The sequence below is a fragment of the Macrosteles quadrilineatus genome, unplaced genomic scaffold, assembly GCF_028750875.1.
Source record: "Macrosteles quadrilineatus isolate MER2022 unplaced genomic scaffold, UCM_ALF_1.0 Scaffold_7__1_contigs__length_78375512, whole genome shotgun sequence".
NCBI lineage: Eukaryota > Metazoa > Arthropoda > Insecta > Hemiptera > Cicadellidae > Macrosteles > Macrosteles quadrilineatus.
Genome location: NW_026542600.1, coordinates 40,869,247 through 41,103,542, shown reverse-complemented (window position 1 = coordinate 41,103,542; position 234,296 = coordinate 40,869,247). Strand labels below are relative to the sequence as shown.

At 34.9% G+C, this 234,296-nt stretch overlaps 5 protein-coding genes across 18 annotated transcripts; 2 read left to right on the top strand and 3 right to left on the bottom strand.

Moving 5' to 3' along the window:
* Positions 1–12,052: 12,052 nt before the first annotated feature.
* LOC128998121 (putative fatty acyl-CoA reductase CG5065) lies at positions 12,053–30,678 on the bottom strand. The gene is made up of 9 exons (XM_054424120.1): positions 30,563–30,678; positions 26,561–26,782; positions 25,410–25,658; positions 20,281–20,426; positions 16,732–16,841; positions 14,886–15,078; positions 14,014–14,256; positions 13,128–13,385; positions 12,053–12,236 (listed from the first exon to the last, which is right to left on the bottom strand). The coding sequence occupies exons 2-9, from the start codon at positions 26,780–26,782 to the stop codon at positions 12,110–12,112; spliced, it is 1,548 nt and encodes a 515-aa protein (XP_054280095.1). The 5' UTR covers positions 30,563–30,678; the 3' UTR covers positions 12,053–12,109.
* A 1,240-nt stretch (positions 30,679–31,918) lies between these two features.
* LOC128997987 (myelin regulatory factor-like protein) lies at positions 31,919–115,067 on the bottom strand. Of its 6 annotated transcripts, none has more exons than XM_054423876.1 (24): positions 114,903–115,067; positions 79,298–79,391; positions 78,480–78,668; positions 69,329–69,399; positions 68,013–68,180; positions 66,568–66,741; positions 64,755–64,902; positions 63,999–64,092; positions 63,473–63,651; positions 62,339–62,549; positions 61,643–61,858; positions 60,686–60,904; positions 59,968–60,127; positions 59,443–59,560; positions 49,536–49,625; positions 48,950–49,099; positions 47,907–47,945; positions 46,913–47,048; positions 46,217–46,286; positions 42,603–42,700; positions 42,185–42,293; positions 39,893–40,052; positions 38,898–39,078; positions 31,919–35,692 (listed from the first exon to the last, which is right to left on the bottom strand). In XM_054423876.1, the coding sequence occupies exons 1-24, from the start codon at positions 114,940–114,942 to the stop codon at positions 35,609–35,611; spliced, it is 3,198 nt and encodes a 1,065-aa protein (XP_054279851.1). In that variant the 5' UTR covers positions 114,943–115,067; the 3' UTR covers positions 31,919–35,608. The 6 variants fall into 6 exon arrangements, with proteins under 6 accessions (XP_054279851.1, XP_054279852.1, XP_054279854.1 ...); XM_054423877.1 differs by having other exon boundaries at positions 42,185–42,290; XM_054423879.1 differs by having other exon boundaries at positions 61,643–61,843.
* Positions 115,068–119,494: 4,427 nt separating this feature from the next.
* LOC128998099 (aurora kinase C-like) lies at positions 119,495–124,130 on the top strand. Its single transcript, XM_054424094.1, has 2 exons — positions 119,495–119,749; positions 123,037–124,130. Exon 2 carries the CDS (start codon positions 123,038–123,040, stop codon positions 123,980–123,982), a length of 945 nt encoding a protein of 314 aa, XP_054280069.1. The 5' UTR covers positions 119,495–119,749; position 123,037; the 3' UTR covers positions 123,983–124,130.
* Positions 124,131–128,711: 4,581 nt separating this feature from the next.
* On the bottom strand, positions 128,712–186,755 carry LOC128997898 (uncharacterized). 9 transcript variants are annotated; one of them, XM_054423695.1, is made up of 14 exons: positions 186,506–186,755; positions 178,090–178,191; positions 177,056–177,151; positions 171,908–171,976; positions 163,626–163,694; positions 156,022–156,090; positions 153,322–153,390; positions 150,622–150,690; positions 146,436–146,504; positions 145,061–145,196; positions 141,033–141,160; positions 137,292–137,469; positions 133,503–133,587; positions 128,712–132,425 (listed from the first exon to the last, which is right to left on the bottom strand). In XM_054423695.1, the coding sequence occupies exons 1-14, from the start codon at positions 186,560–186,562 to the stop codon at positions 132,314–132,316; spliced, it is 1,308 nt and encodes a 435-aa protein (XP_054279670.1). In that variant the 5' UTR covers positions 186,563–186,755; the 3' UTR covers positions 128,712–132,313. The 9 variants fall into 9 exon arrangements, with proteins under 9 accessions (XP_054279670.1, XP_054279671.1, XP_054279672.1 ...); XM_054423696.1 differs by lacking the exon at positions 153,322–153,390; XM_054423697.1 differs by lacking the exon at positions 156,022–156,090.
* Positions 186,756–187,545: 790 nt separating this feature from the next.
* On the top strand, positions 187,546–214,319 carry LOC128997899 (carnosine N-methyltransferase). The gene is made up of 8 exons (XM_054423705.1): positions 187,546–187,859; positions 188,752–188,953; positions 190,002–190,159; positions 197,749–197,889; positions 203,032–203,200; positions 204,305–204,413; positions 206,717–206,841; positions 213,474–214,319. The coding sequence occupies exons 1-8, from the start codon at positions 187,696–187,698 to the stop codon at positions 213,639–213,641; spliced, it is 1,236 nt and encodes a 411-aa protein (XP_054279680.1). The 5' UTR covers positions 187,546–187,695; the 3' UTR covers positions 213,642–214,319.
* The last annotated feature ends 19,977 nt before the right edge of the window (positions 214,320–234,296 follow it).

The following is a 234,296-nucleotide window of genomic DNA, read 5'->3' as shown; positions in this document are numbered from 1 at the left end:
GGGAGTCGAGAGGGTTTTGACGCTCCAAAAGGCGGCAGTCAGAATCTTGGCAGGTGCTGATTTTCTAGACCACTGCAAACCTATCTTTATTTCTGAATCCGTTATGACAGTGTACAGCTTATATATTTACCAATCTCTTCTGTGTACTAAGCAGGAGTCAGGCTCTCTTGAACTCCGAAGTGATATCCACCCTCACAATACTAGGAGGAAGGACGACTTGAATGTACCCTATGTTAGATTAAGAAAGGTCCAATCTAGCTATTGTATACAGAGATATAAGTTTTTTAACAAACTCCCTTGTACAGCTCGGAACCTGCCGGAAGCAAAATTCAAAATGGGGATTGAATCTCTTCTGTTGGCAAATCCGATTTACTCATTCAAAGAGTATTTTGAAATTTCACCTGGCCAAGTAAGTAAGTTTTTTTAGCCAATGAGTGCCAATGTGTGATGATAAATAAGTTTTGTTTTTGTTTTTCAATTCTCTGCATGGTGTGTTGCAGGCTTAGGCTAAGATTTTGATGTATTGACGTTTCCTTGTACATATTATGCTTTCAGGAAATAAATCATTCTCATTCTCTCACATTCTCATTCTCTCATTCTCACCAGACAGGTGACACTAGCTCATTTAATCACGTATTATTCATTTAAATGTATGAATGTAAATTTTAAAATAAAACAATACTGTTCTATACAAAAACAAAATAAATGGAAAACTTATTTCGGTACATTTAAAATGAAGTCAATATTATCATAGCCTAATAACCAAGCTTTCGCATTCTTAAAAAAATACACAAATACGTATTAGCTGCCACCAAACAAAAAAGCTAGAAGAGCACTACTGACAGCTACGTTTATTTATTTATTTATTTATTTATTTATTTATTTATTTATTTTTATTTGGCGGTAACAACCATTTACAATAATTACTTAAATTAGTTAATATGCTGTAATTAACAAAACAATATATATATATGATCAATTAAATTAGATGGCTAACATTGGTGTGGTGTGTATAGTAACTTACATGTTTTTTCTTATTTATTAATTAATTTATTTACATTCAAACGGTGCAACACCAATTTACAATTGAAAACAAACTTATAGATGGCTAACAAAGAGAAGTTGAAAATAACATACAATGCTAAATACAAAACTATGACTAATATGGACTGTACAGGAATATTGAAAACATATGACATATTTTTTGTGACAGTAATTGGATAATATAAATAAATGATAAATAGTATTTTCCCCTTTTCTAAGTAGTTTCCATTTAGAATGCCGTGATTTTATACAGTGACGTATCAAAGGCACGGCCACCTTTAACTTTAAGGCCGCGGCCTGGTAGAATTGGCAACGTCGTAAGTAGGTTTATTTAGTGTCAGACGTACCATAAGATAACATGGCAGACAGGTGACATCAGCTCATTAATTTGCTCTTTATTGATTCAAATTTAAATTTATGATCATAAATTTATTAAACTATTGAAAATAAAATATACGGAATTGAAAACCAAAAACAATATGAATTGAAAATCTATATCTGTACATTTTAAGCGGAGTCAATCTTTTCATAGTCCAGTAATCAAGCTTTTGTAAATACACAAATACCATACCCTATGGATTTGGAAGAGATAGCTACTTCCAAACAAAACAGCTGTTACAACCCTACTTGCGACGTTGCCACTTCGAAGGCCATGGCCTGGAGTTAAAGGCGACCATGATCAAGGGGAGTTTAGGCATGGTCACCTTTAACTCCAGGCCGCGGCCTGGTAGAATTGGCAACGTCGCGTATAGTGTTGTTAAGCGCCAGACGTCCCACAAGATTACATGGCAGGTAGGTGACACCAGCTCATTAACTCATGCACGTATCATTTATTTATTTATGCTTCCAACGGTACATACCAGTTTACAAAAAAAAATTAGAGAAAAAAAGAAAATACAACAATTTACAATTGAAGGATAACAAACAATAATAACAATACATAAAGCAAAACATCTCATAAATATATAAGTAACATCAATAAAGTCCGAAAGAGCAATTATATAATATATATATTGTTATATAATATATAATATATTATATAACCAGTTATAACGATGTGAATAAATAAATATTAACAACAATAACAAACAATAAGTAACAACAAGATTAAATGGCTCTAACCTCTAACAACCTTCAACTTATTACAAAAAATCAAGAGGGACAAAGAGAATTTTAGGAACTAGCCTACTATTACTATACTACTACAGATATAGCTGGTTGAAGGAGCTTTTAACTGTCATCAGAGAGTCGGAGAAGAAGAGTCGACAGAAGCTGTAGTCTCTCCACTAACCCGCCTAAGTCCAGTCCACTAAGTCTAGTCAAGCCGCTGTTGTATGCATAATTTTGTTGGCTCAAACCTCCTACCGAAGACAGCCCTGGATCTATGGTACCTCTTGGGATGGGATGTGGAAGTCGATCATGCTCAGGAGTTCGCAGCAGTACAACATGCCGTTGACTAGCTTGTGAAGAAATAGCAGGTCAAGCATCTTTCTTCTGGCGTTGAGAGATGGAACATTATAGTTGGTTTCCAGTTCCTTGATGGGTGTAGAACAATAATCATAACCACGAGACCCCATAGCAACCTGATAACACGTACTTGAACTCTCTCCAACATGTTGATATGCCCAAGTTGATATGGTGACCTTACCACTGAGCTATTTTCCAGAATTGGTCGAACAAGAGTTTTATATAAGACTACTAGAGTTTGAGGTGATTGAAAGTATCTTGTAGATCTTCGTATGAAGCCAAGAACCTGATAGGCTCTATTAATGGAGGTGATTATGTGATTGATTGGGTTTAACGATGGGGTAAAGATAATTCCCAGATCTCTGTCTAAAACTTCATATCCAATTCGATATTCATAGATGAGAGGAGCCGCCCGGCGTGTGAAAATTATAGCATGACACTTATTGATGCTCAATTCCATTGCATTAGACCTGGGGAGCGAGCCGGCGTAGTGGTTAGAGCGCGGGACTTCAGTCCCTGAGGTCCCGGATTCGATCCCCGCCAAGTCACCAATGGATTTGATCTAAGTGATAATGCCGCAACCCCTAGGTCTAGCCTGAAGTATTGTGAAAAACAATTCCAGGCTCATCCTGCCTAGCGTCCTAGGACAAAAAAAATTGCATTAGACCTGCTCCATAGGCTGACGTATGGCTTGTTAATTTTAGACCTAGGGATTGCGGCATTATCGCTTAGATAAAATCTAAAATCTATTGGTGATTTGGCGAGATTTGACCCCGGGACCTCAAGGACCGAAGTCCCGTGCTCTAACCATTACATAATGGGTTAGATTGGTCGCAAAAGTACAATAATATGTAACTGTAAATTAAATTATAAATAACTAGCCATCATCATAGATAAAACATACTCCTCAAGGAGTACGTTTTATCTATGCCATCATCCAGGTCGGGAACCGGACATTCTGTGTGTATCAAGTTGTACTTGAGTTTTGATAACCGGGGAAAGACCGTGAATCAGTGTTGCAGGACTGGGAAACTTACATTTTAGAGAATTTTCCTATAGGGAAGTAGCTATTACCGTAGGTCTCATGGTAAGACCTGGGCCCGGGACCGATTTACTTTTTCATTTTGATGTCCCCAGAGGCCAAAAACACTATTGTTCAAATTTATATATATACTCGTATATATGTGTGTGTGTCCGTGAAGACGATAACTTGAGTAATTTTTGTCCAATTTTTATAAAATTTGGTTTGAAAGTGTAAGGCGGGATAAACTTGAATGAATTCGCGTACCAGCATGATCAGACCATGGGAACGGGGTTTAACGGGGGTTCATCTCTTATGTGGTGAAAATTGGGTTTTATAATGTTTTACCCTTGAAACACGAAATTTATGAATTTTTCTCCAGACCTTTTTACAGAGCTTAAAAAAAATAATTTAGTATATGAAAGTGTTTTTGTATGGTTATTGGCTATGGAGAAAATAAAAAAAAAATTATTTAAAATTCCTATGTTATTCTTATGGAGAATAATGTAAAGTGTTGTAGTTGGCTTGTTTATGGATATATTTTGATCAAACTTGGCAGATTTATTTATTTTATATACTAAGCTATTAATATTTTAATAAACACACACTTTATTAATTTCTTTGTAGCAGCAAAGCTAGATACTTGTTAAGCATAAATGTTAATTTAATAGATTAATTGAAAATCAATCCAGGCAAATGGGAATTCGCTTAGTCGGCAGGTTTGCTGCAGCGGGGGTATTTTAAATCATCGGCGCCAAAAGCCTACAGTCCAAAAAAGGTTTTTTAAATGGTAAAATTTTCCTGACTCATTCCGCAGGAAGAATCATGATCTAGGCCGATGATCATAATAATACTACTTCTACGTAGTATACACTGAATATAATAATTATATTAAAATAATCAATTCGTTTCAGAATATTATACAGGATACTTTTATTTTTCCTAACACAGAGAAAGTTTAATTGTAACTCATTAACTTGAAAATCTCCTACCTTTTTGTAATAACTACACAATTTACTTTGTTCACAATATTTAGGAGGTTTGAGGGGATGTTCTCCCAACATCATGGTGCCCCTGTTGGTGTCACTGTTACCTATGTATTTAATGAAGATTGATTAATCACCTGTTGAGCTATTATTTTAAAGGTAAGGGTCAAGTGGAGGTGATAGATTTCTTCCCCTAAAACCGCCTAAATATTGTGAACGAAAGTATAATACAGAATATCAATCATTAGTAGTTTAAAATTAAATATTATACTTAGGTACTTATAAGGATAAACATTTGTTTTAATACTTAAAGTCGACCGATTTGCATGGGACGAACATGAAAGTATTTGTTTTTATGGGAACTTTAAAAATATTATTTTCGGATATAACAAATTTATAAATACATTATTAAAAACTAAGTACCATTTAAGTACCTTAGTTTTTAGAAACACATATTTGTGTATCAAAATAGAAGCCCTAATCACTACAATTTTTATAACAAATTTATTATATTTTAGTTATTAGTAATGAGTGAAAATTTAAAAACGTACGTTTTCATGTCCCTGGCCTTTTACTTCGTAGATACTGGATTTGTAGTTTATTATTATGTGTTTTAATATTTTTTGGGACGGGGGCAACATGTTACACACATTTATTTGGTTTTAAATAGGTTCTAGGTATTTTTTTCGTATTTTTAAAGTCTCAAAATTCACGACCATGACGTGTCCCTAGGGTACATTTTCCAACTTTCACGCTGTTTTTAGACTAATTATTCATGCCGAAATATATAAAGCCATATTTTTATGTCATCAATGGTTATTAAACTTACAAAAAAGGAGCATATTATAATTTTATTGTCATTGCAAACTGACTACCATGACAAAATAAGTCTGTCCCTCGATTTAGCGTCACGACCATTTGGGAAAAATTTTCAACTTTGAAGCCCGACAGTGGCAAGCCTGGCGTCGATGGAGTCAGTTGGTTTGAGAGACTAGTTCGGGGTGTACGTCAGGATTGTAGTGCCGGTCGTTTCGAGCTAAAAGGAGGAATTACAAGATTAATAAAGGAAAGATTGTGTTTTTTGTAATTTTGGTGTGTCCATGACCGTACGTAGTCATTCGATGAAGTAGACATGGTGTTAATTTTTGTTTATAAGATATTTCAATTGCTAGATTAACCTAGAAGTCCACTTTGTATCCTCGAACATGAGGTGCAGGGCTACCATCAGAACAGAGCCAAATAACACGTAATTTCACGACCAAAGTTTCACGACCATCGCGGGTTTTTTCACGACCAATCCAGCCTTATGGATTATAGTGTGTTTGGTCGTGACAATAACTTTAATATAATTGTGAATTGAACAGTTTAGTTCAATTGAAACACATATTTTTATTATAACTAACAGTATAATTGAAGGATTGCCTAGAAAGATTTAAATTATTCCAGACAATTCACGACCGTACCGCTTGTCCCTGACCATCACGTTTATGATTTCTATCATAACAATTTCAAAAATTAAAATATCGTCATATTTCAATGTTTTATACACAAAAGAAGCACACCTCTATACAAACATAACGATTTTTCGGGTCTCAGGTAAGTTTTTTCGTAGTTATACAAACTTAAAAAGATTTTATTGGCTTTTTTTTCAATTTTTTGAGTTTTTTTATTTTTTTCTGGAAAGACCAAATATACTAAAAGCTTAGTGACCTTTTTATTGTATAATGGTCATAAAAGTAAATTAGTTTATAGCAAAACATAGTTATAAAAATAATATTAACCATTTTTAATATTCATTTAAACGTCCGTTATGGTTGTGACAGGATTTTGTGTTTTTCCACTAAAGATGCTCTTTTAAAAAATAACTACCAAAGATATTGCGTTGCCATGGACATTTTATGAAACTTCAAATGTTAATGAAATAAAAAAAATAATAAAAGTTTTGAAAAAAGAGGAAACAAATTTGCAAAGTGCTTTTCCTGAAAACGTACGTTTTTAAATTTTCACTCTAATATTTCCACTTCTAAGTGGAGTAATAATTTATGCATGGTTAATGGTTTTACTTGAAGGGTCGGGAGGGACGGCCTAGCCACTGTCCTGTTCTACCCTCTTTGTCAGGTAGTCTGCCTCAACTTATGTTGAGACAGCCTTTACCTGACTTTGACTGGAGTCCCAGTCGTAAGTAGGGGTTTTCAATTCATCATGGACCTATGGCAGCTCCCTTTCATCTACACCAGCTTAACACAGTATGCAATAATAAAGTTACACTGGACCTAAATATTCTCCTTATTCCCATGATATAATTAAGTGTTGTATATAAGTATTGGATGAAACATAAGTTATATAGAAAATATCTAAATAGCTGTCTCAAGTCGACTGTCAGGAACAACTGTCCAGGGTAACGAATTCATTCCTGCAAACATTGCTTTTGGGGTTTTGTAAAAGATATGAACAGGTCAACCGATGGTATTGAAAGCTATTGCCTGGACGACAAACTTGATTCTTTTACTGGTTGAATCTGCAACGTATTCACAAACCACTTCTCGCTCGCCTCAGTCTTCTCTTAATGGGATGGCTCCATCCTAGACTACAATTTTGACACTTCATTGAAACTGTATTATTGTTTTCTAGGAGAGTGATTTTTGAACAAAAACTGGCTTTATTTGATCCCTAGGCACTGGCCCTGATGAAAGCCCCCTCAAAAATTTCAGTTCCTTGCTGGTCTCTCACTTAACAGTGATCTTCAATAGATTCTTGGAACTTAGAATACTCTCGGACAGACTCAAAACCAGCTATGTCATCCCTATGAACAAGTCCTCTGACTTAGCCAATGCACACCATTTTAGGCCTATTTGTCATTCAACCTGCCTAAGTAGCATGAAGGAAGAAAACGTGGGTTCAAACCAGGAAGACCTGTTGCTACAAATCTTGTAACTGACAAGCACTTCATCCACACACTGCTGTAAGCTCAGGGTCCATCTCTCTGCCTATCCAGATTACCTCTGGGGTTTCATAGGATCGCACTTGGCTCCTTTCCTCTTCACGTTGTTCCCGAATTACATTGTGGACCACTTGAACAAAAACGGCCTGTTTTTTTGCTGATGTCATCAAGATCTACTCCACCATCTCCTCTGCCTCCTACCGTCTTAGTCTACAGCAATGCTTAGACACCTTGACTCATTGGTGCTATCTGAACTGCCTTAAGATAAATGTTAGTAAATCCCCCCCCCCCACTCTCTCCTCTCATGATTCTTAAAGAACTGTCCCTTTTGACTACTTGTTAAGTTGTTGGACAACACATTATTCTAACTCGTCTAAAGTCCATCCGTGATCTGAGTGTTATGGTCTCAATTCCGACTTCTTCCCTGATGCACATATTAAAGCATCTCAAACTCTGGTGTTTCTTATCACAACAGCTAGAGCAGGTCTGATCGTTGAAGCACCTTAAGGCATATTTATACTGCTCTCATTAATTATTAGACTCGTGATGGATACAGCATTTCAGTTTGGTTGACTCATCAATTGGGACAAGACCAAAGTATTCAAACGATTCAAGATAGATTCTTGCTGAGGATCATTAGAGTCCGGATGGGCTACGAATTCCTCCTCTGTCCTTTTGCTCTCATGGGGGAATCTTAGATTGGTTCCTCTGATCAAGATATGACAATCGTACATTTAGTCTACCAATAGAAAATTCTACTTATGGTGAAATAGTCTGCCCTGGACTTTTCAATCTCATTGACCTCTATGTCCCTATCCCTACTCGTTCTCTGGGCATCTTCGATCGCCGATCTGTCTCTAATCCCATCTGCAATACAGTACACCACCGAGACTACAGATACTCGGAAATACATATTTGGGATTACTGACATGTCTTGCCAATTATAATCTTCCACCATCAATCGGTGAGTGTAGTATTTAACTTCTAGGAGAATTACCATATTGAGAAGTAGCTATTGACGTATCTTTCTTTCGTTGTGTTATAACTCTTCCAAAAATTCTCCGATTTTGATGGAAATGTTCATTTGACTTTACAAACCAGTCCGCTCTGATAATGAGAAGGGGGATTTTTGAGCAATTAAAAAGTCTTGAAAACCAACTCTACCAAATTCGTTTCTCAGCAAACTTAATTGTGACTGTTAACTTATAGTCCAGTCAGCAGGTAGTTTTAGATGGAAAAAGGTCGGAAGTTAATGAAACTTGGGGATGTTGTTCAGGGATGTTAAATCAACATTTTCCCAAGTTTTTGACCTCGAGGACCCTGTGGAAAAAAGATGGTGGCGGAAAAACTTCAAAATTTTGGACACTTTTTTGTTTTTTTCTCAATAACTTTTTTCTTTTACTTCCTACCGAAAAAGCATACATTGCACTTTTGTAGGGAGTTTAATTTCCTACAATTCTACAGTTCAAACATGTTTGTACGATAATTTGTTACCGAGCAATAGTATTTTTATTTTAATATATTTTTTAAAATACACCAAAGTATGCAAAAAGGCAGATTTTCTACTTATTTTTTCTGTTGCACGCAAATTATTACGGAATTTTGTAGTACTTTTCGTCCTAGGTTATAAGCACCATATCCGGATACTACACCACACTCAGCTGATCAAGGTGGCTTTCTACACCCTGGTTTCACACTGCCACAATATTACATTATCTTCTATGTATTATAGGATATTTCACAATTACAATTGTGTACTGGTGAAATTACCTGCTGTCAAGTGATCCTTTTGACCTTGAAAGGCGACCGGTTTCGATCCTCACGGGATCATCTTCAGGCGGACGTCGTCATCGTCTTTTCGTTCTTGCGAACACGTCGTTTTTTAAAAAACATTGAGTAGACAGTTTTTAACATTTAAAACACAAAAACACAAAACACGAAAAATGGCCAATAACTATTATGGTACCGATCGGTGGAGCGGCGGGCGACACGGAAGTTGAGTCTAGACTTGTTTTTTTTTGTCTAGACTCAACTTCCGTGTCGCCCGCCGCTCCACCGATCGGTACCATAATAGTTATTGGCCATTTTTCGTGTTTTGTGTTTTTGTGTTTTAAATGTTAAAAACTGTCTACTCAATGTTTTTTAAAAAACGACGTGTTCGCAAGAACGGAAAGACGATGACGACGTCCGCCTGAAGATGATCCCGTGAGGATCGAAACCGGTCGCCTTTCAAGGTCAAAAGGATCACTTGACAGCAGGTAATTTCACCAGTACACGTATTGATCAGTGATTCGGAGGCTTAACTCAAACAAAATGAAATTACAATTGATTAATATGTTGTTAAACACTATCATCAAAGCATCCATCAGTCTGCAATAAGGTTTCTTTTCTGTCTTCACTAATCTTTGCTCACTAATTAGTAATTTTGCCTTATATACTCTGTCGTGTTGCCGCACTGTGTTGCTTACAGTTATATATTGATTTTAGTCTCGTTTGGTTGGTAGTCTACCAGATATGCTCCTCACGCGGGCTATGAAGAGCTATGGAGGACTCACTCGTGGACGCGGAGTAAGCGATTTTGTGCTTTCTAGATGTACATTAGGCACGCTGTGTCTTCAAAGCATTTGTGAGCAAGTAGAATTGTTCGCTGATTTTCGGTCAGAGACATCATCTGAGTGAGCAACATTTAGACATAAGACCAACACATGTAGTGAGAGACAACATGGCCATTGATAAACTGCTCGCATGGTTCACTGAACATCCCCAATTCCCAGGAGATAGTTTCATTGAGCACAGGAATCATTGGTCATGTTGACGTTAACTGCCTTTTCACACGAGAGATAAGCATATCATGCATGAAGAAAATAATGGATGAAAATTTTGAAGAATTGAAACTCAAACGAAAGGACAAGGTGGTGATTCTCACTTCTGTTTCATGCTCGTTGAAAATTTCTGGTAAAAACTCACTGTCTATCCTCTCACTCTTTTCCAGTGTGTCTGCGTTACAAAAATATTTGAGTAGTATATAAATAAGATCTTTAAGTTTGAACTCGCCCCCTTACATACCCATATCAATCTTTATCGAGGAAGGAATGTGCAAGGGAACAAAGTCTGTAATGTACTCACTCTTCACTCCTATAGAGAAAGTAAACCTTGTCAACAGTAAATATAACGTAATTAGAGGTTACATAAATTGGTGTGGAACAAAACTACAAGCATATGAGGACGCCGACGTGATGATCGTCAACACCGCCATATCCAAGGCTAGCGAATATATATAGAACACACTTATTCCCTTGACAGCATTAGGAACTACATAATACAAATAACGTCTATCTTCATAAAAAGTGGAAGAGGCACAAATCCCAGTGTCCTCTACTCTCCAAGTTTCTGCTCCTTTCCTCCACACAGCAGGTGGTTTCGATAACACCTCAGCTGCGAAGAGTAACTAATATCAATACCAACAAGATCTGAATATGGTTGGTTTTCATCGGAGAACAAAACAAAATTAGCATTTGAGAATTGGGGTTGGGTTTGGAAAAGGTGGGTAGTACCCTTATGAAAAAGTTTATATATGGCCATATACAATTTTTTAAATCTGGCTATATTTGGTTTTGGACCAAATATAACCAGATATGACCATATATGGAATCCCCCATATATGGAAACTTTTAAATAAAAAATATATAAATTAATAAAAAAAAATTAAAAATATTTTAACGTTTAATCATATCAACTATGCATTAAAACTATAATACAAATGTTAAACTAAAAAATGTCATAACAAAATTTTCACATATGGCGGAGGGAGGGTGTATCCAAATATGGTGCTTATAACTTGGCACCATAATTACCACAGAATTTTGTGATAATTTGCATGCAACAGAAAAAAATATGTAGGAAATCTGCTTTTTTCATATTTTGGTGATTTAAAAAAAAAACATTAAAATTGAAATACTATTGCTCGGTAACAAATTATTGTACAAACATGTTTGAACTGTAGAATTGTAGGAAATTAAACGCTCTACAAAAGTGCAACGTATGCTTTTTCGGTAGGAAGTAAGGGAAAAAAGTTATTGAGAAAAAAGCAAAAAAGTGTCCAAAATTTTGAAGTTTTTCCGCCACTATCTTTTTCCACAGGGTCCTCGAGGTCCAAAACTTGGGAAAATGTTGATTTAACATCCATGAACAACATCCCCAAGTTTCATTAACTTCCGACCTTTTTCCATCTAACGCCTGTTTTTTCTACCTGCCGACTGGACTATTATTTATTGTAAAATATATGAGCAAAAGTTGAACTAATCAAATACCTTTTCATAAATTGTTATTTATTTAGAATTACCGGCCCCATAAGTTACTACTATGTAAACTTGTGTTATTGATGACAAATTCTGATTATTAAAAGCAATAAATATAGGTATTACTATCAATCTCTTTACCTATTCATATTATTCACGGTAAAACTGTTTATCAATCTTTAAATAGTAAATTATTTAAAATTAACAGATAGCATATGTGTATACAATTAACCTCTTTAGACTTTTAATAATGAAAAAAGATAACAAAGGGTAGTCAAGAACAAAACGTCCAATATAAAAATACAAAAATTGATCTTTTATTTATGTAGCATCTATTCTAAACATAGTAAACCTAAAGACTTATGAGGTAGTTGTGATCCACAGTAGTCCATAAGTCATTCATCCGTCTCGGCAAATCCAACAACCACAGTGCGAGTAAGATGGAAGCCACTCGTACAATTTTGTCCCCCCAATACAGTCTGTAAATTGTAAAATAAATCAACCACATTGAAGTTCCGTAGTAATAATAACATTTTCCATGAATAAATATCCAAATTACATTTATTTAAAGACCAACTTTTGATATCCATCCAAGAAAACACAAAAGGTTTAAAAGTTTAAGAGTGGAGCATGTACTTTACATTTGTTTGTCTAAAAGATGGAACTATATTAAGAAGCCTAATATAAATCAGAATATTAGAGTTGATGATTTGTGTCCCCAAACAATGGTAATTTGAAAGAGTTATATCTTGTTGCCTCTCTTGACGTTCTGAGTCTTAATCATCACAAAATTAAACTTTATTTCTACACCAGCAGTGGTTTGTGTTTGAATACAAACCCTCTGAACTTAAAATATCTGAAAACAATTTGCAGTTTCAAATTTTGTATAATTTGCAGAAATTTTCCAGGCAACAATAGTGAAACCTTGAAAAAACCTTCCATATATCAATAGTATTTTTAAATTCCATTGTACTAATTTATTAAGCATGATTTTTGAGTTGTGATTTGTCATGGCACAAACCTCTATCCCATAACAATGCAAACTGTTTTGCAAGACCCTCAAGATTCTCCTTATGCAGAGTCTGCTACATGGGTTCATCCTACAGTACCATGTCTGTATGTGATCTAGTCCATAGTAAAGTTCAATTGTAGTTAGGTTAGTATGACCACACTTGTGTGTCAAACGTATATAGGCATGATAAAACTGTAGACGTAGACTAATAAAAATCATAAACTGTAATATTCAAATATGCGTCTTGACAACTCGATTGATTACTCATAAAAAAATATTGTTCTTGTTGTCTTAGGTTTCACAAAAATTCACAAGTTCTGACCACAAGTAAGATATTCTAAACTATAATATAAGTTACCTTTGAAATCTCTTTCGTCCGAGTGGTATATTTTCAATTGGATCATTTAGGAGATATACTCGAGCCCCCAAAACACATTGCCTGAAGTATGTTGAAGGATCAATATCACTGAAGTCAAAATCAAAGTCTACTTTGTCTTCAGGAAGAATGAAAGAGAGTAACTTCATGAACTTTTCATTCTTAAACTTCCACTCCTGGCATGTGAAGTATGATAATGCTAATATGGCAATAAATATTTTTCGTTGGATTTTCAGCAGTCTGGAAAATTTTTTATTTATATTTTTCAGCAGTAATAAATTAATATACCCTATAATTGTTTTCCTAAACACAGGCCTTAAAAATGTTTTTGAAGTTATAATTTATGATTTCACATCACAAACTAACCCTATTCTGAGAGGTTGTTTTCCATATCATACTAAATACTCAATAAAAAAAAAAATTATGGTGAAAAATGGATTCAAATAATAAAAATGTTTACACAAATGTTTTCAAAAATGGGTACAGTTAGGCAACCACATCAAGCTGTTTGCTCAGAACAATCATCCACTATAATGAATTGTCTAAGAGGGTTTATTGATCATATGACAAAATGTAATTAATTTTAAGGTTGTTATCGTTAAGTAGGATAAGTAGTTAGCGTCAAGCAGTTGAACAAGTAAAACCAAATTTCAATGAATTTTATGAATTGATTTTTTACATGGGATAGTTTTAATTTCATGGATAGCTTAAAAATAATCAGCAGCCCAATCAATCTCTATGCTTGACCACATAGCCATGTTTGGAATAGTTATAATTTCTTAAATCTAGATACTAAGAAGATGACACCAACCCACAATAATTTGAACTATGATGTCATTATGACTGAATGTATTTTTATCTATGGTACCTTGGTTCTCGGCCTGATGCACGGAGGGCAAAATCTATAGCAATTGCAGGCAGGAGGTGAGCGAACCATGATTTGACGGTGAAGTAGGTTCTACTAGTAGTCACATCATCAGTTGGGTACCAGAGGGTCGTAGTCAAGGGAACCTCTTTAACCAATTTCATACCCAGTTCAATCAACTGCTTGTTGGAAATGGAGGATGACGTTGATGCACAATTAAATATGTATTCCTCTGGCTCCTGAAAACTGCCAAATAGTAAAGTTAATGTCAGTTTCCAAAACTTCGTGACAAATATTGTGTTAGTCCACTTGTTTTTAGATGTATTTCTGTGAATTATTTTGCTTTCATCATTTTAAGACCCAGTAGAGCCACAGAAAAGTAGTTAGAGCGGGTGAGAACACCTAGAGTGTAGTTTGCATGAACTAACCCAGAGCAGGATTTCTAGAAGAAATTGCAGGAGGAGGAGCCTAGTTACTGTAAGACCATCCCAGGAACTGTAACTATAGACACCCATCATCTCGCTAGACACACCCAATTTTCCTAACTACCTATCCTTTTATGCTGCATAGAAAGTTTGATCTATGTCTCTTTGGAATATTGTGTCACACGTACGGATTCTTCGTTTAAAAGTTAATTTTTGATAATGGCGAGTTTACATTCTAAACAGATTATTCTGGAAAACTAATTGAAATTTGAAGATATTGCTTTCCGCTGTTGTTGATAATTTTATTCCAAGAATTGAAAACAAATAAGTTTTTATATCTCAAACATGGTTACTGCAACCAATATTGAACTAAGGAACAATCACACATTAGTCAACAAAGAACATTCTACTAAATAGCTAGGTACTCCAGACTTAAGATAGTTACTGTACTTTGAAATTCCTTTCTGGTAGACAGCCACGAGTATTGCTCTAATGGCGATGTCGACAGGCATATAGTCTGGAACAACATCAGGGTCACACATGGAGACCCGTAGAACACCATGACCAGCACCCATCATCACACCCACGGGTCCGTTGAGGTTGTCCAACCACCCAGGCACTGGATCCTTCCATGTTGATACCACTACAACAACACGATTGGATAAAATCTAGCCTTAGTGCTGCAAGCAACATTCTAATAGGTTAAAAATACATATGCAGCTTATTATAAACCGCGCCGAACTATCCGAATCCGAAAATATCCTAATCCGAACCTCCCAATATCCAATCCGATCCGAACCTCCCAATATCCAATCCGATCCGAACCGAGCCTCAACTATACGATCCGAATCCGATCCGAAATGAAATTTCACTATCCGCACACCTCTAATTCTAACCTACTCAAATGGATGAAATAAAATAGCCCGCTCACAGCAAACCTGCAGACTGAGCACATTCCAATTTGCCTGATGGGATTTTTTACTAAAGTATTTCCTTAACACGTTCGCTGTGAGAATCCCATTGGCAAGGTGGTTAAAACATGACGCAGCCTCGGCACGCCAGCGATCTCCGAACGCAATAGGAATTAAAATATTTCAGTCTTGACTGCGGAAAATAAGCGGCGGTAATGGTTCTGTGCTACTCCGAGAGTGGACGTAGTTCACTGAAAAACTCACAGATAGCAGCAACACCTGAGACAAAATCACTGAAAACGGAACCAGACGGTATTTTACAGGAACTTTTAATACCAACCTACACCAAATTAAAGTATAGGACCAGCACAACATACTGACATAGTTTAGTTGAACCCCGATAAATGCGGAGGTCACAGTAGACCAACTTGTATAATACTGCACTGTGACTCCGTCCAGAGTCGTACGCACGCTGTGCCAGTACGGCATGACTCCGACGAGTACTTAGTTTTGCTGCTATAGGGAAGGTAGCAGTTATTGATGATAGAAGCAATTATAGTTTTTGGCATCTGGGGACATCAGAACAAAAAAGTAAATTGGTTTCTAAATGTCTAAAGGTCGATTCACTCACATCAGTTACGACACGTCGCAGTCACTTCAGGCACGTCACAGTTAACAAAAATATTCTTTTATGGATTTTCTATTGCGCTATCTACACTCATCCGTTGCAGTTCCGTCAGTCGCTCTGCTGGCATCCGTCAGTCAACTTTAGATTTCTTTTCACCGATATTTTTTTATTGTTCGGACGCCAGACGGACGTGTGTGAGGTTAGATGATAGTACTTTTTTTATTTAATTGATCGAGTTTATATTTTAAGTACAAGACGGACGATGAAAATTTGATAGAATATTGTGTTTTAATTAAAAATTTTTGACTGTAACAACACTGTGAATAAAGTGACGAAAGAGTGACTGAAACCAAAGGACTGACAGATTGACCAAAAAATTGCGGTTGCAACTGTGACTGGACTGTAACTGGACTGTAACGGAACTGTGACTGGACTGATATGTGTGAATCGACCTTAATCCATAGTGATGGAATTGAGTTGATTGAATTGTTAGTTTTTTTTGTTTTGAAGTCGGGACCACGTAAGTTTGCAGTTGAGGGGGGAGCCTTTTTACCACGTGACTTTGAAGGAGCCAATGAGGACAGTGCCGTGTTGCCAAATCTAATAATACCAGCTGATTTGAAAATATTGTTTAGTATTTTAATTAGTGTCCTCAACGGGCAATATGGCAACGTCGCACTAGCCTTGTCTTGTGATTGGCTGCCGCCAACTGCAAACTTTCGTGGTCCCGACTCTAAAAGTTAAATAAAACACTCACCGATTGATGGACGGAAGATTATAATTGGCAAGACATGTCGGTGATCCCAAATCACATGCTCTGCTAGACACTTTGTAAATGTGTAGGTATTAGGCTTTTCTCCTATGCATCTGAAAAAAGTAAATGCATCTCTTTTACATATTTGGATTAAACATGTTGAAAATATATACTGTATTTGACTGAGTAAAAAATAAATATTACAGTCTACTCAGTACTCAATGAATAGATTTACTAAATAAATCTTATTAGTACTAAGCACTACTTTTAATGACACTCTAATTATATAGAATCCTGTATTTAATTTTTTAAACATTGATCAAATTAAAAAAAAATAAGGTTTTGTATTATAATTTGAGCATTAAAAATTACCATTAAAATTTGCATTCTTTTCAGTTCTAATGTCTTAAAAACCTTTCTTTGGACTAAATTAGTTCAAAATCAGTTTTGAGTACCAGTATCAAAACTTATAACCACGGCCACCTTTAACTCCGCCGGTAGAATTGGCAACGTCGCAAGTAGGGTTGTTTAGTGTCAGTAGGGTTGTTTAGTGTGTTTAGTGTACCTATAAGATAGCATGGCAGACAGGTGACATCAGCTCATTAATTCACACTTTATTGATTTAAATTTAAATCTATTAACATAAATTTATTAAAATATTGAAAATAAAACATACAGAATTGAAAACCAAAACAATATGAATTGAAAATCTATATCTGTACATTTTAAGCGGAGTCAATATTTTCATAGTCCAGTACCTAAATGGCAGTAACCAAGCTTCAGTAAATACACAAATACCATTATAGCTGCTTCCAAACAAAACAGATGTTACAACCCTACTTGGGACGTTGCCACTTCGAAGGCCGCGGCCTGGAGTTAAAGGCGGCCGTGCTTATAACCATCTATATTATTAATACGCTACATGAAACTTTGAGAACAATAATAAGGCTTATTTGTTTTAAGATTTAACCCCACATATTATATAGCAAAATCTTCACCTAGGTGTGTAGATTTGCAAACTGACCTTACATTTTTGAAAAAGTCCCTTGGACTCTGTCCCAGTGGCTTATTAAATTCTCATGTTATATTTATGAAGAACATATGTGTTTACATTATGATCAGCTGGATAATTTAAATGCTGTTAATATTTTAGTTGCAATTTAAGGTAAAGTGTTCTACAAAGAATATTTAACATATTTCTATATATAATAGTACTAATATGTGTACATCTATGAAAACAGAAAACAAATAATTCTACAACCACTTATTGTACATTGTATAATTTTACCAGGTTTTGCTGCTAGTTAGAGTTGTATTGAAGTCTTATTTTGTTTATTTAAATAAGTCCTACATGATGGTATCATCTGTTTATGATGCGCATTACGATATGAGCCGATATGAGCAGACAGAGTAGCTTGCCTCTCCCTTTATGCATCAAAAACACTAATACTAAATTTGTTTTTTCCATGTTTACTTCTATATATTTTTAATTATTTTTTTAGGTGGGGATTTGTTTACGGTTCTCTGAAAAAATACAGAATTTTCCAATATTCATTATCTGAGAGTCCTTGTACCAGACTAGCAACCGGTCACCATAAAACAAAACAAACATTTTGGCTTACACTGTACTTCCGGTACTTAAACTGTAGTAGAAAAATAGTAAAATAGATAATAGAACAGAAATTATTTCCTAAAACATACAAAAGCTAGAAATTCTCAGAGGGAACCATAATAAGGTACAATTGAGGAGTTTCATTGGCAGATGGTGCACAAAAGGGACTTGAACCTAGAAAAAAACTGAGCGTGCAGGGCTGACGAGAGCCGTCAGGGGCCCCTGGGCTCAGCAATCCCGGGCCCTTCCTGATTTAGTGTCCAGTCGTCTCTGTGCCGTTTTCTTACACAAATAACTATATCTAAAATGTTTGCTCACATTTGCAGCTTTATTCACGGTCAAAACGATTCAAGTCAAAAATTACTTACTGAACTGGAAAACTATGCTAAAATTTTTAACTAAAGCAGATCACATGTACAGAAAAAAATTACATCTGACCGGGCCGGGCCCCCCCTGCCCCACCCTCTAGCCGGCCCTGTGAGAGTGACCTTCACAAGAATGAGGATAAAACTCTATTCCCTGATACAAGAGGAGAAAATACAACAAATGCACTGGAAACCAAATACCTGGGAGCTTTATGGAGTATAAGATGACCTGTAATAAACACATGGATCACATCCTCGCTGCCTTTACAGGCGGCAGAAGAACTTTGGCAGGAAATGGGGCTGGAACTCCCAACTCATTTACTGGACGAATGGGACCATTGTAAAACCAATGGTGAAATATGTGGCCCTAGTATTCTTACCAAAAAAGTAGTATTCTGGACAGTAAAAGTAAAACACTGCAGCAGCTGCAACAACTGACCTGCAACAGTGTGTGCAGAGTTTGATAATCCTCCCCATAAGCTGTGCTAGAGGCTTCTAGATCTGAGCATGGAGTTAAAAGTCCTGGCCTTGAAGTTCAAAAAGGCAAATCATGCCTTGTGTATAACACAGATAGAAGTCAAAGGGATAGAAGATCCGTACTAGGGGTAAATGGGAACAAAACATACATATCACAAGCTCTAGGAAGCACAGCAACCATATTTCAACCAGACATTCTGGCGATTGAATGCTGAGCTGGAGACCTTGTAGAAAAGAGAATAAGGAGAGGCGAAATACAGATTCTCACAGACAGCATGCTGTTTTAAGAGTTCTAGACTCATGTGTGATGGAATCAAATACATTACAGGGATACAGGAGCACACAGCCTGTTAAAATCAAGTGCAACTAGCATGGATACCAGCACCAGGATATTCAGGACATTTTGGCAGTAAAGAGCCAATGCCCTGACAATGAAGTACTAAAAATACCAGCCACCAGAACCAGAGTCCTAATATGGTACATCTACAAAAGGTCTCCAGGCCGAGGTAGCTAGGGGTATGCCACTACCCCAGCCCCCACAAAAAAAAAAAAAAAAAAAAAAATGGTACATCTATCTGTATAGCACAATCAGAAATCTTAGACTGAGAGAAGGGTGTGAAAGCGCAATCGTGGAGGACTAATTCAGAAATGTAACAATCAAAAATACTGATAGATCACTCTAGAAAAGATTGGAAAAGGGTTACGGCCTTATAAAAACAGGACATCAGCTTATTGGTAGGGCTGTCAGAGTAGAAAGGGGTAGCTACACCTCAAATCCCCCCCCCCCCAAAAAAAATGTAAACTGCTTTTATGTGTGTTTATGTTTTGATGGTATTCATCAAAAACTTTGTGTGCTTGAATTTCAACTAAGTATAGGATTCATGGCTGCCAGCTGATGGTTATTTTCCATAAAACATATACTATAGTTTAATTAGACAAGGATTCTACTTATTGATGTTATAGGTGGTAGATTGTCTAGTAATTTATAAAAGTTCCTCGTTTTCATTGACGCTGCCGATGTGAAAAAGGTATGTTTGTAAACAAAATACCTATTTCAAAACAAATACTTCCTGAAGTCAACAACTATAATTCACTTACTTGGTAGCAAAAGTGTTGACAATTGCAGGGTCCAACTCTTCAGCGATTCTAATAGCATCACGCCAATCCATTGGGCTTAAATAGACAGCTTCTTCTACAAGATTGTGCTCGCAGTTTGAATAAGTGGTTGATACATGAAGTAGTGCCTGGAAATGTGTAAAAAATAAAATAGTAAAGCTAACTTTTACGGGTACCTAAAAAGTGCAAGTGAACAAACAATAGTAAACTATTTTAACTGTAGGAGTGGATACATTGATGTTCTGGTAATTGTTAAAAAAATTGATTGTCTTATTTTTAAATCCATACAGTACATCGAAAGGGCTGTCCCATTAATGAAAATGTTAGTCTAACTTTGCAAAGGTCAGGACTAGAACCATAATCTTATTTTTGAAGTGTTTCTACTCAAAATAAGCAGCACACTGTGTATCTTGTACCTATTTCATCTACAAAAAGGGTATTAAAATTAACAATCAGTACAGAGCTATGTCAAGACTTAACCTAATTATTACATGTTGTTTAAGATTACATCATGAAATGTAGCTCCAATTTACATACACAATGTATTAACCCTTCCCGGACGGGTGACGGATATATCCGCATAAGTCATTAGCGATTAAGGACGGGTGACGGATATATCAGCCTATGGTTTTTTATGTTCCGGACGGGAAGCGGTTATATCCGCCTTCTTTTCAGACAGACTGGCAGGTACTTAAACAGTAACCAGATGTTTCGCGGTACCAAGGCGCCACTTTCCTGCTCTATCCATGGCTGCGCTCTCTCTCGCACTCCCCCTCTCTCAGGCGCTGCCCCTCTCTCCCGCGCTGCCCCTCTCTCCCGCGCCGCCCCTTTCTCCCTCACACCAACCACCTCTCCTACACCCCCCACGACGTTTCGCGCTCAACACCACGTTGTCTGTGTGTTGGCGCCAAACGTTACAGTTGTCTGTCTAGCAGAATGAGATAGTGATGCACGATGGCTTATAACGTAAATAGTACTAGTTTTTCTGGTGATATTATTGAGTTATTGAACAAGAGTTTTTCGGAGGGTGATGTTGCTGTTGATGGAATGGAATTGGACGAAGATGACAACATATCTGTGCGTAGTTGTGATGTAAATAATGCAAATATCGATGGAAATGATATTGATATAGTAAATGGTTTTGTATCCGAAAATGACAAAGACGCTGATGTTCCTCAAGATGAATGTAATGTGGTTCAAGTGGAAAGTATTAGTGATGAACAAGTTAGTGAGGACGATATTGGGAATGCCTCAAGTTTTATTGACTCGGAAAAAGAAAGCCTTCATAGTTCAACCAATGAATCTACAATGGCGTCCAAAAAGTCATTTGCAAAGAACTCTAAAAAGCCATCTATAAAGAGGTCTACAGAGGCACAACAACCAAATCTAACTAAAGCTAAACTCCTTCGTATGAAGTGGGATAAGGAGTATGCTTTTGTGACCGACAGTGACAGTGGACCTGTAAGTACTATTCCTATTTATAACTGCAATTACGGTCGTAATCTGCCTACAGAATTTGATCTCACTTCAAAACCAATTGATTTCTTTTCACTTTACTTTCATAGTAATCTAATACAATTGATTTGTGATGAAACCAACCTATATGCTCAAAGTTTGCCTATTCAAAACCAAAGGAAACAAAAGGTTTGGGCTGATACAACAACCACAGAGATCCGAGCTCTTCTCGGGGTTGTACTGAATATGGGACTTCACCCGTTGCCTGATATAAAGGACTACTTTTCATTGTCCTGGGTAAACAAGATGCCCTCTTTTCCAATGTTTTTACTCGAGATAGGTTTTTGATGCTGTTTTGGAGATTACACTTTAGTCATGAACAGGGAAGCCTGACGAACAGGAATATAAAACAGATTGACAATAAATCACAAACACACAACTCGAAAACAAAACAAAAGCCCCCTACGCCTACGCTGTAGTCTGGACATTTATATCCTGGCTGTTGACATATTACCTACGAAATCTAATTACCCAGCTCCCGTTGGAAAGGCTTCGTTTGAATTGTGACCTTGCCCCCCCCCCCCCCCGGTGCCCCACAAACAACACGCTAGGGGGTGGCCCATACAAGATGGGCAATTTAACACGAGGTGATCCCCTTTGACCTATTGTGGGTTTTGACAATGAATGAATAGAAACGGCCCCCAAGCTTCAAGCTGCAGTGGTTTTCGGTTGGGCAAATTGGATCTTCGGGACAAATTAGGGATGAACAAGATTTGACGAAAGGAATTGTGCACGTGACCTCAAAATAAGAAATATTGTGAACACAATTCAAGAGCAATGTAAACTATTCTATACGCCAAGCTCGTATGTGTCAGTGGATGAGAGCACTATTTCATTCAAGGGCAAGATTTTATTCAGAGTTTACAACCCCGACAAGCCTGTAAAATTTGGGCTAAAAGTGTTTGTTCTTTCTGATGCTCTGAATGGGTATATTTACAGTTTTAGCCCATATTACAGTAAAAGTGATGGTAACGAGGATGAGCTTTTGAAAACAACAAATACTGTTCTACAACTCTGCGATTCTTTAGTAAAAGATCCCCTGGACCCTCCATCTGGTCACCATGTATACGTCGACCGTTACTACAATAGCCCTGAACTGGCTAAAGAGTTGCTGAAGAAAAATATGTTTGTTACGGGAACGGTTATGAATAATAGAAAGGAAATGCCAACACTAAGCAAACCGCTCAATTGTGGTGATGTAGAAGCACGAAGAAACAAAGACTTGGGTGTTATTTATTGGAAGGACAAAAGAGTGGTAACTTTGCTTACAACCAAACACAAAATAAGCCGGAATGAGATGACAGAGAAGCCCAGCAAGTGGCCAAATAAACCTCCTGTTCTAAAGCCTGATGTTGTCTTAGATTACACTAAACACATGGGTGGAGTTGATCGTGCTGACCACGTGATATCTAGTTATCAGTTTATGAGGCGTACTAAAAAATGGTATCGCAAACTTTTCTTTTGGCTCCTTGAAGTGTCTACTATAAACTCTTATATTCTATATATAAATCCTTGCAAGAAGACAACAACAGAGTAGCAATGTCTCACAAACAGTTTAGACTTAGCCTTGTGGAAGATTTAGTAAGAGACTACGTTCAGGAGACCTGCAATTTTGCAAGAAGACGACCAGGACGACCGAAAAATGATATTCAACGGCTGAACGGAAAACTCCATGTTATGGGCAAATCACCGAAGGGGTCCTTCAGATGTCATGTTTGTGCAAAGAAAAACGTTCGTAAGGAAACTGTGTACTTTTGTAAAACATGTGACGAAAAACCGTACTTACATCCAGACACATGTTTTGAGGTGTACCACACCCAAAAAGACTATTTTTAGAAGAATGGACTATTTCCAGGCACCTTGTAAACTCCGTAAAATGATTTTGTAACCTTTTGAAAACTGAAATTATTGTTATTTTTTCTTGTTTTATAAGAATGGACTATTTACAGGCACCTTGTAAACCCCGTAAAATGATTTTGTAACTTTTTGAAAACTGAAATTGTAGTTCAACTTTTTCTTGAAGTGTTATTTTCTTGAAACAGTTTTATATAATAAACAACGCAACAACATATTGTTCTTTATTTATTACCTAACGTTGTCATAGTCATATCTTCAAAGACGGGTGGCGGATATATCCGCAGCTTTTCTACTCATCTGCGGACGGGGAGCGGATATATCCGCATAATTTTTTTTCAAATAAAAACGAGTAAAAAATTATTTGGACAGTATGAAGTGTTCCATTGTGTTTATTTTATGTATATTCGTATAATAAAACACAAAAAAGGAAAATTAATTTTTATTTTTTCCTATGATTTTTGCCCGTCCTATGTCACGATTTCGCCCGTCCGGGAAGGGTTAAGAAATCATTAGTGACAGAGTTTGTTGTTCGTTCCTCCATTTCAGAAACTCCCAGGTTGAGTGTATCGTTTGGTCTAGTGGTAGCCAATTAAAATACATTTAATTAAACTATGACTGACTCAACATAATGAAAGGGAATGATAATAGTGAAATTAAAAAATGCTGGGGACAAGCTTTTTATAAGGTTCATGCAACTTAGTTTTTAAAATGAACTGTCAATCGCCTTGTGTTCAGCAAAAAAGTAAAATTAGTATGCAAAAATGTAAACCTATATAAACTTTTTGTGACATATATTCATAGCCAACATAGATTTACCATCACGAATGCACCATAAAAATATAGTTTTAAAACAACTGAGGGGGTAAACAATCATGACATTCAGTTGCATTGATGTTTTTCTGATGAAACTATGCCTTTAGTCTTGTGACTTAGAACTAGTAAGCAATAGCCATACACAAAATAAGGGAATTATTATTTGAGGAATACAAGACCATTTGGCCATATTCAAAATATTTCCTCATTTCCAATTTTGTAGTAGGCTACTGTAACTAAACTTGATTAGGTATTACAAAATTTACAGTAACTAAACTACATATATAAGCCAACAGTGAAAATAGCAGATCTTGATTTCTATGCAGAAGGGAAGAGAGTTGCTTGCCCTGCAGCATGGCAAATGCTATATGAATTAATTAATACATAGCCTAATACTATACCTGTACAAATATTTACAGTTTGTTTTGCAAGTGAAAAACCACATGTTCTCGCACATGTTTACATAATTATGTTTATGAACATTGAGCAACCTGGGAGCGGTAAGCACTTTTTCCTATCGCCGAGCCAGGAGCATATTGTTTCAATACCGTTTGTGATCGTACCGACCACTTGATTGTTTATTGCACAGCAGACACCAGTAAAGAAGAAATGAGCAAACAATTGAAACTAATATGTCTATTCAATGGTCGATAAAAGATTTTAATATAACTTGTTGATATTATCCTCCCTGCCACGAGGAAATGTTGTCTCCAAAAAACTAAGCCTGCCAACTATTCTGCTGTCTGCCCGCACATGCTTAATAGCATCTATTGCTAATGGACCTCTTTTTGTTTGGGTTTTCACTCATAAAACGAACTGTACAGTTAAACTTGTTTTGTCAAGTATGAAAATTTTGAATAGAAAAACTTTTATTGAAAACACTTTCTGCTCATCCCTTGTACATGATTTTCTTATGTACAACTTACCACAAGTTGTTTCATTTTGAGACACAACTCGACAACTTCTCGAGTTCCTCGGGTATTCATGAGGATGGCATCGGTAAGGGGTTCGTTGAATCGTACTGACGCTGCAACGTGGAAAACTATGGATACGTTCTCTAGAATTGTCGCACGATCTGCTTCACTCAAACCAAGCCCAAGAGCTGTAATGTCTCCCTCCACAACAACAATCTTGTCCTCTCTAAACCCAGGGTCCTTTCTTACATCGTCAAACAACTAGAAAATAAATATTTGTCTTTATAATGTTAATGTTATTGGAAAAACTATGTGTTCACCACCAGTAATGTAACATAGGCTAGTATAATAGTAGTTTACGAAAATTTTAGGTACGACCCAACTTCAGAGGTAACTAATCACATGCCACCAGAGAAATCACAGGAAATATATGAATAGGAATACAAAATGTTTAAAAACCGGTACAAATTACAGTAGTGAGTGACAAAGTTTTTATTTATATATTTATTTAAAACTCTATAATCATGAAACCATATATGTACATAGTGAAATGTATTTTCAGTGATAAAGAGTGGTCTAAAACTAATTTAATACTACTGAGGTATCTTATTCTGTGTATTTTTGTGTTGTGATAAAAAGTATCCTTCATAACTTGTACCAATAAGCTATTATCCGACACTTGCTCCATTAGTCCCGTCCTCGGTTTTGCCTCGTACATGAAAATGACTCTCACATGCTCCTCTTCGCCTCGCACGTGCAATTTGGTTTTTCTGTTTTCGGGTTTACTTCACACATGAAACTTAAGCGAGCGTCGGAAAATGCTACTTTTGATCCTAGTAATGAAATATACTATTCCCTATCTGATTATACTTCTGTGTGGCATTATTCTCTGCACTAACTACTCCTAAGCTAAACAACAGATACAGAGAAGAAGTTTTTTGGGGGGGGGGAGGGGGCTTTTCAGGAGGTCTGGGGGTATGGAAACCTGGAGTCAGAGAGGGGTTTGGAGGTCCTCCACCAGGAAAATTTTGAAATGTTGAACCTTGAAGCATTTTAGTACTTGAAACAATAAGTATGCCTAATACTAACATATATTATTTGTGTCTCAGAATATCAATTGAACTACCAAAAAGACATTAAGTCATGATGCAAAACCAACTTACAGACAACGTTAACATTTCTTTCAGTCTTGTAACAGCATCTTTCCCTCTGCTTGATCTGATGAGGACATAAATCTTGCCCAATCCAGGACAAGAGCGCAGCAGTTTGCAAAGGAGGACTTTACCCATGAAGCCAGTAGCTCCGGTGATGAGAATGTGTCTCTCCTGGAAGAACTGGGGAATCGTCGGAGTCCCCAGTTTTTCATTCACACTCCCTGGCGTCATCTAAAAAAACCACGAAAAACACCATTATAACTCCAGGAATAATCCAGTAATTTAGTTATGTCTGGTTATCAAGTTTTCCCTCATCTATCCAAAATATGCAATTTGGAACTTTGCAAGCAAAAAGAGGGAGTGATTTAAAGAAATATTCAAATGATAATCTTCATGGGGTGATCTTCAGGTTAGAAAAAAAAATGGGTGACTTAAGAGGAGTGATGTAAGGAATCGTTTTTGGGGTCAAAGTCCAAGAGGTTTTTCTCAGGCCTTGTGTAGCCTACAGAGGATTAAAACGTTTCTCTCTTATTTTTATCAAAATCATCAGATATTATTACGACCATCATATTATTGTACAAAAAAATAATCATATTTTATTATTTTTACTGATACAACCATGCAATTGATTTTTAACGATCATAATTGGAGTAATATAAACCACCCAAGACAAAAATCTGATTTATTGAACCTTTTGACTACGGAGAGCAGTAAACATTCCATTTCTATGTTAAAATTGTGGCCAGTTGAATGACAATTTACAAAGGTGAAATGAGCCACAGATAGACTTAGCTTTCTGTTTCTATAGAACAATTGTATAGACTTGGAACCCCCACTCCACCGTGCTTCATAATGCGAAAATTAAACGCTAGTGTTTTTAGCGAATTTCCCATATATGGAATAAGCTATTACCGTAGGTCTCATGGTAAGACCTGGACCCAAGACCGATATCCTTTTTTTGTTTTAAGGTCCCCAGTGGCCAGAAACACCCACCGTTCAATTTCATATAATATATTTTTATGTGCCCGTTAGTGTGATAAATCAAGCAAAAATCATCCGATTTTCATGAAATTTGGTACAAACATGTAAACCTACATTTATTCAAACAAATTTGCAAACCAGCACGATCGAACTATGGGCACCAAGGTTTATGGGGGCTTTTATGGGGTAGAGATTGGGTTTTTTCCATTTTTGACCCTATAATCAAAAAGGTTTGCAATTTCTTTCAAAACTATAAATAAACTGTTGTAGTTAGCTTGTTTGCGGATATATTTTGATAAAAATTGGTATATTTTATACTAAGCTAATAGTATATTACTTAAAAAAAAAAATTACTACCCTCCCCGTAGCAGTAAACCTACGTACTAATTTAACCTAATGTTATTTAAAATAGGAAATAAATCAGACAATTCCAAGGGAATATTTTAGTGGAAATCTAGTCATAGGTAAATGGAAATTCGCTTAGTATGCAGGTTTGCTGCTGCGGAAATATTTTATTAAAAGTATATATTATTTACTTTGTTACTCAATAATAAGAGTAATCCACAGTAAATTATAACTAAAACATAGTTACTGTAGTATGCATTCATTTTAAAGTTGCTCGTTAAACTTGATAACACATTGCTAGCAGAAATTACCTTGATAATAGGAACTTTAACAAGAAGAGCATCTCAACAACAAATCTGTATCCCTAATCCCCCTGAGACACTTCTTATCAAGGTTCTATTATACTGTATCTGTCAATTACTGAAGTAAATAAGTGAACCATTAACTAATATCACTTGAAGAAAATTTACCTACTCCTGGGTGAAATAGCAAGACAAATTCCGAAACTAAGGATAAAAAAAAATCTTATAAATTTGGAACTAAACCTTGTAATACTTTTAAATACTGTATTATCTTAATATTTAATGGAAATAAACAGTAAGAGCGCCAACCTATTAAAAAAAAGGTAATTTAATATATTTTTAAGACACTTCATTGAATAAAACAATGTTTTTTAATTGATTGACTGCCTTTGGGCCTTGCATATATCTTTTAAACAATTTGATAAGTGAAATATTATATAATCTATATAATTAATAAGCTACATGAAACTTTGTTGGTTGAACTCCTCCGCCATTTCTTAACAGATTTTATCCATTGACGTCTCATTGGAAAGAGCGTGCCGCGTAGATTTGCAAACTGGCCTTACATTTTTGAAAAAGTTCCTTAGGCTCTGCCCCAGTGGCTTTGAAAGTTCCCATGTTATTCTTATGAAGAACATAATTGTTTACATTTTGATCAGCTGTATAATTTAATTGCTGTTATTTATTTTTCAATTCAATGAAACGCATTGAGTACATTTATTTACTACCTATTTGACTTTGTGTAAACATAACCCCCAAGACGGATCGTGTTAGTATGGTTGTATCTTAAATTTGTGTATTTATCGTTGTTTGTGTCGCTATGACGGATTGTGTTAGTATGATCGTAACTTAAATTTGTGCATTTATCGTTGTTTTGTGTAGCTATAATTTGTTTATTTGTTGTTTTTTTTTCTTAAATGCCTCTGACGCGACGACAACGAAACATAGACAAGAGACGTAATCGTGATAACGACCGCAGCTACAGAACAGTGGCGCGTAATAGGCTTAACTCATCACAGTCAGCAACTGACCCTGGACAATCTCAACTATTAGGTTACAATTATTATAATAAGTAAATATTCTTGTAAAGTTACATCATTTTTTTCAGGGATGACAGGGATTCCTGATATAATTTACCCCTGTTCAGCTGTCAATTATTGTAAAAAAAATCAAGCAAACTCTTTGGAATTACAAAATTAATTAGGGGCGGACTTTATAACCTCAGTTTCTTTGAGTAGTATAATTAAAAGTAGTATAAATAAAATATACAGTATTGTTTGTTTTTGTAGATTTTTCTTATAAAGTAGTAATAAAATCCAAAAGTTTTCTCTTTAAAAAGATACGTTCTGGGAATCAGTTATTATAGACAAAACTTTATTGTACATAACGCCTGATACAATAATTACAAAAGTAATTCCCAAGCTGGTACATGGTTAATTTATATCTATGTTCCTTAATCTAATTCTTTGATTCTTATTATTCTTATTATTAGATGGGATTCCGTTCAACAAAGAGCAGTGTGAAAGCTTGCACTTAACTACGTGTGTCACTGACAGACGGCCACGGTGCGACAACCTTCCAGCTCAATGGCATTGAACGGTTGCAAGACTTGACTGTTGTCGCCGTAACCATGTAGAGTGAAGAGTGAAAGCTCTCATGCTCTTCTCATCACTACTAAATATATTTACCTGAGCAGTTTTTAACATTATAATGTGAAAACAATGTAAGTGTCTTGGTAGAATTTTGTAAGTATTTGCCAGGCTTAGCTGCTCGAAAAGTTAAAGTAAATACTAGTAACTATACTCAGAAAAGTTAGATTAAAATCTTGTTATGGTATTTATTTAAATACCACAATACAACCATCACTCTTATCGATTATTTTTTATATCATTACTTTACTTTACAAGAGTAATTTAAAGTTGACAAGGGCACAATCAAATTTTGACTTATACTGAAATGGATTTGCACACAGTACATTGAATTTAGTTATATAAATAGGAAAAAATTAAGATGCTATAAGTATTAATTTTGTATTTTTATAAACAATAGAAAATCTGTTAATGACTAAATATACTTTAGAGATACTTTGATATAAATTATGTGGGTTCAACCACTTCAATCATGTACAATTTATGTCGTTTTTACACACAAAAGACAGCTATAATTTAAGAGAATAGACTTGGTTGTACACAGAAACTGAAAATAGAAACCCATGTGGGTGAAGAATGACCGTACGATTTTACTTGATACACAAACTAAATGAAACAAACAATTTCCTGTCACACTTTTATATTACAGATACTTTCAAATAAACTTTAACAAGATAAGATATTGTTTAAACTAGAATATTTCAGGATAAAATAGAAAGGATAAGAGAACTTACGTTAGAGTTGGAGCAGAGAGCAGCACAGAGCACAAGTCTGTAGGCACACAGTCACTACCACCTTTGACCTTACTTCCCCCTCATTAGATCACAATGGAACTTAATGTGCTTGTATCCTTCCTGGTGGTAGAATGACCCACATTGGGCGTCTGTTGCAACAATATATTGCTAACTATGCTACAACAGCGTAAATATTCATTGGCTCTCATTCAGTTGCAAATAGTCCCAAACCATTCACTACTGTATTGACATTGACATGTTTCTCTTTTGGTAATGTTTCGATTCATTCGTTGTTATGACTTGTTAGTTTGTAATTATTTTAGGTTTGCAAATATTTATAAATAATTTTCTTTAATACTGGCATGTTGATTACTTAACACTTCTTCTATAATTTTACTATGCTATGACTTTGTCAATGCTAAGCACATGCAGTTATAAAATTGTTTATGTATACCGAATAAAATTGTTTGTTGCAAATACAGATTTCCTATACCATTTACTACTATATTAACAATTAAATGTTTTCATTTGATAGGTGTCATCATAGATAAAACATACTCCTTTAGTAGATTTCTCATCCTTAAGGATCAGCTGAAGACAATTTTATTGTTAGTGCTGTACGGTTTATGTAGAGGTCGTGTTTTGTTCACAATTTGTTTCCCGTCATTTAAAACCTAGTTGAACCAAATAGTACGATCTAATCATAAACAATAACACTTCCCCTAGTTATATAACCAAACAGTAAAGCACAAATCAAGAAATTAACCCTAAAATAATAGAAACAAAATGTCGTCGAAACTAGCGCCCAGTGTCACCGTACATGAACTAGACACGAAAAACGTGCTTCAAAATTTACAATGGGATGAGAAGTCTACTTGTGTTGGTTAGTCTATGGTGTCATGTACTTTTTGGTTATATGACTTTGTTCGTACGACTTAGCTATTAAGTTGTTCACTTTTTTTTAGTAAATACTTTTCCAGAAGAAAAATAAGTTTGATTTGAAACTAAAAACTAAGTACAAACACTAATTGTATAGGTACTTTAATAATTAGAACATAAAGTGTATATTTTATCTAGTTTGTTATTATAGGCTGCATCTATGAGTCATACCAATTTTTGGGCTACAGAGCCACCTCATTACAAAACCTTTCATTCCGTAATCATATCTTGGAAGCTAATCAAGCAGATGTTGCTTGCATTGCATGTTTCATACGTAATTTAATCTAAATAGTATAATTTCTTACAAGTTACCGTGCCTACAGACACAATATGTAGTTACAACGATGTAGACACATTGTTTACAATGAACTAAAATAAAATATTTATTTGGCTGGATTAATAAAAACACAAATCTAATAACTCTCTTAGCACTTTTTATTTGACATTTTACATTTGTACCACAGACAATAATTATTTTGAAAATCTATAGAATATTTTTATCCACTATAATATTACATATTCTTAGTGATTATCTTATAAGCTCAATATATATGTAACACGTAGAAATACCAAATAAAAATATAGTAATATCATATCTGTTGAAAGTTTAAATTTAACCACAAGTTGAATTTTTAGGTTAAAAGAAATTCTTTAACACACAATGCATCTAATAAAGGAACATCTATGTGAAGTTTCCATTTTTGGAAATATATACAATCTAATACATACATAACAAAAATTTAATTTCAAAAGTGGCCTCTTGTAGTCCAACGCTCTGTTGTGTCCTCTTGTAGTCCAACACTAGTGGCGTGTTTGTTGATGCTCTGTTGTGTGACAATCAGACATTGATTGCAATATTAGTTGTTTATTTCTATAATCATATACTGCTGAGTCATAAGCTTACTTTCGATTCGTAACATTGACGTTCGTATCAATCAGTAAAATGGCACAAATTTTATATTTACTGACTTTTTGACAAAATTATCCAAAAACACAAAATGTAAACAACAAAATATTAACATGTCCACTACAGTAAGCCATCTCCATACATCTTGCTTACCACTAATGACACCTATGGAATGTTTAAACTCCATACAATATATTAGATTAAACTGATGTTAATCCTTAATTGGCTACTAGTATAAACATGAAATACTAAACAACTTAGGAGGAACTTAAAGCGAGAAGGTACCCTTGTAAAATGGAAAGACAAGTAAATTAAATTTTAAAATACTTAAAGAAAATATGGATGAGATTCCTTAGATTTTACAAATCCAAACAAGATGATTTGTCAGCTTGATAAATGGAAGGAATAAAGGAAACCGATTACTTCACCACTAAAGCACACATAGCTTAAGTATCTACTAATAACGATGATTACGACTAAAGAAAATATATTCATGATTATTTAGTATTTACAATAAATTTTAATCTATTGCTTTAGTTCTGTGTATTGCTCTAATTTAAACGTTATTGTTAATCCAAACAGTTAACAAAACTAGATTACTCATTTCATGTAAAAATTGTACATTTACCTAAATATATTTCACAAATACTTCAGTTAAATTGAATATAAAAAAAAAGTTCAATTTAATTTTAGAATTTTACGGTTATAACATTAAGATTTTGGTTTCTTCAAAGTAAAATCGGTAGCCGTGTGACTATGAAAGATTCTTTTTTAAAGGAATGTTTTGTTTGGAATTGTTTCATGAACTTTTTACATTATACATTTAGCATTCAAAACCAAACAGTTTATATCAATTGGCTTTAAATTAAAATGCTAGTAGAAATATAAAAAAAACACTTAAGATCTTTATCAAAATCACATTCTATGTTACTTTCTATTATAATTGCAAACAATATTAGGAAAATGAAATGCAAAGTATTATTTTGTACGTACATAGTTAACATCTAATGCATAAACTCATACTTAACTTTTGTAGATAAATCTAAAAATGCCTCAGAACTTTCTGAATAACAACAAACAACTACTACAATGAATATTTATGATATAACTTAGACACCACTAAAAGTCACATTTATTAGACCAGTTTTTTTAGCACTAAAAGGAAAATCTACATTAAAGTATGCTGTATAACTCATTTAAAATATCACATGATAACTCCAAATCCTACTTAGCCAAAGACGTCTTTTTAAAAGTTGAAAATACTGCAAAATAGCAGTATAAAATACTTAGTTGATTATAATAGGTTGTTTATTATGTATATTAACATGTACATAATTGTCATTTCTGATTGTAAGACTTTATTGCTTGGTTTCATTACCGTAGATATACAACAAACGATCAAACTTCAAAAGGCAACGTGTAAGACACACTGTTTAGTTGTAAACAAGACAACGGTATATACTCTGCTTTTTAAAATTAATTCAAAATGTAAATCAACATTTATTTACACGCTATTATTTTCTAAGTAAATATTTCTATGTGATAAATGATTGTGAAAGAAAAATCCAATTTAGTTATAAAAACATTTATCAAAACTATCTAATGCTACTGCTAAGTATAACATGTTTGATATTTAGATAAAGACAAAGATTTGTCAAATCTAAAAACATTATTACAACTAATAAAAGTTAAACTTTAGTTAAAAACACTAACTTATTGGAGAAAGTTTCGCTAGTTTATTGTAAATTACACAGAAATTCTTAACTGAAGACAGTAGAACTACGATTATCTGAATTGATTTGGGATTGGCTGATTCGGATATACAGATATTCAGTTAATTGTGTATACCTTGGGGGAAAAACATAAACATGCATTTTAAAAATCAGAATTAAATTGAGAAAGTTTCTATAAATGTAATGAATAGAAAGTATGTGAACTGTATTAAAAATATTCATCATAAAATTGCACCACAAAAGTTAAATTGGATACAGTACATACAGTTGCTCTTTTAAATATAGTATAGTGTATGTATTTCACTGTTCAATGTGGGTTAGCTTGTTAGAAAATCTAGAGCAAAGTGAGTTGACGTATTTAAACAATAATATTGAGCGGGAAAGTAACAGCGTGAGTATTTTCGCTCACATTGCTACTGTCACAGAATGGGGTATTATTATTATCGCTACACGCTCTTCTGCTATTATTTTCTTGATTTCTATTATTTCAGTCAAAATCTATTTGAGTAGTTGAGGTTCGGATAATTGGATTTCTACTGTAATACCGTAATGCAATGGGTACATTTAACTAACAGAACATGCACATATCTAACTCTACCAGTAGCAAAATACTCCAACATATGGATTTAGTTGTGCTCATTTGACTTTGTTGTCTTGATAACTAGCTAGGTTTAATTTTACATGGGCACGTAAGAAAATACTACTCTAGAATTACTTTTTGTATTAAATATCATTTATAAATTGCGTTTGAAAATATCTAATAATATTGTATGCAGTTTTATATGCACACATGTATAAATCAGAAACAAAAACTGATAGTATCCATGTAATGGATTCAATGAATTTAGCATGGGAATTAAAAATTTTAACTAAAATGTGATAAATTAAAGTTAGATATATACATGCATAGATATTGATAAACTGTAAACTGAAAAAAGCTTTAGAGAAATGGAAACAGTTATGGCATGGAAAATGTAGTTTTCCCAACTTGATTCTTGACACTGTAGGCTATAGATAACAAAACCTCTTTGAACTAATGTGACTAACTTTAAATTCACTTACCTTACAGTAATATCTTTATTTAACATTTTGTACTTGGTCTTTATATTTACAATGATGTAGCAAAACGAATCATAAGATAAAACATTTTTGTGGGAATTATCAAGAGCTTTTCCAATTAGAGGTGTCAATTGGACCAATGAGATTCTGAAAAGCCGAATAAACTTTAAATACTTACTGTTTTGAAATAAAGTATGTACAGCCTAGGGTATAACAAACGTAGAAACAAACAGGAACACAATATTATAATGTAATAAAGGAATTACAAAAAATAAATGCATAATAAAAAATAATATATGGAGAATGTGTAACGTAATACACATAAATGCAACAAAATGTCTCATCTGGTTTCAAAATGAGACAAACTGATATGCAAAGATATTACATAAGGTGACGGAAGGACGGATGTTAACCTTGGCAGGCCCTGTATAGGTACAAGTTGTATTCTGCAAAGGAAGTTCCAATCCTCTTGTCAGGCTCACTGCAGACAGTCTGCAAATAAATCAGAGTACAGCAAATATATTTACAATATATCTTACATGAACATGAACATTGTTTAGGCTTCACAACCTTCTGCTGTTATCTTGGGTAATTGTTTAGAGTCAAAACAAACAATAAATCACTAACTAATAACAAGTTCACATTCCAACAGCCGACCAATCTTGAACAATTTACTATTCACTTATTCTATTATAATGACTACTTTTATTCTACGACAGTTAATTAGTACCTACATGCAGATTGAAAAGCGTACACAGAACCTAAATTAACTTGAGTGAATAATGGAAAAATTTCTAATACCACAAAAATGAGGATTCCAACAAAACAATCACGGAAGAGGATGGCGACATCTATAGCACTGCCTAAAAAGTAGGGGTCTCAATCCCGGGCCTTCAATCCAATCCCAGGATTTCGGGATTCGTCTCAGCCGATCCCGGGATCAATCCCAGGATTATATAATATTATGATTTTAACTTTTTAGCCATTTTAAATGAGCGAGAAGTCCCCTCGTTGAGTACTTTAATGTTTTAAACTGGCCTTACCAGTGTTACACTGAGCAATGTTTCCGTTTTCTAAGTAAATAAATATAACCACGCGGAACTTTCATCGCTCGTATTTCTTATTTTCAGTGTATAAATGTTGATATGTCACTCTAGAATATAATAAATACATCTAAAAAATCACGAGCAACCGCACTCGCACGTAGGCTATACGTCACGCTAATAGATAGATTAAAGATAGCTGAGAGAAAAAGATAAAATGGGAAGAATCACAAGTAGCAGCGTAAAAATTTTATTTTGACTGACAGCAATAAAACAATATAATATACTGTAAAACAATAAACCATCTGCTTATGTAGTAGCGTGTGTATGAAAAACGTAATTTTAGATTGTAAGAAATTTAATCACTACACTAATGACCAAATACGATGATAAAGTTATAGACCCTAAATATAAGCAATCTTAATAATGAGATTATAATCGTGAGTTTATAGTTATATTTGATGGCTTCAATGAAAATAATACTTAAATTTCCGATTGCAATGTTATGTTTGCTACACGAATTGCGTTGTTTACGTTTAATGTCAAAAGTAAAGCTCAAAATAACTTGTAGGCCTACTGTAATTAAGTTAAAACTAATGTAATAACATTTACAGAAAGTAAATCCAAATCGTCTAAAAACTGAAACATATATTTAGGCCTACATTCGTTCGTTATTGATAATTAAATTTTCCAATCAAAAAATATAATTACTTATACCATTTCATATAATCGTCCTAAAAATAAAGAGTATGTGTTTCAAGTGTTATTAGACGTATTTTTATTAATTTTCCGTAAGTAAAAGACATCAAATTCACAAAAAAATCAATATAAACATAGGTTTTGCAGTCCCGTTAATCCCGGGATTGAAAGTCACCAATCCCGGGATTTCTAGGTATCAAAAATTGGCTGGTATTCGGGATCCCAGGATCATAATAAAAAGGAATGTGCTGTGATTGCGGAAGACAAAGATGATGTCACAAGGCCGCAGGAGATGGTTACCATGGTACCACTATCAAGGATTATATGTAAACACTCAACTTCTGACTAAACACTAGCCATTGTTGACTGTATACTGAAGCGTGGCATTTAAATTTAAATGTTCCTTTTTCAAGTGTTCACAAAGAAAGTGTTAGTTATATATTAAATATGAGATGTTCTTTTGTGATAAACATAAAATATCTAATATATTACTCATATATTTTTATTGAAATAAAACTATTTTTTCTGGACTAAATATCTTAAATACAAAGTTCATCTATTTCATCCTCCTTGAATTTTGAAATATCTTTATTGATTCTAAAACATTAACCTGTATTAAAAAAATAAAAAAATAATTACAATGGTAATGGGTTAGTAAGTTTATTTCTAATCAAAATTCAATTCCTTATAAGTTTAGTTATTCATTATTAGAATATATTTTTGTATTTGTATTCCTAGTTTATGATAGCAACAATTGAAAAAATATTGGCTTTGAAAAAAATGAAAAATTTTCACATTCATTATAAACTGGGTTCCTTGTTTCATCATCCTTTTATGAACTTACTTATATTTAACTCTAGATTAAAAGATCAAACAGTATTTAGAAAATAATATTTGAGACAGATAACAAATAATAATATCATTAATTTATTATTTGTTTTTACAACAAACTTATATAAAAAAACTTAGCTTGAAAAAAGGTCGAGACTACAGTTGATTTCCAAAAGCACAACTCTAAATCTGCTCCAACCTCAGATTTTCAGGCTCTCGCACCTTTAATTTTGGGTTTTGAAGGGAATTTTCTTTATTATATTTATTATTATGAAGATTTATCCCAAGAAATATTGATTCCTATCCTACACAAGTTTCTATAAATGAGATTGTCTCATCCAACAGTTATGTAAAACAATGATGCAATCATTTATAAACAATAACCTTTTGAGAAAATAATTTCCTACAATTTATTCAAAGGTAATTTTATTCCAAATAGTGTACTGTTCATATAATTTAATTGTGGTGAAAGTGAATTTTGTTTGCATTAATGTCATTTTCATTGCACCGTGCCAATGTCCTAAGGTAAGAAATCAATGCCAAATTGTCTGAAATAACAGTTTGAGCTGTTTCATGTTCAAGATAAAGTATCAGACAGATTCACACTGTCCGAGTACAATATTTATAAAACATGGTGAAGAGTTTTATGCTTAGGATCTTATGAAATTTAGACTTAAGAGTCCTTGGAGCCTAGACGTTCTAACTCAAAAAACAATTAAAAAACTTCAAGAAAAATTTCTAATCTCACAGTTTTCTAGATATTTTAAAATTACAATCACTCTGGTATTTGAAAAAAATATTTTGAGGTGGTAAATAACTCATTGACAAATGGAAGCTGTTTGAAATGAACAAAATTACCATTGCTCTTTTGGCGGGCAAATCCAAGATGGCTGTTAGCTTCCATGGACTCCATTGGAGAACAATTCAAAACTAAAAGAAAATATCTAATCTCACAGTTTACTAGATAGGCCTATTTAAATTACACTCACTTTGGTATTTGAAAAATATTTGTGGACGATAAATATCTCTACAGCAGCTGTTTGAATTATCCAAGATGGCTGCTAGCCTCCAAGGACTCTTAATGTTCCAAACGTTTCATGGGCAAAGGACGATTTGACACTAACCTGGGCTGAGGAGTCTGAGTAGGGAAGTCGGAACATGAGCATGACAGCCAATGAGTGACCCACGTCAACTCTGAACCTATCATTGGCAATCTGCTCGATTGTAGGCACCCCCTGATTGGTCCATGAACACTTGTGAACCCTCGTCTCTCGGCAGAAGTGCACTCGGCCTCCAGGAATGAACCTGAACCAACATGTATAAATAATGTGATACACCTGACAAGGTTCAGGCAGTGCACTTAACCTTATAATGCACCTGATCGGGTACACAACGTCTAAGTTTTATAATCTCTTAATTGACTTTCAAGTAGACATTTAAAGCTATTTATTATCTCCTCACTATTAATATGCTTTTTTTCTGTAGCACGCTAAGAACACAAAATTTTTACCTTTTTCTTGGAATCCTAGCTAATAGGGAAATCTTTTTATACATTATTTTTTAACCTCGATTTTTCAAACAAGTTTATCTACCAAGGTACATGACACAGAAATAGTGCCTCATCAACCCTTGGTAGTGTTTATTCATTTAGGTACACAGTCAAGTAAAATATAATGAAAAATATTATGTGTATTATTGGCATGCATTCCAAACAAATTACATAAAAAGCTAAATAACTGACTATGTGTCATATTGAAGGGAAACTAGGCCCCGTTCAGTTATAAATAGAGGGTTTTTACTACCGAATATAGCAAATTTTACTCTTGAGGTGTTGAAGTTTTATGTGAAAGATGTGAAATCAAACATAGAACATAAAGGGAAAGTTTGCTCTTCATAGTCACACTTTCTTGCAAAAACCAGTTGACAATACCAACTGAAAAGTTATTTTTACCATGATAAAGTTGACCTACAGCTTTAAGTTGGCTCTGAACAACTGGGTGACAGCTAAGAGTAACGAGTGACTCAATCCTCTAGGATACAAGTCACTAGAACAGGCATGCCTCTTAAGCAAAATTGGTAGCTATCAATGTGACATGTGGCAAATGTTTAAGGTACGTACTTGAAATGCAAGGTGATGTTTGGATCAGGTAGATAATTGTTTAGGGACTCCGCACAGCTGAAGTTATGGGGAGGAAGGTAAGGATCGGTACTGCAGTGGTCCACTGATGCATTGTAGGCACTTCCGATAACCACCACGCTGATCCCTCCCCGCTCTACGGCTGCACAAACACATTGTAACAATGATATACCACCATACGTACAATTGTACAATATACTAGTGATGGTCGGATCCGGATATCGGACTACCGGCTAGAACCGGCACCCGATCGGATCCGAAAAATTCCGGATTTGGCTGGATCCGGTTTTGAAGGATCCGATTTTTCCCGATTTTTTTATTAATACAAAGCTGTCTGTATCCATGTACAAGACCAATTTTTCCCCAATTTTAACACAAAGCTGTCTGTATCCATGTACAAGACTATCTGTGACTGTGTACAAGAAGACTATCTGTGTCTGTGTACAAGAAGACTATCTGTGTTAGTGATGGACAAGACCCGAAACTTCGAGATTTTTTTCATTTTTTCAGCTTCGGGCAGGATTGAATTACTAACAGGATATTTTCGAGACAAGATTATGGGCCGTTAGCTAATCATCAAGGTACAAAACTAAAATCTAGAGGTGTGCGGATATCAAAAAAATCGGGTCGGATTCGGTACGGCAAGATACATGCCCTTGTTATTTGCATCAAGAGACAAACACTGAGACATGGCCTTGCCATATCAATTCTTTGATATTAATTTTTTTATAACTGTCCATTAAATCCCATCCCGCAGGAATTAAAAAAAATCCTGTCTCGTCTCGTCTCGAAGTGAAAAATCTAGTCTCGCCCATCATTAATCTGTGTACAAGAAGACTCCTCTAAAATAAGGAAACTTTAAATCAGCAGCAAGTTTTATTATATCCAAACTAGTAAATGGGTTTTCTGGAAGTCTTTCAATTATTTCCTATGAGTAATTTTTTTTTACTTTGACTGACAGATCCCGTATAAGGTCTCAAATAGAGCCACTTACCACTTTTATTTTTCCACTTGCAGGCACATTTAGGATTTTTTTCTTTTTCCCAACAGGTTTTTTCTTTCTTATTTGTTTTTTAATTTTTGAAGTCTTCCCTTTTCCCCCACCAAGTTTTGCTTTAGTTTTCATTATGTTAGTAACTGCCCAGGGGGCAGCTCTCTCACCAATACTAGAGTCTGAAGCTTTTACCTTTTCCCAAGCTAATAAGCTGTCAGCCACTGATCTAATTTTACTATCCTTTGATCTTGAGTATGCTATATTGTCGTTTTTGCGTGCAGCATCCAATTTATTTATGCCTGAATCACCCCTTGCTTATCTCTTCCTTAAATTTGTTCCAGGTCCACAGTACTGATAGCCGGGTATGTGAAATTCTACAGGTAAAATACCCTGTGTCTGTGTACAAGAAGACTATGCTGTGTTCTAACTTAGAAAAATATTAGATGGGGGAGTCTCGACTTTTTATTCACCCTGTATGTACACAGATAATCTTATTGTACACAGACACAGGGTATTTTACCTGTAGAATTTCACATACCCGGCTATCAGTACTGTGGACCTGGAACAAATTTGAGGAAGAGATAAGCAAGGGGTGATCCAGGCATAAATAAATTGGATGCTGCACACAAAAACCACGATATAGCATACTCAAGATCGAACTATAGTAAAATATACACAGATACCCTTTACCCTTTTGGTGGTTGTGCAAACTTAGCACAAAGTTTTTAATTTTATGCTTTTGAAAAGTTTTAGTGTCCACAAAAAATGAGGAATTATGGGCTCAACTGGAGATTACTCTATATATCAGATATATTAACCTTTAAACATTACCAATTTAATTTAAAACAGTATTATATAAATTGGCATTCTGTTAATTAAGTTTTTTCTTAACCCGCCCTTATGACAGTGTGTATCTGGATCCGGATTCGAAGATCCGGATCCAAATCTTTCAAAATCCGGATCCGGAACCGAAATTTTCTTGGATCCGCCTATCCCTACAATATACTGTATATTACTTAACAGGTATTTAAATATTTTCCAACTAAGAGTAAATGATCACCGAAATGTGAAGCCATTCTTATTTTTACTAAAGAAAATTTGATCTTCCAAACCTGTAGGAACAATAAATCAATACAAAGCAACTTAAAGATTTTTGTTGTACTAAACAATTCTTGATTAAGAATTTTACTAATTGTAAAATATTTTATAGTAGTATTTCTATAGTGTATTAAGTATTCAGTTATAGTAGTGTTTAATGTCTCAACCGAATTAAAACCTACCTGCAGAAAAGTCAGAAGATGAAAAGGAATTCTCCTGTTGAATGAAGTCATCAGCTGGTTGTTTCTTGTGAGGAAGTAAATTATCCTTCGTAGGTATCCACTCTCGCTGCTGGAACATTGTTTTTAGTTACCATTGTTTTATCTGACTCAAAGGGAAATGTTATGTCACAAAGGAGATGATTGAGGAAGAAGATAGTAGGAGGAAAAGATGGCTGAAGAAGATTGTTTATTTAAAATCCTGTGTCTTGGAGAGAACTAATGTAAATACTCAATAATGTGACCAGTTAATAAAGGTATAATTTAGATTTCTGTCAACACTGTAATTGAATCCAACTTTAAATAAAACTTTCGCTCTGATTTAAGTGCAATATTGGAATTGCGAAAAAGACGATTATTTCCTATCTTTTAAATTACAGACCTGCTTAGTTCCCACTTCCTTGCTGAGAGCATCCTGAGAGCCGTTTTCTGAAAGTTCTTCAATGGCATTGGTGGCTGGAGTAGCATCAGGCCTTTGAACTGCAAACAAAATTAAATCATTAGAAGCACAAACCTTACAGTATTAACCCTTTGCGGTCGAATGGCGAGTATAGGTCGCCGCCCGCCATTTTGCCGACTGCTCAAAAATGGCGACCTATAAGGACCCAAAAAAAAAAAAAATTCAAAACTCAAAAAAGTGTTTTTTTTTGGTTGAGTGGCGAGTATAGGTCACTGGGCGCCATTTTCCTGACTGCTTGAATGGCAATCTAAATTCGCCGGAAAATGTGGAAAAAATTCGACCTCGAAGGGTTAACTGCAACTGTTATTTATTTATAAAACTTTACAGCTTTTCAACATTGGAGGAAAATCCTATGGGAAAATCATATAATATCTATTTTATGTGTGTAACACAGTTCCACTAAAAGTTGTAATCTCCAGGAGATTAACATCTACGCATCATCGTGTTTGTTGTGGTGTCATGCACGTTGTATGCATGATTTGCTTTGTGAGTGAGTACACTGAGATTCCATATACATACATATACATTTGTGTCATACAAAAAAGTTGCTAAGTACAAATAAGTTATAAGTACTAAGTCCTAAATAAGTTAGAGGTGTGCGGATATCCGAAAAATCGGGTCGGATTCGGTTCGGTTCGGGTATCCGTATCCGAACCGGGCCCAAATTCGATATCCGACACTATCCGTTATATATCCGACTTTTTCGGATAGACAATATTTTGACGTTTCGGACAGAAAACTAAATCTCCATAGCCACCATTAGTTTCCCTTTCCCAGGACAAAATTACAGCAATACGTTTCCAACGACCTAACAGCAAACGGCAAAGAAGCCGTATGATGCAATACTGATAACTAGTTTAGTCCTTATCGGCTGTTTTGCTTTACGATTAGATTCGTCTGGAACGAACAGACATAAAGCAGAAAAGAACTACCATGGTCAAATGAAAGTCAACTCGTGCTTGTCTCGCTCTTGATACTAGGGGCGCTGTGTAATAGTTTTTTTACAGTACTGTTTCAAAGAAGAAAAATCTAGCCTACTACTGTGATGTTACGTAAACAATAGATTTAATGTTTCCCGAAAAAAAGTCAGAATAGAAACAATAGAAAGGCAACACAATATAAGGGTGCGAGGGGTTGGGCAATGACCTCGAAAGGAGCGCGGGTAGTGAGTCAAGTAGGACCGGAGGGGAAGGGGTGGGTAAGACCTTGAAGCTATATATAGACTTGCACTACTTCCCTAAACCTAAAGGACTGGCCGGCGGCGAGTGGTATTCCAATCACAGGACAAGATACGTTGTTTTTTGGGTATTCATTGCCCGGTTTGACTTTGGATTGTCTTACTGTGTAGAAACTTTGAATAATAAAAAATAAAGTTAGAACTAACCACGATTATTTAGCATTGATTGTGTACATATTAAATGATTAAACTATAGGGACCATGGCTATATACAAACTTTTGCCGTGATTTTAATTTCAACATCAAAATACAAAATTGCACAATCGTGATATTTTAGGTCATTGACCTTTATTATGCATCCGGTATTGCTGTTTCAGAAGAGAAGCACGTTGATAAATTATAAATTGATATTCCCGTAGTCAAAAAGAATTATTTTATAAACCTATAAAACTAAATCATAAAATCTTACATAAAGATAACAATAACGGAAATTGTAAAAAGGGTATAAAGATAACAACGTCGTTATTCTTTCTCTTGGTTCTTCTATTTCTTGGGTTTCCCTTCATCACGCATTCAACAAGTTGCCATGGTTACTAATCACCCATGTCGTTATCAGCTTTTGTGACATAGCGCACAGCAGGGGGGTAAAGCTTGACGAAAATCGGTTAATTTTTACCTATTATTTAATTATCAATGAATGTACTACTTTATTGGTATTTGGTACTGTATTAATAATCGGTCAAAATGGCCGATTTTTGTCAAATTTTACACCAAATTTATTGAAATTTTAAGGTGAATATTAATAAAACAATTATTACCAAATATTTGTATTCATTTAAAAGATTGATTTGTGGTATTGGGTTCCCCACTGAGTGCAGCCGAGCGGCACTAATGAGGGTCGGACCTTCTTGAGGGTGAACAATAGACGGCTTATCAGACCCTCCCCTCCCCCGTGGTCTGGAGAAAGCTTGTAAAATAACTATTGCACAAGCGTGACTTGACATTGGGCTGCTTCAACTATAATTTTGTCAAATGAACTGTGATGTTTCAAAATCAAAAACAATAATTTCGGATTATACTGCATAACAATAATGGACTGCAATTATTGTTGAACATACAATCCATTTTTAACAAACTAAGATTATACGATTCAAATACAATTATAAATAAAAATTATCTTGGTATTTTACTTGGTGTAATGAAGTTATATAGGCTAGTGTAATTCTCGGTTCATCAAGGTTCTACTGAAGGTATGTTTGGCAGTGAATAAGTGTAGAATGCAATTTATAAATTCAGGGATACACACCTTTTACACAGTTATAAAGTCTAATTTAATTGCCCAACGTCAAATCGTGAGCTAGTCTTAGTGCATTAGTGATGTTTTCTAAACTTGGCAAACCCGCAAAATGCCACTTAAGGCCAATAATCCGTTCCAAAAGCGTAAGGAAATACAATGTGAAAATAAACTTGAGATCGAACTCCTTGGCTTGTGAGAACCAGGAAACAAGATAAAACATAACCTCAAGTAAACAAGCCCAAACGTTTGACATCAGTCCTGCTGAGCTAAGGTGTTGTGTGAAGATTTTGGCTGCTAGTGTACTTAATTCAAGCAACCAATTTTGAAAATAAATGTTGTGAATTGTGATTTTCAAGAGAGAGAAAACTGTGGACTAGGCTAATTTGAAATTCTATAGTTCAAAATTGTCATTTAAGTTTATTTACACAGCTTTACATTGTTTTATAGATTAAAAATACATATGCAGCTTATTATTAACCGTGCCGAACTATCCGAATCCAAAAATATCCGAATCCGAACCTCCCAATATCCGATCCGATCCGAACCGAGCCTCAACTATCCGATCCTAATCCGATCCGAAATGAAATTTCACCATCCGCACACCTCTAAAATAAGTACTTATAGGATACACATTAAAACTGAGCTTGTTTGAGAATATAATTTATAAGAATTAATGAATCAAATGAAAAAGAATTGTTTTTCCTTCCACCTAAAATAACTTAATAAGTGTATTGATCAATCAGTCTTACATGAAATCTTTGTGAATTGGATATGCTGGTTTTGATATTAACTAATTTAAAGTTAAAGTTCTTCCGTGAGATAGATCACTTTCATCAACTATATTGACACAACCAAAACTCACAATGAATACTGAATTTATTTTGAATTGTTTTGCTTAATTTTGATGGCACTTAACCCAGAATACAATATTGAACTATTTCTTCAGAAACCTCAACAGAATACAGCCCTGATTAAATTTCAGAAGCACAAAAATGATATAATACAATTAATTTTCATAGAAGAATTTCTTATCGTTAGACTATGAGTAGACATATAACTTACACTGATAATTCTGCTCCTGGTAAGATATGGAATTATCTGATGGTGCTGAGGTGGAAGTGCAGCAAAAGGTCTGAAAAATACAAAGGTTAAAAATACATTAGTGCTAATAACAAATAAAACAAATTACACAACAACACCACAACACAAACAAACAAACAACAAACAAATTAACAAATTCTTGACACAAACACGATACAGTTTACATACATTTATTTTGCTTTTATGTACTGATGTGTCAAAATCGAACCACAAATCTCCAAAAAGTTTTGGAATTTTCAGTTTTAAGATTTGATCGAGGAGTTATTCAAAACTCAAAAACAAAACTGCTATTTTTAGGCAGTTTGATTTTTTCCTTGGCCGGCCTCGAGTTTTTGTAAATTTTGTTAATTAAATGTTTCTTTGTGTGTATGTTATGTGTTAAGTATTTTTGACAACAGCAACCGCTGAATAATAATGTTTGACAAAAAGGATTTTAAAATGGGGTTGAAACCCTGAAACTAGTAATCCACTGGAAAAGATAGGATTGATTGACGACAGGTCACCATATAACCTAACCTAATCTGCTTACCTTACGTCAACATTTTATTGATGTCCCACATATCAAAGATAAAATATTTTTTGATTTTGGTTTTAAGCAGAGAGAAAAGGTATGAAACTTAACAATGGCAATCATTGTAAGTTGAGTGTTTGCCGCACCTGACAGGATGTAGCAAGGTCAGAGAGGCCACAGTTGGACGCAATGATGGCTGGGGAGGAAGGAGTGTTGGTGTTTATCATAACTCCTGGTAAACTCCCACCACCGCCGCTGTAAGACCCCTTCTTGCTAAACCCTCTGCAACAGATTCAGATTATTCATGTAAAAAGTTTAAATAAAAAGAACAGGTCAACTTAGTTCTGGTCCAACATAAACAAAGAAAATCTTTGTGGATATCTAAGCGATATACCCCCCCTTTGATACCCTTAGATATAACCCCTTATATGTGCTTTGTAGCAGGCACTCAACAATACTTTTGCATTGTTAGTTTCTTAAAGTAACAAAAATTATTTAATCTATGAAACTGAAACCAAGCAACAAAAACCTACAGCATTTTTACCACACTTGTTTTTGTCCTTAATATCCTTACACAAGCTCAAAAGCGAAAATTTAAATCTCCGAAGTCCGTGAAGCTACCAACTGAGCCACTGACTCACTGCTTTTTGAACAGTGTAGTGTGTGGTTTTGGATTAGATTTAGTGACGTGGAATAGGATAACGATAATGACTGTAGTGTAGCATTGTGGAAGGAACCTTACCTCAAAACTGTGCTTAACACCTTTTTTGTGGTATTTTTGGATGGTGTACCAGGGTACTTCGCCCCTGCCTTTTCCCTCCATTTAGCAATACTGAGGGCCTGTTAGCAGTTTTCATTAGTGCTACTATGTGTTGCTATTAGTTGGGGGGGGGGGGGGCGGGGGTAAGAATTGAAAAAAAGAATTCTAGGGGTATAATGCTAATTTAAACCACAGCGAACATGTTAATGATCAATAGTTCATACATTTAAACCCCTTCGTTAGCTACACCCACATAATAATTAGTACTATGAAATATGAATTTGCATAATATATTTGAAATATAAACTAGAGAAAATATTTATTTTAGAATTAAATCAAATAACAAATTACTTACTGTAGTGACAAAGTTTCTAACATACCTTTCACACAGAGGGTACCTAACAAGTCCAGGGAAAGACCTATTTGGATAGATCCAAAATATCAGTTATCAACCAAAGCAGACGTATTGCTTGTATGATTCAATAACTAAGTATCATTTTAACAAAATCAGAATATCATGATAGGGAAGAATGTAATTTTAAAGTTCTGATGGCATTAAACAGGATTTTTATTTTCTCCAAAAAATGTCAAGAGTTGTTAAAAAGCTTGGCCTAGAGTACAAGTTGAATTCATTAAAATTATGGGAATGAGGGAATAAAGCTTTGTTTATAGGGCTAGTGGGACAATTTTATGTTATCTAAAAGTTACAAGCATGCTAACAAAGACAGTAACAAGGATTCTATAAAAACTAAAATAATGTTTGTTTATGGTTAAAAACAATAAAGAATAAGAGATATTTTTTAATTTTATGTTCACGATAAATATTTTGAATAAATACTAAATAGCTTAATATTACAATTTAACTGAGCAATCTGAGAGAAAAATAATTTAGATACAACGGTATTCATAACATTATAAGTATTTTTAAGAAGATTAAGGCAGCCGATGCAATTAGTTTTATCTATCTTGATTCTAAAATTGTTGGATACTAAAATGTTGACTTGATTCTTAATTCCCAGTGTGATTCCAATTACAGACCAAATTATGACCAACAACAAATAAATTCAAAGGGGCACAAAATCAATGAAGAAGGTATACTCATATTTAATAATTCATTGACCAATTTTGATTACTTAAATTAATGATTTATTCATAAATAGACACATCACTAGCCTCTAGGCCTAACCCGAGGAAATGAGGTAGGAAGTAAATCTTTTCTACTAGGTCGAAGCATTCTACGGTGTGAAAGTAGGAAAATGTTGCCATGAATGGAGGAGATTCCGGAATACGTATACAATCCAAATTGACTTAACATTGTGAACTAACGATTTCTTGATGGCAAAAAGGTTTAAAGGTTTTGAAGAAACATGATGAAAATCATCCTACCCCTAGCTTATCTATATGGTACATGTTTTTTTTTTACCCAGGATGTTTCTTGCCAGAAGACCAAACATCTGAATACTTGGGGTCACTTTTAGGGTTGACGTAATCAGAGATGTTTGGTCTCACGTCCAAGGTCCAGTAGGAAGTCATTGTAGTTGACCGGAACCGGCTTTGACCCAGGTTTTCATTGCTGCCAACAAAGAAATTTGTAGAGATGATGTTGATGATTATAGATCAAGCAAGCAGATGGATAAACTTAATTTGTTCAATCTTTACTTTTAAAAATTAAAATACCCAAAAAGTTTATAGTACATATCACTTTGGAGACACTATGAGTTGACAAATTTGCTTAAACTGATATTGACAAATATAGTTTATGGGGTTATAGTAACAACAATTCGTTGGCATTGTTTATTTGTATATATATCTTTCTATATACAAATGGTTAAATATTATTTAAATGTTGCAATAGAATTTAAAATGACTTAATCACTAATCAGATACTTGGTATGTAAACCGAGTAAAACAATAAAAATTATTTTGTCAAGTGATTCAGTTATGAACGAAGATATCATGTCAAAATTGAAATTATGTAAATTCTATAACCACACAATTGACATCCTTACCTAAACCTGCTCTTTGCCATTTCCGTGAATCCAAATGATGTATTTCTCTTTTGATACTCCATGATATAGAGTGCCACCATTGCCATCAGACTAGAAAAACAACAATTACAATCAATATTGGGTTCTGATATATCTAACTATTTGATTAGCAGTAAAATTTTACTCAGTATAGAAGTTAAGAAATTACCTGAATCGATCTTTGGAAGAAATTCCTAAATAGAATGATTGTTAAGATAATTCTGATGTGTCTAACAATATTTATGGTTAGGGATGTGTTGATTCTCGATACCAACTCATTTCAATTCTCGATACTACTGATACCCGGACATTTGTATCGGTATTAAGAATCGATAATTAAAAGTCGATAACGATTATAAACGTGTCTGTGAAGATCACACCATAAAAAATATTTGCTTTTGACGCAATCGCGGGTAACAACGATAATGTTTCCGTGACTATGAATGACGATGATGATGTCCACACGACCGCGGGAGATGTTCATGATTCATGATAGAAAGGGTAGATAAATCAAAATTTTTGGGAGTTTATATCGATAGCCATCTTAGTTGGGACCTGCATATAGACTATCTTTTAGCAAAAATAAGCTCAGGAATTTATGCCTTAAAAAGATTGTATTATCTTTGTAATTCGAAAGTTCTAGAAAATGTTTTTCATGCCCACAAGCAATCCCATTTATCTTAAGGAGTTTGTGTGTATGGAGGTACAACCAAACAAAACCTTTGTGAAATTTTAATTAGTCAAAAAAGAGCTATAAGAGCCATGTTAAATCTCGAGTCTGATGAATCCGTAAGGAAGCATTTTATTAACCAAAATATATTAACCGTCTATAGTTTGTATATCCTCGAGTGCATTACGCATGTCAGGAAAAATAAAGCCAATTTTACAACAAATGAAGATATACACAACTACAAACACCAGAAACAAAAAAAAAAAACATAGTCTTACCTTTTCACAATTCTGCGCTATATAAAAAGAAACCATCCTATGCCAGTTCTGTATTCTTATTCCTAAAACATATTCTAAAAGAAATATTGAACATAGAAAATCAAAACAAGTTCAAAAGCGAACTCAAAAGTTTTTTGATCAGAAATGCATTTTACTTGTACGATTTAATTTATGTGAATGCTGATGCTACATAACTGTAAATTTCATAACTGAACAATTCAATGCAATGTACTGAGTTAGATTAAGGAACTGTGACGCTATTTATTGTATTGCTGTACATGAAACAAATAAAGAAGATTTGAATTTGAATTCTGCTACAATCACATAAGGATAAGATGACAATATGATTCTGTTACCGCTGGGATATTTAGGATTATGCCGTGACCTTGGGAGACGGCAATGATGTCTACAAGACCACGGGAGATGATCAGAATTTTGCCTTGATCGAGGAAGACAATGATGATGATGTCTACAAGGCCACGGGAGATGGTCAGAATTTGGCCGTGATCGAGGAAGACAATGATGATGATGTCTACAAGGCCACGGGAGATGATCAGAATTTTGCCTTGATCGAGGAAGACAATGATGATGATGTCTACAAGGCCACGGGAGATGGTCAGAATTTGGCTGTGATCGAGGAAGACAATGATGATGATGTCTACAAGGCCACGGGAGATGATCAGAATTTTGCCTTGATCGAGGAAGACAATGATGATGATGTCTACAAGGCCACGGGAGATGGTCAGAATTTGGCCGTGATCGAGGAAGACAATGATGATGATGTCTACAAGGCCACGGGAGATGATCAGAATTTTGCCTTGATCGAGGAAGACAATGATGATGATGTCTACAAGGCCACGGGAGATGGTCAGAATTTGGCCGTGATCGTGGATGATGACTATAATGTCCACACAACCGCATGAGGTTTTCATGATTTTTATAGGTTCGCAAAAGACTATGATGATGTTTCCGTTACTGTAGGGATATTCAGCATTTTGCTGTGACCACAGCATATTATGATGTTTTCTACACGACCGCGGGAGATGATCAGAATTTGGCCGTGATCACTGAAAGTGACAATAATATCCACTTGACCGTGGGAGGTTTTCATTATTTTACCATGGTCACAAAGGACGATGATGATAACGTTTAAGTAACCGCGGGATATGATGATATCTACACGTACGCAGGAGATGATCAGTATTTGGTCGCCATTGCGGGAGATTATGATGATGATGATTGTGACCACTGAGTAGTATTCAGGATATTGCGGTGACCAAGGAAGACAGTGATGTTTCTAGGGGTGTGCGATGCAGCATATTTTTTTCGATTCGATGCATCGATGCGATTCAAAGAATTTCGATTCGATTCGATGCAGCACGACATGATTTTCTTCAAAAATTAAATACAACATGTGTTTCTGTAATGGATCCTTTACCTTAAAAAAAGTTAAAGTAAAAAATGTACTAAATAAAATTATGAACAAGAGGATAGTTGCTGACCTAACCTCATTAATGGACACTGCTAATTTTATGGTTGGCCTAAGGAAATTCACCCTTCACTAACAATTAGAATAAGCCTATATATCAATAAAGCAATTGTTAAGTTTATTATTATTGACTTGTATTAAATAAAATAGAGTTTATTTTATGACGTACGGTAGTATTGTTACTTAGTTTTCACATTTATATTTGTTGGCTTTCAATACTTCTGGTTCATTCTTAAATCAGCACGAACCAAAAAAGTTGATTATCAGTGTTTACTGTCTATTTTAGTGATGGTCGGATCCGGATATCGGACTACCGGATCCGCCGGATCTGAGCTAGAACCGACGCCCGATCGTATCCACAAAAATCGGATCTTGGGCTGGATCCGGTTTTAATGGATCCAATTTTATTTATACTATTAACACAAAATGGACGAGTATTCGAGATTTTGAGTTTGAGTAAAGTACAGTATAGAAATAAGCAAGAGGTAGTTGTCCTAATATTTTTATAGCTGTCACGACAGAATAGGTCAACTCAAAGCAGTCGCCGGCGACTGACTGGCAATGGCAATGGTATACTGACTTGACACAGAATAGAATGACATGACCGGTAGTGATTTTGTTTTAAAGTAGGCCTACTGTTTCACAATAGAAAATTTCACTACTGAACTACGTAAGCAATAAATTTATGTTTATAAAAGTCAGAATAGAAACACTATTCTGGCAGGCGTTGTGCAATGACCTTGAAATGAGCGGAATAGTAACATTGAGTAGGGGAAGGGAAGGGTGAGACCTTTGAGCTATATTTAGACTAGACTTTCACCACTTCCCAAATGGCTGGGTACGGGGATTACAATAGCAGGTTTTTTTCCTTGCCTGGTTTGACTTTTGTCTTTTTGTGTAGGAGATTTGAATAATCAAAAATATAATTTGAATTGACCACAATTATTTAGCATTGATAATACAATTTGCAAGGGACTAGGAGGAAATAGAACAAAACACTAAAATTAATAGAATAACAAACAAAGTAAACAACAAATTAAATACAGAACACGGTGATTTAACACTGTCACTGTTGACAGTAGTAGTTAATATGTTTATAACATATGGTAATTGTTCTACATATGTTTTGTGTTATTGTTTTTATATTTTGATTGAGTTTTTGTTAAATTAGAAATAAACAACCTTTCTTGAGTTCAGTACAATTATTTAGTAATTAATCTAATGACATGGTGCCGAAACCCACACGGAATAGAAATAAGAGGTATGACTTTAAGGAAGATGATGATATCCATACAAACCATACAGAAGACAAAGATAATAATGTAAAACCACCAAAATGTCTTGTGGTTTCAAGTACTCAGATGGCTCCTTCTTGGAAGAAATGGAAGCAACAGTGGAACTGGTACTACACAGCTTCTGGCCTTGATAGGAAATCCAATGCAGTACAGGTAGCATCATTTATGTCTAGTTTAGGCCCAGATGTTATAGATATATATAACAGTTTTGGTTTCATGGATGATGGAGATGTTGAATTAGATGAAGTTGTTCAACGATTTGATAAGTTTTTTGTTGGTAAATCTAATGAAGTATTTGAGAGATTTTTGTTCAACAAAATTACACAAGAAACCCATCAAAGTTTTGAAGATTTTTTTGCAAAATTGGTTAACCAAGCTAATTCTTGTAATTTTGAGCAACTAAAAAACAGTTTGATAAGGGATAGAATAGTTATTGGCATATCAGATTCTAGCTTAAGGGAAAAGCTACTTTCTACTGATAAGCTTACCCTAGATGATGCAATTAGTAAGTGTAGGGCACATGAACAAGCTAAGAAACAACTAGCAGAAATATCCTCTGACAGCCCTACAAATGTTAATGTCGTTAAAAGGGACGATTCCTTTTAACGACATTAACATTTGTAGGGCTGTCAGAGGATATTTCTGCTAGTTGTTTCCTAGCTTGTTCATGTGCCCTACACAAAGATTGTTCAAGTTGGTCCTGAACCACGATCGTACAAAATCCAGACTGGTGATGGACGAGAATACCGAAGAAACTCATGGTTCCTAAGAAGAGACAAGTCATTCAGAATCTCCCATGATGTGAATAAAGGTCAATCGTCCAGGTCAGAAGAACATAACAATAACTCAGCTTTGTCATTACTTCATTCGTGATCTTTTGCAAGTCTCTTTCATTGTTACTGTGAATGAGTATATCATCCATTGAACACTCTACATTCTTAATTCCTTTGAGCAAGTCTGACATAATATACTGGAACACTTCAGGGGCCGATACCAAACCAAAGGGCATGCGTAAACAAGAGTAGCGCCCCCAAGGTGTTGAAAAAGTTAATAGTTTGGATGTTCTCTTCGTAACTTTTATCTGCCAGAATCCTTTTTTACAGTCAAGGATGGTGAATAAAGTAGAACCATTCAATCTAGCTGAGATGTCCTCTAATGTAGCCAATGGGTAATGTCTACGCTTTACATTTTGTTAAGATCAGTTGGGTCAATGCATAGACGTATTTTGTCTCTTTGTTGGACTATGACCATAGGAGACACACAAGGAGTAGGCTCACTTACCGGAGTAATAATCTTGTCTTTTACCATTTGGTCTAGTTCTGCTTTCACTGCGTCACGTATTGGATGGGGTATTCGCCTGGGTGGGTGTATTTTGAAACTAGGATTTTCCACAAGATCAATATCATACTCAAAAGACTTTAAACACCCTATTCCATCATATAATCCACTTATAGACTGATCAATTATACCAGCAATCCTTTTTACGAACCCTAGGGTTTCACATGATACTCTTCCTAATATTGATTGATGCCCATTTGGAACTATTACAAACAAGACAGTGTCTTTATGAAACTTTTTGGTTACAACTGGACAAATGGCTTCACCCAAAACTGGCGTTTTTTGGTTGTTAAAAGAAACAAGGCATTTAGTTGCAGAAGGTACAATGTTCAGATTACAAGCTAGTGCCAAATCATGGGAAATAACATTGCACTGAGCCCCAGTATCTAATTTAAACTGCACAGTTTTGTTATTTGGCAATTCTAATAATTCTGTCCAATCTTGATTCTTGACTGGGTTAGAGATGCAATCAACATGCAACGGATAATCAGAAGAATCTTCATTCTCTACAACCTCTATAACATCAGTATTTTTACTCTTACTAGGGAGATTCTTTCGAGTTTTACACATCTTAGCAAAATGACCTTTAGTCAAGCATTGATTGCAAGTTCGATTAAAAGCTGGACATTGGCCTCTAGAGTGTTGTAAACCACAACGTTTACAGTCAAAGACTGAATTTTGTAACGTAGGCCGAGAAAAGGAATCGTCCCTTTTGAATGTTTCAAAACAGCTAGAAAAAATTAAAAGGCGAGAGAAGCTATACAGTGATATGAGGAAGTCAGAGCCTGATCAGTTTAAACTCGATGAACCAGTGCTTTTCAGATTCAAACCAAAGTGTTGGCTGAGAGCAAAGATTGTTCAAGTTGGTCCTGAACCACGATCGTACAAAATCCAGATTGGTGATGGACGAGAATACCGAAGAAACTCATGGTTCCTAAGAAGAGACAAGTCATTCAGAATCTCCCATGATGTGAATAAAGGTCAATCGTCCAGGTCAGAAGAACATAACAATAACTCAGCTCCTGTTGTAAGACGAGGGGAAAGGATTAGAAGAACACCAAATAAATTTGACTTGTGAAGGAGGGATGACAGTAGTAGTTAATATGTTTATAACATATGGTAATTGTTCTACATATGTTTTGTGTTATTGTTTTTATATTTTGATTGAGTTTTTGTTAAATTAGAAATAAACAACCTTTCTTGAGTTCAGTACAATTATTTAGTAATTAATCTAATGACAACTGTCACTCAATTTTGTTGTCTAGAAGGGTCGGTGAACTAATCAATAAATAGCCAAAACCAGTTTCCTCCCCCTCTAACCACCACCCCTCCCCCCTAAGCCGGGAGGCCCAACACTTTGTCCTTGAAACACCCTAGCCTCTGAAACAATAAACCCTTACACCTGCGTTGCTGTTTTGACAACAGGTTTATGAATGCGTTCACTATTTTTCATTTTCCAGAATTAACTATCAATTATTATTATTTGCAAGTTACAAATAGGAAACTACATGACATTATGGTACCTATTCAATGACCCATGTATTATCAAAAATTTATAATTGATTACTTATTTTGATAATAAAAAGCATTCATTACAGCACGCAGCACTTATTGATATATATACAGGGTGACAAAAAAGTCTGGAAACGGCTTGATATCTTTTAAACTAAATTCGTTAGAAAATTCAAACCTTTTTACATCAACTTATATGAATGTAAACTACTTTTTGCAAACATTACCATTTTTTTTCCTTCACCAGGGGACGGCCCATGAGGAGTAGGTACCTAATCTTTAAAGTAAGCATAGGTTGATATGCACATCATTTTAAAGGTCTGGCCAAGTGGAGTTCATTGCTGGAAACCGCGTAAAAAAAGGTTCATCCGTTACAAAATGGCGGCAGTCCAAAGTTCTTGCGGGAAATACCTTCAAAGGCCTTAGTATTGGTAAATACTCGTATTAAACATTACCTTGAGAGATGAAACTGTATTTTAAAGTCAAATAGCTCACAGACTAAGTTTATTCAATCTTCAAAACAAATTTAACCGATTTTCAGATTTCCCGGCTTATGTTAACTATGAGTATTTTACCTGTGCAGGTATATTCCGCAAGAACTTTGGACTGCCGCCATTTCGTAACGGATGAACCTTTTTTGACGCGGTTTCCGGCAATGAACTCCACTTAACCAGACCTTTAAAATGATGTGCATATCAACCTATGCTTACATTAAAGATTATGTACCTACTCCTCATGGGCCGTCCCCTGATGAAGTTAAACAAATGGTAATGCTTGCAAAAAGTAGTTTTCATTCATATAAGTTGATGTAAAAAGGTTTGAATTTTCTAACGAATTTAGTAAAAAAGATATCAAGCCGTTTCCAGACTTTTTTGTCACCCTGTATATATATATATATATATACTGTATATATAATCATCAAAGTATCTGTTACTTTATACAAAATAAAATAGGTACAAAATTGTGTGGCCAGTCAAAATTTATAAACAAACATTTTATTCTATAAAATACAGATGGTAAATAGGGGTTGGTTTAAAGGAAATAAAATACAAAACAGATTAATTAATTATTTTGATAAACGATAGAAAGGTTATGGGATTGATTGAACTAAAATAACCACAGGGAATCTTAAGTAGAAAAGTTGTCAACCACAATCTGTTTAATCAGTACATCGTTAGAGAGAGAGGGGGGGAGAGAGAGATAGCAGATAGGGGCGTTTGATAGGGAATCTGAAAAAGTAAACAAACAAGGAACAACGACGCGACAATACTCGTTTATAACCTTATTGTCAAATCTAGGTCTTTGTAAGACAAAAGAAAATCACACCGTTTTAAACTTTAACCTAATTTTATACTCTTTACAAACAAACACGTCCTACATAACGGTTCTTGATATTTATCAATGTATCTTAGCAATCGTCACTTGCTCCATTGAAACACGAACGTCGATTGGCTGACATGACAGTGCAGCGTGGCCTCTCGACCAATGAGAACTCTTGTTACATACTTTGATTTATCTTAGATGGTCAACATTTACCATTCATTATAATATTACAAAATCGACATGGACTATGCGTATGGTGTTTTTCAATCAAAACTTATGTTATAGTAGCACTTAAAACTTCACTTAAACTCTTAAACTAGGTAGATAGTACAGATATAATATGGATCTACTTTTTGGTGCAATAGGCAAGTGCAAGCCTAACCCTCTGACTTCGATGTTGTAATTGAATCGAATTTTTCTAATGATGCGTAATGCAGGGATGAAACTGAACATTTAGACAAGTTTAGGTTATTTATTTTGTTCTAAAAATAAAAATAATACATTTAAAGATCTGACTTATTGATACAGACATTTTTTAGTATAATTTCGTGTTGAGGACACTCGCGCGCCGGTTGTCTGAGACTGAATTCTGACTGTCTGACATCTTGAAATGTAGATTGTATTGTGTTGTGCAATATCATCTGCCTGCAGAGAGAACAGCTGAAAATAAACTTTAGCTGTTTTGAACTAAATAGTGTGCTAAGTTGGTTACTAAAGTTGTTAGCGTGATTACAAAACTAATAGATATCAAATAAATAAATGTTAAAATAAAATATCTATCCATCCCTGTCGGCTGTCGGTATCGGCGGAATCGGGCGAAATCGATGTTTGGCAATCGATTCTTGATACCGATATTCCTAGTATCGGCAATGTCCGAGTATCGGTGGTAGCGATAATTGACACTTCCCTATCTAAAACTCATTTTGGAGTCCTGAATTAGTTTTAAATATGCATCGGGACGTAATCGTTGCATCGGGAGCTAACCGATGCATCGGTCTTTTTCGATGCATCGAGGCCAAATCGATGCATCGTGATTTCGATGCATGCTGCGCATCGATTCGAATCGAATCGAAATTTCGATGCATTTTCGATGCATCGCACACCCCTAGATGTTTCCGTGACTAAGGAAGATATTTACGATTTTGCAGTGATTGTGGAAGATGATGAAGATGTTCCATGACTGTCGGAGATGATCATGCATATTACCTCGAGCTCAGGTTGATTGAAAATCTCAAGCTGGCACACCTCTAGTTGTAATGAAAAATTCTTTATGATCCTTGTTTGTTAGATTATCATTTAGCTTTGATATGTTAGTTTTTTAATGTGTTTAGAAGGGACACATTTCAATTTCACACTCACATTCAATTTCACATTCAATTTGAATTGGCTAATTGGAATATTTAATTGCTGTATTAATCTTGATATAAACTTAAAAAACACCCCATTTCCCAAAAATTACTTTAAGGTAAGGACATAAAGACAGGGGTTGGATTGTGCTGTAGTGTAACCAATCCATACAGAAAACTCGATAAAGTAAAAAAAAGTGGTATCGGTACCAAGAATCGATTTTCCAAATATCGGTATTGGTATCGAGAATTGATAAATGTTGGTATAGACACACCATTACTTATGGTACTCCATATTTTTATTGCTTATGAGCATCTGTACTTGCGTAACAGCGATTCTTTAGAGCATAGTTAAAAAATAAACTGAAAAATCATCGACTAGAGAAACATTAGTACTTGTCGTTATAAAGCTAAAACTAGCTCTATAATCCAAGATAGCACTGCTTCTTGTGGGTCGTTGAGTCAAATTCAACCACCTGGTATTGCTTGTTAATGACAAATGATTGCTGGACAAGCAGAAGTTTATTGTTCTATCTAGTTATAAATGAGAAATTAAGACATTTTGGCATTGTATCCATATTCCATACCGATGATAAATCTACAAGTTTAAACTATCATGATACCAAACTTCGTCATACCACATAGCCATGATGAGGATCAAGATAACGATAGTGACTTGGATCAGCTGATTAGAGCAGATAATGTGATCTTCCTCTTCCTCCCAGTGTTTACTCTTCAGTTTAGTCCTGGCCGTTACTGTAAACAGAAAACTATGATTCGATACAGTAATTTGAGAATCACAAAAGCTTAAGGCTTAAAGAGTGCAGACAATATAAATAAATTTAAACAGACTCTAAAATATTTTTTGAGCCAATTTCCTGTTTATTCTACAGAGGACCATTTTAAGACAAAAATTAGTAGGCTTATGTAAATCAAATTTGAACTCCATAATACTTTTATTCTTAGCTCAACTATTTGGTGTTTCAATTTTATACGTCCATCCTCAAGTTAAATAGTTTTTATGTTTGTTGGTTCAAGCTTTGTTACTGTTTAGGAAAGGAAATTGTTACTATTTAGGAAAGGAAAATTAAAAAGTTAAAAAAATATTCACTTCAAAATCACCCCAGTTTCTTTTCTAATATAGATAGACGATAAATAAATACCTGAAGAATATCCAGAAGTGTTGGATTTCAAGCTATCAAGTCTCTTGAGCTTGACGAGTCGTTTGTTGATCCTCTCAAGTTCTCCAATCCTCGATTCCAGGTTGTCCGTGACTTTACACAATTCCTTGACAGCTCCAACGCTCTCCATCAAGATCCTCTCCTGCACATTATCACACGAGGGTAGAGTAAGAGACAGATTATAAAGAGATGGGGCTGTATTTTAAAAGCCAACTTTTAAGGATGTTGGATGGATTCATTCTATCAACTCTAGATTTGTGATAGACTTACAGGTGACAGTGCAATGAAAAACAGGAAAAGAAGTCATATTTTCACATTTTCAGGAAAAGAAGAATTGTTCTACACGTTGTTCCAACCTTCAGTGCTAGGATGTGCCTATCATCCAAAAGCAAATATCGTTAAATAAAGGAACAAGAATCAAGGTTACTATATCATGGAACAATGAGCAATTAGCAAAAGAAGATATAAGAGTTTGTGTAGTCAGAGGCTCAGTTGGTAGTACTACATACTTTTGAACCAAGGTAGAAATGTTGTGGCATTGAATAACAGTGTTGCCACTACCAATTTATAAGTTTCTCGTACTGAACTAGCTCATTTCTTACTTTACCCGATAAGTTCCAAGTGGATGGGGGATGCAAAGATAAAAGAGGCATTTACTTATAAAATATCTTATATTAACTAAACAGTAATATTGAATCACCTTGTTGACTACAAGAAAGTTGTCAATCCTGGTACCGCTAGGCAACACAACGTCTCCCGCAGGCATCACTGCTTCAGGCAGAATGTTACGCAGCTCCTGTGCGATGATGCCTGTGTCTGACTGAGTGTCCAGACCGCAGTGGTTGCTGAACTCCGGGTCATACTTGTACTTGACCACTCGTAGTTGTCTCACATTGATCAGCTGCTGAGCCGAGTCACACTGCCAAACAAGTAGACATTTATTGAAAATTCAATTGAGAATATTTCCATTGACTTTTTCCAAAGCCCTTTTATGTAGTCACTCACTGTTAGACACAGTAATACATCCAGGTAATTAAAACTAGATTTTTTTAGAATCAGTTATTATAATATTTGTATCCAGATATAAACGTGGAATAATTTGATTTTTTATTATAACTGCACAAAATCAGATTCCATGATCCTAAATATCGCTAAAAATTGTTTTCCTTACACTGCAGTGAAAACGGCTATTTTCCACACATGCCATGCAGAATTAAAGTACTTTATTTCATCCCTAGAGCAAAAAAGATGCATCAGAAGTCGCGGATATCAGTTGAGCATTTTCCTACTTTTGTTTACTGATTCTGATAAAAGACAATTGTCAAGTTAAAAAAAAGAATAGTATCATTATAGATTTTTTATAGAGTTAACCATTTTGTAACATTAAATATTCCATTACAAATAACTATTTTTAAACAGACTAAAATGTAAAAATATTTTAGTAATTTGCATTTGAATACATTATTGAGCTAGCAAAATAATAATTAAAACATCTAAATAATGTTAAAAGCTGTTTATTACATAGACAAACTGGATGATAACATTTTTGGGAGTTAATTTATCAAGGTAAACAGCACAAATAAATTTTGTTTTAGTGAATTGTGAACAAACTGCAAAACAGAATGATGGAATATATCACTCATCTTCATTCCCTCACCTCTTGAATATCTCGCTTGGCTCGCAAGTCGCTAGGTTGGACTATGTGTCCAGTCACCTTCATGTTGCCGTGAACCACCAATGCCTCATCAGGCCGGTCCGTGTTAACACCCACTCTGCCTGCGTGATAGATGGAGTCTGCAGCTGCCCCTCGCTGCCAACACAGCTCCACGTCCGACTCAAACTGGCCTGGGTTTGACGCCTGAAACAAGAAGGCCTAAGTAACTTCAGCTTCTTTCTATACTCGACTTGTTAAAGACGCTTTGTTAATAGTAGGCCTATAAGAAAAGGAGGAAAACTGATGTAAACTTTCAAAAATGCATTACATATTAAGTTTATCATGGTAATTTGCATGAAAAAAATAATAATATGCGTGAAAGATCATATAAACATATTTCTCTACTTTGATGGACAAAAATTGTGATCATTGTAATTGGATGCTGTGTCTACACCTCCGCCTGTTGTGTGTACATATTACATGTTACATTTTGAAATTTAATTCCTTTTCATGATACAAACTGGAAGTAGTTAGTCACTGATTCTGGTTTATTTTTTACACCCGAATCCATATAGAGTAATGTGTTCATACGCTAATTTAAAGTGCAAAACAAACACTACACAACCCATTACTTTGGAATGACAGATGCGCACAAACATATGCGTATAGCTATAAAGTACCATACAATATTCTACTTACCCGCACTATGATGCGTTCAGACGCATGAGAGACAATGGGGTAGTGGGTGTTGTCGCTGCAATGAGCGTGAAGCCCCACAACGAGGTAGAAATATCGCTGGTCTGGGTTAGGTTTGCCCTTCTTCCTCATGTTGTTTGATGTTGTCTCGCTAAAGTGCAGCCTTCCCACGGTCACCTTAGTCACTTGTTCCCCGTGTAAATCAACCCTGGAACTACTACTTCTTACAACACTGCAGTATATAAAAGTGAAAATAAATTGGTTCTCTTTTAAAAAATTTGTGAATTTGGATTTTTTAAGATAGTTAAATATTGTAATCAAGAATTGATTACGATAAAATAACAAAATAAAAGAAACTCCTTTCCCTGATATTAACCCCCCCCCCTTCCCCCTTGATCTCCCTTCCCTTTCCCTGATCAGGGATAACTCAGTATGAAGTTGTATAAGTTGTATTGCAGTTTGTCTTTCAACATTCTATTTTTTTGACAAAAAGGCAGCTGGAATCGGGACTCGCAACGTGATAAATTTGAGCAGTTTCAAGTTTCGATACTCTCGATAAAACATAATCACAGTGATAAAATAATTTTATAAACATTACAACTAAAACTGAATACAGTACTTTTTATAATAGGTGTTTCAACAACTCAAAAAATTACAGCAGCTGATCCTCCCTAATATCTTCTACTATCAATTCCTATAATTTATATCCTATAATATCCTACAATATTTCTATAATTTTAAGAAAATTCCTTGTGTATTTATTTACACTTGTTCTTTTTTTTATTTAATTAATTTTTTTACAGTTTTCAATCTTAAAGATATTTAATAATCATGTTAAATAGTTATATTCAAAATTTGCTACTGTTTAAGAAGTAGGAAATATATTTGTGTACAGTTAAAAGTCCATACTGACTCAAGATCAAGAAAATGTTGGAAAAGACAAGTAGTATTATAAGAAACGCTGCGGACAAGCCTTTTTATAAGGCTTATGCCGTTTTTGTATTGTATATACATTGTAAATATGTGCTGTACCAAGTAATAAATAAATAATAATAAATTGCCTTCTTTAGCCTTTTTAACCAAAGCCTATTTGTTATTATCTTTTTAACCCTCCCAAAGTTAAGTGACTCAACTTACAAGACAGGATGGAAAGCTTTTTTAGAGCGATCACTTTGGCTCTGCTCAACTTTGATAGTTTGGGATGGAGACTCCACTTTGACTCCATAGAAGTGGAGGTGAAAACTTGAGATCTTCCGTAAACCATCTGTAGTCTTGACGAACTGAGCGTCTCCTTGCAGCTGAGTATGGCAGGTGATCTGAGAATACACAAAGGGATATCAAAAGTCATTAACACACTCTTAGATGCTAACCGACATCATGCAATGTCCGAATTGGGTGCACCAATGCTTCTAGGTACGAAATGAAGTGACTTTAAAATTGATTACTATTATCATAACCTTTGATAGCCCAAAACAGACAAAACCAAACAATAAACAATTAATCACCAATTTTTTGTTGGATACTTAAATACTTTACCTTAAAAGACAATATACAATTTAGAATATGAAGTTTTCCATTTATGCTTCATTTGCAGAGTTATAAAAGTATCAATCACTCCACTTTTTTTTCTTGAGAGGTTTAGTTTCTGAATCAAGGACTGTACCTGGAAGTGGTTCTTCTTCTGGCATACAAATGCATCATCAGCATTAGAAAAGTTGAATCCTTTGTCAGCATCTACTCTGTAGTGAGGAGGTGGTCTGCAAAAGATAAATCCATAAGCTGTACAAAGGTTTATCTTCAACTCTTCAAGTCAATCTTAGTTAGGGGTGTTGGTAGAAACATTTTCTCACTTAAGATTTATGAGTAACACAAATCAACGTTATTACGTGAGAACATTACAGGAGGGATCTACAGTCGAACCTAGGCTAAGCAGAAAGATTAGAATAAATAAAAACTCATTGATTTTGGTATTAATGCAAAATAGGCTAAACATGCTTTATTTATCTCCAAAGTACATGAAACCTCAAATTCATATTAACATGATGTACTCATAAACAAAATTAAATTTCTATGGCCTCGTCCTGCAAGACTTAAAGAAAACCATGAATTCCCAATAAGTATTACATTTGTACAATAAGGACACTTGGAAGCCTGTTTATGAGAAAGCATTTAGCTAAACTATCAGCTGGAAAAAGATTGTTTCCAGCTTTTACTTGTTGGCTTGTTTGTTATCATTAGTTATTTTTTGAATTGTCAAAAAAGTCATTTGTTTGGTTTGAAATAAGATCACAAGTCAAATTAAGATCTTGTAACATTTTATCTATTATATCTATTGTGATTTTGACAAACAACATTGTCATAAAATGTTAGATTTAAGGCCCAACAAAGTGTTATAATAATTTTAATCTTATACACTTACAACTCCTTGATATTCTGATCACAGAGAGTGTGCCAGCTGGGCTGCTGGAATGGAGTAAACCTAATACACTGGAAGCTAGAGGAGTCAAGATATAGACTGCCCTCACCCGACCCTTCTTGGAAACTCAACTCCTCGTCTCCACACAGCTCTAAAAAGATATTGACAAGATTTACAACTGACCACAGTTGTGATCAACCCAAATTCAATTCAAAATTCAAAATCAATTAAATGGATTTCTACCAAGAAATCCATTTAAACGATATTATCTTTGGAACGAAACTATATGAGATATGTACCTGGTTAAAAGATCATTACAGTAGAATCCCGCAAACTCGGCACTCGATACACCCGGCAGTCTGGATAACTTGGCCATCGTCTGGCTCAGAAAATTAGTGATTTTTTGAGTCCGAGTTAAATGTGGACTCAATCCAGATCAAGCCAAATTATTCGCAACTCATACCAAGGATTTGTTGTACTGTATCTGATGACTTAATAATGACTTGTAATATAAATATAAATGAAAAAGGCGGTTAAAAAAGCTTAAAAATTGTATTCCTCTTATTTTTAACCCTAGTTCCCGATAACCCGGCATTTCACAAACCCGACACCCTTCCAGTCCACATTACGCCGAGTTTGCGGGACTCTACTGTATTATATTTTCTATGGTTTTTGTTTTTGACACACCAAGTCCCACCAAATTGAGACATACATAAAACGTCTCATGTTTAACAAGTCCTTATGTTTAACACGAGTTAAACAAAAGGAGGGGGGAAAATACTTTTACCTACGACCGTTTTTTAAAGTAGCCATTTCAGTCCAGTTCTTAGAATTGAAAAGTTTCACTTTACAGCTGTTTACTTTCATATCCGCATAGTTTCATTTCATATCCGCATAGTTTTCTCATATCCACACATGTAACGGACCAATGAGGTTCAAGTATTGAGAGAAAAGAATTAAAACTGTAATGCTTCGAACATCAACTAATCAGCTGATCAGCTGATCAGTTGACCAATCTAATTGTTGATCCGACTTGTTCATGTTGATACTCGCGTATTCTTAATTAAGTTGGTGGAAGTCCAAAAATAAGTTTAATATTTGCCGAATTGTACCTGATACAGAATTATTTATGGTAAGAATGCTGCTAGCAATGTAATATTTAACGAAGTTTAACAAACACGTAATTACAGGAAATCAGATGATTATACAACAAGTCGTTGCATCACTTTCAGTGGCAATGACAATACACGAAAACATAACCTCTCTAAAAAGTTATCATTAGTGATTGTTAGTAATTAAATCCAGATTGATAGTAATTAAAAAACGGTCGTAGGTAAAGTAGTGTACGCTACTCGCGTTAATAGTCTTTACGACACTCGTAGAAGTTTTTAAGGCACTCGCCAAGGCTCGTGCCTTAAATTTTCTACTCGTGTCGTAAAGACTCACTTAACGCAATCGTTGCGTAAACTACTATTTTTCTTTAAATAAACTGAATAGACTTTTTTTACTAGGGCTTTACAAATTAAGCCTTAAAATATATTTATCAAAATCTTTGATTTGAGTCTCACCTAATACCTAAATCACCTAATTGTAACTTGGCAACAAAACTTCAGAAAAGATACATTTACAAACATCTTAATGACACCGAGTTATATTCAAAAACTCATTTACCTTATAAATACGGTACACTCACAGGCCTCTGTGGCCCATGTGTATGGGCAAATTTAAGGTAAAATAGGCTGCCAACCTTTGTTTATAAAAAAGAATAAAATAAAAAAATAAAATAAAAAGGCAAAATAGAAAGTAAATTTTGTACCTGTTTCCTGTTTAACTCGCACATTATCCTCAGAGAGTTTCCGTTTCTTCGTTCCGTGATGAAGAGACGTGTAGATGGTTGTAATGCCACTGTCTGATTGGTCCTCAGTTAGAGTAGTAGTGCTCAGACCAGCATGAGCTGCAGCTAAGGCTAGTGTGTTGTTGTTTTGAATCACTGAAATCAATCACAGAGCTATTTAAAGTTTGACAAGAACATAAAATAATATACAACAGACAAGTGTAAAAAAGTACTTATTTGATTCATCAGGTGCAGACCTTTGTGCTAGTCACATGCTGAAGTGTATCCTCTAGGACAGCAGTTAGGGTTAAGGATGAGTATCAACCTATCAGCCCCAAGTATGACATATTATTTTAATTTGTTGTATTAAGGAATGTTCTGATATTACTCATATCGGTGAATGAATATCGAGATTCTTGTTTTGATATTCCTCATGTTATATCGATATCCTGAAATGGGATATATAATTGGTTATAAAAAAATTTCAAACAAAAATGGCTTCAATATAGCATTTTTATCAGTTAATATTTCTTTAAACATTTCAATGTAGATGTTAGCCTTAGGATTGACAATTAATATTTAAAAAAGTTTAAATACCTACTATAAGTCAATCCATTCATATTGCAAACACAACTAGTTTTTTTGGAGCCACTATCAGGGGGTACAAGGACGATTTCTTTCTTCATACGATGAGTGAAAAATAAATAAACATTAAAAATTAAAAACGACACAAACACAAATACGAAACAGTCTGGACTCAAACTCTGCAGTGTTAGCATAATTTGTTATTATAACTGATCAGTTAACGTAAATGATTCGTATCCGTGTTTGTTTTGTCTTTAAATGTTTACTGTATTTATTTGTACAGGTTAAATATGATGCTCTTCATATGAAGAAAAAAATCCTTGTACCACCTAATGATGGCTCCGCATAGGAGCAGAAAACTAGTTGCGTTTGTAATATACTAAAAAGTTTCAGTTCAGTTCTTAGAATTGAAAAGTTTCACATAACAGCATTGTTTACTTTCATAACAACATAGATTTACTCATAACAACACGGGTAACGGACCAATGAGGTTCAAGGATTGGGAGAGAAGAAGTAAAATTGTAATGGTTTAAACTTCAACTAATCAGCTGTTCAGGCCAATTTAATTGTTGAGTGGTGCAATTAGTGTTTGGTACAATGTTTCGTTGCATCACTGTCAGTGGCAATGAGAGGTTATAAACGAAAACATAACCTCTCTTAGAAGTTACGAGTAGTGATTTTTAGTAATTAAAACACTGTCTAGGTAAAGTAGTGTCTACTCACGTAAATAGTGTTAAATAGTCGTTAACACTATCTTTACGCAATAGTTCCGTAAACTAATATTTTAGATTCCAATATTTACGGTAACTGGATGGTATTAGCACTGGGAGGTGGATGAGTACCTGGAGGGGTAGACTGCTGCTGATGGGTCAGCAGGGGAGTCAGCACCGACGGGTGTTGTACAAGGATGGTATCAGCAGCCTGGATATGTATTGTGTGTGGAGGCTTGCCATAGACTGGAGACTGCATCAGCAAATCGGTCAGTCCTGAGGTGGGACCATTCTTTTGATCTGAAACATATGATTATATTCAAATAATTTATTTAAGGAATTTTGCGAATTTAAACTTTACCCTTCCCGGATGGGTAGGTCAAGTGGCCTGGAAAGAAAAAAAAGGGTACAATGAATAAAAGTAATTTGTATTTCTTGCACATTCAATAAATATGTTTTTTTTTTTTAATAAACATTACAAATAATTCGTGAGAACTGAATTTATAATTTATAATCTGTGAGAATAATTTGGGAACTTTCTATTTTGCCTATCTATTTTTTTTACAGGTAGCCTATTTTACCTTGAATTTGCCTGTAAACATAGGTAACAGAAGCCTGTGCATGGACCATGTTTATAAGATAAATGAGTTTTTTTAAAATGAAAACTCATGCAAAGAAACATAATTGGTTCTCACGGGTACAAATTAGAGTAAACACCAGACATTGCCATGAGTCACACCTAAGGCATCAAGGAGGGTTGATTCAAAGCTCTAACAAAATTAATATTACTATTAAAACATGAGAATATGATATTTGCTATAATTATTTACTGTTACAAGCTGTAATAATTTCTGATTAGATCAACCCTTTTAGATGCGGCCTTTGGCATTTAACTTTTCTATACTATAGCTGATCTCATTAAAGATTTCTTAAATCCCTCCACGGTCTATCTCCCAAATGTATGCTCGTAATGGTTATTGTTAAAAAAGTTACTTGAAAAAAAAAGTTAATTAGAACACAGTCTATCTGCAAAGGTTTGAAAAATTAAAAGGTGATTCCACGCGTTTAAAAATATTGTATATTATTACTGTACATCCTTATTGGTTGGTATAGTACTGTAATTAGCTTGTTGGATACTTGGTCTTAAGTACATGACCGTATCGTTGAACTGTTAAAAATAATGCCCGATGTTTCGGATGCGTTGCAGCCTTTCATCTTCTGGGGCAAACAGCTGCAACGTATCCAAAACGTGGGCGATTATTTTTGCCAATTCAGCGACGTGGTTTTTGTAAGACAGTCATAATTAAAGATTGGAGGGTCAATGTTGACCATGGAAGCCTATCATCAAGATATGATATAGTTAACTTGTATAATGTGTGGTTTTGAAAACATATTAATTAATTTTTGTAAAAACATATATATAGCTGGGCCTACTGTTTGATACTTACGAGGGGAGTGAGCCTGGGGGGAGTAGGGGGGCTCGGATCCAGAGTCTGGAGGGCTCTCAGGGAGACTGTGACTGGAAAATTAACATAATATTTAAAAATTATAACATTGACAACATGATATGCATCAACTCAAGAACAAAAATTATTCATTTGATGAATAGGCTACAGAATCTATACGAAGTCCTCCTAAAAGTATATTTTGGCTATTTATACAGCATAATTTCATATGGAGTAGTATTCTGAAGTGGTATTACGAAGGTTTTCCTAAATAATAGTCGTAAGAATGAGCAGAGTCCTTTGAGCACACTGCAGGCCAATTTTCAGAGAACTGAAAATATTAACCCTTCCTTCCCTCTTCATCTAGCAACCTCGTCTGCTTGCACAAAAACCCCCAGATATATTCTCAAACAATAGAGTTCATCAATATAACACAAGAAGTGCACACCAGCTGCATGAAACACAAATAAACTCTACTCCAGCCAGCAAGATCCCTTACTACTCCAGTGTCAAAATATACAATTTTTTAAAAAGAAAAATGACACAAGAAGCACATATTTAAAATGACAATGAAAGAACACCTATGAAGCATGTATACTGCATTGAAGAGCTAACCAAAAAAGCCTAACACTCCAATGAGGGGGAGAAACTGACGACCAAACATCCAGACGTATCACAGATCTATTTCAGTGGGGCTAATCCTAGTGTCTAAGTAAAATAAGTAAGCATTTGGTACAATAGGTCTACTGTTTAAATTGGACCTACACAGTAATAAATTGTAACTCTTTGTCTCAGAAACTTAGTAGCTAGCCTGTTTAAGCCAGGTTATCTAAAGTGACCCTATAAATTCTTACATGAGCCGAATGACTGTCCATATTCTTTTGAGAACTTTTTGTTGGATATTGCAAATGGTATTTATTTAACACTGTGAACCTCAACAATCAAAACTGGTATGATTGAAGCTTTTAAGTATTGAACAAAACCAATAATAAATTAATATTGACAAAGAAGTTAAATAAATTAACATTTAGCAACCTTTAGTGTAAGGGGTGATACTCCAATAAAGGAGAAGTTAGTAACAGGCGGAAAGAGAGAGTGAAAAAGATGGGGGGTGAATTTACTTATATTTTGAGACTCTTTGTATAAATAATAATGTTCTAGATGTAAATCACCTAAATGAGTTTTTATTTTTGGTGTAAAATATGGATTGACTTGGCCTAAAACATTAATGTGATTCCATGGCGTAGGTTTGAACGTAGTAGGTTTAATAAGGGTGAATGAATGGGGAGCGAGCTGGTCTAGTGGTTAGAGCGCGGGACTTTGGTTCATGAGGTCCTGGGTTCAAATCGTGCCAAATCACCAATGGATTTTATCTAAGTGATACAGCCACAACCCTCAGTGTCTAGTCTGTATCTAAGTGTCTAGCCTGAAGTAATGTGAAAAACAATTCAAGGCTCGTGCCTAGCGTCAAAAAATAGGGTGAATATTTTACAATTTGTAGTGAGTATTATTACTTTACTGTACTTCAGAACTCATGATAATATGACGCTTTTAACTAAATTTAAGTACATTTTTTAGCCTCCTGGTTAATTTAATCACTATTTAATTTTTATTAATTTAATGCCTCAAAGCTTAAAATTGCAGCCTCTTGTATGTCAGAACATAATAAATGCTTAGCTAAAGCTAAAACCTAAGCTTTTGGTTATTACAAAACCACTCTTAAGTACCTAACCGTCGTAAGTCATAAGTATTTTATGGCATAAAACATTCTTCATTACATAGGAAACTTCTGTACCACCACCATCTTAGTTTACATTAAACATCTCTTAATTATTACCAAACAGATCTTCCCAACAAAGAACTTACCCAAAAAATTATGCAAAAAAATTCATACAATACAACATTACAACATCGTAAGATAACTATGAAATATACTCATTAAAAGGTAAATGAATCAGTGACAGGACGGTTTTGGTATTGATACTATGAAACCTTCATTAAAATATTTTAATTGAAAACCTCGTAGCTCATATATAAAATCCCTTCCAAATTTCACCATGGAAATCCAACTTAACACTAATATGGATGCTGTGAATTGTTATACATTCACATACATCATGATGTCATGATAGATATACCTAGTAATGTTTGCAGATGATACTACAGCATTAATTAGGGATAATAGCACGTAAAAAATTAAATTTACAGCAGAGATAAAAGAATTAGAAAATTGGTTTAAAATAAATGGACTGTTGCTGAATGCAGACAAGACAAATATAATTCACTTCAGAAGTATACAATATAGAGAGGGCGAAATAAAGGTTACAGTTGACAATGATGATTTGAAGAATCAGAAGTCTGTGAAATTATTAGGGGTAATATGTGACGAAAATCCGAAGTGGCATGAACATATTATACCGTTATGTAAGAGATTAAATAACATTTGTTTTAACATTAATATGAGTTGTCTTGCACACTGTACCAGCATGGAAACAAAACTTATATTGTACTATGGCTATTTTTACCCGTTAGTGAAATGTGGAATAACATTATGGGGCACATCAAATTTAATAAAAAATGTATTGAAAGTGCTAAAGAAATGTCTAAGAGCCATGACCCTCAAACAGCCTGGAAGCTCACGTAAAGAAGTATTTAAAAGATTAAAAATACTTACAGTACCATGTATCTACATTTTTGAGGTTCTGTGTCATGAAAAAAAATAATTTAAATTGGTACTCTATAAAAAAATAGCCAAAATTACAATACTAGAAACCAGAATTTACTTATATACCCTCATCATTCAACTCTCATCTTTAGAAAAGAGTTACATGGGAATTAAATTGTTTAATAAACTTCCAAATCACTTAAAAAGCACAGCAATGAGTCCAGCACAATTTGCAGATAACGTTAAGTGTATTCTGATCAGAAAGACATATTATAAAGTTGAAGATTTTCTAGATGACTCTCAAATGTTATAAGCAGGTCCTGTTACTTCCATAATATTTTATAGGGTAAAAAGTTCCTTCTCTATGTTAATCTTCTTGATTTTTAAATGTTACATATTATATATATATCGTTTTTCGTTGTCAAATTTTAATGAAGACTTTGTTATTGACTACATTTAAATGTTTTATACAATTTTATGTTTTATTCATAATTAAATTCCATAAATCCTATTATTTAGTTTTAAGCTTGACATTATCTTCTTTATTAAACCTTTTGGCTAGTCTATACAAAGAGTTCCTCAAATGTTAAACAACTATTTTATTCATTATTACTAAATACATTTTAAGAAAGGACATTATATAATATTAGGCTATAAGAAGAATGACGAAGCACCTGTGCATTTATATATAACCTCTGTACGTTTATGTGCTAATAAACGTGATATGATATATATGTTAAAAGTGTTATCATTGGTTTATGATTATGATCCCTGTTGTTTCTGTTATAATATCCATGACTAGACCTATACCAAATTAAAAATAAAAATATATACATCCATCAACTAAAACCATCAGTTTTCTATAAAATTGTGTGGAATCATGTATGGTAACAAAAAAAATGGTTCTGTCATAGATTCGGCTGTTTTGACCCTGCTTTAGATCTGGCCAATATCTGTTTGAGTAAAATGGATGACTTACTAGCAAAGTTGACATCTAGCCTTTAAGGATGAGCTAAGGAGTCTTGCAAGTGGGATTACCGAAATCAAAACTGACATCGGGAAACTCAATGACAAAACCAGTAACTTGCCTTGTCTTGATAGCTTGGAAGAGGAAGTGGATCGTTTAAAATCAATCCGAGGAACATCGTCTGAACATAAAGTGGAATCCCTCATTGCAGAGATTGATGACAGAAAGACTTAGATTGAAAAAATCTGCTTCCCACTCTGATGCTGAGGCCAAGGTACATTTCAGTCACAGTTTGCAAGTCCAGTGGTGTGGATTGATTTTGATAATTATACACACTGCTTAAAAGTAGCTTATAGTTCGGGAATAATACAAAGATGTATTGAATATTGGTATCCACATCAATCAAGAGAATTTATTTTTTAACTGCTACCAAGACACCTCCACCCCTCCATCAAAAGATTTATGACAAGATGTTTGCACTCCAGCATTTGAGGCTTGGTTGAGTCAACTGCACGCAAGCACGCTCAGACAGAGGGTGGAAGTAACAAGGTGTTTTTAGGTGGCTTAGTTTTAGCCACTCCTCCTGAAACCGCAAGAAAGCCCAACCAAGCCAAGAACTGCTTTCAGTGTGTGTGTGTGTGTGAAGGGGGGGGGGATAAGGTCACACCCATAAGGAGTACCAAGTCGAGTTCCTGGTAGGTAAGAGTGGGGCTCACTGATAAGAACACAAAGCATGTGGCAGGGTCTGGGCAGTGGAGTGCTGAATGCTAAAGCTGGAATTCAGCAAGAAAAAGCCCACCCAAAAAGATAAGAATCCTTCAGTGCAACCTTGAGCAATTCAGGACGGCTGACTCACTTCTCAGTCAGTTTGAACATGGTGTCGGCACACAGTTCTAATACCAGCATAGAGACTTATCTTCTTTGTTCCCTAATAATCTTAGACTTGGTACTGTTGAATTCTGTGCACTTAATACAGTTTAAGTGCAAGAGCAAGATCCGCTAAGAACGGCGGACTGGTTTTGATTCTGTGCAGGGAGGCCACGTACTTAAGTGTCTACCTTACTCCACCAAGGCCATCCATGACTTTTGCGAGAAGGCAGACCGCCTGGAAGAGAGCATGCCCAATATCACAGGGCATATCATTGTGGCAGACGATTGGCCACCACCAACTTCTGGGGAAAGTACACCCTGGACGCTGCTGCCAGAGCCGGACTTGTAGTAATATATGAGGCCAACACGCCAACTACCCCAGGATGAGGGAAACGATTCAAGACATAACCATTGAATTTAAGTCAATTTTGCCAAAGAGCATAGAGTGGAGAGTCCTGGAGGATTATCAGAGACAAGTCACAGCATCTCGGCAAGTGCCTATTTGGTGGGTCAACAAAGAATTCACTGAAACAATCCTACGAGGAGCACTGGTGGTGCCTGCCACACCTAGAATGGCTCAATAGAGAGACGTCAGTTAAATTTTTTTTATGGGACTGATTGTCTCGGCCTGTGTTGAATTTATGTCTTACAGGCAATCCCAGTGTGACCCGTGGACAGGTGGACTGCCAAAATTGCGGAATTGCTTCAAAGCTACCTTGAGAGCCAGATGACATGCTAGCAGGGCCAGGGAACTCGTAGGCAGACTTCGGACACCTACGAGGTGGTGAGAATGTCTCTGCCAGACTAACATAGGGAGCAAATTCAGTTGCTGGGAGGAATTGAAGGACAATCTAGATTCCGATCCAAGGGGCCTGGGCTACAAACATGTCCCCAGAAACTCAGCACCCACATTCCACTTTCTGTCAAGGAGGGGGGGCCATGGGAACGATAGTCAGGTCCCCCTTTTCCTTACTCACACCATGTGCCCACTGAAAGAGTTTGGAAGGGTGGACAACGTCCCACAATTCAGTCTTGAGGAATTGGAGACTGTGGTTCTATTCCTGAAGAACAAGACGGCTCCTGGACCTGATGAGGCTCTCTAAAAGGTTCTATCAGTCATTATGATCCTTTTGGGCACATACAATTGTACAATGCGTGTCTGGCTGAGGAAATGCTTCCCTAGTGCTGGAAAACAGCTAGGCTTGTGCTTGTGGGGAAGGAGAACAGAAACCCAAAACTACCGTCCTCTCACAGACCTCCTAGTATTGATCTTAGTTCATACCTTACCAACTTATGTCATTCCAGGTTGCTGCAGGGGACCTGACAGTATGGCTTCAGAAAGGGGTGGCCAACGGTCGACACTATTGAGGAGATGAAGCGAGCCATGATAAGAGCTGAGGATTTCAACCACTACTCTCGTCAGACAGTGCTGCTTGTAACACTTGATGTGATTTGACGAATTTAATTCGAACTGCGAGGTAGTATGATATAATGGACGCTCTGGAAAACATTGATTACCTCGGGGTCTGGATACTTATGACACAGCAGAAGGCCCACGGACAATGAGTATACTCGGCCCACGGGAAAACCATTATAGTTGGGAAAGCCAATAACGTCGTGGTTTCTCCGTACACTTGTGGCTGCAGTACAGGGTGGTGGATTGTTACCTCACCCAGTTTCTGACAGGTCATGACTATTTTCGGTAGTTCTTGTTCAGGATGGGTAAGGTCGTCACCCAAATTGCATCTACTGTCCGGGCACTCCTGATGACAAGGCTCAACTCCATGTAGGACTGCTGTCGGTGGACACGATCATCCTGATGATGATGGAGGGTGAGGACAATTGGACCTATTTGTCACTGTTCGTCCAGGGGATTCTCCGCAGCAAGAATCAAGAAATACCGGAAACGGTGTGAGTCCTAAAAGGGCATAAGTCACAAGTTAGCCTGACCTGAAAAAATGAGACAAACAATCCCAGGTCTGTGTCCAAAAGAATAGAAGCATTTTTTGTGTGTTTTTTTTAGTGAAAAGTCAGATCAATGCAGGAGTCTCACACTACAGGCTGGGCACCTGTGTTTGTGAAAGCATTTTCCATCCACTCTCTAAAAAACTAAGAAATACCCCCGCCGCAGCAAACCTGCCGACTAAGCGAATTTCCATTTGTATGAATTGATTTTCAGTTAAATATATTTTAATAACATTAGGTTTAACGAGTACCTAGGTTTGCTGCTACAAGGAAACTAATAAAGTGTGTTTTTGAGTAAAATATTGATAGCTTAGTACAAAATAAATAAATTTGCCAAGTTTGATCAAAATATATTCATAAACAAGCAAACTACAACATTTGACAATATTCTCCATAAGAATAACATGGGAATTTTAAATTTATTTATTCATTTTATATATACATATATAAAAATTTGAACGAATAGTGTTTTTGGCCTCTGGGGACATCAAAATGAAAAAGTAAATCGGTCCCGGGTCTAGGTCTTACCGTGCCACCTACGGTAATAGCTACTTCCCTATAGGGAAATTCGCTAAAAGGTAAAATAATGTTACAAAAGTGTTTCTTTCTATCACTAATCTCTTCAATAAGGGATTCTGCTTTATATTCATACAATGTGTCATGGCTTGATTTCAAACAATCCATTTCCTCTTCTAAGCTATCAATAAGAGGCTTTCAAAGTTACTTGTTTGGTCATTGAGTTTCCCGATGTCAGTTTTTTTCTGTAATTACACTTACTGTACAAGACTTTTAAGCTCGTCCTCAGGGGCTAGTAATGCAAACTTTGCTACTCATCAAGATGTTGAAAGGACCGAAAGCAGCAACAGAACAGTTGAACCTATGACTGAACCATTTTTTGCAAACATTCTGACTGAATAACGCATACTCAGATTTACTGACTGCTACACATTAAATGTGTTACCAATGATGGCAAGGTCCATCACATTCTAGGGCATCGTCTCCGTCAAGCCCTTTCCTCAAGCATAGCTTGCCATTATTGATATACTGATAACAATAATAATAAAGTAATAGTATAGTAAGAAATAAACAGTAGATTATATATTGATAGGTAAATGAAATAACAGACTAACTGATGTATTGAAACTCTAAAGCTACTTCATCTACCTCAAAGCTAAACGATCAGCAGAAGAAGAACTATTTATATATATATTTTATATAGTATGATTATCAGTAAAGCCAAAGGATATAGATTGCAGTAAAAAAAAAAAATATTTTGTGCGGATCTGTCTGCAGACACTTTGTGAGGTTGATTCAGGTCAGTGGCGTAGATGGAGGTTATTAACAACACAGGTGATAGATTATGTTGCATTTCATATAGCATGTATTGGTAATTAGAATAAATAAATGACATATGGTGATAGTAGTTTGCTTGAATACAGGGTGATTCAACATTCAACAGACAACATGCAGGCGGTATCTTAAAATTGATCATTTCAGTAAGAAACAAATAAATTGAAACAACTTTTTCTTGGGACCACCAGTTTACCTATCTTCATCACTACTACAGTAGTATTTTTTTTTTCTGCATGGATAGATGATGGTTATAAGGGGTTTGAAAACGTATTGATTGCAAAAGACATTCTTTTATACAAAATATTTGATTTAAAATTAGAATCAGCTGATCACAGTGTAGTGTCTACTCTTCCTTCTGGTCTTTGCCATCATATTAAATGTCAGTTATTTCAAACTAAATATTTTACATTTTTATGTTGATTTTATTATTGTTAATGTTTGTTTTTTTGTAAACAGTTCAGTTTTACATTGACCTTAATAAAATCTTGAATTCAATCCAACTATTGATTTTATCATTTACTTTAACAGGAATGTGTGTTCATATCCAAAAAAATCCTGGGCTATCTTTATATCCAGGAATTGGTGATAATTTACATACATTCCAACAATGTTAGGATAAGGATAAATTATACTCAATGAAAGGAGTAAAAATTGTTAGGGGAATAAAACTTATAACTCCTAAGGTAAAAACCGTTCTTAATTTTTAAGGAAAAAATTAAATCGGGAATCATTACAAGAATCAAGAGGATCATTAATACACAATAAATCAGGTTGAGGTTGGTTTACATAAAATTTGAGTTTCTAACATTATTATCAATAGTATATATAACAGGCTGATACAAGAAGAATTGTGACTAGTTTTTAATCTAATTCATATTAAGTTTTGAGTGGGGGGAGTGGTCTAATGGTTAGAGCGCGGGACTTCGGTTCTAGAGGTCCTGGATTCAAATCCCGCCAAATAACCAATAGATTTTATCCATGTGATAATGCCGCAACCCCTAGGTCTAGCCTGAAGTAATGTGAAAAACCATTCCAAGGCTTGTACCTAGCGTCCAAGGACAAAAAAAAATATATATATATTCCACTCACATAGGCACAACAGATATCTTGCCTCAACATACGTATTTCGTTCATCGTCAACATATCCATTACGATCTCAGTAACGTTCACAGGCATCCACAAACACAAATGTAAAATGAAAAATCTTGCTTGATATCTCTTTTGATGAGAGTACAGAATTGAGATCCCAAAACATTCTGATGTGTTTTACGATCTAAAACGTCTACAAATACTTAGCTGTATAACCTTGTCAACTGGTGGTGTTAAACACTTACGGATGAGTGTATGATGATCCATCTACTAACACAGAGGATGTAGGCTGAGGGAAGGATGATGACGGGGTGCTGAGCACTGCCGAGGCCACTGGCTGAGGCTGACTACCAACTGTCTTGAGATGGTTGTGACTGTCCACAACAGTGGCGAGGTTACGTCCTTCATTGTTGGTCAGTGTGTCTCCGAAATATCTGGAAAAATGTCTCGGTGTTCATAACCCAAAACATGGAATATTGTGTGTTGATAAACCTTTGTTACATCTAGGGATGTAAGCCTGTGGTCATTCTGAGAAACTGGAATTTAGATTTCCAGTCTCAAAATGACCACAAACCTGCTGCTTCAGATACTGTGAAATTTAAAAAAGTTGTCTTTGTAAATTTTGTATAAAGTTTATGTTTGTCTTAAACTACATCGAGATCAGAAACATTTCAATAGCTCATTGCCATTGCACATGCACAATTCATGCAATATTAATCTTTGCTTGTTACAATTTTTTTATTGTTTTTGCAACCTTGATGACGATTTATATAGTTTTTGTTATCCTCTCCATTCAAGCGATAAACATAAGAAAATTTGTTAACAGAAATATCAAAATTAACAACAAATTGTTAACTGGTACTGAAGTATTCTTCAGACCTGAATGTTAATTATTCAATTTGACAGTTTTGGTACCAGTCGTATAAGAAGTTAACTTAAGCAAAAATGGATAATTAAAAAAAAAAGAAAAAAATGCAAAAAGAATGTATTAGATATATTTTGCTAGATTCGCATGTTCATGGTACAGATATTTAATGCTACAGTAATTGATACCGGTACTTACGTGTGATTTTCATCAGTGTCGTCATTGATGAAGTCTTCAAGTTGGCTAAAGTCCAAGGCCTCATTGTCAATTCCTCCCACAAAGTCACTTCTCCCTAAAATAAATTAACAGTATTTCAAATTAAATCGATACTCACAACTCCAACGAAATTCGTGTACTGATTTAAATGTTAATATTTGGTTCGATTTATTTTCTGAAAGAAAACTGGTTAATAAATACCGGCACAGAAAACATACTACTATAACCTACTATAAGAATATAGTAGTATGTTTTCTGTGACACCGGACGAAATTATGAACTCTTGAAATATGATAATTTATGTTAGCTTGCTGTTCATGCTCATAAGAATTGATTACACAATTTAATACGAAACATATTAATTGTAAAATGATTTTTAGTGAATACTCCAAAACCATTAGGGGTTATTTTGGAGAGAATTTGTGTTGTAGGCGGGAACAGCGTTTCTACTCTGCTTGTTTCAAAAATCCTACATATCCAAAAGGAAACTGATGTTATAAGCGACCCATTGTATTTCATAATCACAACTTTAGGTGAATAGGTCTTAGCAACTTTTAATAACATTGAAATAAGTTATGAGTCTCCTGCGATGATGGAACATTTTTGAAGATCTCCTGCGGTCGAGGATTTGCTTCACCAGCGATAACGGTGAAATCGTGAACATCTTCCATGGTAGCGATTGGCGGTCGTAGATACGTCATCATCGTCTCCCGCGATTACGGCAAAATCGTGAAAATCTTCCATGGTAGCGTCTGGCGGTCGTAAAGACGTCATCATCGTTTCCCGCGATCACGGCCAAATCGTTAAAATCTTCACGGTAGCGTCTGGCGATCGTAGATACGTCATCATCGTCTCCTGCGATCACGGCAAAATCGTGAAAATCTTCCATGGTAGCGACTAACGGCCGTAGAAACATCACCATTGTTCCCCGCAATGGTGGTGAAGTCGTTAACATCTTCCGTGGAGAATTGTTGACGTATCCTGCGGTCGTAGCAATATCGGGAACATCTACCGTGGTCGCGGTCCCAAGACTGTTATGCAATAGTGGACATTTCCTATGTTAATCAGTTCTCATAATGAGCGTTCCCATTGTTGACCATTTATTTTAGAAGTGTTTCGCAAGTGAAATAGTTACCCACCAAAAATATTGGGGTGTTAATTTTATTCCAAGAAGAACAAAGACTGTACATTATCTTCCGTTTATACAAATAGCGTACACTCAAATGCTGTAAATTTTTAAGTTCAAATACCATGAGACATGAATATTTTTCATGAACATCCCACAATATAGTTAGACAACCCTCCGCGAGGGTTTGAAGTACGAACATCTCACGTGGTGAGCATGTTTACCCGCACCAACACGTAAACATACGTTGCCCCTGAATTAATATTTGGAATCGGTTTCAATGGTCAACAAGCATGCAGTAGCTCCCTCGATAAAGAATTTGACAATAGGCTATCGACCAAACATGGCGTGCGAGACTTCCACCTGTCCTGGTGAAATGACCGTTTAGTTGGTAGTTGGGTAGCGGGCACGCGACGACAGTCTCCCACCCTCTCATCGCCCCTTCCTCCATAATTATGGTACGAACCACTGACATTTATATAGTGCGGACACCGGGGTCAATGAAATGGGAAAAGCTCGCTTTGATTTTAGCGAATTTCCCATATAGATAAGCTATTACCGTAGGTCTTATGGTAAGACCTAGACCCGGGGCCGATTTACTTTTTCGTTTTGAGGTCCCCAGAGGCCAAAAACTCCCTTCGTTCAAATTAATATATATATGTCTGTGTCCGTTAGCGCGATAACCCGAGCAAAAATGATCCGATTTTTATGAAGTTTGGTACAAACGTGTAAACCTAGGTTTATTCGAACGAGTTCGCGAACCAGCATGATCGGAATACGGGGGTTTATGGGGAAGGTTTTATGGGGTAAAAATTGGTTTTTCCCATTTTTGACCCTAAAAACACAAAATTTCACAATTTATTTTCAAACCATTTTGTAGAGCTTAAAAAAAGAAATAATTTTGTAAAATAAAGCGTTGTTATATGCATAACGGATACGGAGACAAATCAAAAAATTGTAAATTTAAAATTTCCATGTTATTCTTATGGAGAATAAATAAACTGTTGTAGTTTGTTTGTTTATGTTTACATTTAAATCAAATTAGGCAATTTCGTTTATTTTATACTAAGCTATGAACATTTCAATAAAAAAAAACCACCTCAATACCTTCCATGTAGCAGCAAGCCTAAGTACACATTAAAATTTATGTTATTTATATAGGAAATGAATCTGAAAATTTAAAGAGAATATTTTAGTAGAAATCCAGTCGGGGAAATGGAAATTCGCTTAGTCTGCAGGTTTGCTGCGGCGGCGGTATTCATATTTGGAAAGTACGATTGTTTTAACTGATAGAAAGAAACTTCATATTTCGTTAATTGTACTTAAATCGTAACACATTTTGCAATACAGGATGTACTGAAAACTATAACATAATGAATTATGAAAACAGTATTAGCAATATACTTGTGTTGATCAGTCGATTACTTACTCTTAAAAAAAAATCCATAACGGTAACAATGTACCAACAGTTAGGTAATCTAATACAAGGGAACAATGTATATCGCCGTCACTGCTCCCTTTTGTCCATTACGACAATAATAAATAAAGATATAACCTTTTTTTAATTGTTCTTGTTACATTCGCATTCTTGCAAATTTGCAGGAAGCAACCTCTTGACGTACGTATATCCTAGACCAATCATGGCTAACGGTCTAGCCTAGCCATCTTTAGTATTTCATTGTATCTTTCAAATAATTTGTCATTTAAAATAAACAAATGAATACTGTACTAACCTAATGGAGGATTCGGAGTATGCCTCACATTTATTTGCGATTATTTAATTCTATTTCTAAAGTCTATATTTTTACTACCGGGTAAAATAGATAGAAATACTGCATGATTATAAAACCTTGTGGGGATAACCAATTATTTTGTATCTATCCCATATACAGTTGTTATTTACAGAGTGTTTCCAAATTGTCTGGACATATTTTGTGGACTTGTTCCTTGGGCTAAGACGAACATAAAATGCCATATATGTGTCTAAACAGCCTAGATTTCTGTCTGTTTGTGATTTTTTATAATTATTTCTTTTGGGAATTTTTTAAGATAGAAATTTTAAAATTGGTATAAATGTGTATTTTAGTAGGTAAAAAGAGCTTACAAAGTTTCGTTCCAATATCTCAAGCCGTTTTAATATGGCGGTAATTTAAAAAATCTTTAGTGCCAAATTTCATGAAAACCGTAAATATTAAGGAAATTGTTCTTCATTTCAAAAAGATTGAGAATTTAAATCCAAATCAAATAAGAACTCGTTTGTTAAAATCTGATGACAAACAACCAAGTTATCAGTTTTTTCTACATTTAGTTACGGTAGACCTACGCAATTTAATAGGACTACCATGTACTGCTCTGTAAAATAACAAATAATAAACAATATGGAAGTTCTATTAAATTGCGTATCCGAATGTAGAAAATACTGATAACTCGGTTTTTTTGTCATTTGAAATTTCTATCTCGAAAAAATGCCCAAGATATAAAATAATTCATAAAATCACAAACAGGCCGACAAATAGAAATCTAGGCATTTTAGACCCATACTTATACGGCATTTTATGTTTGTCTTAGCCCAAGGAACAAGTCCAGAAAATATGTCCAGACAAATTTAGAAACACCCTGTATATTAGGTATTTATTTAGTTTTGTATCACGCGTATCTCGAGTCAATGGATCCTGCGGCATGTGATTTGTATTAGATATATTTCCAACATAGTTGACTGCAGACCAGGAATTTTCATACGCCATACAGCCCGTGAAATTATATATTACTCTTAATAAGGTAATTAGTATCTAGTAAAAATATGTTTATTTTATTCAGTTTAAAAGTATGTTAACCCAGTAAATATAGCATTATACCCAGAATAATTGGGATATTATTGTAAAGCCCACACATTATGTAAATACTAATAGAGTGTATTCAAAGTGCAAGGTTGAGTGCGAGATTATATATGAATTAAATAATCAAAATCATGGCATATTAGTGCAAAAATCATAATTAGAACATTTAACTTTTACTTAATTGACTTCCAAACCAATAATTTAACGGCACGATGTGCATATTACAATCACAGCTATGTGTCTTAAAATTCTACAAGAGAATCAAAAAATGCTTTAAACATTACAAAGTGAGCACTGGAACTGATCACAGACTAAATGTGGACTACTACAAAGTTTCGCAGCGTTAGCGGAACATATTCAGAGTAAATATGTTTATTATTTTCCACTGCTTATTCTGAATTTATGTAGATTTTTTAGAGACAATACGTTGATTACAACAACAATAGTTTCATTCGATCACATATACAGGGTGGCTGAAAAGTAACTTGCACCCCACTTAACTTTCCAACCATTTGAGATATTTGAAATCGACTGCGACAAACTTCTTAGATATGAGGGGCTACAAAAACAATGATGGTTAATTTTGAAATTTTTGCCCTTAGGGATAGTGGGGTAGGGGGTAGCTCAAAATTTTCAAATGGCAAGTATATTCGAGTTTGGTATAATTTTACAGGTCTTGACAAAACTAAACAATTGACATAAAGAAAACCAAAATCGGACCACTAATAACAAAATTGAGCCCTAAAACGTTTCAAATCCAACTAACCATGAGGGTGGCTGAAAATTAGCTTGCGCCCCCCTTAACTTTTTAGATATTTAAGATATTTGAAATCGTTTTGCGGTAACCTTTTAAATACAAGGGGCTACAAAAATGATGATGGTTAGTTTTGACATTTTTGCCCCTTCCAGAGGGGTTAGGTGGTAGCTCAAAATGTTCAAATGGGAAGTACCCTATAGTTGAGTTTGGTATCATTTTACAGGTTGTTATTGGTCAACAAAATGGCAAAAGTAAGTAAATACAGCAATTAGCTACTTTGCATACTATAATCAGTGCAAGGAAGCCCACTTTGTCAGGTAACCGTAGGAAAATGGAGTCTGATGTTTGAAATTCAAACAAACACCTTTTACAGTATTTCTAAAGGTGTTTATGCATACGATTCGAGATTGATTAGTACAAAACAATGAGCTGAAACCTATTCGCAGAAAAACTACTTTATTTAAACTAGAAGACTAGTTCCTAACCACTTCAGGGGCATTTCCACTCCTCATGATTCGAGATTATCTACGATAATTATTAACCAACAACACATTTTATTAATGTTGTTGTTGGCACAAAAGACTCATTCGTTTTCTTGATAAAATTGAAAATGAAATGATTTTGAAATGATAATAGATTTCAAGGATTTTAACAAGCAATATCTCGGGCACAAAAAAAAACAAATAAATATATCATCTTTAAAATATTTTTTTTTAATTTTTAAGTATACAGTATAGGTAATAAAATTAATTGTCAAAATATGTAAATTAGACATGGTTTTTATAGGCTAATTGCAGGGCCGTAGAGGGAGTTTAAAAATAAAGTTGATAGGAAAAACAAATGTTACCTAACAAACTTTAAACACAGCTAAAACTCTCTCCTAATAAACTTCATTTTACTCCGAAATTGTTCAGAACAACTTCAAAACCACATGCTGTACAGGGCTGAAACTAAATACTCTGTAAAAAAATGTTATTAACCTTAAATTAGTACAGTTAAAGCTGATTCAAACTACAGTAAATTCATGGCAATAGACCATAATTAATTGACATATTTACACAGTATGCAAATAAAAGAAATGTGTGCATAATCAGCTACAGTTATGAGTCAATTGACTCTCCCGCTAGCTGAAAACATGTAAACACAACTTTAGTGTTCTAGAAAATCAAATCCTCAATCGGGATAGCTTTTTAATTCCCAAGCTGGTTTAAAATTTGTTGTAATCGGCAAAGCTGCAAAAAACGTGTACATACGAGAGCAAAGTGTTCACTTTTTCTAGTCATGAAAACGAAAACACGACCTTAATATTTTTCTTTTAAAACAAACATTCTGAATTATATTAAGTATGTTTGTTCATAAACAGAAAACATATTTTTTATTACAATCGTAAACGTATTTCTTATAAAATGTATCATAACAAATATATCAATTAAGAATCTCCACTGTGGTAGTAGTTATTTCAACCTGAATATAAGTGAAAGGCGAGAGTGTGAACAATGAATTGTATTAATAATGTACAGTAATTCAGTCCAATTCAAGGACGAGGTTTCAACTCCCAACACTTCACTTAACGAACGAATACCTACAGCGATAAAATAGTGACTTGATAAATAAGTGCATTATTATATAGCATGTGAAACCTCAGATAATAACCAAGTTACAATGGCAGTTAGTTTATGTAACTTCCAGTTTGTACTAAACTTTGGCATTTGACATTGAGCTTCGACTTTAACTTCTAGTACTATAATTTATGATAAAGTAGTATTTATACTACTTAAATAGTTCAAATAAATTACCTTTTCATGAGACATAGCGGGTGAAAGGGAGGGAGGGGGTTTTGAGCGTGAGAAGCTCAAAGTTTTTGAATCCCCCAAAAATGTATCACTCAAGATATAATAGCTATTGGGAGATACAACTGAAGTATCAACGAGGTAATAAACTTTTACCTTGAGTAATAATATTGCCAGTGGCGTATCCAGGGGGGGGATAGAGGTTTGAATCCATTCCTTTAAACATTCCTAAAACGCGATGTTTTTTTACAATTAATATTTCTTACAACTAACAAATCTCTGTTATATGTCTCTAACTAGCCTAAAAGCGAAATTACAGGTCTAATTTTCAACCATTACAACATTTTAAACTCAAATCCATTGATAATCGAAATCAATAAACCTAGTATCAAAATGAAACCCTTTAAAGATAAAATATGAATACAATAAAATTATTGAGAAGTTGTAAATTAGGTATATTAAGATTAATGACTTGATTTCTTGGCATGCATAGAAACTGCCTATCACAAACATCAGACACGATTGCACTGTGTAAAAATATTAAAAATTACATGTCATTATCATACATACAATTTTTCTGCAAGATTTTCAGTACAGGTAGAGACCCATTTTGTATTACTAAATTATGTGGAAGATAGTACTTCCTTATGTACATTCCACATTTGTATTACAAGTTAAGGGTGCGCTTTACCTCAGCTCGGGCTTCAGTAGCTATATGTTTCACCATTGGACAGCGCTGCGAGAAGCGCTTGCAGACGTTTCCAAGATTACTGTTTTAGAATTAACAAATAATGATAGCTACGCACTCTAAACGGCTTATAGTAGTACAAAGACCAATCTATAGTTCTGCGTTTTTCAAATGTTCAAAAAACGTTTTTTTTTATAAGTTAAGGCTAGTTGAAAAGACTCTTTTTTCTTGTACTACAACTCAAGTTTATATGGTGTGTATTTAAAATAACTGAAATATAGAAACAAAGAACTATAGAAAATTTCATCCTCTTTAATATGAGACCTTAACTTTGATTCTACCTTCAATGTAGCAGGTGAAAACAGAAATCTTGCAAACCCTTGCATTCTGTTGCGCGACGAGTTGGGCCTTTTGCTAAGACACTTTACTTAACAAATTTTCTGGTAAAAATGTAACCAATCTTTAGAAGTTAGAGACAACAGGCACAGACAATATAATACTTTAATTTTTTATTTTATTCCATTGTCTGTGCTACAGGTACTACCTCTATGACTTTCGAGTGTAAGGTATTTAAGCCCTCATAATATCCTTCCTTCGGCATTTTAAATTCTTTCCTAGTATTCTGACTTACTAGTGGATTATTTAGTAGACAAAAATTCCAAAATCGGTGTAAGACATACCCTGCGACCAGGAAATATAACTTAGGAAACATTCATTTACACCGGTACATAAGTTTTTGAAAATGCCTGCGCTATATAACGATCGTATGTTTTTTTATTGCTTGGTTGGTTTTTGGTTGGTTTGATTAACGAATTCCCCATATAGGTAATAAGTTATTACCGTAATTGGCACGGTAAGACCTAGACCCGGGGTCGATTTACTTATTCTTTGTGATGTCCCTAGAGGTCAAAACACCATTTGTTTAAATCGTTATCAATCAATGTGTATACCGTATATATTTTTATGCATATATATTTTCATGTATAATTGTTTATTACAGCCATCATGTAGAGCTAAAGAAACAAATAGTTTTGTACATTAAAGCATGGTTGTAAAATTAAAGGTTATTGAGACATAAAAAGTACATTAAAAGTGACCATTTTATTCTTACGGAGAAAAAGTAAACTGTTGTAGAAAAATATAAGGTAACATACCTTTACGTCGACAGTTCAAATGTTGTAGATAAACTCACAACATGCTTCGCCTATTCAGGCATCGTCGGGTGGTTTCCTACCAAGAAAGAATCGACAACATATGAACTGTCGCCTTAAAGGTATGTACCTTATATTTGTCTAATTAGACATTTCAGGGAGGGGCTACATCATGAATTATAATTAAACTGTTGCAGTTTACTTCTTTATAGATATATTTTGATTACATTTGGCAAATTTATTTATTTCATAGTATACTACAGTATTGGGGGAGCGAGCTTGTGTTTAGAGCGCAGGACTTCGGTCCCTGTGGTCCCGGGTTCAAGCCAAATCACCAATGGATTTTATCTAAGTGATAATGCCGCAACCCCTAGGTCTAGCCTGAATTAATGTGAAAAGCAGTCCCGGGCTCGTGCCTAGCGTCTTATAAAAATAGGTAGTATACTATTAACACAAAAACCACATTTTTCTTCCCTGTAGCAGCAAACCCAAGTGCTCGTAAAACTTAATGTTATTCAAACGGGGAATACATCATTCTATTATGATTAAGGAATTTTTTTTTTAATCCAACCAGACAAATTGAAATTCGCTAAATCTGCAGGTTTGCTGCGTTGGTGGAATTTAGGTTTTGCGTACGGTCTCTATAATATATTGTAGATCCGAGGTTTACATTTTGGTACGGTGCTAAAAATCATCACTGATGCCATCAGCTTACAGTACATGCACACATACAATCGTATACTCTAACCAGTTTTGATTTCTGTTTTATTATTTTTGTTTGTGTTTTCCAACTCTTTCATTTCTGTTTTTATCACCTTTTACTTATCTACCAAAAGTCCCGACATCTTCTGTTTTGTACTAACATGTATTTATTTAGTGTCGTAACTCCAGATTCCGCCCAAGTAGCAGTAGCCACGACAGATAAGACTAAACCTAAGTTTGGCGCAGTTCTCCAGTTAACTCCATAAATTGAGGAGCAATCATGGTAATTTCGCCCCCTTCAATGTTCCCGAAGCCACATAAACACATCACCCCTTTTTATGAAAACTATTTTGCTTAAATTTCCATAAAATCATTTCCAAGATTTTTTTGTAGGGGAAGACCTGTGTGTAAGTACTGTGTAAAATAAAGGAAAATGCAAAAACATAGTCCAAAAGTATTCCCGGCAATGAACGACCGAATGTTAGCTTCCATTGCTTATCGAATCCAACAAGTTGGTAGCAGCTAGCAGCCCACCCTTGGGAGTTTGGTCGATAGTCCATCGAAACCAACCACCCACGAGACTCGTCTATCTTTAAACTCGGTCGATGTCGACTTTACTTGTAGTCAAACTAAAACATACGACCCAATGCAAACTTGTAGCTTAAGGTAGCCATATTGGATTTTAGTCCCGTAAGAGCAATGTTAAATTGGACACAACATACAATCGTTTGAAGCAGCATGCCGGTGTTATTTATAAAGACATATTTTTGAAAATTTGTAATTAGGTTTATAACTTAGAGTACTACGGAATAATGAAATTATATTTTAAATATTTGTTTGTGTGTTAACTTAATAAATTATTTAATCAAAGGCTCAGTTAATGATCATTAACTTAATTGGAGGGAAACTGGCAAACTTAAATCTTGACTCCCTAGAGAGCCACTAAACCTTCATTTTAACACCTCAATCAGGAGGTCTCATGATCATTCACTTGATTGCCGTGCTATAATTACATTTAATTTCATAGGTTAATCCATGACATACAATGTGCAGGAAAAATTGCGATCCTAAGTCTCAAATTGTGTATCATTTTCGGTATACTATCGATAAACCAAATGTTGGTTTACTTTTCCAAAGTTACAGCAAACATTACATTTGCCAATACGAAAAATTTAACACCATTGATTGACTAGTATATCAAATATAAAAACTACAATTGAAATTCATTGAGACTGGCAGTGAAAAAATGAATGGACACTGTATTAACATATCAAAATAAAATACGTGATGTTTCAAGGTGACCATTGGTCATCTAAATTTCTACTATAGGAATTTGTTTGTGCTTTTAATCTTCTGCAATTGGAAAACTAATTAATCGGTCACTGAACAAACCTTTGTGGACTAGTCTACAGGGGTTTCCCCAATTAATAAATTCATTGAATTAGATTACAATAATTTTAAGGCAAATTTATGCGATCTCAGTGGTTAATATTATTAAATTAAATTAAACTAATCATGAGTAGCTAAATTTTTACAATTTTTATAAAAAAAAACTGCATTCTGTTTGAACATGTATTTTTCTAAAACGAGCAACAACTTTTAAAACAAAACTGTGAGTATAAACAAAAGTGTTTACTATAATTTATTAGTTAGTTAGGTAAATAGTTAGCTAGATATATTTCTTGTACAAATACCATGTAGCAATTCGGTACATGAATTAAAAAATCCGTTTTACAAAAAATATATATACATACACTACGGGTATCAACGTTCCGGCAGTTATAATCCTATAACAAAGCCAATTTAATTTTGTTTACTTGCATTATGTTTTTAACAGTTCCAAAGTATATTCAGTAAATCAGTTTGAGTTGCTAATATTGGATCAGTCAACAAATTATGGGGAGGGTTGTGGTGATTGGGGGACGAATGTTTACAGGAGGAATTATAGGGCAATAAATAACAGTTATTGGGTGTGGGCACGCACTGCCGTATTATGCACACATAGTTTGTGTGTTAAAGGTAGGGACCCGTGTGCAAATAACTCAAACACTAGACACGTACTAAAAACGGTTTGGTTCATTTAAACGACACAGTAGGCAGGAAAAAATGATAGAATGTTTCTTTCGCAAATTTGACAAAAATTAAATTGCTTCGTTAGTGGCATGGGTGCCCAGAGGGGGGACTGTGGCGCGTTTGCGCCACAGGAATTTTGGGGGGGACTTTTTTTGGGGGCCTTTTGGGGGGACATTTTTTTGCTAGCTATCATAATGAATGTATAATTTTGTATAAGCAGCCTGAAAAGTGTTTCTAAGTAGTTCACTATCAACACCAACAACATTTTGCCATTCGTAATTAAGATTGCTTCTAAGAATGGTAAAAACAAAAACACACCTTGTCAGGCAATCCTTAATATTCTAGTGTCGAATTTTACTTGATACATATGTTTTGGTGGTTCTTAAACTCCATTATCGTCAGGCTTACACAAAGATCCACTTCTGGAGGTGTCGTAAGAATACGTTACAAACATTTAATACACAACACGAAACGATTACAGATATGCCTATCAATTCACGCGTGTACAATGTACATTGCCGTCGGCAGGAGGCAGGACTGGAAGTAGTAAACTGAATCAGGTTCAGGTTTATGACGGAGACGGACTGACGTGGTCTCTAGATTGTCGTCTGCGTTTTCAACAGCTGATATTGCACTATTGTAATGACTGAGAAGAGTGTTGAAAATATAATGGAATTCATAGTTAATCGAGTTTTTTCACTCAAAAATTGTGTGCTGTCCCTAGTTTTATGTATTTATAAATTTCAAACTCTTCAGAAGTGTTTAATAAATTTCCTTTCGCGCAGTACTGTATAATTTCGAGACCATCATTTATATCCAGCATATAAATAGGTTATTATTGTCAATAATTTTGAATGGAAAACTCAATTATGAATCCCATTACATTTTCAACACTCTCCTTCGTCACTACAATTATTGTCGGGACCACATAAGTTTGCAGTTGAGGGAGGAGCCTGTTAACCATATACCATATATTTTCAATGAACCAATGAGAACGGCATGGTGTTGCCAAATCTAATTATACCAGCTGAATTGAAAATATAGCTTTGTATTTTTAATTAGTGTTGTCAATGGGTGATGTGGCAACGTCGCACTAGTCTTGTGATTGGCTACCACTAACTGCAAACTTACGTGGTCCCGACTTTTAGTCCAATATCAGCTTTTGATAACACAGACGACAATCCAGAGACCACGTCTTTCCGTCATAACCTGATTCAGTTTACTTCCAGTCCTGCCCGCGGCAATGTACACGCGTGAATTGATAGGCCTATCTGTTATCGTTTCGTGTTTCGTGTTTAATATTTGTAACATATTCTGACGACACCTCCAGAAGTGGATCCTTTTGTAAGCCTCCGATGGTGGAGTTAAAGAACCGCCAGAACATATGTAGCAAGAAAAATTCGACTCTACCTTACATATACCTTACGTATATTATTAAGGATTGTCTGACAAGATGCGTTTCTACCATCATTAGTCATAAGAGACAATACTGGGGCTATCAAAATGAATTTATTATAAGATTACTTCATCACAAAAACCTTTTATGCTGGTGGCAATTAAGGAATTCTGGGTATTTTGTCCGGCGTTTTTTGTAGAAGGAAGCCTAAGAGTGGCGAGCAACAAGTCTGTCCTATTTCGTGACTCTGCCTATAATTTTGAAATAAGATAGCCAACTTTTTGCCAAAGTATTATTAATGCACTTAAATCTGTTTGAATTCTTAAGCCCCGTAAAATTAACGCCACCTAATATATTGTACAGTTACAGTACTGTGTTGGAGTAGAGTAATTCACCAAGTATATTGTTTTGAAGACATTTTCTATTGCAATACTGAGTAACTGTTGGCTGATAATACAGATTCTGAATTTTAAATTGAAAAACTTCTAATTCGTCCATTAGTTAGATATAATGATATATTGTTAAATGACGTTTACTATTAAACATTTAATTTTGATTATCAGAAAGTTTGTTTTTCTTTACCTCAACTTTTACTAAATACTTTAAATGCTCGTTTTATGAGTTAAAGGGGAAATTTACAGAAAAATTGGCGGGGGGAGGGTAGGTTTAAATATACGGCAGTATAAATGGGGGGGGCTACACCTTTGGCTTGGGGGGGGGGATTGCGCCTCTGGGTTTGGGGGGATGGGCACCTGTGGTTAGTGGACCTGGAAACAGTGACTAAAGATTTTTTTAGTCATAACTTCTTCTACGGATGTCATTTAGCATATATGACTCTGTATACTGCTAACTCCCATAGTATATTATACCATTGACTTCAGATACTACAGACTATAAGCTTCTAGTCACATTATAAAATCTGAAGGCAGGTTTAAAATATATTCAATGATAAATTGAATACGACGATAACGACAAATTTTTCATTAGGATTGATTTTTAAAATACACGCTTTTTTTGTAATAGTTCCAGCGGACATGCAACAAATGCGAATCGATCCTTCTTTTGGGTGGTAATAGTTTTAACGTTTGTAATACAGCAAAAATGTATACATAACCATATGTACGGAACAGGGATATACCTTCAAACTGTACTCAGCTGATAAAACTGTGTATAATACAAGGAAATATTTTTAATCTAGATTATTTGTGACGTGTAGACGTGTACCTGAAGGCAATTTTCGGCTACATCCGTTCTTGGGGAAGCACCGAGAACCGAGATAAAAGTGTCGGTTCCGGTACTTTGGTACCAACAAGGCACGAGCTTATTGGTGACATGGTCTGATGATGAGGTAAAGCGGCGATCACAAATCCATTCCTGGAGAACAAGTTATTTTTGTTGTTAACACAACACAACACAAAGTGTGTAAAAAACTCAAAACCGCCAAAACTAAGAGCGTGGTTGCAACAACATCCGTTAACAACTTTTTTTGATCATGCATCGTAAGAATCTCCCATGATCATGGTAAAGTCGTATTTTTTCTCACGATAATCGGGTTTCTTGTTAGAGTTGACAGAGTGAACAGAAAGTCGACAAAACTGTGCGACGATGTTTCGAAATTTTGTCATTTTTAGGCATTTAAACCATATAAAATGCAAATAACGCTTTACTATCCAACCAAAAAACTATTGACATTCGGTATGTATAAACACTATACCAATAGAAATAGTAAACGACGAGGCGTTTTTATTTATTATATTTCGGTGTTCTCCAAGCAAACGGCATTTTAAAGGGATCGGTCCAAAAAGACAGAGCCTAAAATCATATGATCACAGTCGGTACGTTTGGTGAGCGCAATAAATATTTCAGCGCAAATTAAGTGAAAATGTTAAGTGAAAATTAAGTGTAAGTGTTTGTTTTTAGAATAAAATCCCTAATTAGTATTAGCCCTGTACTACTACTGAAGGCATTTTATTTTAACAGCTGCTTTGGTTTTTTTTCATGCATATAAACTTCCAAAGCCAGATGTCAAAATCTATTATTTTCAAGTTAGTGTTTTTATCGCGGGTTGTGTCTTTTTCACCGATAGTTTTAGTCTATTCTTACAAACTACCAGACATTGCACGAATTAGAGCTGACTACAGTAGGTTTTTTTTTTTGTTTTTCCCCTGGGACGCTAGGCATGAGCCCGGGATTGTTTTTTTCACGTTACTTCAGGCTAGACTTAGAGGTTGCGCCATTATCACTTAGATAAAATCCATTGGTTATAAGGCGGGATTTGAACCCGGGACCTCTATGCACTGAAGTCCCGCACTCAAACCACTACACCAGCTCGCTCCCCATCGTACCTATAGTAGTAGTAGTATTTTAGTACTTAACCGTCAATTTTATTTCATTGTCTTCGGAACCGGTAATAGAAAATAATAATGTTTATTGCAAACGCTTTACGAATTATATACAAGGTTTTACATTGTTGCAACTCCACTACATAATATTCCTTCACATGTTTTCATATCGAGTTCGGTTAGCCAAGAGTTCGTAGGTGGCGAATAAAATAATGATAAAGGGAAATCTTACATGTACGCCACACTATTTGGTTACAATGCAGGGCAAGCAATAATTAAAACATGTATAGTTTGTTCTGATAAATTAGTTTTATAACAAGGAAAATAATTACTAATAATGGTTTAAATACAAATTAATTTTAACTGGAAGACTGAATGTACTTGAACCTAATTAGTAACCAGTTTAGGAGCATTTTCCACATCACATAATCAATTTAAAAAATAATAAAATGATAAAAACAAAATAGTAAACATAAAACACACTCTACATATAACAAACAGAAACATTCCATAAAGTTGTCTTCGACTGATCCAAAAGCGTCAAAAATCTATAAAGCTACTTGTTGAGTCTATGTAAAATTAATATAACCAGTAAGAGTTGAAAATTAAGAAAAATCAGAAAAATTAAAGATTAACAACCCATCTTAACAAAAATAACCGAAACATTCAAACAAAAGAACCGAACCGCTTCATACAAAACAGCAAACTTATTAATTATAAGCAATGATCAGCTGTTGTTTAAATAACAAATGTACACAGGCGAAAAGAAATGCTCTACGTTAAACTACATAGAAACAAAAATGTCATATCCGACAAATCTACAGGTGTTTACAAAAACCGTGGAAATAATTGTGTATTAGTTCATTAGGCCAGTCAATAAAAAATATCATATAAACGTGAGTTTAAATGCCTTTTTTGTCTGTAGGACTACTCTGTAGGCTTGTTATTTTTTTATGAACGTTTACATAACTTTTGAACCTCTTAAATGATTGACTTCAAATTTCGTACAAGTCTGACCATTAGAACAAAACATACCTAATCCAACGGTGCTTAGGTTGTTAAACAGTGCATTATCAGTTAAAATGTTTTCATTATTAGGGATTATGTATTATCACGAAATGTAATGTTTTAATTTGTTTCCATTGTTGCGCTGGGAAATGCATGGACCCCCAAAAAATTAAATATCTTCATCTAAGCACCGCTGAATCAGGTATAAAATGTTCTAATAGTTGTGTATACATTTGTGAAACGCGGACAGGTATTTAGACCCATATTTATATGTTTTGTCTCAACCTAAGAACAAATACACGTTCTTCCAGAGTATGTAGTAGAGACGGATGTTCTAATTTGCTTGTATTGTATACCTTGGATCCTCCTAGAGTCGACGATGAGACGGTGGTGTGTAGGGCTCTGGGAGTTACTTTCTCGGTCACCTCCACCCCCGTTGTTTTCTACCAAAGTCCAAGAGTACTCCATCACACCTGACAACCCGTTGGGTCCTCGACCACTGAGTCGCGCACCATCAGAACAACACGACTAAACGTACATTCAAACTTTGATCAGACAAGATAAGTTTACATCAGCCATAATGGATTTTAGAACGAGCGAGTGTTATATAGATTTTGATATACCATAGGATTACAGTACTGTATATTCAAAAATTTGTGAATTCGAAATTTAATACTGTAATTCCGGTTCTGAAGTGACAATCCGTAAAATATTTATTTTTGGAGTAAAGTTTATAATTTTTTAATTAAAGGTTAAAATGTATTACAATTTGTACATTACGTCAAGTCGTAAAACGCACACATTGTTCTGAACTAAATTTAAACTAGTACGAAAAGTTTTGACGAATTATATTATCGTATTAAAAAGACTGTGTAGGTACCGAGAGGTATTACTACATAAGTTTAAATTGACATAACTGTTTAATGAATATTCCAGTCACAAATATTATCTACAGTAATCACATAGATGGAAACAAGGTTTGAAAACGAAAATGAAGGCGAAAAGTAACTCTGGATTGTAACCCTTTTTTAGTAATTCAACCTGATAAAAAATGAAAATCCAAGATGGCTGTCTGCGTGCTGCCCTTGTGTTTACAGATTACTAAGGATTATTTCGAATATTTCATTATTACGACGCTCAAATCATTGAGAACAGCTTGGAATTTTTTGAAGTGTGAGAAAAATCTTTTAATACACTAACTATATTTTACCTTGTTAAAAATGGGATGAAAACTAAATATTTCCTATCTACGCATCTACGCGGGTGAAAATACTTTAAATTGCGAAACTAGTATCAGTATCGAATCTCCATCTAAGGCACTAGCACTAGCGAATGAAACTAAAATACACATTAATTTCACGACGGACCTCAAACATCACATGAACAATATGGCCAACGTACTAATCGAATACTATGTATAAACAATTCAAAGATCAGTAGCGATACAACTCCAATATTTGACTGGCCAGGGGATATTCCACCCTTCGACGTCCACCACCCCCCAGTAGACCAATGGCAAGGCAGCGTCTGCTGCCCCCGCCCCCACAACCAATCACGACACTTCCACGCAACCCCGGCCAGACCACTCTGTAAATCAACCAGCCTTCGTAAATGTCTGAGCGGTCAAAATCAAACCGACACTTCTCAAGGATCCAAACTCCAAACTCTGGGAACATCCGATTTTGAAACAGGAAGTTTGCTACAAAAAAAAAAACACTGAGGACTAAGTAATTCAAAGGTCAATGTAGAATTTATCGGAAGCACAGTTGAAAACTGTTAACAATTTTGTATATACAGCGCAAAGGTTACACCCGTAGTCCCAAGTGGTGCGTAGACGGGATGGTGCTCGCGGCTAGCATCTTTGAATGCAAATTGAATCGTGCATAACAGTTATCACAGTGCATTTTAAACGCTACATACCATAAGGCAGCGCTGAAATATGTTATGAAATATTTAACTATGATAATTGCAGCTAATCAGCTGATATGTTTGTGTCATCGTTGGCAGACTTGAATCACGAAATAATCAAAAATAATAACATAAATAAATAAACGGTATCAGCATTCTGACACATACTTTCTCCCATAAGTTTGTCAACAACCTTTATCATGTGTAAGCGGTGAGAGTAAATATACGGAAATGGGATTTGTAAAATTTTGTTCAGAATTTAAAGGACTATAACATACAAAATTTTTTATCAAAATCGTTCGAGCCATTTTTGGGAAAATCCGATTTTCCGTTATTTTATGGGGTTTTTATGGGAAAATAACATAATTTACAATAACTTTTGAACCGTAATTTTTACAGAAATGGGATTTGTACTATTTTGTTCAGAATATAAAGAACTATAACATACTAAATTTTTATCAAAATCGTTTGTGCCATTTTTGGGAAAATCCTATTTTTCCGTTATTTTATGGGGTTTTATGGAAAAATCCCCATTAAAAATCAAAATTCATAAAAAAATAAAAAAGCTATCAAAATTGTATAGGCCATAACATACTATGTTAAATCAAAACCGGATTTTTTTCTAAAATCCTATTTTTCATTGTTTTATGGAGTTATTATGCGAAAATAACATAATTTACAATAACTTTTGAACCGTAATTTTAACAGAAATGGGATGTGTACCATTTTGTTGAGAACTTAAAGGGCTACAACATACTAAATTTTTACCAAAATCGTTCGGTCTATTTTTAAGAAAACCCGATTTTTCCGGGTTTTTTTTGTGTTTATGGGAAAATCCCCATAAAATAAAAATAAAATAATAAAATAAATATAAAATTTAAATAAAATAAAAAATATATTATAAAATAAATAAAAATTTCTAAAAAATTAAAAAAACGCCTAAAGATACCATGGATTAGAACATACATACCAAATTTTATCGAAATCGGACCACAGGTGTAGTCCCTAGCTCTGTACACATCCAGACACACACACACCAACACACCAGGACACACACACACACACACACACACAGAAATCACTTCGAAAACCACTTTTTGGGTTCAGGGGGGCCCAAAACGAATATATCCACTCAAAACTCAAACTCGAAAATTTTGACGAAAACAATACTTTCTCCATATACTATGGTATAGGGGGAGAAAGTAAAATGTGATCATGAATAAATAATAACATAATATATAACAGCCCATTCAAGTGCTGCAAAAATTAACTACCTATAATACTGCAAATGCCCTTCGACTTTGTATATATCTTCTCACAAAACTATCTGCGTTTAGTTGTACGGTTGTACGTACGCTAACTGGAATTCAAAACAAAATGCTCAAAATCTGGTTGTCACCACTGAATCCTAGTTCTGATTCCAAGTAGCTTTTCAGTAATACTAAAATGAAAATACCAACCAGATATACAAAATAATTAGCATACAATTTAATTTTAAAAAGTTTATTTTTTAGATAGAACAACTATAAAAATCCATTGGCCATAATGGATTTAAAGCACAAGCCTTCAGGACAACTAATGGTACAGAATACAATTATATAGCAAGAAATAAAAATAAAAAAGTTTGACAGTTCTTGTAGTGAACATTTGTATGGAAATATCATATATATATTATATACTAGTAATGTTTAAGTTTGCAAAGATATATCACAACCCAAAAACCAATCAATAACCATAATGTTGTAGTATTACTCAATATTGAAATCAAAAACTTAAACTATGAAATATAATTTTAACCAGGTTCACAATACACAGTATTATGTTCTAAAAAGTGGTTCTTAACCTTAAATTATAACTATATAAGCAAATTTAGAATACAGAAATTATTTTGGAAATGACTAATTGATCGAAATATCAATTCAATGATCAATTATCAATCATTGAGATGGGGACGCCACCTTGTGCGTATTTTAACCCAAATATGAGTGAAGGATGAGTGTAGAATAGTGTGTGATGACCTGTGTAGCTTTGTTACTAATATTAGCGGTTTCATTAGTCAGGACCATTTATTTAAAGCCCAATGCCCAATGATCAGGAACACCTGGGTCCAGTTTCGGACCATCAAAAAGCTACTGACTTTTCCCAGGATCGAACTGGCGACCTTTTGATTACTAGGCAAGTACTATGTTTTATATATATATATAATACACAAACCTTTCTTTTCTATATAATATAAAACAGAAAGGTTAGTGCATAATCAGTGTACGCCTTCAATGGGCTTTCCCGCTAGCGCAAGGCGATCTATCTTAACAATCATGCCAACTTTGTTTTTTTATGTATACCTTATTGCACTGAATTAATATTACAAACAAAATCTTTGAAACCATGAAACGGAAATAAAACTTTACAAACTCGAATAGAAGTTATATAATTTCAATTCATTTAGGGCATAAATTGATTTGGAAAACGATCTCCATATTTAAGAGACAACTGATTCACAAATAGCCGGTTCGGTAGTTTTAAAGTGCAATTAATATTATTACACGCTATTAAAAGAACAAATGTGGCAATAGATATTTACTTTTTAAATATGTATATTAATGGATATTTTGTTAAACCCCCAATATATTAAAAAGGTAAAATCGTAATTAATGCGTATCTTTCAATGTTTCTATACTAATCCTTTAGGATTTAACGTCGACCCTCAATTTTAAAATATTTTTTTCTTATTTATAATGATGTAGTAATTAAAACGATGCAATTTAAATAGATTACCTAGACGTTTAAGGTAGCCAGTGACAATGAGGAGGTGTGTTTTGTCATCGAGGCGCAGTTTGTATGGGTACCAGATTCAAGGGGTAAAATTCACTGGAAAGCGAATTAAACCAGGCAAATAGAAAAGGTTTCGAGAACTATTTTCGAAATTCAAAATATCTGGTTTTTACCATCACTCTTAAATAGTTCTGTCGATAGGCTTTTATAAATTTTCAAAGCTACACAATGGTTTGGAATCTAATAGCGCCGCTTTTTTTCTACCGCTCTAACTTTTAGCAGAAATGCTTATAAATACAGAAATGTAAACCTTGGTATGTTTTTTTATGGGAGGTAAGATTTCAGGTCATACAAATTAATTTGCAGCTCGGGGTTAGGTTTCCGGGTTGTAAGGATTGCCCGATCCGGTGTGATTCCGGCCCACTCATTTTATTTAAAAGGTTATTTGTTTATTCAAAATTATAACAACGTACATTTAACTCCGCCGCTAATTTATTCAACTTATATTGTACGATTCAAGAGTTTTGCGGTCAGAGTCTTACCACCTACGTAAGGTCAAAAATTGTTTTTTTTCGAGAGTGGGGGGATTTTATGGGGTAGAATTTCGGTGAACCCGTTTACAACCTGAGATAGAGTGTGTACTGTTAGTGCTACCATTGACACCATCACCTTTTTTTATTACCACTACAATTCTAGCCAGTTCTCGCCTGTATGCAACTCTCGTATCGTTAAAGTAGCCACTAACGATGACAAGGAAAACCAACGCTCCCACCAAGATGAATTGCGTTATGCGAAAGTATTTTTGTGGTTCGCTGAAACCACAAGAAGACTGGAGAAGAGGAAAAATTCCTTGAACAGTGTGTGGCACATGTTCGTGTTTTACAGGTCGTTCTGCCGGATTAAACAGCAAATTCCACAATTAATAGCACTCATGATGTATGTGGTACAGTTATCAATAGTTAAGGGGGTACTGTACAGTGTAGGGTAGTTACTTGGTCCAGTGGTTCCAGGTGGTGTGATGTCACGCATTAGATAATCTCACACACACACACACAGCAAGGTGTCTGCCCATACCATTTATGTAATGTACAACCATCAAGAGTACCACCTGCTCGTACAATGGACAACACATTTCTTTTTTCTAGTTTAACTTAACACAGTTTATACATTCAAACAGCCGAAAATTGGATTTAACCTATTTAAATCTTCCTTTTGCTTGTTCCCGAAGAATCTGTATTTTATTTGTTTCAGTAACGTTATTATCGCTCTTTCGCAATGAGGTAAGCCTCGTGTTATCTTATTGTTTTGCATTGTATACGAAACACTTTTTACCTTCCCCATAGCAGCAAACTTAAGCACTCGCTATATCTAATGTTATTTAAATCGGGAATAAATATGTCTTATTTATGGAAATATTAAAAAAAAATTAATCGGACAAGTTAAAATTCGTTTAGTTTGCAGGTTTGCTGCGATGGGGGTATTATAATATTCGCATCGTTTGTTGTTTGAAGCAGATTTCAGATTTGAATCTAATAATTTTGTGAATCACAAATAACATTAATCATAACAATAACGCCTTAAATAATACACCGCGAAATAGTGCTGGCCTATCTAAAGCGCGCTAGAAGTGTGATTACTGATTGATTACTGCAGACTGAGAAGTGTAAACAAATTTTGTGATACGAATATCAACACGATAAGCTCTGCACCTAGTGATAATTCTTATCACGCACAGGCAGTAGCCCGTGATTATCTTTCTAATTATGCATTGTAATGTTGCTTTTTACTTGTCACAATAAAGATAGGTTGTTTGATTGTTTTATTTCTTATTATTTTAGCTTTAGTAAAGATTTTCGACATTTTATGAAAACTCAGTCGAGTTTGCTGTCACGATTACATACTGTATTCATACTTGCATATATGTTTTTGTATATATAATTGTTTCATCAACTCGTTCTCTTCGATTGTTATTTGTTTTTGACGATGCCTATTGCATTTTATGCCTAATGGATAATAAAGCATTTCATTTCATTTCAAAACTGCTGTTTTCGTAAAGTAAATAAAACAATTTAAACCAAAATAAAACTTAAGGAAAATGGTGCAAAAACGTACGTTTAAAGTACCTATCTAAAAACAGCACCAGTTGTAAAAACTTTACCTCGGGCTTTAACATAGGGGCGATCGACATAAAGAACGAAGTAAACACAGTGGAGGAGGGTGTGCTGTGATTGGCCGCACTTTCGACCAATGGGAGGCCAGCAAAGAAGATCAATCGGGTTGTGTTGTGTTCGTGATCGAACCTTCAACGTGCCTCGTCCTCATTGTAAATCATCCTCTGTCATCCTCGACTAAGCTGCTGCCGTTAAACATAGCGATAGCGATGTTTCCGACTGATAATCAAATAGAATAGCGAACACGCTACCGGATGCGACTACAACTATCTGTACACTGTACATACATTAAACAAACATTAACCCAGCGTATCATCTGGGGCCCCACCTTTATACCGGATTATAACCAATTATTACTATTACTATGTGGATTATACTCCACAGGAGCGATGAGCGTTTATTGATCTCACTTTATTATCATCATGAACCTCCTGAAAAATACACCTCTAAATGAAAAATCCAAAAATAAAATAAAATATCAAATGCATGTTAATTTCAATAGCCTATTATACAAGTTTTGTCAAGTGGCCACAGTTTCTCCGGTCAATTTTTGAGATATGGCTTTGTATATTGATCATAAGTAAACAACTGAAAATGCCATTTAATCAAACTTAAAAATAACTTAAAAAATGTATTGTTTGCTAATGCAGTTGACATGCATTTTACCATTGACTTTATATCTCTAAAGTCAATGATTTTACATTGGAAAATAGACACTAGGTGTAAATTTAAAAGTTGTACATCTTAACAAGTAATGCTTAAATTGATATGCTATTTGATATATGTTGCCATTTGATTTTTTGGATTTACAGGGCTACCAATATTACAAAAAATAAAATTTTAGTAAAAATTATAATGTTTATAATTATTACTTGTGACACATCTTTGTAAAGCTGTGTTTACCAGGATTAATTCGAAAGGAAAAATATTTAGCGGTTTCGAAAATACAGGGTATTACGTAAATACGGGAATAATTCATAAAAATGACCGTCATTTTGAAACTAATTGAGATAATTGAGTTCTGTTTTCACCAAAATGTTGCTCTAAGCAAGCCCTTTCTATAAAACCTAATTAGCATTTTTGTAGCTAATTTAAGATATACATAAGGGAGTTCACATAAGGGAATTTCGAGATTCGAACCCATGACCTCCATTTCTGAAACACCCTGGGCTTGGATCATGTTCTAAGTATTTTATATGGATTTTTTGTAGGTGATTTAGGGGGGACAATAATTTTACTTCGAGTTTCTAGGTGAAAACGTACTCCCGTAAAAGTATGCGTACGGGTGGTCTGTCTCACCCTGTAGAGTAGGCCTAATCAATGTACAATACTCCAGATCGAGTCATTAACAATACCATTTTTCAGGTTCAGAGTATTTCTTCGTTTTTTTATTCATTTGTCTAGCATCCAGAATTGCTGAATTTTATAAAGTGATCAAAGTAACCAACCTAATACCTTCAGTCCATGCAATTATATAATTATCAATACAAAATACCTACCTTAGTATGGTCGTCATTTCAATAATTAAAAATATCGGAAGTATCAAATTAATTTTTAAATACTTTGACTGTGTATACATTTATGGTTTATTAACCCATCATAATCAGGTCTTCAAACATGAAACGTTATTATAGGCAGATTTGTCAGCATGAGTTCACAACAGAAACGTTATAGTATATTACGTTACTAGTCCTGAAAATAGGTGTTTACCGAACGAGTGTGGTTGTCCTCGTGCGAGACGAAGTCGAGTGTGGGATTACCAATTACCATAGAGTCCGGTAAACACATTTTGGACGAGTGACGTTCGATATTTTACGCCATACTACTAAATTCGTACAAATACTTATATTATGTTACTACCATCGACTATATAAAGGAACTATAAAGGACTTATAAAGGACTAGCAATCACTAGTCATAACCTCTAAGAAAGAGGTTATGTTTTTGTCTATAAACTAACTCACTCATTACCAAATACAGTATATGCCTATAATCAGCTGGTTGGTGTCCTATAAAACTCATTCCAGTACAGTAGTACCTAATGAACCCCCATTTTGTTTTACGCCACACTACACTGTTTTGACGAACTTCCCACGCAAGTATTTAGTCCAGAAAACAGCTGTTTGCCGCCAGCTTAATCAAATGGGGTTTCATTACATACTACTGTACTGTAATGAGTTTTTACCGGACACCAACCAGCTGATTATTAAGCAATGAGTGGTTATAAACAAAAACAAAACCTCTCAGAGGTTACGAGTAGTGATTGTTAGTTCTTTTAGTCGGTGGGAATAAGGATTTATACAGAATTTTATTGTTAAGTTATCTTAGAGTAGTATGGCTTAAAATATTGTACGTCACTCGTCCAAAATGTGTTTACCGGACTCGTATGGTAATCCCACACTCGACTTCGTCTCGCACGGGAACGACCACACTCCTCCGGTAAACACCTATTTTCAGGACTAGTAACGTAATATACTATTAACAAAAATGTGGATATTTTAACTAAAAAAAAAAACTACAGTCGGAGTCTATCACCGGCAGACTCCATAAAGTTTTTGTGTTTAAAGTCCAAATTAATGTAAATAACTACTAACTTAATACGTAACCTTGTTTACTTTATATTTCTTTGATTATTTTATCACATTTTTGGACTTCTAAACATATTCACACAGCAACATAAACTGTTATAACATAAGATAATGATAGTGAAGAACTTTTCATAAGTAACAGTTTCTTTTTGAAAACGTTAATGTAGACATCGTTTATACAGGGTGTTTCAAAATGAAAGAGCAGATTTGACATGGTCTGCTCTTTTGTTTTGAAACACCCTGATTATACTGTCAGCACGTCCTAGTGAAACACAGCCGTACCAGGATGTTAACGGTTTACAATTTAGTCCAGATCATTTGGAAACCTGGATAAGAAAAACAGGCCCGGGTTCAATTTTTGATAACTGTAAATACTTCTCATACCATAACACTGTGTGCTGAACTACATTAATTCGAAAGAGTTCGCGAACCACTATGATCGGACCATGGAACGTGTTTTATGTGGCTTTTACGGGGTAAAAATATTTTTTATTGTTTTTGACTCTCAACAGTTAAACTTTTAAAATTTTTTTCCAAACCATCGAGCTTAAAACTAATAATGTAGTTTACTGGGGTGTTGTGCGTCTGGTTAAGGAGAAAATAAAAAGCTGTAAATTAAAAATGTCCATGTTATGTTTAAGGAGGGTAATTACACTGATTATTATATTTATCTAACTTGCATTTATTTGTGAATCAAGGGATGGACTATTTATTATTTATTTTGTATTGTGAGTGACTTAGACTATTGCTTTGCTTAATGGCCTAATAAATCATTGATGCATATAGTTTGCTTGTTATGAATACATTTTGATCAAATTGAAAAAAATATTTCATGTCAAGCAATTAATGTTTTACTACAAAACACACTTCAGTTATAACTGTAGATTTATAGATTATAGCTGTAGATTTGCCCTGTATCAGCAAATCTAAATTGTCAATAACCTTAATTTTGATCGAATAAGGAATATGGATGGCATTTTAAAAGAACTATTTTAGTGAGAATCCAATTAGGCAAACTAAAATTCGCTTAGTATGCAGGTTTGCTGCGGCGGGGGTGTTTATTAATGTGTCCACAACTAACATTGTTATTCATATCGCAAACATTATCGCTCAGTGTGACAAATTGTATTAAAATTATAATCAGTCATTAGGAAAAAAGTGGAAAATTAACGAACGGTTAAATGATATGTACTTTTTACTCTTTCAGTGTTGCTTGCTAATAGAGTACATATTTAAAACTACAATATTCCTAGTAGGTCCGTTTACAAGGGAAATATTTTGAGCACGTAATTAACAAACAAGTAAAATCAAAGAATACAACGATAAATGTATTCTGTTAATGTTACATGATGTTAATAATTACATAATGTTAATGTATTTTATAGCCCTGGCGTGAGTGTACACACTCCCAATGAGTAGATGAGTAGTGCGCCGCCCGCGCAAGGGATCAAAGGTACGAATTCACAGCCCAAACGAGTTTACCAATCGCAGTTTTAAAAATGCCAACATACAGATGGATTTTACCCGAAAACAAATAGCTAATTTAAAATCTATATATATAAAAGGCAAAGCCCTCACTGACTCACTCACTCACTCACTCACTCATCACTAATTCTCCCACTTCCCATTTACCTAGGAGGCTGAAATTTGGTACACTGATTCTTTAGGCATTAAATAGGAAAACTAAGTGGTTTTTATTCTGATCGGGCTCTCGGGCCCCGCCCCAGTGGCTCTGGAGTTTCCCATGTTAACCTTATGAGTACTCATATTTAAATGGAATTAATGTATCTTAACAGCTGTTTCAATTAAACAAGTTGGTTCTGTTCTATGATGTGCAATAGCATTAAAGTTACAAGGATTACCAACAGGGTTCAGCACTATTATTCTTTTTTACATTTATGACAACAGCTAATTTGCAACCAAAAGGTGAGTGAGCGTAGCGAACGAACTTCAACCTGGAGGCGAGTTAGCGTAGCGAACGAGCTAACCTGAAGGCAAGTGAGCGCAGCGAACGAGCTCCAACCTAAAGGTGAGTGAGCGTAGCGAACAAACTTCAACCAGGACGTGATTGAGCCATGCGAACGAGCTCACTTATGAAGTAAAACGGGGCAAAGCCCGCGGGTACAGCTAGTTATTGATACATTTTTAAAGATAAAAAAATTTAAATGAAAAAAAAATTAAAAAGTTAAAAAGTTTTAAATTTTTTAATAGCTAGTGATCATTATCTTATTTTTCCACACCTGAATGCCAATTTTGGTGAGAATCGCATTACCCATTCCCCCCGGTGAATTAATACTGGTACCAAAATATAACAAATTTACTACTTTCAAGCTCCATATCTCCCTTAGTATTCAAAATAAAAAATATTTCTTATATATTTGTACAGTATCTCCAAGTTTTGTATAATTGAACAATAACAAAAAATCCGAGATCAAATTTTCGACCAAACGCCCTTAAGTCTGTTTAAGGTTTGATTCGCGAAATGTCATACACAGCTGGGGGGGGGGGTCCATTGTTGGCCAGCTGACTATGCCACAACACAAGCCATTGAGAAAAAAGATTACTTACACTCACAGTTTAGGTGATTTTTGCACACTTTTTATAATAACTGACATTTTTATAATTATTTTTTGCAGTTAGCCTTTATAAAACTGTTTTAAATTTGATATTCAATGAAACAATTCCCATGTTAAGTTGCTTGGCTATTTGTTTATATAATCATACAATTTGTACAGTAATTTATGACTACCCTGTATTTCTTTAACAAAACAGAATGGATAATTCAGTAACAAATACTAAAGCAATTAATTAAAAATATACAGTTGACAGAATGTTTGTATCTTGTGGGTAATCTACTCCTACGACAAATTGAGTATGCGTAAGCCTATCTCTCCATCTAGCCGTTTATGTACACACGCCCCCGTGGGAAGGGGGTGGTAATTGAGCGTGAAATAGATACACCTGCATTTGACCACCCCCGGCCGGGCCACGCACGCAACCACATGGAGCGCCCAACGCCGGACTGGCGCACATACCACGATTAGGTACAGGTACTCGCATTTCAGCAAAAATAACAAACTACAGTATAAATGTTAACATGCTAGCACGTAGATTTTTTAGTTTAATAGTTTTAGGTATATAGTAGGCTATGTTTGAATTACTAAACGAGTTAGCATATAATAAATAATTACCCAACATTTATCATTTTACTATCTTACTGCTTATCAAATTCTTTGAAAGGTTCTCAATACAGTGGTTTTCAGCAAAACCATAGGGTGTGTTGCAACCATAAGAATACTGGTTCATTTTCAATTACCTCATTACCTCAAAATGAAAAAGTAAATCAGTCCCGAGTCCAGGTCTTTCCATGAGTACTGTCGTACTGTACTACTATAATAGCTTATTCCCTATATGGGAAATTCATAGATTACTCCTTTTATCTATGCTAATATTCCTTATAGGCCTATGGGAAATTTGCTAAAACTACTTTTTAAACTTGTTTAAATGGAGATGAGGTGTAATAAATGTAGTATTACACGAAAAAAATATTTGCATGCTATTTTTTTACCAAAACTGTTTTAAATGTGTACTAGAGTAACCAAACAAAAAAATGTAGGCTAATAACAAGAATTTTCATATTTCGGGTAAATGACCCCCTTAAGTGCTACAAAACACTAACAAAACACCTGAGGCTACTGGGGTCCCACACTAAACTTGTGTTAAATGGACTTGGGTAGTAATATTAAAAAATTTAACAGTATTATAAGAGTTATTTATATTTGTAATATTTTTAGGCCTGTTTAAATTTGCATACCTATTTTTAAAGTTTATGTTATTATTGTTTATATGTTTGGATAGCCTGTGATATGTTCTTCATTGGTTTAAACTTCACTTGACAAGGTCCAATACATTATTGTATTTTGAGATCTTAGACCATCAATATCTTGACTAGCTTGGAGGTTCTCTTTAACTTTGGAGAATGATTTTTCAAATAGGCTACAATTCTTGCAAAATGTCAAATTCTCTAACATGAAAAAATGTTTGGTAAAAATTAACCCTTTGCTGAAGAACAGAAAATGTAATTAAACCTAAATAAGACTGATGAGCTACAATTTTACAGTTTAGGACCTAATGTGGTGGATTTTATATAATAACAAACTACCATTGTCTATAATGATGTGAAATCACAAGACTGCCAATAAAATTAATAAGTTGTGTTGCTAAATACCTACAAAATAATTAAGTAAAATGATACAATTAGGCCTACTGAACTCTAATAAGACAAAATTTAACATTTTGTTTATAATTCCAAAACCCTCAGTGGTCAATGGCACTAACATATGGAGAAATATTCAACGCATGCATATAGATCAATACTGTATTATTAGGATAGGAAAATATGTTGGCATAAAAATAGTGTTAACTTGTTTTATAAATAAACAAAATACCATTCAAACCGAAAACATCATTTGTCAACCCTATGCTAATGTTGCCAATACGAAGGTTGCACGTGTTAAGGAGCATATTGCTAAGATCTTCGATGATAAAAGGGATGAACTGACAATTGTCCCAAAAAATTCCTGAAATAGTTGGTCATCCAACTTTCTGCATTGTTCGCACCAGAGACTTTTCTATCTAAAAAAAATCCCCCCTTCGGAGCAAACCTGCGGACTAAGAGAATTCCCATTTACTTGGCTAGATGTCCACTAAAATATTCCCTTAAAATTGTCACTTTTATTTCCTAGTTAAATAACGTTATTTCAACGAATACTTAGGTAATGCGTGGTGTATTTTTTGTTTGGAATTGAAATGTTGATAGCTTTATTAAATAAACAAAATTACCAAATTTAATTAAAATATAGGGTATGCATAACTTAACCATTGGAATTTTTTATTTACACTTTTTTTAAGTTTCTCTGTAACTGTTAGTCATACAACGCTTCAATATACTGTACTAAATTATTTCATAAAATAATTACAAAATTCTATGTTTTTAGGATCAAAAATGGAAAATCCTATTTTTACCACATAAAATCTCGTTCTTGTAGTCCAAACATGCTATTACACGAACTTGTTTGAATAAACCTAGGTTTAAATGTTGGTAGCAAATTTTATTAAAATCCGATCATTTTCATTTGAGTTATTGTGCTAACAGACACACTTATAAATTTGGACGGAGGGTGTTTTTGGCCTATAAGAACTTCAAAACAAAAAAGCAAATCGTTCTCGGGTCCAGGCCTTACCATGAGAACTACGGTAATAGCTTATTTCCTAGCCTATATGAGAAATTTGCTAAAAACTGCCTCACATGAAGACTTTTGGGTCAATCCATCTGAAGTGATCCAATGAAGGTTGCTTGACCATTTTGTATTTTCATAATTTTTTTATATGTTATTACCCTTATAATTATGACCTCAAAACCGTTTTAAAAATATTTTTATCTAGTTCCGTTTAGAAGTTGCGGCCATTTTTGTCAGGCCGCGCACGGCATTTTTGGGCTTTGCAGGCATCAGCGATAAATTAAATATCTTTTTACAGAATAGAGCTAGAACAATGAGACTTGTACCATTATTTTCAGTGAAGTCCCCTCTATATATAAGGTCCTTTAAACATTTTCTCTAAAACAATCACTAATGCCTTAAAATATTCATCTTATTTTGAAAATATTTTTCAACAAAGTGATCTTTATAAAGCCTAGTTTTACAAAGAAGGAATAAAGTACCATAGCTAATGATTTTTATCCTGTAAGATATGGTAAAATACTTGCATATGTCATAATATTAAGTCTGAATTCAGTCTCCATAACTTTTTATAAGCTACTAAAAATTTAAATTTTCCAATTTTTCAAAAGTTTGGAGTGCAATATTTCTGGTGGGGCAAACTATAAAAATCCAAATTTTACATATGTGATGTGCCTATATAGTAGGAACATACAGCAAAAATCTCAATGTTGGTATTTGATCCAAAGCCGAGTTATACAATTTTGAATTTAAAGGAAATTTCAACTTTTGCGCCAGCTTAATCACCAGATTAAGTGGTATAGAAAATCTATACACAATATAGTAACAATGCAATAGTAAACTTGTTACATAATTAAAAGCTAGAATATGTACAGGAAAAAAGATCAAGGACCAAAGTGGTTATAAATGGAAATAAAATATAAAAACAAAAGCGTTTTGTTCCATCTTAAGGATTTACAGTCAACGGTTCTATGTAACTTAAATGGACTGGATTTACTTAGCGTTCAAGAAGACTCGTCCATATGTCAGTGTCATAGCCTACATATGATACATTACAAAAACTTTGGCAGATCAAAATTTTGTGAGCTGCGGCCTAAGTGGTGAATTTTGGCTGGACCCTCAGGTACACATTCTGTGCATGTGCTTGTGTACCACCAATATGTAAATTTTATGATTGATGGTGCCACTACAAAGAGTAACTGGAGACTGGAGTTAATAGTATGTGACCACTAATTAGTATGACTGTATGGTTATGGGCTTTTTATTACTGTGATCATTTCTCCTCGGTCTGTTGTAACTCACTGCTTAAACTCGATACTATCTGGTCGATCCTTCTATGAATCCATCAACATTTCAAGTAGAGTTCCTGTTCCTGGACACTGTTTCCACCATACAGCCACACCTACCCATAAGTGTCAAATGCTATTAACTCCAGTTACTGTTTGTAGTTAACATTAAGTTTGGCACCATCATAATTTATTTTACATATTGGTGGTACACACATACACACGGAATGTGTACCTGAGGGTCCAGCCAAAATGCACCACTTAGGCAGCAGCTCACAACATTTTGATCTGCCAAAGTTTTAATAATGTAACATATGTATAACACTGACACTCTGGATGAGTCTTCTTAAACACAAAATACCGTCCATTTAAGTTACATAGAACCGTTGACTGTAAATCCTTAAGATATAACCGAACGCTTTTGTTTTTATATTTTATTTCCATTTATAACCACTTTGGTTCTTGATAATTTTTTTCTGGACATATTCTAGCTTTTAATTATGTAACAAGTTTACTATTACATTGTTACTATATTGTGTATAGATTTTCTATACCACTTAAATCTGGTGATTAAGCTGGTGCAAAAGTTGAAATTTCCTTTAAATTCAAAATTGTATAACTCGGCTTTGGATCAAATACCAACATTGAGATTTTTGCTGTATGTTCCTACTATATAAGCACATCACTTATGTAAAAAATTGGATTTTTATAGTTTGCCCTACCAGAAATATTGCACTTCAAACTTTTGAAAAATTGGAAAATTTAAATTTTTAGTAGCTTATAAAAAGTTAAGGAGCCTGAATTCAGACTTAATATTCTGACATATGCAAGTATTTTACCATATCTTACAGGATAAAAATCATTAGCTATGGTACTTTATACCTTCTTTGTAAAAATAGGCTTTAAAAAGAGCACTTTGTTGAAAAGTATTTTCAAAATAAGATGAATATTTTAAGGCATTAGTGATTGTTTTAGAGAAAATGTTTAAAGGACCTTATATATAGAGGGGACTTCACTGAAAATAATGGTACAAGTCTCATTGTTCTAGCTCTATTCTGTAAAAAGATATTTAATTTATCGCTGATGCCTGCAAAGCCCAAAAACACCGTGCGCGGCCTGAAAAAAATGGCCGCAACTTCTAAACGGAACTAGATAAAAATATTTTAAAAACTGTTTTGAGGTCATAATTATAAGAGTAATAACATATAAAAAAATTATGAAAATACAAAATGGTCGAGCAACCAAGTATTCTTATATTGGATCACTTCAGATGGATTGACCCTTTTTCATGTTTAATATGATCATTTTTATATTTGAATCTAAATTTCCAAGTATTGCTCGTTCAAATCAAAATACAATCATGTTAGATGATTCTGAAGCTCATGTATAGGCCTATTGTGATTAATCAAGTTTGATCCAGGCACACAGGATACTTGCAAATGGGACGACTATAAGTTCTGGTATGTTGTGTAGGAAATATATGTGTGATAAAGTATAATACAATATTCTTTATTGTGCATTCATCAAGAATTACAATAGCCCTAAACGCTGGGTTTGAAGAAGTAAGGAAGAGCCCGAGTGGCGAGCACTGTATAGAAATTCCTATCGCCAGGGCACAGGGTCTTCCTCCAAAGTGAGCGTTGTAAATAGTAGCATAGATTAAACATACTCCCTAAGGGAGTATGTTTAATTTATGATAGTAGCCTACATGAGGGTGAGGGGGTATTGTTGGACTTTGCTCTAGACACCAGGGACTATTACTAGACACCACTTAAGTGTGCCATTGAATGTTTCCTCTGTATCTAACTTCTCTGTGATCCAGGAAATATTTCATTGAAAACATAAGATAGCCTACACAGTGATAGCCACATTTAGCACTTAATGTAAAATGGTGTTAAAGCAGCCTTGGTGTATGAACCTGATGTTGAACCACAAAAAGTCTATGTTTCTCTAGATTTGTTAGATGAAACTGGTTAGTCTTACCTATTTAATTCAGTAGTCATAGGTAAAAATGTTTTATAACCTCAGTTAAGATGGTTAGAGTAGATGGTTTAAGTTTGCATTAAGACTCTCAAACCACTAATTTAAGAGCTAGCTATAACTTAATTACTATCCATATCCTTCCAGAAGATATTATTTCACTTATCAATAAACCTCTTCAATCCCTACCATCGGTAGACAGAGTTGTCAAATATTGGTTTTTTTTCTACTTTTCAGTGGGTCACTCCCAATTGAAAAATTAGTTAGGTCTAAGGGCCTACACTATTTTGGTTTTAGAGGCGACCAATTATGTTATAATTATCCAAATTCATCCAAAATACAAAGGGATCAGACCATAACTTAATGATCAGACAAATTATAAACTCAGAGGATACGCGTCCGGTAACCAGACGACATGTGTTTGTGGTGTAGTGTATAGAGCGCTGGGCTGATATGGATATGCAAGAGGTCCCTGGTTCGAAACCCATCGGTAACTCTAACTTTTTGTCAAAGATTTTGCTTTGAATGCTATTTCTTCTTAAATTTACATCTTTTATTCGAATTCTTACAATTAATAATTTTATTTTATGAACAGAAATTATCCTTCATTCCATTTTTTCATTATCAGCAAGTTTGGTTGGTTAGGTTAGGTTATGACAGTAACTGCCTGACGCCTAATCCCGGACGTGTATCCTCTGTGAATTATAAAAGCTGTGTCTATTAAGTTCAGTAGCCTACAATGGGCCGGGATAATAGGCCTAATCCAAATGGGTTTTAGTAGGCTAATGATGTAAGCATAGGCTATGTCAAGAGTGGCATGCTATATGATATTGTTAACTTAAAAACTTTAAAGTAAAAATAGCGTCAAAATTATAAAACAACTACCAAACAACCAGAATAAGGCCCAGCGCACACGGTGTGACTGTTTTACAACTCTCGTTGCAAACCAGTTGCGCTTGCAACTGTTTTGTGACCTCGGCAATGTATTGCAGTGGGGAGGCGCACACGACGCAACTGGTTGTATGCGATTTCTAAAAACGTTTGAAACCAGTCACATACAACCGTGGGCCCCACGTTGCAGACTTCAGTTGCACGAGACCACAGGGTGTTTTTGTGATGTTTGGTAGTATTTTGGTGGTATTTTAAAGGCCGTATAGTGTTTTTAGTGTCATAATTTCCTATCCGACTAGCTCTAGCTGCTACAAACAGCCTAGGACTAACATTCTTGCTCAAATAAGGGTAAACCCAATGCTCTTTCAGTACCCTTTGCTGTCTTCGGTATTGATAATAGCTAATAACGTCTTCTTCGTCTGAGTCTGACATAGTAAGCGCACTTAAGGCTTTAAAACAATTAACTGCACTAAAATGACACTCCACTGATTGCACAATAGACGCAACTGTATTTGTAAAACAGTCACACCGCGGACAGAAGTTTTGTTTCTGTTGCAAACTGGTTTCAGATGCAACTGGTTTCAGATGCAACTGGTTTGCAACAGTTGTTGTAAAACAGTCACACCGTGTGCACTGGGCCTAATTGTAAAATCAGACCTGTGTTGACATTCAATAAGTTATTTATGGTTGAGTACTATTTTAATTAATAATAGCCCAAAAATGATTGACAGTCGTTAGATTGTCATATTTTATCTCAATTCTAGTCAATCAGTGATCTGATTACATATTATAAGGCATAAATTGGTATATACCACGCCTACTATAATGTAGGATCCGTTATCTACAACCTAGCCTAGGATAATAGTTAATTTTTGGACTCACCCAAAACAGCTTGAAGATCTTGGATATCTAATCCATCCATATCAAGAAATGCTGTGAAAATCTACATTTTCACTTAAATTGTTTCCATCAAACAACAAAAACATAAAATAAAAACAATCTACAAACTATAAAACAAGTGGTAAACAATTAGAAATTAAGACAACACTTTACATGACGTCACGTTGTTTTCAACAACAAGGTTAGGTCAGCTGATTTATTAACAGCTGCAGCCGCAGTAAGGAAACGACAATGACTGTTTAAAGTAAGGTTAACGAATAAATAACTCATAGGCATTGATTATATTGAATGTTGAATTTATATACAGGGTTAGGCAAATGTCTGGAACCCCCCCCCAGTCAACTTTTTAACACGTTGCAGTAGGAAAACCAAACTTGGCACATATTTACAACATAAGAAATTGCACTTTTTAATCAAAGTTTCAAATTTGCCCCAGATTGTTCAAAGGAAACACCAATCATGTGACCCCTCATTTTAAACGGCTTATCAATAGAAAATGAATGGCGCAAACTAGAGGCCAATATCGCACCCCTAATCAAAATGGCAGCCATTTTAATTATTTAAAATGAGCAAGCAAGATAAAGTCTAGACACCCCCAGTTAACTTTAAACATTTCATATTTTAATACTGATTAAAAGGTGAATTATCTTTTTTTATAAAGGTATGCTGAGTTTAGTTTTCCTGCTGTAACCTGTTAAAAAGTTAATAGGGGATATTTAAAAATTACTGTCATTTTGATTAGGAGTGCGATATTGACCTCTAGTTTCGGCCATTTAATTTATCTTGAGAACCCCTTTAACATGAAAGGTCACATGATAGGTGATTTTGAAAATTTGGGGCTGCCCCCAAAATACCCCATTTTGGGGACCGGGTACAAGTTCTAAATTAAATGAAAAAGTGCATTTTTAAATGTTGTAAACATGTGCCGAGTTTGGATTTCCCACTGACACACGTTATAAAGTTAACTGGGGGTGTCCAGACTTTATCTTGCTTGCTCATCTTAAATTAAAATGGCTGCCATTTCAATTACGGGTGTGATATTGACCTCTGGTGTGCGCCATTCAATTTCTCTTGATTAACCCTTTCAAAGGGGTCACATGACAGGTGTTTACATTCGAAAATTTGGAGCAGCCCCCAAAATACCCCATTTTGGGGGCTGGGGAAAAGTTGAAACTATGATGAAAAAGTGTAATTTCTTATGTTGTAAATATGTGCCAAGTTTGGTTTTCCTACTGCAACGCGTTAAAAAGTTAACTAGGGGGTTCCAGACTTCTGCCTAACCCATTAAATTCAACATTCAATATAATCAATGCCAATGAGTTATTTATTCGTTAACCTTACTTTAAACAGTCACATTAATAATAACTCTATCAATTAATTATCATTACTCTACAAACAATCAAAAACAAGCCGTAAGCGATGTTTCATTTCAATCCATTTGTATACACGAATGACGGGGTAGCAGATTTTTATTCCCCTGGAATTTTACCCCCTGGCCAAACGTGACGTTACAAATCAGGTGGTAAAATTCCGGCCACGAACTTTTGAGTTCGATGGATTAGACGCGGAATTAAACGTATAATTTCACGGTTGTGAATTCAACCAGAACACATCAAATTATAAAAACCTAGAGTGTACGGGCCAGAATTTTATCCCCGGACTTTACCCCCTTCATGAGGTCTGCTCAAAATCTACAGCCCGGATTTTTACCCCCGGATTTTTACTCTCTGGATTTTTACCCCCGGAATTTTAGCCCCTGGCTAGATATAAAAATTAGTGAGAATGGTTAATTCTCTTCATTCAGTTTTAATTTAATAGTAAACATTTTATTGTTAAGTAGCATCAATCTTAATTTATTAATCTTAATTTATTTGTAATATCAACTAATCGAACAGGTTTTTAATTTTAATTTTGAGATTCGAGTATCAGGATTCGATCATCGAAGCCAACAGTTAGTTAATATGATTAAAATTAAACAGCGAATTCTGTTTACTTAGTTGAGATTACATAATAAATAAATAAAGATAGAGGCTACTTAATAATGAAATGTTTACATTTAAATAAAAATATAAATAAGAAAATCAATCATTCTAAATAATTTTATATCCGGCCAGGGGATAAAATTCCGGGGGGATAAAATCTGGGGGTAAAATTCCGGGGGGTAAATTCCGGGGGAATCCGGCCCGTACATCTTCAGTTGTCTAAACGCTAGTTATATGGACAGGAGGTAAAATCCCGGTTTTTATTGCTAATCTAATTAATAATCCTCTGTCTATTTTCATCAGACTTCCAAATCGGCGGGGGTAAAATTCCACCCGCGAACAAACTTTTGAGCACTAAGGCTAGTACGTCATAGTGACGTCATCAGCTTTGCCCAGGGGGTTAAATTCCAGGGGTATAAAATTCCGGCGACCCCGAACGACAAGTAAGTGAAGTGTTTATACAAATAGTCAACATTAACATTACGACTTAAGCTATTGAATAATCAATTATTTAAATCAATAGACATGGTTTAGCCCCTGAGCTGAATTGATGACTATAATATAATTGTACAATTACCTCGTCACAGCTCCGTAGTTTCCGTATATATTACGGCCGTTTCGGCATCAAAATGCCATCCTCAGATACATACATCCACCGGATTTGGCGTCGTCAAACTTGAAACACACACGCAACACGATAACAAACATTTAAAACATAAAAAAAACATATCACCGTTATGTTGATGATACCATCCTTATTTTCAAGGGTAACACAAGACAGCTCGACCTTTTGCACAAATTCCTCAACAATATAGCGCCTAATTTGAAGTTTACTATGGAAACTGAACAATCAAGTAAAATAAATTTCCTGGACATCACAATAGAAAAGATTGATAACAGATTAGATTTTAGCATATATAGAAAGCCTACCACGTCAAACCAAACCATCCACAGCACTTCTTACCACCCCGTATCACATAAACAAGCCGCCTACAATAGCATGGTATATCGCCTATTAAATGTCCCAATGACAGAACAGAACTACAATAGAGAACTCAAAATCATCAAGCAAATCGCTCTATCTAATGGGTATGGCATTAAAATGGTCGATAGCTTAGTAAAGAAGTACAAAAATAAACAAACTCCAAATCAGAATCTAACCCAGCAAAACAAGAAATTCGTCTGCGTAAATTATTCTCATCCCCTGCAACACTGCCTAAAGAATTAGTTGAAAAAACATGGAATCAAACTAGCTTTCAGAACCAGCAATAAAGTTATAAATAAGTTAAAACCTAAGATTAATAAAAATAAAGCTGACCAATCAGGTGTATATAAAATAAAATGCGCTAGTTGTCCGAGTACGTACATTGGAAAAACAGGACGTTCCTTTAGCATTAGGTACAAAGAACATCGCCCTAACGGAAAAGCAGACAAACAAAAATCCACTTTCGCACAACACCTGGTTGACAATAATCACGACTTACTTGATTTGGACAACGGATTAGAAATTCTGCACGCCTGTATTAATGGTAATAGACTAGACACCCTCGAGGAATATGAGATTTATAAAGCCCATAAAATAAAAAACAACAATGAATCCATACTAAATGACCAACTACAATTTAAATCTCACACAATTTTCAATAACATCATCAAACGAAGCAAGCCAAGGGATCAAAGTCCTAGAGATAATACCGCAACGGCTGGAACGAACTAGCAGTTGTCCAGTCAGCTTCCGTACACGTACTCATCATGTGCGCGACAGGCCTGTCTTTCGTTTTTTATGTTTTAAATGTTTGTTATCGTGTTGCGTGTGTGTTTCAAGTTTGACGACGCCAAATCCGGTGGATGTATGTATCTGAGGATGGCATTTTGATGCCGAAACGGCCGTAATATATACGGAAACTACGGAGCTGTGACGAGGTAATTGTACAATTATATTATAGTAATTATTTAAAAACCATACTGTAATAAACATATTTTATTAATGGGGATTTAATGAGGGATTTTATTAAACAAGGGAGTATGTTTATCTATGTTAATACTTTGAAGTGGATTAAAAGCCTGGGAAAGCATAGAAAAGCATCAATGCATAGTTCAGGAGCATAGAATAAAAAGTCATAGATTAATTTAACCAATAGTTAATCTCTTAAGACATATATCAGTGTAATAATTAAAATATATAACTTTACAAGTTTACTTGAGCGAACATGATATATTTTTTTGGAAAACTTCTAAGAGCCAGCCATATATTATGTTAGTTTACAATTATAATTCATTTCCATTCTAACTCCTCAGTCCTGAGCTGTTATATTCAATGTGATAAGACATGTGTCAAAACGTAGATGCTTACCATGTTCAAAAGACTAAAACTATTATAAAACCTATCTCAACCATGATTCATTGCAAACCTAACTAATTAAAAAGAGAAATCAGTCAGATAACTATCTATGTACTTGGACCTAAACAAATAAATAGTTTATAGTATGTGCTCGATGGCACATCTTACTTAAGTAACTTTAAGTTAATCACACCGACTATTTATTTTCGTTAGTAAGAGTGGCAGCCTGTAATAAAAGCGCGATCGCGAGACTCGAACCCAAACAAAGTCTGCTGCTGCTGCTCATTATTCTTTAAATTAGTTGTCAAAAACTGTTAGTCAATTTATTTTTGCTTTGTTGTTTATTCCAACGGTCGACATTTTCCAATAACTGAACAACTTACAACTCTTTATTATACTCCGGTACTAATGAATTACTTCCACAACTAGTGGATTTATGTATTAATAGTTTCTGTTTTACAGATTTAATCTGAGGGACCTGTTCAATCACAAGCCAGCTAAGACAAGTAAGTTAACTTATGCCGGGTTTACACTATGTAGCAAAACCTGCTATAGGCTACAGCAGATTTGTGTAACATCTAGCAATGTTATATAACATTTTCTAGAAGTAGAAAAAGTTACTTTTTAAAAGTGCTATATAACACTGCCATAAGTAGCAGATCCTGCTATATATATAGCAAAAATTTTGCTATCCATCGGGAGTCGGTAAAGATCAAAAGAAATACGTGCTACATCTAACATTGCTATATGTAGCAATGTTATACAAATATTTTTTGTCTAGCACCTGCTATATGTAGCATTTAGTGTCATCAGTTCACAGTTGTAGTATCCTGGGTGCGGACGTTTTTGATCAGCGATCTTTGTTTACAATTGAAGGACTGGGAAGTGTCAGTGCGTGGGATCGGGATGCTATTATAAACTTTGAACTGTTCCGTGGACAACCGGCGTTAGGTCATACCTAAAACGTTTTTGAAGCTACCATCACCTTATTTCGTGTTTTAATTATGGATCGTCAGCAAGATCGTCATCATTAAGATCCCGTAATAAATCTGCTACACTGTACTTATTTCTCGAAGCAAGAGGAGGTTGAACCTAAAACCTTCGCTTTCGCCTCTGACTTCCTAAAAATCCTAAGATCACCGTGATAGCTACCGTGCGCAGTAGGTCTCTTCGGCGCAACATTTCGATACGTAATACGAATTAAGTTGTGCTACATATACAGAGTGTCCACATTCTGGAAAGTCAGGGATAGTCATGGAAAAAACGGGTACACTTCCATATCTGTTGGCACAAACAACCGAATGAAAATATCGATCGATATATCGTTTGGTTAGTTAGGTAAGGTTAACTTAACCTAACTAACCAAACGATATATCGAATCAAACTATCGAATAATCAATATTACTCATTCGGTTGTTTGTGCCAACAGATATGGAAGTGTACCCTTTTGGTCATTGAAAGTCAGGGAAATAGGCAAGAAGTCATGGAGAGTCATAGAAATTTCCAATTATGGATGGATTTTTGGGGACCATTCAATGCTCTAGTCAGCTGTAACCCGGACTGTTGGAGCATTTTTCAGGATTTTTCACAAATGTTCGACAATTCAATTTATTACAGTTGTATTATTTTATGCGTTTTCGGTTTGTTTTAGTTCATTGTTGTAGGCTACCTATTGTACTCCATTGTTATCTGTTATTACATATTTCAGTATTTTCTGAAAAATAACATGTCCAGGCAGTTATATTTGTGTGTGTATGTTATATTATAATTTGCGTGTAAAGTTCGTGAGTCATGGAAATCAATGGTAAATGGTCATGGATAGTCATGGAAAGTCATGGAAATTAATGACAATTTTTTTGTGGACACCCTGCATATAGCATATAGCACGAGCACCAGAATCACTAAAATTGTCTGTAACTTTTTTGTATAGCAATAGCAATGTTATATAGCAAAAGTTATATAACCATGTTATAAAGCAAAAGTTATATAGCAGGTTTTGCTACATAGTGTAAACCCGGCTTTAGACATTAGTTTGTCCAACGATGTTCAAATATCCTCCCTTTGTATAGTTTTATTAATTATATATTTACCCTTAGGGTATTTTTTGTAAAGGTTTAGAAAATATTAAAGATTGAAGTAAGAAGTAAGTCAATTTACAAAAATGGCGGGTACAGATTCTTAACTGGGCTATGCTAATTAATACTGATTGAAACTATCGATTCGATTAGTAAACCTTCATGCGATTTTTTCACCATCAGCAAGTTTGGTTGGTTAGGTTATGATAGTTTAATTTTATAATAGAAATATTTAAAAATATCAGTTATTAATCAATATTTTCAATTCGATAGTTTCAATCGATATTAGCATAGCCCAGTTAAGAAACTGTACCCGTTTGCCTTTTACTTTACTTCCTATGGGTCTATCAGAAGGGAAAGCTGTAGGCAATCCATTAGTTAAGTTATTTCAATATGCATAATATAAAATATAACTAAGTTACATGCCTGGGCAAGTCGAGTGGGTTGTGTGAAAGCATGCCAGGGTAACAGCGACTTGGCCACTTAACTCACCTAGCTTACTCAGCTTATGCCATTTTGTTAAGATTCTTTGTGTATTAGGGGAATCCTAATTCACCCCTAGACATTTTGGAATGTATGTAGGCTAATATTATAGCAACTCTGAAACTAAGTCTAAGTTATGTGATTGTGATTTGAATATGAAAGCGTGTGAAGTTTGAATATGTAGTCGACTCAGTGGTATAGGAACTATTCCTTTTACATGACACGGGTATGATTTTAATCTGTGTAAATATTGATATTTTGTTAATTCTATGGGTCTATAGAAGACGAGGGCCACTTACCAGTCTTTTACTGTATGCTGTGGCGTATCGGTTGGGATAGTTTCTTATCTAATCTTCATCCTGCAATTATAGGCCTAAATGAAATCTTACATCTGTTATATAAGTGTTAATATGCCTCTCTTTGCTAAAATATGGTCTTTTTGTTTTTGTTCATTTGTCTAAAAAGTACTGTAATGTTACCCTCTGGCCTCTGAATACGTTTTGCTGAAGTCTGGGCTACCAGTGCCGGATTTAAGGGTACTCACTGCCATAGGCTTAGTCTAAATTACCAAAGCAAAACCTATAAGTCTAAATTACCAAAGCAAAACCTATTTAAGTCTAAATTACCAAAGCAAAACCTAGAAGGTGGAACTTTTTAGTACAATCGTGAACACCTCCTGCGATCCCGCCATAAGTTGGGACTGTTGGGAGATCACTTAGTGTATGCGATCACAGGGGCATCGTCACCCACAATCTTTAAAATTTATTAAGCTTAGAAAGTGAAAAATACATTTTTATCAAAAAATGTTTCTCTACAAAGCGCTGCATTCCCCTTTTGTTTGTGGCCGGCCTAAATTACACGGATTAAATTGACACTGCTTTTGATACTAACCAACTGAAAAGCAAAAAGCAAGAACAATTTAAGGCTGATTGATGAACTTCAAGAAGCATATATTTTCAAGTAGCCTAGATTAAGTTTCAGGTTTGCAGATGAGGAGGGTATAACCTATTGTTAAGCTTTTAACATCTTACAAAATGGAATAGAAACACATACAAAAAGGTAAGCCTACCTAAGAAGACATTATCAAAAAGATGAAATTGAAAATGTATTAGACCTTACAGGATCCTAACTGTAAACCATATTTCCGCTCAGTTGGTCTGTAATGTTTATAAAATAAGAACTAAGTTTATTTTTTTACTTGAAATATTATTGTAATATAACTGTTTTCTTTCTAGAATGGAACCTCACAATGACGGAGGAAAACATCCTTCATTAGTGCAGTTAGCCGATAATGTCCCTGATGACTTGAAGGAAGATGTACAGAAAATGGTGACTAAAATGGAAACTCATATTCTTAAGAGAAACAATAAACCGTATAACTGGACCATCAATGACTTTGAAATTGGAGCACCTATGGGAAGAGGAAAATTTGGCAGAGTGTACCTTGCAAGAGAGAAAACCACACATGCTGTCGTTGCTCTTAAAATGTTATTTAAGTCTGAACTCATCAAAGGCCAAATGCAGCACCAAGTTATTCGTGAAATAGAAATTCAAAGCCATTTGAAGCATCCGAATGTTTTACAGTTACTTACGTACTTTACAAATGATAAACATATTTTCCTTGTATTAGAGTTTGCTGCTGGAGGTGAACTTTATCGCTACCTTCAAAAACAGCCAAACCAAAAGTTCAGTGAAGCAAAAGCTGCCAAGTTTACTTATCAGGTCGCAGATGCATTGCATTATTGTCACCTAAACAAAGTCATCCACCGAGACATCAAACCTGAGAATCTCCTTATGACTTTGGATGGTGATATAAAACTAGCTGACTTCGGGTGGTCAGTTCATGCACCCTCCTCTCGCCGCAAAACAATGTGCGGAACGTTGGACTATCTTCCCCCAGAAATGGTGAAAAATAAAGAGTACGATGAAAAAGTGGACAACTGGTGCTTGGGTGTTCTATGCTATGAGTTTTTGGTCGGGAGCCCCCCCTTTGAAAGTAGTGATAGTAAAGAAACGTTCAAGAAGATTGTCGCTGTTGCTGTGAAGTATCCGCTCACATTTCCTTCAGGGGCTAAAGACTTGGTATCAAGATTGTTGAAGTATAAGCCTGATCTAAGATTGCCTCTCACAGATGTAATGAAACACTTTTGGATCACAAAATACTATAAACCGAGTGATTAATAATCCTTGTCAGCTGTAAAACTGTTTTCATTGGTTAACTCAATCCTTGTATTACAACACAACTGTTGTTCTTTTTGTAGATTTTGTACTAGGTTTTATTCTAAAGAATTTCTGTAGTCTCCATTTTGTAAGGGATATAAAAGAGAATTTTAAAATATTAAATAGTTTTATTTAATTTTACCACTTTTATAATATCTAAACTTGCTATCAACATTCTCTCTGAAAAAATATATTCATACCAAGTGTTTCAATAACAGTTTTAATATTAAATTTACTCAAATATTGTTTTGAGTGAATAATACGGTCTTGAAAACCTATTCATGTAGGTTTAATAATGTCAAAATTATAAAATTATAATAATAGGCTAGTGTGAAAAATCAAACACACCAAATACTCATAAGAAACGACCTATGCCAATCAATCCTGGATTTTTTACACTTTCTTTGTACTTAGAAGTTTGCGTGGGACCATTTTTGGGAGTGACTGATCCACGTGTCTGTAAACTGATGATTCTAATATCCCTCTTACAGGAAATGCTTTGTCTAAAATCTTCAACAAATCTCCTTATGGTCATGATTTTGTAAAAGGAAACAAATCTGTTATGGATTCGGTTAAGTGACTTAATATATTTTGAAACTAGCCAAGCAGAAAAGGAAATTTAAGGATTTTTTTTACTTTAATATAAAATTACAAACATACTTACTACTCCAACTTGTGAAGTTGATTTTTTTAAGCTGCAACACAAATTATCATTATTCCCAAATTTAAATTCGAGTAACGAGTGATAAACTTGTGTGTGCAAATGCTTATCTTAATGCAACAGCTTGCTTTTTGCTTTTTGTGATAAAAAAAACTAACAATATTAAGCCTATCAGGGACTTGGTTTATCAGTTGCAGCTAAGAAGATGGTGTGAATGAAGAGCTGCAACTAAGTTCTAAAGAAAGCTATGGGAAAAAGCTATTGTGCCTTTTGTCCATGTTAGCTTGGAGCCTTATTATGGTGGCCTGGCGATGTCGCCAGCAACAATTACTGGCGACGCACTGGCTACCAAACCTAGTAGCCAGTTCAGTGGCCAGAATATTTCCGGGTTTATAGTCAGTAGCAACAGGGCTCAGTAGTCAGTCGGTTGCCAAAGTATGGCTACGTCGCTGGCTACCCTCATGTAATAACATCCATAAGAATCAATGTCCCATGACAGGCTGAGCAGCCAATTTCATAGCTGGCTATGTGGCAAGGCTACCTCCTGTAATAAGGGCCTTATTACTTAATTACCTTTTCATTCAATTATAACAGTGTCAGTGTATGCAAGTACAGATCCAAAAAACGTGTTTTCTGTTACATTTGGTTTTCTAAATTACTTTTTAACTATTAAATAATGGATGAGCTGATTTTTACCTAATATAACTACAGTTATAGAGAGACTATCTAACATCTTTTTGTACCAACTAATACAACTAAATCTTTTCCCACCCTTAAATTTTAGGCCAATTTCCTAATGCTCTCATTTAAGATTCCCTTGACTCCTTGTGGAATATCCCCAGCGTAATGAAAAACAAATTGTATTTGCTTAGAAAAGTAGATTTTTAGATGTTAAATCTAAATCTTTGTTACATTGTCTCCAGTGGTTCAATAGTTATTTGTGTAACTAGTGGGTGAAGTGGCACTTTGCTGCACACGAGAGAAATGTTTACGCACGAGCCGTAGGCAAGTGTGGAAAGTTTCTCGAGTGCAGCAAAGGCAGTTTGCACTCGTGTTACACATTATATTTTTCCTACATATACTATAAATCATATTACTAATTAGTCTTTCAAACAATGTACAACACGTTTTTAGGTTAGGTTAAATAAAATCCAAACATTGAATGAAATTGGAAACGCTGCACCAGCTGATTGTAGTCGTAATAACTTTGGGTGTTGCCAACTTATTTTCAAGCGTACACGGATTACATACATAATTAAAGCACTCTGTTTTGTGTTGTTTGGTTGGAGAACTGGTGTGCGCCAAAGTAAGGCTTGCTGTACTATAATCTGTGCAAGGAAGCCCACTTTGTCGGTTGACTGTAGGGAAAAAATAAACACCATTCCTGGTCTTTTTTTGCATCACTTAAATTATGGTTAACTTATGCATCAAATAAATAACCGACAATAGATATTCCAGATTAGTGATGCCACACAATACCTACTATCATGATCATTCATTTGAAAGATTTCTGGTTATAAATAATGAATAAATATAAAATTGTACTTACGATAAGTCAAATAGTGTCACTAAATCAAAGTAGGCTAAGTCCAAAATCTGTCCAGGCAATGTATACCTAACTTATCATTCAAAAGTGGACAAATATTAAATTTTATAAAAATAAGAAAGACATTTTAAAAATCAAGATCACTTTTTGAATAGTGGTAATAAAGGAAAATGAACACAATAATTACCCAGGATAACATATTCACAATGGTTTATTACTTCAAATAAAAAATATATAAAATTTAACAAAATACATAAAAAAAAACTAAAAATTTAATGTAAAATACAGCTTTTAACAAGTGCTAGGAACAAAGAATAACTTAAATGTTTAACTATACAGAGAAAGGCATGATCCTGAAACCAGTTTCAGTTGTCATGATTCTATCAACTAGTTTCCCTTCTGTCCTAATGTTCTTAAGTTTTAGAAAAACTAGCTTAAAATCATTCGTACAATTTTTTTTAGAATGCAACAATATTTTATTTAAAGAACAATTTGGGTTAATAAAGTAGTTTAGTCCCAATGGTAGCTTTAAATTTTGTTTTTTTAATCAAGTGCCATGTGCTTTGGATGGAACTCAGAGTTCAATAGGACGGTTGTGTTTTTTCCCTTGTCTGGACTTTGAATTATGACTTTCACATTTTCCTAAAAAAAAAATGAATCCTGCCATCTTTTCAACTGAGTAAATTTCTTGGTTGGGCTCATATTTATCTGAAAATGGAACTAATTTACATAGGCAAGGTTGAATCAAATAAATTTGGGGAAGAGCTAAAATTGGGATTTCTCAATCAGGGTGTCCACCAGGTCAACCAGAAAAATTCATGAGTAATTCCAGGTAGTTCAGGTCATACTTTTCATACTAAACTTTCCAAAGCGCAATGCTGTATTAGAGCTAACACAGTTCACTATTTTAGTTATCGGAAAAGGCATTCTCAGTTAAACAAAACAAAATGTATGATAACTGTAATATTGTCTGACACAAGTATGCAACTTTTACATATTACTGATTAAATAATCAGAAAATTATAAAATAATCCTTAAACCTGCAATTTATCAATAACTTGTTAAAAATAGTGATATGTCGATACTGTATTAAAGTGATTATTTAGTTTAAAGCAACAGAAGATAACACAACACAGATTTTAGAACAGAAGATTTTAGTTAATTAATACAATAGCCTACAATAATAGCATAGTCTGGACTTTGACCCTTCAACCCCCATCCCCACTCTGGAGACAAAAGGACGGACAGTCGACTAGAGAACGCAGGTATGATAACACATCATTTCCGCCTGTAGTAGTATTATGTTTACGTATTGGATAATCGGTAGTTGTAATTATTCAATAGTGCTTGTCGGCCTTAAGTATAGTTTTATTAAGTACTGGTATAATAGATACCAAAATTTATAAAAACCCCGCACCGAAACCTGAAAAATAGATTCTTAATACTGATCATTTTAACTTCAAGGTTCTTTAAGGAAAGATTAGTTTTTCTAGGATACCAGTTGGACAAGAACGGTATTCATCAAAGTGGGGAGTTAAGGGTGTTTGGTCGCAAATTTTCATGTCTGATTTTTTGTTATTGTTTAATTGTACTAAAAATTAGAGATACAAATATATAAGAAAAAATCTTTTATTTTGAATATTAAGCGAGATATGGAGCTTGAAAGTAGTAAATTTTTAATCTTTGGTACCAGTTCACAGGGAGAGTGGGTAATGCGATTCTCACCAAAATTTGCATTCAGGTGTGGAAAAATAAGATAATAATCACTAGCTATTTAAAATTAAAAAATTTTAAAAAGATTTTATTTTTTATTTTTTATAAATTTTTTAAAAAATTAAAAAAAAATTTAAAAATAGCTGTTTGTTTTTGGGAAAAATGTATCTGTATGTTGGAATAAAAAAAATGTGATATGTTAACTCGTTTGGGCTGTGAATTCGTACCTTTGATGCCTTGCGCTGTCGGAGCACTACTCGTTGAGAGTGTGTAGGCCTACACTAACACCGGGGCTTTAGAATACTTTAACATCACGTAATTATTAACATGCTTTAACATTGAAAGAATACGTTTATCGTTGTATTCTAAAGCCCCGGTGTTAGTTTAAAAACTCTCAACGAGTAGTGCTCCGACAGCGCAAGGCATGAAAGGTACGAATTCACAGCCCAAACGAGTTAACATATCACTTTTTTTTTATTCCAACATACAGATACATTTTTCCCAAAAACAAACAGCTATTTTTAAATTAAAAAATTTTTTTTAATTTTTTAAAAAAATTATAAAAAATAAAAAATAAATTTTTAAAAAAAATTTTTAATTTTAAATAGCTAGTGATTATTATCTTATTTTTCCACACCTGAATGCAAATTTTGGTGAGAATCGCATTACCCATTCTCCCTGTGAACTGGTACCAAAGATTAAAAATTTACTACTTTCATGCTCCATATCTCGCTTAATATTCAAAATAAATAATTTTTTCTTATATATTTGTATCTCTAATTTTTAGTACAATTGAACAATAACAAAAAATAAGACATCAAATTTTTGACCAAACACCCTTAACAAAAGCAATTTTGAATGCTCCAAAACCAGTAGAAATGTTGTACAACTCAGGTAATTTTTAGGACTAGTTCATTTTTATGGTTTGTACCATCTGCTCGGTAAAGAGGTAGATTGATCGTGGACTATTGATTGTGACGAATGGAACAAACAAACTTGTTATGAACAATTTTTTGATTCCCTTTAACCCAAGCCTAGATGTGATTGTAACCTGTGATAGCTCAAGCTATGGAGTTGGGTGTGTGATTGCCCATAAAATGCTGAACGGTTCAGAGAGGCCTATAGCATTTGCCTCACGAACACTTACCAAAAGTGAGGCTAAATACACCCAAATTGAAAAAGAGGCCCTGTCATTGGTTGTGGCCGTCAAAAAGTTTCATAAATTCCTCCCCTACAAACTTGGTCATGGCCTCAACAAAGCTGGATGAGAATTCATCTGGACTTCCCTAACTTTGAAGGGAAAGCATTTTTAATAATTGCAGTTTGCTACTCCAAGTGGGTAGAAGTGTTCCATATGCCCGGTACGACATCAAAACAGACAATTTTGACAAACTAAGACATTGCTTCGCAGCCTATGGACTGGCCTCTACTGTGGTGACAGATGGCGGGTCCCAATTTCGATCAGATGAATTCAAACAATTTTTAGAGGCTAATGGAGTTTGTCATACCCTAACCCCGGCATATCATCCTGCTTCCAACGGGCTGGCAGAGCAAACTGACCAAACAGTTAAACACGCTTTCTTAAAACAAATGCTCCATGATGAACAACAACACACCCAGAGACCCCTGCAACACAGAATAGATTCTTCTTGTTTGTGTACCGGAATCCCCCTCATACTACAACTGGATCGACACCATCTGAATTATTCTTGAAATTCAAACATAAAACTCACCTATCACTTCTAAAACCTCATTTGGCTCAAGAAATGCAAACTTAACAGGATAACCTGAAAAATTCTATCAATGTACACCGGGGAAAACCGACATCAATCGTGTTACACAACAAGGTGTTTGTCAAAAATGTGCGACAAGAGAAAAATATTTGACAATCTGGGGTGGTAACAAACGTTGTAAGCCCTATGACATACCTAGTCATAGTTGATAGCCGAACAAGACATGTATGTATATATTGACCATTTGAGAACTAATGAAACTCGGGAACAAGAAGACGACCTACTAGTTTTATACCAGGCCTATTCCTGGTGTTGGGAAGTTAAGTTTACATATTTTATATTTTATATTCCTTGATTTTTTTATGAGTCAGAATGAATTGTCAAATATGTTATGAAATGAATAAATACATTATACAACGTTTATGATTTACAGTATTAAGTCACTATTTTAACTTAGCAAGAAATGCATCATCTGTGCATGAATAATTAAGAAAATTAATAATACCTCTCTTGTCAGAACAGGCACTTCAATAAGTATTATCACAACTGTGAGGCTGCATGGTTGACAAGCAAGACTAACTTTTAAAAGAATTATACTTCAGCTGAGCTGAGCGTTGGGGTTCAGGGTCGGGCCCTGTCAGATTTGGGAGTTACGGTGTAGTTTTATCAGTTTGTGACAAACTAATTATGAGTTAGATTTCATTTGATTTGATATGTTGATTCTTTTGAGTAGTGAAAACTTACTATCGATAGTACTATCGATAGTATCGATAGTTTAAAAATATCGATAGTGGGTCGATAGTATTGGACTATCGATAGTTTTTGTTTACGTTAAATTATGTAAAAAAATCATTTTCTGTTACTCTCACATTTCATTGTTTGTCTGTTAATGCATACCTATTGTTAATATTATAGCCTAAGTTTTTTTTCAAAGTTAACTGTAGAAAAACTTTACAGAAAAGTACCTTCTTAAACATTTGAAAGAGGGGGCATTTGCTAATTCACTACCGGACTAATGGGTACATTAAATGGATTTTGTAATGTACGGCCTTAAATGGATTTTAGCATGGATTAAAGAGTAGACACCGGTATACGGTAAAAAATTCTCTTGTAATTTTCTTTTTATTATTAATTTAACAACTTTTTAGCGAATTTCCCTATAGGGAAGTAGCTATACCGTAGGTGGCACGGTAAGACCTAGACCCGGGACCGATTTACTTTTTCATTTTGATGTCCCCAGAGGCCAAAAACACCATTCGTTCAAATTTTTATATATATATAGACTTATATATATATATATATATATATACGTCCGTGAACGCGATAACTTGAGTAATTTTTGTCCGATTTTGATGAAATTTAGTTTAAAGGTGTAAAGCGGGATAAACTTGAATGAGTTCGCGAACCAGCACGATCGGACCATGGGAACGGGGCTTTACAAGGGGTTTTATGGGGTAAAAATTGGTTTTTCTCACTTTTGACCCTCAAAACACAAAATTTCCCGATTTCTCTTTAGACCTTTTTAAAGAGCTTAAAAAAACAAATAATTTAGTATGTAAAAGTATTTTTGTTCGATTGTTAGTAACGGAGAAAATTAAAAAAATTGTAAATTTAAAATTCCCATGTTATTCTTATGGAGAATATTGTCAAATGTTGTAGTTTGCTTGTTTATGGATATATTTTGATCAAACTTGGCAAATTTATTTATTTTGTACTAAGCTATCAATATTTTACTCAAAAACACACTTTATTAGTTTCCTTGTAGCAGCAAACCTAGGTACTCGTTAAACCTAATGTTATTAAAATATATTTAACTGAAAATCAATTCAGACAAATGGAAATTCGCTTAGTCGGCAGGTTTGCTGCGGCGGGGGTATTTATACTAACATTTTTTTCCTAAACTACCGGTGCATGAAAATGATCACATTCCATAGCTGTAAACAGTACGCAAAATAGCCCATTCCCGCTCGCTAATCAGCTGATTTCACAGTTATCGTTTCTGCACCAACCACAGTCGCGGATCTGATATGTTAACTTAGTTAACAATCGATAAGCAAATCAAATAACCTTAGAAATGCAGATGCAACCTAAATGACATTTTTATATACTTCCAGAAAGTTAATCCGTGTGATAGGCTATTATGAAATAATTATGGTGGTAGGAAGAATCATAATTGCCACTCTTGAAATATGGCCGCAGTTCTCGAGCGGTAATGACGTATTTTGCCTCAATACACAATTAGGCATTTCCTTTAATTTTTTACTAACTAAACCTTATTTTCCCTGCTGTTCGTCTAAAACCATTGACTCTGTAGGTATATATAGTCAATGCTAAAACTTATTGTTATTTTATACCAATGTTATAATATTTTGGAAAAGAAAAAATCATAAAGGAGGCACCAGGACGTCACTCACAAATTGTTAAAATTAATAATCTGATACAGCTTTATCTTCGACTAGATAGAAACCATTTATTAAACCCATGCAGGAAGGATATACAATATTATATGCATTAAAACTCCATTTGAGTAACTATCGATAGTACTATCGATAGTATCGATAGTTTTTAAAAAACTATCAAAAAATATCGATAGTGTGACTATCGATAGTAACTTTTTACTACTTTTGAGTAAAGGCCTTTCAAAAAAAATTTTTAATGATAAATTTTTGGATTATTTCAAGTCCTGACTTATTCAGGTGAATGAGATCGGGTCTGTTTTTTGCATATCCAGGGCTGGAACCTTTGAAAACCCTGGAACAAATACAATGTAGATGTAAATTAAAAATAACATTCTCAAGACCCAAGATTTTAGTACAATTTATTCCTGTAGTTGAAAATATTATTTGAGGACAGTGATTAATATGTATAAACAGCACTTGTGAAATTAAATTAACATTAGGCCTAATTTTTTTTTTTTTTTGGGGGGGGGGGGATTACCCAACACTTTCCTAATTGAAAAATACATCCTTACATTTACATGTAAATGGTAGCATCCCCTTATACAGTAGAACCTCTTTAACACGAACCCCCGTAATCCGAACGTCCACTAATCCGAACGCCTCATTGCTGAACTCTATACACAGTACAGTAGTTCTTTATTGTATACTTACTGTATTTATTGATATACACACCATAATTGTTTATATTGTAATATACAGTTCTGTTTATTCACTATGTTTACTAGTGTATTAAATAAACACTGTATTTTACTTTGAAAAGTATTTTTCACTTTTCCCGTAACAATTACGATCCATTTTAGCTATTGTTATGAAAAACAACAATATGTTCTTTAATCCGAACTACAGTATTCAATTGTCCGAACTACAGTAGTCGCAGCTAGTCTGGGCGCGCGGACTCTTGTGTACTAACCGTCCCCCACGCCAAAGCCAAAAAGACAGCGCTGAGGCACTGAACAACCCCAGGGAGCCGTGTGGGCCAGATGTTTTTGGAAATGAGCAATAAACACTCCCCTCTACACCCCCCGCCATAGCGCGGCCGCGCGCCCAGGCTAGCTGCGACTACTGTACCCCCGGTCCCAATTAGTTCGGATTAAAGAGGTTCTACTGTACCTTCAACAATAGCAATATGGTCCAAAGTAAGTTTGTTTATTACATTTTGATTAAATTTGTAATAATCAAAACTTGATATTTTTACAGTGGGAACTTTTATTACCGGTATCTCTTGCAAATTTTCAAGTTTTTTGCAAAAATATCCTGAAGTTATTCAAATTTAGCTTGAAAAGTTCAGCTCATCTAGAAAATTGGACATTGTTTTACTGTCACTATTTGTATTTTGGGAGTTGTCAGTTGAGTTTATTTAAATACTTACTGTTCAAAGAGATGCATTCTGCATCTTTCATCTGGGGCAGAATACATGTACAAGGGACTGACGTCTGCGATCCTCAAAGTATCACCTTAAATGAATAAAATGTTGCAACAATTATATATATTTATGACAGAATTGAATGATAGTTCTAGTGGAAATTACTCAAAGAGAGCTCCCCCACCCATTTATAACCCAAGAGTACTAATGTAGAACAATGACAATGGTAGTATTGACTTCAAATTACTGATAACTATTTTTTTAAATATGGTGTAATTTATTTGAATAACTTAAATTAAATGTAGCCACTAGTTTTGGTGCTGAAGTTATGTCATTTTCAAGCTGTAAAAGGATGTGTACAGAGCTACAGACCACACCTGTTGTCTAATTCTTGCCGCAAAATAGTTATTTGTGAATATAAATAAGAACACATACAGGGTGAATAAAAAGTCAAGACCCCCCCATCTAATATTTTTCCAAGTAAATATACAGAGATATCCTTTTGGGGGTCGTGCAATCTTAGCAGGAAGTTTCATTTTATGATTTTGAAATTTTTGAGTGTCCCCCCAAAAGGGGGATTTGGGGGGTAACTCAAATATTTTAAATATAAACCCCCTTCAAGTGACACCTCATTTTAAAGTGTTTACTAAAACTTAAAGAATGGTGAAAACTAGAGGTCGCTATCTCTTCTCTGTCCAAAATGGTAGCCTGTCAAATGCTGTGGAAAATCAATGGTTAATATTGGTTCGTAATGGCAATATTGGCTACCATTTTCGATAGAAAGGAGATAGCGAACTCTAGTTTTCACCATTCTTTAAGTTTTTGTAAACACTTCAAAATGAGGTGTCACTTGATGGGGTTTTACATTGAAAAGATTTTAGTTGCCCCCAATGCCCCCTTTTGGGGGGACACTCAAAAATTTTAAACATAACCCGCCATTTAGTGACACCTCATTTTGAAGTGTTTACAAAAACTTAAAGAATGGTGAAAACTAGAGTTCGCTATCTCTTCTCTATCCAAAATGGAGGCCAATATTACAATAACTAACCAATTTTACCATTGATTTTTCACAACATTTGACGGGCTACCATTTTGGACAGAGAAGAGATAGCTACCTCTAGTTTTCACCATTCTTTAAGTTTTTGTAAACACTTTAAAATGAGGTGTCACTTGAAGGGGGTTTACATTTAAAATATTTGAGTTACCCCCCAAATCCCCCCTTTTGGGGGGACACTCAAAAATTTCAAAATCATAAAAAGAAACTTCCTGCAAAGATTGCACGACTTCCAAAAGGATATCTCTGTATATTTACTTGGAAAAATATTAGATGGGGGGGTCTTGACTTTTTATTCACCCTGTATATTTTCTGTTTCAAAGATAAATTTAGAATATAATAATATAAAAATAATTTTTCTCTAGCAATGCGTTTAGGCGTAGTAGCAAAAGGTTTGCAAAATTTGGATTATGCAAATTAGAAATTTTAAAAGCAACCCAAATGAAAACTACAAAATAATTGTTTCCCAAATTTTATCTAAATGTAAAAGTTGTGTGAAATATGATTTCCTACGTAGAAATATCAACATATTTTAAATACTCATAACAATAAAATTATTTAAAAAATTCTACATACTTTAAAAAAAAAAAAAAAAAATTTTTTTGTCGTATCAGAAATAAATTGAATGCATCAACAGTAAATAAAAATGATACAGAATAAAAGAAAAATAAAAGATCTTTCTGAAAACATAAAGTTATATGCAGTTGAATAAAAGAGTTTCTGAGTAGTTGACGTCAAGTTGTCAAATTTTGATTTTTTTTTACAAAAACATAATTTTTATGACATTTTTTAAACTACATAAAATTTGTACAACTAACCTCAGATTCGGAGGTATATAAATTGTAGGGAATTTATTGTAGTTTCAGAATATGTAATAATATTGTACACAATTATCGATTGTTGGTGATGTAAACTTTACGCCGCCAAAATATATTTTCAACTCTCTAGTTTTTCAAACTATGTTTCCCACTACATAATACTCCCTAATAATGTTGTATATATATGATAATATATCCCTGAATCTCATCCTTCTGATGGTATAAGATTCATTGCGGTTTAAAACTGTTTTTATATTTTAATAATAGGAAAACCCGACCCATGCAGTCTTGGTTCCTCAGGGACCACTGCCACCGGGAAACCTACGGGACCAGCGCCAGATCAAGGGTTTTAATGGTAATTTCCCCATAAAAACCATTAAAATAAAGGAAAAATCGGATTTTATCAAAAATGGCATGATTGATTTTGATAAAAATTGAGTATGTTGTTATGTATTTATGTAGTTTTGGTGCGTATGTGTGTCACCAGTTCTGAACAAAATTGTACAAATCCTATTTCCGTAAAAATTACAGTTCGATAGTTATTGTAATTTATGTTATTTTCCCATTAAAACTCCATAAAATAAAATAAATTGATTTTGGAAAAAAGCCTGTTTCGATTAAAATTAGTATGTTAATGTTCCTTCAAATTTTGAACAAAATGGTACAAATCCCATTTCCGTAAAATTACAGTTCAAAAGTTATTGTAGCTTATGTTATTTTTCTGATAAAATACGGTACCGGAACCCCATAAAATAAAAACACAAACATAGGATTTTAGACAAAAAGCTGGTTTTGATTAAAATTAAAGTGTTATGGTCCTAATTCTTAACAAAATAGTGCAAACCCTCATGCTGTAACAATTACGGTTCAAAAGTTATTGCAACTTTGGTGATTTTTCCCTATAAAATATCATAGTTACTCCTACCGCTTTCCAATGATAAAGGTTGTTGACAAGCTTGTGGGAGAAAGTATATATCAGATTGCTGATACTGTTTTTTTAAATGTTTAACCTTTCCCGGAAGGGCGAAATCGTGACATAGGACGGGAAAAAATCAGAGGAAAAAATAAAAATGTATATTCCTTATTTGTGTTTTGTTATACAAGTATACATAAAATAAACACAATGGAACACTTCATACTGTCAAAATAATTTTTTACTCGTTTTTAACTATGCGGATATATCCGCTACCCGTCCGCGGATGAGTACAAATGCAGCGGATATATCCGCCACCCATCTTTGAAGATATGACCAGGACAACGTTAGGCAATAAATAAAGAACAATATGTAAACAATAAATAAAGACAACGTAATGTTGAGCACGAAACGTCGAGAGGGCAATGTAGGGGTGGTGGTAGGTGCGCGGGAGGGCGGGAGGCGCAGAAGAGGGGTTAGCGCGGGAGAGTGGGGTGAGTGCGGGGGTGAGTGCAGCCATGGAGAGAGCAGGAAAGTACCGCCTTGGTACCGCGAAACATCTGGTTACTGCTCAAGCACCTGCCAGTCTGTCTGAAGAGAAGGCGGATATAACCGCTTCCCTTCCGGAACATCAAAAACCATAAGCGGTTATATCCGTCACCCGTCCTTTATTGCCAAAGACTTAGGCGGATACATCCGTCCGCAAAGGGTTAAGAGTTGAGTTCCCATATTGATTCTCTGCATATAGTATACACAAATAAATGTTCTTTTATGTGACGGTCTTCAACAGAAGATCTAATATCTAAATACTAAAATAGAATGTCCATTTGTCCATGTAGAAGGTATTTACACCAAATTATTAAATTTTTATTTATTAAATTAACACTTTGAATGATAATGCAGTACCACAGCATTTTAAATAAATACCAGCAGACTTCCATCTCATCTGGAAGTGTCTTATCGAAAATACCTAGATTTATTATATCTCCTTTGTCCACAACTTAACTCACCATTTTCCAGGCTCCTTATATGCTCGTTGTAGCATTCTAACAGTTGATAGTGGATGGAGCTCTCCTCTGCCAGTTTTGGGATTGGCGGCAAAGTCAACAATATGATTCTTTTGGCACTCTTTTGTAAGGTCTTGATAAGCGAAGAAAGCTCTTGGCACATTTTGCTCACACTTACATTCTGGTAAAAAAATGAATGTAAATTATACAGTAACACTATAATACAAAAAAAAAAAACATTTAGTCTAAAGCCTATTGTGAACCGTTACATCCAACATTTTAGAGCTAGGTGATGTTTTTATAGTGGAAAGCATGGTAGGCCTAGGACTAGTCTAGTCCTGAAGGTCAAGTTAAAAAACACAATGTCAATTTGATCATGAAGTAAAACATTTTAGTACTCATAAATAGCCTTTCAATAACTTAAGTAAGTGAGACCTGTGCACATTTTATCATCTAAATATTTGTCTGTGTTACAACTTGGCCAATCACAGTTTAATGTTATCGTTTGTGTTTACATGTTATCGAAAAAGTAGTAGCGGATGGTTATGTTCCTAACAAAAGATTTTTGATAATGGCTAACATACCAAAACGTATAGCCTAAAACACAAAATTAACATCTTGGAACTGAAGGTGACCAAGGTATTTATAGTAGTTAATATAAGAGTTAAGTATAGTTTTGGCACCATAAACATGGAGTGTGTAACATAAGTCAGGATGTTGCCTCAATACTGTTATAGTTTCACATTTTAAAATTATGAATCATCTACTGAAGACATTGCTAACAATTGTCTCAAGAAATATTCTTGATCATAAACATTGACTATACACGGAATTGACTTCCCATGAAATGTAAAAATTAGAAGCAAAAAAAATGTAGTGCAATGTGTTGAGATCGTCTACCAAATGACAATATTTTGTGTTAAGCATAGTGATGCGTCGGTACTTCACGTTAAATGTCGATTCCGCCGGTTCTTGGCAAAAGAACCAAAACTGAGAATAGATGTTGAAATGTCTGTACCAAAAGGAACCGATAATGCCAAAATATTACCGATATTGCCGTGATCGTGCAAGACGAAGATGACGTTTCCGTGTCCACGGGAGATGATTTTGCCGCGATCGTGGATAACAACGGTGATGTTACCGGGATCCTGGGAGACGATGATGACGTCAACATGGCCACAAGAGATGTTCATGATTTTGCCGCGATTGTGGACGACGATGAAGACGTTTCCGTGACCGAGAGGAAGGGAGTTCATGATTTTCCTGAGATGGCGGGAGACGATGATGACGTCTACACGATGACGTTTCCGTGTCTGCGGGAGTCAATGATGATGTTCACACGGCCGCCGAAGGTGATTTTGCTGCGATTGCGATCCTGGACGACGACGACGACGTTACCATGATACCGGGAGACAATGATGACGTCTACATGGCCGCAAGCGATGTTCATGACTTTGCCACCATCGCAGACGATGACGAAAACGTTTCTGTGACCGTAGGAGTTCATGATGATATCTACACTGCCGCAAGAGATGTTGATGATTTTGCCTCGACGGTGGGAGACAATTATGTCTACACGACCGTGAGTGACGTTCATGATATCCATGATGATGTCTGCACGGCCGTGGGAAATTTTTATGATCTTGCCGCTATTGCGTAAAACAATGATGATGTTTCAGTAATTGAGAAAAATATTTCGGATTTTGCAGTGATCTCAGAATACGACGATTATCACGACATTACTTTGAGTTTGGCCGGACTGAAAATATCAGGCTAGTACAGCATGCCTCTATACACAGAATAGACTTCCCATGAAACACCTTATGGTAGTTATTTTATGTGATAAGAAGGGTTTGCACTTGGAAATTGACCACCGGTAGTTAGAATGTTTCATTGCTGCATACATTTTTCTACTTGAAAAACACCCTTATATCCTACCTCAAAAATGCCTAATAGCAAGACACAAAGACAAGGGTTGTTGTAGTATGACCAATCCATTCAGAAAACTTTGTAAAACTATTTAAAAAATGGTATTGGTATTAAGAATTGTTTTTTAGGTATCGGTATTGAGAATCGATCAATTTTTGTATCGACACATCACCAATATCATCAAATATTTTTAACACTTCTGCTACATTACCCTATATATTATTTTGATTTGACTGTGTTTGGTTATTTAAATTGGGGTTTTTTTTTAGAAATAAGTTTTATTTTCTTAATCCTTTAGTTTTGTACCAACCTATACTAATGCAAAATACTGTAAAATTGAAATATGGATATTTTGTTTTAAAAATAAAAAATTAAGTAGCCTATCCTAAAAATTTAAAATAAGGTACCTATGGTACCGGAACCGAGAACCGATTTTTGCTAGGAATCGGTATCGGTAGAGACTTTGAAAAAGTGGTACCAACCCATCACTATAGTTGGGCGATAAATCAATCGGCTGTTTGCTATGATTCTGGATTGATCTGAATTAATATTCAACCCAATACACTAGTATCCTCCGGTGAGATGGTCCTGAACTTCATCCATTTTCATGGCTTCAAAATTTTATCACATGGGAAATCTATTCTGTGTATAGTCAATGACAGAACACTACTTTGTGTATTGTACATTAACTCCCTTTAAGTTTAAAATTATTTGTTATAACCAACGATACTTAACTCTCTACACAGCAAGTCTGTATGTAGGTCAAATACAAATATCCTAACACCCAATTGAAACATGTTATCATTGATACATTGTACTATTCTCTAAGAATATGTAAATACAGATAATTGTAAAACTGTAAACTATTAATTTAATTGTTTGACGTAACAGAGTAATATCATAATTCAGGGTCCTCCAACCGTCACATTGTAAGTGTCCATGTGTTAGGGCCAGTCATGTTCCAGTCCAGAAAGTTAACCAACCCCCCCCCCCCCCCAACCATAAAGCAAAAAGTCATTATCTAATTAGTTATTAGTAAAAAATTAGTAATTAGTAATCGTTTTTGAGACTTTGTTGCTTATTTTGTAGTGAAATAATTCCCTATAGCCTATATTACTTGTCGGCTAACTAAAATTAATAGTCCTAATGGAAATACAGGATAACATAAATCTTTTCCATCTACCACAAAGTTGACTAAATCAAACGTTTTATTGTATACACAATAAGAATATAGAAAAGCGTAAAAGATCAATAATTTTTTTGCAAGAATATTGCATTTGCCACTTAAAATGTCATAATACTCATATTTAAACATGTTAGGAAAGAGAGAATGAAGACCGTGAATTGTACATGAATTTTTTGAACGGAAAAGAGACAGTGAATTGCACTTGAATCTGTTATGAGCTGAAGGTTCCATTATTATCCTATGGCCGAATCTCCATTCATTGACGGTGTTCAAAATCGTGATCACTGGTCACAAGTGTTGCCACAATCGCAGGAGATGGTTACGGTATCGCCGAGACCACAATATATGCTCAAGTGTTGCTGCAATTGCGGGATACATTCATGGTATCGTCAAGATTGCAATAATATATGCTCACGAGTGTTGTCGTGTCGTGGGATACAGCAGCGGTATTGCGGAGACTACCAGAACACAGGGATTTACTCGATCCGAAGAGAAGATTTTCGGTGTTTGCCACCTATAGGAATTTTTGTTCACTCAAGTGGGCAGTTTGAGTGGATTTAAAAACAATGAAGTCCTTGCTTTTAAGAATCTAGATTTAGATAATTACTGTATTTTTCATGCAAACTTACTCTTAAAAAGTCATTTGTGCCGATCATAACGATGATGTTTGATGAGATAGGGTAGAAATGATGCCTAACACGAGAATGGAGGTCAGTGATTGTTTGTCCACTGACGCATAGGCCAATTCTGCCAGGGCCTAGAAAACAATAAATTTATTGACCATGGCAGCCTTTACAACATGTGTGTTCACAATCACAAAATATTTTCTTTATTTGTTACATCAATTCAGAAGCTTTAAATAGGCTGGAGGAAATAAAATTGTTTATAATAGAAACCAATATTCGGTTTAAAAAAAAAACTTAAAAAAAGCCAAATATAATAAATACATTTAACCAATACAATGAGAAAAGCAAAGTGTACTATAATTTATTGAAAACCATTGCAGAATGTTCAGTTAATTTATTTGGTTCATCAATACATTACTAGATTTGAGTCTTGAAAACAATAAAATGAAATAAAATAAAATAAATGTCAATAATACAAATGTTTACTAAATAGTTTACACACAGACAGCAATGATAATGGAGTAAGGCTACTAAGCCTAGCTACTGCTTGCAACCTGAAAGTTATGAGCACATATTTCCCGAGAAAATACATCCACAAAACTACATGGATCTCACCAAATGGTCAGGTAAAAAATCAAATAGATCACATATTAATAGACTGCAGACATTCTAGTCATGTACAAAACGTACGTAGCATAAGAAAATCAGAGTGTGGGTCAGACCACAGCCTAGTTCTAGTCAAATTATACCAAAGAATACAAATAGAGAAGAGGAAAGGAGTACAATCAGTAGAAAATATAGATATTGATAGACTTAGAGATAAAGGAATCCGGACCGAATTTAAGCTTAAATTGTCAAGCCGTTTCCAAGCCTTAGACACAGTGGAACAAGAGACAGAAGTGGAGGACTCAATAGAAAAGAGATGGGAAAATATAAAGAAGACCGTACGAGAATGTACCAAAGAAGTTTGTGGCAAAAAAGAAAGAAAAAACAATAAACCTTGGTTTGATGAAGAATGCAAAGAGGCAGTTTTGAAAAGAAGAAAAGCAAAGGGAATTTGGTTAAGAAACAAACAAGATATAGATCAAGATAGCTATCAAGAGCAAAGCAAGGAAACAGTTAAACTATTAAGAAAGAAAAAACGAGAATGGATCAATAATATTCTGGAAAAAGCAGAACAAGATCGAACAGCAAACAACTCAAGAGAATTTTATCGTGCATTAAGATTTTTCAAAAAAGGATACACACCTTCACCTGTGGGGATAAAAAATAAAATGGGACAAGTTGTAATCCAAAAGGAAGACGGACTGAGTGTTTGGCGAGAATATTTTAAAGAGCTACTAAATGGCGATCTGCAGCAGGAAGAGGAAGAACAGGAAGAAGTCTATCAGACCGCACCCCTGGATTCCAGAACCACCCATACAAGAAATAGAAGAAGCAATCAAGAGCTTAAAAAATAATAAAGCCCCAGGAGAGGATGGTATAACTGCAGAGATTTTAAAAGCAGGTGGCTTTTGTCTAGCAGAAAGAATCCACTCAAGGTTTGGAGAGAAGAAACAATACCCAAGGAATGGAAGGAAGCTCTAGTTGTACCAATTCACAAAAAAGGATACAAAAAAGACTGCAATAACTACAGAGGCATATCTCTCCTAAATGTCACCTACAAAATACTTTCCAAAATAGTTCAGAGAAGACTAGAGGAATACACAACAGATATTGTTGGAGAGCATCAAGCAGGATTCAGCAGAGGCAGATCAACGACGGATCAAATCTACATTCTTAAAGAGTCAATAGCAAGGTATTATGAGTTCAACAAATCATTCTGCTGCCTCTTCATAGATTTTTCAAAGGCTCCTAGGTATACCTCCATATATGGAGCATCTAGGTATACCAAGAAAACTTATAGAACTAGCATAATTGAGTGTTTTAGGTTCTAAGTGCAAAGTTAGAGTAAATGGAGACGTATTGGAAGACTTTGAGGTGAACACGGGTGTGAGGCAGGGAGACGGGATATCTCCATTGCTGTTCAATTTAGCCATAGAAACAGCCCTTCAGGAAATAAGGAAGACAGAAGTAGAGATTAAGAAAGGAACAAACATAAACTTGCTAGCTTTTGCAGATGACATAGTATTAATTACAAATAATATAGAAGAAATGAAAGATGTAACAAAAATGCTTATTGAACATACAAGAAAAATGGGGCTATACATAAATGAAGAGAAAACCAAGTTTATGACATGTGGAAGAAAACAAGATGATGACCAACCAAGATATTAAAATAACAACTACATTGAAATTGAAGAGTATAAATTTGAAAAAGTAACAAATTTCAAGTATTTGGGAGTCATCCTCACCAGTGATAATGATGAAGAGCTAGAAATACAAAATAGATTAAACCTAGCACAAAAAAGTTTTTCGGCCTGTCACAAGTTACTAACTTCAAAAATAATATCCCACACCACCAAACTCAGGATTTATAAGACAATCATAAGACCAGTTCTCCTGTATGGTTCAGAAAATTGGATCTTAAGCAAGAAATCAGAAAGGAAAGCTATTGTATTTGAGAACAAGATTTTGAGGAAAGTGTACAGACCATTTTTGAGGATGGACAATGGAGATCGAGACATAATTGGGAACTTAGAGAATTATTTAAGGATCCGGATATTGTCGCTGAGGTACGGAGCAGAAGACTGAGATGGGCAGGGCATATTCTAAGACAAGATGACAACTCCCTATCAAAGAACATCTTGAGGAATAACCCAGAAGGTAAAAGACCCCTTGGAAGACCGAAACTTAGATGGTTCGACCAAGTGGAGAAAGACCTGAGGAAGCTAGGGAGAAGGAAGGAAGATGCAAGAAGCAGAGACCTATGGAGGCAGTGTGTTGGGGAGGCCAAGTACCATCTAGGGTACCAGTGGCCACAGCAGTAAGTAAGTAAGTAATACAAATGTTTTGAAAGGGATAGAATTAACCTAAATACCCCCGCCGCAGCAAACCTGCAGACTAAGCGAATTTCTATTAGCCTGATTGGATTTACACTAAAATGCCTCCTTAAAAATATCACATTTATTCCCTATTTAAATAGAATAAGTTTAACGAGTACTTAGGTTTGCTGCAACAGGGAGGGTAAAAAAGTGTTTTTTGTAAAATGTTTATAGTTTAGTATGAAATGAATACATTTTCTAAATTTGATCAAAATATGTTCATAAACAAGCAAACTACAACAGTTTACTTATTCTCCATAAGAATAACATGGGATTTTTAAAATTACAGATTTTTGGATTTTTTTCCGTAACCATTAGGCGCATAATAACGCTTCAATATACTAAATTATTTGTTGTTTTTTTTAAGCTCTACAAAATGGTTTGAAAAGGAATTGCTAAATTTTAAGTTTTTAGGGTAAAAAATAGGAAAAACCTATTTTTACCCCATAAAAACCCCCATAAACCCCCGTTCCCATAGTCCGATCATGCTGGTTTGCAAACTCGTTCAAATAAACGTAGGTTTACACGTTTGAACCAAATTTCATCAAAATCGGATAATTTTTGCTTGAGTTATCGCGCTAACGGACACATATATAAATATATATATATATATATATTTATATGTGTCCGTATATATATATAAATACATATATATATATGAATTTGAACGGATGGTGTTTTTGGCCTCTAGGGACCTCAAAACGAAAAAATAAATCGGTCCCGGGTCCAGGTCTCACCATGAGTACTACGGTAATAGCTTATTCCCTATAGGGGAAATTCGCTAAAATGAACCTATATGCATGCAGAACAGATATTATGATGAGTTTCACCATTGTCCTTTTATGTGACATATTAAGGGGTTTCCAGATTTTCAAACCACTCGATTTATATTCAATACCTTTTTCCTATCCAGTTTAACTTATTGTTCGAGTCAAAAAATATTTGATATATTCTATTTTCATTTTGAAAAACCACCACTAACACTGAATGAAGAAACCATAAAAATGATAAAATTACACTGTATAGTATTGTGTCCTAAATACTTACAGTTGTGCATAGGGACTCTCTGCAGACCCAGCAACTTCTGCCCGAAACGGCAGAATTGGCTGTCCCCTATCAATTGGTACCCTCTTAGTTCTGGTTGGAGTCTTTCCTCTGCCTCTGTCTGGTTTTGGCTCCAACTCTAATAAAAGTTATAGTAATAATAACAAGGGTAGGCAAAAACAAAAAGTAAATATTGTAGGAACAAATTGTGTAGACAATCAATATTATGAAATTATCACCCAAGAGTCCTCATAAAGTCAAAATATAATCCTACAAGAACTCAAAACTAAATATAAAAGGTTGCTCTATATAAAATAGAGCACTATCCGATTTTAGCGAATTTCCCATATAGGGAATAAGCTATTTTTAGTTGTAGTGTCCTAAACAGCATAGAAATTTATTGTTTCTGTGTTGGGACATTGAAGAAATTTAAATTTCTCACAAAGCTGAAAATCAAATATTAAGAATAGTTTTGTGTTGGACTAAGGAATGGCTCCAAAGAGTAAGAAAATGTAAACTACAGACAGACCAAATTTTTTTTATATGTGCATATTGCAGAGAAAGTGTACAATCTTCGGTTTTATCAAGCATTTAAGTGTTACACTACCAAATATTGCAGCTTGCTGAACAATTTTAATGGTTCTGTTTGTTTGTTCTTTTTTTTAGTTATTAGAAAGAAAATTAACAATTGTTAAACACGTTCACTGTGGCCCATCAATGCAGGCGTATCCCTGGTGCAGCACAGCGTTGAACGAACCCGATTGCCGGGCTTGGGCTTTCAAATTTCGGTCTAAAGAATAGCAAATAACGTGCGTTCATTGTATGGCGTTACGAGTTTGCTAAAACACCCACAGCAGTGCTTGGAACGTAGCCAATTGTACTGCCAATTGGAGGGAGAAAGACAGGACAACAAGTTGATTTCTAAGCTTGCCAGACAGGGATTTTACAGGGAAATTTACTACCAACCTACACCACAACAAAAAGCAAGTCACACACTACACACTAACGTGATATAGGTCCGCCATCGACCGACACTTGGCTCGCACTGAGCAACAGATTGGTGCACTGCAGAGTGAGTCACCCGCAGGGAACGTGTTTGTTGAAAATGAACAGTATTTATTTTTGTGTATTTTTGTGCCTTTATACATTGGAACCTTGATAACAAGTCTCTTATAGAGGGATCATTAAATAAAACTTGTAATCAAGGCAAAAACATGTGATTAAAGGTAGTAAAAAAACTGAGGGTTTTTTGAAATTACAATTGTTATCAAGCCTTATTTGTTATTGAGGTTCCACTATAGTACTTTGCATATGATGGATCAAAAAGAGCGTCAATTCAAGAAAAGGTATAAAAGATATACTGTATATGGTTACTTACTGAATTGTCTTGGGTGTTTGCTGTACTGGTTGAATCGCCCCATGTTATTCTTTTTCTCTTTGCTTTGTTCTAGAACAGAATAAAAAACTAAAACTAAAAAGCTTACAGTAATATTTTGACAAGCATAAAAATTCTTGACTCAAATACTTTTAAAATACGGGTAACAATTTGGAGAAGACCTAATTGATGGCTGAAACGGAGTTTAGTAAAGGAGAATTGATCATTGATCCTTTTGCTACACCTACAATTGTACAATCATAATAAATGTTCAAACTCAAATCAATACTGCTTTGATTTGAAAAAATAGCACACATATATAGGTCTGCACAAAAACATGCTCAAGAGCTGAACATGAACCACGAATCGGAAAGGAGAATTCTTCAGAAAGATCTTAAGTTTCATCCTAAAAGAATACAGGTAGTGCAGGAACTTAAAGTGACTGACTAAAATAAACGAGTAACTTTGCATCGCCAATGCTAAGATTGCTTAACAATGAGCCGAATATGATATTGTTAATGAGTGACGAAGCCCACTTCGACCTTAATGGCTCGGTAAACAAACAAAACATTTGTTACTGTCCAGTCAGAATCCTCGTAACATTCATGAAAAACCTCTACACTCTCCCAAGGTTACAGTTTGGTGTGCGGTTTCTCATTCCTGTGTTATTAGGCCGTATTTCTGTTTTAGGAAAATGGTGTAACAGTGACAGTGAACTCTCAACGCTATGTTCACATGTTGAACACCTTTCTCCGTCAAGAACTTTGCAGATGTCAAATAGACCGAAGAAGGGTTTATTTTTAACAGGACGTGTAATGGGGAAATCGTAATGGTAAGAGTTATTAATGTGTCAAATATTCCCACAATACAAAATAAATTATATTTGCCTCGGATAAACCCACAGAGGAGGTTCGACCCTTATAATAAGACTAAAATTTGCCTGGTGGCAAGGAGATATCTCAGAAGGTGAAAATATTACCCACATTTAGTAATTAATCAATATTTATTACATGAACATTACAACTGCGGCAATAGGCCTACATACATTGAAATGCGTTTTAAACGATACTCAATCAGAACGGTTTACAGTTTGTTGAAACGTGCTCCTTTCTCGCACCAAACCTACACTACACACTTCACACCTCATGGGCGAATCGTAGCAATTTATAACATGTAATGCGGTATCTCAAGATAACCGATACATAATGAATCGATACATTTACAGGATGGACGATAAACTGGATTTCGTGAAGAGACAGATGCCCCTTCTAATATTCTATAAAATGATATTTACAAATTGCGTCACACGAGACAAGTGCCCCGTAAGACTTGATACGTGAAATAATCTGAGGGTGGGTATAATTACATTGGATGTATTAACGACGTGCGAGACAAGTGCCTCATGCGGATTAACAGATTAAAAAAAAACATTCAAAAGACCACCTCACTTCGAACCAAAATATTGAGGAAAATTAGCTCGAACCTACGACTAAACGCCTATGAAGGTAATTTTGCTCAGACAGCTATGCCCAAACGTACGGTAATATCACTATGCGAGATATATACCCCACACGGAATATTATGCGTAACGTAACACTTTATCTACACTCTTCGTAGGACTTTAAAATACAATAATAAGATCACAGTTCAAAAAGAGACTTTAAATTGAAGAATAAACGATAAAATAACACTTTCTGTAAATGTGTCGCCATGCGAGATATTTATCCGACACGGAACGCAACATACAACTTAATAAATTACACACTTCGTGAGTTATTAGAACACCACTAATATTGAATCGCAATTCTAAAGGGAACTTCAAATTGACGGATACATAATACAATAACACTCTCTGAAAATAAAATTATACTTTATCCTCCCTTAACCTACAGAACAACAAAATAGTACACTCCAAAATAAAATTCTACTAACTTCTCACTTCACAAAAACTCAACCAAAATTATTTATTACTTGAAGTTAAGAGGGCCTTTTATAATCGAACCGGCGAGACATATGCCTCCGCTCGATTATATGGTGTAAATTTTCGAAATGGATTTAGCGTCTCGAGGTGAGAGTTGCCTCTAACCGAGAGTGAGAACGTTCGATATTTTATGAACTCAATACTGGGAAATTAAAATCAAGATAAACCTTGAAAATTTGAGATTGAAATCTGAGATCTTTAAAAATTAGCAACTTTCGATTTTTGGAGGTACACTTACCCTTCTGACAGATCTGAGATTTACTTATCTTGCGGGAAATTTGAAATTCACTGTCACAGACGGTGCTACAGCCCACACTGCAGGCCAATTATTGAGAGTCTTGAAGCAAATGTTTCCTAACAAGATGATTTCTCGCTTTGATGACATACCGTGGCCGCCAAGGTCACCTGACTTGTCCAGCTGTAATTACTTTGTTTTGGGGTTTGTTAAGAAGCGTGTTTATGCTCAAAAACCACTCACTGTAGAGGATTTAAAGTTGGCAATCACAGAAGAGATCAATAACATTGAACAAGACCTCCTGACCCGAGTTGCAGATGATTTTCACTCGAGAATGAACATTTGTAGAGAAGTACATGGCCGCCATATGCGTGACGTCATATTCAAAAAATAACTGTTTGGTAACAAATGGCGAATGTCTACCTCACTATTTAGAGTATTAAAACCATTTTATTCCTTTTTACTACTGTGTACTACTTATTAAAAAAACGTCTGGTTCCGTTGTGTCACCCTGTATATATTATATTTATATATACTAAATGTATTATATTTATATTTATGTTTATATATTATATATATCCAATTAGTTGTCAGCTTCTCCCAATCATCCTTTACCAAAATAAATATGTAATCGAACGTTGAAGTCGACAATCTCATGTAATCCATAAACAGAGACTTGTGTTTCCTAATGATTGGAAATAAGTGGTGATGTTCACCATGTTTGTCCCCTTCATGCACCCCTACACTTCTCCTACTGATCAATAACTGCCACCTAAGGTATTTTCGACAAGACTAATACGAGCCGTCTTCGACAGAGCCATTCTCTATACTGATGTACCTTATTAAGACTGTCTACAAACTATGCGCTACGCTACGCTGCGCTCTCTGTGTGTATTGGACTACGCTGCGTTCGGCTATGCTACGGTGTCTGTATGTTTCTACACACTAAGTATAACTAGTCCGCTGTTTTCCGGAACTTTAAAATGTTATTTTTTGCATATAAGTTCTTATAAATTTTTAAATAACTTCTTGATCAGCATTGTACGTGTTATTAAATTTACGGAAAGTAAATAATAGAAACGTCTTATAACACTTAGAACATATATTTACGGTTATACTGTTACTCACAAAACGGTCAATATACAAAAAAGATGGTAAGTGGTGATCGATTTTGATTGGACACTCCAATCATCATCAGACCCAATAGGCGAATGATCGTTCGCCTACCATCATCGATCACCACTTACCATTTTTGTGTGTATATTTACCGTCTTGTGAGTAACAGTATAAGCGTAAGTATATGTTTTAAGTATTATAAGATATTTCTATTATTTACTTTCTATACATTTTTTTAACTTAGCTATATGAAAAAAAAACTTTTATCACTCATTGTCTATACTATAAAGGAATCTTTTGTGCATAGGTATTGTAATGGGTACCAGTTAAATGCAAGTTTTTTGAAAAAAAAAAATGTATTAGATAGGAATAAAAAAAATCATTTATGAAGCTATAACTTATAAAATAATTGAGAAAAGGTATGAGTATGCACAGAAAGTTAGTAGGCTACTTTTCTTGTTCTTTAAAATGAGATATCTAACAATAAAATTGGTTCAGTAGTTAAAAAGTAATAGGGGTTTAAAAAAAACCATATTATATTTTCCCCCGAAAAAAAAAACTCAAAAAACTCCAAAAAGTACGGTATACAGCCTAAAAAAATATTTTTTTACTTTAACAGCGGGAAACCTTTTTCTAAGACAAAATAAACCTAAAAAAGTATATATGATAATTTTTAAAGATATTTTAAAAAATCACTAGTTTTAGTAGAGATTCTGAAATTACCCCCTTAACCAAATAGACCCGTTACATTATCAAGCCTATTTGTTATTGAGGTTCCACTATAGTACTTTGCGTATGATGGATCAAAAAGAGTGTCGATTTAAGAAAAGGTGTTAAAGGTATATATGGTTACTTACTGAATTGTCTTGGGTTGTTGCTGTATGGGTTAAATCATCCAATGTAATTCTTTTTCTCTTTGCTTTGTTCTAAAACAGAATAAAAAACTAAATAGCTTAAAGTAATATTTTGATAAGCATTAAAAATTCTTGACTCAAAAAACGTTTTAAATACGTGTAACAATTTGGAGAAGACCTAATTAATGGCTGAAACGGAGTTTAGTAAAGGAGAATTGATTATTGATCCTTTTGCTACACCTACAATTGTACAATCATAATACATGTTCAAACTTAAATCAATATTGCTTTGATTTGAAAAAAATAGCACACTCACACATATATAGGTCTGCACAAAAACATGCTCAAGAGCTGAACATGAACCACGAATCGGAAAGGAGAATTCTTCAGAAAGATCTCAAGTTTCATCCTAAAAGAATACAGGTAGTGCAGGAACTTAAAGTGACTGACTAAAATAAACGAGTAACTTTGCATCGCCAATGCTAAGATTGCTTAACAATGAGCTGAATATGATATTGTTAATGAGTGACGAAGCCCACTTCGACCTTAATGGCTCGGTAAACAAACAAAACATTTGTTACTGGTCCAGTCTGAATCCTCGTGACATTCATGAAAAACCTCTACACTCATTCCTGTTTCTCATTCCTGTGTTATTGAGCCGTATTTTTTTCGAGGAAAATGGTGTAACAGTGAAAGTGAACGCTCAATGCTATGTTCACATGTTGAACACCTTTCTCTGTCAAGAACTTTGCAGATGTCAAATAAACCGAAGAAGGGGCTATTTTCAACAGGACTGTGCTACAGCCCACACTGCAGGCCAATTATTGAGAGTCTTGAAGCAAATGTTTCCTAACAAGATGATTTCTCGCTTTGATGACATACCGTGGCCGCCAAGGTCACCTGACTTGTCCAGCTGTGATTACTTCATTTTGGGGTTTGTTAAGAAGCGTGTTTATGCTCAAAAACCACTCACTGTAGAGGATTTGAAGTTGGCAATCACAGAAGAGATCAATAACATTGAACAAGACCTCCTGACCCGAGTTGCAGATGATTTTCACTCGAGAATGAACATTTGTAGAGAAGTACATGGCCGCCATATGCGTGACGTCATATTCAAAAAATAACTGTTTGGTAACAAATGGCGAATGTCTACCTCACTATTTAGAGTATTAAATCCATTTTATTCCTTTTTACTACTGTGTACTACTTATTAAAAAAACGTCTGGTTCCGTTGTGTCACCCTGTATATATTATATTTATATATACTAAATGTATTATATTTATATTTATGTTTATATATTATATATATCCAATTAGTTGTCAGCTTCTCCCAATCATCCTTTACCAAAATAAATATGTAATCGAACGTTGAAGTCGACAATCTCATGTAATCCATAAACAGAGACTTGTGTTTCCTAATGATTGGAAATAAGTGGTGATGTTCACCATGTTTGTCCCCTTCATGCACCCCTACACTTCTCCTACTGATCAATAACTGCCACCTAAGGTATTTTCGACAAGACTAATACGAGCCGTCTTCGACAGAGCCATTCTCTATACTGATGTACCTTATTAAGACTGTCTACAAACTATGCGCTACGCTACGCTGCGCTCTCTGTGTGTATTGGACTACGCTGCGTTCGGCTATGCTACGGTGTCTGTATGTTTCTACACACTAAGTATAACTAGTCCGCTGTTTTCCGGAACTTTAAAATGTTATTTTTTGCATATAAGTTCTTATAAATTTTTAAATAACTTCTTGATCAGCATTGTACGTGTTATTAAATTTACGGAAAGTAAATAATAGAAACGTCTTATAACACTTAGAACATATATTTACGGTTATACTGTTACTCACAAAACGGTCAATATACAAAAAAGATGGTAAGTGGTGATCGATTTCGATTGGACACTCCAATCATCATCAGACCCAATAGGCGAATGATCGTTCGCCTACCATCATCGATCACCACTTACCATTTTTGTGTGTATATTTACCGTCTTGTGAGTAACAGTATAAGCGTAAGTATATGTTTTAAGTATTATAAGATATTTCTATTATTTACTTTCTATACATTTTTTTAACTTAGCTATATGAAAAAAAAACTTTTATCACTCATTGTCTATACTATAAAGGAATCTTTTGTGCATAGGTATTGTAATGGGTACCAGTTAAATGCAAGTTTTTTGAAAAAAAAAAATGTATTAGATAGGAATAAAAAAAATCATTTATGAAGCTATAACTTATAAAATAATTGAGAAAAGGTATGAGTATGCACAGAAAGTTAGTAGGCTACTTTTCTTGTTCTTTAAAATGAGATATCTAACAATAAAATTGGTTCAGTAGTTAAAAAGTAATAGGGGTTTAAAAAAAACCATATTATATTTTCCCCCGAAAAAAAAAACTCAAAAAACTCCAAAAAGTACGGTATACAGCCTAAAAAAATATTTTTTTACTTTAACAGCGGGAAACCTTTTTCTAAGACAAAATAAACCTAAAAAAGTATATATGATAATTTTTAAAGATATTTTAAAAAATCACTAGTTTTAGTAGAGATTCTGAAATTACCCCCTTAACCAAATAGACCCGTTACATTATCAAGCCTATTTGTTATTGAGGTTCCACTATAGTACTTTGCGTATGATGGATCAAAAAGAGTGTCGATTTAAGAAAAGGTGTTAAAGGTATATATGGTTACTTACTGAATTGTCTTGGGTTGTTGCTGTATGGGTTAAATCATCCAATGTAATTCTTTTTCTCTTTGCTTTGTTCTAAAACAGAATAAAAAACTAAATAGCTTAAAGTAATATTTTGATAAGCATTAAAAATTCTTGACTCAAAAAACGTTTTAAATACGTGTAACAATTTGGAGAAGACCTAATTAATGGCTGAAACGGAGTTTAGTAAAGGAGAATTGATTATTGATCCTTTTGCTACACCTACAATTGTACAATCATAATACATGTTCAAACTTAAATCAATATTGCTTTGATTTGAAAAAAATAGCACACTCACACATATATAGGTCTGCACAAAAACATGCTCAAGAGCTGAACATGAACCACGAATCGGAAAGGAGAATTCTTCAGAAAGATCTCAAGTTTCATCCTAAAAGAATACAGGTAGTGCAGGAACTTAAAGTGACTGACTAAAATAAACGAGTAACTTTGCATCGCCAATGCTAAGATTGCTTAACAATGAGCTGAATATGATATTGTTAATGAGTGACGAAGCCCACTTCGACCTTAATGGCTCGGTAAACAAACAAAACATTTGTTACTGGTCCAGTCTGAATCCTCGTGACATTCATGAAAAACCTCTACACTCATTCCTGTTTCTCATTCCTGTGTTATTGAGCCGTATTTTTTTCGAGGAAAATGGTGTAACAGTGAAAGTGAACGCTCAATGCTATGTTCACATGTTGAACACCTTTCTCTGTCAAGAACTTTGCAGATGTCAAATAAACCGAAGAAGGGGCTATTTTCAACAGGACTGTGCTACAGCCCACACTGCAGGCCAATTATTGAGAGTCTTGAAGCAAATGTTTCCTAACAAGATGATTTCTCGCTTTGATGACATACCGTGGCCGCCAAGGTCACCTGACTTGTCCAGCTGTGATTACTTCATTTTGGGGTTTGTTAAGAAGCGTGTTTATGCTCAAAAACCACTCACTGTAGAGGATTTGAAGTTGGCAATCACAGAAGAGATCAATAACATTGAACAAGACCTCCTGACCCGAGTTGCAGATGATTTTCACTCGAGAATGAACATTTGTAGAGAAGTACATGGCCGCCATATGCGTGACGTCATATTCAAAAAATAACTGTTTGGTAACAAATGGCGAATGTCTACCTCACTATTTAGAGTATTAAATCCATTTTATTCCTTTTTACTACTGTGTACTACTTATTAAAAAAACGTCTGGTTCCGTTGTGTCACCCTGTATATATTATATTTATATATACTAAATGTATTATATTTATATTTATGTTTATATATTATATATATCCAATTAGTTGTCAGCTTCTCCCAATCATCCTTTACCAAAATAAATATGTAATCGAACGTTGAAGTCGACAATCTCATGTAATCCATAAACAGAGACTTGTGTTTCCTAATGATTGGAAATAAGTGGTGATGTTCACCATGTTTGTCCCCTTCATGCACCCCTACACTTCTCCTACTGATCAATAACTGCCACCTAAGGTATTTTCGACAAGACTAATACGAGCCGTCTTCGACAGAGCCATTCTCTATACTGATGTACCTTATTAAGACTGTCTACAAACTATGCGCTACGCTACGCTGCGCTCTCTGTGTGTATTGGACTACGCTGCGTTCGGCTATGCTACGGTGTCTGTATGTTTCTACACACTAAGTATAACTAGTCCGCTGTTTTCCGGAACTTTAAAATGTTATTTTTTGCATATAAGTTCTTATAAATTTTTAAATAACTTCTTGATCAGCATTGTACGTGTTATTAAATTTACGGAAAGTAAATAATAGAAACGTCTTATAACACTTAGAACATATATTTACGGTTATACTGTTACTCACAAAACGGTCAATATACAAAAAAGATGGTAAGTGGTGATCGATTTCGATTGGACACTCCAATCATCATCAGACCCAATAGGCGAATGATCGTTCGCCTACCATCATCGATCACCACTTACCATTTTTGTGTGTATATTTACCGTCTTGTGAGTAACAGTATAAGCGTAAGTATATGTTTTAAGTATTATAAGATATTTCTATTATTTACTTTCTATACATTTTTTTAACTTAGCTATATTAAAAAAAAAACTTTTATCACTCATTGTCTATACTATAAAGGAATCTTTTGTGCATAGGTATTGTAATGGGTACCAGTTAAATGCAAGTTTTTTGAAAAAAAAAGTATTAGATAGGAATTAAAAAAAATCATTTATGAAGCTATAACTTATAAAATAATTGAGAAAAGGTATGAGTATGCACAGAAAGTTAGTAGGCTACTTTTCTTGTTCTTTAAAATGAGATATCTAACAATAAAATTGGTTCAGTAGTTAAAAAGTAATAGGGGTTTAAAAAAAACCATATTATATTTTCCCCCGAAAAAAAAAAACTCAAAAAACTCCAAAAAGTACGGTATACAGCCTAAAACAATATTTTTTTACTTTAACAGCGGGAAACCTTTTTCTAAGACAAAATAAACCTAAAAAAGTATATATGATAATTTTTAAAGATATTTTAAAAAATCACTAGTTTTAGTAGAGATTCTGAAATTACCCCCTTAACCAAATAGACCCGTTACATTATCAAGCCTATTTGTTATTGAGGTTCCACTATAGTACTTTGCGTATGATGGATCAAAAAGAGTGTCGATTTAAGAAAAGGTGTTAAAGGTATATATGGTTACTTACTGAGTTGTCTTGGGTTGTTGCTGTATGGGTTAAATCATCCAATGTAATTCTTTTTCTCTTTGCTTTGTTCTAAAACAGAATAAAAAACTAAATAGCTTAAAGTAATATTTTGATAAGCATTAAAAATTCTTGACTCAAAAAACGTTTTAAATACGTGTAACAATTTGGAGAAGACCTAATTAATGGCTGAAACGGAGTTTAGTAAAGGAGAATTGATTATTGATCCTTTTGCTACACCTACAATTGTACAATCATAATACATGTTCAAACTTAAATCAATATTGCTTTGATTTGAAAAAAATAGCACACTCACACATATATAGGTCTGCACAAAAACATGCTCAAGAGCTGAACATGAACCACGAATCGGAAAGGAGAATTCTTCAGAAAGATCTCAAGTTTCATCCTAAAAGAATACAGGTAGTGCAGGAACTTAAAGTGACTGACTAAAATAAACGAGTAACTTTGCATCGCCAATGCTAAGATTGCTTAACAATGAGCTGAATATGATATTGTTAATGAGTGACGAAGCCCACTTCGACCTTAATGGCTCGGTAAACAAACAAAACATTTGTTACTGGTCCAGTCTGAATCCTCGTGACATTCATGAAAAACCTCTACACTCATTCCTGTTTCTCATTCCTGTGTTATTGAGCCGTATTTTTTTCGAGGAAAATGGTGTAACAGTGAAAGTGAACGCTCAATGCTATGTTCACATGTTGAACACCTTTCTCTGTCAAGAACTTTGCAGATGTCAAATAAACCGAAGAAGGGGCTATTTTCAACAGGACTGTGCTACAGCCCACACTGCAGGCCAATTATTGAGAGTCTTGAAGCAAATGTTTCCTAACAAGATGATTTCTCGCTTTGATGACATACCGTGGCCGCCAAGGTCACCTGACTTGTCCAGCTGTGATTACTTCATTTTGGGGTTTGTCAAGAAGCGTGTTTATGCTCAAAAACCACTCACTGTAGAGGATTTGAAGTTGGCAATCACAGAAGAGATCAATAACATTGAACAAGACCTCCTGACCCGAGTTGCAGATGATTTTCACTCGAGAATGAACATTTGTAGAGAAGTACATGGCCGCCATATGCGTGACGTCATATTCAAAAAATAACTGTTTGGTAACAAATGGCGAATGTCTACCTCACTATTTAGAGTATTAAAACCATTTTATTCCTTTTTACTACTGTGTACTACTTATTAAAAAAACGTCTGGTTCCGTTGTGTCACCCTGTATATATTATATTTATATATACTAAATGTATTATATTTATATTTATGTTTATATATTATATATATCCAATTAGTTGTCAGCTTCTCCCAATCATCCTTTACCAAAATAAATATGTAATCGAACGTTGAAGTCGACAATCTCATGTAATCCATAAACAGAGACTTGTGTTTCCTAATGATTGGAAATAAGTGGTGATGTTCACCATGTTTGTCCCCTTCATGCACCCCTACACTTCTCCTACTGATCAATAACTGCCACCTAAGGTATTTTCGACAAGACTAATACGAGCCGTCTTCGACAGAGCCATTCTCTATACTGATGTACCTTATTAAGACTGTCTACAACCTATGCGCTACGCTACGCTGCGCTCTCTGTGTGTATTGGACTACGCTGCTTTTGGCTATGCTACGGTGTCTGTATGTTTCTACACTAAGTATAACTAGTTAACTGTTTTCCGGAACTTTAAAATGTTATTTTTTGCATATAAGTTCTTATAAATTTTTAAATAACTTCTTGATCAGCATTGTACGTGTTATTAAATTTACGGAAAGTAAATAATAGAAACATAGAAAAAAATAATAGAAATATGAACAGAAAAATACAAATAAATTTAAGAAATTCCAATTACATTTTACAGTGAAGGATGAAATCAGAGAAGTTTGCACAATACATACTTTTGGTCGAGTTTTTGACCACGAGGCCGACTGTTAGTAATTAAAATGTATATAGTCGATCGTATATTGCTTATTGATATATAGGGTAGGCCTACTCTGTAACTTAGTTTACTGTAAAATATTCACAAAATATACAAAATTATGGTTTAATGCACGTGCATTTCGAATTAAGAGTCCTTGGATGCTAGCGGTCAAGTTTGATGATTTCAAACAGCGGTCGAAAGAATATTTATAATCAAAAAAAATTGTTTTTCAAATACCAAAGTGATTGTAATTTTAATATCCAATGCACTGTGAGACTGTAAGAAAAACTATTATAGTTTGGCGGCACAAATGGTCAAAATTAGCCGATTTACATCAAATTTAGTATCAATATAATCGACATTTTAAAACAAAACATGATATGATAATCAATATTAATAATTTTTGTAAATAAATTAACTTAAGTTTATGGTATTGGGTATCTAGTTGTTGTTTTCGTTAAGCGCAGCCAAGCGACATTAATTAGGGTCGGTCGGTCGGGCAACTCCACAATAGCCGAGGCAGGTAGATCTCCTTTTCCTGGTCCGGAGATACCCTGTCCACAACTATAGTGCAGGAACTTAAAGTGACTGACTAAAATAAACGAGTAAACTTTGCATCTCTCGCTAAAAAAGAAACGTCATTATCGTCTTCCGCAATCGCGGTAAAATATTGAACATCTGCGGCCGCGAAGACATCGTCATCGTCACCCGCGGGGAAATGTTCTCGTCGATATCCGCGATCGTGGCAAAAGCGTAGGCCTAATCTTTCAATTTCGTGAGTGTGATCCTCACGGTTATAAAAGCTTTTACTTTTAATTGTGCATTATTGTATTGAATACTGAGAAAATCGACTCGAGCTTGATTTTCTGACTTTGTGCTTGATCTCTCAAGCTTGTAGTCCAGGCTCTGCTCGGCTCGAAAATCGACATTATAGGCCTATTATAAAAACAACCGTTTCCAAAACAACCCGGTTTTGAACCGATCTGATTTGGCCTGAGGCCCTTAGTAACATTTTTAGTGCGTTCAAGATCGGGTTGCTTTGGAAACGGGTGATTTTTATAATAGGCCTATAATGTCGATTTTTGAGCCGAGCAGAGCCTGGACTACAAGCTTGAGAGATCAAGCACAAAGTCAGAAAATCAAGCTCGAGCCGATTTTCCCAGTATTCAATACAATAATGCACAATTATTAAAAGTAAAAGCTTTTAACACGTTCACTGCTAATGACGCACTTGTGCGTCATAAGTATATTAGCAGATATATAATACATGATGTATATAATTACATAATATATTTTAATCCACAATTTATAGTATAAAATTTATTTAATTAAAGATATATTGTCACTCAATTAACATGATCATGTTAATGTTTATGTTTTTTAGCCATTTATAAAAGTATTACATATCATTAGCAGTGAATGTGTTAAATCCGTGAGGATCACGCTCACAAAATTGAATGATTAGGCCTACGCTTTTGCCGCGATCGCGGATATCGACGAGAACATTTCCACACATTGGACATTGGAAAAAAATAATGCTCCAGCATAAGAAGGTTTCTTTTTAAATAGTTCCAAATTATGTATGGGTATTGCAATATTGTTCCTATTTCTAGTATTATATTCATGAGTACTTCCTAATGGTTTTAGAGTATATGTTCCCTTTCCTTGAAGTGGATGATAGTTTGATATATATACATCCCATAGACTGTCATTATCTTAAGTGACATAAAATATTCTTTTACATGTGTTTTTCGTGGAAGTTTCAATATACGCCTCACCGCTTTTTTTTTATATTTAAGAATTGTATACATATTATTTAAGCTTGTACAACCATATACACATATACCACCACCAATAAAACCATATAGCCACAGCCAACCATAGCCATATTGTATAGCTATATTGTACCATATAGCTTGTACAATATATACTAAATGTATTATATTTATATTTATATATTATATATATCCAATTACTTGTCAGCTTCTCCCAATCATCCTTTACCAAACTAAATATGTAATCGAACGTTGAAGTCGACAATCTCATGTAATCCATAAACAGAGACTTGTGTTTCCTAATGATTGCAAATAAGTGGTGATGTTCACCATGTTTGTCCCTGCCTTTACACCCTTCATGCACCCCTACACTTCTCCTACTGATCAAAAACTGCCACCTAAGGTATTTTTGACAATACTAATATGAGCTGTCTTCGACAGAGCCATTCTCTATACTGATGTACAGTCGTCGCGGTATATCTTGAGCTGCGACAACGGTTGTAATTTGAACAGCAGCCGCTGACTCGGGGTGGGGAGGTTGTTCAGCGCATGTGCTACCTTGTACTACACAGGCTTGAAAACATCCGCTCGGCGGCGCAGCCGGCGCTCACTTGCAGTTAGCCACCTACTGTATGCCTATAATCATTTGGTTGAACGAATCATTGCTGTTTTAACATCTATGCTTAGCGCTGTTCAAAGTTTTCAGTGTTGTACTTTGTTGTGTTATAGTTTATGTCAGTGTTTGAGTGCTGAAAGTAACAATAATGCCTCCCATTGTGTCTAAAGTCAAGAACAAAAAAATACATAGTCAGACCAAAGAGGTTATTGCCAATGTTTTAAATTTCATGTCATCTGAAGCGGAAAACGGCTCAGTAACCATTCCTCTTCAAAAGTGTCAGGAAAGAACAGCCAGGGCTACTGGCACATCAATAAGTACACAAATTAAACGGGAAAAAGCTGTAGTCGATTCTGGTGCAAGTACGTCGTTTGTGACACCTGATAAGAAAAGAAATCAAAAATGCTAGGCTATATTACTGATCTAGACGATTTTGACCAAGCACTAGTGAGAAGAATCATACACAATTTCTACATCGACGAGAAAAGATGTCCAACTGTAGATGGAATTCGTTTAAAATTGGTCGAAAGTATAAATTTCCAAGGGAAAAACACTAGTGTATGGCAGATAATCAAGAAATTGGGATTTAAGTGGCAAAAAACCAAAAGTAATAGACAAATCTTGATTGAGAAACCTGACATTGTCCAAAAAAGAATTGAATATTTACAAAAAATTAAAAAGTACAGGGAAGAAAAAAGACCTATAGTATATTTGGACGAAACTTACATTCTTTCGTCACACGTCCAAAATAAATCATGGAGCGACAATTCCAGCCAAGGATATATGAAACAAATATCTAAAGGAGAAAGATTAATAATCATTCATGCTGGAGGGGAAATGGGATTTATACCAAATGCTTTGTTGATGTGGAAATCATCTAAAACTACTGGTGATTATCATCACAATATGAATAAAGGAAATTATAAAAAATGGTTAGAAGAGCTGTTAATCCCTAATCTACCTGCGAACAGCGTGGTAGTTGTTGACAACGCCAAATAGTGGATCTACAAAGCAGGAGATGAGAAATTGGCTGGACAAAATGAACATTGCTTATACCAATGACATGTTGAAACCAACACTTTACGTACTGATATGTCGAAACAAACCGGCTTATAAAAAGTATGAAATTGACGAAATATTGTCTAAGCATAATTATACCCGTTTTGAGACTACCACCCTACCACCCAGACCTTAACCCGATTGAGAACATTTGGGCAATAGTGAAGGGTTGGGTTGCCAGTCGAAACACAACATACAAAATCGCCGACGTAAAAAAACTGTGTGAAGACAAATTTGGTTCCATGACAGAAAATGACTGGTTGCCACTTTGTCGTCATGTATTAAAAACTGAGGCCGATTACTGGGAATCCGATCACATTATGGATGAACGCATTGACCCAATAATTATTGCATTGGTGGACCTGATAGTGAGGACGACGAAGATGCATACAACAGTGACAACCCTGACGAACCTGACTCCGATCTCTCTGGAATCGAAGGCATGGAATGTGATTCTGATTGAAGTAGAATGTAAGTTTTATTTTATTTTTTAATCCAACCATTATACTAATAATAGATATAGCCTATATAAAACTTACATGACTTGTTATATATTTAAATATTTTAAATCCGCGCTCAAATTTTGTATTCTTCAAGAAAATGATTCGGTGCCTTTAATTAATTACCTTACTAAACCAAGAGAATTGGTAAAATGTATTTTTCCACAGTAATTTCGGCATTTCATTTGTAATTGTTTACATTAAAAAATTATAGAAAGGACTAGTGTCACTTTTTACTTCAAAACAGTAATATTATTTTCCTTTCAATACTTTATATTAAAATATGTTAAAATTTAATACAATTTCTGTGATTATGCCACCACATTCATCAGTCTTGCGTCAGTCACAGCCTTCAGACATAGCGGCGTCTATTATAGAGGTGGTTGTGTCTGCCCAATGCCGTGATGTGCGCACAACCACGGGTGAAGGGTGCGGGGGGAAGGTGTAGTGTCTGTGTGAGTGGGGCTATGTTTATCGTACGGCTAGTACAACGTCGCGCGCCTACCATTCGTTGAGCGGGCGAGCAGACTCCTCCTAGTAATAACGTAGACCAAAGCTCAAGATATATCGCGACGACGGTACCTTATTAAGACTGTCTACAACCTATGCGCTACGCTACGCTGCGCTGCCCACTCTGTGTGTATTGGACTACGCTGCGCTCGGCTACGCTACGCTGTCTGTATGTTTCTACACTAAGTATAACTAGTCCGCTGTTTTCCGCAACTTTAAAATGTTGTTATTTTTTACATATAAGTTCTTATACATTTTTAAATAACTTCTTGATCAGCATTGTACGTGTTATTAAATTTACGGAAAGTAAATAATAGAAACGTCTTATAACAATTAGAACATATATTTACGCTCATACTGTTACTCACAAGATGGTAAATATACAAAAAAAGATGGTAAGTGGTGATCGATTTTGATTGGACACTCCCATTATCATCAGACCCAATAGGCGAATGATCGTTCGCCTACCATCATCGATCACCACTTACCATCTTTTTTGTATATTTACCGTATTGTGAGTAACAGTATCAGCGTAAATATATGTTTTAAGTGTTATAAGACGTTTCTATTACTTACTTTCTATAAATTTTTAACTTAGCTATATGAAAAAAAAACTTCTACCACTCATTGTCTATACTATGAAGGAGCTTTTTGTGCATGGGTATTGTAATAGGTACCAAATAATTTTGCAAGTTTAAAAAAAAAAAAGTATTAAATAGGAATTTAAAAAAAAAATCATTCATGAAGCCATAACTCATAAAATAATTGAGAAAAGGTATGAGTATGCACAGAAAGTTAGTAGGCTACTTTTCTTGCTCTTTAAAATGAGATATCAAACAATAAAATTGGTTCAGTAGTTAAAAGTAATAAGAGATTTTAAACACCCATATTATATTTTCCCCCGAAAAAAACTCAAAAAACTCCAAAAAGTATACAGCCTAAAAAAATATTTTTTTTTACTTTAACAGCAGGAAACCTTTTTCTAAGACAAAATAAACCTAAAAAAGTATATATGATAATTTTTAAAGATATTTTAAAAAATCACTAGTTTTAGCAGAGATTCTGAAATTACCCCCTTAACCAAATAGACCCGTTACATTAACAAGCCTATTTGTAATTGAGGTTCCACTATAGTACTTTGCGTATGATTGATCAAAAAGAGTGTCAATTTAAGAAAAGGTGTAAAAGGTATATATGGTTACTTACTGAATTGTCTTGAGTTTTTTCTGTACGGGTTGAATCACTCAATGTAATTCTTTTTCTCTTTGCTTTGTTCTAAAACAGAATAAAATAAACTGTATCAGCATTCTGACACATACTTTCTCCCATAAGTTTGTCAACAACCTTTATCATGTGTAAGCGGTGAGAGTAAATATACGGAAATGGGATTTGTACAATTTTGTTCAGAATTTAAAGGACTATAACATATTAACATACTAAATTGTTATCAAAATCGTTCAGGCCATTTTTGGGAAAATCCAATTTTTCCGTTATTTTATGGGGTTTTTATGGGAAAATAACATAATTTACAATAACTTTTCAACCGTAATTTTTACAGAAATGCAATTTGTACCATTTTGTTCAGAATGGGCTACAACATACTAAATATTTATCAAAATCGTTCGGGCCATTTTTGAGAAAATCCAATTTTTCCGGTTTTTTATGGGTTTTTATGGGAAAATCCTCATTAAAAATCAAAATTTCAAAAAAATGAAAACAATGACTGGAGATACCATGGATTAGAACCTACATACCAAATTTCATCGAAATCGGACCACAGGTGTAGTCCCTAGCTCTGTACACATCCAGACACACAGACACACACATATTTACGAATGTGTCGGAACGAGATCCGAGTAAAAATCCAGCTGTTGGAGATCCAGCAGAAGGGGTGCTTTTTGAAAGAAAATACGTTATACTCTATTTAATTAAAATGTCTGATACATGTTTGTCATGCCATATTTCAAATAATGCTAAGAAACTGCATTTGATTTTTCGCATTTACAGTGAGATCCAGTATGTAAGTCGATATGAGATCCGCTTTGGCCTTGAAACTGGCTCTAATACACGCGCATAAAATGTCACGGTCAAACTGAGATCCGACACTTTTTCTAATCTGAATGATTTCGCTGACATTGGCATTGCTTACAAGACTTGTTTGTGTGTTCACTGTCAATATAAAGACGGTCACTTAGAGATCACATCTCCAGAGCTGCAACGATGATTGCTCCGGCCCGGAGACCAATCTGTTTAGGGAGGCCAACGTTCATATCCGAGATTCTAGCATGTTGTGATGGGTAGAAATTTACAGAAGAAAATGATTTTTTTTCTTTGCTGCTGTGAAAACACCTGTTTTTGTTATTTGTTTATGTTTATAAACTGCTAAATTCATCATTACCTTGTTTACTTTGCAACACTAATGTTTATTATCTTTTTGGATTTTGCCATTATAAACAATCAAACATTATGTTCTTGTATCATAAACTGTTTCAATTTGTAACGACAAAAACTGTAAAATCAATGTAAATTTGAAATTTATAGAAGGCCTAACCTAAAGAATGCTATTGTTTTTTAATTGTTCATTTTTATGCCTTCTATTTAAAGTTCAAACTCAAATTGATTGTACAAGTTTGTATTTTGGATGTTGGTAAAATCCAAAAAGATGATTAACATTTCTTTTGCATTGTAAACATTTTTTTCGCTTCTAATTAGCCTTAACAATGTAAAGATAATTTGTCAAAAGGTGATTCTTTTGTCATGACATAACAACATAAAAAACATGAAAGAACAAAAAATAACGAAACTAGAGGACTTAACAGTGGCGTAGCGAAATATACTATTTTTTCGTCGGGCTACTGCAGCAGAAACATTAATTTTTAATACATAAGTTGCGTGTCTAAAAGAGCTCGTTTTCTTCCTTAGTAAAAAACAACAAAAAAACAGTGTCTCCGCTGTCGTAAACTTTGATTGTAAGCAGTTGCAATTATCGAAAGTAAATATCAATTGTTGGTTGCAGCCTATTGTTCAATTTTTCCCAATATTACAAAGACAAATACCCCCGCCGCAGCAAAAGCGAATTTCCATTAGACTGATTGGATTTACACTGAAATGTCTACTTAAAAATATAACATTTATTCTCTATTTAAATAGAATTAGTTTAACTAGTACTTAGGTTTGCTGCATCAGGGAGAGTAAAACTGTTTTTTTTTTTTTTTTTTTTTTTTTTGTAAAACGTTAATAGTTAGTAAGAAATAAAAACATTTTCCAAATTTGATCAAAATATGTTCATAAACAAGCAAACTACAACAATTTACTTATTCTCCATAAGAATAACATGGGAATTTTAAATTTACAATTTTTTGGAATTTTCTCCGTAACCATTAGGCGCATAATAACGCTTCAATATACAGTACTAAATTATTTGTTTTTTTAAGCTCTACAAAATGGTTTGGAAAGAAATTGCTAAATTTTATGTTTTTTGGGTCAAAAATGGGAAAAACCTATTTTTACCCCATAAAACCACCCGTAAACCCCCGTTCCCATGGTCCGATCATGCTGGATCGCGAACTCGTTCGAATAAACGTAGGTTTACACGTTTGTACCAAATTTCATCAAAATCGGATCATTTTTGCTCGAGTTATCGTGCTAACGGACATATATATATATATATATAAATATATAAATATATATATATATATATGAATTTGAACGGATGGTGTTTTTGGCCTCTAGGGACCTCAAAATGAAAAAAAAATCGGTCCCGCGTCCAGGTCTTACCATGAGTACTACGGTAATAGCTTATTCCCTATATGGGAAATTCGCTAAAAGGGGGTTTTCAACCCATGCTCATTTCCCTGAAACTCGAGCTCGGGTTGAAAAGAGTCACTTCCTGCCCTAGTGATGAAATCTACTATTGTTTTACTTCATAAATATTGCTAACAAAGTATGAATAATTATTTTTCACACACCCAACTACAACTTTTGTCATAAAATAGTATGTAATTTGCATATAAAAAATTATCCTCTCCAATAATTGGAGAATTTTGTGGATATGTAAAACTGATTAATATGAGCTTGGTTCAGAACCTGTGCAGGTTTTCTCCAATTATTTTAAAGACATGGTGCATATCTAAAACACCGTGCATATGTGAAGTTTTGCATATACAGTCCTAATCAGTGGCCTGTAAGTAGATTCGCCATCAAACAAGAAATCTTCGAAATTCCATCAGGGCTCAGACCCAGTGGCCTTCAAAGTTCCCATGTTATTCTTAGGGAGAAAATGTTTGTTTACATTTGAACAGATGAATACTCTGAAATTTACACAAATATTTTTTAACAGTTGGATATACTAAATTTGAAATTAATTGAAACATCATGAGCTGTAAGGATTTATTAATTTTTTTAAACAATAAAAATGTACTCTGTTGTTGTGATTAAATAATTGGTGTTTTACTGCATAACACGTTTTTAAAGGTTCAATGAATTTAAAAGTCCACTTACAGTAAAGCAGTTACACTATTTTTTGTGATTTTCAAGATCTTTGTTTTACTGAAACTAAATAACAGAATATTAATTTGTTTTAGAATGGATGGTATTAATATCGAAGGAACAATAATTTTTTATCTAATTTCATGTATTGTAAAGGATGGGCTGCATTCTTCTGTATGATTACTTATGGTGGGTGCACAAGAATAATGATCAGAAGTGGTTTATATTCGTTTTAAACATGTTTTATTATCCCAGAAAAGAATATTAGCTTATATCACAAGGTAGGATGGGCGGGTCCCAAAAATTTTGGAAAACGCTATTGTTGTGATCAACAGGAATTTTGTTATGTTATCAGAATTGATTAAGGAGTGGCTGTAGGTAATGGAATGATTTTTGAAAAACATGTGGAGGAAATGTGCGAAAAAATGAAAGGAGTCTTAGTGAAATTAGCAGGACAGTCCATAGCCAATAGAGGCCAGAGCTAATAGAGGCCAGAGCCAACAGAGGCATGACTCTGACGCATTTAATGACGCTGTACAAAGGGTGTTGAGCCAGTAATGTTTATGGATGTGAGTTCCGGAGTAAGGATGCTAGGAAGATAAGATTTAACAGGGAACTTTTGAGTATGCAAAGAAGAGTTTTTTTGAAAGAAGGGAAATCATACAACACAGTATCGCATGATATGATTAGGGGTTCGATCGGAGCCATACCACTCGACCTGCTCATTGAAGAAAGGATTAGGATTTTGGAAGACAAGGAGGTGAGTACGACTACGTCGGAAAGAAAAAACTACAAAAAAACAGTGTCTCCATTGTCGAAAACTTTGATTGTAAGCAATCGCAAGTATTGAAAGTAAATATCAATTGTTGGTTGCAGCCTATTGTTGAATTTTTCCCAAAAGCTACATTATCAAATAAAAAAAAAACGGAAGTCGTTTTGATATTATTTTTGCATGAAAAGTATTTTTGCTATCTAAACTAGTTTGCTTAATAGCCTAATACTGCAATATTGACAAAAAATATAGTTCGTTACAAAGGCAAAAAGGATTTTTTCAACCCATGCTCATATCCCTGAAACTCGAGATCGGGATGAAAAGAGTCACTTCCGGCCCTAGTGATGAAATCTACTATTGTTTTACTTTATATTGCTAACAAAGTATGAATAATTAGTTTTCACGCACCCAACTACATTTTTTGTCATAAAATAGTATGTAATTTGCATATAAAAAAATGCTGCTCATTGAAGAAAGGATTTTGGAAGACAAGGAGGTGGGTACAACTACATTGGAAAGCAAGAGTGTCAGAAGAGAGGAGACATTAGATGAGTGGCAAATGCAAGGGGACTGAAGCAAGATTGGGAGATGGCCCATTATTGAACGCAGATTCTCACAGGACATGGAAATTTCAAGGCGAATTTAAATTCAATTAAATATAATTCAATTCAAGTATTCAATTAAATTTAATTTGCACACATAGTATATCTAGACAAGGATTGAAAGTAGGACAAGCATAAGAAGAAAGAAGATTTTTCACGGGGAATCGGCCTGGCAAATAAGTCCCAGATTTAAGCCAGAGGTGGTGGTGGGGACCAAGGGGCTTTGGTCTATCCTTTAGGTTATCGTCGATTAATCACAAGAGAATCTTTTAATGACATTCACAAAAAGAAACTGCAAAAACAACACGTAAACTGTGAACTCTATTAGGCCTTTTACCATCTCCTCCTAACCAAGAAACCCGAAAAACGCGAAATAAAAAAGATCAATACAAATCCTTCTTCTCGTACGTCTAGATTGCGCACGATTTTGTGCACAAGGTTCACTAGTATTTCATTATGCTGAATAAATAAGGGTACTTTCCTGTTAAAGGGAACATTCATTATTATCGATGATTTTTCTCTCGATATATCGATGTTTTGGTTTTCCGATCCATTACAAATTGACAACAAGAAATGAAACTGTTCCAAGCTAACCTAACATAACCAACCATACTTGCTGTACCATTTAAAAATTTCGTTTGGGTTGAATATAAAAGGAAAGTTTTAAACGCGGAATTTTTAAATGTTACAGCAAGTTTGGTTTGTTATGTTAGGTTATTTATTTTGGAACAGTTTCATTTCATTAATGTTTGTTGATACTGAACAATATTTTTCGTCATTGTCAGCTGATATGTTTCAATTTGTTAATATCGATATATCGAGAAAAAAATCATCGATAATAATGAATGTTCCCTTTAACAGGAAAGTACCTAAATAAGTATAGGAATATAAAAATAAACCAACTATTAGACACAGTTGTATCATAAATTGTAAACAGCTACTTTAGCATAAATGAAAACAAGTTGCAAGTCGTTTGAGAGGTTATCTTTACAGGAAAAGTATTTTAGGTTTCTAAATAAGTTTGCATAAATAATTTCTCAGTATGACATAACATATCGTCCCCAAAAATTTATCTTACCCATAATTAGAAACTTGAATATGTAAAACTGATCATGAGCTTGGCTCATAATCTGGTCAAGTTTTCTCGAATTATGGTACATAGCGATTAGCGAATGACTGGTGCATATCAAGTCCTAGTTAGTTCTGAATTAATGAACAAAATAATTATAATTCTGTGCAAATAAATTTACTTAACTTTTTAAATGACAGTACTTGTCTTTACTAATCTTTGATGTTGACATATTTGATAAGAAATGGTACTTCTAAAGTCAACTTCAAAAATTTTATCAAATTTACTTCAAGCTGGCCAGGAAAAGCATAACTAGGCTACTTCAAAGGTATTTTTTCTTACACTATTACAATTAAACTTCTCATATATTGTTATGCCAATGAAATATGCATATGAATAGAACAATAAACCAACGATAAGAAACGGTTTATTATAAATTGTAATTCAAATTCACTTATAACCTAGTAATAAAAAATTTAAAATTAAACTTTCTACCTTTAAACCCTGATGACCAATGAACAATAAAATATCTTGGAGTATGGCTGGACAAAAAACTTAATTGGAACTACAATCTCAATAAAAAAACTGTCCCAAGGCTATGCACGCCTTGCAAAGCTTTTCCCTTTAATCAATAGGAAATCTACTCTGAAGCCAGTTTGTACAGTTCTAATCTACAAATCAATAATTCGGCCTTTGATTACATATGCATCTCCTATCTGGGGATTAGCTATATCAAAAAACAAACTCTTCAAAATTCAAGTGATTCAAAACAAAATTCTAAGAATAGCGGTGAATGCTCCCTGGTTTGTTAGAAACAGGTATATACATGAAGAGCTAGGAGTGGAGTCTATCTCGGCCTTTAATGAAAAAACCACCTCAAAATTTCTGAAATCTTTAAACAATGTTCCTTGTGCATTAACTTTTCATCTTGGCGAAGCAACTAAGAACAGGAGGCTACGTCGAAGACTTCCTCAAGATATATTGGATGAATGAAGCCTAAAGAAGATTAAATATATTTCTCTAAATTAATTATGTTACAGGGTGTCTCAGGTCTGGGCGAACCCATGATGTTATTATTGTTAATTTTTTGTTTATTTCGTTAACACTTCTGTGAATAATGTCATCATTGAACCAGAAATAAATGCTTAAAAAAACAAATGTAACCACAAAACATAAAGATAACATAGATATGGTTTACATAATCAAAAATATGTAAAACTATTATTAATGATAATGACCATTTTAACAGGAAAAATGTAATATCAAAGATAACTAAAGTCTAAACAAAAGTATTCTGAATAATAATCTAAGAATGACACCCAGCATTGGATATTATGTATCCGTAAAGTCTATACTGGATCTTCATTAGTATACTTTTACAACAATGTGATTACTACAAATTGAACAATACAATAAAACATATAATAAAAGTATCCTGAATAATAATCAAAGGATGACACCCGGCATTGAATATTATGTATCCGTAAAGTTTATACTGGATCTTCATTAACATACATTTCCAACAATGTGATAACTACAAATTGAACAATATAATAAAACATTTGCAAAAGTCTTTGATAACAAAATATAACGTAGTCATGAGGACACATGGTAAAAGATTTAATGATTAGTAAAGTAAAGACCTCAATAACTTAAATGGTTTTTGAGGTAGTAGGCTAACTACTAGACTACAGAGCCACTTGGCGATCGAGCTAATACAACTTTATATATATAGATACATCATCAGTAATTCAGGAAATTCAACCACTTCAATCACTTCACTCCGCAGTCCAACTAGGATCAGACCAGAACTACTCTTTTTTCATTGGTCAGTTTAGGGGATCTCACTGTGACCGGGTGTATATGATCGGTGTGCGTAGGCGACGCTAGCACGACGTGGTGCCGAATTTCAGAACGTTATGCACATGCACACTATAGAAAAACCAGCCCAAATGAGATCCACCTGTTTTCGGCAAACTTCGGGTATTTCCATAATCCTGACAAGCTCAGGAGGACCAATCAGAGGCTTTGGCGTTCCGAGATCCACCACCCCGGATCTCGAAGCGCCAACGGATCTCACTATGCCGTTGTGTAAACAAACTGCGGATCTCGTTTCGACACATTTGCAAGAGCACACACAAACACACACACACACACACAGACATCACTTCAAAAATCACTTTTTTGGGTCCATGGTGCAGTGCAGCGTCGAACGAACCCGATTGCCGGGCTTGGGCTTTCAAATTTCGGTCTAAAGAATAGGAAATAACGTGCGGTCATGTACTGCGTTACGACGAGTCGACGTAGTTTGCTAAAACACCCACAGCACTGCTTGGAATGTAGCCAATTGTACTGCCAATTGGAGGGAGAAAGATAGGACAACAAGTTGATTTCTAAGCTTGCCAGACAGGGATTTTACGGGGAAATTATTTTATTTATTTATTAAACATCATCACATTACATCAATTCTCTTGACAGGTGATTTGTCATAAAGTCTAATACTAATACTATACTACATTTTAAATAATAAATAGATATACTGTATATGGTTACTTACTGAATTGTCTTGGGTGTTTGCTGTACTGGTTGAATCGCCCCATGTTATTCTTTTTCTCTTTGCTTTGTTCTAAAACAGAATAAAAAACTAAATAGCTTACAGTAATATTTTGACAAGCATAAAAATTCTTGACTCAAATACTTTTTAAATACGTGTAACAATTTGGAGAAGACCTAATTAATGGCTGAAACGGAGTTTAGTAAAGCAGAATTGATTATTGATCCTTTTGCTACACCTACAATTGTACAATCATAATAAATGTTCAAACTCAAATCAATATTGCTTTGATTTGAAAAAAATAGCACACATATATAGGTTTGCACGAAAACATGCTCAAGAGCTGAACATGAACCACAAATCGGAAAGGAGAATTCTTCAGAAAGATCTTAAGTTTCATCCTTAAAAAATACAGGTAGTGCAGGAACTTAAAGTGACTGACTAAAATAAACGAGTAAACTTCGCATCGCGAATGCAAAGATTGCTTAACAATGAGCCGAACATGATATTGTTAATGAGTGACGAAGCCCACTTCGACCTTAATGGCTCGGTAAACAAACAAAACTTTTGTTACTGTCCAGTCAGAATCCTCGTAACATTCATGAAAAACCTCTACACTCTCCCAAGGTTACAGTTTGGTGTGCGGTTTCTCATTCCTGTGTTATTGAGCCGTATTTTTTTGAGGAAAATGGTGTAACAGTGAAAGTGAACGCTCAATGCTATGTTCACATGTTGAACACCTTTCTCCGTCAAGAACTTTGCAGACGTCAAATAAACCGAAGAAGGGGCTATTTTCAACAGGACTGTGCTACAGCCCACACTGCAGGCCAATTATTGAGAGTCTTGAAGCAAATGTTTCCTAACAAGATGATTTCTCGCTTTGATGACATACCGTGGCCGCCAAGGTCACCTGACTTGTCCAGCTGTGATTACTTCCTTTTGGGGTTTCTTAAGGAGCGTGTTTATGCTCAAAAAGCACTCACTGTAGAGGATTTGAAGTTGGCAATCACAGAAGAGATCAATGGCATTGATCAAGACTTCCTGACCCGAGTTGCACATGATATTCAGACGACAATGAACATTTGTAGAGAAGTACATGGCCGCCATATGCGTGACGTAATATTCAAAAAATAACTGTTTGGTAACAAATGGCGAATGTCTACTTCACTATGTACAGCATTAAAACCATTTTATTCCTTTTAACTACTGTGTACTACTTATTTAAAAAACGTCTGGTTCCTTTGTGTCACTCTGTATCATTTAACCCCCACTCTGTGTGTATTGGACTACGCTGCGCTCGGCTACGCTACGCTGTCTGTATGTTTCTACACTAAGTATAACTAGTCCGCTGTTTTCCGCAACTTTAAAATTTCTTTTTTTTACATATTTTCTTATAACTTTTTAACTTAGCTATATAAGAAAACTTTTACCACTCATTATCTATGCTATAAAGGAGCTTTTTGTGCATGGGTATTGTAATAGGTACCAGTTAAATGCAAGTTTTTTGATAAAACAAAATGTATTAGATAGGAATTTTAAAAAAATCATTTATGAAGCCATAACTTATCAAATAATTGAGAAAAATTTTTGGGTTGTTGCTGTACGGGTTGAATCGACCAATGTAATTCTTTTTCTCTTTGCTTTGTTCTAAAACAGAATAAAAAACTAAATAGCTTACAGTAATATTTTGACAAGCATTAAAAAATTCTTTACTCAAAAAACTTTTTAAATACGTGTGTGGTATATATAGTCAATGATATGTGTAACTATTTGGAGAAACCCTAATTAATGGCTGAAACGGAGTTTAGTAAAGAAGAATTGAAAAATGATCCTTATCCTACACCCACAATTGTACAATCATAATAAACTACTACAGTATTAGAATGCCTGCCATGTGAATACCTACATTTATGTGAACTTTCATGTTGTGTTATGGCAACTAATTTTGACTCAACACTGAAGTCGTCTTCAGGCTTGTACAGATGTGAACTTGTCAAGTCCTCAACGTTAGTAGGTATTTAAACGGTTTAGACATTATTTGGCAATCTGGAAGTTAACATCTACAATGAAATTAGTTGGTAATAACACACACAAGGACATAAAAACACAAACATTTAGAGACAAAACCGGGAAAATAATATTCACACCTGTAGCATTGACTTTATATCTCTACACTAGACATCTTATTGAAACGGCCCAGCCATAGTGAGCGGATCTGAGCCAGAATCGGTGGTTCAAGTAGTTGGTCTGACCCTCCGAAAGACAGCGCAGCACTCGGTCTTAGTTCGCTTCTTCTCTACAAGATAGCGCGCTCTACGCTCTCACTTCCTTCCCGTGACGTCAGCCGCTGCCACTGCCACTGCGCCCGCCCGCCGCCCGCCGGCGCCGTACACTGCATGGACATTCATTCATATCTTGTTCTTCACACCACACTTGGCACTTGCACTACCCATTAGCATAGATAAAACATACTCCCTTGTGTTTAGTCTATGCCACTAGTTACTAGATCCGACTCCGATGCGAGTACTGAATGCAGCTGTGTGGCCACAACACGTCGTCGGAACAGAGGCAAAATGTTATTGCCACTAAAAAACAAAAACACTAACGGTTTTCAAACAATATTCTTTTTGGATGAATTTAAATTATAGTTTCATTACATTCATTCTATTTTTCTAAACTTTTTAACAGATAAAAACCTTTTAGCAGCACGACGGTCCTTGGTCCTTTGCAATTTTTAGCCTAATAAAAAACTATGTAGGCATAATACAAAATTTAGGTTTTATTAAATAGAAATAATTTCACAATAAATATTTTAAGCATGGCATTTCCAGTAGATCAAACGTTAGTGGGCAACGTATTTGATCAAAAAACCTTAATATAATTATACATGATTTTAAAATCTAAAGTGGTAAGGTCGTGAATAGGGGTCTCAATGCTCAATGCAGAATATGCCTTGACCTGTGAGTCCAACTCCGGCTCGTTAACTCATTGTAACTCTAAACTGAATATTCGGATTGTAAGTCGGTTTGAAGATAATCATCAATCAAAGCTGATTCTTTCTTTCTTCCTCTGACCATTGTTTTTTCTTAGAGCTGACATGGTTTAGCTGCATAGATACGAATTTAGACACAGCTGGGGGTAACAATTCTTCTAAAGATTTGAAACGACAAAATATATTTGGCTTGATAAAAGGTTTAATGTTAGCGAACATGTTTCAACATTCAATAAATACACAAACATCCCTGTGTGTTCTTTATGCCATCAAGTGTCGTCCTTGAAGGCAGTTTTTAATTACTGTTCCAGTATTATTTTTACTATTCGTATTTTACGAACTGTGTGCTAATAGCGGGTTTCGATTGTTATAAACTAGAAAGACTGAAAGAGTCACTATTGAACCATTATCAAAAGATAGAGCCAAAAGAAGAAAATCAGATTTTGATTTATCTGGTTGAGACTCAGCAGAACTCACCATTACAAATTGTATATACTTGTATGATCTTATATTATTCAAATAGTTTATCGAAATTGTGTTTGTTTCTTTTACATTGGATGTAGCCATACATCTCATACTCATGCTTATACATAAAGAGAAAACAGACTTACAACTGTGTATTAAATATATAGGTAGTTGATAAGATTTTCCAAGAGCTCAGAATGTTGATAAAGAGCTAATTTAACCTTCCCTTGGGACAACATGAGGACAATGTATTTGTGCCCCTGTTAGTCTGTTCTGTCTCGAAATTCATAGATTTTCACTAGGCCTATTGACAAAGGACAAATCCAATTAAACGATCGCAATTCAAAAGTCAGTGTTTTTGTAGGTACTCCCAGAGCACATTTAACACCATCACTGTCCTTTACCTTTTTTAATTCGATGGTTCTGTTATAAAAGTAATAACAAATATCTCACATCTGACAAATGGTTTATAATTATAACTAATTTCATATTCTTCAATAAGAATTGTAATGACTCGCCATTTGAAGGGCGTTTGAAAAACGTATATACTGCACTAAGGAAATTCGGCAAATCTGCGCATTATTCCCTTTAATTTGACATATAAATCTTGCATATCGGTCCAGTAGTCACTGAGAAAACAGACTTACAACTGTGTATTAAATATATAGATGTCCTATAAAGGTTTTTCCATTTTAAAAGTACACACTAATTTCAGTATTTATTCTATTTATACAGTTACCAAGCTTATACTGTATTTGTAAATAAATTTGATTTTATCATTATTCTATTTACATCAAAACGGTTCTTCCTTAGTTTATATAATAATGTATATAAACTACTTGGGAATTACATAGTGTAAAACTATAACCAATATTAATTGTATTCTTAAAGAGGTAAGTTTAGCATGTATGCGATCGAGCGACCACAATGCTCGGGCTCGGAGACACCGGCGGCGTTTTGCAAAGATAAGCAGAGCGCATTCGCCGGGCCGTCTGTGGCTGGCAGTACGGAGAGAGGAGAAGAGAGGCAGTGGTTGTGGGGGAAGGGTTGTGGGGGGAGGTATACGCACGTGCACGTCGGTTACGTCATGCCACTACGCGTGCGCGCGCACTGGAGGTGGAGCCGGATCGAGTTTCAAGCCACGGCCGCTAGGAGCGACACTGCATGGAGGGTTTACTCTACTAGTTCGGCTGAAATCGTTGGCGACGGATTTTAGTACACGATAAGATGTCTAGTGTAGAGATATAAAGTCAATGCCTGTAGGTAAGTGGCACACAACGTGATCCCCCCCACTACACACCTTAACAACTGTAGTTAACTGTAGTTTGGTGGTAATTGTGTCTAACAATACTATCTTCTCATTTTTGTCACTATTGTTTTTTTTATCTCAATGTGCGCGTTTTACTAATGTTGACGTCCTTCTAATGAAGATACAAGATAATATATGTACTTAGCGTGAAGATGAATCCTGTGTTGATTCGTAACTTGTTTCATGACTCAACATCAAACATCACATAAATGCAGGTATTTACCAAATTTATAGTATTTAAGTGTGATCAGGAGGCTACAATTCAATGAAATAAAATTCAACTCAACTACAAATAATATACACTGCTTACAGGTTTGAGTTTTTTTGTCTAAAAATGCTGTTAGCACCTCAGGAATTTATGGTTCACACTAGTACTAAGACTTACTTCATGGATCATCTGTGGTGTATTGAGTCCCAGGCAACTTGTGTTGTCATCAGCATCTTTTTTAGTTTGTGTGCTGGCCTTTGCTGGAGATGAAAGCTGTTGAAGAATCTGGTTCATTAGAAAACAAATAACCTACCTATGCAAAAACTATCTTCTGTAGGCTACTATTGTTTATTCAAAGTTTATAAAAATATCAGAACAATAGCAAGAAAAAAATGCCCTCGCTGAAGCAAACATGCAGAATAACTGAATTTCCATTGACCTGGCCAGATTTTCACTAAATTCCCTTAAAATTTTCAGATTTATTTCTTACTTAAATAACATCAATTTTAATGAGTTTACATAGGTTTGCTCCTACAGGGAACGTAATGAGGTGTTTTCTTCATTTAAATGTTGATAGCTAGTATGAAAAAAGCAAAATTGCCAAATTATCCATGTAGACTAGCAAACTACAGGGTGGTCCAGAAAAGGTAAGCCTACTCATAATTAATTTCACGGCAATTAATTTAATTATTATTTATTAGCTGTACAAACTTGCTCTATCTTAAAACGAAGTGCTCTGCATGTTTTCTGTAATTGTTTTGTGACAGTTTAGTGGCATTTTATTAAGTCAGATCTGTGACTGATCACCCCAAGAATATAAAATCATTGTTGTGCTAGCCAACAATGCTGATTGTTGTGTTAGCCAGCAATGCTGACATGTTGCCACCTGATAGCATTGATAGTCAATGCTGATAGTCACTTGGATTTCAAAGCTATGAGGTGTGACCATTTTATATTTTTTTAAATTATTTTAAAGATTTTATATTTCAACTAATCAACATTTTAGTTCATGTCTCAACATCAAACATCACATAAATGCAGGTATTTACCAAATTTATAGTATTTAAGTGTGATCAGGAGGCTACAATTCAATGAAATAAAATTCAACTCAACTACAAATAATATACACTGCTTACAGGTTTGAGTTTTTTTGTTTAAAAATGCTGTTAGCACCTCAGGAATTTATGGTTCACACTAGTACTAAGACTTACTTCATGGATCATCTGTGGTGTACCGGTATTGCGTCCCAGGGAACTTGTGTTGTCATCAGCATCTTTTTTAGTTTGTGTGCTGGCCTTTGCTGGGGATGAAAGCTGTTGAAGAATCGGTTCATTAGAAAACAAATAACCTACCTATGCAAAAACTATCTTCTGCAGGCTACTATTGTTTATTCAAAGTTTATAAAAATATCAGAACAATAGCAAGAAAAAAATGCCCCCACGAAGCAAACATGCAGAATAACTGAATTTCCATTGACCTGGCCAGATTTTCACTAAATTCCCTTAAAATTTTCAGATTTATTTCTTACTTAAATAACATCAATTTTAATGAGTTTACATTGGTTTGCTCCTACAGGGAACTTAATGAGGTGTTTTGTTCATTGAAATTGTTGTGTTCGTGGGTTGAATTGGACTTAGGAAGTGGACTGCTGAAATAATAAATACGATAGTTTACATGTTTAAAACACGGCTACAAACGGATGGTTAAGGTTTGAGTTTTGGAGATAGACTGGCTGTTGTAGGGACGGACGGACATGGACGGTGGTGTAATGTAGGTGGAGAGGGGATCAGGTGATGTTTGTAGCCAATGAGATTTATTGAAAATCATACGATTCACAGTGGCGTGATGTACAAGGAAATCATAAAGTTACAACGGATATTAATATTCTTAAGATATATTACAGAAATGTTGATAGATAGTATGAAAAAAGCAAAATTGCCAAATTATCCATGTAGACTAGCAAACTACAGGGTGGCCCAGAAAAGGTAAGCCTACTCATAATTTCACGGCAATTAATTTAATTATTATTGATTAGCTGTACAAACTTGCTCTATCTTAAAACGAAGTGCTCTATGCATGTTTTCTGTCATTGTTTTGTGACAGTTTAGTGGCATTTTATTAAGTCAGATCTGTGACTGATCACCCCAAGAATATAAAATCATTGTTGTGCTAGCCAACAATGCTGATTGTTGTGTTAGCCAGCAATGCTGACATGTTGCCACCTGATAGCATTGATAGTCAATGCTGATAGTCACTTGGACTTCAAAGCTATGAGGTGTGACCATTTTATATTTTATAAAATTATTTTAAAGATTTTATATTTCAACTAATTAACATTTTAGTTTAAAATGAAATGAACTTCCAAGCATCTATTGTCTGCAGTTGGACTATGTACTCGACCTGCATTATCTCTACATTACATTCCATTCCTGAATTTCTAAAATTTCCTGCCACTGATAACCTGAACTAACCATTACAAGAGAGTCACATGGGAACTGACTACTGCTGAAGCAGGATTTGTTGAATTCACTGTTGAGTTAAAAACTTATGTTAAAGCCTTTTGTTGGGATACTAAACTCAAGAATACATATGAATGTCTCAAGTGAAAATAAAATGTAATAACTAACTGTAAATAAATGCAAATAAGGAAATTGTTAAATTATCTATTTATGATTACTGTATTTAAGGATTTTGTTCTGTGAAAACATGACTTCAAAAGCCCGTAGGGTGAGTACATTTGCCTACATTTAATTTCATTTCAAATTTTATTACTGTAAAAACTGACGAAAAAATCCATTCTCTTGTAGATATTGGTAAAAAGGTATTGTGTTGTAAATAATTAATTTTGATTCAGAAACTAATGCCAATCAACTTAGAATTTCACATGTGTTCTACCAAAACTTGCAAGTCTTATGTATAACTAATATTGAATATTTTGTCCTCTCATTATAATTGATAATTGTTTTGATAAATTAATTGTTTCACATTATTTTGTCTATATAGATATTGAAATGTCAGTATTTTTAGTAAAGAAATAATTTCTTATTCACAATCGTTTACCGTTGCAATAACGGTAAAGCCAATTATTTACTGAAACTCAGGTTACATGTTCAATTTGTTTAGTTTTTTTGTGTAGGCCTTTAATCAATTGTTATCATGTGAATTTCACTGTTTAACCTTGCAAATGTCATTTTATTTCATAGATAATTATTATTAATGTCGATTTGTGAGTACAATAATTGAGTTATTTTACTACAGTAGTATATGATTGCAGAAACAAAGGTAATTTTTTAATTTGTCATATTAACTCTTTTAATTGATTCTACTAACAAAAACTAATATTATTAATGATGTTACAAGTTAATGTTTTATGAGTTACAAAGATCAATTTATATTGTGTTTGTTTCATACACATTGTGTCAATGAATATTTCAGGATTCACAGAACTGTACCTTTGTATGATACTGTTTAATACTAGGTACACTACATTTTCAGGCTTTTTATGAGTATACCCTGTTGAGATTATCATTAATTGAGGTAACTTTACCGATTGAGATTTGAGACCAACAATAATCTACCTGGACCCTATGGTATATTGATAACTTTTGGTGACTGCGCTTCAATGCTAAAGGTCAGACAATTATTTTTTTCCGATTTTCTTGTGCCTGTGATTTTCTGGGACAGTTTCTTCCAGCTGAGTAACCGATCATCGAACTTATGAACTGTGTCGTGCTACTGCACAGTTATTATAATAGCTTTAAGCCTAAGTGATTATTTACTTGCTCTATATTGGTGTAGTGTACAAAAATTATGTTTTTACTTATCAACAAAAACATACAAAAAGGGTTTCTGACTTATAAAGTGGAAGGACGTCCAAAATATTTTGTAATTTAGGTATTTACAAAGTAGTATTATAATCATTGTATTCTGAATCAAATCATAAGCTTAGGGGTTTGGAAATATTGTTTAGTAACAAAATACCTTGTAATTTTTATGAGTCCTGAATTAACGGTTTACATTTATAAAAATTGTATTTTGTGATTTGTTGATTGAGTAAATTGATATGAATTTGAATTTTAAAAGGGGTTTCTTGTTTTAACCTTAACACATCCGCTGCTAAGGGTGTGATTTCGAGCCACGCGTTCCGGGCCCCGCATGCTCATGGTCTGAAATCATACCATACATACCGTTTTATATTCCGAGGCCAGTATGAGCCAAGCGTTGGCCAGAAGAGGTTATAAAATAGTGTAGCATTGCCAAATTGTCTTAGTAATATTCTTGTTCCCGCCGTTTCTGCATCCCACGTTACGGCCGGTTTTCGCGGGGTTTTTTTAAGTTGGCGCTACTGTTTGCTCAAGACTTAAAAACACACAAAAGGGATGCAAAGAGTAATCTTGAACCAAAAAGGTGCAAGGTGTGCTACGCAAATGGCCACAAGTACACAAAAACCAAGTAAATTTGTCAGTGCCCTGGGGAACCAGCTTTGTGTCCGACATGTACCACACACCATAAAGAAAACATGGACAAAGGTGGGTGGAGGGTTGTAAATAAATTAACATTTATATCTTGCCATAATCAATTATCAATCATTGAGATGGGGATGCCACCTAGGTGCATATTTTAACCCAAATATGAGGTGAAGGATGAATGTAGAATGGTGTATGATGACCTGTGTAGCTTTGTTACTGACTAAGATCAACGGTTTCATTAGTCAGGATCATTTATTTAAAGCCCAATGATCAGGAACAGCTGGGTCCAGCTTCGAACCATGAAAAAGCTACTGACTTTTCTCAGGATCGAACCGGTGACCTTTTGAATACCAGGCGAGCACCATAACCACTCAGCTACCCAACCATTTCGAAACAACTGCTACATCATTGTCACTATTTTCCAATCTACAACTCCCCACCATTCTCGGCCAAGACAGGGTAGACTTGTTAAGGTTATGTGCGTAAAAAATGTGAACATTGCATTTATATTTTATTTTGATGCCATTTTGTTATTTGGGTCTGTAGAATCTAGGCTTTTAGCGATTAATTTTGTTGTTGTTGTTTAGGACAAATTTGCGGCTAAAGGTCGGGTTTTTAGCCATAAAATGCTAGTAATATTATGTATAAGGTATTAATATTTCACTAAAACTCACTTTGTTTTCCCTTTAGAAGAAAACCTAATTAGCTACTGTTAAAACCGATGTTTTTAAATAGGCAATAAATCTGACAATTTTAAGGAAATGTTTTAGTTAATATCAAATGGAAATTCGCTTAGTCTGCATGTTTGCTGCGGCAGGGGTATTGATAGCAATTAGATGGTTAACTTACAGTGTTATTTATTGAAATTGGTACATTTCTATACCACGGACACATGAGATATCACCTTTAAAATATTATGAGGTTGTGCAGATTTACATTTAGGTCACCAATATGTCATCCCCCCCCCCCCTCTAAAAGGATAATATGTTTTTTTTTCACTTTTTTTACTAGATTCATGTTTATATTTGCTATGTTTGACAGATAGATGGCAGATAGAATTATACTAAGTGCACTCTTAAGGATATGGATTATGACCAACTTAAATATAACTGTTCCAATTAGGCCTACTAAATGTGATGTGGAAAGCGAAAAGGGACCTCTTGTCAGATATGCAAAATTTTCAGTACGGCCGATATATGTAATTAAGGTTGAAAATATCGAATTTCGGGTTTTTATCGATTATTTATACCTCATTTAACATACAACATGACAGTATCGGTTAAAATCTCGAATTGAAGATGCAAAAGGTCGAAATAAATCATTTTGTTAGCCTCTGCACGGTCTGAGAAAAGGTACCTCTTGTCGCTCAATGTTATTTCGCCATAACGACAAGAGGTCCCATTTCTAATATTCACTTTTTAAACAGATCTTAGTCCAAAAAATGAATTGTCCTGCATTCTAGTGGAAATTTAGAGAACTACAACAAAGTTCAGTTCACGAGAAGAACAAAATATCTCAAAAATGTTGTGGTCCCGACAAGAGGTAAATTTTCTTATCTTATGGCGAAATAACATAGGGCCGACAAGAGGTCCCGTTTCTGAAATGCGGTTTTTACGACATGCTTCAATAAAACAATTATTTAAATGAAAACTACCGTGAGTTAAGAAGAAAAATTGTACCTATTTCTTTCAAAGAGAAATTATAAGCTTTCCTTTGATACCGGTCAAAATCGTTTCTTAAATACGAAAAACACTGTTTTTATACGTTTTTGAAATTTTCAAAACAGTTTTTCTCAAAATGACCCTTTTCCATTACAAAATTTCAAAGTCCTATAGGCTAACTTAAAAAAAAAAATCATATGCGTGGGACTTGCACCAATCGATTCGGAATTTAATAAGGAATTTAAATAAGTTGTATATATAACTCAAAATCAAAAATTCCCGACAAGAGGTCCCTATTCGCTTTCCACATCACAAATGTTCTCCCATTCATTATTTTTAACTAAACAATATCCTAAATTTTTACAAAAATATTCTTCTTACAATAAAAAATTAGATATTTTGCATTTACTGTAGGCCTACATGTTTTATTTATCTTTTACAAAAAATATTACTAAACATCTCGTGTTAAAGTACCTCCCAGATAGGGGGGAATGACAGGAACAGCGGCTCAGTGCCATGACTATGTTCATCTTATCCAGTGTCCAGAACATCACCAGCTGCCTGGGCAAGTGATTGGGTTAAGCAATTTGTACATGTTGAGTCTCGATATTTTTTTAGGCCCACAAATTATAAATGAAAATGTGGTAGAACATGGTGCGTTCTCAGCAATGTGGTGAAGTGTGAGAAATGCAGGTGGGAATGTTTGCTCATTTAGCAAAACGTTATGTTTCTGGTGCAATGGTGTGAACATTTATCTGAAGCCTTAGGCCCAGCGCACACGGTGTGACTGTTTTACAACTTTCGTTGCAAACCAGTTGCGCGTGCAACTGTTTTGTGATCTCGGCAATGTATTGCAGTGGGGAGGCGCAAACGACGCAACTGGTTGTATGTGATTTCAAAAAAACGTTTGAAACCAGTCACATACAACCGTGGGCCCGACATTGCAGTTGCGTTGCAGACTTCAGTTGCACGAGACCACGGGGTGTTTTTGTGGTGTTTGGTGGTATTTTGACGGCCGTATAGTGTTTTTAGTGTTTATAATTTCCTATCCGACTAGCTCTAGCTGCTACAAACAGCGTAGTACTAACATTCTTGCTCAAATAAGGGTGAACCCAATGCTCTCTCAGTACCCTTCGCTGTCTTCGGTATTGATAATAGCTAATAATGTATTCTTCCTCTGAGTCTGACATACTAAGCGCACTTAAGGCCTTAAAACAACGTAACTGCACTAAATTGACACTCCACTAATTGCACAATAGACGCAACTGTAGTTGTAAAACAGTCACACTGTGTGCGGACAGAAGCTTTGTTTCAGTTGCAAACTGGTTTCAGACGCAACTGGGTTGCAATAGTTGTTGTAAAACAGTCACACCGTGTGCGCTGGGCTTAAAGAAGAAGCCTACTAGCCTACGAGGTACCTATTTATTGAATAGTAGGTAGGTACCGGTACCTTCAAGCAAATTTTTAATTTTGATAGCATATATTATAATTTTATTTACCTCCTGCATCCATCTTTTTAACATAAATGAATATTACTAGCTGAATATACGTTTTTATTGTCATCGACAACAGGCCTAGTGGTGTCACTTCACTGTCAGGTGGAGAAAGATTAAAAGATTATGAGAAGATTAAAAATGAAGTAATCGTTGATAAAATAATATAAAATTTAAATAAAGTGAAAATTTGTTGAAATTATCACTGATTACCTTTAAAGTTATAGAAAAGAGGGATTCATTGGTCAATCATGCTTCCTTTAAAAGGAAATTTTGTCTCATTACATGAATATAAAGTGACTGGCTGGCTAATTACACTTAACTTAGTCCTTATTTAAGTAGGTAGACCTAAGTTAAGGATGGCAGGCCTACATAGGTTGTTCTTTATGTGAATTCGTAAATGCATTAGGCCTAAGTACTAGGTTGGTTTAAGAGGGTAAAATTTACATTATAATGTAGGCCTACAGAGTTTTTATTTGTATCTCCATACTGATTTTGTCCAATTAAACACTGGGTAAGACACTGTAAAATACTAGGCTTTATTTAAAAAATACTGAAATCAAAATAAATTGCTAACTCCAATTTATAATTTAAATAATCTCATCCCAGGGTGTCTACCAGATTTCTCAAATGGAATCCCCGACTTTTCATTGCCATTTTTTTATTAAATCCCGACCAAAAACTTGGTTCATTCTCAATGTTACTAGGCCTACAAATTTTTCTGGTCACGGTACCATTGTCAACATATGTCGCAGTCACAGCACCTGTCAACATGTCCCGCAGTCACGGCACCATCGTCAACATGTCCCACACTTGGGGTGCGATAGTTAACATATCCCACGTTCCCTGCACGATCGTTAACATACAACGCGTTCGCGGCGCCATGTTTGATGCAAGCGTGAAGATCCCGCGATGATTGAGATATCATCATGGTTTCCTGGGTTCGCACAATCATCATGAACATCTCTACAATCATGGAGACATCATCATCGTCAGCCGCAATACAGACGATATTTTTTGCGATTGCGGAAACGTCAACATTGTCACTCGCGACGCAGCGAAATCGCCAACGATCAGAGCAAATCAAGTGCCAAGAAAATCCTGTATCAAATGTAATCCCGTCCCAATTATCGGGAATAAATGATCCCGAAAATATTCCTAAGTTTTGGGACCCGTTCATCCGTGATTTTGAGGGGTTAGATAATCCCCGACCTTAGGACGAAAAGCATTGCTTTTTCACAACTTTTTCTAACCTCTCAAAATGCCCGACTTTTTCCCGAATTTTCCAGAATTCCCTAGGCCTACTGGTAGACACCCTGTAACCCCAACAAAACTGCTCAGTTTTTCCGTCAAAGTCAATCAAACCTGATTTCTATTTCGACTTCAAAAGAGAGCAATTCAAACTATCTTTAAGATCAGCTCACAAATTCTGAAAAGATTTTTTTCAGTCTTCAAATATTTAAACTTTTCGACGCATGTACACTAGACTAATTGAAACACTGGTAATTATATCGACTACAGACGTCTTGCTAAAATTATATTTTTTTCACTACTCTTATGCTAAATAGCGTCCTGAATTCAAAAATGATTGTCATTTTCCCTGGAAAAGCACCGTTTCCCCGGAAAAGCGGAAAAACAACATTTTTGCGGAAATGGGTCATGAGGGTACTCAAATTAACCGGTAGAGTGAGCTGAAGAAGAATATGCAAGAATTTTCCGATGAATATTAACGGAAATACAGCCGGAAAAGCGTCAGAAAATCGAGTTGGTTCCAAAATGACCAAAAATAAGGTTGGGTTAGGTTAGTTTATATTATATTAGGTTAGGTTTGATTAGGTTAGGTTAGGTTATATTAGGTTAGGTTATGTTAGGTAAGTTCAGGTTAGGTTGGGTAAGGTTTGGTTAGGTTATGTTATAACCTAACCTAACCCTTAAATTACTAAAAAATGCCATGTGTCCGTAATTTAAATTTACCTTAAAATTTAACTTACTGTATTAACTTACCAACGCATCCAGCAAACGTGAGGTAAAACGCTGTGAAGTTAAATCGACTTTCACCATTTAGCCTGTGTTACTAACTTATATACTTGTTTTCAAATAGCCTACACCTAATTGGATTCAGTTAAAAATAAAATAAAAATTTAATATCAAGATCAAATAAAATATAAAAATGTAAACAAAACAAACGCTCAACGCAGTAACAACTAGAAAAAATGAAAATTGCAAATGCAGTCAATGCAATGGCAATAAAATTAGCAAGGGCAAGGCAATGCGATGCGAATGCAATGCTAATGCACTAATGCCACTAATGCAGCAAAAAAAAGCAAAGCATTGTAGGCCAGGGATGTTGCGATACTATCGATACTTACTTACTTGTAGCTTGTACTTGTACTTACTTGTAAGTAAGTATCGATAATAGGTATCGATACTTTTATTGCCATACTGCTGGTATCGTATCGGTATCGGTTGTTCCGATATTTACTTGGTTTTGGTTAGATCATTGAGATATAAGATTATATCTTTATATACAGGGTGGCTAAAAAAAAAAATAACTTACACCCATCCTTAAATTTTCAACCATTTGAGATTTTTGAAATCTGTTTGTGGCAACCTTCTTAGGTTTGAGTGACTACAAAGATTATGGTCAATTTTGAAAATTTTGCCCTTAGGGGTAGTGCGGTAGGGGGTACATTTTTAAATGTCAAGACCTGTAAAATTATACCAAACTCGACTATACTTGTAATTTGAAAATGTTTAGCTACCCCTTACCCCCACTACACCGAAGGGCACAATTTTCAAAATTAACCATAATTATTGTAGCCCCTCATGTCTAAGAAGGTTGCCGCAAACAGATTTCAAATATCTCAAATAGTTGAAAAGTTAAGGGGGGGGGGTGTAAGTTACTCTTCAGCTACCCTGTATAATTGGAGTCACTATCATCACTGTTTTTGCTAGTTTGTTTTCGGCGTTTCGTGTTTCGTGTTGTCAGGTTGGCCATGTGATCGGTTTGTGTGATGTTGATGTTGTTGTTGTTGGGATGGGGATGTTACATCGTATTTGAGTGAGGTTTGAGGTTAAGGTTTCAGAGTAAACAATTACTATAAGCCTAGGCCTATCAATGCAGTATTTTGATTCAGTTTTGTTTAAGGCAAGCTGCTATTGGAATAGATCAGAGTTTTTATTTTAGTAGAACAATGAACAGAACGTATTCCAGAAAGAAACCAGGAACTATGACCGAGAAAACATCATCACCTGCTATGAATAAGGAATCACTTCCAAGCAGGACCAAAGTTCCACTTGACGATGAGGAGGAGACTAAACATTTCCAAAGAGTTGTTGCTGCCTTTGAAAGTTACAAGTTTGTCATTTTATTTGCTTATCGACTTATTTGGTTGCTCTTAAGTGTGATTTAGTTATAATAGGCCTATGGTTGGCTCATTGGCATGAATTCTTTAAAAACTCGGTACTTTAGTATTTACAGAGGTCACCCCTATACAGCGCGCTTTGGGTTAACTTATGTTAGGTTGGGATATTATAAATATAAAGTATGACTCGTCTGGTATCTTTCGATTCATAACAAAACAAGAAAAGTCCTAGAAATGTATTAATGATGACCCAACCTAACATACAGTTACAACCGTTGCGCCGCAGCACACTGTAAATAGCCTACGTGGCCTCCGAATAATACCAAAGTACCAAAAACTCTTTATAGGCCTATTAATAACATTGTTTTAGGTTAAACATGTTGTTTAGGTTGGTCATGTTGCCAATCATGAGCCGTGATTTCGGCTCACGGGAGGTGTTTTGTCGCGGTCCTGGGTGTCGATGATGATGTCTCCGTGATTGCCCATGGAGGATGTTCACGATTTCTTTTCTGCAATTGCCAAGAATTTCCCCCATTGGGATGGGGCTGCTCAAGTAATTTTGTCTAGGGCCGGAGGTACCCTAAATCTGACACTGAAGCCATGGCCATCCAGTTAAAGTAATATTCCTTCAGCACCACCATCAGTCAGGCTCAGTTTTCTATGGATTAAATGGGATAACATACTGAGTTCCATAGGCAGGAGGCGGTTAGTACAAATGATTTATTATACACAGTCATTCTGTGATGAAGAATGCACAGCTCGGACGAGCCAAGATGGGTATTCCTTGCTTTGTACAGTTTTTAACTAGTAAAACTTATAACTGTTTTCCAACTTATCCCTATTTTATAATTTTTTTGTTAATTTTACTCTACTTATTTGTCATAGGTCACATTTGTCCCAGAAAATAACTGTTACAAAGCAGTTACTTGAGTCATTGCCTGACCACCAACAACATCTTTTAAGAAACTATAAAGGAAGTTTTTCTGAGCTTGGAAGATGTGTCGAGCATAATCAAAATCTTCTAGATTTCATAATAAAAGATGTAGAATATATGTTTGAGAACACAAATCCAAGTGGTTTAAATGAGGTAAGTTAATAGCTTGTAGCCTATTGATACAATGATACATATGTATTTTAGATACCACATCGACATTCAAAGAGATACATAAAGTGATCAGAGTACCATGAGTACTACGATTTCATGTTTACCATAAAGTCATTATTTGCACAACCTTGATTATCTGCAAACACTCTAACATTCATTCACTTTGCTGTGGTCGGGGTATTTAGTTGTCATAACACGTACTGACAATTTACAATCAATAGAAATGCCCAACATTGTTACACTAGTTCCAAGTTGTTGATTTGAATTGTTAGCCACAAGCATGCTTTCAGTTTTCTCTTCATTCATGAAGAGCCCATTGACATTAAACCAATACACAACTCTAGTTTGAAAAACATGTATCATGAAACTCGCTCGTAAATAAAGGCATTTTTATTTATTTATTACTAAAAACAAGTACATCAAGGTTATTATGATAAGAGAACAATGATGTATCATCTGCATATACAGTAGAAAAACAGTTCAGATTAAACCTGACATAATTTATTAATATCAAAAATAAAATGGGACCCAAAATTGACCCCTGCAGTACACCGTGCTTAAGTATCGTAAAACCTCTACAACTGCTGGTGATAATGATATCAAGATAAGACACATAAATATATGATGAAATAGGGGAGAGAAAGGATAGGATAAGCAGGCTTACCTTAAGAAATGTAGGCATCCCACTTCACTACAAAACACAGAAGAAAACACAAAATAAACACTGGATATTTCGAGGCCACTGGCCCCTTTCTCAACATGGAGAGTCACATTAGATATTTGGAGTCTTTCCATGGTCTTAACATGGAGAGTGAAAGACTCCAAATATCCATATATTTATGTGTCTTATCTTGATAGCATGATCACCAGCAGTTGTAAAGGTTTTACGATACTTACACGGCTGTAAATCAATTTCAACCATGATCTGAAATAAATTAATGCTATAAAACGATGATATACCCACCATAGCATAAGAACTGCCAAATCTAAACATTGATAGGATCTATTGTAGTGTGTTGCGATGTTCCAGCCCAATGGCCCGAAGCCTTCAGTGATGGATATAGAACGTGTCCAAACTACACTGAAACAGTTTGTCAGAGACTGGAGTGAGGAAGGGAAATCAGAGCGCAATGCTTGTTATCAACCAATTGTGGATGAAGTAGTAAACAATTTCCCACCTGCCTCTTGGTAAGTTGTGTGAACCTTCCTAGAAGTAAAGACAAATAGGTACAATAGAAACATGAGAAATTTAGGCACTTTACCTGAATCTAATTATTTTGAAATCATTGAATAAAAATTCCTCAAATCTGTGAGGTGATTAATTTTAATGGGGTGTAAACAATGAGTAAAATGAATAAATAAATATACTGGGACTTGCCCATTTACATCCAATACAGTCTGCATCTAGGCCAATTTGTTAGCCGTAGTTCAGACTATATGCAGCCTTAACTACATCGCTCCTGAAATTTACGTAACAAACCCTTACTGTAATTGATAGTACTGGGAAAAACATGTTGAGTTAGTATGTTGTAAATTATCTAGAGTCACATTCTTGCTCAAATCACTGATAGATATTGTACCTGAGTCATATGTTAGAACAGCTTATTTCACATTTTTCCAGTCAGATATAAATTATGACCTAATTCTTTGGGGAAATAGTGCCCATATAGATCAAGTTTTGTTAATCCAAAAAAAAAAAGCACTTCGGATTTTGAATAAGGTTTCTCTTGAAAAAATGGAAAGCTTAGGCATAACCCTTTGCTAACAAAATGTAAAAATTCAAACCGTGATAAATTTGTATGTATTTGTTTGCTTGGTGAAGGTGAAAAAAGATTTTAATTTAGGTTTATTAGTTTTAAGATCAGATATACATAGCCATAATACAAGAAACCAATCTATGCTAGACCTGCCATATACTAGGTTAAGTAAATGTCAAGATAGTTTTAATATAGTTAGTTTAAAATTATTTAATAAGTTAAGTGATAGCTGTAAATTTCTGGAGCTTAAAGTGTTTAAAAAAAGGTTGTATGACTGGCTGAGCCAAAATCCTTTTTACAGCCTAGAAGAATTTTATAAAGAGCATTCTGTTAGTTTTTAATAATCAGTATTATAGTTATAAGCCTATCTATTACAAATTGTATGTTATGTATTTTTTATTAATTTTGCATGTTAAAAATGACTTTGTCTATTGCATGTATGTAATGCTGAAGGACAATAAAGGACGATTCTGATTCTGTAAATACCATTCAAAACTCTTTGTTTAGAGAAAAGGAAAAATTAGTTTGTATAAAACCAACCGACCACTCAAGGATCTTACAAGAGTTTCAAATGATAATCGAATCAAATCTGTTTAAAGCACACTTAATGAGGGTTTTTTGTGTAACAAAAACTGTTCTAGCGTTATAACAAACTCAAGCATATTTTAATCGAATATTAATTAATATGGCCATACTTTAGGCTATTTATATTTGTAACTTTTTGTATTTGATGATTGCTAGGCCTAAGTGTTGTTACAGTATTTCGAGTGTGTGATGTATGACTAGAGTTTATGTAATCAATTAAGGCTAAAATAGGCATCTGTTAGCCCTCTCTTTGTTTTATAATTTCTTAACACCTAAATGAGTGGAGGCATGTTACATTATGGGCAGACTAGTGGTTAGAAGGCCAGACTTCTTTCTTGGAGAGACAGGTGATCCGGCAGTCTGCAATATTGACTTTTTAGTCTATTTATAGCAAATGTAATGTCACTGTCCCTCTAATGTCTATTCCAGTTGTGTCGCTTTGCAGTGAAGTTGTGTTTGTTTATTTTATATTAGTGTTTTTGAAATCTTATGAAAATCAAGTCGAAGTATTAATTTCACAATATTATTGAGGTCATTGAAATCATCTGCAGAAAATGCACAATGATTTGAGACTGATGGATAAAACAACTATGATCTCAGAAACTGAGGGAAATTTACATGATTTCACCATGATTGCTATCAACTTCACTTGCTAGGTGGGGGTCTGGGGGGTGTGGAGCACCCCCCAATAAAACAGGGGGGTCTGGGGGTTCTCCCCTGGAAAAATTTGGAATTTTCAAAGCCATTTGGTGGCTTTCTAAAGCCATTTTTAACACCTAAAACTGTGCCCAACTGTCCATATAAACTCCCATTTCACCTGTTGTTTGTCATGAGCAAATAGACATTTTAAAAATTAAACAATGACGGTTGCATTCATTAATTTTAAAACACACTGTAGACTTCGGCCATCCCTCCTAAAAGCCGTTGGGTGACTTTCTACAGCCAGTTTCAACGTCTAGAACTGTGTGCAAAACCTCCCATTTCCCCATTTATTTAGACATTTTAAAAACTGTTATGCCTATTGCATTCATAAATCTCAAAACGTATTGTAGGCTACTTTATATTGTAAATACTTCATAGTTTTAATACCTATTCCTATTTAATAGATCAGATTTATTAGAATGACATTAAATATGAATGGATATTGCAAAACATAATAATAGGTAAATAAATCAGTTATGGTGCAAAATCGTTAAGCAAGTTTAAAAAAAGTGGGGAAAATGATAGAAAACATAACAGAAGTTATCTGCTAATTATGTGTATTAGTAAGGTAAACAGCACTGTGATATATGGAGAGAAAACAGTTTACAAAACAAAATTCAACCTTCTGCCATGTTTTGACGCAAAAATGTTTACAACCTCGTCTGTCGAAATTGATATACTCCTATGAACTGACATCAAAGCTAGGCCACAAAGCCGGTCTTGACCACAAGGGTTCCTGAGATAAGTCGAGTGTTGAAAACGTACGTTCTGGCGTACAGGTGGTAACTGGAAGAGTGGAAAATATTTGTAAAAGTTTGAAAATGATGGGGTAAAATTCTTATTGCATTCTGAAAGGGCTTCAATCGCATTTGATGGACGATCACACTGTGCCTGTTTTTTCCAATTTATCTTGCACAAATCAAACTCGGATTCCAATAAGTCTAAGTCCACTTTATTTTTGTAAACTTTTAAATATTCCATATCTAAAACAGTAGATTCATTGCAACATAGAGACGGTAACAGAGCGTTCAAATTCTGGAAAACTCCTTGATGATCCATGAATCTTCCTTGCAGCTGATTTGTAAAATCTTCAAGCAGTGGAATTGCCATCGCAATGCGAAAATATTCTTCTGGATCTGAAGTTTGTATGTTATGTTACATCGGTTGCGTTGTGATGCAGCGATACGAGGGAGCTTGACTTCTCCACAAACATCAGCAAGCAACGATTTAGCTGTCTTGTAGATACAAGAAAACTCCACCTCAATGTTCTTTCGCATATTCTGAAAGAGGTCTACAATGTTTCCAACATGATCTGTTGCAGATTTCAAATCACACAGGGGGGATTGTAACACTTTACAAAGAGTCACAGTATGTGAAAACACTTTAGCTAAGAAGCATAGGCTAATAACGAACTCCCCACAAATCAATGCCCTCACAAATGATGATGCCTTGGAAGATGTATCCATGTCTGTGTCGCTAGGTGGCTGTGATAGTTTTGAAAAGTTCCCGAAACTTAAGTAGGCTGTTGTGGTTCTCAACCCACCTGGTTTCACACATCGATGTTAGAGTTTTCCATTGTGAGTCCGGGTTCTCTGTTTTAATTTTTTCTTTCAGCAAATTCATTCTTTTTGGAGAGATTTTGAAAAAACTTATCACAGATTTGACTGTGCCAACACAATTTCTCACACTCTGTAAATTGCAAGAGTGACAAAGAGCAAGGTTTAACGAGTGAGAGCAACAATGGACATAAAGTGCTTCTGGATACTGCTTTCTTATCAAACCTACGTTGTTCAAAGGTTTATTGCGGACATTTTCCATCACGAATGTAAAAAACAATACACAACGTTTCGGGATCTGGAATCTGATCCCGTCTTCAGGTGAAAAAACTTAACTAACACATTACAACTAACAATACACAAACGCCCAACCTAAGTTGGAATACACTACCGAGGGTAGTAGTCAAAAAATATGCACTGTATAGCAGTCAAGTCATGATACAACATGCAATTAATAACAAATCACAAAAACACTATAATCTATAAAAGGTTTACGTACAAAAAACTCACACAATGGAACACTAACAACACCGTACGCTATGACTCCACCAATGAGACTGAACCAACATGGCTGACCAATCGGAAACACGGAGACAATAGAAATGGCTTCCGGTCCCTGGAAAAAGTAACAATTGAACACAACAACAACAACATTGAACACAATTGAACAATTGTGGAGTAAGTAATAATTGAGACTCGTCTCACAAACGACGATACTTTAGCAAACAGAACTAAACTCCCTGTTAACGTCATAATGGAACTTTTGGAGTTGTGTACTCAATGTAACTATTTCCAATTAGAGGGTAAATTATACCGTCAAGATGAGGGTATGGCCATGGGGTCACCATTGTCACCTATCTTTGCCAACATCTTTATGGAGGAGTTTGAGCAAAAAGCTTTGGCTTCAGCTCGGCTCAAACCAAGGATATGGTGGAGATATGTCGATGACACTTTCGTGGTTTTCCCTCATGGAGATGATAAATTGAATGAGTTTTTAGAGCATCTTAATAGCGTTTCATCCTCCATAAAACTAACCATGGAGGTGGAATCACAAAACAAACTCCCCTTTTTGGACGTGTGCGTAGAAAAGCATTTGAACAGTCTTAGAACATCTGTTTATAGAAAAAAGACACACACAGGGCAGTATCTAAACTTCCAATCAAACCACCAAATTTCTGTCAAGGAGGGGGTTGCTTACTCTCTGTTTGACAGGGCTAAGAGCATTTGCTCCAATCAGGATGAGTTAAAGGATGAAATTAAGAAAGTAGAACAGGATTTGGCTAGTAACGGATACCCTCGATCCATTATAAACAAATGCAAGAAAGATAGGGCTACGCGTGAACCTTTACAAAATCGCAAGGAAAAACTCGTCCACATGTCAATCCCGTATGTGTCAGGACTGTCGGAAAAAATCAGAAGGGTTGCTAGGAAATTTAATGTGCAAACAGCATTTAGGACACAAAACACACTTAGGCAGAGTCTCGTCAAAACAAAACCCAAAAATGACACTCAGGATACTAAAAACTGTGTTTACAGAATAAATTGCAATGATTGTTCCAGGCCTTACTATGGCGAGACAAAAAGACCGTTGAACATTAGAATCAAAGAACACAGAGAAAACACCAAAAAAGGTTTAGTGGAAAAATCTAAGATCGCTCATCATTGCTGGTCCGAAAATCATCGTATGAATTTTGAAGAGGCAAAAATTGTCCATAAGGAACCTCATTTTTTCAAACGTAAACTCATTGAAGCCTCATACATTAAATTAGCAGACCAACCAATCAGTCAGTCATCGGTTGAAATAAGGCCACTTTGGCTACCCATTTTGAACAAGGAACTAAAGGATAGGGAACTTAATTGTTCAATAAATAGGGAAATAACGAGTTCTCCTCAAAATTCGCACGTTATGTTAACTCGTAGTAAAACTCGTGGTAGGAATAAACATAATTAACACCCATCTTGCGGCATCGTACATCGCTCCGCCATTTTGTTGGTTTTACTTTTCCAGGGACCGGAAGCCATTTCTGTTGTCTCCGTGTTTCCGATTGGTCAGCCATGTTGGTTCAGTCTCATTGGTGGAGTCATAGCGTACGGTGTTGTTAGTGTTCCATTGTGTGAGTTTTTTGTACGTAAACCTTTTATAGATTATAGTGTTTTTGTGATTTGTTATTAATTGCATGTTGTATCATGACTTGACTGCTATACAGTGCATATTTTTTGACTACTACCCTCGGTAGTGTATTCCAACTTAGGTTGGGCGTTTGTGTATTGTTAGTTGTAATGTGTTAGTTAAGTTTTTTCACCTGAAGACGGGATCAGATTCCAGATCCCGAAACGTTGTGTATTGTTTTTTACATTCGTGATGGAAAATGTCCGCAATAAACCTTTGAACAACATTAACTCACCATCACCAACAATGAACTTCAAACAAAGAAACCTACGTTTATTCGAACGAGTTCGCGAACCAGTATTATCGGACTATGGGAACAGGGTTTTATGGGGTAAAAATTTGTTTTTCCGATTTTTGACCCTAAAAACTTAAAATTTAGCATCTTCTTTCCAAACTATTTTGTAGAGCTTAAAAAAGCAAATAATTTGGTATGTTGAAGTGTGGTTATGCGCCTAAAAGTTGCAGAGAAAATTCCAAAAAACTGTAAATTTAAAATTCCCATGTTAGTCTTATGGAGATGAAGTAAACTAGCAAACTGTTGTATTTTGCTTGTTTATAAACATATTTTGATCAAATTTGGAAAATGCACCAAAAATGTAAACCATTAACATTTTACAAAAAAAAAACACCCCTTTTTACCCTCCCTGTTGCAGCAAACCTAAGTACTTATTAAACTAATGTTATTTAAATAGGGAATAAATGTGATATTTTTAAGGAGACATTTGAGTGTAAATCCAATCAGGCAAATGGAAATTCACTTAGTCTGCAGGTTTGCTGCGGCGGGGGTATAAAGAATTTAGGATCGTTAAATATTACAGTATTATGCATTTGCCTCATGTTAATATTAAAAAAAAAAATGAATATCTTTGTAGGCCTATAGGCCTATCTATAGTCGACAAATTAACACTTCTTATAGTCTGTAACTATTGGGAAAAAGAAAGTAAAATAGTATTGTAATTATACCAATTTGTTATGGTCGCCATTTCATCAAAAAGTATTAATTATTTTGCGAGTTTAACAAAACGGTAAGTAACTTAACTAACTTTTGTACGAAATAATATTTTGCTAATACAAAATACAATTATTTGTCTTTGGTCCAAATGCTATGCAAAAGTAGGCCTACAGATTGTTGGTTTACGGTTTACTGTACTATAAATTGTTAAAGATATTTATTAAGAAAACAAAAAACATACCTTTCTTTCCACAATGCAATACTAAATCACTCAGTTGATACACACTACACTACACATTCGCTTCACATTTGGTGTTGTCACCGTGCGTCCGTGCGACCTTAACCTAGACGGCGGCGCCAGCACGTGTTGGTTGGTGTCTTGCCGCCTGCACCCTGTACGTAGTGCCCCCTAGCGGATAGTCTATGAGTTAATATGCTATATTCTGGATCGCACCGCACGCGCACACTACAGTCACGCAGCGCACAGCAAAGACTAGGGAGTAAGGCTGTAACCTACTGCATCCATGTGATATTTATACTTGTGCATTTTTGTATCTTGTATTTTAATAAAAAAAATCTAAAATATTAGTATGCATGCAATGCACAATGTTGTTATGTTGTTGGATCCTCTGTTATGATTTAAATTTTATAATTTAATTTAAAACCCAGTATTAATGTTTACTACTAAATTTCGGTATTTCGGGGGGGGGGGGGGGGTTTGACCCCCTAACCCCCCCCCCCTGGCTACGGCCTTGATTGCTATATACTCAATTTTAACGTCTTTCCCCATTTCCCTCCCACAACTGTGGCACTACTTAGTTGTAGCCGGATTAGTGAGAGAATCAAAATTTTTAAGGTTCCTTAGTACAAGCTTCTACCTTTTGAAGAAGTCCCCTTGTAGGGATAGAATATCAAATTCAATTGTGCTGTAGACTGCATGGAACTCTTTTTATTGGGTAAGTTGGTTGTGTCCCATCCTTCTTCCTTAATGTTTTTAAATAGGTACTTAGACCTTGCCTAGTTATGTTTAAATAAACTTGAATTTTTTGTTTCAGCAATACCCAATCAATCAAAGTGTTGGTCCCAGGTTCTGGTCTTGGAAGGTTGGCTTTTGAAATAGCACATCGAGGCTACACATGCCAGGGGAATGAGTTTTCGCTTTTTATGCTTTTTGCATCAAATTTTGTCTTGAACAGGTAAAAGATAAGTTGTTAGCAATATTTCTATGATAATTATATTAAAATGTACTGTACTTTCTGTGATGACTTTATTACAGCATATAATTCTCATATATATCATCAAAGTGTACTACTTGAACTTTTGTTTGTTAAATAAAACTCATGGGCAGATTTTTAAATTCATTACTGCTACATTTTTACTGCCATTTTCTTTAGTCACTACCATAACTTGATTTCCTGTTTAAGTTTATTTGTAAAGGGTTGGATCAGAATACATAGCCAGAACCATAAAGTAAGTGGAAAATATTTTGTATAAGGGTAAAATAAAAACATAGTGCACGTTTAACACATTTTAAAATGTAAACAAATATTAAAAAAAATTAAGCTAGATTAAAACATTGTTAGCAAAATAACACACACACAAATTTAGTTAATATTTTGGGAACGTGAACTGCGCTATGTGCTGTAGCACTGTTTCAAATACGTTTTCAGGACTGTAGCCCACATGAGCTCTCCGTCCATACGTTTCTAAACAACGATGAGACAAGGTCAGCAATAACAAATTCCTAGTGGAGAAGGAATACCTCAGCTGACATAAAAATGATTGAAGTGCAGTTTTAGAGCAATAGAACATTTCGCTTCATATATTTGAAGCGGTAGTGAATTAACACAAATGAAAACAAGTAGTGATAGTGAAATAACAGAAAAGGTTCAAACAGATTTAAATTTAATCTGTCAAAAATTAAAAGCAATTAAATCAAAATGTATTTAGTTTGCATTTTATAAAAAGAACTTCAATTTACTTAACAAAACCCAAATGTGCCATAGATTTCAATCCTAGTGTTTAATAGTTTACATCAGTTGCCCTTTACCATGCCTAAATACGGAAAAGTAACGTTATGTACTTTTACCATGCAGTGCACAGTAAAATTTTTTTACCCTGCACTTAGCTGATGAAATAAACCGCTAACTCTAATGGCCAATTTTATTTTCTGTAATATAAAAATATTATTATTTATGTTATGTCTTAATAAATTGTGTTATGCGTTTAAAATTTACTTATTATTCCGTGTATTATGATGTAAAGTATCATACGTTACTTGCCCGGTAAGCTTTAACGTACTCGCACGAAAATCCCGCGCGAGGCGTCAGTAAAACACCACTTACCGGGCTAGTAACGTAATATATTATTGTACTATTAAATAAAATATGATATACTATCAAAGGCATTTTTTACTGTGTTGGCCATGGTATGGTCTTTTGACTGAAAGATTATATCAGCTGGGTGTAAAACAATGTGTTCAACTGGTTTATTTAATATATTGAACTTACTAGAAATCTAAGAGTTCCTCTACTTAAGTTGAAGCATAACAACAGATCAGAATGCACCACCCTTTTTCCTTTCTGAGTGAGTTTAGGCCATTAGAGTCATTTCCTAAAGATTACTTTGAACATGGTTTAAATATATGGTTGTGTGTCCAAACTGTTGAGGTCTGTTAGTCAATAAGCCTCGAGATTTGTTAGCTTTTGCTTCTGTCCACTGTCGGTTATGAATGTTAGCTATACTGGTTTCACTGTGTTGCTGATAGTTAGACGTAGGTTTATAAATTTTATTAGCGCCGACCATAACTTTTTTAACGGTTTCAGGATTATTAAGTTCACTGGATGTTAACAAGCATATATCGTCAATCTTTGTAAATACAATGTTTTTCAGAACATAGGCTAATCAAGATCTCTTCTAAATCGATCGTTCTGGTTTCACGCCCCACAGCTCCATTTTGTCTAGTCGAACATTGCATCTCCGTCAGTCATTGGTTGACTCCTAGAGGATTTCACATGTAACAACCACGCACGGGAAGGGTAGAAACTCAATAAGCGAATGCGGCTAGTAGGAAATTCAATACTTAATTTATTACGGAGTGTTAAATGAACAAAAAGACTTTCTTAATAAGTTACTGACAATTGGAAATACAGACAATTTAGATTAAACTATTTAAAATTGAACATGTTTGGGGAACTTAAAGTATCAAAATATTAAAGTAAACGGACATGCCCACCCACGGGGAAGGGAAAGGTAGCGCATAACCGCGACTCACTGACACCTTGAGCTCGACTCTGATTGACTACCCCAGGTTCGGCGGTCCTACACGTCACACAGAATGATGACACCTCATGTTAGCAAAACAATCAGGCCATGCATTCCATACCACGATCCAAACAACCGAACGTGATGTCGCAATCGATGTACTCAATACTTTGTGACACTCAACAAAACCCCAAATAAATTGGAAGACAATTCTTTGTTTGAAGTTCATTGTTGGTGATGGTGAGTTAATGTTGTTCAAAGGTTTATTGCGGACATTTTCCATCACGAAAGTAAAAAACTACACAACGTTTCGGGATCTGGAATCTGATCCCGTCTTCAGGTGAAAAAAAACTTAACTAACACATTACAACTAACAATACACAAACGCCCAACCTAAGTTGGAATACAGTACAGAGGGTAGTAGTCAAAAAATATGTACTGTATAGCAGTCAAGTCATGATACAACATGCAATTAATAACAAATCACAAAACACTATAATCTATATTTTAAAACGTTTTACGTTAAACCTTTTATAGATTAACTTATGTTATGTTATTAACTTATGAGTTAATTAATGTTAACTCAAATTTCTGTCATGCACTACATGCACGGACACAAGGTTTCGAGATATGTTGAACCATACTTAAATTAATGCTGTTGCTATGTTTGGTTTGAAATTTCCTGATGGGTAAGAATTATGTTTATTTTTATAAACAGCAATTACCAGTTTAAAACCTTTGGTAGTTTATTTACTTTTAGATTTTTATGTTGATTCACCATTTTATTAAATTTATGAAACTATCCTTACTAAGGAAGGATTCTATCAAGAATGCTTATTATTTCAATGTTTGTAATATTAAATCTTTTAACGTGTATGAAATGCAAGAGATCTACAAAATGGCGGATTACGGCTAAACTATTCTGGTTTTATTTATTTATTTATTTTATTTCCCAACGGCATAGCCACTTTACAATGAAAAACATTAACAACATAACAACTCACAACAAAATAGTGAACAAATAGTGAACAATAACAATAGTGGTAACAATATCAATAGTAACAAAAATATTAACAATACAAATATTTACAATTTTTAAATAGAGAGTTGGATGGCAACAAGTAGTGCATGAGTGAGATCAAGAAGAGTTTAAGTTATTTTACAATACATACAAATTGACAAATTCGTTACAATAATTGTTTTACAATAAATAATTTTACATTGACAAAAATGCAGGAACAAACATAATAATCAGTTTTACAAATTTTACATGGGGCCTACATCACAAGATGAACAAATGCTGGTGAAAATCTGTGTCTGGAAGTAGGCCTAGTTTACGCTCGTACAGGTTCAAGGAGTGAAGATTTCCGTAGCACATCTTCTGAGATGAGAAATTGTGTCACAGAACAGGTCACAGTCCGGAGCAACACGGTTTCCAAGCCTGGCAAGACGAGCTAGTGGGCTGTGGAAGTCGAAAGACGTGTTGTTGTGTCTTCGGACGAAGAGTTCCCTAGTCCTAGTGCCAGACGGTACTTTGAAGTCAATTTTTGACAGGAGATACGGACAAAATAGAAGACCTCTGATTATTTTCAGTAGGAGCATGAAGTCGGCCAAGTTTTGGCGCACCGCAAGAGATACAAGCTGCAGTTCAGAAGAGAGAGAAACGACAGGGACGTCCGCGTAGTTAAAGCCATTGCGAACTCCCACTAAGCGGATGAAACGTCTCTGCAATGCTTCCAGCCTGTCTTTTTCACCAATAGCATAGGGTGACCACACGGGGCTGGCGTACTCCACAATCTGTCTCACCATAGCGCAGTACAGCGTTCTTAGAGCATCAGGGTTGTTAATCCCACGGGTAGATCTTGAGATGAAGCCCAACATTTTGTTGCCCTGTTTACAAATCCCATCAACGTGGTCTGAGAAGCCCATGTCGTGACGGAAGAAAACACCCAGATCCTTTATAACGGTAACTCTATGGATATCAACATCTGAGATTGAGTAAGATGTCAAGAGGGGGTTCTTGCTGCGATGAAAGGACATACTTGAACACTTTTCAGGGTTAATCTGCATGTTGTTACTGATGCACCATCGACTGATTCCGTCCAGGCTTTTTTGCATCATGCGGCAGTCTTCTACTGAGGAAATCTCGGCGAATACTTTAAGATCGTCGGCAAACAATAGAGCATTTGTTTCCACAGCGTCTACCAGATCATTGATGAAAATGTTAAATAGCCATGGGCCTAATATGGAGCCCTGAGGGACGCCAGAAGATTGAGTAAACTCTCCAGATTTCACAGACCCAATTTTGACAACCAGAGAGCGATTGGACAAGTAGTCAGTAATCCAGGAAAGCAGGGGATCCGTAACTCCATGCCCTCTTAATTTGGACACCAAGATGTTATGATCAACTTTGTCAAATGCTTTGGCCATGTCTATGTAGATCGTATCAACCTGGTTGTTGTTGCGGAAGGCAGAGAGTACAGATTCTTGAAACAGTAGCAAATTGGATACTGTTGATTTCCCAGGTACGAAGCCATGCTGAGCAGGGTGAATAATTCTTGAAAAATGGTATTTGAGTCTATCAGCCACAATGCTTTCAAATATTTTTCCAACAGCGGACAGGATAGTAATCGGGCGGTAATTTTTTACATCACTTGGGTCTCCTTTTTTGGGGATTGGTATAATATAACCACTCTTTAGGGCATATGGAAAAACTCCTTTTGCAAGGGATTCATTAAAGAGCATCTGAAGAGGTCTGTGAAGTAAGTCAGAACAGTGATGGAGGACAGATGGAGGGATGTTATCAAGTCCAGCTCCTTTGTTAACATCAAGATTTTGGAGTTTTTGCTTTACGCCGTTTTCAGTCACTCTGATGGAACCAAGACAGAGTTAAAAACACATTAGGCCTACTGAAAGTTTTTGACTTGATTGGTATGTACAATTAGGTCTTTACACTTATATTGCATATTTTATGTGTCTTTTATGTGTTCTTTGTCCTACCTGTACTTTTTATAAGGTAAGATAGCTGCCATCACCTTTATTTATTGCTTTAAAAATGTTGTTTTCTCCGGAAGGTGCAATGGAGTGAACCTGTACAGTGTGTATCCATGGATACATCAAGTGGAAAATAACATGACAGCTGATCACCAGATGCAACAAGTTTATTTTCCTGATATCAATCCAAACTCCCTTCTCAAAAATGGAGCCTCGCAGTTTACAATGGCCGCAGGAGACTTCCTGGAGGTAACTCAACCTGGGAAGTTTTATTTTTTTAAATGACTGGCAGTTTAAGACACAATTCCTATCTGTCAGACGTTATTTTGTTTAAGTGAACAATCCAGTACAAGATAAATAAGTAACTCATAAAATTTGTAATAATTATCAGCGAATTACAACAAAATATCAGATTATTTCATTCTTAAGTTTGTATGTTAGAATGAGAGAATCTTGGAAATCCTGGCTAGTTGATTTCATAATCAAAAAAGTATTACAAATTCCATTTTTTGCTCTAGACAACCTTGTAGCAATCAATGTACATTTTACCATAACTATAAAAAAATACCAAACCACTTACAACTACCCATCTACAGAATTAATTCGTTTTAAAATCTGCCACAGAATAATAATGTGTATAATATTACAAAAAATTTATCGAAAGAATTTAAATATTCCATCAGAAACTTTTCGTTTACTTATTAATAAAGGGGGGAATCAAAAAAGTAATTTTTAAATTTTAATACGCGTGTATTGCTTTTGTTCCACGGTTGAAGGCTAATTTCTTCACATTACTTTTGTTCCAGGGGTCAGCAGGTAGATTTCGGGGCCAGCCGAAACATCGCTTTTGTTCCGCGGACATCTCTCTTGTTCCGTGAGAGAGGGGGCTGCACTCTCCCTCTCCCAAATCCTATCTTTTGCCCTCACCCTAATTCTTTCTTTCATGCGGGCTTTAAAACTTGTGAAATTATCATTTTCTCCTTAACAAAAATATCAATAATTTAAAGAATTATAAAGCACATAAATTAATTACAGCATTAAGCAGACTTCTACTATTTTTTTAAGTAAACAGTAAACACCTCTCGACCAGGTACCTGTAGGACCGACTAGGCAGTGTCGGGCGTTAATTAATGCACAGGTCACTATGGTATGCCCCGCAATTTTGAAGCACCGCCAGTAAAATATTTAATCGGTCCCAGTTTCATTCTCTTTATAAGTAAATAAAACTTCACAGTAATTTTTAAACAAAGTTGTTTACTTCTTTTGTGTACACCCGGTATTTGAAGTTGTCATTATTATAAATGATTAGTTAAGAGTGTGCAATTTAAATCTGATGGAATCATTTCTTTACAGATTTATCAAAATCCCGAGGACTGGGACTGTGTTGCCACTTGCTTTTTCATTGACTGTGCCAACAATGTTGTGGACTTCATTGAAAAGATTTATGACATTCTTAAGCCAGGTAATTTACTGTACCTTACTTGAAACTGGAGCTGTTTCAGCAATGTGTATAAGGGTCTCATTTTGTCCTTAGGCGTCGCCTATCCTATTATGGAAAGGGAATTCCTTCAAACTTGACGGTCTGAGCGAGTATGATGAAAAACACCACCTTCTCCCCTCCTACACTGAAGCCAGTTGTAGTGCTGGAAAGGAGGGACGGGTCTGAACTGGTCTGACAAGAACCAAACTAGTTTGTTTTTCTTCTCCCAGTCAGTCCCAGTTGCAAATTGAAAATTTCAGTTTTATAAGCAACTTTCCTTGTCGAGAGCTGACACTATACTGAATCCTGAAATGGAGACTATATCTATAGTGTAGGAGCTGGGTCTGTTCTGGTCGTGTTGGCTTGGCTGACCAAAACAGTCCACTTCCAATATAGGAGCAGACTTCGTCACTGCCAAGATTATAAACAGAATACTCATAGAAATACCTACAAACATTACAAAACAGACATACCATTTAAATTTAATTAGGGCTAGGACTTGAGAATTAGAATATAGTTTGCTTATACTAATGATACCATTAAAAATAATGTATCCTGTGGGCCTATGCTGAGCAGCAGGTAAACTCATCAACTTTACCTATAGACAGCCATGCTGCCAATCCCTGCACTCATGTACATTAGAAGATTTTTATAGAGATAATGCATTTAGTAACTTATGCAGATCTTTCCTGAAATTTTAGTTTGGAAATAACCTAATATTCATTATAATTATAATTAAGTACTGGTGAGTTGTAATGTAAAAATTCAATTTTTTTGTATCTGAACCAATACACCTTTAAATACAATTGTGAAGTGAATTGACAAAAAAATGATTACACAGTGAGTCCGAAGAGTATCTTACATTTTTTTTTTACTTCCAAGAGTCACAGCACTGAGGCACCTCCCTATGCCAGTAAACCATATATTGTGTTTAACTACACTAGAGAAAAGGTTTTATAAAATAATATTTTGTCTCAACACCTTCCCCATTACCAGTGTCTTTAGCACTTGAAGAGCTGCCGAAAAATGTATCGTCCCATCCTCCATTCACCACCAACCACCTTCACTGAAGCAATCCCTTATATCGCCACTTCTATCAAGCGTATTTATTTAGGCTCCAAAAACCCTGTGTACGCTAATACACCCCAACTCATACTGACTAGATCAATAGTTTTCATGCAAAGTTTTTGTGCTCAGAGACTTTCGGCAGGAGTGAGATTAAGCAAGGAGCATAGAACATCTGTTCCTAGGCAAGAAACATGTCAATGGTAGGTGCCTCTGCCCATATTGGCTTGTCAATCAAACCTCAGACCTGAGTTCAATCCCGCATCAAGACATTAGGGAAGCACCTGAAACACCTTGACCTAAAAATCCCAGAATGTCTATACTTACTTACGCCAAAATCATAGAGGCAGTTCAGGAACAACCACACTCGTCAACCAGTTTTTCATTACTCAAGAGATTGATGATCTTAACCAGTTTAGGGGTTGATGACTTTGTTCCAGATCCTTGCAAATTACACCAGAGCTACATCATGAGTAAATAGAAATATTCGTCCATGAATGGGCAACGTTTGGATGCTAATGGCAGTAGGAATAATAAAGAGCAAAACCTTAACTAAAATTTACTAAGCGTTTGGAAATTCACACGTCAGTATGAGATTAGTTAATATGATGAAGAGACTGGAACAAGTGTGCAACATAAACTTTGATTAATTTATTAATTTTGATGGAATTTTGTCCTACCTAGGAGATAAACGACTAATTATATTTATAAATTGTGGTTGGGAGTCATGTCAGAATAGATTCCTCGGCATGGTGGAAGTCTTCCACGTCTGATGGTCTGTCAATGTTAATAGCCAAACTTATTCACAAAATAATTATTGAAATTTGTATCAATACTTTTAATATCTGTGGGGTGACCACTTTATCTATAGCCAGTGGCAGGACCTCAATTGGGAACAGGTTGATTGTACAAAGTTGGCATGTCACTTCACCTCCAATCTACTAGAATTATTTAAGATCTCACTACGCTTGCTTTATTATTATTTGTGTAATAAATAATAACCAGTTGGTTTCATCAATCCGTTCAACAACGTAACCGAGATAGTGGATGATATAACATTTCGGAGTTGCATATTCTATGGCCTTTTAAAAAAATGTTTAAACATGCTTATCCCTGGTCATTTCCTAAACCAGTCTTTAGTGTTTTTCTTGTGTTATTACACTTAAACAAGAATACAAAATTATTGTTGACTGTAAAACGCTTGTTATTTTTTGTTGTAGGAGGAGTTTGGATCAATTTGGGTCCTCTTTTGTACCATTATAGCAACATGACCGGAGAGTTCTCTATTGAGCCACCTTACAGTGTTGTCAAAGAGGTCATTACTGAAGTAGGATTCGTTATTGAGGTATAAAAATTTTTTTACCGTAACATTTTTTAGCAAAATTTTGCCAAAAAATGTTTTTCTTTTCACAACACTTCTAAACACTGTGGTGTATAACTTTTTCTGCTGTTTTCGGTAGAGTATTTGAATCGCTATTATTTTCTGAACTGTTGATTTCCTCTGAATATAAGTAACAATCACAAGATATGAATTATTATGTGCTCAACCAACGTTATTACAACGTTGAGGTTAGTACAATACATTCCCAATTAATCTAGGTTGTTGGGACAGAGACTAAATGAAATGAAATGAAAAATCATTTATTTACACAGGCAAAGTTAGGGTCACATGGCCCTTTCTTACACTTAACCTGTACTTTAAAATATAATATAAATACTACCCCGTTTACCAAGAATCTTAGCTAACATGGAGGTCGCTTACATTTGAGGTCATTGGTTACAATATCACATTAGGAAGGCAATGATCAACTGGAGTTTTTATGCAAACAATTTTTTAAAAGGTAGTGTTATTAAAGAAAACAATGACACAAACATTGTCAACATTTCTTGAATTGTCTTGAAAAACTTTGGATACATCATTATTAAAATTTAGGGATGGACGGGATTGAATTTTTAGTTCGGGACGGGACGGGACGGGATTTTTATTTCCTTCCCGATTTTTTTCTGTGCATAAAAAGAATGTCTTGAGTATTGCAGTTACCAAAAAAGGCATACGAAATCAATCTTTACCGTTTGTGGCACTGACCTATAAAAACCAAAAGATGGGTAACAATTTTTCAGGTACCTATAGAAACTTGTGACTCACGGTCGAAAGGACTCGCGGTCACGATGCGATCGTCAAAATGACGGCGGTAACAGGGTGATTGTCTGTATGACTCGCGGTCACGGCATGATCGTCGTTGGTATGACTCTGCGGTCACGGCACGATCGTCGGTATGACTCCGCGGTCACGGCGTGATTGTCGGTATGACTCCGCGGTTACGGCGTGATCGTCGGTATGACTCGCGGTCACGGCGCGATCGTCGGTATGACTCCGCGGTCACGGCGCGATCGTCGGTATGACTCCGCGGTCACAGCGTGATTGTCGGTATGACTCGCGGTCACGGCATGATCGTCGGTATGACTCGCGGTCATGGCGCGATCGTCGGTATGACACCGCGGTCACGGCGTGATCGTCGGTATGACTCCGCGGTCACGGGGTGATCGTCGGTATGACTCCACGGTCACGGGGTGATCGTCGGTATGACTCCGCGGTCACGGGGTGATCATCGGTATGACTCGCGGTCACGGCGCGATCGTCGGTATGACTCCGCGGTAGGGATGGTCAAGTCTCGAAATTTCGGGAAATTTTAAATCTCGTTACACGAGACGAGATTTCTTTTAGGCCGAGATTTTTATCGAGACGAGAATAAAAAAAAAAAATTAAAACGCCTGCAGAAAGACAATGCAATACCCGCAATACAGGAGCGTGTTGTAGTTGCGTTTCCTTTGCGAAGGCGTTCTTATTTAATTAATTCTTTAAATGTAAATATTACTTTAATTATCTTAATAATATTACTTTAATAACATTTGAGAAGTTTTGTTAAATGTAAGCAGTGTGAGGAATGTTTATTACTATAAAAAGTCAAAACAAGTACCTAACTATTTTATAAAAATTAATATTGCTTTTATTTTATGATTTATTTTATTTTAGGATAAGTTGAACTCTATCCTAACTGATATCACTATGTTTCCTAATCGTAGGCATTTTTAATAAGTTAGGCGTGATTAATAAAAAAATGTTATGCTGATGTTTTTTAATAAAAGATTGTAAATATTCTTGCCTATTATCATTATTTTTGTATTTAAACAGTCATCTAACAATGTTACAAAATCAGGTAAAAATTTTGAACGTGCATTTCCCGTTGTGTATGAGAAGGGAAATCCCGTCTCGATCTCGTCTCGAAAGTTTATGAGAAATAAAAAATCTCGTCTCGTCTCGTCTCGAACTAAAATCCAATCTCGTCCATCCCTACTCCGCGGTCACAGCGTGATTGTCGGTATGACTCGCGGTAACGGCATGATCGTCGGTATGACTCGCGGTCACGTCGCGATCGTCGGTATGACTCCGCGGTCACGGCGCAATCGTCGAAACGACTTCGTCTCCTGCGTTCGCTGACCTATCGCTCGCAATAGCGGCGTCATCGGCACTCGCGAAGCGGCAAAATCTTCAGCGATCGGACCAAATCCCGTCCCGAAAAATTCCCGAATCAAATGTAATCCCGTCCCGATAATCGGGAATATTTTTTTCCCGAAAAATTCCCGAAATTTCGGGACCCGTCCATCCCTATTAAAATTATGCTAAACCAAGGCACCATAATATAAAATATAAAATAAGGTGGATCTTTCTAGTTAAAAAGTATGAAAAAATAAGTTACTTTTTGTTTGAGCCTGATCTGAGCTATACTTGACACAATCATGTCAACATCAAAACATCGTAACGGCAATGACTGATAAAAAGCAATGCAAGCTGGTAATGACACTGTTATCTTTTAAGTTCTGTGGTACAGCTTGCCAATGGTTGTAGGCCAATTTAGTAGGCTACTGTCTGATTTTCATTTTCTAGGTTATTATGGGTCATTGGTACGTTAAAATTATACTTTATTATTTGAGCTATAATTTTAATAAATCACTACAAATAAATTTATATTTTTACTGTGCTTTTAACAGAAACATGATTAATGAAGTAATTATTGTGTTTCAATACTTAGGCTTAAAACAACTTCGGACAACCCAACTTCGAATATGGTTTATAACTGATCTATTTTGTTGAGGCAACGTGATGAACGTCATTGCAAATTTCAAGACTCGGCGAACATAAAATAGTCTCAGTTTACATATCGTTGATTATCATCATAAATATAAATTATTACCTCGATTTTATGAAACACAATTTTGTTGTGTATTTGTAAAATTTAACTTGTAAGAATTAATATAATATACATAGAAACCATTTCCTGCAGATTAAAATAAAATTTCAGTCAAAGCTAAATTTTAATTTCCTAAATCAAAGCATTAATTTAATAGTAGTCAAAGTAAAATGTAGAGAAATCAGCTGTTTTGCAAACTGGTCAGGCTAGCAAAATACCAATTTGATTGGCAACTGTGGTAAATCAAGTATACTTTTAGAAAAAGTATACATTTTTTACATATTATACATTGAAATTGTTAATTTTCAAATCTCTTTTGTAAATGACTAATCAAGATTCAAAATTCAAGATTTTTATTTATTACGCACTTTGGTACTGGGTACAGTAATGACGCCTCCCAGTGCGTTGCTCATCATGAACGTTGGTGCGGCCGTCTTTAAATGCCCTTACCCACTTGTGTACCATTCCGTCACTCATAATGTTCTCACCATACACTTCACTAAACTTTCAATGAATTTCAATGGCATTCACACCTTAAGTACTTAAAAACCTAATTACAGCGTGTACTTCACAGTCGGCGGCAGTCTCAATTGGCGGTACCATTTTGAATGCTCAAAACCGGATGAAAAACACGGCTGATTGTTGCCGAATTTCTGGTGCAGGCTTGCCAATAGATGCACATACACAGTGCAAATGCCCAATATGCCAATCACAGCGCTGGAATGGAGAAATTTAAAAACTGTACTTACTTAAAAAACATGCCTCGTTCAATGATGAATTTGAGATTGTCACATATTAAAACTAAAAATAAATCTTTATATAAAACTAATATTATGAGGGACAGAGTGCAAAATTATTCTAGTTCGAAGAATAAAAAGGAAAATTAATATTTATTCATTCATTCAAAAAATTACTCTAAATACTATATTTAAACATTGTACAAAAACTAGGATACACTTTAAACAGAGTGAAAAATAAACTATTCAAAAACCAATTATAACTAACAAATTTTCACGTAACATCAATATTTAAATTGTAATATCAATTAAATACCCCCGCCGCAGCAAACCTGCAGACTAAGCGAATTTCCATTTGACTGATTGGATTTATACTGAAAAAAAATATAACATTTATTCCCGATTTAAATAGAATTAGTTTAACAAGTACCTACTTAAAAAAAAAAAAACTGTTTTTTTTTTTTTTTTTTTGTAAAATGTTAATAGTTAGTAAGAAATAAAAACATTTTCCAAATTTGATCAAAATATGTTCATAAACAAGCAAACTACAACAGTTTACTTATTCTCCATAAAAATAACATGGGAATTTTAAATTTACAATTTTTTGGAATTTTCTCCGTAACCATTAGGCGCATTATAACGCTTCAATATACTAAATTATTTGTTGTTTTAAGCTCTACAAAATGGTTTGGAAAGAAATTGCTAAATTTGATGTTTTTTGGGTCAAAAATGGGAAAAACCTATTTTTACCCCATAAAACCGCCCGTAAACCCCCGTTCCCATAGTCCGATCATGCTGGATCGCGAACTCGTTTGAATAAATGTAGGTTTACACGTTTGTACCAAATTTCATCAAAGTCGAATAATTTTTGCTCGAGTTATCGTGCTAACGGACACATATATATATATATATATATATATATAAATATATAAATATATATATATATATATGAATTTGAACGGATGGTGTTTTTGGCCTCTAGGGACCTCAAAACAACAAAAAATCGGTCCCGCGTCCAGGTCTTACCATGAGTACTACGGTAATAGCTTATTCCCTATATGGGAAATTCGCTAAAAGGTACAACAATAATTACAAATTTACAAAATAATTTTAAAATGTATTAATCTTGACCTATAGCATATAGTACAATAAAAATATGTTTTCACCCAAAAAAATTTGCACAGGCGGGGAATTTGGTACAGATGTTGGGTGTACCTTCCTTTTGAACATACTAAAAGTCCCCTAAAATTGAAGCTGTGCTACGGCCGCTATATTTCTGTATTTTTGGCTATAGTGACTTTATTATTAGAGATACAGGAAAAATTTATATATACAAAATGTAGTCCATCTAAAAATACACATTTTTTTGTATTTACCATTTTCCTTTAAACCCAACGGTTTTTGAGTTATTTGTGATTAAGTATATTTACATCAACAATAGGCGAAATCCATGGAAATCGACGGTTACTTTCAAGGGTTACGATAATTCTTCCCATTTAGTTAAATAGTGTAATCTATAAAATCTTAAAATGTAACTTTATTTTATGAGTAAAAGAACTCCACCACAGCTAACCTGCAAACTCAGCAAGTTTTCATTTGATTGGATGTTTAATTAAATGTATATAAATAAAATTAGGTTTAACAGGTATCTAGGTTTGCTGCTACAGGGAGGGTAGTATAGTGCATATTTTTAGTAAAATATCAATAACTTAGTATAAAATAAACTAATTTTTCAAGTTTGATCACAATAAATCCATAAACAAGCAAACTACAACAGTTAACTTATTCACAAGAATAGCATGGGAGTTTTAAATTTACAATTTACAAATTTTAATATACAAATTTTGTTTGTGTTTACTAAAAAAGATGGCGATCATTTGTCACGATTCAAATATTAACCGAAGGGGTTTTCAAAAGTAGATGTATTAATTATTAAATGGAAAAAAGGGGATAAAATATTAATATGACTATTGCGTACTTTACAAAATATGGTTGATTACCATACTGCATAAATATTTCCGGTACTTGGTACGAATTAATATTACTTAAATAATTTGCTCCATCTCCTTATGAAAACCCCTTCGGTTAATATTTGAATCGTGACAAATAATCGCCATCTTTTTTAGTAAACACAACCAAAATTTGTATATTTAAATTTGTAAATTGTAAATTTAAAACTCCCATGCTATTCTTGTGAATAAGTTAACTGTTGTAGTTTGCTTGTTTATGGATTTATTGTAATCAAACTTGAAAAATTAGTTTATTTTATACTAAGTTATTGATATTTTACTAAAAATATGCACTATACTATCCTCCCTGTAGCAGCAAACCTAGATACCTGTTAAACCTAATTTTATTTATATACATTTAATTAAACATCCAATCAAATGAAAACTTGCTGAGTTTGCAGGTTAGCTGTGGTGGAGTTGTTTTACTCATAAAATAAAGTTACATTTTAAGATTTTATAGTATTACACTATTTAACTAAATGGGAAGAATGATCGTAAACCTTGAAAGTAACCGTCGATTTCCATGGGTTTCGCCTATTTTTGATAAATAGAAAAAACTAAATATACTTAATCACAAATAACTCAAAAACCGTTGGGTTTAGAGGAAAATGGTAAATACAAAAAATGTGTATTTTTAGATGGACTACATTTTGTATATTTAACTTTTTCCTGTATCTCTAATTATAAAGTCACTACAGTATAGGAAAAAATACAGAAATATGCCGCCATTTTCCAATATGGCAGCCGTAGCACAGCATCAATTTTAGGGGACTTTTTGTATGTTCAAAAGGAAGGTACACCCAACATCTGTACCAAATTCCCCGCCTGTGTTAATTTTTTTTGGGTTTATGGAATTATTCGCTTATTTTTACTGCACTAATAATAAAGACGCTTGTGGTCCGCTTCATTACTAGGTGTAGATTGTTTGTATTTGTAGAAAAGTCTTGCCACAGTTTTTATTTGTAAAATGATTTTTTTCAGAAAGAAGAAGTTGGATTGAAAACGAAGTACGGGCAAAACCCTCATTCCATGCTTCAGTACGAGTACCGTAGTGTATTTTTTGTTTGTAGAAAACCTACAGATCAATACCAGTTGACCAGGGAGGATAATACCAATCATACTATAACAAACCCGTCTGTTATAGTATGATTGATATTACATCATACCCCAGCAGTAAGTGGGTGTATGAGAGTAGGGCAGAGAGCTTAGCAAATATAACTTGGAAAGCATAAGAGGACTAATTACCAATTACCAGATCTCTTTGAAACTGGTTGTACAACAGAAATGACATTTGTATTATAACATACTTACAGATATTGGCAATCGAAATATGTTGCAGTTTAATTTATTTGCATTATCATAAAACATTAAAATGAATGTCTTGCAAAATACACAGGATGTTAAGTTTTAGATAAACCAGTCCTGGCTTTGTCAAAATGATTCATTTGAGAAGAATTATTATTTTAGTTATTTTCTGTTTTAAAAGATCTAGTGCTCGTGTTACGTTGAAAACAATGATCAAATTTGTTTATGGATTATTCTTAGTAACTTAGTTTTATTTCATTATTTAATTTGTTTGGTCAAAAATTTGTTGTCCATCACCCAGCAGAGTGTACAATTTGTGTTCTTATTGTTATTTAATTGTTTTGTGGGTGATATGTGTTACAATTTGTTAACTAAGATACGCCTTAAGTTAAAGTTATGAAGTTAAGAAGATTATGTTTTAAATATCTCATAAGCAAGTTTCTGTTTTTTAATGTGTGAGTTTTAAGAATATTTATTTACTTGTAGATTTTAAACCAATAAAATAAACTCCTTCTAACTGCACCTTTGTTTTTAGTTGTGTATCTATGCCAATTTAGCATTTTTTACGGTTTTTAAGGACCGGTTCACACACTTGTGTTGTTAACAATCATCTAAGGTACCTTTGGCCAGGAACAATCATTCTGCCGGAACCGCCGGCCGGTAGTTCTGCGGGAGACAAAGACAGTAAATTGGATTGAAAATGAAAAGTGCTTGACAAAAGGTGCAATGAACTTGAAGGATCAGTTGTGTTTTTGAAATAGTACTGTCAACACCAAAGAAATTGGCCGTTCTATGTTTGCTCCACCGCAGGAGAAAGAGGAAACACCACCGGAGTATTTGGGTTCATCCCAAAACAGTATATGCCGGCTGGCAAATAAAAAAAAAATATATAGTTTCTATACCAATCTAACAAAAAATTTAGTTTACATATATACAAAATTGTAACCTTAATAAAAATCATAAATTAAACAACACATTGCTGCATTTTTATCAAACTGTGAGATATTTTTAATTCCAATTGTAAAGTAGGCTATGCATAATTGACTGCAAAACTGTATTCAAGTAAATTGCAAAACTTTATAATATAATGAGTTTACCGTAGAGTGGCAGGAGCAGGTCCCGTTGTTTGCTGGGACGTGTGTTCATCTCAATTTGTTTGCTGGGACGTGTGTTCATCTCAATTTGTACAATGCCCTGTTACCTGAAGTAGAGAATATGCGGTGGGGCCGGCCGCAGTGTGTACTTCCCGTTGCCTTCCTGTTATTTCTACTTCGCCTGGAGCCGGCGACAAAACCGGCCGGCGATCCCACCGGCTCGTGTGTCCCTGGCCTAACATTTACCTCATTGTTAGATAGCAGTAATACAAATGACATCCGAGTCCAGTAAAAATTTTGCTTGGAATCAAACCAGCAACCGTAAGATTTAAAGTCGATCGCTATAACCATTTGGCTACCCAAACAAGTGTTAAACCTTTTTAAATCAAAACTCCGGTTAGCCTTGACAACAAATTATAATCAAATAAAAATATTTTTAAGGAATGGGAATTGTCTGCCCTGGCAATTGGCCCGACTTGGTCAATGGAATTTAATAGAGCAGACGACGACACAGATCTCATAACATGGTGAAGATAAAATTAAGAAAACAATTAATTGTGGATTATACAAAAAACTAGTGGATGGAACAAATGTAGAATTTAAGATAACAGTAGGGCCTAATTAAAAAATCCTAAAACACAACTGTTGTAGATCTCTTAGTAGCCTTTAAAACATAACCATTATATATAAAAAAAAATAGGTGACCTGGAAAGGCCTTGCCCGCTTTATTTTGGTTAGTCGGAGTTTTACTGTAATTAGTATTATAATGAGTTTTAACTAGTACAAATAAACAAGGTGTTAAAATGATCAAACTGAAAAGTATTAATTTGTTTTCTCATCGTTATTAGAACTTTCTCCCTAAAATAAATAGTTGTATTGTACTGTATTTGTTGTATTATAATCTGTATTTGTATTATTTTATACTTTCAACAGTTTTGTTATAGTTTAATCTAAAGTTTATAATTTTGTTTAAAAAAAAATGAATAAAATATATCAGTTTCATTATAAACACAACTGTACCTATTTATTGTCAGTAATTTCTAAGCAATATTTTACCTTGACAATTACCTCTATTCTTGATTGTAGGTCAACACCTAAGCATATTGTTTTGCTGATCTACAAGGTCTTTGTGTTCTATAGACTTGGGGGTTATTTGGACGCTAAACTAATGTTATCTATCTATATATTAATAGGCAAGCACGTTTCTTTAAAACCTTTTTTCTCAGCTCGTGTGCATCGTAGGGAAAATCTACGCATACCGTTAGAAAGCTATTTTCCTGTAGGTGTGCAGAATCCCTTTATAAATTTAAATAGGCTCAAGATAAGCGCAAAAAATGAGTTTAAAAATTTGAAAAAATTTACATGGATCTTATGCGTTGCCATGCTGGTGACGAAATAACAACGAAATATAAACAGAAAATCAAAACAAATGGAAGAAACTCCAATCACATGTTTTATTTACAGTGCGGGGTGAAACATTAACATAAGTGAGTACATTACATATTTTTGGTCGAGCTTCGACCACTGGACATTACTCGTAATAAATTATTGTATGCTTAAAAGGGTAGGGCTCAATTTATTGATGATCAGTCTTACTTTATACATAGTAGCCCTATTACTCTGATTTTCATATATATATATATATATATATATATTAAAGAACTGGGTACCCTTTTTTAAGGTATATCTTATTTAATGGGTGTATTTAATTAGTATAGTGGCCAAATAACCCTTAATACACATATATTTATTTTATATTATATACAAATATTCACATACTATACCGATTTGTCTATTTACGCAACAGGCACACTTATCGTTCACTTTTTTTGTAGTTGACATGTTGGCGTCTGCGTAATCTTTATCGGATTTCGCGTTTTGCAGATTTGGAGAGTGTACGACGGTTGCAGTTATGAGTAGGTATTCTGGCGGCGGCTTTATTGTGCACACACCTTTCTGAAAGCATTGCGGCACGCCCTCCGAATCCATGAGAATCTCGATTTGCCAACATGTGACATACACAAAAAGTGAACAGTCAAATAACAACAAAGAACAATCAATGAGCGTATTCTGATATATACAGAGTGTTTGTGTTTATAAAAGAATGCCAGGATTTAAAAAGGTAATTGCTTGGATACTATTTGAGGTAACTAAACGTTTTATACATCAAATTGAAGCTAAAATAATTAAGTTTTGTTTCCCTTGTAGCAAGAGAGGAAACTTTGACCTTGGCATGCGCAAAACAGGTTGCGGGGTGGTAGGCCGCTATTGTGATTCAAGCGCCTGATGCCAGTCGCCAGTGCAATGTTTACGGCGCAACGGAAGGCACAGAGTGTAATCTGTGGTTCACAGAGTTTATATCGATTGCTAAATCTAACTAAATTTAAATCTTCTTGGTTATAAAGATATTTGACGCTGTTTCAATGAGTTTTGTTGCACCCCAGTGTTTTGATAAGACATTCACCTGGCTGGAAGAAATCCGACAATTCTGCATCAGAAGCCCCGAAAAATCGATTGCCCAACGAAGACTTTGGTTTAACTTACCTAAATCAACCCTTTATGATGTTATCTGTAAAGGATAGAGTCTCTGTGCCTAAAGAGATTCAGTTGAGACATCAGATCGCCCTAATTAGCCAGTTTACGTTCATATAAGATTGATAAAAATCTGAATTATATTAAATTATTCCAAATTGTATTAAAGTATGAGAAAAACTTTGTTCTTTTCTCTTCAATTTGACGTTTATGTCATTTAATTATCTTGAATGGTCCCCGAGCAACGACCGTTGCAAATCCCGGCATTCTTTTATAAACACCCTGTATATTCATTCAGTAATTGATTTAGGGTCCAAATAACCCTAGAGATGCCTCATCAAAGCAGTGTGATGCACATAGGTCTTACCCTACAGTCAAGAACTTATGAGGCAACAAAGTAGTGGCCAAAGTAAATGTTGAGGAATTGATGTTTTGCTAACTCACCTAAGTCAACAAAATACCTCTTTGTTTGAGTCCACCAATCATGTATTAATTTGTTTGAAGTTTTGCTTTTGAAATTTTGTCAGGGGAATGCCCTTGTTTGTGAGTTTTGATAATCTGATCACATAATAACATACTGTCTACAGTACAGTGCTGTTCTGTTTTAGTTTTTTTTTTTTACTTTTTATGAATAATGCAAAATATTTCAGTTCTCAAACAATTTTTATTACAAATATAATTTTTTGCTATATTGGTGCAAAAAAAGGCCTTATTTCAACACTTGCATCATTGTTTTAAATTGGTACTTTCTACCCCTTGGACAAAAGAATCAGCTTTAGTCTTAGACAGCTGTACATTTTTCTAACTTAACTTACATAAAACCTCGAACAAACAAATGTTATGAATACCGAGTTTGCCTTCCTAATACAAAAGATGTGTAGAGTGTTTCAACCGTTCATGACACAATAAAAATGTATATTTTCCTGTATTAAATATAGTATTCTTTTTGTAAATGTTCTGGTACTTGTGTTCTTCCCTTCATTTCTGCTACGCAACAACAAATTATGTTTTCTGGAAAATAATTAACTTTTGTCACACAGGTATAACTCAATAGCTTTGTTTCATAAGAGTGATGTAGTCAAATATATTTTGATTGCCTGTTGCACTTGACAGGCCAAAATCTGCATTGCTGTGTGCTTGTTTGACAACAACAACAGGTCCAAATATCCCTTGTTCATCAAATTATCTGTTAGCTTGACCATGTTTTTTTTTACAATGATGCATGAATTTAATAATGTGACAGTAATAAAAGATACATCATCTTAAAGCTCATTTGATGAGAAAGTTTTTGATAATATTTTATACCTTCAGCAGAACTCTGCAACCCAGAAATACCACTCTTAATATTTATTAAATTCTTTTCTTCGTTAAAAATTTAAACTTTTACGACAAAACTTAAGTAGTATCACATTCAACAGTCCAATATGGTCCAATGTGGTATTACTATTGTAAATTTTGTTTGGATTTAAAAAACAACCTTTATTTGAACAATAAATGTAACTTTTACATAGTTATAAATTTTTCATAACAACTACTATAATTTTTTTGTATCTTAATTTATCTTTTATCCTATTACAGTTTATCATGTAGTTTGCAAAATAATTTTATTTAACACTTATGACCGGACACCCTGTATCCCTGTATATATACACAGGGTGAATCTCTTAAGGTGTCCACTATCGATTCCAGAGAAACCGTTGGTCCTACAGTGAGGAAAAAAACATTTTCCAACTAAACCAACCTCAAGGAATAACTTTAAAATATTTTGAAAATTTTTTAATACTGAGTGTAGCAAAACCAGAGGTGCTAGTTCAAATATCATAATTTTAAAATACAAACATATGTTATTTTAATGTAAGCATTATTTTAAATCTCTTGGTTGTACAAACATTTTCTTGTAATTACAATTTCTCTATATTAATTAATTAGCCTATTCGTTTAAAAATATGGGCTCACAAATAAGGCCGTGTATAAAATCTACTGTACTAATATTTCTACAAACCAGAGATGTAATTTTTATTTTAAAATTCTTTTTTTTTAAGGGAAAGGCTTTATTGATTAGCCACCTTGACAGGGTTTCAGAGCATTTCAAATCCAAGTTACGGACATTAACAGACTTATTAAACCAATATATTCGCTGGTATTTGTGACTATTTTATTTACTTAATCCTGATGAAAGATAATTTCTTTATAACAATTAATATAATGATTACCTGTATAATGTCTTAATTTAAATCATTATTTAGCCTATGTTTTGTTTCACAAAAATATTGTTTTGCAAAATGAATATAGAAATGTCAAAAATTATTTACAGAGCTTTCTGTTGACATGTAAAAACTAACATGGTGATTTGACACACACATTGTTTTAGCCTTCAGCAAAATACACACACACACCCTCAACAGCTTTCATATTACATTCTCCAAGACAGTTGCTTAGCTACTGAATCAATAGTCCAGTAAGGGATCGACTTGTCTGTTAAGTCAATACCAAAACCCATTAAATACCAGGTAAGGACATTTTTAAGAAATGCTTATTTGTATTTATTTAAATAAAAAATTGTTTACAATCACAACAGTTTACAATTATTTTTTTTCACAAAATATATAATTGTTTGTTCTTAACTTAATTCATAGTATGTTTAACTCATTGTAGTATAGTGTTACAACAGTTGTAGCATCAGTTGAGCTGTGTATACATTTTGTGTAACGCCATATTTTTTTATATTTCTGCCACCTAAACTATTGTATGGTTTGAAAGAAAAAAACACCAATTATTTATATTCATGTCAATGATAAAAGTATATGAATTTATAAAGACATTTAATCTGTTACCCAAATAAATGAAAAAATACCAAAATATATGGATATTTAAATTTTGTTAGTTCTGTGCAACATGGGGTTGTTCAGAAAACAGCACACTCAATACCATTTATTTGTTTATGTTAAGATTCAAAGCTTTGTGCTGTTTGACAAATAAAAAGTTGACAAATAAACTAGAACATCTGTTCCATGTGAATTACATCCCAGCCAAAGTCTAAAGTAATTATTAATTCACTGACTTAATAAAATTAATGACATAAATACTTTTTACCTACAACCTTTTTGTAAGGTAGCCGTTTCAGTTCAGTTCTTAGAATTAAAAAGTTTCTCATAACACAGCATAGTTTTACTCATAACAACATGGGCAACGGACCAATGAGGTTCAAGGATTGAGAGAGAAGAAGTAAAATTGTACTGATTCAAACTTCAACTAATCAGCTGTTCAGGCTAATTTAATTGTTGACTATGGTGCAATTAGTGTTTGCTGCATCACTCTCTGTGGCAATGAGAATATAAACGAAAGGTAACCTCTCTTAGAAGTTATGAGAAGTATTTTTTAGTAAGTAAAACACTGTCGTAGGTAAAGTAGTGTACACAAATGGCGTAAAATGACACTCGTAGAAGTTTTTAAGGCACTCTCCAAGGATCGTACCTTACATTTTCTACTCATGTCGTTAATACTATCTTTACTCAATCGTTGCGTAAACTACTATAATAGCTCAGTATTGTTATGAAAATTATTCAAACTATTTTGATGGGTTTCAGGTAATTTCCATTTTTTTACAAAGGGAATTTCCATTTGCCTGATTCGATTTCCACTGAAACCTCATCACAAAATACCCTCATAGACCTTTACCCTGTACAGGGTCATAGAATACTCATGGACCTTAAATATACCCTAATAAAATAAGTTTATTGATTAGGCTACTTAGGTTTCCTACTATTGGGAAGGTAATAAAGATTATTTTTAGTGAAATGTGAATAGCTTAGTATGAAATAAATAAATATGCCAAATGTGATCAAAATATATCCATAAACAGGCAAACTAGTGAAACTACAACAATTACTGTTTCTCCATTAGAATAATATAGAAATTTCCCCTTAACCATGATGCATACAACAACTCATACTAAATTATTTATTTTTAAGTTATACAAAATGATTTAATGTTTTGACCAAAAAAATGGGCAAAACCAATTTAACCCTATAAAATCCTGTTGAAGTTCCCATAGTCAGATAATGATTGCTTGATTAAACATAGGTTTACACATCTGTACCAAATTTCACCTAAATTGGATAATTTTTACTCGGGTTATCAAGCTAACGTACACACACACATATAATATATATATGTGTGTGTGAATTTGAACAGATGGTGCTTTTGACCTCTAGGGATATCAAAATCAAAAAGTAATTTTAGTCCCTATCGAGGTCTTACCATGAGACCTATGGTAATGGTAATAGCCTATTCCCTGTTTGGGAAATTTGCTGAAGGATCCAAGCTTATGCTTCTATGACTAATTTATGTCACTTCACCTGTTAACACTGGGCTCCGCTTGTCAGGTGGTAAATCTTGCTTAGCACTCATGGCCTTTGGTCATTCCATGATACTGTTACCATTCCATTTTGTTTTGTCGAAAGAGCCGAAGCCCCTCAACTGCAACCCCGTACCTATAATTAAACATACCCGGGCCCCATGGTGTAGGCCGGAGCATATGCACCAACCTTGGCACACCATGGGCGGATGGCTTAAGGTCATCAGGCTCACCGGCTGCCGAAGCAACCCTTCGGAAAGAGTGTTGCCCCTCAATCCTAACCAGGGATACCGGCTACTTGGTTAAGCGTCACTCCACCTGGAACCAGCAGGTACAAAACCTGAAGGCCCCTAATGAAATGCCCTGACGCATTTAGTGCAAGCAACACGGGACCTATCCAATCCCTGACAGGCCAAAACCCGCCATCAAAGCCAGGAGGAAGGGGACTGCCAGCAAGCTGACGGGGGAACCCCAACGCCCCATTTCCACCACTACCCGATCGAGGCCATCCCATTGCTGGGAAACCAGGGATACCCAGGGCGATAGATCCCCAGATACCCCTAGCGGGCTTGATCCCAACACCCGATCTACTTCGTTTGCCCATCAAGCCCAACATCACTGCCAGGCCCTCAGGGTTTCCCAAAAGGGGGCGGGTTTAGAAGTGGGACCCACCCGGATGAACCTATCCACGAAAGGTGGCGACACCCTTAACTCAATTGAGGTTCCATAGAAAACCCCCCACACTCTAGATAACCATACCTTCCGGGCTCAGAGACAGGGATTGGCTGATGGAGTGCGCCCAGCCGTTACCCTCACACTGCGGAAAGTTACGTTCCCCTAGAGTGACCCCGTGAGCTTACGGGTACTTGCCCGATTTCACCTCCAGGAAAGGCTACTTCCAAAGTTGAGGATTTGCCCCACAGAATGCTGGTCGCACAGAGCAAGCAGGCCGAAGCCCAAAGAACCATAGTCACAGGTAGATGGGAGATTGATGGCGCACTTCCACCTGTCCGAGAGCTAAACACCCCACCAACCTGGATGGAGGAGTTTCACTGGACGCTCCCCCTAAGGGGCTGGCGCTTACCAGACGTCCATGACTATGGCCTACTTGAAATGCCGATTCCAACACCGGACAGTTACCTCCCCTTTGGGGGCTTACTTGCCCGTCTTTCACCTCCCAGGAAGAGGCTACTTCCAGAGCCGAGGATATGCCACACATAATGTTAGTCATACACATCAGGCAGGACTAAGCCCAAGAACCACAGCCACAGGCAGATGAGGATAGGCGGCAAAAAGCGGCATCACTGAGAGCTGAACACCCCACCAACCTGGATGATGGAATGTCACTGGGGGCTCCCCCAAAGGGGCTGGCACATCCAGTCGTCCATTAACTGTGGTCTACCTGAGTGCTGGTTCCAACACCGGGCAGTTACCTTCCCTCTGGGGGTTAAGAGCTAGGGTCCGCGTGGTCGCCAGGCCACGTACGGTACCCACGCAAGCATGGGCCCCCTGCGAGTATGGTACTGTTACCAGGTGAATTTGCCCAATTATCCAGATAGTAAAAGCCACTGATCACTTGTTATTTTTGTGTCCTCTGTGCACTGCATACCATTACTTATGAGTTTTCCAAAAGATTCCTCACATCCTTTCTCTTTAGTCCTAAAACTCATTTTCTGTAAACTTTTGAGGTAAAAATGATGACCTCTGATACGAGAAGTTTTTTTGATTTCCAGAATTCTTATGGTTCTACTCAGAAACATATTTGAATCCACTTCCATAAATTACTTAAACCCTGAGACATAGTGAGCTAGTGTAAACATATTTGACATGTTTACAGAAATGGCACTGGCAAAACTTGAAAGGGTAGCTTGCGCTTGTATTTTTGAAGAGGCGACAAACCAACTCGCAGTACTAGGGGATGGTGTCCCCCCTACCAGACTTCTCTTTAGACCTATTGCAGAAAGGTTTGTCACTAGTTCTATATAGCTTATTTATTCCAATCTTTAAAAGCAATATGAACAAATATAAAAAAAACCACTTACTTCCCATGTTTAATATTATTAGTGTAATAAAGAACATACATAGTGAACATATTTGCAAAGAGGGGTGCTATAGAATGTGGAATTTTCTAACCAAATTTATATACTTTTTTATTTTTTTTTTGAGCAGGTTGGGATTGATGTTATTTGATATTTAATTACCGAATAATTTTTTTAATGGATTTCTAAAATACAGGGTGCGGCCAAAAACCAATATATATTTAGCAGCGCACTGTCCAGCGACAGGTTGTCTGAGAGTGGTGGGAGTAGGCTCTAGGCTCGTTGGAAAGCCTATTCGATGCCATTATCTGTAACCATAGAGCAGTGGTCGCCTGAGCGACACTCCTTTGTTATCGAGTCGAATTTAAAAAAGTGATGATTCAGTCATTGCAACTAAGCGGCAGTTGCACCTGTATATAGCAGCGAATGACGGTGGCATATAAAGGATCTTTTTGTAAGAAATTCATAGGAATTGCATAACCCTGCAATAAGTATTGTAAACTAAAGGCTGTGATGACAATATTATCTAACACACTTATTAAAGGAATTATTTTTATAATTTACCACCACCTCTTGAAATATCTTAAAATTACGTTTTAAAGTATAACACTTTAAAACTTGTTTATCTTGGAATATTTAGGGAACTTAAAAAGTGCTTGATGTATTTAAGAGTACAGAATTTCATCTAATATATTGCTACGATGGCTAAATGGAATACGATGAACATTACAAGTTGACTAGGTTTTTTAAATGTTCAATAAAATAACATCTACAGTTTGTATCCAATGTTTTGTAGTTACTACTAATAACAATTGACCATGTATGTTGACTATCAGTCACCAAGTCCACCCTGTGTAACAAATGAATTATGAAGGATGAAATTATTTGATTGTGGATTTAGAGTGATGTACCCGTACGATTACTCATGAAAGTAATTATTTAATAAAAGTTTCATTTGTAAAAAAAGTCTAGGCTTTAAATTTTTTTTCCTCTCTAGAATATACGACTGTGGAAGCAGTAAAATTTACAATAAAGAAACCTGGGAACTAACAGAAGAAGCGTACAAACTTTTGGAGCCAGTTACTCTAAACAAAATAAGGTGAGTTTTGTTGTTCAAAGGTTTATTGCGGACATTTTCCATCACGATTGTAAAAAACAATACACAATGTTTCGGGATCTGGAATCTGATCCCGTTCTCAGGTGAAAAAACTTAACTAACACATAACAACTAACAATACACAAACGCCCAACCTAAGTTGGAATACACTACAGAAGGTAGCAGTCAAAAATATGCACTGTATAGCAGTCAAATCATGATACAACATGCAAATAATAACCAATCACAAAACACTATAATCTATAAAAGGTGTAACGTAAAAAGCTCACACAATGGAACACTAATAGCACCGTTCGCAATGACTCCACCAATGAGACCAATGATGAAGGTGAGTTTAAACTGTCCACGTTTTTTTTTTCATCTACAGCTTATCAAAACCGTTTAAACTCATAAGAAAATACTATGTGGTAGGGTTTGAGTTGTTTTATACGATGTGCTAGAGGGTAAGCAAGGTCTTAAAATATGATGTAATATTTTTTGTATAAGAATAAGAATGAGATATTCTGAAAAACAGTTGTAACACAGAGAATCGCTCGATGAATGGGGTAGTAAATGACTACTTTCATCCCTGATTATTTCTAACACAGGTACTTCAGTGAGGATGTTTTAGAAACTCTAAGGCTAGAGTTGCTAACTGAAGGAACAACTGAAACAATAGAAAATGTGTTGAGAAGAGAACACAACTGCTCTATTGAGGAAACTCTGCTGTTAGAAGAAACACTAAAACACACAAAAGAGGTTGCTACTTTTGAAACTCGAATAAAAGAAGTAACACTGAAAGCTGATGAAGAAATGAACGAAAAAGAAATAGAACTAGCATTACTGCAGGTATTGATTTTGTTGTTCTTTTGGGGAAAATCCCTTTTGGATGAAAAGAATCAGCTGGTGTCAAGTATCAACTTAACATTTTTGTAATTTTAAAATTTGTCCACTAATTTTACAAAAATATAATGGCATTTTTATAAAAATTGGTTTGTAATTATCATCTGTCAAGATTGTATATTTCACTACAGTTAATTACACTTCATCAACCTGTAGACAAATCAATAAGTAAAAGAATTCTTGTAATGAAATATGAATGTATTATCCAACAGATTATTGTGGACATTTTCCATCACAATTAGAAAATAATTTATTTACGTTTTATGAATTTTTTGGCTTAAAGAATTCAGCGGCATGACAAAATAGTTAATTATACAGAAAAACTAAAAAAAATTTATTACCCATGCTCATTTTCTGACCTTGATGTAGCATGTTAAAAATCATGTATGTGGCACCTTAAAGCTTGTATCGAAAAGGGTTTTTTAAGCTCTAGTGATGAACTACAATTTTGTAGTCATTTTATTATCACAAAAGAGGTGATCACCTCTTTTGTGTTAATTGTTCAGGAAAATGTAATAGATTGTGGGATATATATTTTTTTCTGCAGGACGAGATGCTTGATTTACAACATCACAAAGAAGTGTCAAAAACGTTTGCTGAACAACGAATTGGAGCAAAACTTAGTCAAATATCGTTGTGGCTGAGGGATCACGAGCACTCTTTAGCACAAGAAATTGACTTCAATGTGGTCGCATGTGATCTTCAAGATAGGGTCCATGTAGAAATACTCAATCATCTAGACAGTGTAATTCAGGTAAACTAGATGGTATAGACAAGTTTTACTGATATTCGTCTTATGAGAATATTATGTGCCATATTACTGTTGCGGGCTTGACAGGTTCTTTACAATAAAAACTTGGCGATTTTATAATAGCTATTTTTTAACACTAATTATTCTTTATTTACAATAATTACAATTACCTAACACCTAACTAACCCTAACTAACCTAGCTAAAGCCGAGATCATTCTAATTTACAATGCTTTACTTATAGCTAACCTGTACAGGAGTTATCTCTATCTCTGTCACTACACTGTCACTCACACCGGTGGGCGGTCGCTGCGATGATCCTCCGACTCGACTTACAAGACTCAACTGCCGTGTGCCGGAAGACGGTCCCTTATATAGGTTTGCCGTAGAACATTCTGGGGACTCCTAATAGCCCAAACAAAGCTGTTTACAGATCGCCGTGGAAGCTTTTTCTGGTGGATGTCAAAGACCCTATTGACGTAGTCCGTTGACATGGGTCTATTGTCTATCACTGGTGCGTTCCGGGAATCCCGTGTTGACAGACAACCCTTTGAGATGGCGCCCGGCTATTGTTGCGCGGGGCTCCTGACTTGCAACATTACTAAATCTTTATTCACTGTATTGGTTATTATCGTTTGAATAAATAAATAAATATAAAAGTCAATATCACTCAATTCTCAAATACTGTCCTGTGGAAATATGGGTTTTCATTTCCTTTGTCTCTGACACCAAATATATGCAATCCATGAAGTTTAAGGGCATGAAGGTAAAATATCTAGGCCTGTACGCCTTATGTTACATTAACATAATCATAGTAATAAATTTAACATTAGTTAATTGTTTTTATGAACTGACAGTATACAGTATATTGAATGTGTAAAAATGAGTCATTCATTAGTCATTAGCTGTATGCTATAAAAAGTCAACTTAACTCTCAAAAACTTTAATTTTAGAACATTTTACTACATACTTTTCATCTTGTTAAACTTTCTCGATTTATAAACTTTTTCACTGCACACTAAACTTACAGTTTACTTTAAAAGATAGATGTAACAAGAAATGGTTTTTTTGGTTCTTAATTGTAGTTTAACCGAAAAAGGATGTTTCAGGACTTGAAAGGCCTGGTTGAACACTGGACCGAGCGTAGTAAGACTGAAATGGCTGAAATGAACCTCAAGCTGGACAGGTTACAACAGGCTAGATATGAGCAGTCACTGCAGCTACAGTCTCTATCTTCATTGGTTGGTTATCTATACAATGGTTGTAGCAAAAGCTTTGTATTTGTTGTGTTTTTTATTTTTTTATTTATTTATTTACAGAATGCCATTACATCATAAAATGACAGGACATTTGTCAATGCATTATAATACTTAAATCTAAATAGTAATAAATCCAAATAAAATTATTTCAACACTTAACCCTCCCAATTTCCACTTAAAAATTCATTTAAAGAATAAAATGTTTTTGTCAATAACCATTCTTTACATTTTTGTTTGAACTTTTTTGGATTTGCAATGTTTTTTAAATGATCAGGAATCAAGTTATACAATTTCGGTCCAATATATTGAGGTGATGCTTCAAATAGTGATAATCTATGGCTAGTAGGCTTAATTAGGTTCTTATGTCTAGTGTTATACCTATGGTTAGTGTGACCCTCCCTGAAAATGGACAAATTGTTGAATACCCAAAATAATGCTTCTAAAATATACAGGTCATAAAATGTCAAAACGCTAAAAGCCTGAAAGATGACTTTGCACGGACTTCTTCGGGGTACTTTAGCTATGATTCTAAGTGCCTTCTTTTGAAGCCTAAAAATCTTCTTACCATGGCAAGAATTTCCCCAGACAAGTATTCCGTATGACATTAATGATGAAAAATATGAATGATAAACTGTTAATTGAGTTTTAGTATCTGTAACTTGAGAAATTGTTTTGAGAGAAAATATTGCTGAAGAAAGTTTTTTCCGTAGTTTGTCAATGTGAGGAAGCCAGTCAAGATTTTCGTTTATATGAATACCCAAAAAATTGACTGTCTCCTCAGACATTAACTGATGATTTGTAAAAGTGGTCTGTTTTAAACTATTTCTATGATCTGATCGAAAATTAACTACTTGAGTCTTGTCCATGTTCAAGGAGAGCCCATTTACTCTAAACCAGTCACTTAAAGCGGCCAATTCTGTATCTACTGTGTGCTGAAGGGATTCAACATTGGGTCCCTTACATAACAGCATTGTGTCATCAGCAAATTGAAATACATCCATCTTTAACACATTTGGTAGGTCATTTACATAAATAAGAAATAGACAGGGGCCCAATATTGATCCCTGAGGCACCCCTACTTCAACTTTTTCCCAATTAGAATTTATAGTATGTCCAAATTTGATAATTTTAGTCCTTTGATATCCATCCCTCAAGTATGTAGAAAACCAATTTAGTTCCTTGTTTTTTATTCCATATTTTTCAAGTTTGTCTATTAACAAACTGTGATGAACACATTCAAAAGCTCTGGTTAAATCACACAGAACTCCAGTTGTCTTCTGAGATCCATCCAAGGAACTCGCAACACAGTTTACTAATTTAGTCATTGATTGTTGAGCACTTAATCCTTTTCTAAATCCAAATTGGGAATCATTAAAAATATTATTATCTTCTAAAAAAGTTCTCAATTGTAGGTCAACACATTTTTCGAATATTTTAGATATACTTGAGAGCATAGCTATTGGGCGGTAATTTTCTAAAGTGTTTTTATCATTTTTCTTATGGAGTGGTAAAATTTCGGAGTATTTTAGTTTGTTTGGGAAAATACCGTGCATTAAGGACTGGTTTATGAGATTACAGAGAGGAGTTTGTATTTCATCTATTACATGCTTAAGTAAGAACAATGGAATCTGATCCCAACCGACAGATCTTGTGTTATTTAAGGAAAATACAATTTTCCTTACTTCTGATTCGGTAATTAGTTTGAATTTAAATGTATTTTTGTAGTACTTTGAATCTATAAAATTCAGAGCCTCTTTGGCTTTAGGACTACACCCTACTGATGTATGTGCAGATAGAAAATGGTTGTTGAAATTATTAGCCAAATGTGTAAGTTTCAAGGAATCGTTTTGAACATGATAAGGTAATTCTGATTTTTCCTTTTGTTGTCCAAGTTCCCTTTTAACAATCTCCCATGTTGCTGTGGTCTTATTAAGAGAATTTTTAATGTAATGATCATTGTATTTCTTTTTAGAGAGTTCAATTGTTTTTTTGAATATTTGCCTGTATGTTTTTACATAATCTTGGAAGTCCTTAGACTTATTCCATCTTGACTCGATATGGAAAAGCCGTTTTCTTTCAGCGGATATTTTTATACCAAGTGTAATCCAGTTTTTGGATGCATGTTTAACAGAATTACATTTTGATTGTTTAAGAGGGAAAGCTTGATTAAAATTTTTCAGGATGCAATCTAAAAAGCTATTATAATTTGTATTTACAGTTTCAAAAGGATTAAATTTCCAATCTGATTCAATAAGACTATTTTTGAAATAATTTAAATTTTCTGAATTAAATGGCCTTTTAAAAGAAACATTTGATCTTTTTAAAGCTGAGGGGGGTGGTTTTAAGTCAGCTAGTGATAATAGTATTGCTTCATGATCAGATGCACCTGCATTGATAATTTGGGTTTCAGCTTTATCTGAAATCAATTTCATGTTAGAAAATATGTTATCAATGCAAGTTTTGGAGGTTGGAGTTATTCTTGTTGGTTGAAAAAAGTGATATTTTAACCCAAACTGATAACAAAGGTATTGTAAACTTCTTGATCGGTTATTGTTTTTTAGAAGATCGATATTATGGTCTGAAGCTATTAAAATGTTTTTTGACTTAGACTCATGCCAAAGTTTAGACAAAAGACAGTCAAATTTCTCAAAAAATATGTCATCAATGTCCAGATTTGGTATACGATAGATTGAAATAAATAATGTATTCCATTCACAAACTTCTACAAAACTACATTCAAAATTATTTTCTTCATTTAAAAACTTGAGATCATCTCTTTTTTTAAATTCAATTTCTTGAGATAACAAAAGAGCTGAGCCTCCTCTAAGTTTTCTGTCTCTACAAAAATAGTCAGCTACTTTAAAACCACTTAACTTATTTAATACATTAATATTAGATTTGTTTAACCAATGTTCATTCAGAGATATTACTTTTATGTTGTTGCTACTATTCTCCAGTAAAAAACACAGATCTGTAGAATGATTACAAAAACCTTGAATGTTCAGATGTAAAAACCAAAAGTTATTACTATTATTACTTGTATGCCTTACTTTGTTCCTAAGAGTGGAAATTGGGTCATGTTCCCTAAAAAAGGTGAAATATTTATAAAAGAGCTAGGTCTATTAGTATCATACATGCTTAAATTACTAGTTATGTAGTCCAGTTTCTCAGTTGTTGGTGTATTGAATCCTTTAAAAGGTGATAAAGGTTCACGTGATGGTGGAGTGCTGCTGCAGTCTGGAGTTGCATCTGAGTTGGTCGGGGTACTTGAATTGCTTTCTGCTCCATTTACGCACTCACTTACACTGGACTGGCTTTTATCACTCACTTCACTTTGGCATTGGGTGGAAAATTCTGGAGATGGTGATTGTTGTGTGATGGAGGTGTTGCTGTTGCTCTGTTGCTTCTGGGGTGTTGTGGTGACAGGGGCAAGTGATGAGTGTGAGGCTATCAGATTTTCCAAAGTCTTTACAAACTCGTTGTGCGAAAGTCCTCTCCAAAGTCTTCGTTTCGCCTTTTGGTCAGAAGAAACTATAATGACTCGTGCCCCGGTTCGCTGGTGAAAATGGATAATATTTTTTATAAAATGTTGAGGCTTTATCAAGTCCCTAACACGTAAATTAGTTTTGTGTTTTGTTGCTATGGGAAAATACATTTTAACGAATTAACCAACTTTCTTTATTTTCGGGTTGGAAACAAACTTTCAGCTTCAAAAATGTAATTACTTGTTCTATTATTTCATCATATTCAATATACCCTACATTTTCCATAATATGTACTAAAATAAAAATAAATATTCACCTAACAATTGTTATGTTTGAAAAACCATTTCATTGGGGTGCACAGAAGGAGCCTCCCCGAAGATTTGCACAAGGAGGAAGTCGCATTCGTACGTCTTGCACATATCAGACAGTAATACTTCTTTGTCTCTCGATATTCCCTCGATATTAATCGAGATCCTTACTAATGGCCTTGAAAAAGACCGTTTAGGCAGATTCATTTTTCGAAGTCGTCCGGTTGTAGAAGGATTTGCAGCTGACATGTCAGCGTTGCCCGGGGTGCGCCCGATTGTGATGTCGTTCATAGCGTGTAATGGTCAGGACACCACAGTACAGTGTCACCTCTTAAGCCTCCCAAATCTCAGTATGTATTTACAGAGCCCGATAATCTATGCTATGAGGCAAATGACCTGCAGCTCATACACGATCCTAAGCTCCCTTGCTCCTTTAACAGCGGTAGATGGAAGAGGGGTTATAACCCTGACAACATCTTTGTGAACAGCAGGATTGCCTCCCAGTGTGAAAAGTCTGTAGGTGATCCGATTCCCCGAACTCAAAACAGACCTATAGTATGCACCGTTAGTGCTGTTGTTAAACCTGAAGTTGTTCCTCTAAGGCGCAGGTTTAATTTCAAAAAGGCCAACTGGACGGGTTTTAGGGAGCTCATTGACAGAGAAATCGCCAATATCCCTCCACAACCTGATATGTATGACTCCTTCGTTAAGCTTGTCCAGCAGGTCTCGAGAAAAACGATACCTAGAGGCTGTTGAACCCATTACATCGCAGGACTCTCTGAAGAGGCAAAGCCACTGCTAGAACGATACCAAGGTCTCTTTGACAATGATCCCTTTGCTGAGGACACACTTCTAGCAGGTGAAGAGCTTATGTCAGTCATTGCCAAAAATCGCAAAAATAAGTGGTGTGATCTTGTGGAGAGTTTAGATATGCAGGTGAACAGCAGACGGGCCTGGAAGTTCCTCAAGAACATAAATGGAGATGCGACAAAACCAAAAGACAACTTTACAACAGTTACTGCCGATCAAGTCGCTACCAACCTTCTTTTAAATGGAAAAACCTATGGAAGGAAATACCGGGAGCCTGTTGTGCGTGATGTGGCAAGTGAGAATCACTTCCTGGAAGAACCATTCACCATGTCCGAGCTAACTGCAGTCATTACCAGCTTAAAGACTAATAGAGCTCCAGGTATTGACGAGATCAGAGTCGAACAACTAAAGAACCTAGGTAAAAATGCCATGCAATGGTTGTTGAGCCTCATGAACATGTGCGTAAGCCAAATGCATATACCAAAGGCATGGAGGAAAGCTCGTGTGGCACTGCTCAAACCTGGGAAAGATCCAAACGATCCTAAGAACTTTCGACCTGTTTCTCTCTTATGCCACACATATTAAATATTAGAACGTCTGATACTCAATCGAATCGGCGATTTTCTGGAACAAAAGATCATTCCACAACAGGCAGGCTTTCGATCAAGCAAGTTTTGTTGTGGCCAAGTTTTAAACCTGACCCAGCACATTGAGGATGGGTTTGAGAGAAAACAGATCACGAGTGTCGCTTTTGTAAATTTAACAGCTGCCTACGATACCGTAAACCATCAAAGGCTCTTGGGAAAAGTGTACAGTATTACCAAAGACTATCAGCTGACTTCAATGATAGGCACTTTTCTTCATAACAAGCGGTTTTTCGTGTCCCTTCAAGGCAAGAAAAGTAGATTGAGGAATCAAAGAAATGGATTGCCTCAGGGTAGCGTCTTAGCCCCAGCTCTTTATAACATTTACACTAACGACCAACCGTTGCCAAACGCTACACGTCAGTATATATATGCCGATGATACGGAGGTGGCGGCACAAGGTAGGAGTTTTGAAGAGGTGGAACAGAAGCTGACTATGACTCTAAATGAACTTTCCCAGTACTATGACGCAAATCACCTCAAGCCGAACCCTGCTAAGACCCAAGTTTGTGCCTTTCACCTAAACAATAGAGAAGCAGGCCGTGAGTTGAATGTGAATGTGAAGTGGAGACCGTCTTCAGCATTGTCCTACACCCAAATACCTTGGTGTCATACTGGACCGCACACTGACATTTAAGGCGCATTGTATTGCGACAAGAGGTAAAGTCTCAGGGAGGAATAATATCATCAGGAAGCTCACCAGCAGATGCTGGGGTGCTAACCCTAATGTCCTCAGAACCTCAGCTTTAGCGCTCAGTGTGTCGGCTGCGGAGTACGCTGCACCAGTATGGAATGCATCGTCACATGCAAAAAAGGTTGACATTGCTGTCAATGACATGGCCCGGATTGTAACTGGGTGTTTGAAACCAACCCCAGCACACAAACTCTATCCTATCATAGGGATCGCCCCTCCATCAATCCGACGTGATGTCGCTGCCGACGCAGAAAGGACTAAGCAAGAGACAGACCCTCGTCACCCATTACACGGCCACTAACCTGCAGAGCGACGGCTTCGGTCCAGAAAGAGCTTTTTATCACGGACACGAGTCACTCACGGACATGATGGATCACTCTCAAGCAATCGGGTGGCAAGGTGGGAGGCCACGTTGACTAACCCTCCCATACCAGCCAGGGAGGAACTGGCTCCTGATGGAGGCCTTCATTACACGGTGTGGAAGACCCTAAATCTAATTAGGGTCGAGGTACCATAATGCAAGACAAAC

Coding starts and splice junctions, on each gene's coding strand:
- LOC128998121 (XM_054424120.1), bottom strand. CDS start 26,782: ATGACGCCAGGGAGTGTGAATGAAAAACTGGGGACTCCGACGATTCCC. Junction 20,427..25,409: donor TCAAAATGAAACAACTTGTG/GTAAGTTGTACA, acceptor ACACATTTCCAG/GCACTACTTCATGTATCAAC. Junction 16,842..20,280: donor GTCAACACTTTTGCTACCAA/GTAAGTGAATTA, acceptor TACTTTTTTCAG/ATGCATAGGAGAAAAGCCTA.
- LOC128997987 (XM_054423876.1), bottom strand. CDS start 114,942: ATGGATGGATTAGATATCCAAGATCTTCAAGCTGTTTTGG. Junction 63,652..63,998: donor AGAAGAAGAACCACTTCCAG/GTACAGTCCTTG, acceptor GTGTATTCTCAG/ATCACCTGCCATACTCAGCT. Junction 39,079..39,892: donor AACATCACCTTGCATTTCAA/GTACGTACCTTA, acceptor ATGTTGGTTCAG/GTTCATTCCTGGAGGCCGAG.
- LOC128998099 (XM_054424094.1), top strand. CDS start 123,038: ATGGAACCTCACAATGACGGAGGAAAACATCCTTCATTAGTGCAGTTA.
- LOC128997898 (XM_054423695.1), bottom strand. CDS start 186,562: ATGGTGAAAGTCGATTTAACTTCACAGCGTTTTACCTCACGTTTGCTG. Junction 178,192..186,505: donor CACGTTTGCTGGATGCGTTG/GTAAGTTAATAC, acceptor ATTCTTCAACAG/CTTTCATCCCCAGCAAAGGC. Junction 141,161..145,060: donor GAGAGTCCCTATGCACAACT/GTAAGTATTTAG, acceptor ATTGTTTTCTAG/GCCCTGGCAGAATTGGCCTA.
- LOC128997899 (XM_054423705.1), top strand. CDS start 187,696: ATGAACAGAACGTATTCCAGAAAGAAACCAGGAACTATGACCGAGAAA. Junction 187,860..188,751: donor GCTGCCTTTGAAAGTTACAA/GTTTGTCATTTT, acceptor TATTTGTCATAG/GTCACATTTGTCCCAGAAAA. Junction 190,160..197,748: donor AATTTCCCACCTGCCTCTTG/GTAAGTTGTGTG, acceptor TTTTTGTTTCAG/CAATACCCAATCAATCAAAG.